Source organism: Chroicocephalus ridibundus, chromosome 6 (assembly GCF_963924245.1).
Source record: "Chroicocephalus ridibundus chromosome 6, bChrRid1.1, whole genome shotgun sequence".
NCBI classification, from domain to species: Eukaryota; Metazoa; Chordata; class Aves; order Charadriiformes; family Laridae; genus Chroicocephalus; species Chroicocephalus ridibundus.
The window spans coordinates 28,365,416-28,653,773 of NC_086289.1; the positions used below are offsets into that span (position 1 = coordinate 28,365,416).

The 288,358-nt window shown below is 38.0% G+C and overlaps 1 protein-coding gene across 5 annotated transcripts; it reads right to left on the bottom strand.

Annotated features, from left to right (window-relative positions):
• Positions 1–5,717: 5,717 nt before the first annotated feature.
• RASGEF1A (RasGEF domain family member 1A) lies at positions 5,718–177,230 on the bottom strand. Of its 5 annotated transcripts, XM_063338871.1 has the most exons (15): positions 176,764–177,226; positions 129,722–129,910; positions 61,948–62,062; positions 30,729–30,908; positions 23,968–24,096; positions 18,722–18,859; positions 15,108–15,329; positions 14,743–14,817; positions 14,415–14,507; positions 12,549–12,651; positions 12,173–12,252; positions 11,339–11,530; positions 9,712–9,835; positions 9,409–9,481; positions 5,718–8,349 (listed from the first exon to the last, which is right to left on the bottom strand). In XM_063338871.1, the coding sequence occupies exons 3-15, from the start codon at positions 61,987–61,989 to the stop codon at positions 8,325–8,327; spliced, it is 1,476 nt and encodes a 491-aa protein (XP_063194941.1). In that variant the 5' UTR covers positions 61,990–62,062; positions 129,722–129,910; positions 176,764–177,226; the 3' UTR covers positions 5,718–8,324. The 5 variants fall into 5 exon arrangements, with proteins under 5 accessions (XP_063194941.1, XP_063194940.1, XP_063194944.1 ...); XM_063338870.1 differs by lacking the exon at positions 129,722–129,910; XM_063338874.1 differs by lacking the exons at positions 23,968–24,096; positions 129,722–129,910 and having other exon boundaries at positions 176,764–177,230.
• Between the last annotated feature and the right edge of the window lie 111,128 nt (positions 177,231–288,358).

Consider the following 288,358-nt stretch of genomic DNA (forward strand, 5'->3'; position numbering starts at 1 on the left):
TCAGGCACATATTTAAATTGCAGGTTTTAGCGCATGCTGGAATATAAACTTTAGAATAAAATTAAACAACTTTTTGCTTCTTCAGATGGGTGAATGAAAGGGAAGGAACTTCAAATAGCCTTTAAAGTGACAATTCAGCATAAATGCAGTAACTAGTTGACTGCTGCATGGGTGTAATGGTAAAGCTTTCTGTGTGGCCGGGGTGGTTTTGGCCTTTGTTTGGCTGAGGTGCCCTTGCTGTGTGTATGACCCCCCAGCTGCATCTTAAAGAGATCAGTCATTCGAGTTTCAGTCAGCTGTGAAGTAGGACGGGGAACGTGGGGATAGGGCTGAAGTTAGGCAGTGTTTGGTTCATGCCCCCGTGGTGCTCATCTCCTCCTTCTCAGGCCTGGCTGCAGCCGAACTAAAGGGCCCCACCTCTTTCTTCACTGAAACAGCTTTACGGCGGAGGAGACTTTTTACATGTCTGTGGTTGCACTGGCTCTGCTGACCCCTGCTTTTACTGATATCAGTTCTTCTTAACGCATCAGGGCGAGAAGCCCGTTTGGGCTGCCTGGCTGTAGGCATCAGGGCAGCTGTGCGGGACACAGCTGGGAGCGGGGGTGCAAACACAAACACAACCCCCCTATTCTGCGGGCTCCACGCCTCCAGCTGGTCTAGATTTTAGCATCAGGATTGCCGTCAGCCTCGTGTGAATTTGTGCCAGCTGGGAGACGGGCCCGCAGGTCCCTTGGGAAGGCGCGGAGCCAGTGCTGTCCCTTGTCGCCGGGCGGTGGGGGAGCAGAGCTGGTCTGGGGCTCATCCGCACCCCACCGTGAGGGGCTGCCTCTGCCACAGCTGTTGCATTTGCAGTAATGATGGCAGCTGTGCGCTTAATTAGGGCCTTGTGAAATAATGGGCTACTCTCATTCTGTACCTGATGCTAGCAGAAAAAGGTTCTTCTGCTTTCCTCCCTAGCAACGTGGTTTCTGTCCTTCTGGGTTAGAACAAGGTAAATGTTTTACTGATTTTTCTGAGATTTGCTACTCTGAGATGACACCAAAAAGGGAATGGCTTCCATCTTTTTTTAACAGGAGAGCTTGTGTGCTTCTGCTAAGGATGTGTTGTGCTGGGTTTGAAGGACAGCTGGGGTCCATATGGCAGTACCGTGTGGCAAAAGTACTTCTGAGCTCAATGTTGAATGTTAAATAAATCCCTTTTAAGTCTAAATGTTTGCATGTATTAAAGCATGGTTGTATTAAAGCACAGGTCTGATTTGGTTAGCTTAGTGCTGTTCTGGGATAAGTGAAATAAGTCCCTCTAAACTTGAAATAAAGTGCCCAGGTAGGAGTTTGTGGTGAGATTTAACTGGTTTGTTTGAAGTGCTGTAAGTTTGTGTGTAATGTGGTGAGTTTTTCAAAAATAGCGTTTTTAACCCCAACAGTTTCAAGGTTGCTTTGTAGCTACAGGACTCTGTCCCACATGACTTAAGTCTCTTGACCCATATCCTTTCGTTTTTCACTGCAACTGCTGTAAAACCCCTTTGCTGATGCAAGTTAACTTAGTTAAAGTCTTTATCGTTTTCTTCCATAGGTAGAATTCTTTGCAGTCTGTGCTTGAATTGCATGTAAAAGAGGATTTTAACCCATTCCAGCTATTTTCAATGCCTAGTGGCTCCCCAAACTCTTTTCAGCTTGGTGTTGTGTTTATGATTGTGGTGGCGTCTGATCATAAAAATATCAGCAAGTAATTTTTTTTTTTTGTGATTGCTTTGGCACTTGTCTGTCCATGGGGGGCGCACATGCTCTTTGCTAGCACCTAAGCGTTCTCGGCCTCCTGCTGAAAATGCTGTTTTGGAAAAGAATGTATCTGTCTGGAGTAAAATAGAATTTAACATAGAGGCTATAAAACAGCCTTCACAGCTGTGGGGTACGACCTGGCTGGCTCCCGCTGAAGCGTGGCCCGGGCAGCAGAGTCGTGGTTGTGAAACGAAGGGGGGGTTTCGGTGGGGGAGCGCAGGGGTGCGCGTCGGCAGGGCGCGGTGGGTGAGCGGGAGCCGGGGGGTGAAGCCGTGCGGGGCTGTGGGAGCGGGAGCCGACGGGCGCCGTGGTGGCTTCGGCTCCGGGAGAGCCGGAGCTCTTGCACGGGTTTCCAGCAGCCTTACGCAAGCTGGAGTGGCTTCTCTCCCACTTGGTTACAAGCCAGGGGGAAAATGACATTATTAATAAAGGGATAGTTTGAAGGGGGAAAAAAAAAAAACAACAAAGGAAAACGTTTGAGGTTGCGTGGTGCTGAGGTATGCTCTGGAGAGGAGCTTAGAGACAGATCAAAGCTCGGGATGCTCTCGGCGTGCGAGTTGCGCGCTCTCCTGGCCTGTGGAGTTACTGGGGAGCAGCTGGGACAGGGTTCTGGCCTGCAAACGTAGTCTGTGCAGAGCAGTTGTTGGGTGGTTTTGTGTGTATTTGCTTTTAAACTCTTGTCAAAGTGACTTTTTGCCTGCTGGGTTCTTGTCTAGTTCTTCTTGGGATACTTGGGTACTCTGGAGTTTCTGAGAAGTGAAGTGAAATAAGAGGTATGTAAGAAAAAAAAAAAGCCTGAATTTATGGATTTATTCATTACTTGTTTGGATTTTACATTTTTGAAGCATTTTATGAGTGATTTTTTTTTTCCAATTGAGACAAATTCTTCAGCACTGACTAGTTCAATGTTTCATTAAATTCTGCAGGTGCCATAAGTGTTAAAGACGTTAATCAAACCCATCACTTAGAGCCGCGCTTGCTGAGTCCCTGAGCGCTCTGTTGCTGCCATGGATGATGTGCTGCACTTCACTTCTCTATTTTAATAGATATTTTGGGAGGTGGAGTGTTGTAATATCTTCTCTGAATTGAATGTAAACAACTGGATGTTGATTAAATATTTAAAAGGAAACTTTCAATGTCAACGTTGATGGATAGCAAGATTCTTTGAATTGAATACCCCCCAGAATCAGAAGAGGCCTTAGGATGCTCACACGACAGCAATTAAAAAGATGTTAAGTACTTTTCTGTCCGTGTAATGAGTTTCCATTGGACCTCGTTGGACTTCTGCCTCCAAACAGAAATATATTAATTTTAGGATTAAGATATCTGCCAAATCTGAAGAAGCTAGATAGAATTAGAACTAATGGAAGCAAATTTCCACTAAATTTGAAGCTGCTTCTTTCCTGACCCAGATGAGGCGTGGATGTTTGTATCTGGTGCCTTGGTTTGTGTTTGCTTTCAGCTTTCTTTCAATCTTGTGAAATGGTCTCCATGCCTTGCCTCGAGGTGGGGCTGTTAACAAGAACCCTCTGCGTGGCAATGGCTCTGGACTTTGGCTTTTTTGTATGTTTGTGGTTTTGTGGGGTTTTTTGTCGGTTGGGTTTTTTTGTTTTGGTTTCTTTTCCTTCTGGTAGGTGCTACTAATAGTCTTTTCCTTCTGGTAGGTGCTACTAATAGTCTCAAGTAACTGTATAGTGGTTTTGCAAAACACTGTTTCTTATGGAACTTCTTATATAGAATTGCTTTTTATTACTATTAGTTGCTAGAAGCCTAAGTATTCTCAGTATCATAAGGTATGCATCCTGGTAGATGAGAAATGGTATATTTACTGGCTTAGTATTTTTAAATTAATGGTGCATTTCCTGGTCGTTTGAATTTCTTCCTCATCACATCTCTTGAGGAGAAGGCAGGGTATCTATCTGAGACTGCATCAGCTCTCCCTGTGTGACTTAGAACTTGATTGCTTTTTAGTATTTCATTATGAAAATAAAGTAATATCCCAAAGTTACTTTGCAGCAATCAGCCTCATCCATTTTCTGCGCGAAAGCAGAATGTGGTATTAAGAAGCCACAAAAATGCTGATGTTAGAAATTACTTACAAGGTTGGAAATCTTAGAAACATTTAAATTCTTTGCTGCTATGAATAATGTTGCAGAAATGGTTATGCTTCAGATTGTACCTCCAAATTACTGCAGAAATGCACCCCCAAATGTTTCTCTCTTCCAATGGCCACCCTGGGGAGCGGTGGAGGAAGGGAAACCTCTGCAGAGTCAGGGAACCTCTGCCGGAGGGGTGATGTCCTCTGTGCCGAAACCTCAAAGCACTCCCAGTTATCTCCGCCTCTCCAGGGGCAAGCGTGGAAGGAAGAATTTGAAAGCAGCTATTGCTAATGCTCACTGGTCTGGAAACTTCCTCGATAGCATGCACTAGGGGTTTAGGATAAAGTCTTTCTGCAACTTGATTTTTTTTTTTTAAGTATCTCACTGTCCATGCAGCCCTATTTAATGGCTGCAGAGAGCCATAAGACAAACTGTGCTTCCATGTGCTGTTTGCAGGCTTTTCTGATTAGTTGGGAATCTGGGGTTGCCCTGATAAAATTATATACATTGCAGACTGAAGAGGGAAGATCTGTCTGCACATCCTCAGAATTGCTGATTTCCCTCCAAAAGATGTGCTAATATCGGTTGTCAACTGGCGAGTCAGATGAATTTTGCTACGTGAGTTATTTGCTGAAAGCAAGCTGTTTCTTGGGAACCATTAACTTGATAAATCAAGTTGCTGCTAACGTAACTAAAGATATCTTATTGGTGTTGAGTTGCTGCTTGTCCTACTGCGTCCTGCTCTAATGGCAGTAAAGTGCCTGGAAAGCAATTTTATTGTTTACTCTTATGCCTGTGTAAATAGCTAATTTATCCTAATGACTGGATGGGACATAATTGGAAGTGAGTTTTCAAGGATGTAATATGCATATTAATTATGAGTGTGAACTGGCCATCAGGAAGGCTCTTGTCTGCTTGATCCTCTTAATGCTGGTAAACATCATTATCTTTTCTAATGAGCCATGATGACTGACGGTAGGACTGTTCTACTCTGGGAGCCTGTTGTGGATGTCTGGTTACCAAAACCATTTCCCCAGAGTTTTCAACAGATTTCCTGGTCTAGCGGGAGGTGTCCCTGCCGAGGGCGGGGGGGTTGGAACTAGATGATCTTTAAGGTCCCTTTTCACCATTCTGTGAAAAATGCTTGCAGGACCTCCAGAACTCCTGCGCTTGCAAGACCTAACGTTTTTTAAGGCTTATCCCTGGGGAAGGAGGTAGCACTGGGGCAGTGCGTTGGGAAAGCTGGATTCTCCTCGCAGATCTGTGCTTGTTCTAGTCCCTGTGTGACCTTGCAGAAGTGGCTTTGCTGGTTTTGCTTCCGTAAAGCAGGGCATGAAAAAAGGTAGTGGTTGCAACCAAAGGTCCCAAGTGTTGAAATGTCAACAGAACCTTGCTACAGGAAACCCTGCGGTGTGCTGCAGCCAGAAAATGTTTCTGCACTTTCCTGTTAAAAGGATAAATATGTGGGAGGAAAAAAATGCAACTCAACTCTTAGGACATACAAAATGTATCTACACAGTGAAACTGTTAATCGCTTCTGTTGAGAGAATGAAGATGTTCCGTAGCAAAGACAATATATCAAATCCATAAAATACTATTATAGAGAGAGAAGACATTAGAAGTATTAGCATATTGTTGCCTTAGTGTTGCTCTTGCCTTTGTTGGAAGATGTTTAAATGTTTCATAATGTATCTTTATAAGCCTGAACTTTAATTTAAGTAGCCAGTTGGTTCATTGCAACTATATTGCCTTCCACAGTTGGTTTACCTCCTTCAGACGCTGGTTTGTGGCTTGATCAGTTTGCAAGTGAAAAATAACCAGAGGAAAAATTAAGCCTGGTTGAAGCAATTTTTTTTTTTATTAATGCAAGCACATCCAGTCAAACACGGAATATCCTGCTTTATGGTACAGCTTTATATTTAGCATTTCAGCTCAGAATAGCAAAACACAGTATTTAAGGAATGTATCAAACTGAGGGAGAAAAAATAAAAAGGAACCAATGTGGATACTGCATTTATTTCAAGTATATACTAGGACTGATTGACCAGTGAAGTGCACATTCATGTGAAAGCTTTTTTTTATACATTTACAGAAAGTGTTCTAAAATTGCATTTCAAATATATATATTTTTCTTAAATTTTAAGCATCCCTTTTAAACTTCAATTACATAAACAAAGCTGATAGACAATCCCTCTTATAGTGTCTGACAACATTACTAACTAGAACATCTCTGAAAGTGCAAAACACTGTAATAATACAGTATAAATATTCTTACTCTAATCCAGGGCTGAAGGTCAGTACTTCAGCACAGGAAAAATAGCAGCAGATCATAAGAATTATCCCTTCCCCTTTTTTGGGCTGTTCTTGTTAGTATTCTACTTCCTTCTTCAAAAGCATAACTTGCTTTTGTTTCTCTTTGATGTCAATGCTATGGAATCAGCAAAACGTTGATTTATCTCCCTTTCTTACCCCAATGTACTCTTCTAATTTCAAGTATTTGTCAAGGGGGCAGCTGGAACAGGGAGAGAGGGAAAGCTCCTTAATTTATCACCACACTACAGGGCCAACACAGCAAAAAATTTCTACTAAGTGATTGCAGATGCCCCATGAAACAGTGGCACTGCTTTTGGTTGTAGGCACTCAGCAAGAAGAGTCTATGGGACTGGAATAAACTAAACCCTCGGTCCAGCAAGTATCGCCCCTTCTTCGACAGAAGGCAGAATAAGATAAACCCCATCTACTTAGACTCAGTCATTTTTTAAAGAAGCTTGTGCAGAGGTCCTCTGCGAGGCTCTGAGGGAGGCTACAACCACTGTGAATTCTACAGGGCTTTTTTTTTTTTTTTAAATAAAAATAAATCTAATAGTCTGGCTCAAGTCATTATCTTTACAAATATCCAGTCCTCAAGCCTTAACAGAACAATTACTGGAAAGGACAATAGATAGTTTTTAATCTAAGCCTATTTTTTTTAGTTTTTAATTCAAAGATCAGGTGAGAAAGTAAGTCCTGAACTGTATATTTTCTCCTGGAAATAAATACCATGAATCTTAACATAAGTTCCTCAGGTGCTCATTTAGACAGCCAAATCAGGTGTAAACTCAAGGCTAAAAGGAGAAATTAGAAATGGTAAGCATCAGCGAGTAATTTTGGTACTGACCTGGCTTCAAAGGTTTGAGCAATTTCTTATGGTGTTTTCCCTTAGATTTCAATGGGGTCTGGCCCAGACAGTCAATCATAGCTTTTAAAATACTAGGAAAAGCTTATATCGTAAGTTGGTCTTTCCTTTAATTGTCTGTAAGTGCAGACTAGCATTTTCAAAGGAAATAAGGGAATTAAATGCCCTGTTCAGTGGTGATGAACTCTTCTTAAGCTTCTTTGGAAATTTTAGCCTTAACTTCAAATTGGACATCTGAGTTTTCTTCCCTCTCCCTAGCTCATGTGTGATTTTTATTTTCCAAAAACTGTTTTCAAAAAAACATATTTAGCCTGTTTTGCAGAGATAATCTAGGTTAGACATCCTTCTCTTAAACAAAACAACAAAAAAAATTTCCCTGATTTCTATAAAGGAAAACACAAATGATTCTGACAGCCAGAATTTAAAGGATAATTTCCAGAAGTAATCAACTTAGACATGTGTGCATCTTCACACATGCACGCACACATACTCACACACAAACGCACATCCCCCAGCAGCTACCCCATCTTACCTCTTTAAATCATGTAACAAAAATATGTTTGCTGCACCATCAATGTTACAGGCAGGTATACTCTACTTCGTGTGCCATATTCTCCATTTTATTTAAAAAGTACATTGTAGCTGGTTTCAAGACATCCATATTTTTATTTTCTTTACTTCCAGTCCAGCGTAATAGAAGGTACACTAAACGATATCAGTACCTTGTAAGGCACTATTTTCTGATGTAGGAGAGGAACACGCTTGCTGCAGATGTCTAAGGCCTTGATTCTACAAACACTAACACATGCGAACGGTATCGCTGATTTGAAGGAGACCCTTCACTTCAAAGATAGACAGACATATTGAGTGTTCTGCAGGATACCACTGGTCCAATGGAGTATTTAACCTGAACACTGGCTTTAGTTGGGATGTGTGTTTTAGTTTTTACTTATTTTGGTGGAAGTAATAAAAAATAAAAACTTGGATGCTGATAGAATAAGGTCTCCCCAGGGATACCAACTCCCATGATACATTTCATCTCTGAGAACAGGGCCCTGCCCTTATATTTAAAATAAAAAACCAAAACCCTTCACTTAAGTGCCTTAAGGTTGACATGTGAAATATTTACCACATTTTATTTCATAAAAGTTACTGTATATACAAAAGAAACCTCAGCCAGTGAGGTCTGTCTCAGCTCAGTCCAAGTCCTTCAGGTTGTAAAAACACGTTCATTCAATGTGCTTCAAAGTCTGCAAATCAGATCCAAAAATCTCAGGCTCTATTAAGCAGAGTTGTCCTAGAAGACGGTAAAAAATAAATAAATAAATAAAAATAATTATCTTTTCTATCACAACAAAAAAGTTTTATGGGTTTGGTAAAGGTTGGCAATAGATCTATCTTGCATCATTAGCTGGACACCTTTCTTCAAGGGAAAGATTTTTTCAACTGTTATAAACTGGAATCCATCTACGAACTCCAATAAAGATGCTGACTTTAAATTAAATGAAAATTTAACCTTCGTAACATTACTTCAGGCCCTTAAGATGTGCTCAGGCAAATAACATATGTTCCTCTGTCATCCTAAACTATTGCTTGCTGAACAGCATCAGATTTAATACAAGGCAGATCGCATGGGTGTCATAAGTGAAAAGCTTATGTGGCCTTCCTGAGAAACACTGGGGTCACTGGGAAACAGTGTCTTGTCTAGGACAATGCAGTTATAACGTAGCTCAACTGCAGCTCAGGGCATACAGACTTCTACATTCTTTATCTGATACAGATATGTCAAATCTAAAGGCTTAACATCATTTACAAAGGTCTAAATCTCTCTTCCTGCCTTGGCCTCAGTATTAGAAGAAATCTAAAGTAACGTCATGTAGATGGAAGAGGTTGATCCCCCTCTCAAAGAGGGAGGGGGAATTGCTGCGATTTCCTCCCTTAAGAGTAGGCTGAAAATTAGAATATTCATTTAAAACTTCATCCTTTTATAAGATTTGTAAGTGTGTAGATGATAGCGCCTTCTAAGTATCTTTATATATTTGTTCCCCTGAGAAAAGCATGTTTGAAAACTGCTACAAATGTAAATTCTTTTACTGTATTCGATAGCCTAAACAAAGCACATTCTCCTTCATAATCTCAGCAGTGATCCTGCACCCTGAACTGATCTGTCTGGAAAAGCGGTATCAAAATCCAAGCCCTATTGAATTTTTTCAGATCTTAATTTTGAAGAAACAAAATAAATTCATACTTGGGCCAAAATGGTCTTAAGCTGGGTATGCTTGGTAAGGGAGCAAGCTGATGATCATGTGCCTGTGTACGCATGCAAAAAGACTCATGTTCTGAGGAAGCTTCATACCTGAGTGTTTTCCAGCTGTCTTTTTCCATGTGGTTTTCTGGACCTTCACTTTCAAAGGATGCAATGAAGAGAGCTAGTAAATAAAATAAGAACAATCAGACACATGGGTTCTTTAACTTAAAAAAAATTAAGAGTTGCAATAGAGCAGGTTTAACTTAGCAGGCCTCCTAATAAAGTTTATTCTCATCAGAAGCCAATATAGAAGTGGTAATACATACTTATAAAATATTTTTTTTGCATGTTAATTTCTTTTTTGTCTGCATTTCAAGTAGGAAGACTCACTATAAAGTTCAAGGATTTTACCTTCTTCACTATAAATGGGTGCTGTGAGTAGATAGCTCTGGATCTTCTTGTCTTTTTCAAAAGGGCACTCGACCTGCTTCCATGTCAGGAAATCATTAATCTGTCTTGAAATTTCCCAGAATTTCTGTGTGATGTAATTAAAAGAATATTACTAAAATCATGTTTGTTTCTTTCAAATTTAATTCTTTTGTTTCAATTTCACAGCCTCTCAGTCTTGTTCTTATTTGTGCTTCTTCTGTTATTATCCTTTATTCAGTCCTCCTTGTTATCCCTTCTTCTTACTGCTCCCTCCATCTCCCTCTCTTCTAGTTCCCCATCTGTTAGCCTCTCAAATTTAGAATAGCATATCCCTGCTAACTGCCTGGTCTCTTGCATTCAATTCTTTTCATCATCAACCTTTAATTCATATATAATCAAGTACTATTGGCCTGTTTTCTCTGTCTTATCTCTAAATTAGCGTGTGAGTGGAACTGGTCAGTAAATGGCTTTTATTAACTTAATTTACTTTTCACATTTCCAACCTTCAACTTAAATGAAATATGACATATTTAAGAAATAACCAAAATAACATATAGAAACTATAGATATGCATAACTATGCATAATTACTTAGGGATTGTCTTCTATACTCTGTGTGCTCCCCTACCCAGCCTTAATAATGGCAAAAAAAACCTTTGAAAGTATTTTTGCCAGGCTGTGGTCTTCTGGATGTGTATGTTTATTAGTCAGGGAGAGAGAATCCAGAACACGTAGAAACTCTCTTGAAGACCTGCTAAATATCAGTTGCTGGTTGCATGTGGCGTTTATAGCTAGCTAAATTGATGAGGCTAAATCAGCTAATGCTGATGATTCAGTGTGAAGTTACCTATTACAATTTGATCAGATAGGACAGCTTGCTGCTACAGAAAAGCTTACTTTCTATTCTTTACTGCCTTCCGCTTCCCCCAATCCATTTTGAACATCAGGCAGGTGCAGGGCTGAGGAGTGGCAAATTTTTGTCTGCAATCATACGTGGTACACTAAAATTCTTACACTTCTTGATTTCAAGTTCTTTCCTTCATTTTAAATGTTGCACGAGTACAACATTCCTCCAAGAGACTTCCCCTTCCAACTAGCTAACATTAGACTATTTCTGTACTACTTAAGTGATTTGTAATGCTGGGGGGGGTGTGTTGGCTTCTGAAATTCTTATTTTCTTCTCAATCTTTTCATGCATCAGTTTTGGTAACAAATTAATGTTACTCCAATTATTCCATGAATTTTATGTTTTGTGGTGCATCTGTTCCACTTCACGTAAAACTAACAAAAAAAAAATCTCTAATTAATTATATTTTAAAATTAATCTTTTAACTGAAGGTAATTATATTCCAACAGTTTTATGGATTCTTTTCTGTATATGCAATTGTGGGCCTGCTGGATATGGAATATAAATATGGCAACTGCAAGCACTAGCTTTCACAGAAATTTGATGAAATCATTTCCCCTAGATAATGATATCACTTTATGACTAGATCACAACAATGCTGAAGGAATTGCTAATATAATGAGACAGAAGTTCAAAACTGGCAAATGTTTTTAATGTACAATGTTTAACTAGCATTACAGGTTCTCTAATAGCAAACTCCTACCTTGAAGTTTATCTGCCCATTGGGCAAGCGGTTTGTGTGTATTTTGTGCAGAAAGTAGATATCTTTAATAAACAGGTTGAAAACTGGGATTACTATTTTCTCTCGATTGCTGTTGGCAGTCTGAGATCGTTGTGCTGCTCCTTGCAGGGCTGTGCGGTAATTGCAAAAGTTGCTGGATGGATCCATGTGGTGCTGTTTTTATGGAGGAGGGAAAAGGGCAGTTAAGTAATACATAAATATAAAAATCTTTGATCTAACCATCAGGGAGTTCATTCTTTATGAATTCGTTGGGCCCTTTTTAAACTTTTGGGATAAAGTAGCTTACACTGATCAGGCCTGGATTCAAGTTTTTGTAACTTCTATCTTGCTTGAAAGGAGGGTTCTGTACTGGCTTTAAATTTATGCTTTGCTTCAATGGTTAATAGAAGACTGAAAGGAAATGATAAACGACTATTGGAAAAAACAAAATTCTAACTTCCTGTCACCAATCCGTCTGATGACGATTTCAATTAAGTTTTGTTTTCATTCAGATCTCCACTAGATGGCGTATTCTAATTAGTTCTACGGGTAGCAAAATGCACTGGAGTGAAAACTACCTTGATGTTAAATTGGAAAACATATGCAAGGAAGAAATAACCTAAAGAAATCTTGCATCCACTTCTTTTTGCAGGCAAGTAGGGAGTTTGAAATTCAGGAAATGCTCTTCCTAGTGTTTATATGCTGGTGACCACTGACAGAGGTGCCTCTGTGATCTTTGACTTAGTTTCATCCAAAACTCTGCTGTGGAATTACTATCTGGTGGATTTCTGTACAAAGTCTAAACTTTATACATACCTCTAAAACATCAAATTTGGCTGTTTTGACCTTGGACCAAGTTTTCTTTAGCCGTGCCACAGGACTCAAGTTCATCCCAGCTGAATAGAGAGAGAAGAGACAAAGAAAGAAACAACTGAGTTGAAAAAATACAGGGCTAACATAACTCTGTGTTTATGTATTAGCACCACACGTTTTGGAAGGCAGTTCAGCTTGACAAACAAAAGCTGTAGCTAACGCTTGCCCACCCGCACATTAATATGTCACTGGTACATCCTGCCCCTGTAGAAGTGTGCATGCTGATATGGGCAGCCAATTTAGGGCAAGTACGAGCATAGTCTTGTCAGTCAGGTTGTAAAATGGAGTGCCTTTTGTCATCTGTGTTAAGGGTACTCACAGATAATAGCCATCATTGAGTTGAAGTTTCCAATATTGAAGCATTCTCTTGCCACATCAATGAAAAATTCCACCATTCTTGTACGCTGTTTTTTCTTTACAACCTGGAAAAAACAAGATCTCTTAAGAGGGAAGGGATGGCGTGAATTTTGGATGGGATGTTCAGTCAAAGGTGCTGTAACACGTTGATTGAATAGATGTTTCAAGCTAAACCTTATGATATAGGCTTGAGGGTATTTTGTTAAGATTAATTTTTAATAAAATAGCAGAAGTATTTGGGGCTACTGTCAATTATTTGTCCAGTTATGGGGGAGTGTAAGTTTTTGTTTATACAAAAAGGTCAATGTTTTAGGGAATCTTGCATGAACAAGCTGGACACTTTCAGCAATTTCCTGTTACTGGAAAAGGGAGATAACATGAAGCTGCTTCAGAAATAATATAAAAAAAATCTAAACCTCAGAACAAGGGGGGAAAGCAGTGGAAAAACTTAAGATCAGGGACCTGTAACCTGAATGTGAAAACAGGACATGGCAATTGTTCTGTTTTTCTCATTTTACTGTGTATGCTCTTAAATGACCTCTTGAGAGCAGGTAGTGATGATGATCAAATATACAAATACCCACTAATGCAAACATCTAAAGGATCTAGCAAGTGATGCTAAACATCTGCATTGCAGATTCTTTTATAAGTGACAGAGCAAAATTAATATATAGCACTGTTTCCAAACTTTGTTTCCAAAAGCCATCAATCTTTGTCTCCTTTTTCCTCTTTTTCTTTAAAAAAAGCTAGTATTATTGCCTAGATTACATTCATTGATCAAAATCCTTCCTATATTTAGATCTAGAAGTTGGGTCTGGCTTATATAAATATGGCTCTGGAGTGGTGACTGCTGACTACTTCTCAAGGGAATTCCCTTTTTCTTTTTTTTAAAAAACCTCTTACCTAAATACTTCAGTTTCTGTGTTATATCAAAAGAAAATGGTTCAGTAGTCAATGGCTTGTCTTAGCCCTTGGTATGCTAAAACCTTCTGTTTGACTGGTTTCTAAAGGTATTGGCCATCCCAGCCAGCTCTGGAAGATGTCTTGGTGCGTTTTTGTAGTACATTTCTGTGAGAGCAGGAAATCTTAAGAGATTAGGATCCATATATCTGACTTCATGAAACTGTAGTAGACATCTGGATTTCCACAGAAGAGCTACTGACCATGCAGGCATAGGGACAAAATTTTCCATTTGCTAGAATTGGTGCCTATTAATAGGAATCTAAAAAGACAGAGAATACACATGCCGGGGGGGAGGGGCAGGGGGAAGTTTCTTAGGGCAGTATACCTTCCATTTCTTTGCTTATAATATGATAGAAGTTACTTTAACCTCTAAAAAGGCTGTTCTCCCTCTTTTTTTTTTTTTTTAACCTCAACCTCTCCAGTAGTCCACTTTCTTTCCAGACTTCTGAGGAAAGTTTATTCCTGATTTTTCTATAACAGATGAATATGACAGTGCTAATGATACCTAAGTGCAGTGGAAGGACAGCTATTTACTGGTAAATCTGCATTTAAAGACAAGTACCTTTGCAATTTATGGATTTAAAAAAAATAAAAATCTAAAAGAGCTCCTAAGTCAAACTCCACAAAAGTTCCATTTCACTGTATGACTAATGCTACTATGGAAGATACAGAAAACTAAAGAATATATGCAAAGCCAAATGTAGCCATGAACTCTTCATCATATAAGCAGGCAAATAATTTAATGCTTGAGTAATGCTATTATCTATTATTGCACTGCTAATGTTTAAATCTCTATTAGACCACTGCCTGCCTTTCATCCTTAAGGCCAAGACCATTTTGCTACTTGTTTTCTACAAATACCTACCCGACAAATCTCTGTAGCGACCAGCATGCTGAGACAATTGAACCAATTGTCATAGGCCTCCAAATTATAGGTTTTGGTCACATCCCCTCGGCACTGTAAGAGAACAGGCCACGTGTTAATCTTATCCTGTATCATGATAAAGTCAACATACCAAAAGATAAACCTCCTTTTCATGTCTTGATAAAATCTTGTGGATATTTCTTAAGGCATGAGCTTAAAGAAGATTAGAAAATGTCAACCTTTCTTGCACAGGGTATACTCAAATCGTGGAGGTTCTTAACCCTGCTTATTTTTTGGTTTTTTTTCCCCTCCATGCCCCATGTTGTACCTTGTGATTATCCAGGGAGTCCATGTGGCTGACAATCTGCATCAGATCCTCTGGGTAAATGTTGCTCACCCTTTCCTGTGTTTGGAAAGATGAGGGATTGTCACTGGGCAGACAAACAGGGAGTTCAGTGAAAAATGCATCAATAAAGCCAGAGTTAGGAGAATATTTTGGTAACTTTCATCTTCCTATAGTCTAGGTATGTGAGGTGTGTTTATTGGTACCTAATTGATCTTGTTCATTACTTGTTATTTTTTTGATTAAGACATTAGAGGCTTTCAGTGAAGCCATAGCAAAATTAATATTGATGAGTATATTAATACTTAGTAAATGGAAAACTAAGTAATTCACACAAACTAGCGCCTCACCAGTTCAATATAGGTCAGCTGCTGTGCCAAGATCAGAGGGTCACAGCACACACTCAGGATGTCCTTTTGAGTTGACTGTGTCTTGGTCTTGAGGATGGTGCCTTTGTCAGTAACAGGCTGCCGAAATTTCTCTCTGATTTCCTGGTACTGGCTCCGTGCGGAGAGGGCCATCAGGAGGTTCTGTGTCATCTGGCTAATGATCTTTTTCACTGTTCCATTTTCCTACGCAAAAGGAAGAAAAAATGACTGCTAAAAACCTTTAGCTCTTGCAGACACAGATCACCAAAGAATTTCTGACTGGGAAAAATAAATGTCTACTATCCATATTCTTTCATCTTATCTGAACTTATCATCCTGTGACAAATGAACTTGTCCTAGCTGCCCGCACAACTTCATTATGACATTGTTATATCTGCCCGCCTTCCCAACTCTGTTTCACTTGCTTGGCTGGCCTGCTCCTTGCAGCAGTTTTTGGCTATTACCCCATTTCAAAGGCATCAGGGTAAACAGCTTAAAAGTGAGTATAGTGAAAGGTGGTTGAGTTGCTTGCACAAGGCTTCCTGGATCCTGAGGGTACCAAGTGCCAAAAAGCTCCTTCTCATTCTGATAAGACCCGCTGATGATCAATTCTACCTAGCCCAGGCAGAATCCAGGGAATTTGCATTATGTCCAGGAATATACCCCTAAAATACCCTGGACTGGCTTTGAACAAATATAGCATCCAAAGATTTAGTAAGAGCACAACTGGACAACTAAAATGCCTTTCTGTTCATCAGATTTTAAACATAGGAACTGTAAGGATACATAGTGGTAAAGCCACAGAACTATAATCAATCCACTCAGTATTCTGACAACTAAGGGAAGCTGAATTCTTTTTCTGACATTGATTGTTTGTGTCCTATAGATGTTCTCTATGAGATCCACCCTGAAAAGCTAACTTGATCGCTTTTCCTACTCCTCCATCCCTCCTATTACTGCTTTAAATGAGCCAAGTTCTCTGACTGTTCTTCCTGCTGCTGGAAAAACTCCTTCTACCAAAGACAGTCCTTTTCCTCTTTCCTACACAATTGTTCTCTTGCTTTCATGCAAATTATTTCTCTTGAAGTTAGCCACAAGATTAACCATTAGTTTACAACCTGCTGTGTTGGTTTCTGCCAGTCAACTGGATGCACCAGAAAGAACTGCAAAGAATCTGGGATCGTTCAAAGAAACCACTAATGTGCAGTGATGACTGAAATTATGTAGCAGATGTGAGAGACGATGACTACCAAATACTTGTATATTGCATGCTATAATTAAGCAATAGTAGTGTCAGAATGTTGCTTTACAAGGCAATAATCTGACTCCCAAGTGAAATCAAATGAAAAGCTGAAGGCAGCGTAGCTCATCTTGATGAGGCAACTAGATTACCACTGAACAGCAGCTGGCTGGAGCCATTTCGGATATTGTGCTACAAGTGTTCAGAAATGCCGAGGGAGCATGGCAGGGACTAAAATAAAGCGCTAATTCTGCGCTCTGGTATGCTGAGCTTTCTATTGTAAATCATTTGACTTCAGCTGCTATGCCTGACTTACCCATGTGTCCGGGAGGAGAGACTTCCTAGATATGGATCATTGAGAATCAAACTTGAAGGCAGGTGAGAGTATTGCAGATATTATGTGAAAGTGAACAAAGAAACTGCAGTGACATTAATAACTACGGCTTACTTTAGCTATTGTGAACTTATTAGCATCTTAATAATTAGACAAATGCCCTTAAGAGTTTTAGCAGTTTCCTTTCATTACTGGTCTTACCCTAAATTTCTTTACAACTTTGGAAAATAAGGCAATGAGTGTACAATAATTTGTCCTTGCTCGAGTTCAAACAAGAATTTGTACTTCATTTGGGGCGTAACTCTATAGCAGTAGCTATTTGGTATGCTGTCTGATAGCACTATGACAAGCACCTGACTGCTTTGTGCGAGTTCTCAGGTTACTTTCTATCCTATGGATGGAGAATAGTGTCCTGAGGGGATTTGGAAAAGCTTTAAAATACAAAATAAAACCCCAAACCATTACCTTAATCACTTGATGAAGCACAGTATGGGTAATTTCTCTTGGTAACAAGTACTGAGAGCCAGACATGCTTTTTGTCAGTGTCAAATTATGTTTCCTAGGGGTCAGATGTGGCATAGCTCTTCACTGATCAAACTTGACTTGTAGCCTTGTTGAGGGGATAAATACTGTGATGCTGTAATTAATGAATGTCATCAGATGCCTCAGACACCAGAGCACCGAGTCACTCTGTAAAGACGTGTTTTTCTCAAACGACAATTTATTCATACATAACAGAGTGGGAGGGAAGGGAAAGAGAAAGAAAGCACATACTAAGATACACACACTAAATAAAACCTCTGCCAAGTCCCCTTTCACGGTAGTATCTCTGCCAACATACACCTCTTCACCCTTGTCTACAAAGGGAATAGAAGGCACATTGTAATCCTATTTCCTTTTTCCCTCCTACTAAGGCACCAACATTTTCATAGTAGGGCCCAGGTAAACAGCTTTGCTGATGCAACAAAACTGACATACTTCCTTTTGACAACTTGGTAACACCTAATTGTACTGTGTCCTATCACTGATTCATGCAGTACTGTCAAACCTGTTGATCTTCATTTTCTCTGTACTTGAATCAACAAAAACACATAATACAATTGTATTCCCATTTCCTGCTAATTGTTCTCAAATGTAAATAGACGTCGTGGGTTTAAAACCAAGGAGAAGCTTCTACTTCTATACAAGCAAGCCTTCATGTTCATACACACACTTGACAATTAATTCCCTTGCAGTTCTTGATTATATCCTTCTTTCTGTCTGTTGGTAGTTAGAGTGACTTTCTCAATATGAAAAAAGTGTAGGCTTTCAGTGTTGGGGAAAAAAAACCAACAACAAAACAAAAAACTAGAAAACCAACAGCTCTTGTTTTATTTGAATTTGTACTATCTATTTGCTTTAGAAAAGTCTTTTGTAAGGTCTAGTCTTCTTCATAAGCTAGAAACTCAGAGCTGTTAAGACTGATGATTGACTAGCTAGCAGAGCTCAAATATAACTTCCTTGGAAATACTGTACGTGTCACTCAAAACATAGCAACAAAACAGCTGATTATATTGCTAGGAGCTAGGAATAAACTATTAAATAATAAGCATCTTCACCTTAAGCAAGAGTACATTTGCTACAACAAGTCGGTATGTCTTGAGGGACTAGATGTATAGAGCAGTAACAAAGTACAAAGGATGGTACATCATTCATTATGAAAGTTAATTATTTTGTGCCATTATAGACACTGTTCTTCCCTTTCTTCTTCTGTGCCACATCCATTTTTCATATCGTCGTGACTATTTTGTCTCTTCCTCTTACACTTGATGATTATACATAGACAGTTTCTGCTAATGGACCATGAAGTTCATCACTCAGCCCATGTCCTGCAGTTACACTGACAGCTTAGCAGCTGCCGCTGAAGTCCATTTAGAAAATACTACATGTAGGAGCAAGGGATTGTACAGAATATGATAAACTGTATATGAAGGTTGACAAAAATTGCTTTACCTCTTAAGGTTTTTCTCCCCCCACCCTTACCTCATCACATTGCGTGATTCTGTGAGCAATCTCCTTCAACTCTTTCATGGATTTTTCGTCTTGGAAATCATAGGGGAACGTTTCAGTCCATTCCTTCAGGAGCTGAATGATTTTGGCAGCAAAGGATTTTAGCTTTGCCTAGAAAGAAACAAAGAGTTGATTACTGACCATAGACCTTTCTGACTGCAGAGTAAATTACCTGATGAAGGCTCATGTAAAACTAGAGACACTCTCGAAAATACTTTGCATTAGTAGTAGGTGAAGGGGATAATGAAGAATGTACTTAACTGTGAGCTAGATTCCTAAATAGTATAATTTAGCCTCCTTTCCTGATAGCTTGGTAATGTCTCTTACCAAACACTTTGAAGATATCTTCAAGGTTAGCTGTATAAAGCCAGGAAGATGACAGAATAGTTTAACTGACTTATTTGATTGAAGTCAATGGGACTTAAGCTGATTTATGCCATCTAAGGCAGCAGTACCTTCGTGTTTGAATTCAAATCCATACAAACCGCAGCACTCTACCAAGCATCTTTCACGAGAAACATTCACAAAGACATTTTTGTTCTATAGAATTTATCAGACCCTCCAGATTGAGCTGTATATTGAAATGAATGAATGACAGGAAAGATATGCGTGTTCTCTCCATGACATCTAAATCAAAATGGACTTTGAAAATAAAAAGTATTGGCTCTTACTCAAAAAGCTATCAACCACAGAAAGGGGAGGGAGAGCTATTTTCTAAGTTTTTCTGTTACCCATGAATTGTCTAAGGCTTTTCATCAGTTAGACCTGAAATGGATGCCAATTACTCCACTATCATAGCAACAGGGAGCAGCATCAGTAAATCCAAGGGAGCACTCTTATAAAACGGGGAATGTAGGTGCTAAAAACACTTTTAATGAACAAGAAGACTCAAAACTTAATTCAGTTTATGTTTGTCCTCCCACTCAAGTTATGAGGCACTGAGGAAAAAGAGGAAGCTTTCATTTGCGTTTACCTCCCCACTTGTAAGCTACAGAAGTCCCAGTACACAGTGGTTCTCCCCACACACAATGCACTTTCCTCATTGCACTCTGCATCAGCCTCTTGGGGCAACAGAAGGTGACTTAGCATGTGAGTGTCACTACAGGAAATCAGTGTATTTTCTCTTAAGACAAATAGAGAATGTCTTCCAAGAATTGGTAGGAACTCCTGCCAAAACATCATCTGATCATAGTATGTCCTAGTTTATTTAATCAAAACCAAAAGTCAACTGAACTACGCTATTTTGTGGGTTTTTTTACATCTTGCTGGTATATAGTTAGTTGGAATATTAATACTGATTAATAAGAACTTTGAAGTTACACAAAACATCCTTGAATCCTTGATCTGAAAATGAGCCAGTGGTGCTTGTAATTCTGAAGGGAATTTTCTTGCCTTTTTTTTTTTTTTTCAGGGCTGCAAACTGCACTCTGCTAGCATGCTCTTCCTAGCTGTTTTTTATTAATAGCATTTATTTGATCCCGCTAGTAAGAGAAGCGCAGAATAGTTGGATAGTGAGGGCAAAAAGAGAACATCACCGTTCTCTTTGCCAGCAGCAGGCATTCCTATAAAGCAATCTCTGCCAATGCCACTCCTGTGGAGCCCAGCTTCAAGGTATTTCTAAACAGTGTGGGACAGTTCCAGATTATAGTTGTCTGTCCTCCAAACTCCCTTTGTTGTCTGCCTTGGGGAAAAGACAATTTATACTTCTTTGCTAGGAAATGCATGGAGTCTGACAACATTAATCTGTGGGTGGTGACAGAGAATTAATTAGGCAGCCAGTGCGCTTCCATTCAATTAAAGTTAACAGGTATGTGCGTACTTCACTTTTGTTAACCAAAAGCTGCTACAGAACTGTGTTTTGGTATTAATAATCCTGACTATCTTCTCTTTTTAACTTCTGAAACTGAAAAAGGAGGAATGGAAGGTTCCAAAATCCTTCCTTAGGCCACGGCAAGCATCTCCATGTGAACACTGACTTCCCATCTCATGTATCTACTTGTTAGTTGCTAGGGTTTACTTCCTTCATGATGGAAAGATAGGCAGCTGTTGCAAGACAAACTGCAAACCATATTACTCCTTATGTAATTACTCTTGAGGTGTAAAAAAGCTTAATGTTTTATCAGATGCTTTTAATGCTCGTGAAAATAAGGTATGCTTTCTGAGAGCAACACTAAAAAACGTCAATATAGCAAAACATGAGATTCTTGTTTCAGGTGCACTCTGATGAAACCCAAAGCAGCGTGACAGGCTTGATGCACATCATTTGTGCATCAAACAACCTAGATAGAAATCATGCAGATATGTGGGTAGCAGCACACATTTTTTCCTGTTTGTCATGGTTGCAGTTAACTGACCAACCTACTTTTTCTGTAGCCTTTCTCCACATGTGAGCCTCCCCTTGTGAGGCCTGACAGAATTTTCTGGAGTCTATGGGAATACCTCTCCCATAAATATTTCTTTAAGAAGAAAAATACTTCTATTAATTTAAGTACTGTGGATCAGCCCTGATCTGCATGAGATAAGACAGACAGGACTGAGAAACAACTACCAATTAGGAAAGAGGGCAATAGCAGTACTGTGCTTGTAGGAAAGGGAGGTTTAATGATAATGACCTGGTTATGACTATTGTTTTGATTTTTGGCTTTAAAAAGAACTTACTGGTGACAAAACCTGAGGGAAATCATATTTTTTTCAAGGAACTTACGTATTTTGAGACAGGCAAGACAAGCTTAATAGAAACTAACTTCTACTTTCTCTTTTTATTTCCTACTGCTTTAACTTTTGATTTAAAAAATACCCTCACGCCACAGGAAAAATGCACCACAGTTTTAACAACAGGTTTTCACACTGAGTAATATTATACAGGCGTGTTTTTCTGTGACAATCTTGTTTGGGTCTTTCCAATCTTTAATACGCTTATGGAGAATTAAATGTTATCCTTTATGGTCAAGCATAACATCTGACTTGTATATTATAATTGACGTCTTAAAGTGTCAAACCCTTCCTTTTTATGAGTGGCCAAAAGGACTCTTAGGTGGGCTCCAAGATCCCAGAGTGTTTTAATTTTTAATCTACTTTTCTCTGAGTTGTTTTCTATAGGACTCCTTGGCTAGCCACTAATGTCAAAAACAAAGGAATGATAAGTATTGTGGTGCATAACCTCAAAACCTGTCTCCTTGCCACTTCTTCAGCTCACATGCTATTCAGGCAACATGTCAGCCAGCTTCTAATATTGAGCTATTTGCATAAACAAACTCTACCAGAAATGATCAGAGCTGCTTTAACTACTTTTTCCAGCTAATTCCTGCTACAGAGATGCTTAATTAGAAGGTGCTGGTAGCTGATGATACCTTAATGGGTTATGATTGTGAATACGTAGAGTGCCTTGAGTTGAGAATTTCTATGCTGCATATGAATTGAGCTTTTATTTGTTGCCAGATAGAAAAAACAAGTGTTTGCAAATGCTGCCGGCCAAACTATTCTGTAAAACATACAGGTGCTTGTAGTAGAGGACAGTAAAGTAGTCATTGGAGAGGGATGTCCAAAGTTTATGTAATGCTCTCCAAGAATTTTGTGTTTAGTGGGCAGGAAAAAATTACAGTTTATGTTAAGGGGGTAGGAAGGGATCAAGGGCATAGTAGGTAAAGCAACCAGCAAAGCAAGTAAATTAAAGCAATGTCCCAAACGCTCATGTTTTATTGTCATCCTGCTGTTTGTTGGTTTTCCTGTAGGCCCACTTACAAATTGTCAGCAGAAGGTGTAAAAGTGTGGGTGTTTGGAATATGAGCTGCTCTACTAAACATCCTGTTGTTAGGATGTAATGCTATTTCATTTCAATTGAAGCCATGATTTTTGAACACATCTGCTGAAAAGCTAGAATAATACAACTTTATCTTATCTTTAAATGGCCACCATATTTAGTCTCCAAATACTGTTTTCATTTTAAAATCTCCTAAGTGTATTGTTATTCACAAAAGTTTCATCTTATATCCCATTATTTTTAAATGCAAGTATTTCATATATGTATTTCGACACTAGCTACTGACAGCAGTCTTCCTCTTCATATGTCTACAGATCAGCTTTACTCATTCCATGAGTTTCAGATGGTCCCAGACTCTCTTCCAAGTTCCTACCTCTGTTGTTTAGCTACTTGTTGCTGAGGAACGATTTACAGAGCATCAGTTTGAGGTTGCTCAGTCACAAACCTGGATGAAAGTAATTTTGCCCAGAGTGGTTAGTTTTTCCTGTGGAGTACTTTTATGACATAATATGAGACCAGGACCCCAGGAACAGTAAGGGAGAAAGAAGCCCTAAGGTCAGTATTGCTGTCAAAAATTCTGTATTGCCAAACCACAAGGTTACCTTTTGTGTTCCCTACTCAGACTCCTGATACACCAAGAGAAAACAAAATGAGACTATCAATGTTCTGAAGATTAGGAATGTTAGTGTGTAATTTCTCACCATAGAGGAATGGATCCAAAACATGCCCAGGATTTGAACAATTTAGGTCTTTAAATACTTGCTGTTTTCATCCTTGTTTCTGTCGCTCTTATTTGCATCCCAGCTTGGACTATTCTTGGACATTCTGGTACAATTCCAGTCAAAAGGCCTTCCATACATGCTTTCCATAGTGGTGAGACTTAGATGGACTTAAGTGCATATCATAAACTGACCCAGTTTGGTTTAATTTGTTGATAGTAAAACTGCATAGTCACATGTGTCAGCACAGGCTACCATTTTAAGTAGTGCATCCCTTAATTTTTGTGAGAGGTAACTTTCTGATTTACTGTTGCACCAACGTAAAGTACTCCATCAATAACCTCAACTCTAATAGGATGGTGAGGGTGACTGGAGAAAGGGGAATCAGATTCAAGAGAGACCTAACATGGTGAAAGCCCAAAAGGGAAAACCCCCTTGCTGGGCAGGTTTCATGGCAGATTCACATTGCTCCAGTGTGCTGACTTGAACCTCATGAGGAAAGTTTTATTTCCGGCCACTGCATCTGACTCAGAAAGTAGTACATAATCTATGTTTGTGCCTAGCAAAGAACCAACAGTGCTTCAAGGAAAAAGACACAAATAAAAGTGCATCCACTAATACACAGCAATAACAATTTAAATTTATTCTTTATCAATTTAATTAGCTTTACAATGAGAAGGAGAGAGTGGGAAATAAATGACAGTAGCACAGCTAACTGAAGGACATAATAGTTCATTTACCTTTTCTGCCTCAGCCCCCGTTTCTAGCTGCTGCTTCTGTTTAATGCAGATCTGCCCCACTTTAGCCAGGAGCTCGTGTGGGTGAATGAAGACTCGTGAGCTCAATAGGAAAGTGAAGATGTAAGTCCTCTGTGGAAGCAGGTAGAAAAAAAATAAATACCACAAGTTGAATAACTTTAGCAAAAATAATCTGTCTTCCTTGGAAAAACTATTCCATAAACAACAAATATAACTTTCTTTCATTTAAACTTTTTATAATTTTTCATTTCTCCAGAGATGTGGCAGTCTTTTCTAGCTCTGTTAAAACAAAACGCTGTAGGCTTCAAGCCTGTTAACTGTCATGTTTTTGGATTCCCAAATTATTTTCCTTTAAAATGTCAAACTTAATATGCCTAACTAGTCATCGCTTAACAAAAAGGCAAATGAAGTATGTCCAATGAAGGGTGTTATGCCTCTTGAACACCACTATTACTGCTGCTTTGTTTCTTTAAGAGTGATTGTTTTTCACTGAGCTGCAGAAAACTGCTTCATGTGTATTCCAAACCACAGCTGTAATTTCTTCATGTGTGGGTTTTCTCGTTCCTTTTTCCCACAATCACTGACACAAGCCCTAGCTTAGATTGTGGCCATATGACAATAATTTAGTTTTAAGCTTGACTTTACTTATTTGAGGCCTGTTTCAGAGACTTTTGAGTAAGAACTCTGCTAATAAATGCCAACAATTATGATTTCTCATTAGAAATAGCCTCTCCATTTGTATTTTAGAAACTGTAATGCATTGTAATCAGTCATACTCTGGATATTTTAGTTGAAGTGAGAATGCCTTCGTGCCCTAGTCTTCCTTCAGTGTTTGAAACTTGGCTTTTATATTTAAATGTAATTGCCTCAGTAAAGACAGTAGTGTCTCATAAGCACTTCTGTTTTTCCTTTGGGCTTTTTGACAAAATTAGGAGTTAAGAAATTGTAGGGGATCTCACTGACAACAGATTTCAATTAATCTTTGTTACTTTTGCAGTGTGTAGTGTTACTTTGTACCGTGTTTTTAGAAATGTGATTTGGCAGGCCACAGCCAGGTGTGCATATAAATAGTCAATGTGCACCCATGCACTTGCTCTTGGACTGGGCAAGTAAATTGAGACATCCAAAACTTTAAGACCAATTTTCTAAAATATGGTATCTCTACTATTATCTACCAAATCCTGCTGCTTGCAGTCTCTGAAACACACTTGTAGTGTGTTTTAGGGTATCTTTAGAACTCCAAAAAAGTTATGGGGTTTATCTCCCTAATCACAATAAAATGTGCTATTAATGAAAAATGTTTCCATTCCTTTAGTACATGGTGTGCCCTGTGATACAAATTTAGCACCAAAACCCTCTAAATAGCAGAAGGGGGGGAAAAGGACTGTTTTTTTTTTTTTAACAGAATAAATAAAATTAACTAGAATCACACTGTTCTGCGAGTGAATGAACAGTTTAATAGACTAAGCATGTATCTATTAAACATCTAACTCTGTCCTGAGCTTGCGGAATAAGCTAATGAAAGAACAGAGTGGAAATGTGGTACAGCAAAGGGATTTAAAAGCTCATTCTGATCTGAAGTTCTTATTAGCACTGGGGTTCATGTATTAAATTAGGAATAACATTAATTGTGTACAATCAAAACTGGAGTTAATCCGTAGTCTTTGCCTTGTCTATTGTTTATGGATAGAGGAAGACAGGATGAGAAGGGTTAACTGGATGGACAGTTTGGGTCAGGTGCTTGGTTAGTGTTTCCACTGATACCTACAGAAGATGGACAGCTGCGGCCACCTAACAATAGGGCTCTTGGTGACTTCAAGCAGGTGGCCAGGGCAGTGACAGGACACTGACAGCATGGCCTCCCTTCTTGATGGCGTGGTTGCAAACATCCCACACAAATGTAGTTGGGAAAATTAAAGGCTTCTGTTTGGTATTTTGTTTATGTGTCTCCAGAATTTCAGAGTTCATTTTTACGTTTACAATGACAAAAAAATTGAAGTTATTAATTTTGAAAAGAAATTCAATGTAGCTCCTATGCCTACATCTGGAAACAGTTGATGACGTTGTGTCAGCTTTGGAGAAGCTTTATAAAAATCTATGGTACTGTATGTGGTGTGTTATAGGCACTAAAATTTGGATGAAGAGCTAACTTGATTCACAAAAGAGGACTTGGTTGTGTTATGGGACAGTATATCAGATCTTTTATTCTTATGCATGTGAGAACAAGCCCTAAACTGATAGACTTCCCATTCAGAATGAAAGCATAAGAAAGAGTAGTATTGGGTCGTGAGATATTTTAGGGGGGGTGGGGAGGGGCTGGGACTGTGGTTATTTTTATGTTTTAAACCATGCCTGGCTATCCTCTGTTGTGTTTGGTCTCTTTTTTTTTTTTTTTTTTTTTTTTTTTTTTTTGTAGACAGCTTCTGTGTTCATCAGTGTCATCCCTGAACTTAAAACTGTGAGTCTGGATTATCTGGGAAAGGAATTTAGCTGTTGGGTGTGTCAGCTGTGACTGGGTTGTGTGAAAATTTTTGTTCTGGATATGTGAAGTAGCCCTCACTTCTGCCCTATTTTGCATTTGAGAGAGATGGGGAATAAAAAAAAATTACGGACTTTGATACTTTCATCCCTTCCCCACATTCTTGTTTTGGGAGTTTAGAAGCCTGTCTGAAAGTTGCCTGTACTTGTAAGTAGCAGGGAACCACAACTTAAACCACACTGTTCTGCCAGTGACCTTCACTCCGATAAGCTGTAACACATTCTTTTAAGGAAAGATATAATTTTGCTTCTCGTACTAATTCTAGCGTTGGTCTCCTTGGTGGAAGTTTGTATGATATGGGACAGTGTTTATCCAGAGTGACTCTGAGAAAGGCCCACTCGGACTATCATTTCCCTATTGTTATACTGCAAGAAAAGTGTAACCCAGATGACCTGTGCTTTTGTCTGTTTTTTTTGATATCTTTTTATATTATGATGTTCAAAAAAAGTGCCAAACTGGCAAGATGCAGGAAGATACATGGCCATAAAAGTGCATACTTTCTATTTTAGGCTTGCTGATGTCCCTCTGTAATCAGTAATATCTGTACTGGACGCATGCAATGCTTTTCCAAACAACATTGGACTACTAGGTTTTAGAAACAAATTATTATTACTTCTGGAACCCATCTGCAGGTATTTTTATAACATTTTTTTAAAGTCACTTAACTTGGAACTAGGTTCAGTACTTCGGAAAACAAAATTGTTCCATTATGATCAATCAAGATATGCTGGTTTACAATGTATTGGTATCTAATTATGGGGGATTTTGGTACTTCTATTGCTTATGCTGGCATATACAAGGAGTAACTGCAATTAAGAACCAAATTAAAAATTATAGCATAGCGTCTGACAGCAGCATTGACACCCATCTCCTTGCCCCTCTGCTAATAGCCACTCTTTATCCAATAAAGAAAATTCAGGCTGAATGAAGCCATACGTTTCAGCTTAGTGGTAGGTCTTGGGGGTTAGGAACACAGTTGTTTTGGATAGGAAGTATTTCATACTAATGTCATGCCTTATCTAGATCAAGGATTTCTGTGATTTGTTGCACCTGTACTACTACTGCTCTGGCAGGGGTGTCGGACTAGATGATCTCCAGAGGTCCCTTCCAACCCTATGATTCTGTGACACTATACGCATATAGGCTAAATGTTATAACAGTGTAAAAACCCACACTCTCTCATAAGCAGTCCCCTAATCACGAAGATGATGGTTTGGAGAAAGAAATTTACCTATGAAGCTAGCTGGTTTGCAAAGAACAATTCAAAAATGCTTCCATAAACCATGAGATTGAAAGTTAAACTCCATTTATGCTACAAAAGGGTCAGGTATTTGGGAGGAGAGGGGAAAAAATAAAATCCTTTCTGTGCTTGAAACAACGTAAGCTAACACAAAAGGGGCTTGTGCTTTACAATAGAATAAGAAGCCAGATTCCTTTAGTGCCTAAAGTTGTTGCTAAGAGATGAGCTGAATTATATTTAAAAAAAAAAAAAAAAAAAGACAAGCACGAGCACACAAGACTAAAGAAGGAATTGTTACTCTCTGACCCAAGAATGCACTGATGTCTTTGGCGGGGTGGGGGGGAGCAGAAAAATATTTTCTTTGTGCACTCACTGCTCATTCTGGAACTTCTTGTTTGTGAAATATTTTCTTGAAACGTTTTCTTGCTTGGGCACAAGGGTTGCAGACTGGTACATTCCATTCCTAACCTCCCTAACTCCTCTGTCTCATGAGTATACATTTTTCTATGTGCTGAACAAGTCCCTGTACACAAACAAGCCTCAAAAGAGCAATACGCAAATGTAGGCCCTTATCTTTCCCATCCTCCCTTGCCTGCTTCATGTTCTGCCAACATGGCAAATACATTTTTGTTTGGCCTCTGTAACCAGCACAGAAAGATACTCTATGTTTGCTTTTTCCCCCACCCCCTTTTTTTTTTTCTGTCTGGGTTACTGTGATCTTTAGCTTAATGTCCACGCAGGCAAGAATGCCTTCCAAGCATTGTGCTTGGATGTACTAATCCAAACATTTGGATGTGCACTGCAATTTACAGCTATGTCACTCTGAAACTAAGGTAATCTCTGCTAATGTTACCAATAGCTTCTCTTAGTGGGAATTAATTGGTGATGCCTTTCTGCCTTTCTTAGTGTGTGTAGCTGGAGACATGAGACTGAGAGGTGTCTGTAACTTTCTCTTGAACATACAGTGTTGGCTACTCTTCTGACAGGATATCAGTGTAAATGGCTATCACTCTAACCCTCTGTGGCAACTTCCCTAAAAATAAAAATGAGTGTGAAATTAAGTATAAATACATAACTGAACGGAAACAGAAAACTTGGATTCGAAGATCACTCAAATACAGCTCCTCCTTTATGTTGTTCAAAGCTTATTTATCTACTCATTTTATAATTAATCCTTTCAGCTAAATTGGGTGATCTGATTTAACTAAAAGAACGTGTCCTACTGTAGAGATGAATTTGGTTTAATGCTGTTTTCCATCTCTCTTTCCCTGGAGTTCCCTTGATTGCTTCTGTTGTATCTCTCTCAGCTGTCAGCTTGCTGTCTATTTAAACTGCAGCCTCCCACGGTGGGGTCCGTGACTGCTTGGTTTGCAATGCTCCCTTACAAGGGGGTATGGGATAGCACCATGGAAACTAGCAGCATTCCAAAATAAGTTGTACACCCCTTAAGTAATGCTTGCTTTATAGAACCATTTTCAGGGTAGCTGAGTTGTAACTAGATCTTATAACCAGAACTATAACAGATCTTAAAAGTAATGATAAGGGATGTGTGTTAGCAGCTACTTAAAAAAACTTAGCTATAATCCAGAAATCCAAGCGGCAAGTAACTGTATACTAGTATCACACAAAAAACAAGGAACTGACTCCTTGGAAGGCTTAACTACATCAGCCTAAAGCTATTCCACTGGTATACCATACCACCTTTACCTGCTGCTTTCTTCTGCATCTGTTCTACAATATGTATTTGGGAGCAGGGAACAGAGATTTAATGTCTAACAGTGGCCCATCCCTCTGTGCCTTATAAAGGACTTGGTACTAAATCATTATCTGTCAAAGGTAGTGCAATTATACGTTAGCTATATTAAAATGTAAGATCTAGGATTACTTTTGAACTAGAATATTAAAAAAATCCTGGTTTTGCTTTTTTAAAATCTTCTGGCAATTTTCCTGCTTATACCCACTGAACTCTCATATGGGGCGTCCCTTTTTTGTGCATGGCGATTGTGAAGATGGGTGCTTGGAAGTGATGTGAAACCACAGTTAAAAGTTCTACATGAATTAGACTGAGAAACACACAAGAAGATATAGCATGGCCCATTACCACATGCATTAAGTTCAACATACAAGTTAATAGTGACTGCAATTTCCCACCCCCTTGTTAGTCTTTACAAAGAGCTGGGATGCTTCTGCCATAGCTGCCACTTTTTCAGAGCTCAAATGGAATATATGCTATATAGCCTCTCTGATCTTTGGCAATTTGTTTAAATAACATCTTTCATTACTGGGTACAAGGGGTTATTTTAAGTGATAAAATGATCTCTTAATAATATCCTAGGTTCAGAATCTTATTGCATGCCCTGGAGTTATAAATCGTATTTACTTCAGGGGACTGCACTGAGGATGTTTAATCACTTGCAAATCGTTTTCAGGCTCAGGAACATACATTATTACAGTGCTGGCCCATTACGATGTCTTGAGAAAGAGAGCATTTTAATTAAAATCTATTTTTGTGTTTTTTTTTTTTTTTTTTCCAATGGCCTAACTAGGAGATGCATGGAAAATTAAGGGGGGAAAAAACCCAACAACCTAGAGTTGGTTTTAGGTCTCTTGCCCTAGGTAGGAGCCAGTTAGTAGTTAATCTTGGCTGCATTAGAGCTAAAGCAGCTTAGAGGGATTGAAAAATCTGTGGCTAATGCCGCTTTTAATTGGTTCTTAAGGCACCCACTTGGGTTCAACATGGCTTTATCTTTCTAAAAAGTGCTCTCATTTAAAAACAGAAAGGACGGTATCCCCATTGAGCAATATCTTTAGTGAATGAGTATGCCAAGTAAAATAAATGCATCTTTAGCCTACATCTTAATCTTGAATCAGACAGAGGTAGAATTTCTTGAGGGAACGCCAATCCAGATACTAATGCAGTAAAACCATGGGGGGCAGGGGGGGAAACCATCAGTGCCTACTTACATCTGGATAATAGTCCATGGTGGGTACCAGGCGCTCTATCAAGGCCTCCAGTGATCCAGAAACAAGGTTCCCATCCTGATAAACAGGGTCCACGCATCTTTCTCCCATATCTGGCTGCACTTGTCCACTACAACTGGAACCAAGCATGCTGGAAAATATTGGCGTCTGGGGCATAGTTTCCTGCAGAAGCAGTAAAAAAAAAAAAAAGGTTAAGCTTTCTTCCAGGATGTCTTATGTGTGGTTTTAAAGAGGCATACACTAAATGCAATTACGTATTTTCTTGAAAGCAGCCTGGGCATTAGAGCTCAAGTTCTGAACAAGCACTTGCACATCTGTAAGCTGGCTTTGGGGTTTAAAGTGCATTTTAAACTATGTCACTAAGGCTGCAGATGTAGAAGCTGTAAGAATTTTCTTCGCTGTACTTGATTTTTCCTTTCTCCCCGGTTTTCCCCTGGCTCTTTATGCATGAAACTACACAGGGATGAAAATGTAAAATGCTTTCTGAATTTCAAAGATACTGAAGCAGCGCCTTACTGAGCAAACAAACAAAAAATACTGTGCCTTAATGTCACTCTTTTTACTCTTTTTGGAGTCAGATCTTTGGCCAAAATACTTGACTTGTGATGATAAATCCTTCACCATCTCTCTAGCTAGATGTAACCCAGGTCTTGACAGAAATGCATCTTCTCCTGCACGTGAATTTCACTGGAAACAGTGGGGGACGTACTGTCTGAACAAAATTGCCTTTTTTTTTTTTTTTTTTGGTACATGAAACCATGAACTGGGTGGAACTGAAATGCTGTGACATGAACTGTTATATACAACTCTAATAACAGTCTCTTTGGAGACTTTTGCTTAAGAAACAAACCTGCTGTCGCAACACAAAAACCACACGAAGGTTTGGGGTTTCCACCTCCCTCCCCTTGGCCACAAGCTATATCAATATAGTGTAGTTACCAACTGTGAGTAAACTGTGGGGGTTTTTGTTTGTTTGTTTTAAACTGGGCTACTGCTTAAATATATGCAGAAAGCTAAACAAAACATCCTGCTACTGTATGTAAAGGTTGAAAATACTGTTCAGCATCGGTATCAAAACAGGTCCCCCTGGCTGCTGAAATAGTTAAGACTGTTCAGAGGTAAAGTGAAAAGAAGGCAGTGTTAACTCTTTAGCTGCTGTTTCACCCTCTATGAAACAAACACGATAATGTCATGCTCTGAAAAGCACTTGGTTAGATAAAAGGGATTAGGCCATTACTAGTACCTTCAAACTGACAGCTGTTTCTAACCGCACTCATGTCATAAGGACGTAAGTCCTCTCTGTAGCAATTTTTCAAAAACTAGTTTAAGAACTGAAAACCTTAAATGCTATAAGGGGGATTTAAGTTTTTTTTTTTTTAGGTAGCACTTGAAAAAAAATTGCACAGCATAACTGTACTTTGTGCCTTGCAATAGAAGAATACCTTCTTCCTCTCAAACTCTGATTCAAAGTGATTATTTACGTTTACAACCTGGGATACAAAACACTTTTTCTGTTTTTAAGCTCCGATGAATGCTGGGTGCGTTCATAAGGAAAAAAATACCAGTATTAATTATACTTGTTCATCAAGGTGACAAATTTACTTATATATCAGGCTGATAACTAGAACATTTTTGTGGCTTTAACCAGAAGACGTTTATGAATTCATATGTGATACAGATATTAGGGAAGTGTAATTCCCGGTAAGTTAAAATATAGCAGCTGTTTTAATAGTGACTAGGGAGACAACTTTGAGCGGAGCTCAGTTTCAGAACTTCAGGATACAGAGTCAAATAAAACAGAAAATGCAGGACTTAATGGTGTATCAAAAGAAATGAAAAATGACGATTCTGCACAAACAGGCATTAAGGTTACTCGGTATTTCACAGATTTATCTGTTAGGCCTCAGTTTTGCAGTGCAGGACAATCTGACACATCACTGGAGCATACGATGAAGCAGCCAGCTTTGCTATGCAGGCTATCTAACTCGCCACTCATTTGGGTTTTTTTTCCCTTTTAAGGACCATAGCAATAGCGCTGAAAGCTACTTCTCAGGCTGTACAGGCTCTGATGGGCGCTGCTGGCTAACAACACGAAGTTGTACAGGGTAAGGGAAGCTAACCACCACTGAAAAGGTGCTTTAGGAGGAAACATCCCGTTTCTGCCGCCAAGTGTTTTTAACTCCTTTTAAGCATAGTTGCATCAGTTCTGTTTTTAAAGACCCTGTAATGACCCCCGCCGGATTGCCAAGGCGCCCAGCCTTTCCTTGGGGGGGAAAAGCCCTTCCCAGCGCTGCCGGCTCCAGCCTCCCCGGAACGGCCGAGGGCCCCGATCCCGCGCCGAGGGGCAGGCAGACCCCCCGGGAGGGCCGTTAGTACCTCTCCCAACCGCCACGGCGCGCTCGGCCCCTCTCATCCACGCGTTCCTGGGAAACTCGCGGTGCTCTCCGCACGCACCACAAGACCCCCGGCTCTGCGGGGGTGGGCGGCGGCGGGCAGCACCTCAGCCAGCACCTGCACCCCTCCCGCCGGCGGCGGTCAGCCGGCCCCGGGCATCCCCCGGCCGCGGAGGAATTTCTGAGGCAAACCCAGCCCTCCCTTTGACCGTGGTGGGGTTCCCCCACCGCCCCCCCCACGCCGGTACTATCAAGCCGCCACACCGGGGCTATTCCCCGCTGCGAACCGTGTCTTCCCCACCCGCCCGGTGTCCGCACGCGGCAGGTGGGGGTCCCGACGGCAGCGCCCGGCCGCCCGCACTTACCCTCATTTTCCTGGGCGACGTGTACATACGCGTGGGCAGCGCCGGCGGCCCCGCGGCTGTGACAGCTCTGCCCGCCGGCAGCAGAGCCGCCGCGGCGCGGCCCGCCCCGGCCCCGCTCCCGCTCCCGCCGCCCGTGACGTCAGGGCCCCGCGCGGCGCGCCCGTTGGCTGAGCGTGAGCGTGGCCGGTTCAAACGTAGCCGAGCCAACGGCGCGGGGGCGTGGGGGGTGCGTGCCTGTGGGGAGGGGGCGCGCGCCTGTGGGGGCGGTCGGGCCGGTGGCCCGCGGGGGGGAACGTGTCGCCTCTTCCCTCTCCGGGGGGATCGGGCTCACCTTGGTCTGACCGCCGGTGCTTGTCCCGAAGGTACTTTTTTTTTTTTAAACATTTGATCTTTATAGATTATTTGGTTTTGGTTGTTTTTTGGAAAAAAACCCCACCCCGTTCTTAAGGGAGCAGGCCGCTCGTTTTGCACACCCCAGGCGCTGTGCGGGTCGCTGAAGGCTCCTTACCCGCGGCCGTGGGGAAGCCGCCCCGAGGCGGCCCGGGGTGCCCCGTATCCCCCCCGCTCCCCGCTCCGCGGGGGAGGCGGCTTGAGGGCCCGGGGCTGCCGTTCTCCCCCCGTAAGGCTGTTTACGCCGGCACGGGTGGCAGCGCCCGCCGTAATGAGCACACCGCCGAGGGATGCCGCCCAGCCCTCCCTGCTAATAGCTGTTTTTATTCTCTCTTCTGCTGGAGCTGTTTCTCTTTCTACGTTGCCAGGACCAGTCATCTGATAGTCCTGGGCTGGTCACGGACTGCAGGGCTGGCGCTGGACCAAGCCCTGCTGTTTCACAAGCAGGCTGGGTGTGTATCTAGAATCTCATCTCCCATAGAAACGCTCGGTCGTGGGTACATCCAGCCACCCTACAAACTCAGGAACGACTGAGGGTTGTCATTTTCGCAGTCTTCCCCCATAGAAACGTATGTGGTAGTCTAGTGGAAGGTGTCCCTGCACATGGCAGGGGGGTTGGAGGTAGATGATCTTGAAGATCCCTTCAAATGGAAACTGTTCTATGATTCTATATTTTTTCCCCATTCTGTTTTTCATCATACTTGAATTGGTATGTTTCAGTATTTGCCCCGTTGTCTCTAGGCATTCATTAATTTTTTTTTTTTATTATTAAGCTTCTGATTTACTGGCTGTGTTTCAATATGTAGCAGAAGGCTTCAGTGGTTTCCATGGTGATTAATGTGGGAAAAGCCTTTTTGGAAGTAAGCATGCCAGTCTAGGTAGGTGGGCAGGGTAAACGAATTTGGGAACATGCACATACTTGGGAGTATAAGGAATATATATTCACGTTTTCTCACCATTTGAGGACAAGCACTGTCATCCATCCTAAACACGCAATAATTATAAAGAGATTTGTAGTTACTCATCATCTTTACAGCTTGCCTACTAAATTCCTTTTTGGTTTCCAAATCTTAACAGGTCTACTATAGAGCTTATTTCCCGTAATAAAATGAGCTTTTTCTCTTAAATGACAACTTGAAAAGTCAGTCCTCTTTCTCCCTGCCAAGTCTGCTTTGCTGTTTGTCTCACTCCCATATCTTGGCTGTACTCCACAACCTTTAGAGCATGCAGGTGTTGTAGCAGATCTGGTACCTGTTTACTCAGAGGTTTTCCTCAGTTACAGCAAACTGCCTGCCTGGGACACCAAGGAAGTCCCAGGCGGCATGAGCTTTGAATCCAGCGGTCCGACCCGCTGCACTAACGTTAGGATGTTAGTGTGTAATACTAGAGGGGGGTGAGGAACAAGTTTTGTCAAGTCTTGTTTAAACATCTTTAAGGTATTTGTAAAAGGTTATCGAAAGCATAGGAGGTAGGAACACATAGGCTAACACTGTATAATAAATATGATAATATTTCTTTCTGAAGGCAATGAACACCTTTTAATAACTCATCTAATATTTACAGCTAAGAACAACACCAGCAAATCTGCAAATAAGTACACATGAAAAACAAGTATTGGATCTCAGTCTGTTTCTGTGCTAATCTGTTTTCCCACCTTACTCAAATATTTGCTGAGGCTTGTAGAAGTATACGTCCATTAATCTTAGCAAAGCATACATAGTTAATTGAGCTCTAGTCACAGATTCAATCTGTTGTAAAAACAATCCCTCATCTTTTTGTTTGTTTGTGTTTTGGGGCTTTTTCTGACATCAGAAATTAGATCTAGCCTGTTATTGGAACTAAGAAATGTAGGAATTTAGGAATGTTCTAATAGAATTAAGGTAAACTATACTAGCTAGGCATGCTCTCTCTTCTCTGAGAGTCATGTATCTGTATTCTGTTCTATAGGCAAAGGCCTGTTATACAACCTCACAATAGGCACTGTGAAGAGCACCTAAGGTTTCTACCAAGGTTTGGAATAGCTGATGGACTGTACTTCTTCCCCAGAGTACAGATTGTATAGGAGCTGATTCTTGCTATAGTTTGATAAAATCCAAAGTAATATATGTAGAGACAAATGGCTGAGACTTATCCTGTTCTCTACAGTTCCTTATATTGTGCTTGTTGGCACCGTATCAAAGTGTTTTTCCGTATTCCTCTGTTCTGCATTCAAGCAGATTCCCTTTAAATTTTTTTTTATGTATACATAAAGGGGTATGTGTACATACGTGTATATTTCTTGTTTATCTACATACCTCTGTATATGTATATAAACGTTGGAGTGTGTATTAGAGAATGCAAGTTCAGGGAAATATATTTTTTTTTCCTTTTCTAGCATACACTGTATTGCGTAGTTTTACAATGTTGTTGGAAACGTTTTTATAAATCAGAGAAGTTGAAGACCTAAATTCAGCTTGTATAGCATGTAACAGATGAATCATATTATCCTTTTATTTCTATTTCTCTATCTGTAAAGTGTGGATCATGACCTTTAGCTATCTATATGCCGAATGTTGAAATCTGTCGATACAGAAACTCTCTAAGGTCTAATTGTTTTTGCAGTTATGTAAGTTCTCTTCCTTCTCAAATTGCTTGCATTTTGAAGACGTTTTCATTAGGCATTGCCTCATGTTACTGGTGGGTGGACCCTAGAGCAGGTTTAATCATCAGAGCCTGTACTTGTTCTGCAGATTACTTTTGAGGCAACGCTGCTGTGGTTCAATCCAGCTGGTCAGAGGAGTATCTCACTGCAGAGTGAGTCAGCAGCAGTCACTCCATGACTGCCTCAACCTTGAAGGTTGCTTCAGCCCCTCTTACACTGGCTAACATCAGTATAACACGTTCTATTCTTTTACGATCAATAAACTGGACTGGCATTTGCAGTATTTGGATTCTATTCTTGCTTGTGCCTACAGACTTGCTGGACAAATTGTTTAATCTCGTTGTGCTTCAGTATTCATCTCTGAGATGAAGGATGTTTTCACACCGTTGTGCTTACTTTTTTTGTGTTTATATTTGGACAGTAAGTTTTTGCTTTACGGCGTTTGGATACAATTTCCTAGTAGAGTTACATCTCCTCTTAAGTGGAAAGTTGCTGGTCAAAAACTTGGTGAAACTGAGGAATATTAGCAAAGAAAAAATGGGTGAAAGTGAAGGAGAAATCAACTTCAGAGTGAAGATTATAAAGTTAGATGTGAGAGTCAAGGAAGAAGGAATGAGGTTTTTCTGCTGGTCTCAGAAAACAGCGTTTTGGAAACAATTTACTCAAATGTGTCTGTGTGTATGTTTAAAACATAACTGTACTTAAGAAAAGCGAGTAATTATAAATGTCATTAATGCTGATCTGAGGCTGTAGCCTTACATGTAAAGGGACTGTCTTAGAAATGATGTCTTTGGAGCTTTCATTGTCAAGCTACTCAAGTCACTTCTTGGTCACCTTCCACGCAGATCTGGTGATTATTAACATTTGGTTTCATTTAACATAGTATGTCAACATGATTTAAAGCCCCAGCATCTGCAGTGAAGGAAGCAAAGAGGGACAAAACCAGAGGAACCGGCATGGAAAGTGGACATAATTGTGTATGGTATGCTTCATAGTGTTGATTAAATAACAAAATGGGATCAAGTCTTCATCTATCCATTCCCACCTTTTTATGTACACAGTAGGATGACTACAGCACATCACTTTGGTCTTTGAAGCACAACTGGGTTTAGTGCACAGCCTTGTTTCTTACTCTGAGGTTGAGTCTGAGCTGTTACTCAGAGACCTACAGGCCTTGAAAGTGTCCATGGTATAGAAGGTCACTGTATTTGCATATTATATGATATTCTGTTCCAGTAGTTTATTATATCTACAGAGCAGTATGATTACAGAAACTATTTTGTATGCCCGTCACCTTTACTAGTATAGCAGTATATTCTGGTTCTTGCATTTTGTAAGGCTCTGAGGCATATAGCCTAATATTTGGAACATGAAAAAGATTGGTGAATTTAAAATGTGCATTATGTTCATGGTTTTTATTGATTGATGGCCTTGGTTATAGACTGAACCATTTTGTCTGGACCTGAAATAAGGAATTTGTCCAGGAAAAGCCATTAAACTCCGCAAGCAGTAACAGCAGTGGCCTCACATGGGTCTCTTGCATGGATGCAAGGTAGCATGGACCATTTGTAAGAATTTATAATTTAAGGAGTAGAATGTAGGTAGAGCTTCAAAGCCCCAGGCAAGTGTCTTTAGGGAATGTTAGGGTTTTGGTTTTATTTGTAGGGCTGCACAGATATTCAAGATTTCTTTGTTGCATACAAATCTTAAGATACGAAAGCTGTTCTCAAACCACTTTTAGATGAATTTGAAGATTTCTGAATTTCAGAGATTCATGCTGCAGAATAACTTGATGGCATATTAATAACTTGGCAGCAGATGGGAGTGGGAGAAAAGAGTTTTAAATCGTGATTCTGAACTGAGTAAAGCTTTTTAAGCTTGAGACTTGAATTTAGGTTAAACGCTCTCACCATTAGTCTGTGGTTATTACTGACCATGCCTTTGTCTCTCTCTCTGACCTGGGACACAATGAATCCTTCCACATAATAGTTTTGTCAGAGCCAATAAATGTTGTGGTTTGAAAATGGCATTTTCCATTTTTAAAATGTTTTGCTGAAGAGGTCTTGACCAGCCCTACCCCTGAGATATCCAGCAATTTTCAGATCAAACCAAGCTGAAAATATAAGAACAACTTAAAATGTGGTTCATCGCTATGTCTATTTTCAGTTCTACCTGAAAGGGAAAACTAATTGTGAAAATTCAGTTACATATCTGTGGAGCAAACTATGTTTTCACTGGCATAAGGTCAGCCCTGTGACACCATTGAGAGTAAACTGCTGAGCAGTGTGGAACTGTTTTTTCACTGATGCTCAGTACTGTAGCTCCCCCTTGGATTGAAAGGAAAGCTCTTCCCCAGGATTTAGAGAAGACATGGTGCTAATCCCCAGTTTTTTGTGCCTCTGCCAAAATAGGAGATGTAACATAATCTGATACAAATTGCCTATGATACTGGTGTGTGGCTGTTAATTAGTGACTGAGATTTTAATGGTTATTTTGGCACAGCTGCCTGAAGAAGTTCACTAGTAGTCAGTTTGGTTCTTGATTTTCATAGATGCTCCAGTCATAGAATTCCGTAGTTTTTAGGAATTATCTTGCCTGCTAATTGAGATTTACGGTACATCCAGTTGTGAAACAACACTGTAATAGATCACGGATGTCCTTATTATATTCTTGATTGCTGTGGATGAATCAGCTTTCATGTAAAAAAAAAAACAAACAAAAACTCAAAGGCACATAAAAAGGAGTGATACTTCTCCATTGAATTAATGATGTAGCAAGAGAAACATCTTGCAGGGGTCTGAGGACCTCAGGTCATTTAAATGCATAGGAGAGCTAGTCAGGGAGTGAATGAAAGGAAAAGATCTCAGAAAAAGATAGTTGGCTTAGCCTGCTCTGCTTAAAGGCACTGCCTCAACTTGTCATGTGTTAATGATAATTTAGGCAATCAGGGTGTAGTTAAACAGCTGCTTCTACTATAGTTGTAGATTTGTTCCATTCTTATTCACGTTTTCTGGAGGTGATGGAGTCTGCTCACTGTTTCTCATGTCTTATTTTCCAAGACAGACCAGAAAAAGCATAAAAAAGCTGGTTTTAATGTTTGCGATTTGGTCTGATTTTGACTATAACGTGAAAGAACAGAGGTATGTTAATGTAATATGCACTCTTTTTATTAATTTTATTTGAGGTCTTTTTAAACTGAATATTTAAAGGCAACTGATATTCTATTTTAAATTGGGTTAAAGCTTGGGTTCAAGATGAAGGAGTTCTGGTCTTATCCTAGCTAGCGTGTCCTTCACTTGCATATTCATGCTCTCTTTGACACAAGCTATTCCAAGAATGTGCCACCCTGCAGAAAGTGAAAATCAATTATGCCAAGAAGGGAGCATGTATATACTTCAGCAATTTGGTGCCCAGGGGAAGAAAAATCTGCATGTCTGCTGATGTCAATCTTCTTGATATGATATTTTTGTAAATGCACGTGGGTTGCTATTTCTTTTAACTGTCTCAACAAAAAAGTTTATTTTTAGTGTTATAAGCTTCAGGGCATCACAATTAGCAGATCAAAGTTGCCAGTCTGACTAGTCAACCTTCTGTTTGCTTTAGCAGAAACTATGACAGCAGGACAGCAACATTGTTAGCATTCCCACAGGTGCTTTGGAAGATTCAGTGATCAGTGATGGGATCGATTTCGCTTTTTTTTTTTCTTTTCTGTTTTCAATCTCTTTAGTTTTACAAATTTTATTTTACAGCTGGTGGTGAGAAATGCTGGGCTGTTGCACTCATTTGCAGTAACTCACTTGCAGCTGTACTAGTATACAAACAAATTTCTATTAAACGTGATGTATCTGTCTTACCTGAATTACTGCAAGTAATTCAGTTCCTGTACACATCTATTGCTTGGATTCTTTTTGCTGACACAGCCAAGACGTTCAGCAGCAATTATTAGGGAATTTTTAGAGTGGGCTAAAATCTGCTCAGTTTACAGGGCAGTTAACAGCTGTTGGTTTAATTCTAATTACTTTATTTGGAATAGAATTAAGGGTGATAGTTTTAACAATATCTTGAACAAAAGATATGGAGAAATATTGAGAAAATAAAGTTAAATATGGTTTAATTTTAACAAGAAGTTGTCACCAAACTAAGTATTCAAAAGTTAATTTATTTTTACGAAAGCATTTTGATGAACAACAAGAACTAGCGAACAGATGGATGAGCCCCCAAGCCTACTTACAAATGTGCGTGTAGATGAGACTATCAGCTACAGTGTGTTTCAGCATAGTTTGAGCTACTTGGGAAGGTCTTGTACTATCATATTACAAACATGGTGAATAAAAAAAATGTATATTGATTTGATGCTGAGTAGCACAGAATACCAGACAATGTCTCATATATATGTATATTTATCCTATCTTATATATCATAGGTCACAGCCTCAGACTGTCCAAGCATAAACTATTGAACATGAAACACTAAAATATGATGGCCCTATATGGTCAGATTTGCACTGGATTAAGGTGAGGACTAATCTGCAGGTGAACAAACCCCCTGTTATATATGTGCATAAATATTGAAAATAATAAAAAAAAAATTCAGAGAGCTACCTGTATGCTAGTGTAATTAACTGAACAATTATTTAGTCTTCTGTTTTGCTAAAGCATCTTGACATAGTCAAGTTTTGCTAAAGCAGTTCTGTTTTGCTAAAGCATCTTGACAATCAGTCAGAGAATTAACATGACTGAGCTATACTTCAGCTCAACCCTTTATGACAATATCTGTATAAGGAAATAAATGAAAGTCAACTACAAATAAATAAGATTTAATGTCTTCCTGGAGCTTTTATTTTCCCAGTGCTCCGTATTGATCAAGTCACAATTCAAACAACTGATGACGAAAAAACAGTGTGTGCCTTGAACCTTTTTGGCTTTCCCATTTAGGAGTGGCACTCTCTGAAGGCTAGCTATATCATAGCATGCTGAGTTTCTTTAATTTCCACTTGAATATATCTTTTTCTTTCTTTTTTTTTTTTTTTGAAACACTTACTTATTTTGATGTCAGTAAGATAATTCTTTGACTTCGTCAGCCTTTTCTCTGCCTTTTTCAAGTTCATTGTACCAATATTAAAGATCTTTTAGGGAGGCTGTTTTATTATTTTACTTAAATGTTACACTCTATAGTTCCCCGCCCCTTCTCACCAGAAGAGGGAGAATCAAAAAGTATAAAACAAATATAGTGAATTCAAGAGCGCTGTATGCTCTGATGTGTCTGGGTTTCAACCTCACTGCTGCTGTTTGTCTCGCTCCAGTGGCGTGAAACAGATGTCACATCATCTAGCAACTTCAAAGGGGATTCCCCAGGCATGAACATGTGGCAAACTTAAAGCTGATATTGTTTCCCCATGGGCGGCATGTTCCTTCTGGTGCTTGCTTGTGTTCCTCATTAGACTAGGTTCTTGGGCCTGCAAAAGCTGTGCATAAAATGGGCAGAGACGGTTTTACTCTTAGCTCAGGTTTGGAGACTGCTTTTAAACTTATCTGTGTTTACTTTTTTTTTTTTTTTTAAATTATCATTTTCATTTGTGTGGGCATGCTAAAGCTCCCTAAAATAAACAATCACTTTGGTGAAAGATTTTGGAACTAGAGCTCAGAAATCTGTAGTCTTTGTAGAATTCACAGAGTGCTCCTGTGGTTGATGCTACTTTCCTTGTATTTCCTATTTTCTCAACTACCTTTTTTCTCCAGAGCTAGAAAAGAGAGAAACGTGTCCAGATCATAGGTATATCTGAGGAGAGAAGCTATAGAGAGATATAGGCTGGGCATGCAAAACAGATAGCCATCTGTAAATAATGGCTGCAATAAAAATAAATTCAATAAAGAATTAAGTGTTTTTCAGACCAGTGGCCTCCACTTGTTCAGGAAAATATGGTCAAGTCTCATATTTAGTTTTCTCTCCACAAATTTTCAAAACAAACTGGCATCACTATACGTGCAAAATGTAAAATACTATGTAAAGCTCATGCTCATATATATATATATATATGTGCATATATTACATAGCAATTAAAAAAGTAACAAAAAAATATTAAATAACTTTGGATAGCAAGATTGAAAGGGATTTATTTTTTTTCCCTTTCCCCATCCCTCCGTGGTACCAGTCTGTGTTCTGAATTAATACATAGTTACCTACTGTCTGAGAGAGATTTAAGCTGGTGGTTTAAAAGTAAAAGCCTTCCATGTCATGTCAGATTTCCTAAGCAGTCTATTCATAAAGGCCTTAACTTTCCTAATTATAAGGGAGTTTTGATGAGGTAGTACTTTTACATTTCTGTAGGATCTATATGCAGGAAAATAACTCCCAAGGGCTTTGCCTTCAAATGCAGCCATTTAATAGTAACGACTTAACTGTGTTGCAGTACTGATTGATAATTTGAGAACTTTCACTGAAAATGGGATTATTTTTTATTTGTGTAGGAGAATAATTCCTTATGAGCAAGTTATGATTTTCTCTTTTCTCATTAGCGGCTCCCACAGGACATGTGCATGGCAAAGATGAGCTAGAAATCCTAAATTTACAAGACATCCCACTGGGATGTAGTTGTGCTATAGATTTAACTAAAGGGAAATCAGGCAGCCTAATCCTGAAGTAAAAAATGCAGCTTGGTTCACATGAAGTTTTGCAAATGCATTAAGTGACTTAGATAACTATCTTTTCAAATTTGTTAATGAAGTCTAACCTAACTTAAGTCAGTGAGATTTAAAAGTGTTTAGTTGTGCATGTTCAACATGTTTTATAGACATATGTTAATCAGGAGAGTTCTCTGCCTAACTGAAAACACTGTATTGTATCGTTTTATGTTGTTCCAAAAATGATTATGAGCATAATAATAAATATTATTGACAAAATTATCCCATGATTACACACCAGTCTGCATCGCATTACTGAAATAGGTAGGCTGAGGAATTTGTCGTACTCTACTTTGATGCAAGACCAGCCCAGAAAAGGAGAACAATTACATTGTTCCTACTTCCAGGTTCCTTATTGGATCTGCTGTTTTACTGGCATAAAAATTGGGTGACGCAGGAGAAATTTGAGACTATAGAGGCACTCAAGTGTTGGTATTTTAAAGGTCTCTGTTGTAAATTGAGCACAATCCTGCCGTATGCCCTTGGTAGATGAAGTCAAACGTCCACCCCCTCTCACACCTACATCTGTTGAACTAAAGAAGGCTTTGTTCAAGTGGAGCAGCTGGTTCTAGGAAATGGAATTGTAATTTTAAAACAAAAGATGAAAAGCACTGTATATACTAACGCTTTTTATTGGTAGTTATTTTCTAAAGTAAATGAAAGCCTAGAATTGCCCTAGCATTGCATGGTATAGAAGATAATAATTCATAACAGCTAGTACATTAATTAACTTTTATAACAGATGTTTTATGGATTTGTTGAAATGTGTGCTTTGTTGTTTTGTAGTTCCCAGCGAGTCTATTGAGTGATATAATATTTTGTTTTTGCTAAAGCTTGTTTGCTGCTACCAAAGATCAGGAGAATATGGGATTGCTTTATACAGTCACTTTGTTTTTATGCTGTGCAAAATACTAGCAAACTTAAACTGAAGTCAGTGAAGGGAGGCAACGCAGGATTTCAACAAGGGCATCTAAATAATGGTAGAGATAACTTCATGCACAAACCACGAAAAATCATCTCTGGCCCGTTGACAGTTATCCTTGTCAAAACTGCCACTAACAAGGCACTGTGCTCAAGTGCCAGCCGCTGCCTTACTGGAAAGGTTTGCTTCAGATTGCCACAGAACTATGACGGTATACAAGGTAGATAATGGAAAACAGATCTCTGATAAGAGTGCAAAAACCAAAGAAGTAGCCATATATATCTTCTCATTCTTACAATCTGGACTATCATGATAATCTTCTGACATCAAATCTTTTCCCCAAAATCTACAAAGTAAAATAGAATTGTAGGAATATAAGACAATGTTGTAACGCCACTGGGCATCTTTATCTGGAACATGGTATGGACATCTAAGCAAGAATAGCTTGTCCAACTAGAAGCATTACTACTTGGAAGTTGTTTATTACTTAAGATGCTAGATTATTTAAATTGGTAAGCTTTCTGAAATGAATTAAAATATACTGCTCAGCACCCTTTGAGGATCAGGGTCAGTGTGTTGACCCATCTGTTGGCTAATGAACCTTCCAAGATGCATCCTTTGACTTGGAACAAACTTCTCGGCTACTGTGGTAAATGACAAGTGTTTTGATGTGGTTATTTCTTCTAAAAAAACCTCATAAAGAAGTTAGAGGAAGTTTCACAGAAAAGTTAGGCTTCTAATATTATCCTGAAAACATCAGAAGTGCATTTGAAAGCAATTTATAATCTGTCACAAACTCCGTTTTGACATATGTTTTGTTAATTGAACTTGTGAGGATGTGCAATTCCAATGTGTCTGTTTAAGGAAGCAGTGCTGCTTACCTGTTTCCACATATTCACAGCTAAGTTAAACTTTCATCTTTATTCTGCTCAGTATTGCTGTTTCTACTAAAACCTAATACATTATTCATACCTGCTTCTAATTTTGGCCTAACTTTGAACTGGAGATAATTGGAATGTCTCCAATTGTCTTATAAGTTCACACATCAAAGAGCATCAAGTCAGCAATCAGCATTGTTCTTGTGCTATATGTATCTGTGTGTTTTGAAGAGTGAGGAAATACTGTTTTGCTAGTGATATTGGGACATTCCCCATTCTCCTTTCAAAAATAAATGAGGATAAATTCATAATGGTCTTACAGAAGGGGAGACATAGGTTATCATGTCCAATGCTGCAGGTCTGGGTCTTAGCACAAAACTCATAGGAGGCAACAGAACTCATCTAAGTAACTTCAGTAGGTTTTAGATAAAGCCCCAAGTTGATTTTCAGTGTTATCGAATCATTCCTTTCTCTTTGGTGCTGCAAGACTGTCATGGAGAAATTGTGAATGCTTCCATGTATCCTAGGTATCCTTTATTTGCTTTTCTTCTACTCATACCTGTTTCTTCCCCCCCCCCCCCACCTCCAAACTCAACCCAAATTCAGGTGAAACTGGTAAGGAGTGCAGTGAGAACTGGAAAATGCTTGCTGTTCAAGTAGTGGGATTTGCTGGGTACCAGTGCTGGGTAATTTTATTGAGTACTGCCTGGCAGGATGCAGTGTGCAAGGTCCTGCTTTGCTGAATTAGCCTTTGATGTACAGCAAGTTTATGGCTTGAAATGACACCTGTTTCCTAAGAAACTGAGAATGTAGTAAAATACATGGGTTGTCCTGCAGGAATAGGAGATATGCTGAGTATCTGAGACTTTGATTAGGATGGGGAGAGCAGGGTTTATGTGTGGGCTAAAGAGTACTGCTTGAATTGCTTTGCATTGCAACTGGTTTGAATCCGATCACATCAAATGAAGGAAACTTGCAGAGGCTCAAGTATGTCATGTGCCTAATTCCTGTTTGAAATTTTGCAAATATCTCATAATAGCTACAGTTGTTTAATCTTTCATGTGACCTCACAAATATTACGGTGTCGTTTTCTCCCTGCAAGCTAGATGCAGTTACAAACAGCCTCTCGCTAGCACACACTTATAGATATTTGCAGTGTATGAAATGATGAAAACTGCTTTTTTGGGATCAATATGCTAGGCACTTTACTGCATAATTTGCAATAAACCATATTACTTCTTTTCTATAATCACAAGTCACTGTTTTCATTACTGAGCTAAATGGCCTCATTTTTTTACTACTCTTTTTTCCTTATAATCCCTTCCTCTACACTGTGAGATACACTTGACTTTCAAAGTCAGGTTCTGTGTGTGTTTCGTGTTTTAAACACAGATACAAATTGTCTCATTAACATGCCTAGCAAGAGCAAAAATTAAAGATTTTGCTAATGTTTTAAGTCTGGATATACTATCTCTGTCGAAGTGATTATTAATATTTTACACATCTAGGAGCTCCACCAAATCGAGATCATAGCACTCCAAACATTACAGCGCTGAAGTCACACCCCAAGTCAATACACATAGGTAGTACTTGGATTTATCTTGAAGTTACCCATTCAATTTCCTACTAGGATCTCTGCTCAGTTTAGAAGATAACTCAAGTTATTACAGACTGCAAGTGGCTGATATGTCTACCTTGGCAACAGAGAAAAACTAGCAAAATACAGTTTGAACTAGATTCAGGCATCCATAGATACCAGCAAGATCAGTACCAGTAAGTGAAAATCTAGTCCCTTGTTTTATAAATGGATCACAATTCTTCTCTGCACCTTTGAGTTTTTCTTTTTATATTGTTGATGAATAAATAGTAAAAATGTTAATTAAAAAAATATTAATAAACTTCCCTGTCTTGAAGAATGGTTTTTACTATGTCTGTTGGGCAATCAGGTAGTTTACTTAGAAGTCACTTAGTTGTTTTTAGAAAGTAGTTAATAACTAGGGACATTTATTTATTCATTTTAAGCGCTTTGGTTTCACATTTTGCCCAAAAGGAGATCTTTTGCAGTTGATTATTGAAATACTGAAGTAGTTAAAAATGAAAAGGAAGGATGTTTAGCGAGTCTCCTATGCTCAAATAGTTTTGAAGGTGATAGCTCTAAGTTTTCTGTGATATTTTTTGCTTTTGTATAAATTATGTGTTGTCTTGCATTTACCAGACTTTAAATTTTACCAGACTTTGGACTAGATCCTGAATGCACATGCATCTGTATGGCCAGAGAGCTCCAGTTGTTAATAGTTTGGATTCTATTTGCAAGTCCTGTCTGAGGAGACTCTATAAGTTAAGTCCAGTGTTGTGTGCTAACTAGGAAGCTTACAGGTAAATTAATGGCCTGACTTTATGAATACAAATAAAACCATATCCTTAGTTCAGTGTGTGAGCTCTGATCTGAGCAGTGATCTGGAATAAGACAGTAGGATAAAATAATGTGGAGTTTGCCTTTAAGCAACAAAATACCCATTCCCAGAAGTTACAGCTGTGGATTGGTCCAAACACAGCAGAAAACTTCTTGCTTCAACAAGTGAACGAGTTGCTTTTGAAAGATGTGAATACTAATTCAACTACTAATAATATTCTATCTTTTAAAAGCATCAATCATGTCTTTAAAATTTGATATTTTACAATTCACATTACAAAGGAAGTGCACTTATGCTGCTGCTATAATAATTATGATGTTTCATATTATTTTTTCTTTAAGCTTTTTTTATGCTTAAATATCTTAAAACTCACTAAAGGCACTTATGCCCAAATTATTTGAATAGGAGTTTAGATTCTGTCCCTTTAAAGTACATGTCAAGGCTTAGACATGCTGTTGCTCTGTGTTGCCTTTTACCTACAAGCAAGTACCTGTCATGGGCATTTGCCACATGTGTGGATTTCTTTCAGCTTTATTTTTCATCTTCCCCCCCCCCCCCATACAGAAATAGCTAGCTGGCAATACAGTCCTCAAAACTGAACTAGCTAAGTAATCTGCTCACGGTTATGATTGCTTTGAGGAGTGATTCTGTATGGTTATGGCAAATGTCCCAACATTATTTTTCATATCCTTTTAGTGATAATCTGTGTTGAGCTTTCAGCTGTAAAGGACTAAAAGAACATTTCAAGCCCACACAAAGTCTGATGAGAGCTCGCGCCTGTGTACAATTTAGAACAGCAAGCTGCATGTTGCCTGTTGCAGCAGTAAAGATGGTCAGGATTTTATTTATTTAGTACTTTTTTAGCGTTACTCAAAAATACAGCTGATACCCACCAGAAAAACAAAAAATTGAAAATCAGCAATTTTTTTAGTTCTACGCTAGCAGAATAAATAATTTGGTTAGACTATGAGAAAGTAGGAGGGTAAAGCTGGTTTGAAGATGCAGGGAAGTTTTCTTCATAACATGTTAGTGGAAAAACAAGGAAAGAAAAATCAGTCCAGGAAAGGCATCACTTACCTTGTAAGCTCCTATCCTTTCTCCAAAGGCCTGTCCTGCAAATCCCTTGAAGTCCCATGTTCAGCTACCAGCATTTTTTGCTACCCATCTTTTCCTTTCCCTCCTCCAGCCATCTTCTTCCCCCTTCCCCCAACTTCCTATTAAAAGGAAAGCTACCAAGAGCTCATAAGTAACAGGCTCATGCTTTCAATCAAAGGAGGGAGCTGAATAGCCTTCCACCCGGAGTTCAGCAGATCTAGGGTCAGGGCCCCTTCATTAATGAGAAAGGAATCTGTCCACCTTCCGAAATCTTTCGGCACTCCCCGAAGCTGCCTGAACCACACAACTTGCATTTCTCATAAACTTCCCCTCTGTGACCACAGTTCCATTTCGCTCTTTCTCTCCATCTCTTCAAAACCAAATGTGCAAAGGTAATTTCCCTGCTCTTGCATGAGTAGATCCTGAGGTTTCTGATCTTTATTTGCTCATTAGGAGATGCCATTTCAAATTAATTCCCTCTTTTCCATGGCCCCAAACCCTTAGTTTCAGTGCAAAAATTAGTTGGTTTTAGAATTATATGCAAGGAAAACTAGCATTTCTGTCAGGCTTGCCAGGCATGTGCGCAGTACAGGTCCAAACATTGGTTTTGATTCTTGGGCTCAGCGGTTTCCACTCACAGTTTTTTTTACTCAAACCTCTTGTTTCAGTTCACACCAACTGAGTTTTGTTTTGAGTTTATAAGGGTTAGAACAAACCCTGGAAATTCAAATGCAAAGCTCCACTGAAACAACTGCTGCTGTCTCTTTTGATGCAAACTACATTACCACCTAAAGTGCTAAAATCATCCTTAGCTCCTGAAACTTAGCTCAGGTTTGGTGAAAACCTCATTTGCCTTGCGTGACACCTGCTTGGTTTGGGAGATTTTGTTAGCTGATTTATTTTAATTTTTTTGCACTAATTCTATATTGTAAATATTAATATGACCTCAGTATCCCACCACATTAGGAATTGTATATCTTCATTTCACATGTTGTCATAAATCGAAAGGCATTATTTGTCATTATTTCAAAAATTATTTTATTTCTATGTCTCTATTGATGCTATGTCTATAATGTTAAAAAAATAATTATTGTGAATAAGAAAATAAACCAGAGGAAAGACATCATGTGTGACTTCTATCAGATGGGTCCCAACTTTGCACAGGACAACTATCTGGTTGTTACTCTATGGATGGTCTCATATATAATACTTTGATCTGGGGACTGATGTTTTGGTAGCACTCCTGCTATCATCACTTATGTAAACATAAATGACTTTGCTTGTGACAAGTATGGGGGAAGATGCTCTGTGTGTGGGAATGTGAGTTGAAATGGAATTAGAATTAATAAGAAATGCGTGCTTTATATATTCAATGTAGCTGAGCATTGGTTTAGTTTCGATAGTGCCATTGACATCAGTTTTGATTCTCATAATGTGCAAATGGTTATGGCCAAAATTCAGACTGAATTGGCCAAATTCAGACTTCTGTTTGTCTTTAGATCCATTCTACTTCACTTCACGAGTTATCTTTTCCTATTAATGCATAACTGATAGTGAAAAATCTGTCCATTTCCCTAGTGGACTCAGGAGAAAAAGTCATAATATATAAGAAAGAGGAAAAAAATTTTTGATTGTTGAGCTCTGTTTGTTATTTTATGTTGATAGTTCATATGCCTTGAGGATATGGTGACTAACTGAAACTGAAAATTGAGTGAAAAGTACCTAGAATTCTTGAATAAAATACAGATAACTTGTCAAAACAAGTCCTCTGCAATAAAGATTTCCATGGGAGAAAAGAACGACTACAGAATGCACAACAGGAGTACAGTGTACGTAATGTTAATTGCTGTGGGTGCTGATTGCTTGCTGATTTAAATAGATATTGTGAGTGCTTAAAACTATGTTATGAAGTGCTGGCAGTAGCTTTCTCTGCCTGACAATTAGGTAAAAGAATAATTTGTGGTTGGAATTACAGATACAGCTGTAAGACACAACCAACTATGTTTCCCCTCTTCTCCCCTTCCCAGTTATTTTTTTTAATGCCTAAAGTAAGTTAATTGAGGATGGAAAATAATTGGATCAGAACACAGGGATGAAGGTATCCCAAGTGGAGGTCAGTAGTACTGTAGCAGTAAGTTAAGATGCTGGTGTATTGCAAAGCACATCACTGCAGTAAGTGACTGTAAAATCTGCCAAACGGAGTGCCAGTTTGCTGTGACTCAGTCACTGGCATACAAACAGCCCATCATTTTTTCCTGGTGTCAGTGGTGAATATCCTTAAGGCTACATATTTGTGCTCTGCCCGTGCCTACTCTTCCAGCTGTTCAGCAGCAGTGCCTGCTGGCATGCTCCGCAGCAGCCTACACAGCAGAGGCGAAGCATTCACTTCTGCTCTCCAGGCTTGTTCATTACCAGCAAGCATAGCCATTTCTTTCCTTGCCATCATTTGAAATCAGGGAAGGCAGCTACTGCTTGCCAGGACTGCGACCTCCAACTGTTCCTGTAACCAGGCTCACAGGGTGGCTGCTGTTCTCCTCTCCCCTGCCTGGGGAGCTCGGCCTCCCGCAGGGCCTCATGCCCCAGCGTTTCCCAGCCGGCTGCTCAGCCTTGCAGTCCGACTTGCTACTCTGCCCTTTGAAAAATCAAGAAATCAAAGCTTTTAAACTATAAAAGTCCTCCTTTCTCATTGCTTGGCACTAGCATTGCTTTGAAATGTAGCTAGCATTCCCTTGTACTTCAAACAAACCACTGAAACTCCGGGTTAATTCTCACAACACACCTGTCACTGACTGACTGTGTGTGTGCATGTGCTCTGCAGGAGTACCTTGAGGCCCTGTTGTACAGCTGTGCCAAAACCAGGCGGCACGGAGCCGTCCCGGCAGCAGTCCCCAGCCCCTCTGTATTGCATGTGGGGCAACTGAGGAAGGCAGAAGTGGAAGTAGCTGGCCTGGGTTACATGCTAGGTGAATCATGGAGCTGGAAGGAGAGCTTGGGTGGCCCAGACCTTTCACCACTCACCTCCTTCCCAAGCCCCGTGTTTCATCTGAACATTTGACTTCCATTTTGCAACCTTGATTGGCTTCCCCCCTCAGGAAGCATGGGGATTGTTTGAGGCCCTATGGTGCAATAGCCTGCTTTTTTCCAGTTAGGCTCACCATGAAGAACAAAACTCCTAGACATAGCTGAAGTTCCTTGCAGTGATTAAAACTGTGCTGTGCTTAGAGCAAGTGGCATGAGAACATTTCAAGGACTGCTCAATTGTGAACTGCTCCCTGCAGCTGTGCCCAGAAGTTTATTTAAAACTTGTGTTCCTATTTCAGTTTTCTAAGAGACGGGTGTTCAGGCTTTTTTAAATTCTGCCCAATAGAAACTAAATTAAATCTTACTGTCATCTGTCCTTCTATATTATTTTAGAATCGATTAAAAACTTGTTTACTGTTACATGAGCTGCTCTGGATTTTCAGGTAGGCAAAGAATGTGATTCTTTGAATTATTTAAGGTTGCATTGTTTCAGTTACCTATTTACTTTTTTATTGCTACTAAATTTCAGAAAAGGCTAAGGGGGGTAAAAAAAATCCTGTGTTTATTCATGCAAACAACTCTACAAGTCCCACCTTTACCACACAGGAAGGTCCATACTTAAACCAATTGAAAATTTTGGGCTGTGAGCCTTTGCCTTCTGTTTTGTTACTGCTGAGGTTAATGAGTCAAGGGTCAGGGCATTAATCAGTGACTACGGTGCAGAAAAGAGTTGCTAAACTTTTGGTGAAATAGGAGCTTGCTGTCATGGGAACAGAGTGGGAAAGGCAGCCTTTGGGAAGAGCCAGCCTTACCACGCCACCAGCAAGGGGGAGAGCCTGGTAAGGGCACTTTTGCCTCGAACAGTGGTTTAGAGCTGATTTACATCGGGGTGTGTGTACTCAGCATTTAGTCTTAATTTTTATGGTAGTTCCTGTATCCTTTAACAATTCACTAGGCTGCTACAGTCTGTTCCCTAAAAATTAAGTTCAGTCATCAAATGTCTGATTATTGTTGCTTGGTCTGAATGCTGATAAAGTACCAAGTAGTTAGGGGTGAACTCCACAACACCAAAAGTTTCTGAGATGTTATCTTTGCCCAGCAGTAACCGAAGCTCTAAAACCTTCTTTACTCAGTTCACTGGCAATTCTCCATTTCCTTTAGCACAAACAACCCTTTAAGAAAGGAGCTTTTAGCAGGGTATACAGCACTGGAAGGTGCTGAGCAGATGTAATGCCCATCAATTTGTTATTATTAATTACAAGAGAGGATGACTTCATGCAGATTCTCCCTTTCTTTCATGTGCTCAAAGACTGCCTGACTTTATTTACTTTTTTCCTGTTTAATTTGTGATCAAAATGTGAAGATGCAGCTTTTGTAAAGAGTTCTATCTAAATTAAGACATTATTAATTATTTCTTTAGAATATGCAAATCAAATTTCATGTTCTCATTCAAAGCAGAGACTCTTTTTCTCTGGGGTACCACCAGTCTACAGGGAAAGCTGTTGCACTTTAATATAATTCCTGAACCATTAATCACGCTGACTATAGTTTTGCAAGAGACAAAGCTGTAGTTGCTTACAATCCGTTCTTTAAACTTAAGCTATTTATTTACTGTGCATTCTCACTCCTCCCTTAAGACCTTCAGAAATGAAAAATGTAAAGGGATACCAGTTCCTTCTCTCATTTAAGTATGCAAACGCTGTGTTCAGAGGGTTTTTTTCTGTAGCAAAAACAAGGTCAAAAGATGTGGCAGAAGATAAAATAATGTGTCCAAGCTATATTCTGGTTATAATTTGGAAGCATTCAGTACTGTCATCAGTTTTACAGTCCTGAGACACATATGGATGCTCCATAGCAGAAGTCAGAGAAACATGATAATTGCTCTAATTTTTCCGTAGTCTCTACTGCTCATGGAGACCCAGGCACACCACCAGAGATATCTGGGGTCTTGTTGTACACCTCAGCTTACTGTGTTTGGCTGCTGCTTTGCTTTCCTAACTTGCCCATGTCTCTTTTGTACAAGCAGTGCAGACTTACTATTCTCATTTCAAATGATTATCAAAGCTAGCAATATCTTATTCAGTGCTACCTCCGCAGACGTCATCAATAATGCTAGTCTTGATGTCTTATGGCTGTTCTAGTTTATTCTCAAAAATCCAGATTGGCTAAAATTGTTGCCTGTATTACTGAGAGACTCACAGTACCAGTTTTAGGTTTCAAGTTACTCTGTGTTGTAAGACAGTCTGTTACTTGCATTAAAAAAAAAGTAATGCTAATTTCCATTATTGCTTGGTGGCAAAAACTGTAATGGATGCCTATTGCTGATGATAAACATGTAGTCCCTGAAAGCAAATTAAATTTGGCCAGACTATTCCTAGCCTGTATTTTCCTAACTTCTTGCCCTTTGGTGGCTAAATTGTATTGGTATTGCTTTTGCGGATTATTTTTATTTAATTTTAAGACCTGTTTCTCATTTTAAAAAAAGAATTAAAACCTATATCAGAAAATCAGCCTTATTTTCAATCTGATATTTTTCACTGTCAGTTTCCTAACCTATATCCTTCCTCAAGGGACTTAAATATATGAACTTCTAAATACAGATAGGCAGTTCTTATCCTTCTTCTATTTCTTTTCTTTTTGAGGGAGGTTTGTTGTTTTGTTTTGGTTTGGTTTTTCAGTGTCTGTGAGGCTGGAGCCCTAGAGATTTCAGGCTTCTTTCATCCTCCAAAATGTCAGCAATTTCAAAGAAGTGGGTTCCTGTGCACTTCTTTTTACATGCTCTATGGTACTCTTCAAACTTGACTTACAAGCTCTTTCTCTGCAGGTGAGAAGGGAGTGTGGGCAGGGGACACGTTTATACCTGAGACTCTCTGGCTGAAACAGTCACCCAGGGAGAGGAAAGCACCCTAGCACAAGCAAGCTGCGCATAGTCCAAAAGAGCGACATTGCGTTTTGCATCTCCACCCTCTTTTTGTGGCCTCCTTCTGAAGTTTGCAAAGTAGCAAACTCACGGAGCTGAGAGCAAGATGAATTAGGATATCCTAGCTTTCTGTCCTTGTAGTGTAAAGAGACATTAGAAACCATCAAACAATCCCAACTATGTCAAGTCCATTTCTGTTGTTGTCTGTGATCTACACGCTGCAAGAACTCTCAGTCTTCAGCTAATGTTTCTTCTTTCTGGGTTACAAACTACCATTTGTCAGAGCTGGAGATTTGTAAAGGCCTGCGTGTGTGGGTCTAGCATATCTCTTCATTTAGACCAGAAGATGATGGGGGGTGAAGGGAAACAGGCAATGGGAATAAATGCTATTCTTGGTAACTGGTAACCAAACCCAGCAGTGTAATGAAGAGGCCAGCAATTGATAGCAGAGGAATGTAATTAAGAATGCTACAAAAAACAGCTGGGCTGCATGACCAGATTAGTATGGAGAAGGGAACAAGGCAGAGAGCAGGTATGTGCTAGGGGGGAACAGCAGGAGATGTGGATGAGCTGGGAAAGTATTCTGTATAAGGAGGGAATGCAGAAAAGCAGATGAAGAGATAGGAATGAGGAAGTGGGACAAGGCCTAGTAGAGTGTGCAATCATCTTTGACCTTAAAGCATTAAAGCCATTTAAAACTTGTCAAAAGTTATTTTCTCCATGGGTGCATACTGCATATTACCTTCTTAGAAGATGGAAATTGCTTCCCATGTTAAGTCCTTTTATATTTGTGTGATCTATTCTGGGCAAAAATGAATGGCCGTGTTTAAAACAAAAATATCTCTGTGCAATAAAAGTACCTTTTTTCCTTTTTGTTTGTTTGTTTGTTTTGGTTTTTTTTTAGTTGTTTATTATGATATTGATGAATGGTTTCTTTTTCCTTTTGGTCTGTTCTCAGGATTTCCTTATTTTGTAATGTGTGAGGGGGGCAGCTATTGTACCACTTTTATTCTAATGGTATGAGCAAGGGCATAAGTGTAACATAGAGAAGTGTAATTAGAGAATATTGTTTGACAGTTCAGGAGAGGATCTTCTAAACATTTTTCTGTAGGATATGACTGCTACCCTTCCAAGGAAAAAAAATCTTCTGTCTGAAATGTCCCACAAAATTTTCACCCCTTAAAGCATAAAAAAATCAATCCACTATTCCCAGGCAGTCCTCAGAAGATTGGTTCTTTCACATTCTTAAGGTGCAAACCATAGTTTTTGGATGTAAAAGCTGTTATTGAATCTTAATTGAAGTCTGCACAGTAGTAACCTACAGGCAAGGTTCTGCAAAGCATGAAGATACATTGTTTGAGTTTCTTGGAGCTTGGAGTAATCTTTATGGCTGTAGATACAGATGAAACTCTTTAAGTATCCCAGAGTGTATTCAAGGCAAGTCTAATTAAACATTGTCAATTATTGTTCCTACTCTGCGCCCCCTTCATTTTTAAAGTCTTTTTCAATTCAACATTAATTACTCTGTCAAATCTTTCGGTAATATACAAAAAGTTTCTATGACAGAAAGCTAGGATTATATTAAGAGAAACTCTACTCCTTTTTTTCTGAGTGAAAAAAAAGCATGACCCGTTTAAGAAAAGAGTAAAATAATTTCTTGGACTAAATTTTGAAGAAAATTTAGCGTTTGTGAAAAGGATCAAAGTAACAACCTGGAATGTGTATTTTCATAGGTATATTTAAGTAATAACATTTTATGTAGAAGAAAATCCCAGATTTAATTATTTTTTTTCTCTTGATATGTTTTTTTTCTACTCCCATGGAAATAAAATAAATAAAGGATCTAAATGCAATGCTCTGTTCTGCTAAACTGGAATGAAATACACAATTTGTGTCCTGCTTCATGTTGCTTTATCCTTCGAAGCATACAAGAAGCAAATTTGGAAGTTGATGTTTCATGGGAGTTTGTGGTTCCCAGGCTATCACACTGTGTGTCATCTTGTCTCCGGTGGTGTTACTGAGTATGACAGATATACTACAATTTCCCTACCACAAATAAGAATGTTTATTTTACTTATAGGATGCTAATTACTTAGCTATCATATCTTGCAAAGCTGTGTGAAGATAAGGAGGAGGAGGGAACACTTGAAAGAAAGGAAAAATGAAACCATAGTTTCGGTGCTGTCAGAAGAGTGGGTGTTATATGTAGGAGGTAGAGGCGTAGGGAAAAGGAGTGACATTTACTGAACTTACTGCTCAGGCTCCTTGTAGTTCAGATATGCCTACTCATGGTATTTGTAGGGGTAGCTCATGTGTGAAAGAGGAAAAAATGACCTTATACTTAAAAAGGAAAAATAAAATCTCTAGCCTCCGTTCTGTCTAAATCAAAAAACACTTTTAGCAATTCAGATTAGTCCTTTGTGCCTTCAGAACTGTCAAATCTGTCACATACAAAGACTACATCAGTGAAGGGCATGTATTATATTAGAAGTGTTTAATGCCAATAAGTAAAGCCTGTTGAAAATGTAAGAGTAGGTACAGGGATCTTTTAGCTATTGACTGCTAAGATTAGCTGAATGCCATATGGCTCAGTTGCATGGTTCTCTGACTTGAAACATCACCAGTAATCCTGCAGGCAGTGTAATATCTAAAACTAGACATACTGCAGAAGACAACCGATATAAGGCTCTACAGAGAGCAAACCTATCTGCTCTTTATTTACTCTTTAAATTTTTGGTGGGTGAAATGAACTGGGCAGCACTTTGACCACGTTGTTATTTACTCCAGTGAAAGAAGTAAAAATATTTGATATGTTATTTTCATGCTATTAAGCTTCTGAAAGCTAACTACTAGGAAGAAGATAATGTAATATTTAGTCATCAAGTTTGGGATTAATGGATTAGGATGCATGTTACTAAAAATCAGCACTTGTCACATCTATGCAAGTCCCATGAGCTATAACCATCTTGAACATTTCTATTGTTCCAGTCGTTTTCAATTTTGTTTCCCACTCTGCAGAATTTCCCAGGAGATGTGATGGGTCAGTAGCAGGCCAAAGAAGGGCTTCAGACCTAATCTAATCAATATTGTGACAAACGTAATGAAAGAAGCTATGTCACCTTGGAATCCCAGTACATTTTATCAGGTCTGCTCCTAATGGGATGTGACAGAGAGGTTGATCTGTGTCTCCTTAGGACAGGAGAGAAGTTGTGCAAGGGCTTGTGCAAGGATGGCTGTGTGACAAAGGGTAATCTAACTCCGTTACAATCACAGTTAAAGGCTGAAACTAGAGGTCCTTACTTACACCTATTTACTTACTTACTTACTTATTTCAATAACCCTCACTTTCAAGTGAACTGTTTATGCATTTATTACGTTTTTAGCTCCTCTAAAATGTCATCTGTATTAAGAGAGATGGTAACTTTCTGTCTTTCAGTGGGAAGGTTCTGAAATTGGTTTGCACAAATTAAAAAGCAGTAGTCACTGGCTTTATGTGTATTACAAGCAAAGCACTTCAGTCCTCTGTAATGTTTTTATATTTTATTTTTAATTACCCCTTTTTGCAATCATATACAACTTGATCACTTGTTCCACCAGTATGTGATGCTTCTATGAGACTAAAGTCAATGACTTTTACTTCTTTTGTCCTGTAATTTGCTCCCTTAGTACTACTTTATCCTAAATTTAGCTGCTATTTCGGTAGTCTTCACTGATGCATTCTGGTGTGAGATCTCAAATTTTTGCGCCATTCTAGTTTTGAGGTGGCAGCTTTGCTAAAGATTTTTTTTTATGATAACCTCATTTTCTGTGCTGAGGATTGCACAGACTTGTACAAGATTGTACCAGACTTGACAGTTTCTGTCCTTAATTCTAATCATTCTATTTTCTCTGCCAAGCTAGGTTCATCAAGACCCTCCATCTTTTGACCCATCTTGTCTGTTGTCTTTACAGTTTCTCTGTTCTTAGGTGTTGTCCACATACATGAAGTTACCTCTACCAGGTTATTCTCAAGGCATTTGCTTGCTCTGTCCCTTTACCCTTAGCTTTCCACCTCAGGATTAATGGCAATTACTGTCAAAGTGTTCCCATGTATAGAAATCCTGTGAACATGTAAGACTATCATTTGGCTATCTGGAAACTTGCAGAGATGTTACTATCATAACTATCAAAGTTGGTCAAGAAGCTCTCATATCTAATTTCTTTTCCTCAGGGAGAAAACCTTTAAAATATCTTGTGAAAATTTACCAGTTTCTTTTAAACACATAATATTTCAACATGAAAAATTTTATTACTTGTCCTTCAATTTTAAAAGCAAGGTGTTTCTGAATCTCATTTTCCATTACTGAAGTTTTCCATATAAGGATTTCCATAAATTGCCTTGATATGTAAATAGTGGAGCAAAGCTGCCTTGTACTTTTTACTAATCCTGCAATTACATTCCGTAGAGCCTTTTTACTTTCCTTAATATGAAACTAAACCCTCCTCTCACCTACTCCTTTACATAACCAATGTACTAAGAATTATGGACATGACAGCTAAATCCAGCTTTTAAATCCCAGGCATAGTAGCTATGTGCTATTGCTGCTCACTGTTTCTTTCTAATAAGCTGTAAGCAGTGCAATATCTTATTACTTAATTTGAAAATCATTTCTCAAGGGATTGCACGGCTTATGTGCATCAGGTCCCTACCAATCCACTTAAAGCTTAAATTCACCAGACTGAGAAACTCAGTGCGGGATTGGATCTTATTTGCTGCAGCAGAAACATTCATTTCCCTTTAAGGTACCGGGACAGAGTTTCTGACCTAGTAGAAGTTATACTGAAAACACTCCTGAACCACCTTTTCTGGAAGTGGTAAATCCCACGTGTGTGCAATAAGAGCTCTCACTTTCTAATTGTTTTTCTTTGTAATATACCAAAATCTGCTTTTTTTTGATTTTACAGAAAATATTCTTTATTTTGTTGTGTAAGCTAACAGAAGGCATATTTTGTTGCAATTCAAATGCCTTGTTACTGTTGAAATTTCAGTGGTTTTTTCTTTGTTTACTTAATTACTTAACCAGGAAAAAAAGTGACTGAGAATGAAATCTTTGAGCCAAAATACCTAACTTTGACTTGGATATCTGAAACTTGATTATTAATGTTCTGGGGAGCACCACCTGGGTTTGGGATGGGCTGACCCCAAAAGGCAAAATCAAACATGCCTGGAAAGCTGAACTTTAGATTCTGTGATTAGGGTCTCTCAGTGCACTGCATCACTTTAAACCTGCCTGCACAATACTGAAACAATCACATTTGGTGAATATTGGTTCAAACTGATGTTTCTGTCTTTTCTGGAATTTCACTCAAAAGGGGGAAAAAAAAATTAATGTGCCACAACAACATGAAATATCAGCCTCTGTTTCCATTTCTCCACAACAGCATTGTATAAAGTTACCACCACATAATCTTCCTTCTGGATGTTATCAATGCGTTACATCTGATCTAACTACGACATAAGACACAGAACAAGCAGTGAATTTATAAGCCGCATCATAATTTTAAATGCGCTTTCTCTGTAGCATAGTATTAAATTACTCTAAATCACGCATGGCTAGCTGTCTTTCAATGGCTGAACTCTGGCGTCACTGCAGTAGCAATACCTCTTGCTGTAGTTTGCTCAGAAGCGTATATGCCTCCTAAAACACCAGTAGCACATGGGAACAGATAGTAGAGAGCACAGCACTGCGCAGAACTTACCGGGGTCTCAAGGACCATGTCTTCTTGTAGCTCAGGCACCCTGTGCACCGGAGTCTGTCCCAGCTTTATGCTGTCACGGAAGCAAAGAGCTGCTTCACTGCTCTTTCACGTCTATGTTCAGGAAAAGTGTGCTGGGGACTGCGGTGAGCCCTGTGTTTTCCATTACAATTATACCCCAGAAAAAATGAAAGTGCTACAGAGGGTAGTGCACGAGAGGAAATTCTGAGTCTCAGCTTCCACTACGTAGGTGTCGTGTGCTGGGCTGACGGGTACTGACTGGGAACTTCCATTCCTGCTATGGTCCTCCTTGAGCTATAGCGAAACCAAAGTTGTTTTGCTGTTTTCTCTATGTATTAGGGTTATAGGAATTGACATGCCAGTTAGACCAGCGTGCAGATGCTGGGAAGGAAAGGAAGTATGTTTTGGGCAGGTATTTCTAACTGGCTGCTTTCTTATATCATTGCTGCTAAAATTTCTCCAAAATTGTGGTTTCAGTTTAGTATGATTTTAGAGCAGCATCTCTCAAATGTCTTAATTTGTTTATCTTTTTCAGGAAAATATAAAATTCCTGCAAAGGTAGTTGCAGATTATTTACAATGTTTTCTATGGAAATCTGACAGCTAAGCACCAACACTCTGGAATTAAACTTGTTGATTATTTATTTATTTATTTATTTAAAAATCAGTTTTCATTGGATCATTCTTTGTACTTTATTTTTACACAGTAACACCCACAGTATACCAAACATTCTTCAGAAGCTCAGTTAAATCATACAGAAAAAATACCAGATATATTCCGTTTGGAAACCTGAATCAGTTTCCTTAGTGGTATTATATCCTTGATAAGTAAAATAATAAGAAGGAATTCTCTCTATCCACATACGTCTACAGTCTGCAATCTTCCAAGCAGAGGCAAATCAGGAAACAGCAAAAAGAATTTTCTATGTAGGTGATGTTAGTTTGTAGTTAATGAAGACAGCATGTCAGCAGTGGATTCGTTTGGTTGTGTATTGGATTTTGTATAACGGTATAGAAATTTAAATACGGAGGTGGAAATAAGGAGACTAAGGAAACTGAGCAATTGGCAAAGGAAATGAGGAAGAAAGCATAAAGGTGACCACAAAAGATGGCAAACCTTTATGGAAATGGAGCTGGCATTTCCATAGAGGAAAAGTGGAGGAATGGTTTAGAAAGGGAAGGTAACAAGATAGGGACATAATTATATGCTAGTAGCATACATTTGGAAGAGGTTGGTGGAATATATTTAATTTAATTTTGTATGGGGCGTAGTATCTGAGATGAATGATGATAATAATGGATAAGAAAGATTTGACTTTTACAAGTGATGTGTATGTTTAGATGAGATCGGAGGAGTGGGTGACTGAGCAGCACGTAATGAGTCCCTTAATCAGACGTTTGTCTAGAGTGGTGGAAGGAAAGGATGGATAGGTGAAGGAGGATAAGAGGGTTTTGAAAGCAAATATCAACAATATTGAATTTTACAATGAACCATTGACACTGTTCATTGTCATTTGCCTGCATTTCCCAGTGCACAATTAGGCTTCAAAAAGATTCTTTCTGCACCTGCTTCTAATGTCTGAACTAATTCTTATTCAAGTCTAAGATTGCCCAGTGTGATTTCTGAACAATATAAATCTCTAACTATAAATTATCCTACACCAGTGCTTTCAAATAAAAAAAGAAACTTTTACGTAAGAATCATAAAAAGTAAAATAATACTTACTTTGCATTTCTTTACAGCAGTATTGCACAGTGGTTCTGCCATCCAGCCTTTCCCAGTGGGTGGACTTCCAGCTATTTCACTCTATGATTTTTGTCATGTGTCTTGCCTCCTTCCCCTTAAAACAAGGGGTGCAATGGATTACTATTCAGAACACAATGTTATTTTCCACTGAAAATGTGTTGATGTGTCAGAAGAAAATTTGACATGCATAGTTTTAGAGAGGGGAGAGTCATAAGAAGGAGGAAATAGCACAAATTATGGTATTACAAAAAAGGGAAAAAGGCAGAATTTTAAATACTAGGTGCTGAGAGAAAGGCAATAGGAAAGGGGTTGGGAGGGTTAATTCCCCCCCAGCGCCAATGACAGCAGTTTTGTAATAGTCATTAAGAAGCAATATTTAGTAGAATATCAATAATATTTACATTGCTAAATTGGTGGGTTATTAAACTGCGTTCTGAAAACTGTTTAACAAAAGCCTTAGAATTTAGAATTTTATTCCTTAATGCAGTTATGGTGATAGAAGAATAATAGATCTTCTTTTCTTCTTGGGAAGTACTATGGCAGTATAAAGGAAAGTGACAGCACAATCATATCTCATCAGAATGATGGATAAATCATTAACTATATAGGTGCTTAATATCTACTAAACTGTCTTAAATGCGACATAAAGATAAAGAATATAGAGAAACTGGCAACAATTCTATTGGCACCCTAGATAAAAAGGACTGAAGACATCCAAATTTAAGCTGTTTCAAGACACACTGTAGTTATGATAAACACAGAGATAATTCACCACTGACCGACTTCAAAACAGACTCTTGTAGGTTTTTAGTAGGACTTGAGATTTTTTTTTTAATTTTTTTTGCTGCAGAAAATTCACTGATGCTGCATTACTAAGCTGATCTTTATGTTGTGATTAGTACCACTGAGTTGGGTGGAGGTGTTTGTAGTTTCAAGGTTTTTCTTTTTTCTTTTTCTCCCCCCCTAAATAAAAAATTAAAATGGAGCTGTGCGTGTGCAGGCTGGTACCGGCCACACGGGTCTGTTACAGCTGAAGCTCTTTTCCTTCAGTGGTGGCACTAACCTGAGTTGTTCTTCTCTGAGCAGGTATTTCTTTAGCACCAAGACCTCTACATTTTTCACATCTGAATTACTCACTGGAATTAACTATTGAGGGAGCTTGATAGACAAATGGAATAAGCACACAAAACTTATTTCCCTTGAAAATCAGGCTAAAAATCCCCACTTATTTGCATAAAAAAAAGTGTGGGACTAAATGTACAAATATTTTGTAATATTTTACACCAAGCAGGTTAACAGTCAGTTATCAGAGCTATAATGACTTCATGGCCATAAGGAATTAAGGACTAAATCTTCATTTACTTGTAACTTCAAGTCTGAATTTTCCAAAGTGATCCAATGTCATCAATGAATTTTGTTTTCAGTTAGTGCTTGATCAATCTCTTAGTTTAAACCGACTTTTAAAAAACTCGTAGGGCTCATGTGGTCTCAATTAATCTATGGGTTATTTTAAATCAAAGTAACTCTGTTTTCAAAGCAAAATCTGATTCCTTTTATTTTTTTTTTCATTGCACAAACAAAAGGAAATATCGGAAGTAAGCAAGAAACATGAAAAATGCAATTTTGAGTTGGATGTACATAGTTCTGTTACTTTCATGTGGTACAAGGTTTTTCCGTGTTAATAATATCAATGAAGAAATGCTGTTTCACTTCCATGCTAACAGCTGCAGATTTTGCCTGTAACTGAAGCGAAAATATTTTGTTTCCGTTTTTTTGTTTGTTTTTTAAAAATCAGTAAATGTGTTACTCATTGATGAGAGCTTCTCCAATGACTTTAAGGATGAAGGTGACTTCTGTATAAATAATTCGAAGACCTTCTGGCAGGCCTTCCAAGCTCTGCTGTAGATGCCATCAGAACCTAATGCAGTAGGAGCACACAACTGTATTTAGATTGTCTTATTAGTAAACACGGTTACCAGGAAGCTGGCTATGTTTATGCAGCTTCCTTGTAAAGATTTCTTTTTCCAGTAAAGCCTAAAGTGCTCTAATAAAAAAGTATTAACTTCCTGTTGTAGGGTATCTCCTTTTGCTTTTCCTGTCAACTCGTGAGGATGACAAATGAGTCTAGAGCAGGACACAGAATCATAGAATGGTTTGGGTTAGAAGGGACCTTAAAGATCATCCAGTTCTAACACCCCTGCCATGGGCAGAAACACCTTCCACTAGACCAGGTTCTCCAAGCCCCATCCAGCCTGGCCTTGAACACTTCCAGGGATGGGGCATCCACAGCTTCTCTGGGCAACCTGTGCCAGTGTCTCACCACCCTCACAGTAAAGAATTTCTTCCTAATATCTAATGTAAATCTCCCCTCTTTCAGTTTAAAACCATTATCCCTCATCCTATTGCTCCACTCCCTGATAAAGAGTCCCTCCCCAGCTTTCCTGTAGGCCCCCTTTAAGTACTGGAAGGCCGCTACAAGGTCTCCCTGGAGCCTTCCCTTCTCCAGGCTGAACAACCCCAACTCTCTCAGCCTGTCCTCGTAGCAGAGGTGCTCCAGCCCTCTGAACATACTACATCATGCCTGAGAATCAGAGAAAGCCTCTTAATGCCATAGTGTGAATGTGATCCATGTGCAGTTACCAGGCAAAGTTTGTCTTGACCTTCAGCATTAGCAAGATGTGACCTTTTGTAGTTGCTGCATTATGAATTAGGCATACGCCTGGGTGCAATCAACACTTACTCTGTCATTTCTTATTCTGCTTCTTGCAACCACATATAACACTTGAAAAGACTGAATGGGCTTGGCTTTGGCAGAAGGTGGATATGCCCATATAGGGTTAAATTAGGCTGTGACTTCAGAAGACTGCAGGCAGCCAGCTTCCCTTTTTGTAAAGAGAGCAGCTTCCTGCAAGCACTGATGCTGCAATATACCACTGTGTATATAAACTGGAAACCCCCATCGCCCTCAAAATTTTATGTAGTGGAACCTACAGCAAGTGTAAAAACATAATGGTATGTTTATTTTTGGAGAAGTGGGAAATTACTGTGGGAGTAAAAAGTTCTCATGGGTTTTTTTCACCATCCACCCAGTTACTTTATATAGTAATTTGGAGGAAAAGACAAAAAAAGCTAATAAAATCCCAAAGAAATCACTGAATTTGGGGGTATATTTTTGCAGAACTTTGTATTAGAGAATATGTACTTGGTATTAGAGAATACAACAGTGACTATTCCTGTATATGAATACATCCTCCTTGTGGAGATATTATGATAATATTAAATTAATGCCCCAAATATAGTTTTTAAATGTGTAAGTACTGTTTATTGTTGAATGCAAACAGTTGTGACTTTTCCTGGTATAAAAGACCCATATATGCTGCAGGCTTAAAATTAGAAGCACTATACTTCCAAAGAAAGCTCTAAGAGTGCTGGTGAACAAAAGATGTCTTATGTGGGTAGATTTTGATTAATATTTCTAATTGTGAACACAGACATAGCCTTTTTTTGATCACTGGAAGTCACTGACTTTGAAAGGAGACACTTTTTCCCCTCCATTTTTTGATATGTGAAGATTGGCTCCAAGTGTTTGGCAACAGAGTCCATTTCTGAATATTACTACTGCAGTTTAGTTTTGATGGAATATTATCCCTAAGCAATGTCAAGGCTGCTGCAACATATGAATATGGATATAACTTTATTTTTTTTGTACCTGCATAGTGCCTATATTTTGACTTGCACTTCATTATGATGCTAAAAGTTATCTTGGTGTCTCCTCTTGCTTGGTACTGGTTTGTTGTCATTATTCATTAGTGCCATTGATTCTGCTGTTAGTGAAATGGAATTTTAGGAGGACGGGAAATGCAGAGAGTTGAACAGTTTTTTATTTCTAATTATTTGAGGATCATGAGCAGTTGGATAGCAAAAGATATATATCTTGTTTGCCAGGTAGGAAGTTGTCATAGTGTGTATTCTTGGAAGTTCATCACATTTACTGGCATCTGAGAGATGGAGCAGCGATGGGAAATAGTGCTGAGGCCTTTTCGGTTGGCTGCCTTTTGGGGCTACTTGCTGTGTTTTAGTCCAGGTCCACAGACGAGTAACCTCAGTGGTGTCAGCACTGTGGTACTGATGGAGAAGTTCGACTTATCTGGCACCCTGCTGCATCTGCGGTCTTTCTAAGACACCAGAGACTCTGCTGCAGTGGCTGTTAAAGTCACTACACATGGTTCTGCCAGCAGGTCCTGCTTTGAAGAAATGCTGACCTAAAACAGGCAGCCATTACTAGATTTTCATTGCTTTTTTTGCCAAAAGGGAGAAGATGCTCATCATGAGAGCAGGAATGCCAAGTAGTATGTTCTCATATAGGATGGGTAGCAACTTGACCTGGAAAAAGTGGTTATTAATCCATTATTCTACTACTTGACTATTACTCTAGGAAGGCGTTTGCAGGGATTGCAGGAACTAAGCTTTTTTTGATGTTGAACCTTTTATTTTGAATGTAAACTTGGAATAGTTAAAAGTGAAAGAGATTAGCCATGATTTTTTAATATGCAGGAATTTTTACATTTTTTTAAATTTTAAATCATTTATTGAGTAGTGAAGGCTTTGAGGAAATACTTCTCTGAATTATTTATCTTATATTGTGAATAAAAATGTGTTTCCTTTCATTTTTTTTTAAAGTAGGAAAGAGGAAACACTCTAAAAAAAAAAAAGACCAGAATATCTTTGCATGATGTCTGATTTGTGGCTTTCTGAAGGTTGTCTTTGATTGCCCAATATGACGTCTTGTTTAAGAGTGTTGGTGAGAAAGAGAAACTGTGCTTGAAACCAGCTTCTGTATTTGAAAGAAAGCCTTTTCTAATTTCTGATAATCATGACAGCAGGATGCAAACTAGGTTTGATTATGTTTGTCAGTTAAACTGTGAAAATATAATAAACCTGGAAATATATCAAGAAAACATATAGATTATGACTATCTTAAGCTTTTACTTTAAAATTGAGAAAAATTTCCCTTTATCTGTCCCTTGGTACATGGCTCACAGGTTAATGGCTAGCAAAGGAAGTGAAAATTTGTAATTCCTTACAAACATCTAAGAGCACATCTTCACTGTACAATGCAGGATCATGCAGATACCCCAGGCTGTGCTGGTTCGAGGCGCTGCCTGCATGCAGTGCAGATCAATGCTGTTAGAAGCACTTGCTTACATATGGAAGCAGCACCACAGCATTAGCCCAATATTGTGCCAAGGCTTTACACCAAATTAGGTATGTAGAGCTAATTACTGCATTTAGACCCTTAAAAATGGACAAAAGATGCTGGTAAGATTACTCACTTTGACAGTTATTTTATATGCATGTAAGAAGATGGATTTATGCTGCTTCTTTTTATGGTGCTTTGGAAAGTGACCCTGGGATGTTAGATTTTAGCCTCAGGCTTTATCTATGGCTGTTGTTTCATGCTAAAAGCTGCTGTTAGGCTCCCAACCCTTGTTCCTCCCTCTGACACCTGTTCAATTACATCCTTAATGTTTAAAGGGCATGGAGAGAGACAGACTGAAAGAAAATGTTTTCTTCCACACTGGTTTCACTGTGAGCCCTTTTCTTTTGTTGTTAAGCAAAGACACTGTGGAGTAAGTAATTCCCATAGCTGCTTCTGCAATTTGCTGAAGGCATTCTTGTCATACTGATGAAGATGGCATTAAATGGTTTTATTACTTTTCAGAATGACATAATGGAAAATAAAGATGTGGACCTTAGGCCACAACCTCCATGGTCCCATCTTTGCCAGGGCCCATCAGGTATGAGCCAAGCACTGACTGTCATGCTACAAACACTAACTAGACAGACATTATTTGTGGAGAGTTTTCAGGAAGACAATAAACGTTTTGGACAACTGAGTAGGAAACAGCTGTGGGGTGTTTATGGCAGAGTTTTGCTCATGTTGGCAGTACTGCAAAGACTGCAATCCCCCTTTCTCCAGGTGTTGTAATAGATCATAGCAGAATATTGATCCTTTACAAAGAAATGCAATGATTTGCTACCCATAATGATTATAGAACACCTAGTAAGGCATATGTGCTCACAGAGAGTTTAGCTATGTACTGGTACTATAAATCTGATTAAAACAATGTGATCTTGGGAGTGTCTGAAGACATCAGTTGGGACCAAGTCCATTTTCTGGTTCTGCTATACATTTCTTTGTTTGTGAGCTGTTTGTGAGCTCCCTTGTCCTTGGTTTGATATTCATGTGGCTGTATCAGCATTGACTCTTCTTATTTTTCTGAAGCATTCTTGGAGAAGTGGAGGATGGAATATATACTTTTCCCTTTCTTAATTCAAGTTTCATCTTCATCCATGTCCCAAGGAACATTTTAATTTCAGTACTTAAAGCTGCAAGTGGGCAACTAATTGGCAAGGCTGTACTATGCCTTACTGTTTCATTGTGTAGAACCCTTCATGATGCCGAATACAGGGCTCAAATTACTTGTACTGAGTCCGCTGCTTTTTTTGTTTAAAACTATTTCTATTTGCAAGTCAGAAGGGGAACCTTCTGGCTGTAGAATTGCTGTACACTTTTTAGGAAATAGGCTATTTACTGGGGATTTCCTTGGTGAAGCGGATTGCTTGGCACAGGCTCAACGTTTTAAAGTTTTGAGCCAAATTTTCAGTGGCCTATCTCCATTCCTGGACCCTATCTCCATTTTTGATCATCTTAGCACAAATATTTATACTCAGATCACACAGGAACATTAATTTCCTCCAAAAACAAATGTCATCACTGGTGAATCACTTTATATTAGCATTAGTGCTGAACCATCCTTTGTCTCCTACTAAACACTCTCTGGTTGAAAAGTCGTGTTAAAATGTGGAGGTTTGGCTTGTGGTTTTGGTTTTTTTTGGGGGGTGTCTTATTTTGAGGGCCGTGTTTTGCTTTATTCATTGTGTTCAGGTGGTTCTCTATAGTTTGTTCAATGAGAGCAATCAGTGTATGAAGTGTATGAAAGCTGATGCTTTCAGCTATTATCTGTTGCCACAGTCTTGTGTTTTCTGATGTCCCCCAGTGCTTGTCCCAGAATAGAATGAGGATCCTCCTCATGAAGCCTCAGGCGGTCACCCCATGTGACCAAAGGAGAAGCTGTGGAAAAAGCAACTATCCTTAATTCTGAAAGGAAAAACCCAGCAGCACAAGTGAGGAGAAAAAAAGAAAAAAAAAGTCCAGCTTGGAAAGCACCAAACAATTTCTCACATAAATCTGCAGCATTTTTTCTTGTTTACAGGCAGCTCCAAACTCTTTGATCTCAAAATGGTTTGTACAGTCACAATATGAGAATTGTTATAAAAGGTGTTTGAAAGTGATAATGTGGAAGAAGGTGAACAGGTTTGAGAAGCCGGCTTTATTCCAAGAAAAAAGGCAATATGAAAGAGGGTAAGAGGGTGCCAGAATACTTCTGGAAAGAAGGGGGGCTGTTGTTGCAGCCAGGTTGTGTTTCATTGGATTGAAGTGAAAAGGAAGTGTAGAAATACTTGGACTTTGCACACCTTATGTAGCCATGAAAAGCCAGACGTAAAGAGTTTGAAATTCTCTGCTAATAAAATATTGCTATTATGGTAGTGCAGGCTTACAAAATAAGCGTGGACACTTCAGGATCTGGGCTGAGGGCCAGCAGACAGTGAACTCTGCTTCTACCATGACTCACAATGCTGCTGTTTTTCTCAGTGACACGTTGTTTTCATGGTAGATGCAAAAGTCCACTCTATGGGAGATTGACTTGAATGAATAAATAAAGGTTGCTGTGACAAATGCAACCAAAAAAAAGAAGAAAAAAAGGCCACAGCTTGATCACTGTTCCACACCACTCTAGAAAATGTGCCAAGAAAACCTCAGCTGGTGGATTCTTATCTTATGGCTGTGTGATATGTACAGGAGAAAGAGCATGATTCACGTATATCAGCATAAAGCGGCAAAAGAAAATATAAGGCACTTGGCTTCACAATAGTAAAGGATTAACGTTGTTGGTCATATCCTTCCTTTTTTGAACATTTATTTGACCATATTTTGTGTGCATCTTCTGGCATTCCTTTGTCACATAATTCTGGTAGAAGCATCCCTTGCTTTTTACAGTTTCTGTTTCTGGATGGACTTCTTCACTAAAGCTCAGGCTGAATCTCTTTCTTTGGGTTGTTTTAGTATGCCACACTGTCATGTGGTAATTTATTCTATCTGTGTATTTATTTCAAACAGTGAGTGTTAGGCTGTGCTTTAACACTTTGGGAGTGAAACATCATGCAGATTGAAAAAACAGAGAGAATTAGAAACTCTGTGTGCCACCATATTACACCCCTCATTCGGCTGGATAGAAATATGGGCAAAGCATTGGAAACCAATGCTGTGCTGAGCACAGTCATGAGAACTACATCACACAGTGCAGCATCGTTGATAATGTGTAGCTGATTCAGGGTATTGGGAAGTTACTGAGTCCTACTCATTGGACAATGTCTTCTGTTGGAATCTACACCATGCTTTTAAATTAGTTTAATGAAAGTTTTTTTTCTATATCTAGTTTGAAAGTATGATGGAAACTGTCACAGGCTACTATAAACAGCTTAGGGATTTTATTGAGAAATTCTCAGAAATCTTTTAGAAAAATTATCTTCAAAAAAACCCATGCAAAAAACATCAGTTGCCTTTCCTTCAAGCAACTCTGCATCTCTTTACCCTTCTCTTCTCATAACTGGTGGGTGACAGGGTAGCGTATGATTTGATGCTGATGGCTGTTGAGAATTCCTCACAAAAGAAATGTCTCTAGTTTGCAGTTTGAAAAACTGTTCTCTGTTTCTTGGAAAAACTTCTCATTAGCAATACACGCTTGCTGTGGTGAGGAAAACTTGACCAAGAAAGACACTCTTGATAATTACAGAAATGAGACAGTCATCACAGCAAAGAGACACGGGGGGAGGGAATAAATCCCTAGTGAGTGCTGAAAATTTTTATTAAGACCTGTACTTCCAAGTCCCTCCTCTGCTGTAGCAATTACTTTGTGCATCAGTTACCAGCACTGTTCAGCAGTTCTTTGCACTTAGGTTTTCCCACTGTGCAAGGTAATAAATTCTTGGGTTTGGTTTTGGTTTGTTTTTTGTTTTGCTTTGCTGCTTTTTTTCTTTTTGGACATATTTTCCCTGCCGCTGATGATGTGGGAGGCACAAGTCAGGTGTGGTGAGCACTTGGGTACCCAGGAGTGGTTTTCCCAACAACAGCAACACAAGGAAAAGGCTCCCCTGGGTCTCCCTGGGGCCGGGCCAGGTGCTGGTGTGCCCGCTGCAGCACTGCACCTCCATACAGATACACCCCCCTCCTGCCCTGGCATCCTTCAGTTTTCTACTTTGCTCAAGAGAATCAGTCCAAATCTGGCAGTAACAAGGTGAAGTTCGGAGGTGAACAGGCACCCTGGTACCTGTCAGTCAGCTTGCTTAGCAGAACATAACGTCTACTCTTTGTCATACATTTGTCGATGCCTCAGGAGAAAGACAGGTGTAAGTGTGACATGAGCAAATACAAGCTGAGCTGACCAGGAATAAAGGCGAGAATTGCAATTTCTGTCCTGCCTGATTACTTTAAGCATTTATTTTCATAAATCCATGTGTTGGTTTATGCTCGGTATTTTAGCATGAGGTTTGTGACAGTGGTATATGTGTTCTGATCACACTGCTTTGAAAGCCAGTGTTGGTATTTAGCGGAAATTTAACCTCATCAGCTAAGTCTAGCAGCTACAATGAGCTGGCCGCCAACAATGCATCACCCAACTGACTTAGTAATGCATAAGCTGACGTACCAGCTATATAATGTAGCACTGGACACTGCTGTCATCCCTGGAAGGCGTCTGGAGCTAAAGTATATCTTAATGCAAACTTTAATAGGAGTGAACTTAAAAGCCACCATTAGAAGTGAAATTTTATTTTAATTTTCAGGTCCAAGAAGGTGACAGTGTGTGAGATTCTCAGCCGAATTACATTAAAATCATTACATCAGCTGAAAATGAGGCTCAGTGCCATACAAGGAGATATATGTGAATAGATGATGCCAAAACCACGTCCTGTGCTCTTGCCTGCCACAAACCTGCAGGCTGATTCTCACTCAGGCACTGGGAATATGTCTTCATGGAAGGGCACAGAGAAATTTACTGTCTGTCAGCAGTCTGGCTTGGTAATTCACAGGAAGTCTAGCCTGAGAGCCGTAGAAGCATTCTGATCTAGTGCTGTGCCCACAGTGGTGAATCCCACCCGGTGACAGATAAGCATCATGTTGTTCTAACACTTCTGCTCTGCAGATTCCAGGTGACAACTGCCTTATACCCAACCAGCTAAGACACGCTTGTGCCCGTTCTGCCCTTCTTATACAGACATATGCTACTTTTATCCCACCCCGCTGTCATATTATCAGGAACTTGACCGATGATCCTTCTATTTGTGTACATTCACATTTTTTCTTATGTGCCAAAACAAAGGCTTTGTGTAAAGCCTTTTGTTCCTGAAATCAGCGTTAACCATTTGTGAGACATCTTTTGTCTGAGGACTCTTAAGGTGTGCTACAAACAACAACCAATTAATCTTTCCTGTGGGGAACTGGATTTTATTAGATATTTTTGAGCAGCTAGGTTTGTTGGCTACACGATGTTGAATGAGTTACCTAAAATAGGGTGCAAAGACTCAGGAGTGCTCTTGTAGTTATTGTATTCTTTGCCTCTCAGGGTAACATTAATTTAGTACTCTTCCTTCATAGACTGAGAAGGATTCCAAGAACATAAGCGGTAGCACTAAATTTAATTTTCAAATAAGGCAATAGGTTCTCTGCTTAGTGATTTTTGTCGTTCTGAATTAATGGGAGAGTAAGGTAAACAATCCAGATCCCATGACATCCAGTCCTGTGATCTGTTCACTTAATGGTACAAAACCGACAAAGAAACCCGTAGCAATACTGTCTCTCTTTGACCTTTCATCCCTCCTTTGTAGGTATGTGTGGGAGGACCCTTTTTCATGCAGATTTCCAGTAGAGATAATGTATAGTTTGTACAAGTGAAGTAATTTCAAATGCCTCTTAGCTTTCACTGAACTGAAAAGAGAATTCATTTTAAAAAAAGAAAAAAGTTTTGTAAAGCTTATTCATAACTAATCATAGCCCTGTGAAAGTGAGTTGTGATTTCTTATAGATAGTTAACATAGGCATATGAAATCACCTGTGGAAAGCCTGATTAGTCTGCATTTATCAAGCCTAATATAATTCCATCCACTGAGGTCAGTGTCAGAGTGCCAAAATATTTTAAAAAATATTTTCTGAATCTTAAGTCCTTCCTTGTCATCATTATGTGATACTAAATACATCTTAGCTGATTTGGAAGACAAGCATTGTTGTTATTTTTTTTTCTACAGCTGAAAATGGAGTTCTCCCCCAATTACTGGATGCTAAATCTGAAATGAGTAGAATTCTTTCTTCATTTTTTTCATTTCTCTGATTACTGTATCATGTAAGGACACTAGGCTTGATTGCTCTCTTAATATCAAGGGTACGTTTGATAATTTTACTGTATCATCTTTTCATGGTGTATGCTTCTCTTGAGAAGAATGTTATACAGTTTAATTTTAGATTAGGTACAGATTAAGTAGGTTTTTCATTTTTTACTTCTGAATTATATGGTTTACCTAATTAAGTTGTTATCATTTGCAAGTCTGTTGTGTAAACTTTTCTGCTTTTACATCTAATTTTATACACTGAAGACTTTCAGTGGTGGGGTTTTGTTTTGTCTTGTTGAAAATACTTCAGGAAGAGCATCATAGAAATGGGGCCTGGAATAGACCTGAGTTATCACTTAAAATCCACCCAAGATAAGGTACACAGTATTCTTGGCACATGGCTTTGAAATGCATGTGTTGTAAACAAAACAATTGTACTCTTTTCTTGTAGGATATTTTCCAGTATTTTTCATCTCTCGCTTTTCTCTGGATGCTTCCTGGGTTTTTATAGTTTGGAGCTCAAATGCGGGTACTGTATTCCAGCTGGAGAGACACCAGCATTGAAGAGAGTGGAAGAGTTACCACAACTGCTTGCATATAACATTCCTCTCATCTCTTAAAATTATTTTTTAGCGCTCACACTGAGTTACGTTATTGGCTCATATCGTGATCTGCTACACCTCCTGCTTACTGAGTTCCTCTGTTTGTGTGAGTGCATTTGCTAGCAGTTCTTCAGGCTCATCACGTACATGTCTAATTTGAACTTTGTCCTATTTTTTTAAAATTCTAGTTTGCCGGAACAGTTTGAATTTAAATGCTGCCATCGCAAGTACATCTCCTCCCACTTTGGTAACATTCCCAAATTTCTCATGTATAATTTATATAATTGCTGATGGTGTTAATGAAATACTAAACAGTCTGGGCAGAATAAAGTGTAGACCCCATACAATCCCACTGGAGATGGCTTGCTAACACAGTAGCCAAGGCACTGATAACCGTGGGTCCATTATGATTTTCCATTTGATTGTGGAACCTGCTTATGCTGATCTGCTGTGGAGGAAACTTTCTTAGGCTCCATTTGAGACAGCTTGACCAAATAGCTTGAGCATGGTTAAGGTATGTCACTCTTACTGCTGTATCCTTGTTGATAGGCCAGTTACCCTGTCAAAGAAGGAAGTTATACTGGTTTGACATGATCTGTTCTTGACAAGTTCATGTTGTCTATTTCTCATCACTTTATTGTGCTCTAGGAGCTTATAAATTGATTGTTTTTCTTCCTGAGTCTTCCTGAGCATTACAGTTAGTGTCCTTGTATGTAATACAGCAAGTCCCTCCTGCTTCACCTTTTAAAATGCTGTAGTTATCTTTCTCTAGTAATCAAGCATCTCCTCTTCTATGCTCTTTGCTGGTTACAAAACAGAACATTATGGAAGTGGCACAAATGGAATATTGGAAAACTAATTACATATCTATTCTCATGAGCTTCTCATCTGAATATTGCAGCTATTAGAGGATTAGTTAGCTTTAACAAACATCAAATGTTTACAGCTAACTGACTTTTCAGCTTTACATCATGCACAATACTATTATGCTAAATTTGGTGTGATTTTTTTCTCACAAACTTCAACAACAACAAATCCTTGTTATAAACAGTTAGTTTCCAGGACAACTTTTGCTGGTTTTGCACCAACGTACTAACTGCTGTGCTAAGCTGCCTTGTTCCGGCCCTGTTCCAAATATACACTTCAGTCTCTTCAAGAGCTCCTGAAAGCAGCATGTCTGCAATCCACCTTAACAGCCGTTGCTCAAATATGTCCAAGTATCTTTGACAAAAAATGGTTAACAACAAAAACTGGTGCTGATCTCTCTGCGTTTCTCAGACCTAAAGATGCACAAAAGATATAGCAAAACAGGGGTGTAATTGAAATGTCAGAATCCAGGGGTTTATTCCTTTTCCATATTTGCGTTATCTGTGCAAAGCCTACGTTGCTGTATTCCACATCCTTTCTCAGGTCCTTATTTATAAAGGAGGCATGTAACCATTTAAAATTTGTTGTTGTTTCATTTAAGTCAGAGAGTTTATTCCCAAGCTTAGCATTAAGCATACTTGCAAGCAGTCTCAGGAATGCGCTTCCAGGAAATCTGCTGCATTTCTCATGAGCGTTATCACAAATTCAGTTGACAGAATTTGAAAGAGCAAAATACTTTGAGTCCTTTTGCACCCGTTCATGGTGTCCTGTTTCATGAACTGGGAGGTCCTCTTGTTGCCTCATGTAACTTTCAACCTGCACTCTTTAGTCCTCAAAAATACCAATATATGTTTATTTTAGGACTGCCGATTATGATAAATGATCCTCTGACTGCATTGATTCTAATAAAAACATTAAGATAAGATATTCTCTGCGTGCAAACTGCTTGAGTTACATTTGTAGAAAGAATTCATCTGTGTCATTTAATGACAACTCTATTTTAGAATTGAATTTGTAGACAGTTGCTGTCAGCCTTCTTCCTAGCACCTTACAAGCCGGCTGTGAAAAAGCCTGTCCTGAATAAAGACAAGTATAATTTATCATTTAGAACTTGTAGTTTTAAGGAGTCTCTGTCAGACAGGAGACAAGGTATCTTGTTTACAGAGCTGAATAACAAAACACAACAGTGAAGCATCTCATTCAGAAATATTAGTGAGTTATTCTGAGCTTTTGCCTCTTGGGTTTGGATTTGGCTTTCCTGGATTTGATTTCCTTTTGAAGTTGGTAGGTGGATTTCTGTTGATATCTAGGGAAACTTACTCAGATCTCTCATGAACAGATCCTGTTAAAAGTCACAAATTTAGTAGGATTGTTTTGGGCTAAAGATCACCTAAATGCCATCAGTCTACTATAGGTGGGGCTGCTAGTGTGTTTTAATCGCAGACAATCTCTGTTCTGTTGGTGAGCATTTTTCTATGCAAGGATAATGACCAGAACCGTTAATAACACGTGTGATGACTTCTGTGCAGAAATTTTTATAGCGTAATTCCAATTTCTAGAGAGCAAAGCATCACAATTAAGGAAGCTTGCTAGGGTACTAATTTATTTTTCAGTCTTAACAGAAAAATATAGATTATTAATCAGACTGCTTTAAAAATAATGATGAGCATGCTAGGAAATAAAAATACCACTGTGTGTTATTCCCCAACACACTTAGGGGTAGGTCTTCCATGAAATGTTCAAGGTAGGGTAGCCTGTAGAAGCTTGCAGAACTTGCAGAGCTACTATTCAATACATGGTGTGTAAAGAGAGGAATTCTGCACTTGGTGTTAAAAATAAGCTTTTGTCTTTTAGAGTGTAAATTCATATTCCCTGGCCTTTTGGAGCATTGCTTTAATTCACACTTAATTCTGAATGTACATTTCCCTATGTTCAGACCTAGATTTATTTCTTTGTATGATGAAGTTTCTTGTAATTATATAGTTAAAATTTTCTTCTATTTTTTGTCAGTTTAGAAAAGAAGTAAAATGTGCAATATTTCAGTTCTTTGCACTTCCTTAATATATATTGTTGTGGTAGGATAATAATTGAAAATAATACTGCTACAAACTATAAAGTAGTGTCTCCATCCACATACCATCAGCTTGTATTGTCTTGATCCCAGCTTTATTATATAACCAGAGGTTGACCAGGCCATTGAATAGGGATGATGCAGTATTGTGTGTGATGAGTTGGTGTTAGAGTCTCGCTGGTTTTGTTAAAAATGTATGAATATTGATTTGTGTGTGTTAAAAAACTGCATAGTGCTTGCCATAATCTCATTTGGATTGACTAATTGTACTTTAGTGGTTTTAGATGTGAAGTGCTGATGGTGATGACAATATAGGTGGAGAAAATGGTGAGATGCAGTAGCTATGGAAAAGTAGTTCATATTCACATAGTCACACAGAAGTATAACTTGAGATGAACACAATAACAATTGTACAAATATCTATCAATAAATTAATCCAATAGGACTATACACAGTTTGAGCACTTGAAATAAACATCAGCTTTTTGTTGACTTGCTTTTTCCCCATAGACCTTTGATTGTTGTAAAGGAGGACAGGCTACAGACTTAGCTTTCACAGCTGGTCTGTGGAAAGAAGTGCAGCACAGTTGCAGGCTAGGGAGTATAAAAACGGAAATATAAAAAGTCACAGAGCAGGGAAAGATAAGAAGTGCCTTTGAAGCTGATCTTATTTGCCTTCTGAGGATCACGGTGCTGTTAGCGGTCTCTGATTGTAAGATTTCTGTCATGTAGTTGAATATGTGAAATCTTTTTCTCTGCTACTCATAACAGCAAAAAGGATCAATGAATTCTCTAAATGGTACAGATCAAAAAAAAAAAAATAAAAATCTGCATTCAGAATTTGAGCTGGGGTAGTTGAGAACACAGCTACTCATATTTGTGTTAAAGGAATGTTCACATTTTTTTATTATTCCTATCTGACTTGGTAAACTCTTCTTCCTGAACTGTGGGATTTGTTTCTAGAATGGTTGCTGTTTGTCCTCAAGTGTTGTTCTTTCTCTAGTCTCCCAAAGCAAAACTCATACTCTGTGCACTTAGCATATAGATTACAAACTCAATCAGTTTGCTTTGTTAGTCTGTGTATTTCAATAGTAAAGCTAAAAAACACATGTTTTTTGTCCTGCAACTTATCAAGGAAAAGTGCCTTTTCTTTTAGGTGTGAGAGTATTTTAGTACTTTAAAATGTATTGTTACAATAAGTATGTCGACATTTTGTAATGAATAACAAATGGTAGATATTGCTAAACATGCCTTCAGTTGCTCTTGGTTGCTGACTTGGGAAATAAAATTGGTAAAAGCAGACTGTGTTGGTTTTGTTTGTTTGTTTTACAGTTCATATTCTGGGTAACACCAAAGGAGAAACCTTTGCTCCCACGTTCCCTTCACACCTGATAAGCCTCCAGTTAGAGCTGCTTCCAAAAGTAAGTACAATTTCTGCCTTTTTCCTCGGGTCCCTGTTGCTATGGGGTGTGCAGGGGAGAGGAAATCCCCAGAAGCAATTCCAGTCCTTATTGCCATCTATTCAGCATTCACTGTTGCCACTAAATGTTGTGAGAAAATGATTTGCTTTTGTTACTTTGATGAGCTTCCTACTGACTTTGCATGTTGAAATGACTTGTTGAAAAATGCAGTCAGTGGTGGGAACTGATGCGAAAGGAAGGGCCAAAATTCATGGCCTGGAGCAAGTGGATGCAAAGGCTGGAATGGAGGAGTCAGCAATCAGGCAGGCTTGGGCTGCTGTGGAACTGTGGCCTCAGTGGCTGCCTTTGGTGTTTGCCTCTCTGAAATCTGGTTTCCAAAATGAACAGCACCTTTACTCCTTGTCACTAAAATTCTGAGACCTCCACGTGTTTTGGCCCAGGAGGCTTGATTAAAGTTGTGCTGGAAAGCTGTAAAAGAATTGCGAACCGAAGTCTGTCTCTAAACTGCAAGTGATATGCTGTGGCTTTCTTCCTGTTTTGCTCCCATTTACAAATTTCCAGAGGACTAGAAACAATCTCAGTTTTATTTTGTTTCTATGGAAGTTCTTTTTTCTTCAGCTAGCAAAGAAATATTCTACAAGTTTTATTAGTGAATATGCTAGCAACAGAGCATCTCACATTAAAAAATGCATTTTGACAAAGCTGATACTGCAAGGCTTGTAAAAAAATTTGGTATTCCTTAAAATTTGCCAGTTCAATATGTGTCTGCTAACCAACCATCTTCAGGGGTCTTTACTCAGAGTTTCTTTTTTTGGCCATCATCCGTCACTGCTTGTGATAAAATGGTAGTGGGATTTAATGACGTATCCCAAATCCCTAACTTGCCTAAGCGTTCAGTACTGCCCTTGTATGTGTTCATCTAGATGTAACTTTTGGTGCAGTAAGACTGTGGTATGGAAATGTAGATAATGAATATTGATATTACCAGTCCTTTCCTAATGTTTCATTCAGTTTCTAATCCTTAACAATTTTTTCTAGCTGTTTCCACTTACACCCATGAAATTCACAGATGTGTGTAATAATCCTAACAGATTATTGATTTGCTTTTGCAGCTCCCTTTCATACTTGTTAACTGTCACTGCAAGGATATTTTACTTGGAAACATAAGAAAGTAAAATATCTGGCTTTGCTGTTATTGATACCTGATTTTTGGATGCCTAGTAGGACTGGCTGTAGTATGAAGTGTATTTTTTCTTCGTGTTAGCCTAATGAATTAGAAGTTATTATTAGCATATTAAAAGAAGAAACTAAGAAATCTAGATTGATTCAAATTCATATGGCTAGTTGCAAATACAAAAATTGTCTGGCTGCCATTTTGCACACAAGCAAAAGAAAATATTATATTGTTTCTCAGTGAGGTGGCTTTACAATCCTGTGTTGGAAAGCCTATCTGACATGCATTTCTATTAGCCTCTTCTATCTGAGCAGACTGGGTTGAGGAGTAATGGATCCAGTCATCCGTGGTTGGAAAGGTATCCCTGTTGTAAAGAACAGAAGGAGAAGACCTTTGCTCATTGTGTCAGCAGAGAGGCCAAGGAGTAATTCTGCATAGACTAGGATACACTTTCAAATTTTCAGATCAGCAGGAGGGCAGCATGTATAAAGGAAAGTTGTCCTCAGCATGCCTGTGCCATGTTTATGATTTAGATAAACAGGGTGCTTTATTCAGCCATCAATTTGTCATTTCCCATACATATTAAAATTCACCTTGAAATATAACAAAGAGTTATTCTTATCAGCTCTGGAAAAGACCACAGGTGCAAAAGAAAGAACAGTGCAAGAGCATCTTATATGTTATGCTTTTATTAAGAGATGTCACAGAACCATTTCTGATAATTTTATGTACTGCATTTAATGAAAATTTCTAGCTAATGCAAAGTAAACTCTGACAAAAATCCTTATGATAATTTTTGGCGTTTGTTGCTCCACAGAGGCATTCCACATGCTCATCTAAAAGGATTTTGTACAGAGCTGATAAGAACCTAGTCTGTAAATGGTCTCTTACTGAAAACAACATTATACTTAGCTTTTATTCATTATGAATTTCCCATAAACAACAGTATCTGTGGTTTTAATATTCAGCTCTGTGAAGGGAGCCATAAAACTAGTTGCACAATGATGGTGTGTAGATAGTTTAACCCCTTTGTCTTCCCAGAGCTTCTAGTGCCAGCACAATTGGAAGATACTGCCAATTATTATAAATTAAGTTTGCAATTTGAAGGAGATGTGTTTTGCCAAGTTTGTGAGTATGTACCGAAAACATAATGTGCTGGTTCAACCAAGCGCTGCTCAATGTATAATTTTAGCTTGGTCAATCATTATATTATGCTAAAAGCTTGCTACAACCTTATTGCTGTAACGCATTAACACAGTGTCTGTAGGCCTGCATCTCCATTAAGTCAATTCCATTATAAATGCATCTCTAATGACATGTATTTTGCTGTGGACTAGTAAATGATTTTTCCTCACCAAGCATTTCACTTCTACGTGTAGGTCACTCTATGGTAAATAAAGGTTATGTGAATTAGTGCAATGTGGGAGATACTTAAAAATCTATAACTGAATCTTCCCTGTTACTTCCAACACCAATGCCTTGATTGGAAACCTTACAGATTAATTCATTGAACTCAGAAACATACAGCAGTGATAAAGCATAGCATATACCCTGCAATTTGCAAACACAGCAGTAATTGGAAATGAGAGATAATGTGGAAGTTATAAATCTCAAAAACATAAACATCAGTTGAACTACATAAAATTACTGGTTGTGTTTGTATTTCAGGGTTCTGTTGTTTTCTCTCATATAATTTGTTCTTTTGAAAAGAAAAATGGAAATGGAAAGGTGTAAAATATGTTAAACCTGTTACTATTTGTTCACGTAAATAAGTAAAAGCTGCATGAAAACAGATGCTCACAGAAACTTTCTGTAGAGCCATCTATTTAAAAATAGGTGCTGCAGAGTAAAATAAGTGCAATAACACAGTGCTTGATATTTCACATGATAAAAGATGGAGGTGACAGAACTGCCAGTGGTACGATCTGTAACCTTAATGCTTCTTGCTGCAAATAGAGATGTCTTCTTTGTGGTCTCCTTTTTCCTCCCCTTCCCAGCTCCCAATGTACACTAGGCCATTGAGAACAATTAATGCTGTCCACTTTACGGCAATTCTTTACTTATCGGAAAATGAAGTTTGGTGCTCTTTAAATGAAACAATCCAGCTGCATTTCCCAAGATGTGTTTCATTTCTACTTCTCTCTCCTGAGCGCTGTGTGTTGTCTGTATCCGTTCCACTGTGAAGAACTCCAGGTTGAGCCCAGTATCCCATTTTGAACGTATTGACAAGAAAGGTTTGATTACCTCTCCTATCTTGCATATAGCATATAATATTCCTGTCGTTACCTAGCAGGACTACTTTTATTTTTTCTGCAGTGTTACACAGTTGACTTGACTATGATTCATATTACACTCTGGCAGTTTTCAGCAGTGCTGAAGTGTAGGCTGACAAGTTCTCCTCCTTCACATTTAAAGAAATTATGTTCTGCCCTTTAATCCAGTGGATTTACTTTGTGCGCTCCACATCCCAAGTTATACTTTGGAAAACTTGGGCATTCAAGATGCATCTAGTGGTACATGCTAGTCTTCCAAGAAAAAATACTTGCAAATACTAATGATGAAGTAGTTAGTTTTAAGCTGCATTGTAAAATAAATGTGACTGTCTTTGTTGCTGTTTAACGTGAATATGAGGTCAGCTAAGTTGCTCTGAAGAGCCAGTTGTGGATGAAGAATGACATTTTTCATGTGCAAAGTGCCTGCTTGTAGGCCAAGTATAGGACTGACTAAGTCTTGCTACGGTATAGTATGCTAATGGCTGCGTCAACTCAATTTGAAAGGAGTTCCATAGATTATCAAAACTGTCATCTTTACCATAAGATTAGGCAGAGAAGGCAAAGATTATGTTGACCTTGAAACTGAGTTCTGTTTTCGTTTCAAAGATGATCCATTTAAGCTCAGTCACATTTTTTTAACAAAGTACCTCATATGTATCTCAGTTTCTGTTCAAGTATGTTTGGCCTTTTGCTTTCTTTAGGAAATTGTCTTATTAGTAGCAAAAGTACCAAGCAGGTGTCCTTTTTTCTTTCCTTTTGTTTCTTATTTTCTAATGCACACAACTTCTGCTTCACTGGAATTGCAGAAAAAAAGGTCTAATAGGTTTTAAAAATTCTTGCTAGGAGGTTTATAAGCTATTGCTAATGTGAGTATATTCCATTAGCAACCACTTGACTAATTTTGCTGCTTAACTTGCTATGAAAATTGGTCCTAATGTGTTTAATCTTGTTGGTTTCTTTCTCTTGAAGTACACAGCTGCTGAAGTGTTATATGGCATAGTGTATCAGGAAGTGACTTTGTGTTACACTGTTTGTTTGAGAAATATCCTCTTTAGTATCTGTCTACATTAGTAAAACATAATTTATCTTGATTAGAGTACTAGTATTTCTTGCCCAAGGGGTAAAACTTCTTAGATCATTGTATACCAGAGAAATCCCTTTCCTTTCACAATTTCAGCTATGTAAACATATCTTCTCTGAGTTCCCAATATCTAAATATTTTTAAAGAAGTTCTGTGATTGCAATAAACAAAGAAAAAAATATATAAATTGTGCTGCCTTAAAGACTGGCATTGGACTGAGACCTCCGAAGAATTGTACTAGTCTGAGGGACTCAGATTTTGTTTTAAATGCTTTTTTTGGCTTACATTACAGGTACGTTTACTGCTCTGGTTGTTCTGTTTTTATGCCCTCTATAGTCAGTGCATGCTGGAGAAATTCACATCTTAATGTGTCAAATCATCCCTAAGAGAAAAGCCTGTTTTTGTGAAGTCCTCCAAGATCAGAGAAAACCTGGTTTAGGAAAACAGCCTACTTATGGTGCTGTCCTAGGTTCAGGAACATTGACACATACATCAAAACTAAATTATTTATAATGTGTGCAAAGCAAAGAAAGCCAATGCTTACTTAATTTAAGCAGCCACGTCAGCTGAATGGCCTGGCTACAATCCAGTACCAAAACATAATTTTTTGAACTAGTCACTTGGTTAAAAAGGTGGAGTCCCTACCTCACTAAAAAGCATCAGACTAAGCTTGTAGAGGTGTTCTGCCCAGACGTTTTCTCACTGAGAAATCCAGATTTGGATATATAAAATATTTCAGAAACTCACTTTTTTTTTTTCTGTGTTATTCACTCAAACAATACGACTTTCTTTCCTTCAACAATGAATGAATACATAAGCAAGCTATTTTGCAGTTCTTCTGAGCTGTTAGAAAAGTTAAGGCAAGTTGCATGTTGTCGCTGAAAAGCAGGGGTAGATGTCAAAAGAGGGAGTCTTGTGTTTCTCAAAGGGAGTTTACCTTTTTTTTCTGTTTAGAAAGTTTTTTCTTGTCCTTTTTATTTTTTTACAAAATCATTCAACAGTTTCTGTAGCAAAACACTGCAAAAGAAAACGTGCTGAGTAAGAATCGCTGTACACTTCTGAGTTAGCTCTTGCATTCCTCTTGGTCTCTCAACAATACTTTAGATGTTTGGGGCCACATGGTGTACTTCTGTAAAAAGGCTGGGGTATTTTTCTTTAAAGAAGTCTTGTGCAGTTCTCTCTCAGTTTCTTTAATCTGGGAGTGACTTGTCAGTTATGATTTTTTGCCTCAGAAAGCAGTTATTTCTGTTAAAAAAAAAAAATTGCCAAACCCATTTGATTGAAATATTTGGCACATGAAGGAATTTAAACTAGTGCCTTCATAAACTTATATAATGGGCTGATGTTGTCTTTCTTCCCTTGATTCTTGCTGCATTAAAAGCAATGTGGAAAATATGCAAACATGACAAAACCTTTCAGAATGGAAGAGAAGAGAAGGGAAGAGAATAAAAGCTGCTCAAAACCTATGGGGAAATTCAGAGATATTCTGTCGATTTGTCCTCCAAGACAATCCGACCTTTTTAATCCCAAACCAGTGAGAAGAAGAGCAGCTTTGAAGAAAATGGCTGAGACAGGAGGATTTTAAGAGAGAATCCTAGGATGTATTTGGTCATGCAAGTTCAGATTGATTTCAGTATCTCTGATTCTACAAAGGCTCTGTAAAAACTTAGGGATGAAGCAGCTTGTTTTTAGAACACGACAGCATCAAATAGAAACATGCTTTTTTATTTGGAAGGTATTTTAGTTGGGTGCTACTAGTATAACAGAAAGAGGTTTAAGAGATTTTCTACGCTGGATGTCAAAGTTGCAATCCAAAGTTTGATGCCGAGTAAGAAACTTCATAGCTGCAAAGAAGGAGATAATAGTGCTTCCTCCCGTGGCAGGGTGCGGTAAAGACTCTTGGTGAAGCATTTGGATACTAAAGTGATGGCCACTGAGGGAAAGCTCTGTCAGAAAGAATCCTGTCTTAAAGCAGTTTTCGGTTAGTATGTAAATTGTCATTATGTCTTATGTCAGTACATGGTAGTTTACACTGAACAGAGAGACTAAACCAAATTGTTAATTGATGTCTGGTTCACTGCCTATTGTTTACTAGTTGTAATAATTGTGTAATAGTGAGCAAAATACAATTATGTCACTTGAAGACTGGATCGTAACACTCCAGAGGGGGAAGTCAAGATTATACAGACCTCTTTAATCACAGCCTTCCCTAACTTTGAAATGCTTTGCTTGTACGGCAATGATTACTATAATCATTTTGCAGCCTTAATAACTTTCTCCTTAGCACACTCTTGATTTTAATTTTATATCCCATCTCTTCTTCACATGTAACATAGGAAGATATATGTTCCATTTTTGTTCAGTAGCAATTTGTTCCAGATTTCCCAGTCTAATTAAATGAGAAAGAATAAGTGATCTGGGAACCACAGTACACAAAAATTATTGTAGAACACTCAAAGTATGTGTGCATATTTTATGTTTTTGTGATTCATGTGTGTGTTTGCATGTGTAAGTGATCAAGAAAGTACCTCTTTAATGTGTATTATTTCAGTCTGTAATTAGTCATCTGTCTTTTCCCTTCCCTCTTCTTCCCCTTCGCCCAACAATTTTTGATCACTATGGAATGAAAAATGTCACTGAACCATATGTAAACTCTTGAAGATATCAATGCAAATTCCTAACGATTTTCAGGGGAGGAGTTTTTGGCATGCAGCATCAGCTTATGCAGTCTCTTCATCTTTCAAAATGCTGAAGTTTGTTTAATCGTTTATGTTGTTTGGCATTGCCCGCCAAAAAAGCAAACGCATGATAGCAGTCCTTACTGATGCAGTGTTACTCTTCCAGGAATTTAACACAGAGACTTTTAACAGTAAGGCAATGACTATACAAAATCTGCTATGGGAACAGCTCATCTGAACAGCTTGAAGACTGGGATGCTGTAGCTGTCATGCTAAAGCACTGTAAATTGAATGTAAGATTGTGAGCTTAGCTTTACTATTTCCTTAAGTTTCTGATATCTGTATTGGAGTATATCGACTGCTAACAGGAAATTATTTCACCTGCAGTTATGTGTAGATAGGAATAAGGGGACTCAGTCACCTGTATGGTGTTCTGAGAAGACAATTCCTTTGGGGGATAAGTAATAGTTGATTCTTTCTTTGGAGCTGCAATAAAGTTATATTTGTGGTGTTCTTAGCTTCGTGTTTTCTGAAGTTGCTCTCATCATTTGGGACGGACTGACCACTGAAATGAATGACAGTTGCTGTCCCCTACACCTCTCTCCAAGGAGAGGATCTAGATGCAGAAGAGGTTGGAGGCTTTCTTCACTGGCTACTGCTGTTGGTCTGTTGGGGACCACCACTGGAAAGATGTTTCTTTTAAGAAAGAAGAGGAAAATAGTAGTGAATTATGCCCCTTAAAAATCCTGAGTGAAGCAATGGATGAGAGAAGCTTTCTAGCTCTTACTGTGTAGTGTTGCAGTCCGACCATTTTCCAGATCAGAAGACTTATTAAGTTCTGTGAATATATTAAAAGACATAGTTGCCACTGATGTCAAAGCAGCATGGAGGTTTTGCGATATGGACGTATATTTATGCAAGGAAGTTGAGAAATCTAAATGTCTCCATTAGTACCAACCAGTATGTGCACAGTTTGGCATCACATAAAGTTGGTTGTTGCTCCCTAACTTAGATTGGCTCTATATCCTCCACTCCTCCTCTTCCTCACTTACTGAGCAGCTATCAGATTTTCTCAGCAAGTCTTCAGTTAGAGCCATGACTGTTCCTGAATGATGTTGCAAAGCTTGAAATGGTAATTCAGCAGCGAGGCTGAGACAGTTTTCAGTGCAGTGCTACTTAGAACAGCCCCGGCGCGCAGCATTAGGCAGCAGGGTCATTTCAACGTCTGTGTCAATATTTAATGCAGTACTGCAATGCCAAATCATTGAACTTTTCCTTTGGACCAGACATTTCTTTTGTAGGGGCTGTTATTTAGAGTGGATCAGAATTTTATTTTCACTTTATGCAGTTTAGATTTTACTCTGGTTGATGCCAACCCTTTCTTGAGGCACTCTGTCCATTAATTACTCATTTTTCAGGGAATGGTAAGATTACAAAATCAATCTTTTCCTCGGATTTAACTGTTGCTTGCACATAAGTAATCATCCAGCCTTCTTTCTACTAAACAAACGGTATTGTCATTAAATGTGTAGCAGGCCTGAAGTCAGTCATCTTGAAGTTAATGTCTATTGCTGACAATGCAGCTGAGTGCCTGTTATCTTGCTGAAGTGAAACACGAAGAGGAAAGCAGCAGATCAGTGCTGCTTTCTGGTCTTACTAAAGAAAATAATTTTAGCCTGGAAAAGAAAGTTAAATTCCTTTGATTGGTGCCATATGCTTGAGTTTATAACAGGCTTTTGTGTTCCCTCTTAGCTGGATCAGATTGAAAGTGGGATAATTATCAGTGTGGATTAGAAATAAAATACTCAGTTTGCTATGTCAAAATATCTTCATATTTATGTCGGTTGTGCTGTATTTCTGGTATAGTGAAAACCAACTCCAGGTTTAACAGCAACAGCACAATAATCAAATGTCAACCCTTTACTTGCAATTGGTCATTTCTAACTATGGTTGGTATGCTGGTATTAAGGCTGAAAGTTTTGTATTGGTAAAAATTATAAGCACCACCCCCCCTGCACACATACACACAAATCAGAGAATAATCAGGGTGAAAATAATCATTTCTTATTTATCTCCATTTTCCCCCAATAAGATTCAAATATGAATCACCTATACTATACAGAGTTTGATCAGAATTGTTATTTCAATGTTTACTTTGAATGCTCAGATGCAATAGCTTTAATTGACTTGGACAGCTGAATGTTTTAGAGAGAGATCAGTGAGTTTGCCTGGTATGTCAGACTAAAGATGAGTTTATTGACATTATCTATAGTGATGTATCGACATTTATAAAGGTAAGAAAAAGTACAAGGAAATAGTGCTACTGCATGTCCTACTATGTGCCTGTGCTTCACACCCACTGTAAATTAAAAAAAAAACAACAAACAAACACACCAACCACAAACCACCAGTATTTTTACTGGTTTTGCAACAGTAAAAATTTTGCATTAGAATATTTGCAAAAGAAGCAAGAGCAAACATTTGGTCTTGTAGCTATGGTCATCCACCCCTTGTGACTTTAAGAGTCTGTCTGGTTGAGTTTGTCTCTGGAAATGTATGCCAACACTGTGTCTAATTAAAGAGCTACTAATCGTTTAAGAAATGTTATGACCTAAAGGATCTTACAAAACCAAGAATCTTACAAAACCAAGGATCTTTAAGATACAGAAGGGAAGCACTAAAGTTCCTATTGAGATTTTTTGTTCTTTGTACTGTATTTTATTATATAATTTTAAGGAAAGCTCCAGCAGTTGTAGGTGTTGGGAAAAGATAAGAGATTGTTGCTATAGATGACTTGTATTGCCATGGAAATAGTTATTCAGAAGTAATAAAGGTCCTTCCTATTATGCATTATGGACTGCTAATAAAGCATATTGAAAAAGAAAAAAGAAAATGGAAAAAAAGTAAATGAACTTACTTGAGAAATAGGCAATAATAAATGGGGTTTTTAGGATAATGAAACAAGATATTGGGGTTGGATAGCAAAATTGCATTTGTTTTACAATGGGCAGTAACAGAATTATCAGATGATTAGGCTTTGAACATTTTCCAAAATTCAGTTGGTACAGAAGGATAGAGTTTGTTTTTGGTTTTGGCACATGGTGATTCATTTCATAAAATCAATGTGCGAGAAATCTGTTTTCTGTACTGTCTGGCTGGGTTTTTTCCCCCTGGATTTCAATTGTGCATATATTATACGATACGATAATATAATAACTGTTGGTAACTAAAGAATCTGTCATGATTTGTATAGAAATAGGCTATTTGTTCTTCACTCTAGTTTTAATTTGCATAAGAGTAGATAACTGTTGTTCTTCAGCAAATGGATAATAGAATCAATACAAGTGTGAAAGTGTTTGGGAAGTGTTCATTAGTGGAAGCATTCATCAATTTTCATTCCTGTAAATTTCATTTATCTGAGAATAAAATTCTTTCCCTGATTTTCTGTAACAGTGCTCGGAAAGCCTAAAAGCTATTTCCAGACAGCTCTTACGAGTTTTATTTATTTACATTTCACTATTTTATATAGTTTTTTAAATCTTAAAATACTGGAAGAAGGGTAAGAGCCAAGATGTGCTCTATCTTATTCTTTAGTGTGCTGAAGCCACTAAGAGTCTGTTGGCTGACTATAGTTGGTTTTGGACTTCCCAACATGGGAAAGAGATTTCAGTCTTCCGCTTTTCTGTGCTGTACAGTATGGGAATAAAAGGATATGAAAGCAAGTATACATAAACAATTTAGAGTAGAAGAGTGTTACTATAGCTAACTGGTTGAAAGCACTGTCATAAGACATCACCTAGGGCAAGTAATTTATCTTCGTTCAAATACATATTTGGGACATGATTCTGTTGCCTCAACAAGGATAAGAAGAGAAAACATTCCTGCTAATGGAGTGTCGTCTTTTTATGGAAATCAGTCTGATTTTGACAACTCTTTTTAAAGAACTGTTGTTAAATCAGAGAAGTTCATCATTACCATTGCATGTCTACTGATTGTGTTACGATCCTAACAGGCATGTAAAATTCTTAATGGCGCAGTAATAATTTCAGCTATTTTAGGAATGAGAAATTCTCCTGCTTCATTGTGATTGGGATAAATGCTACAGACTTGATCCTGACCTGGGTTAAAGGAGTCCTTCAGCTATCAGTTCCCTGCCTCCACAAATACACAGTATTTTAGGTATGTCAATTTTCCCCTATATTTCTTTGTTGTCTTGTACAACTGAGGAAAAATGTCAGCTATGGGCATGCAGATAAGATATGCAGAGACAGGATCCTGAACTTTGAGCATTGTCAAAAAAAGAGAAACGTAAATTAACACATTTCCACAAATCCTCAAAGAACTGTCTTTAAAATGACAAAGCATTTTTTTTCTGGTATTTTTGCCAGTTCTTTTAGGTGTGCCTTGTAACTGTAAGAAAACAAACTAGGTCCTGTTTTGCAGTCTTTGCCCTTTATTAGAATTCTGGACATCTAATTCTATTAAGTGTAGACTATATCCACATCCTTTTGTTAAAGCAGGCAGAAAAAACTGTGCTGTGTAGGTTTTGTTTTTTCAACTAATTTTTCTAAAAGAGCTTTAAAAATGCTTAACTAGTTATAAAAAAAGAAACAAGTCAGATTTGCTGCAAACATTTTATATACTGTGAGGCGCTGTCTTCCCCTGAAGTACTTCGATACCCCGGTTGCCATGGCAAGAGAGAAAAAGAATAAAAAATTCCTGCAGCGAATACCTTTATAACTCCAAAATCATCACTCAGCAGGGCTGTGTGCTTAATAACTCATAAAAAATGCTGTGGATTTTTCAGAAGGCTGTGAGGGAATTTCTCCACTGATTTGTCTTGTTCTGTTCAGATGATTGCACATGCTGCTAAAGAGCAGACGTGACGAGGGGTAGCTACATGATGGTGTGATTTTTAGCTTTGACGTGGGCGTGAGCGTGTTCAAGCCTTCAGGCAAAGAGAGCCTGGTTCCCTGGCACAGCATGGAGGAGGGAGGGATGGAGCAGTACTGCTCCAAGCAGCTTAAGCGGCATGGGAGGACAGGGAGACTGCTAGCGTCCCTTGTGCCTTCTCCTTGCAGAGGAGGAGGAGGAGGAGAGACGGGGCAACACGTTTTTCAGCCTGAGGATGATTTTTTTTAGCTGATGCAGTTGAAAGCTTCAGCTTTTGCAGCCTCACGTTCAGCAAAGGGTCCCTAACCCACATGCCTTGTAGCTCCAAAAGTGACAAGATGCCGCTGGTCAGTTGTCACCTTTCACAGTGGTGAGCCATCCCCTCTGTGCCCAGCTCACACCCCTTCTGGCATGCTAAATGGCTTGAGTATGTCTATGTTATGCCATGTACAAATACCTAAGACTTCCAAAAGCTCTGGGCTTTATGCTAGAAGTAGGGGAACATTTTTGCTCAGTGAATACAGGGTACAGATCTCCAATGTCCTGGCTATTTTAAAAACATCCCAAGTCCTCTTAAGCCATAGGAATGTAATTTTTGAAGCTTTTCCAAAGAAGTCTGACACAGACGCACTTGGTTCCCAATAAATCATGTTAGTACTTGGAGCATTTCGCAGAGTTTGGGTTGAGGCCTGCAGTAGGGTGATGGCATTTTGAGACTTTCAGTGATAGATGAGAGTGCCCGCAGTCATAACAACTTGATGCAGCATCCTACTGCTAGCACCATCTGCTGCAATTTTTAAATATAGAAGGGGATTTTTCTTAGTCAGCATGTTTCTGTCAGAACTAGCTCTTCATAGACCTAATCTGAATGCTTCCGCAGAGCTTCAAACTTCATCATCTTTCTAGTGGAATAACACAACACAGTCTAATCTCTTCAAAGTGTTTGCCTTTTCTTAGCAAATGGAATCAATTTTTACTCTTCAGTGATTTCTGTGGCTGTGTCTGCACTTATGTCTAAAATATTTCCTGTCTTTGCACTGTAATTTGTATTTCTATCAAGAATGATTTTAGGGTTTGAGAAGCCATCAGCTGCTGAAATATATGGAGAGCTGCCTTTTTGCTCAAATATTGCTATGATAAAGCAAAATGTGTGATAACCTCACCAAACAGCTACCTACCTTGCTTAGCTTTGGCTCAATCTCTGTATTTTTTTAGTGTTTGCCTCAAAAATGTGTACAAAAGCAATGCTAAATAGCCATGGCAACTTTCTGCAAAATGCCAGATAATTTTTATAAGATTGTTTAAACATCTGTCAATTAGGAATCATGATGGTTAAATATCTTTACAAACCATTCTGATGATGAAAATAGCTGTTTTTATGGTATCACTTGTTGGAAGAGTGCTGTGTGGGTACTGATCCCAGTGCTGCAGCTCTCTGCTTACTGTGCCAGCAAAGCTTCTTGGCATCTAAACTTTGCATCACTCACGCTGTCCAGTACCTCCCTGTACTGTCCATCTGTATGGAAAATGGCTGCTTCTGAACATGGGGACAAACACACTCAGAGGCAACAGCAGTACATACTGCAGGAAAATATTTTTCCTGAACTGACAGAGGGCTTAGGCCAATACAAGCCATCAAACCAAGCCAGTTCTATTCACTGGCAGTATTTCCTGCTGCTGTTCTGTCCCCTGCTCAAACATTTTACACATTGCTGCAGGCTCCGGATGGCCTCAGGCAACGGCCAGAGTGGGCTGCCGTGCTGGCTGATCCTTCGCCCAAGTCTATAAGACTTAAGTGGTTGTTCCAGGAGGGCACAACTTTTCCTCATTTTCAGAGGCCTTTTTTTACCGCCTCGTGTCCCTTGGACCCCAAGGAAGGTGTGACACAATAAGGATGTCCCACAGGGTTGACACCCACTGGCTACTTCTTCCTCTGATTGTTCCCCCACAGCTGTTCTCCACACGCTTCCTTCCCTCACTGCCCCTGAATAGCAGCTTGAGAAACTAAACGTGCAAGGAATTTCTTCCTGTGTAAATAAAATACATTTTTACATATGTATCTTCTGCTTGCACATCTTAGGATTTTAGCCTGGTCTACTTAAGAAAGATTTCTTTACTTAAGAAAGACCATTGATAAAGATATGAAAAAGAACAGGCCCCAATACTGAACACAACTTGTGACCAGCTGCGAACTGGATTCAATTCCATTCACCACAGCTCTTTGGGCCTGGCCACCCAGCCAGTTTTTTGCCCAGTGAAGTGTAAGCCCGTTCAAGCTATGGGCAGCCAGTCTCTCCAGGAGAATGCTGTGGGAAATGGTATCAAAGGCTTTACTAAAGTCCAGGAAAACAACATGCACAGCCTTTCCCTCATCCAGTAAGCAGGTCACCTTATTATAGAAGGAGATCAGGTTTGTCGAGCAGGGTCTGCCTTTCATAAACCCACGCTGACTGTGCCCGATCACCTGGTTGTCCTGTATGTGCCATGTAATGGCATTCACGATGATCTGTTCCATAATGCCCCCTTCTGAGCTGTTAGTCTGTTCATCATGCAAATATATACGTCATTTATTCGCTGAACTGAGATTTTATATGTGTATTAGTTAAAGATCCTCTTGAAAAATAGCTACAGTAATCATTCTTCATAGCTACATATCATGTCTGACATATAAAATGAAAGAACAAAGTCACTAGCGGAAGTCTTGGGCAGCAGATGAAATGTCTGACTAATAAAGCCTGTTAACCAAGATTGGTGACAGACATTATGATCATCCTGGCCAATGTGAATTTAAGAACCCTGAGATTATTTTGCTTGAAGTGTCTTAATGAGAAAGAGTGAGAATCACTTGCTAGCAGAGCAATGTGAGGTAGGTGCTCTTTGGAGGGGTGGTGTTAGCGCTTAAGGAGATTGTTGCTTCAATGTCGCCTCTTTCCTGAATAGCACATTTGCAAAAACAGAAATAACAACTCCTCTTTTTCTACATCTGCTGTTCATCTAATCCTTTCATTTATACTTTTTGTTTCTCTTTTTTTCTTTTCTTTTTTTTTTCGTCTTTTTACACCTGTGAATTACCACAGCGAGCTTCAGCCTTGCCTGGCCTAAGTTAGTGCTGCAGTAGTACGCAAGTAAAGCACTCCAAAAGAGGGGACTATGCGGTGAAGTGTATCGACAGCAAGTGTCAATGTTGAGGCTAATCCCTGGGATTTTCTTCTTATTTTGAAATTTTGATTCAATATTAGTCAGTGAATGATCTGGTAAATGACTGAGAAGCAAGGCTCCATATCTATTTATTTTCAGAAAAAGAAAGTCTGCAGTTAGGTTTCCTATAATGGCATTATATTTATGCACAGAATGAGTACAAAGGTCTACAGGGCAGAAGACTAGGAATGATGGGTTCATGGGATTACAGGATAGTCATGATAAAACAGACCTTAGGCAGTCATGTAGTTCAGCCCCCTGCTCACTTTTTTTAGTTGGGTTTTTTTTTTTCTTTGCCAGAAGTGTTGTCTGGTTTTGTGTACATGGTTCAAATTTTCTGTGCTCCCCTTTATATTTCAACAGAGGGATAATATAAGTATCAAATGCATTATCTGAGTGGTAGGCAACTACATGAAATGTTGTGAGAGCTAAAGTAAGCAATATTTCTTTAAATCTGCATACTGTTTTTGATCCATAATCATATATGGCACCAAGCAATTAGCTGAGTAATCAGAAACAATTTCTGTAAGCCTACATGGCGATAGCTACAGTTACTGACAAAAGCAGAATATCTGACTCAAGGTGTCCATTGCACTTCTGGTAGTGATTCCAGTTTAAGAATTGCAGTAGTTAAGTGCTCAAATGACTTCATAAATACAAAGTACACTTTGTCTATCTCTGAAGCAAATTGCATTTCTGATCTAGCCTTCCTATTCATATTGTTAAATTAGGTAAGATGATACATTTACCTGATTTGAGAAATGCTGAGCTCTGGTGAGGTTGCAATGAATGTTGAACTTGCAAGGAATCCACAGGTGATCTGAGAACACCTGTGGTTTTCACTGACTTCTGTATTAGGTTTCTCGCTTCCAGAGCTGTTATTACGTATCTCGTAATGATGTATTGTGGGTTCTCCATCAACCCTGGCCTACCTCAGGCAGCTGCAGCACAGACAGGAACTGCATTGCAGGAGTGAGTACTGGAGTCAGACGTTGGCTGACACAGATGATCAAATGATCAAATTGCAGGTGGTGTATAGTACAAAATTCACAGCTGTGTCTGCTGTGAAATGTTTTGAGGAAGCTGAAATTCTCTAAATGACCTCAGGAAGGAAATATTTCTAGAACTACAGAACTGATGGAATCATGATAATATATTGGTTCCATGCAGCTCTTATCAGTAAATTATAGCTATAAGAAAGTTGCTAGGAAGATAATTCTGGATGCTGAAGGCTTCCTATTTTCGAAGCAATTTTCAGAAAACTGACAGCTAATGTACCATCTATCTTGATAGATTCTTTTTTGTTAGGTGATACAAAGATAAATCCAGAAGGGGGAAAAGCCCTCTCATGCTTATGTATTGTTAGGCATCAGCAAATGGTCTTTGAATAGTGTGTGACCTTAATTTCTGGAGAATGATATATTCTATAATGCATAGCTTGTGATTTTCAGTTACTTCTGAATTTAATTTTTTAAAAATTTTATATCTGTATGTTGTATTTCACATCTACTCTCCATGATATGTGCGTAAATGAGTTCGGTACTCTTATTTCAGACTCTGATGAATGCATATCATCTTCCTTTGTAGTTTTTTTAGATTGAAGTTGAGGCTAATGGAATTGTTACAAATCAAATTTAAGGGAAAAGGGGAAAGTTGATTCCTAAAAACTCTCACCTCCTTAGCACATTTTAAACTCTGAAATACCAATGATTAATATCCATTTACTAAGAAGGCAAGTGCTAGTGAAGAATTTTAGGTGTTCAAATTTGATACTAACCGTGCACGTTTATTTGGGGAAGGGCTACAAAATGCAGATACTTCCCTAAACTTTACACAAAGCTTTCACCTGAATTCTTGACTAGAAGCCTCTCCATGTTCCTGCCTTGAGCAGAGAGCTTCTGGTTTTCCTATTTGACAACAGACCAAAATCACTTTTATTTCTTTCCCAAGGTTTGGCTTGTGCTCTGTGGTGAAAACTTAAATTAGTTCATAGTAGAGCATATTTTTTTCTTCTTAGGTGATGTGCCATTTTATTGTTTGGGTGACAACTATTAGCAGGAGAAGTAATTTTTACATTGTAGATCTGTATACTTTTTTTACTAATATATGCAAACCTATGGGGCATTAAAATTGTCATCTTGGTTTTATCCCATGAACTCCAATAGAGTCAGATTAAGATAATTTATTTTTTTTAATCGGTTATTTGGAAGACTGGTCTCCCAAAGCTACTGGTGTGATTGACAGATCATGCTCCCTTGGAACTCATCTGCACTTCAAGAATCTGTCCATGAATGCTTATCTGTCCCCAACAGATATAATGAATCTTTCCCCTGCTATTCAGGATCCTATTATTCATATCCACTTTCTTATGACTAGTAATATTAAAAGCAACCTTTCCAGTGTAAAATTTCTATACCCAGATAATCACAATATAATAAGGAAGCATCAAGCCTGTAAAAAGTGGATGATGGAAAATTTGTATTTTTTACCTTTTAATTTGCTGTTGAAAATGGACACAGAATGGAATCATAATTGGGTTCATGACAATTTTGTTAATATAATTCTACTTATGATGACATCAAATGCTCAAAGCTTGGCAAGGGGAGTTTTTAAAATTGGTTCTCTGTGTACTTACTGATGGGCAGTTTCTCAGCTTGTGGTAGTTGTTACGGATATCATTCATATGCAAGATGGTTAAGAGTATTGAATTACTAAAATTTACAGACACTTCCCGTTACATGTTGGGTGGGGTTTTTTGTGGATTTATTGTGTTGCTATTTTGGTAGGTGGTTTTGTTTTAATTTCAGCTATTTTTGATAATAAATTCAAGTGGACATTTCGTAGAATAATATTAGTGTACTTTGTGGCAGGCCTTTATAATCAGTAAGAAGAGGGTTGTCATTATATTTCTCGTGGATTTGCCAGACAGAAGTTATATGTGTCTGGGCTTCATAGCCTGTGCGCAGTGAAGTTGTTAAATCCAGGAAGCACTGAGCTTCCTAGGCAGGTGCTGCATGGGTGGCCTGAGTGACGGGGTGACTTTTTTGTGCTGCAGAGTGGCTTTTTGGAAGTGTGGTGGCATGTCCGGGTGGCTGCAGCTGGCCTGTGGGATGCACACAATGTGCAAAATCTGCCCTGTCTGCCTGAGCAAAATATTCAAATGGGGAAAACAAATGTGTGTTGGGCATGTGCTAATCCACACGATCCCTACACAATTCCAACCCATTTGGGACCACATTTTAGTCCAGCTAACTACATTTTTATCTCCTAGAAAGAATGACATCTGCCTTTTCCTTTTTTTCCTTTTTTTCCTTTTTTTCCTTTTTTTCCTTTTTTTTCCTTTTTTCCTTTTTTCCTTTTTTCCTTTTTTCCTTTTTTCCTTTTTTCCTTTTTTCTTTTTTTCTTTTTTCCTTTTTTCCTTTTTTTCCTTTTTTCCTTTTTTCCTTTTTTTCCTTTTTTCCTTTTTTCCTTTTTTTTCCTTTTTTTCCTTTTCTTTTCCTTTTTTTCCTTTTTTCCTTTTTTCCTTTTTTCCTTTTTTCCCTTTTTTCCCTTTTTTCCCTTTTTTCCCTTTTTTCCCTCTTTTTTCCCTTTTTTCCCTTTTTCCCTTTTTTCCCTTTTTTCCCTTTTTTCCCTTTTTTCCCTTTTTTTCCCTTTTTTCCCCTTTTTTCCCTTTTTTCCCTTTTTTCCCTTTTTTCCCTTTTTTCCCTTTTTTCCCTTTTTTTCCCTTTTTTCCCTTTTTTCCCTTTTTTCCCTTTTTTCCCTTTTTTTCCCTTTTTTCCCTTTTTTTCCCTTTTTTCCCTTTTTTCCCTTTTTTTTCCTTTTTTCCCTTTTTTCCCTTTTTTCCTTTTTTCCCTTTTTTTTCCCTTTTTTCCTTTTTTCCCTTTTTTCCCTTTTTTCCCTTTTTTCCCTTTTTTCCTTTTTTCCCTTTTTTCCCTTTTTTCCCTTTTTTCCCTTTTTTCCCTTTTTTCCCTTTTTTCCCTTTTTTCCTTTCTTTCCTTTTTTTTCCCTTTCCCTCCTTTCCCTCCTTTCCCTCCTTTCCCTCCTTTCCCTCCTTTCCCTCCTTTCCCTCCTTTCCCTCCTTTCCCTCCTTTCCCTCCTTTCCCTCCTTTCCCTCCTTTCCCTCCTTTCCCTCCTTTCCCTCCTTTCCCTCCTTTCCCTCCTTTCCCTCTTTTCTTTCTTATTTTTTTTATTGAGTGAGAGGGGTTTGGAATTGATTTGTTTCTATGGAGTTTTACAATGCGAGTAAGTTATCAAAATTTTCAACAAACTCTAGTTGACTGTGCTGCTGACTCACACTGGTTTCAGTATATTGCGAGATGCTAAAAATTCTGAGTTTTTTTCCATTTGTTCTTATGCATGAAGGCTGTATTGTACACATTATTAGACTTGCAGTGTCAAGTGTTAATAAATTGACACTTTCCACTGTTACTTTTATAGCTTAGTATCCTTTACAACTTCTGCTTCTTTTATGTGGATATTATTTTTTACTCTTTAATTATGGTAATGGCTTTTTTCCATGTGTTCTTTGAATCATTTAAATGTAGGATAGCTCTCTCTTGTGAGCATAACTGTTTTGTGAAACCTCTGTATCATGTTGTACAAATAGAGTGTGTTACCCATTTGGAGAAAAAAATGCATGAAGAAATGCAATATTTTAAGCTATCTTGGAAAAATGAGTTTTCTCACAGTCTTTATCACATGTAGATATTATCATGATATACATGTACAAAAGGACTAGATTAAAGTTCTGTAGGAATTTTTTTGTTATTTGGTTTGTATTATGTTCCACCTTCTAACTGTTTGACTTGGCAGCTTTAGTAAAGTTTTCCTAACTTGCTTTTTCCTGTTGTTCCCTTTAACGTATTACTGAATGACTACACTTATAAAAATTTTTATTTCCTTCTTTTTTTCTTCCCACTCAAATCTCATCTACTATTTGTCTCAGATCGAGGAAATTCTTTACATTTTGCAATAAAGTCAGAAGATGAAAGTATGTGCTCTGTCAATATTCTTTTATTAACTTCAGTAGCTTACATAATACTGTATGCCTTATTTTTTGTGTTGCCTATTGCTTGCAAAAGTTTCAGGAATGTTGATTTCTTCTATGTGCTTTGTTCAAGCAGCTATGCAAATAATTCCCCTGCCTGAAATGAAAGCTGCTTTTTTATTATTATTATTTTTAAAAACATCTGTCTGAAAGGGCTTGTTATAAAATTTACTGGAGCCCATGTAGAGTGGAAGTCAATTCCTACTGGTCAGTCAGGTCTTTGGGATGGTGGTGATCCATGACAAGGATGGTAGAGTCCTGTCTGGTACAAAACGTTCCAAACCCATCAACTGATTCTATAAAAGTCCATGATTTTTAGTCTGTTTATGGTCTTAAAGCTTAGGGGAAATTAATTCAGGGATGTTGAGATACATGTTGGATTCTTTCAGAATTAGAATTTAAATTAGAATTAGACATTACAAATATACAGGTGTGGTTTGAGATGCAAATACCCCAAATAACAATGATGAATGTTTCAAATATATATCTGTCAGTAAACAAGTCCTCATCTCTCTTCTGCTACAGCGTTTCTTAGCAACTGCTGCATTTCTCTTTGAGCTAGTGTTTCCTTGACAATACTCGTGGCATATTGTACATGTATATAATGCATTTCATTCAAAGGGCTTTACAGTCCAAGAATGTATTTGTAAAGCATCATTGAAATGCAGCTATTGTTTGGCAAAAAGCAGAATTAAGCAGGCACAGCCCTGTTGCATGATTTGCTAGAAGGAATGGGAGAATGGGAAACAGGAGTTTGGGCTAATCATGACAGGGATCCCTTTAGATGTAACAAAGAGAAAGTCTGTGGCTAAAATTCACCCATTCTATCTTCAAGTTAGCAAGGTGTCTTTTAGACTGGTGAAGGAAAGCAGGGGAATAGTCTATCTTGTTAGGGCATCTTTTGAGCAGAACAGTGAAGTTCAGCTAAGTTATCGTCTGCTTTGTTCCTGAGGAATTTTACAAACCTCTAGTCCTTCGGTAGTCTAAGCCTCTTCACATGCTATTATTGAAATTATTGATCCCCTTTTCTACATCCTGGCTTCATCCTGTGTGTCCAAGACGCTAGGTTTCTGCACTGTTAAATAGCTGGACCTCTCGGTGGCAAGCTGTCTAACTAGCTATGTCTAACTGTGTATCTCTGACTGGCCTTGTCAGCTCCTGCATCACAAGTAAGCAACTACTGTATTCCAGCTGCCTGGAATACAGACAAGGTGCTACCTTTCTTGAGATCTAAATATATCCACAAAAATCTTGTATTTAGGGGATCTCACCAGGCAAGTCGCTTTAACATTCTGTATTTCTGTATTCTAATATTAAAAAATTAATATTCTTGCTGTTACTTGAGGATGTGGTTAAAGCTTTGCAATTACTTCCCAGGGAAAGCAGAATTTTTGTTTAGGTAACTATCGGGTCCAGATAGAGAAATGTTATTGTTTTTCAGCTCCCTTATTATGATTCTTCATTAATATTATCTATCTAGTTTTCCAGACAGTCTGTTTTTAGGAGACAGTAAAGGACATGAACTCTCAGATGCTTTTAACTGTATGTTTCTTTCCATTTTTCATGTTTGCAGCTTTTGTTGCTTTCCATTTCCATTTGTCTCATTTAATTTTGTGAGCAGAAAGTATTTGGAAGCTTAAGGCTATTGGTCTGGAACTGCTCATCAGCTAGAAAAATTTGTTATGGATTGTGATTTAACATTTTCCTTCATATATTTTCTTCAGAGGATGATTGCAGTTTAATGTTATTTTGAATTACAAGTGGTTGTAGATTCCTTGTCTGTTATCAGACCCGTAAGACTTCTTTCTGAGCTCTTGAAAAGTCCTTCAGTAGCTCTCAAAACGCCTGTCATTTGGGATGCTAAAAAGCAGGTTGAAATTTCAATGGTAATTTGTTACAGAGCAATCCATGAAATTTCAATAAATCAGCAAATTCCTTTTTGCATCACCAACCCATTTTAATAATATGAGCATTTTTAAAAGTTTAGTTTATGAATCTGTTACTGATTGCAAGTTAGTTTGGCACACTACCCTAGAAATACTAACTTGAAATCAGTTCAAGGGCTGAAAATAGGTGTGCAATAAAGATTTTAATGGAAAATGAAGTGACTACAATTGGCTGTTATCTGATTAAGCTACGTGAAATGGATTATCAGTTTGGGCCTGTCATATATTTGCATTATAAAAACGTCTTTCCACCTTGGGAAAACAAAACAAAATAACCAAAACCAATCCTAGTTGGCATACTTTGGAATATCACCTGAGAAGAAAAAGCAAGGAAAGCAATTGCTTGGGGAATCACTGCTGGCTCAGATGCATTTCCAGGACAGTTAGAAAAGAACTACCACAGTGGCTCCTGTAGTCTGCTCTGCTGGCTGTTGCGCTGAACTGTTTCCACTCTGTGATTAACACTGAAGTTTATCTTATGGAGCTTTCATTTTGGCATCTTTCACTAGTACAGCAATCACTTTAAGGAAAAAAAAAAGGGGGGGGGGAGGACGGACACGGGGGACGGGGACTTAAATTGGCGCCTTTATTTTTGTAATCAAGAACAGGATGCACTAGCTTTTAAGTCAAACTGGCCCTTTTTGTACACTTGAGAAATAAGTCACAGCCAGAACCTCTTAGAATAGGTTCTTGTTTGTGGGAAGATAGACAGACTCAAATTCCCAGATATGAATGTGCTTCAATGTTTTCATATGGTAGTGAGATCCAAAGCAGCAAGGGAAGTAGTTTGAAGTTCTTGGTTTAGAGTTCATAGATATGCTAAAGTGATGATAACCTTATCTGAGATGTGTTTGTGGTGACATGGTGACACCATTAGATGTGTCAGTTAATGTAGCATTTTGGGTGCTAAACTACTGAGTAAAAGTAAGGATGTTGATTTTGAAGTCTCTAGTGTACTCCGTGTACGTTTTCAGTCCATTCTTTTCAGAGTGTGATGTTTTCACTCCATTCTTTTCCTCAGAACCTCTTTCATAAAGGTATTAGTGAATAACTGCTTCTGGTTTTGGAGCATGTTGAGTTTAATTGCATTACATTATCTTACCTTTTGTGTATGTTTTCATTTAAGTCACAGACTGATGCTCATGCAAGGGTTTCTCTCTCTTTTTCTGTCTTTCTGATTTCTCACTAATTTTGTATGCACGCTGCATTTGAAATGCGCTACTCTCTAGAGTGAGAAGCTAAGTATGGGCAGCCACAGGTTGGATAATGCAGATCTTCCTGCTCCTATTTATGACTGGCTGCTGTTTTGTATTCTTCTCTGCCAATTGGAATGCTATTTCTATGGCTGCATTTCTGACTTGCTATCTAAAATTTCCACTTCTAAATAGAGGTTACGCTCTCTACTGAACAAAAACTGAACCTTTAGTTCAGTTAAAAGACTGTCAAGAGTGAGGTATAGGCCTTATTTGCCCATGTGAATGAATCTGACTGTGTAAAATTGAGGAGACGTAAAATGCAGTTCCCTAATTAGAATATGCCTTCTCTGTTTGTCCAGAATCGGTTTTGATTCTGTTATTGAAGCCCAGAAATATCTACCAAAAGAAACTACTTACAGGAGCAAATGTTCTCGCAGTTAGATTTCTGCTTTCATTGCTTTTGGTTGTCCAAAAGGAGAACGCTTCTTTGGTACAAATTTAACAGAAGAATTGCAAAGCATTTATTTCTGATTTAGAGCAATCTGTTCTATTAGCTATGCAAAGTGTAGGGGTTTCTGCCTCCTGTTGTACACAAGAGTGATGCTATCATTTGCCACTCACTGCAATGATCTACAACCTGAGTATGAAAAGAAATGCACTCCAATGCATTAAAAAAAAAATAAAATCATACTATTAACATTTCAGCTGCTTTTTGCGTTGAACCTTGTTATATTATTTTAGTTAAGTCAGTCAGTAGGATGATAAAGATTGTTTTGCTTATAGCATTTATTTTGAACTCCCCGAGCGGATTCCAATTAGTTTCCAGCTAGGTGCTTATCCAAAAGTATGGTCTTTTGGAAAGGATGATCTCTGGGACAAAATTACAGATCAAAACACAGTGTACGTGAAGTCATACAATAGATAAGGGTTGGAACTAATTGTTTGCTAAAAACATTCTGCCCAAGATTAAAAGTTTATTCAAAGAAAGCCATGACAAAAATCAATTGCTCTCTTTAGGCAATATGAATGGTGCTAGAGATGCTGGAATAGGAAAAGGCACTAAAATGTCAATAGGTGATGAGGAAGAAGATACAACGCCCCTTTTTAACTCATATGCGTGCATTCAGCAACTTGATCTGTATCAAGAATAGTAATAGCAAAGATATTATCTTCCCCACGGATAGCTTTAACTGGAATAGAATCAGTCTTAGAGTGGATTTTTATATAAGAGACGGACATACAGTTAGTAGCCTGGAGGCAGACTGACAAGAAACTAGCCTATAATCTTAAATGTACATAAAAGGAAAAAAAAACCTGAATTTAAGGAGGTTAGCTACAGGCTTAACATTTCGTCAGCTGGTTTCACTAACAGATGTAGAAAATCATGTTCTAAATAAAAGCAGGAAAATTCAAATTAAATTCACCATCCAGATAAGAACTGAAGGTGTGCTAATAACTAGAAAAGAGAGAATGCTGAAGCATTCTTGAAGAGCTGAATACTAAACCGAATATTAGGAAGGAAATTGCCTACATAAAAGGCATACTGAATTTAGATGGCATCTTAGGTGGCAACAGTGAGTACGAGATTCAGAAGAAGGAATCAAAAAGCAAAATAGAAAACAGCAGAAAAACCACAAACCCTCTCATGATGATATCTTTCATGAACCAAAAGTAGAATCTGACTGCTCTAGTAAGAACAGTTGGAATATAAACATCTGGATGAACTGCAGCAGTCCAATAGGATTTATGAAAATGATGGTGCTTGAACCCTAATTTTGATTCCAACATTTATAGCTAAATATTAGAGTTATTGTTCTGTATATGTTTTAACATTTTTTTGCATTAATTATTGCTTAGACAAGTTTTAGGCTGCTAGAGATATAGCAGTTAAAAATCTTACTGACATGTAGGTAAGGCTCCTCTTCTGCTTCCATTGTCATGTAACCAGATCTTCAGTGTGACTGAAGGGCAGACAGGGAAATATATCTATATTTGCTAGATAGTTTGCAGTAAATAACTCTGCCAACACTGCTATCAATATTGTACTACTATGTTACCTTTGGTTAAAATTAATGCGGAACAGTGTGCATGGTTTCCTTGTGCTCTCTCTTTGAAGAAATAAGCCTTTTGATAAACGTTAAATACAAATATGTCTGTTTCTACAGTAGGAAATTTTCAAAGCCTTGCCTTGGAGTTGATTTGTGAAAGGATGTTATAACACTGTAAAATAAAACTGAACCTTTTGGGAAAAAATGTAGGCTACTATAATAATGAATTTTTGGCATTACACATTTTAAGGACAAAAGACAGACGAAAATAATAGGATAAAAGTTACTTTTAAATTTGACCTACAGATTTTAATTTTCGTTCATAGGGTTAAAGGCTGATATGTAAAAAAAAAAGAGGCCTAAGTCTGAAGAGTTGTTAAAACTCTCATGGATCCTTGGTTCAGCTCTGCCTTTGCGAAAGCTCAGCTCATACTCATCATGGTCTTGGACTGAGGTTGAAGCATCCAATGGCGTTTTCCTTCTACTAATTGTGATCAGGTACTTCATGTAATCAATGGGTCTACATCAAGGGAAGACAGCACATTGAAATAGTGCATTAAAAATAGCAATGAATAAAATAACCACCAGTGTTATGAAATACAAGGGGTTTGAGTTAGTTAATTCCAGATTATGTGAAGAACTAAGTTCAACAGTATTGCTGAAATGTTAGTGACCATTTTTGTGATGGAGGGGAGGTGGGATACCAACCAAGCAGAGTACAAACGCAGTACTTGGATATTTGAACAGGAGGAAAAGATGTAAATAAATCAGAAGCCTGTTAGTCTGTTGCATGAGTTATAACTGTGATGCTTGAAAAAAACACCACCAAACCCATGAGAGTGAATGTTTCAGCAATCAGTTGGTAATGTCAGAGCCCTGGGGACACTCACAGGCCTCACTGGCCCTGACCCCTCTCCCCTGGGGTCTTCCCCCCACCCTGCCCATGGCCCAAGACCCTGTTTCAGCCCAGCCCAGGGCCACCATCTCCCCACAGCCCTGCGCAGCCATGGCCCTGCTGAGCCGGGCCTACCCATGTCCCCTGGCTGGGCTGGTGGGTTGAGCCCTGACCCCAGGCCCTGCCCTGCCTGACCATGGGGAGCCCTGGCCACCACAGTGCGCCCCGACAAGTAGCCCCGCTGGAGATGAATGCAACAGTAAATCACAGACACTCTGGGCTTGTCAAGAGCAAATTAAGTCAGGATTGTCTATTTGCTTTCACTGAGGGGATGGCTGGCCTAGGAAGGGAAAGTGAAGTAGTTGGGTTTCTGCCATGTTTCTGCCTGTTTCACACAACGCTGTCACTGCTGAGGAAATGGCCTCCGACCAGCAGGTTGTGCACTCATTTCAGCTCCTCTGGAAGCAAGAGTTACTTCATGAGCTCCACCTTATATACTTACTCAAAACAGATAAATGGGATTACTTGTGACCGGGCAGAAAATGGCTTATAATACTATTAGTGATCTGTAGTTTGAAGAGCAATGCTATCAGCAAACTTTCCATGAAACGAGTTAACAAATGGCTGTAAATCACTAAAATACATCAAAGAGGAGATCGCTTTATCTGATTTCCTGGAAGGGATTAATATGTTTCCACGTCTATTCGTACTCCTCAGTATCTTAGGTAATGTAACTGGATTAGGTAAACCCTGCAGGTGACACCAAACTGAGGGGAGCTGGCAGGGTGGAGAGCAGAGCTTGGTAAACGGACAGACAGCCTCAGACCAACAAGATGACACTCAGGATGACAATGGGAAAGTATTGCACTGAGATGTAAAGCCACAAATGCAAAAAAAGGGAACAACTGGCTAGACAGCAATACAACAGAAAAGAGTATGGAATTTTATACTGGACAACAAACTAAATGGGAGCCAGCAGTGTGATGGTACGGAAAAACGTCAGTGTCTGTTCTGGGAGGAATTAGCAATGGCAGTGTGTGTAAACCATGGGAAGCAATCATCTCCCTCTAGTCCCTGCCAGGGCCTGCAGGTAGTGAGGCTGGCCCCATTATGGGCACTGCATATAAGGGAAGTGCAGAGTGAGAGGAAAGAGTCTAAGGAACTGCAAAAACATCACATTTTTAGAAAACGTGATTTATGAGGAAGGGTTTGAGGAACTGTTTGGCTGTTTAGAGACAAGAGCAGACTTTTAAAAATTTGAAAAATATTGTCGTAAGGAGAGGAATATTCTTACCAAGGGCAGAACAAGTGCTAAGTTGCTTAATTGCAGCAAAGAAGATTTAGGTAGTGAATTAAGAATGCAAGGTTTGTAGATTAAGAAATAAACTGTAGACCTGTCTCCTTAGGAAACTGCAAAATAGCTTTTCTTGGAAGTGTTAAAAATTGATTAGATGGATATCTGCAAGGATACTAACTCAAAGCAACGGTTCGCTTAGATCATCCCTTCACCTTTCCCTTCCAGCTGTGCGTTGCTACATTTCCATGATCTTTAGAAGAAATTCACTGCATTGTTTATTCTGATAAGAGTGGTTCTCTTCCATATATCCAAACGAAGCTACCTGAAATTGCAGTTTGGATTGCTAGTCTACCTCAGACCAAGCATTTGTTTTAATTGTTTGATAACTGAAGTATAGCAGAAAATCCATGGGAAATCAGTCCTGTGAATGACTAAGTTAATAGCCAATGTTTTGTGGCAGTGAATGCTGGAGGACCTCAAAGTATTAGTCTAAATTAATTACTCCTCAATTTTTGTACTGAACAAGTATTTACATCAGAAATATCAGCTGTAAAAACATGTAATGCCAGATAACACAAAATAAAGAAAGGATAATTTCCTGGGTTTGGGAATGGTCAGTATTTGCCATAAAATGCTGTATATGAAGTTCTGATTTGAATGAAGATTTCTTTGTGTTTAGAGCACACTATAACATTTAAAATGCAGGAGAAGGATACAAGTAAATGATTTTAAGAATTTCTAACCATACGGTCATCTTCTCAAGTTCTTAGACTGAACAAAACCATGACCATGATTTCTGGTCATACTTGAGCCAATTAGAGAAATTGAGAATCCACACTGTAAGTAATGTCTGAACATTCCTTGTTGTGTCCAAATTTTGAAATTGTTTAAATAGTGCAATTCACAACTAAAACAACCTCATAACATTTATATCTCAGCTGAATAATTTTGAAAACAAGCTGAAGTGACCAACGTGAATTCAAATCAAGTGAGCTTTAGCTGTGTGACCCATTAAGGCTGACTGGAGCCGTAGTTGGTATATAATTTGTCATTTCAATCTGATAAGTTACTGACTATGGATTTTCAGTTTATTTATTTTCTTAATGAAATTGGTAGTTTCAAAATATAGTTGGTGAATGTATGCAATTTGTTTCCAGTGTTTCACCTTAAGCACAAAACCTTTGGGAAATGCATTGTATGTTGTTCATTGTTGCTTTAGGGTCTACCCTCAGCTAATACTTCTGGAGTTTTAATAGTCTAGTCTGAATTGTTTAAAATTTTTTGAAGTATGGGAAAAAATATCATAGCAGCCAATGTGAAACACTTGTGCTGCTGTTCCTCTGCCTATATCCAGCTATTGTGGATTAGTTATCATCCATCAGATTCTATAAAAATTAAATCTCCTTCCTTCCCTGGCTATTGCTTAGGCCTACCTTCCCCATTTCTCCTTTTCTGTAATACATCATGGTATAGCTCTTGTACTCTTGTGAATTGTTTATAGTTATTTCCCTTAATGTACTTAGTTCTTTGCAAAGCTTCCAACTTTCACTGTATGTTAGTATGCCCTTCCCTCTTTCTCACATCTCCCATATCTCAGTAATCTCTCCATTTTAAATAACATCAACCCTTTTCTCTGCTACCTAGATAGATAGAGTAAAGGAGATCTTTAATTTATTCTGTTGATTCCTACAGGGAAGCAACCACTGTTAATACTAATAAGACTGAGGGGAGGGCACTACACTGCAGGTAGATTACAATAATATTACAGATTGTTACAAAGATTAAATCATGTAATCTTTTAGCTCAAAGTATAAATGCACATTTCAGTTCCAAAATCATGGCTATGCTTTACAAATTTGAAGGAGAATTATTTTGTGTCGGAATTAAAGAATGTCTTCCTTATCCAAGAGAATGGAATCTGTAACATTATCTTCAGTTTCCTCAGAAAGCATTTTGTCTTTGTCGTTTTGTGTCTTTATTTAGTGTCAGTTCTTGAATTGGAACCAGGACAGAGGAGAGAAATGTACAAATATGCGACTCTGCCATTTTGAAAATAAAGTAGTGGAAGTTTGTGGTGTCCACTTGTGGAAGCTTGTAGACAACAGGTAGTTTATGACAATCTACAGTAACAATTTAGGAAAAATAAGTTATTACTGCAAGTTTTTAATTATGTTACCCTCTTAAGAGCAACCCCATTTTTCTGTCCTGTTGTTACTACATGCTCTTGCAGGTGGACTTTACTGTGGTTGTTAACTAAATACATACACAACTTGTTTTATGTTTTCTATCAAATGTACAGTTTAGTGCAGAGGTTTGGATTTGTTTAAGATTTAACCTTTGCAGCATGGTCATATTGCAGAGCAAGGGAGAGGGCTTTTACTGAAGTAGAAAAGTGATGCAAATTTATGAAGGAAAATTAAAAAAAAAAGTTTATAATAACACTCGTGAGAGAAGGCATCACGACCCCTTTCTTTTTATGTATTCTATCACATGTCAGAAAAAGCCTCAATCGTTATCAGAAAAATCCTATCAATGCCTGTTAATTTGGAATCTTACAGAAATGTCCTGCTGGTTAGCTCATGCTGATGGCTGAAGGTAATGCAGCACTGATACTGATTTAAAAACACTGATGCATGACAGTCAAATGTTAAAGAAGATGCATTGGTGGTGCCTCTAAAACTAAAATCAACAGGGCTGTATGGGAAAATGGTTTAAATGTGTGTGGTTTGCACGTGATTGTAAAGGGTTATTTTAAGACCTGAAAGTACAGCAATATCAATGTCCATGAATGTTTTCTTTCAAAATTACTAATAACTCATAAACCAGGCAGGAGCTTAGTCCTAGAAGTTTTTGCTGTGTTGCTGTGCTTGGGAAAGCTTTCGGTCTGCCTTGCTGCACAGTGATTCAAGAAAACATCAAATGTAATAGGTTAAAAATGGCTTTGTTATTATTTCCTTGTGCTACTATCTACCTTCTGTCAAATTGGTCGTTTAGCATAATCAAGTCAAACTAAAAGTATAATTGATTACAGCTGGTACTTACAGTGACTGCTTCAGTTTCAGACTGAGGGAGACCTTGTGGAGATAAAACTTGTCTATTTTTCCCAGCAATATCAATTGGTCTAATTTAAAATAAATAACTAACTTTTGCACAAATTATATGGTGGCAAAAATATATACATATTAAATGCGATAAGCTTACAGCAATAGGGAATTCTCTTTATTACACCTAGCTGAATTCTTTCAGCTGTAATGACACTAATGACTTCTAATACAGTAGCAGACTGTTTACTTTAATCTCACTGAGATGAAGGAAATTCCCATTACAGACAGGTTTTTCAAATGCCTAATCATTTCCTTTTGTGGATAACCACACTGAAATCACTAATTCTCAGGGGTCAGAGGACTTAGCACATTCTCATAGGGAGGCCTCTCTGAGCCAACATCTCAGGCTGGGCTTGGGAAAAAAAGACTCCACATTTGCTGTACGCTTTCTTCCATAGCTATGTCTTGAAGTTTTTTCCAAAAATTAATATTCACTGTAACCCATGAGGAATGCAAGACTCACACATTTTATAATATAGTAAGTATTATGGTAGTGTCCTAGAGATCCCCAGCTTTAGATCATTCAACGAAGAGAATGCCTTTGTCACAAAGTGCTGTTGAAGCTTTCTTGCTGAAAACAAATGTACAGTCAGAAGTATGTAGGAGTTAGCCAAGTATTAGTTTTGTCACTTTTCCACACAGATTTAATGACATAATTGTGAGACTGCTATTATCCTGATTAGGTTTCCATAATAATGAATGTTGCTGTTATGTTTGGTCTTTAAACACGGCGGTGCCATTCACGGACTTAAAAAAAATATATCCTTAAAATACTAGGCATCTGAACTGTGAGGTGCTACACTGTTGAGAAGCCACCTGACTTGCTATAAAGTACAAGGCGTTCTTGTATAAATGCAAAAGACAACCCTGCAAAAGGACTTCAATGATGCTGGTAAAATTAGAAATATATTCTTCCTTTGTGGTATTATAGTAATGTGAGTAAAAAAGCATAGCTTATTTCATTGATTGGGGTATGATGGTATAATACTATTTTGTCAAGCAAAACAGGGTTTGTGTCAGGGCTTTGAAGTAGTTTGTTGAGAAATTTTAGAGGCGGGGAAAATTGCAAAAAATGTTGAAATGTTACATAACAGTCAGCCGAAAGATTTGAAATTATTTTATGTGTTGAGAACATCAGCTTGGAGTGCCTGGTAGCCATTGACTAAGGCACTTTTGAGCATGCTTGGGAAGACACTTCCATTGTAGCCTACCTCAGTTCATTAAGAACTCTCTGGGCAGTGGGCTGCAGTGGCATTTTCACCCATTTTTCTTTTGTGGGTGAAACGTGTGGTCGCAAACTTTTTTTTTCTGAAGAACAAGGAGAAAAGTATAAAGGATCTGTGCAATGAAACCATTTGGTTCAATGCACCTGCACAATGCACAGAGACGGCATTTCTACAATTGTAATTAATGTTCTTCATTTGTGCACACTGGTCATTTGAAATGCTTGTCTAAATTCGTTCTTTATTTGTAATTTGATACTAATGATTTGACTAATTTCTTCCTTTTTTCATGTCTACGAACTGTCACTAATGGATGATTTTTTTCCCGAATGTATTTCACAGAAAATTTATCAAACAATTTCATCAGCTAATTAACAAGCAATTGTGAATATTGGTTATAGGAAAACTGGCTGAATGTTCTGTCCCAGCTGCATGGTCCTAGATCCTATGCCGACACAGGAGGTGTTTCATTAACTTCTATCACGTTTTATTCCTCTGCATTTATTATTTTTGTTATTTCACTGGAAGAGCTCCTTACTGAATTGAGTTTGGTGTGAATGCTTGCAAGAAATGAATTCTGTTTACATGAATTGTGCTGCCAGTAACTTTATTCATTTAGAAATGCTGCCAGTAAATAGACTATTCCGAGAAAATAAACACAGATGCTTGTGCATACAATGGCAGATTAATTTAAAATTTCAACTAGTATTCATAGAAAATTGTTTTCAGTATTTTTGCAGACCTATTTGCAGTAGTAAAATAAAAATTATTGTCCTTGTTCGTGATATTACGATGGGGTGCAATGTATGTTGTATGTATGCTCTTGGTCACTGTTAGAGTGCAATTAACACATATCAGGGATTTATTTTCAGTATAGCTTGCTGGTTTTTTGAGTAAAAGCTGTAATACCAACTATTTTAGAGGATAGTTTTAAAATGGTACAAAGAGCTTCAAACAGTTTGAGGCCCAAAAAGCACCAAAAAAAGGCATTTTTGTATTAATTTCAAATTTTTCTGTGGCTGGGTATTTATCTCAATCAGATATTTTCTTTGAACTTATAAAAAGTAAGTTTCCTCTTCCATGGGTAAAGCGATGATTATGAAGTGGCTGCTATTATCTGATGTGAGCTTTGTGCTGTAACTAAGGAAGCATAGGAAATATGGTAGAAAAGATATTAAGTGAAAATCATTCCAACATTGCTCTTTGTCTTTTGTACTGTGCTACATAAAGTTTGTACGTATATAAAGTAACCTTAGTCATCTAAATTTAAGACAAAGGAATAGTGCCTAAAACTGCAGATCACTTGAGGCTTCTTTGGTGCTAATTAACTTACTTAGCTCAGTTGGTTGGCAGTTTTTAATCACTATAAAAGCTCCTGTGGATATTTTAATTTGTTTTCATTTTAAAAGCAGAAACATATGGTTCTTTAAAAGATGTGTGGCTTTTTCTGTAGTCATTTGAGAAATCATAATTAATGTTTTCATGTGCAGGCATACATTTAGTTTCATAATCGCGCATTTTCAAACTTAACCCCTTGGAAACATTGACAGAGTCATTGTGCTGAAAACAGTCAGCCTATAACGTCATTTCCTGAAGACCTTGCCTTTTTAATCTTAATCAGAAAAAAAATAAATGGGTGTTTCTTAAGTATTTCTACCAAAATGACCTAGATAATAGTACAATCTCTTAAGCTTTCAAAATGTATTGATAAATTGTTTAAAGTATAGGGCCTATCTCATTTAGACTTTCAATGTTTGTCTTTAATAATTTGAATAACAAAAGCTACAGAATAGTTGGTCTGCCTTCAGACACGCTGCTTCAAGTCTTGGCCTCCATGCTATTCGCATTTTGCTACCCAATCCAACTCTAAGCAACTCCTCTGAAACAGGTATAATTTTTTAGTTGAACTAGTTGATGTAGACCAACCCCAGTCTTACAAGATTGCAAGTCCCAGGTATCATATATTCTCTTGTGAGTAGGTAAAAAAAGGCCACTATGAGGCAAGTAAGTGAAATCCTCCTGTGTGTGATTTGGCTCTCCGTTAGTCAAACTATTAATGAACCATTAATGAGTAATTTAAAAAGCAACCTTAATATGTATGCTTTCATGAAACAGACATATGTAAAAGCATTTATATTGCATATTCTGTATTCGTGTCAAAGACTTAACAAAATGGAATGCTTATTTCCCAGTTATTCCACTGTTTCTCTGATTTCATTTCTAGTTTTGTCCTACAAGGCAAGAGTGGGAGTCTCAAAGTTACGGATATTTCTCCCTATGAATTCTATGCATTCAGGTTAATGATAAATGTTCCATCATCACCGATGATTCCAGAGTCAACATCTTAGAGTTTACAGGTGCTGACAGATAAATAAGGTTCAAAATACAGTGTCCACGTCTCATTTACCAAGTGGTATTAATTTATCCAGTGGTAGTTCCAAGTGCAAAGGCCGGATTTAACAGTGTTTTTATACACTTGGGCTAGATGTTGAAATTATATGGTAAGACCATTTAAGGTGCAGTTTTATCATTTTGAGTGTGTCGTTTTGACTCACTTGAGTCTCACCATTACTGTTCACTATCACTGTTACCATTCAATGTAGTTTTAATTTGATATAAATTCTGGAATGAAACAAGTCAAAGCTCACGAAAAATTTTTATGTGGAGTGCACTTAATCTCATTTCACATATTGCTTGAAAATGAGTGTGTTTGACAAAATACTTCATGTTAATTAAAAGACATCCCCTCAGTCCCAAGCCCCAAATCAGTGCTGTAAGATAACCTGCAATATTCTGCTCTAAAATAATTCCTTTGCGTGGTAGAAACAGTAGGAGGGGAACCCAGAACCGAGCATGTCCATACTACCTTTCCCCTGAATCAATGCTGTTTGCTGTAAAATATGCAAAGAGGCATCCACAGAGGCATTTTTCTCAGAGCCCCTGTGGTAGCAATGGAGCGTTACCAAGAAGAGCCCTCTGGAAGTTTGGCTGCAGCTGGGCTGAGGTTCTTTACCGCAGCAGCAGTACAGTACCAGATTGTGATATATTTTCCCCCTCTGCTAGAGCAAGTGAGTTTTCTGCATGCTCTGCCAATAACCTGGCTTGCTGATAAATTAGTCATTGTCATTAGGAGGAAGGAACACGTGGGGCAGGAAATGGTGCCTTGGTTGTGGTTGTTCTCTGGAGCAACCACATCTGTGCCGAGATACTGGGGAGAAAGGGAAGCAAGGATTTCCACTCATTGTGTTTAGGAAATGTCTTCACTGATTATGAAGGCTCTTAAGTAGAAGCCCTTTCCTGCACTTTCAGTTAAAATCTAGTTTTATTGCATTTCCATTGGGAATTACCTGACTTCAAGTCAGTATCAGCCCAGCATGTGTTTCTGTTATGCTGAAAAGAGTAGAACTCTGCTCTCCACAAGCATTGCATCAGAAAATACGGTTATAGCTATGACCAAATGAGGATGTTGTGCCCCTTTCTGTGACAAAATGAGTTTGAATATGACTGAAGAGAGTGAATATATGTGAATGCACTCTTCATTCATTTGCATTTTACAAAATTGTTTCTTTTTGTATTAGTGCTGTGCATAATACTGTCAATGCATACACATTAGCTGCATTTGCATTGGATTTCCTTTTTGTAGCAGTCATCAAAAATGTTTCTGAGTGTTCACATTTAATCAGTATTACACACCTGGGAATGACTACTAATACAGTAGGATTTAAAATGACCTTTCTGTCTGATAATTAAAATATAAGAACTTCACGCATCAGTAAAAATCCATATTGCCTGGGAAGTTATGGAGTAAATATATCTAAAAGAAAAAAGGATAAATGTAGCATACAGGATATGTTTGTACAATGTTGCCATATGAGGATGTCAGAAGACAAAGACAGGTTGTCATGCAGAGGATAGCTGCATTGAGGCAGCCTTCTGCAGAGCTTAATAAACCCTTAATTTCATCTTGGAGTGCCTCACTAGAGAGGCGCTGTTGCTTCAGAAAACCCAGGTCGAATACCTCCGGGAACATGCTATGGTGACTACCAAATGGACATCCACATTTTTCGCCTGTCCACCTCCACTTTTCTGGGCTGTACCGCAGGCTGCAGCGGCCTCTGTTGGAAAATCGCCATCTCCTCTGACTGCCTTAAACTAGAGCTGTCCAAACTCTCCCAGCACCTTCCTACTGCATCTCTTTCTCCTCTTCCTGGGGCTTGCAAGGGGAGATTGTCCTTGTCCTTCAAGCACTTCCAGGCCAGAGCAATTCCCCTGTCTGGCTGGGGGCTTTCATTGCTTTACGGATTAACTATGCAGTTGGTTCTTCAGGAGTAAGGAAGCCTTTCCCTGTTTTTCATGCTGCAGTAGTGCTGACAACACTAATGCCATGTGGGAAACCAGGTATTAAAGGCAGTGCATTTTTGCTTTTTTGGATGTAAATTGTTCCTCTCTGCAGAGATGTTTCAAATGTATGGCACAGCTGGGAAAGCTCAGTATTCACCATTATCTCCCTGAAGCAGTAGAAGTAAGGGCAGATTCTGGACTTGGTTTGGGTTAGAATATCTTGGCTTGCCCTGCTTTTTGTGATACTCAGGTGATGTAATTGATATGGCAGCAATAGCAACAAAATGAATGCTCTATTAATAACTTCCCTTTAACAGCCACTTAACCCAGAACCTTAGCTTGGTATTGAAACTTTCACTGATAATGCTTTGCAGCAATTGTACTGACAGCGTGTCTTGAAAGTTAATGGGATGCCTAGGAACAGACATTTGGCAAGATTGTCAGCTTTTCGAGGTTTATTTCAGGTATGGTTTGTCTTGGTATAAGAGACTTGAAAAATCTGTCCCCAGTGTGTATTCTAGTTCTTTCTCATCCCTTCAGTTCTGTGCATGGAGTGATTTCCCTACCAAATTTGCAAAGGTATTATTTGTTCCTTGTTCTATATCTCTTGTAATAACTCTCTTTGGTTGTAACACTAGTAGAAATCCAGTTAATTATATGCCTACATTATATATATACACAAATACAATACATTTACATTATATAAATTTATATTAGCTATGTATGGAAAAAATGCATATTGTAATTTGCATTTTCCAGTCTGTAATTTCCTTTCTTTCTCTGTATTGAATAGCAGTGTGTATATTATCTGTGCTACAGATGTAGTCTGTACCAAGGTATTCCAAATAGTGGTAATACGGATATTAAAATGTTAAACAACAGCAATGAAACCTTTTTGACAGTCCCCAAATAAAATGAGGGCAAAATTAAGTTTTTGACCTTTGGTAATTTTAGTAATTTTCAACGTGTTAGAATAAAGCCTTTGTTACTTATGTTTCTTAATCTGTTGGTCAGGCCTTAATTATGCCTGGACATATGTTTTCCTGCATTTACACAATTGAGGGGTGAGAGAAGAAGCATGAGACCAAATATTTAATTACCAAAAGGCATTCAGAGTGTTATACATAAAGCATCCTGAACAATGAAAAGCTGCTTTAGGCTTTAAATTAATTTTATGGGATTCATACTAGCTAAAACAGGAAGATATTAAAGAATTTTAAAATTTGACACAATATCTGTAGTCAGGCTGTCTTAGGAATAGGGACAGTTAAGTCAGGTTTAGATTTAAAGAGAAGTGACCTACACCTACAGCCAGATTTAGAATTAAATAGCATCTGAGTTTAGACGTGGTGAATGTCATTGTAAAAGGTGGGTGTACCTGCACAGGCACCCTGCTGACCTTGTAATGCATTTTTGCAAAAGCTTCATTTTACATACAGCACAGAGAAACATGTAGAAAAATTTGAAGTCTAAGGGAGTGGAACACCCACACCTAGGAAACGTGTTGAATTGTCTCCTCGTTTGCACTGAACCAAGTGTGTCTCATTTTAATTAATGTTATAGAATTTACATGAATATGTAAACATACATAAAATTACTGGTCATTATTTATTATTATTGTTTTTGCAACACACATACATGTGTATGTATATGTATTTTTTTAGCAGTTGTATTCCTCTGTGACATAGCTGACAGTCTGTTCTGCCATTTGATTCACAGTGCTTTGTAGTCTAAAAAATCTTAATGTAAATATAGTTACTCTCCTATATGGAGTCCTGTTTCAGTCAAAGACATAGCTGATGAGATTGCAGCTGGAATGAATCTTGTTACATTTTGAGCAACAGACCTGTAACTTTCTGGTAAATCTTATATTTTCTTTTGAAATATTTTCTGCTATAAGTTACATACAGCATTTAAAAGACCATCTACGATATGAAGAAAATTTTGTTTATTCAGTTTTCATTTTGCTTATAGATATGACATGTTACAGACATATTTATCTAAGTCTTTTAATTTATTTAATATACTGGGTCAGAGTGTGATGAAACACTCACCTTCACAAGCAGTTTGCTCCCAAGGATAATCCAACTGATCACTTATGTGGTGTTTAAACTTACATGTTTAAAGCTTATCTACCTATTGAAAAGTAGGAAAAGATACAGCTAAAATCTGCAGGAAAGAAATCAATGTACTGAACAAATGTTACATAGGCAAAGAGCTCAAAAGATATGGCTCAAAATGTGAATAACACTTTAACTGTGTGTGATGGAATCTATATTCTGGAAAAGAATGATAGCAGTCTAAAATGGGTGTACTTCATATATATGAGATAAAGGCAAATGCCCATTTATGTCTAGTTTGGAAGGGATTGTAATGTAGGGGGATTCAGGATTTTCCTGATTTTCCTTCTATTCAGGACATCTCTGCTGTGCTACTTGTGTTACAGTATGACCTTAGAAAGGTTGCACAGTTGCTATGTTTTTCTTTCTCTAGAATGGGAAAAATATATGACCTTTCCTGTAAATGCTCCCACATCCTTTCATGATATACCACACAATTTTAGAATGACATGACTGAAAATTTTCAACATTTTTCCATCCAAAGGGTATATTTTTGACAAAATATTTAACTTTTTTTTATTAACTTTTGCAATTCTTTTAATATAATGTTACAGTTAGACAAATTGAATCAGCCATGTATATACATGGTTAGTATTTGAATGTGTCTTGTTCTTGTTCTGCATCCCATGGGAGGAAAGAGAAATTAAAAATGCTGAACATCATTAACTTTTAGCAGCTAAACTAGAGAAATAACGGATCAGCTGAGACCAGTAGTAAGTGCTGTATACTGGTGCTTAAAGGTGCACACAGTATTTTGTGTGTAATAGAAATCAGTAAAAAAAGTGCTACTACAATGATGTAATTTCAAGTTGCTTTGCTGCAGAAGACCTTGAACGCTCTATCTGGGCTTTCTCATACTGCATGCAAAATCGCGTTCTTTGATTTTTTCTTTTTAAGGATCTGGGTTGCCTTTAGTGCAAGAAAAGGTTAATAGAACCTTTCCTTGATGCAGCGGACCAATGCTGAAGAGTTAAATGCAGATCTTCATCTGAAGTATGTAGCAGCTCACTGGAAACAGTGCAGGCAGCTGATGGTCTGGCTCTGACACCTCCAATTCTGCAAGTACTTATGTGTGTCTAAACTGCTTTAAAATCAGTGCGATTTAAGCAGACACTTAATGTTAATTACATGCTTAAGTGCTTTGCAGAACCGATGCTTTAAGTAATTCAGTAGATCATATATATTGGAAGCAGCTCTTACCAATACTGCAAATATTGTACTACAGTTTTATAGTCCTCAGGTATTTGCAATGCTATTGCGGCATTGAATTATAACCTAGGTCACAGCCTGCAGTTTTATTCTTATTCTGGGATTTTTCCACCTTTCGTTTGATTTTTCGGTTACATAACTAGTATTTTAGTTCTTAAGTTTCCCAGGCTTTTTTTCTCACCCTTTTACAGTTACACTCAGAAATAAAGTAGATGCCTGTAGGGAGAGGAAAAAGGAAGGGGGAGTGCAAGAAGTAAAATGAATCATGCCTGTGCATGAACAGGGATGTGGTAGCTATTTATACTATAAATACGAGATTAGTAGGATTTAAAATGTTATTGCTCTGTAGGTCTTAAAAGGCATTATAAACTCTTAGGTTAGTTCTGCTTCACTACTTTCAAGGTAGACTTATTCAAGCAGACATTTGCTTTCATTTTTAAGAGGATTTGTAGCACATAGTGGTTTTCCTGGACTCATAAACTATTTCCCCACCCACTGCTTGCTGTTTGAAAGAGGGGCTGTCTTATGCTTGCCAAGGAGAAGTGCCCACTGATAACCTTGCTCCTAATCTCACTAGCTCTCAAATGATTCATTGCACATTGGTGGACTGTGCTCTTGAGAATCCCCAAACACATTTGGCAACCTGTCTGTACTACACGGTCAGTACTGGGTATGGATTGCCATTCCTCAACGAAGAGGATACTCTGCTTGTCCTATTATCCCCAAACTGCTTTATTATGTGGGGGGAAATAGTTATTTCTTGTTAAGTAAAAGAATAACTTTTTAATTACAAATTTGGCAGCAAATTCCTCGAAGAACAGAAACAAAAGGTATTGTCAAGATGTACTGAAGCGTGCCTCTATACTTCTGAGTGAAGATCTTTTCTGTCAGAGCAAACAACACAATCCTGAAACGCACGGTGCCATTCTGAAAGTTATTTCTTATGCTTAATCCCTTTCCTTGTTCCATGTTACCAACTGGCACACCTCATTTATTAGGTAACTACTAAGTGCAAATTAATCTACAAAGCAGCCTCTGGAGCAGAGCTGTCGCTTCTGATTATTCCTTTCAGAGTTCTAGCCCTCTGTGGTAGTAAAAAAAATGTAAACAAGGCTTTTTCTAGGCTTGTTTAGGAGACACAGCCAATTCTGGTATATTGAGGGCATTATGTTATATACGTTTATTTCCATAGTATGTCCTAGCCTAGGAAGTTTATAATTCAGTTGATACTAGGTGTCTCTTGCAGATGTCTTAGGGAGAAAAACATCTCTGTCTCTCTCAACATTTTGGCATACAGTTCATCCTTCACCTGATGTGCTTTATTTTATCTGGTCTACTATTTTATCTGGCCGTGATGATTTTCTCGCCTGTGAGGCAAGAGATGAATGTCAGTCAGTGTGCATGAGAAATTGCTTTTCTCTTGTGTAGATTACCTTTAAAACACTAAAGGTGGTGTTGGCAGTAGAGTAGACTGATAACAGGATTGAGGAGGGTATTCTTGTTTCAGCAGTAGCCGAGGAGGGTGAGAACTGACTGCAGGCTTGCTCCAGAGGGGAGGATCAAAAACCAGCCTAGGCTATTTGTGGTGCATGCTGAAAGTTGTTACAATTGTGGGAGGAAGCGTTTCTTAGTGAAAATTATTTGAGAAATGAGTAGGAAAGGAACAAGTATTTACAACTCATGTACATACAATACACTCAGGCCATCATATTTCAGTCATCTAGTAAAGTCTGGAACCAGAAGCTGCTGCCTGTGTTGGAAGCTGGCTGGACGGAAGCCTGGTGGGCTTGAGGGAGCAATGTCCTCAGATTCGTCTGAGGACAAAGGTGGTGTTGATCTCAGAGCCATTGTTAGACCATCCCCTTGAAATGGATTTGGGGCTGGTGGTAATGCCAAACGTGTTTCATAGTCCCAATGGAAAGTCTATGAAAATAGAGGAATCAGCAAGCAATGATGTTAAGAAACCTACTGTCCCTGGGGAAAAAAGACGTCTTCCATGTAGCTGCTGTAAGTGTCAGGTAAAGACATTAATATGTAAAGTGTATGTTGGATCTGAGCTTCTGGTATGACAAATCACTGGAATACAGAGTAGCAAGGCTGGGGGCAACTGAATCTTTTGTCAGGCTAATTAGTGATTAAACAAAGCGATTGTGTAGGGATTAGTTTTTCTGGTAGAACTGATGTGCATCTAATAGGTGTTAAGTGCTTGCCACACAATGTTTTAAAGAATTCGTGCAAATGTTTTTGTCTGTGGGAACTAATTATCTTTGCACATAATCTTCTGCAGTCATGGTATGATTCTAGCCACCTGAGAAAAACTGCAATTTATTTTGCTATAGTGCCATGTTTTCTTTTAGGGGAAAAACAAAAACCAAAAAACACTACAGATAGGATGGGACCTATATGTATTTAATACATAGGAGGTTTAAATATTGTAATGATTAAAAAAAACAACAGTAGCTTTTTTTCTTTTTTTATAGTGGATGAGAGTATAGTATGGATGATTGGTCAGATCTTGGTAGAGTTCAGTTTTGTTTGGAGGTATCTGTAGAGATCTGCTAGTCTAGGGTTTGAACGATAGGAACATAATTCCTCACAGGCTGCGTGAGCTCCCTGTGCTGTTTATGGATGATTTAGAATGCGACTGTCATAATTCTGTAGCTCTCAGGGAATGCATACATGAAAATGGCATGCTGATACCCCACTGAATGGAGTCACACACAGACAAAATGAATGTGATTGAAGATCAATGCAAAGAATTCCATATAGTACTTTATTTCTTTTTTTCTGTGTCTGTCTTGCTCAGGAGCCAAAAAAGTGCTCTCCTTGAAGCGCTGTGCATGGAGTGCTAAGTATATTATTCCTCTACCTTTTTCAGCTAAGTGTTAAGAACAGTGGATGAACGTTTTCAAATCAAAATTGCTGCTCTGCAGAGTTATTTTACTATGTGAGGTGCATGTTCAAGTGTGCATAATTTCACAGATTAAACCCACAGGCTTTTGCTTTCCTGTGCTTAAAAAACATGTTCTGTGAAAGACTGATTTTGCTTGGCCTGTTTCAAGATGCAAATCCATTTTCACATTACTTACTAAAATGTGCGTTTGACATCTATATCATCAAAATTCATCTTCATACTCAGTATATTTGTAGGGAAAGGTGAAGAAGAGATGAAAATCAATCAAACTGTATTCAGTCCAACTGGAAATGAAGGCAGTTTCACTGATATTCTTAATAATATTTCAATCATAACAAATACTGCCAGTTTCTAGCAGTATTGCCGTAGTCAACGGAGAGAATTTTTTTTAGACAGCCTTTTTAATTCACAGGCTGTAAATGAATATGTAATGACAGCATTATATCAATTTGAGGAACATCAATGTCTAGGGAGACGAGGACTAAGACACCAGGGCTTTCAACTTTAAACCTCTGGTTCAACTCCAGTGTGGGGCCATGCTGTCCCCTTCCTGGAAGGTTCTAACAGAGAGATGTGTTTCCTCCCTGGATGGGTGGTTCAGCACTGGAAGAGGCTACCTGCCCACTTTAGCTACTTCTAAAACATCTGCAGGAGAACTTGTTGGGGACTCACGCCTATAGGCTATTGCACACCAGTACAGGTGTCGCCTGCCCCAGAACCACCAGGCAGCAAGCTTAGCTCAGGGCATGCAAGTCCTAGGAACCATTTGGGAGAGGGCAGTATACAGTATTTGCAAACATTTCTTTGGTGTGTTTGTTCCTAATTCACATGCGCAATGATATTTTTTTGGTTGCCTGGCAACCAGCTGGGGCGTATGGGATGGAAAATGGGATGTAAGTATATTAATTTAGTTTTCTTTTCAGGCAGTGTCGGAATAGGTGATACTATGTTCAGATTGATTAATATTTAGTTTGCATGTATTATTGCAACACTGTTTTTATTATTGATAAGGAACTATATTAACTGCCTTGGCTGCTTGGACAGGAAAGCAGCACACTTGCTAGAACCCGTGGAAAGCAGTCTCTGTGAAAGCCACCCCAAGGGGCTCTGCCACTGCAACTTTGTCTTGTCCTGAGCACTCTTGTCCTGACCCGGAGCTCACACTAGAGATAACCCAAAGCTGGATGGTCTCTGGAGTGGAAATAAAAACACCACACCCATTGAAAATGAACAGACAAAAAAGAACGTTTCCAAAATGCTGTGTTTCTCTTAAGATGGGGTTTTGGTTTCTTTCCTGCCTGTGAAAACGAAATAGTAATAGCACTAGCTTTTTAACCAGGGGCTAGTCAGGACCAATATTTTTGTCAGTATAGATTTCACTTTTTCAGTGTCAAATTCTTTCATTCAGGTACAAAATAAAACACTTGAGTCATGAAAATACAATCTGTACCTAGCCATTATCATTAATTTTTATAGAAAATGAAAGAAAGATGAAATATATACAATGTCACACCATGGTAACTGGTGTCCTTTCTAACATGTCATATGAGGCACTGCTACCATGCAGTGTAATAAAGTTGCAATAATGTTTGAAAATTATTATTTTTTTTTTGAAACAAAGCAGAGGGGAAATGGATTTTGACTGTGTGATAAGCAAAGGTGTCCAAGAATCCTGATGGGCTTCCATTTGACCTGAAAAGTTGTTCTGAATTGCCAGAATTGCCATGAAAAAAATAAATTCAGAGTTCTAATTGGCTCCAAATCTTAATTGTTTTGATTCTTTCAAATGCCTTGAGCAATCAGTGTGATACCAACTGCCACCAAGGTCAGTGAGGTTGCTTATGGTGTTATGTATTGCCCAGGGGTAGATAGGCTGCTAACTTTGCAGTTGTGCACTGTGAGTGTGATTCCATTTTCTGGAGTAGTGGCCAGCTGTCAAAATGAATGTTTTTGTTACGTGCAGAAATGGGTATCTGAATAAGATTATTAAGGGGTTTTGCTGTTGATTTTTTTTTTTTTCCGTCTCCTGGAGAAATAAGCCAGTATTAGATGCAGGAAAAGGCATCTTCCCTGCCATTTCACTTATCTCTCAATATGTTCTTTTGCACATCTAATTTGTGAAAACACTTTTGGACTCTGAGAAGTATAAAAATATGTCCACATAAATATGAGAAATAGGATGATAATCGGCAAAAGACACAGGGGTATGAAGCAGTGATTAGGGTAGTGCATGAAGTTGTGTCAGAATAGTTCACTACTTCCAAAATTCAATGTGATAATTACAGAGATAGATCTTCAAGGATCCTCTGGGCTAGTACTGAAAGAGATATGAAGATTAGATGGCTAACAGTGAGTTAACATGTATTTAAGCTATAGCCTGCATTTATAACTCTCCCTCTCTCCTTGTTTGTGTTTTTAGTTTTGGTCAGGGGGTTTTTGGTTTGTTTGTGTTTGGGTTTGTTTCTTTTTTTTTATTTTGGGGCATATATTTCATTCCTGCATGTCCGCATTTTAGTAATAAGTGAAAATTTTAATTTGAAAACATAAGGGGATAATTTTTAATTGATTTCTGTTCTTTTGGTTGCTGTTGGTTATTTCCATGCAGGTAAATAGGAACTATGTAGACTGCTACATAGCTTACAAAGTAATTTTATACCATATGCTCTGTGCTTGCAGATAAAGTTGCTGTTATCAGTGATAGCAAGCGCGTTACTTTGTGTAACGTCAATGTGAGTTATAATTGATGTCTAGCAGTTTGGAAACAGCTCTTATCAGGAACATACAAAGATTATAGCACAATCATTGGTGGTTTAAATAGTGCTCACAGAGATTGTCTGGTGCTTCCTGTTGGGTATCTTTGACAGCTCTTAATATATGTAGGTTGGCACTTCTGTTACAAAGCAATCTTCAGTTACTCATTTTTTAAAAATGTATTCAAAACCATTAAGTGTTTGCCTTCAGCACAATCGGGACCATGTCATTCATTCAGGGCTTGTTAAAGGAATGCAAGCATTCAAAATATATAATTCATTCAAGGCTGTTGCAGTTGTATATGCTACACCATCCCTTGCACGCTTGGGTAGAAAAGGCATTTAATATTATTATTTTATGTGTATGTTCCTGTTACCGTATCTTCCCTTTTTGCCACCTGTGGCTGCTCATGTCTGTATTTATTTAGTGCATTATCAAAATGACATAGTGCATAACCTGTTTGGTGTTTGTCTCTACTCCTGTCTGTTTTCTTTGTGTCTGGGGTGTTGGGATTGAACCTCATACTGACTCCTAAGAAACTTGTCCTGGAAACCCTAACTGCATTCTAGATTGGTGGGGTTGGCCAAATGTTTGTATATGCATGTTAAAATCTTTAAGGGATGACGTATTACATGGATGAATGGAACATGATAAAAAAAATTAGAAAATAGGAAAAAAGTATTATGTGCTATTTGCGGAGGGGAAACTGAGACCCATCTCAGAGAGTATTTGACTGAGGTAGGAATTACACCTGTGTACCAAAGTTAGTAGTCTGGTTACCACAGTTCTATCATCTGTTTTATTAATAATAATAACGGATCATTAACCAAGCCCTGGATATGTTTGACATCCTAATTTGGGAAGGACTTGTGGCTTATGAGCCATGGCTTTGAGTGTGGCTCTTGTGCTTGTCAAATGCTTCGTAAGGACATGTGCTAATGCTATGTCAGGGATTAGGCAGTGGCTGATAAAGGTGTCGAAGGTAATCTCGCTTTAGGAACAAGGCACATGCCCTTAATATTTCTGCTCTGCACTGGAATGAAGGAGCTCCAGGAGTTGTACCTCCTCCTGCCTTGGCAACACCTGTCATCATCTGCTAGAAATCAAAGCCTCCCAAGACTCTTCTGTTCTACTTTAAGCTCTTTTCTCTTTCCTTTCCTCTTAGAATACCTTCCTTTTTTTGTTTTGTTTCCATGTTTCCACTTCTTATTTATTTCAACTTTCTATGTCTTTGCCTCTTTTAGTGGCTCGGTTTATATGTATGATTGGTAACGTAAGATCATGTATTTTCCTTTTTCTGATTACTTATGGAATATTTTCAGACTTCAACTATAGTAACTTATTTTAACTAAAATGTTATTCCAAATTCTAATTGATTAACTTAATAAAAGTCTGACCGTTCATGGATATTTTAGTAAATAGCTGGCATTTACTATGATAATTGTGTATAACAGTAAATAATATAATTCCACAGAAAAAAAAGTGTCGTTTTGTAGCAATACTATTGTTTTTTGTGTAGCTAGATAGGTGATTAACTTTTGGAACTGGAATGGCTAATTGTCAACTGAATGTGACATGACTTCTTTTTTCTTCGTTAATAAGAAGTGCTTTTAGAACATGTATTTCTGTCACTTATTTTATAAAGGACATAAAGCTGTTAATAATTTTTTTCCAGTAGAGTATAGCTATTCAGAAATATGTTAAGGGCAAATGCTTGTTCAGTATTTATTCAGACTTTAGTGAGGCAGTATTGTCATTAATATCAGTCTAAGATTTGTTTGTTTTTTCTTTTTTCCCGTTAACAATTTAGCTAAGGACTCAGTCTAAATTACAGATATTTGCTACTAGTTACCAAGTTTTGGCTCTATCCTCTTGCTGAAGAGCCTATGCTTTACAGAAGACCAAGCATTCTCATTCGTTGACTCTTCAGAGACAATTCATCACCATATAGTGCTGCTTCTCTACAGTACTTCTAGATGCGAAGGGAAAGAACATTTAATTTCCCTGACACGTACCTCTGTCATTCAGACAGACGCAATCAGCTGAACAGCTGATGTGCTGCAGTCCTACATTTGTACTTTTAATTTTTTAATCTAGGAGTCTAGGCTTTGAAAAAGTGACTTGGTTCCCTTTAAAATGTACTGGCTAATTAATCATGTTTGCAGAGTGCTGTTGCAGGCAGCTTCTTATAACATTTGATTAATAGTAAGTGCTGATATGGGGAATGTGTTACAGTGAGCAGGATCACATCTGGCAAGTCATCATGGCTACTCACTGTTCTGCACTGTAAGCAGTTTTTCCCCCCAAAACGTGTTGACCTGATTCTATGCTGTTAAAGTCTCTAGTTACTACCTTGTAGTGTACATCATATGTCCAATTCACAGTTTGGGACTATGGGAAGCTGACATAACCTGAGACTGCTCTGCAGGCATTTAGATCTCTCAGCCCACCACCTATTTTTTTTTGTTTTTTTTAAGCAAAATATTTTAAGTATCAGATGGGCAAACTTGTCAGTGACTGCAAATTTTGCCCACATCTGATCAGCAGTGTGATTATTTTTAAACAAATGCTTCTGAATTTAAAAGAAGATTCTGGATTCTGAATTTTATGTGTTTAAATATTTATGGAAAAAGTTAAGCTAAAATAGTTCAATAAGCTAGAGTGCCAGAACACTGCTCTCAGGGAAAATGTGGTCTCATTTTTTTCTCAGCTGGGAGAGGCTAAGTATTTTCACAAGCAAATGATCCCTTTGTGGATTATTCTTCTTTTTGTTAGTGGGACTTTCAATCAAGCCGCTCTTGTGTGAATCTCCCACGCTTTTAATGTGTGAACCATTTCTCTCTCTATGTTACATAGCAAAACAAATTTGTACAGAACATATATATTCCTTTCAAAAAAACACCCAACCACACCAAAACAAAAAAAAAGAAAATCCACTTTTTGTTTGTTTGTTTAAGTTCTTTCTACATCCACACAAAGGCAAAACTAGGAATGGCAAGTGACTAACATTAAAGAAAAATTTTTTAATTAATACCTGAAAGGCAGTTGTGTAACACTTTTTTTTGTATTATAATTTTCTATGATATAACTAAGTGAAGAATCTCATGAAACCCCTAAGCAAGGACTAAATACATCATAACTTCAAGCATAAACTCCATGAGACTATCTTTCAGGTGTTTAAAGATAGCAATTAGGCCGTAGGTCTTTTAGATTGCTTGATGAACATACCTTTGAAACATTAAAGGTTTTAATTTGTATTATAGGTTGAAATGCTTGCATACAATTGAATATGTTACAGATTATTATACGGGGGTTTTGGTGTTTTGAGACAGGAGAATAATTGTGGTTGATAACTCTTTAAGTTAGGGCTGAGACTTAGCCTGCCAGACTATGTTAGTTCATTTTCAGTGGCTAAGTTTTAGCCTAATGAAAATTGCAAGGAAAGGGTCTTGGGTACCACAACAGCAGAATATTTTTTCACATAATGTGCTGTGATAAGCTTTGAAATCTTTCACTATTTATGTATATGAATACTAATTGTTAACAATATCAACATTTATGATGGTAAACTTGTTACTCACTTTTACCATCTGCATTTCTTACTGTTTTCTTCTTCTATTTTTTCCCCCCTAACATTGCTGCAATAAGGAAAACTTGACTTGGAATTAACAGAAAAGAACTTATGCCACCTTTCTCTCTGAGCCATGGAGGGAAGGATAGGCATGATGTCAATATGAGTGCTAGTAATCACTTGTGAGTCTTTGCATCATACGAAATGAGAGTTTTCCTTGTCTTCAATTCGGAGCTGTTTTCGGTACTAACTCGGAATGGGCTAACACCAAGATTTGTAATCAGCTTGTATCCTTTCTTATTGTTTCTATCAGGGTATATTTTCTTAACCATAAAAGCAATAAATTAGTCATTTGTAAAAGCAAAGCTATTCTGGTAATCATGCTGAATTGTTCCGTAACCCCTGTCAAGAGAAGGAAAAAACATGACTGAATAGTACTGCAGCATTGTAAAAATTAGGTCTTCATCAAGATTAATAGGATGCTTATAGCAAATTGGTGCCTTCCAGATGGGCCAGACCAAACAGCATTAAGATGTTTTATACCTGTTCTATCTTGACAACACAATCCTGATAGCACTGTGGTTTTAAAATTTAATGAATGAGAATGTTACTATCTGTTCAAGTGTATAGTCTGAAATAGTGAAAGCTTTCTTACCACCTGCACTTCATAAACCAATACTTTAATGAATCAGATACGTATGTCTGTTTATATGACATAACAGGACTCAGACCATATTTTGATATGATAAAAGATATCTTAGGTGGAGACTATATAAAGTCTAAATATGTAAGATGGGGACTGAAGTATAGGAAGAAGGGATAAATTGTTCTTTGTCACAATAGAAGAGTGTTGGAAAAGATACTGTAGTCTTTGTCTTTGGAGTGCCCTGTCGGTTCTTCTTGAAACATAAAAGGTAGCTTTTAATTTCCTTAATTAGGCTAATAAGAACAGAGCAAGAATACAAAAATAGTAAATTACATTAGCAGAACTCATGAAACTAGTACAATAAGCGTATGTGCAAACTATATACATCTCTGCTGCCTTATTCAGTATCTGCTTTTGTCTGCAAATTTTTCAAAGCTAAGATGCTCACAGGCAGAAACTGCTGGTCCTTAAAGGTGCAGGATGTAAAATCCCTGTTAGGGCTGAAGAGCATTCCTGGGATCAGGAACAGTAATCCGATCATGTAATAGGATTGATATAAATATAATCCTATTACTAAACCATGTGCTTGCATGTCAGAATGAGCAGTGAATAAAAGCTAGAAGATGTTTGGGTTATGTTGCTTTTTCAAAACAGATAATGTGCACCATTGTAACATACACTGATTTAAAAGGCGGGTTTTGGTGGAGGCAGCAACTTCATGCCATAAATTAATTTCGCTATAAATTCTGAGCTGTCAGTTTTTGGGGGGTTTTTCCCCTCTCTTTTCTCCTCCAGCAATATTAAAAAGGAAGGCTGAAATGATTTATTTTTTAATAAACCTCATTGCTTATGATAACAATAAATGATACCATATGAAGTAAACCCCCATAGAGCATCAGAATCATCTATCTATGAAGAATATCCCATTGTACGTAGCTGATAAGAATAAAGCTAAATGGCTTATGTCATGTAATTGGCACAGTTATAGTAAATTAATCCCTTAAGAACCAGCAAGCATTTGTTGAAAGCCAAGTATATATGGTGATTGAACTGGATTGCTGAGTCTCTTGAATTGTAGTCATGAAGAGGTTAGCAAATTAATCACCTTTGTCGTTTTCTGACACATTAATCTTGCAAAGAAGACACTGTGAACGTTTTATGCAAGTATCATGTCAAAGAATTGCTGGCAGTATCTTTTTTTGGCCCACTTCTTGTCATCGGTCTTGAGGTAGGAGACACCCAAAAAGGAACTGCACTCCACACTTTTTCTAGTTTTGAACTAAGATAAAAGTATTGCAGTAGGCCAGTAAATTTCCTTTAGAAGCTTAATTTCTTAAAACATGCCGGGTATCACATTCTTCCGTGTGCCTGATTTTGTTTCAGAGGCAGTGCTAAATGTCTTTTTCGGATACAATATAACATAGGAAGTTTTCTTTTGTCTGTCTATGTGGTATAACTATCGATTATGTTAATCTGATTTTGGTGAACAACCTTCTAAACTATGCTCTCGTAGGTAAGCATGCGTGCAAACATATTTATATGTGCAAATGCAAATATATATATTGATATATATTTATATATATCTATATATATATCAATATATATATTTTTATATATATATATATAAAAAAGTACATGTATTTCAATATATAGTTAATTAAGTAGGAAGTGAGACTGAATTACCTACTCAGCCCTTGACATGGTGTTTCCAGTTCAGGGTCTACAAAGCCTTGTGGGGAATCTTTGTGCTATTGCCACCCATCAGATACCTCATTGCTGTCTTCAGGTGGCAATGTGTATTCCAAGTGGGAAAACATTTGAATTACCATCCTATCAGCATATCGGTATCTGGTAAAGGAGGAGCAAAAAGAACTGTAAAAAAAAAAAAAATCGAGGTGTGTGCCACTTGAACGTTTAGAGGTGTATCAGTCTGTACTCTGTTGACTAGAAAAGTTTTTTCCAGCTTTGGTCTAAGAAGTGAGATACTCTGCAAATACCTGAAGACTGGTAGAAGTTGAGGATGTGCATTCGTTATGTTGCTATCTAGAGTTATCTTGATTTCAATATTTTTCTTCTCTACTCAGAAGATTTAATACAGTAGAAAGGGACAATGCCTTATTAAAAAATTCAACAGTCTAAGCAGAGAAAGGGTTTATATTCTCTCTAAAGGTAGCATTGGGAAAAGAGGCAGAGAAAAGCTTGGAATTTAGTCCATGTCTTTTGAATTCCAAACAAATCCTTATGATCAAAAGACTCTTGAATCTCTAGAATATTTCATTTAGTACATACACAGTTTATACTTTCATCCTGAAGCAGCCTATTTTTCATCATTACAATCTGCACATAGAGAAATTAATTTTGTGGATGGACTATTGGAGGAAATTGTTGTCTGGTATTAGTGTAATTTATGTTAAAAGCTAATATTATGTGAATGTGCAGTATTTAACAAATCTCACACCTTTTCTAAACCTAGTTGAGGAACTTGCTGTGGTTTGTCCTCATCATTCTTGAGTTATCTCCTGATGTAAATATATGATTTATCAGTGGTGACAGATGCTGCCTTGGCTTTGCAGTCCCTATTATGTTAATGGATCATAGTTTGCTGGAAAACAGCTTTTCTCAAATGGCCTGTCCTTGTTCAACAGCACTGTTCAACAGCACAGAATTATTGTTTCACTAGCTTTAGTTTCTTCTTATAATTAACTTCTGAATGTGCTGTAGGAACATAAGGAGCAAGCAAACTCATTTTACAGTTAACCCGTAAATGAAACCATTTCGAAACCAAAACTGACAGTTAATACCAAGCAGTAGCGCAATTTGCTGCCACTAAAGAGAGTCATGAAATGAATTACCCATGGACATGAAACATTGATGAATAACTAACACTACCTCACTTCATCCTTTTTGTATATACTGTGCACAAAGAAGGGAATGGAACAGGTTTCAAAGTTTACTGACAAAGTTTACCTTCTTATCCCCTATAACTATTTTCTTGTGTTTTCTGATTAGTCACATAGGTTACTTATCAGTTCCTGATTACTAGTTTTATGTAGTTTACCAATTTTTGCATGATGTGATCTACTTTAAGAACTGTTCTAATTCATCTTTCATAAATGACGGTGTTGAACATCTCCATGCTCCTAATCCAAGTCTTTGTAGACATGCTAGTGGTTGTTTGTGTTATATGGTCTATCACAAAGAAACTAATCAAAACGTTCATTTTTTTTAAGTAGGAATCAGTGGTACTGGAAGAAAATGTTCCTGTTAAGTTCCTTTTATAATCAAAAAGCATAGATAACTATAACGTAGTACTGAACCATATCCTTTCATTATATTTACTTGTGTTGCAAAATGTTCAGCCTTTAATGCTTTAAGAAAAAGTATTTATGCAGATCTACAAAAATTCTCATTTTTTTTAACTCATGTTTCTTTAGAGCATCTGTCCTTGTGATTGTGGCTACATAATAATTGTTTCCTAGCAAGAAAGAAAAAATGTTATTTTAACTCTTATTGAAAAAAAATTCTTTAGGGTAAGGCTATTTTGTAACCATAGAGTAATATTTTTTAGTCAAATGTTGATGATGTACCTCATGTATCTGAAATCAAAACCATATGTTTTGCAGCATACCATCATTTTTAATAGATAAATGTTGGTCACAGAAATACAGGAAATTATCGTAATTTTAATAACTGAGAAATAGTATTTAGCTTATGCACAGAGCTCTTGGAATCCATGCAGTTATACATGTTCCTTTCTATTAAAAGGCACAAAGAAGGATGGCTTGTTCCAGGTGACCCATCAATGCAGTGGCAGAACTAAGAGTTGAGCCCTATGCTCTGGAGCCCCAGTGCGTTAGTGCTTCCCTGATGTGGGAAGCAGAAATTTGTCAGAAAAACAAATTTGGAAGATATTACATTTTTACAATTTTTATCACTTTATTTTCTAGAACTATGAGCTTTATGATGCTCCCATGAAGGTCATTGTGTGGGGGCAACTGGGGAAACCTTGGGATCAGGGAGAACGATGGATGACAGGGCTTCTCACAGTAAACAGTTGCAAATTCTTTTTAGAGTGGTTTTTGGAGAAATGCAAAAGAGAAACCATGCAAAGACAAATCTTGCCTTAAAGAAAAAAAATAAACCAACAAACCAAACAAAACAACAACAAAACCCACACAACAAAAAAACCCCAAACAAACAAACCAACCCACAAGGCAGCAGGACTTGGGTTTTGCAAAGAAATCTTTGCTCTATCAACAAGACAAGAAAAACACTCTAAACCTTAGGAAGGACTTTAATAACAATAAAAGTGTTTCTGACTTAGGATGACTCTTCTAAAAGGAAAAATGATCCCACAAGCATATGGTATTGTTTGCAATCACACACACAATTTCTGGATAATACCAGTTTTCTTTTTCTAGATGCTATGCTACGCACAAATTGGCAGCTATTTTTAATGAGGTTCAAGCAAGCATGGGGTTAAGACTAGAAATAAAAGTAGTGAGAAGGTTCTTGGTTTCATAGATTAGGAGGAAACAGATCTCGGTTTGATCAATTATAGTGTTAATTTCTCTGCATTAACAAGACTCAGCTTCTTACTACTGGAGAGGAACATGGTGTAAAACTGATAACCAATGAAGGCAGTGCTGGATTACGGTTACCATTATAGATTGGTGGCTTTATGTGAGGGCTGGGTTTGAGGTTTTCTTTCTTTTGGTTTAGTATTTCAAAGCAGGGAATTATTGGATTAGTGTTTCCTATTTTATTGATGTCAGGATGTTCTTTCTGTTCCAACAAGCTTTTACCTTTTAAGAAACCAGAGGTCTGAAAGCTCTATTCCTTGGACAAATTATGCTGAGGTTTTCCTCTTCTGCCGCTGATAGCAGTTGTTTAAAAAATAAATAGAGATAAATAAAAAGCCCTTTGACCAAATCAATACTTAGATAAGAGATATTTATGAACCTCTTAATGTAGTTTACACAGGACCAGTTTTGTCTTCCCTGAGAAACTAATCCTATGGTTAGAGGAAGAAGGCCTGCAAGCATATGGTGCTATGCCAAATGTGTTAGAGATGCAGGATGTAACTTCATGCTTCCAAAACATGTTGGTATAATTACAGCTCAGCTCTACAGAGAGTTATATTGTAATTAAAATTTAAAAAAATGAGGCTTACCAAAGTCCTAAGATTGATGATCTTGTTTGAAAAAAGATAAAACAGCAATGCTAGTGCAGTCTGTGCTCTAATCTAAGTCCTACCAACAACAGTAGAAGGAATAGGAAAAGGCTTTGCAGAAAAAGGGAAATGTTACCTCACTATTTAGAAACAGATGATTGGGTTGATTTGTTGCAATTTTATTAGACTGTCATATTGATGATTTTTTTACCTATAACGATCTGGAGGAAAAGTTAAGCCATACTAATGGGAGCAGAAATATCATCTGATAGCTAGCACAGTCGCATTCACTGGGAATTGTTTCTCGAACCATCTAATCAGGAGCTAATTTCCACAAAACAAGTAGCGATATCCTAGGAATGTGAACAGAGAGGAGCAAGGTCCTTCTTATCACTTCCTGCAGACTGTACTGAAGATAGACGTATCTAAGGATCTTGGGCATAGGGTCAGATTTGACTGTAGCCTTCAGTTCTTAAAAAAATAAGAATAAAACAAATAAGTGCAGATTACTGATGAAAACTTATAGATGAACACAATGTGTTGATTAATCTTAGTTATGTCCTTTTCTTTCTGTCTGTAGTGTTTGTACCGATTGCAGTGCTGTTTCTCTGTTAATGTGATGTACAGGGAAAAGCTGGTCTCAGCAAAGCTGAGGCTTGACCCTTTGAGTTGCTGAATGTTCAAAACTCCCATTGACTGTACCGAAAACGTTTCTGTTTAATCAACCTCAATCACGTGGGGGTCTCAATAGCTGCTTTCAGTGACTGACATTTTATGTAATCTGTGTTCATGATTGGTTTCAACCAGCAGATTGCCTAATTTACTCAGCGTCTCTTTTCACTGACAACTATGTAGGAAACCCCCAAATCACTTCTCATAAAATGCTCTTTGAATGTGAATTATAAATCATGGGATTGTGAAACACAGAGAAACAGCTGGTCAAAGACAAACGATTTAGGAACATTATTGAAATGTCTCACTGATTTTATTTATATATTTATTTAATCTTCTCAGTATTCATCTGTGCACACTGGAAGTTTAGAATTTGTTTTAGACTTATTTTTTAAATTAATTTGCTCTTAACTTTTTTTTCTTCTATCTTTTTATAAATGTACACTGGCTGGCTTCAGTCTTAGAACGGACTCCCCCTGCATCAAATTGCTGAAGCAGTTTCTCCACTAAATGAATAGAAACTGGTAAACCTAGACTTCCTCACAGTATCTTCACAATATCACAAAATAGCTGCCTTCACAGTATCTCCAGATTTTGTTCTGTTTGTGTTATCATTATAATAGTGGACTCATCTGGATGAGAAGCTTGGTGGGTTTTTGCTTGTTATTTCAGCTACGTTCTGCACTCTGTGCTGGCAGATGGAAACAAGTTGTTAGTACTGAAGTTGCATGTATGCAATCAAAAAACTACCAATTCTCCTCTATCTGCTGGATTATTTTTTTTTTCCCCATTTAAGAGGTTAACACCCAGAGATTAATTTCTTAATACTATCTGGCACGTCAATGTGACTAGGTTGTAGGGGTGGAGTCATTTAGAAAAGTACTTGGTGAAAGTCATTTTTCAAACCTGAGATTGATCTCTACAGGGTGAGATGTTTTCCAACTTAGATTGTAACATAATTAATTTGGTAACAATCTGGGGTTTTTTTGTTACCACCTCAGCTAAAATAAAAAATAAATAAAATAAAAAAAAGAAAAGATAAATCTACACAATTAATGCATAGATAACCTACACAATACTAGAAATCAAATCAATTGTAACTGTCTCCCCCCACTCCGCCCCCAGCTCCAAATCCCGCTTATCTATTATTCAGCCTAAAAACCTTCCTACCAAATCTCAGGATCGTACCCCCAGTTCAGACGTGGTGTGATGGTTCTTTGCAGCTTTCCACTCGCTTTCTCTCTTTTTGTCGTTCTGTCACAGATTCATGAGCATTTAAAAAATAATAGCTAGTGAAATTCCCCAAAAACTTTTAATAGAAGTCATAGATACTTGACAACTAAAAAAAGAAGGTTTTTCCTTGTGCTGCTAGTTAAATCAGTATTTGCTGAATACACACGAAATATAAGTAGTATGTTTGCTACTTTTTTTTTATGGTCTCAACAAAACATGCTTTAAATTCTCTGTTTTATTTCACTCTTTCTCTACTGAGTATTTCCAATGGGATTGCATGCCCACTTACAGAATTATGTTATACATGTAAATCACAGCCTGATTTATTTGTAGGAAAGGTACGAGAAAAATCTGATATAACAGGTGACATTGTTGTACCAAGGAAAAGATGATTTCCTGTCTTCATGGAGGAGCTTGCACCTGATAAGAGTGTTATGTGCTGGTAGCTCGAGCGTTACAACATATGTGATACTGATGATGAGAAAAAAATACACCTGTGTGGAAGACAGCTTAATTTGATGACATAGTTAGGCATTCTCCATTTTTTTGAGAAAATAGATGAAGAAAATGTTTTTTAATATATAAATTTATTTTAAAGTATTCTTCTATCTTTCAGTGATGCTTTTTGCATACCTAAAGGGTTACAGATTAAATTAAATAGAGGTTAAATTAAATAAAAAAATTACAGATTTAATCTGGTACCTTTTATTTGGGAAATCTAATTATGATTTATAAAACCATTAAGATATTAACTAAATATCAGCACACACCTCTGAAGAGGTACGACTGAACCCTCCAACAGCTGGCATGATGAGGTTTTGATATACCCAAATCATAATCAATTGTAGTTCTGGAATAAAATCTGTAGTAAATCTGGATTTTCTACAGATTTTGATATGCAAAACTCCATTTCAACTAATGGCTGGTAGTCCTTTGGAGGAAAGTACATATCGCTGTGTTTACCTTCTGTCAAAACACACTTCTTACTGGCTAGATAGCTGTAACAGCACAATAATACTTTATGAGACTGAAGCGTGTAGCATATTCTGTCTTTAATTCATTGCAGTTCATGCATATCACTGATACTCAATGCCATGTTTCTATAGGAATGTGAAATCATGTATTAAGTGATGAAGTATTGGCCAATACTTGAGCAGACTTTAGTCTGAGTTTGTGTTTAGAATTTAGGGCCACGTAATTAGGAGTCAAAACCTGTGCCTTCCAATAAAGTCCGTGTCTTGAGGTGGTTTCTGGTGAGGTCTGTTCAGACACCTTTTAACAATAAGCAGAAAATTTTCTTTCCAGTTGACATGTTTTAATATATAGTGTGCTGTTAACATAGGATGCTGTTACCCAGCCATCATTATTCTTGAGCCCACTATGTGCCAAGTGGCCTTTGATTGGAGGATTCAGAAAAATAGGAATGATTTGGGGAAGTTTTCCAGTGATCAGACTGGCATGAGATAACAAGAGTGGCAGACTGCAGAAGAATGAATCTATAACTTTAGTTTTTCCATCTAAACTGTTTTCCTCTATTCAATGACTCAAAATATACGAGTTGGAACTGAACAGACAAAAGATGCCATCAGGTTACTTAGTCTTTTGTCTGAAAATGGGAATAATTCTCAGAATTGTGATGGGATCTTTTGCCAAAATAGTACAAAATTTTCAGAAAATGACAATGCCTTGGCTTAAAACTTTACCATTTTCATTAAAGTTTGTGTTTAATTTATGTCCACGATCCTATTTCTTGTCAGAATTATAAACGTTTACACCACTGCCCCCACCCTGCTTCTCTAATTGCTGATAGGGAGGAGTAGTAACACCCAATTTGGATGTCAAAGATGCAGATTCAAGTCCCCATTCTGTCCAATTTGAAGCAAAGACTAAAGTTGGGAGGCCTGTCTCTGATAAAGACAATATAGTTAACCTTAATATTATTATATTAATCTCTCATCTTTCTGATTTAAATTTTCATGATTTTTTTCCCATTGGTGCCCTGGTTTCAGTAAAGCTTGTTAAGATTTTTCAACGCAACTTTTTTCCCTTACAGAAAATGCTGATTTGATTTTTCAATGACAAAAGCAGCTTAAAGCAAATTTTCAAATTACTGTTCCCAATATTTTTAACCTGCTGAAACACTTAACATCAAACTTGTTTTTCAGTTTAAAACACATGAATTTTTTTTCTGAATAGAATAATATGAAGTATTTAGCATCTCTTATAGTAAATTCCTTCTGTGGGATAGTCTTAGATGGCTCTTCGTAACCACTGTGATTCTGCACTGCAACTGATTGGACCTTTATGTAATATTATCTGGTATATGCATTTTTTTAACTTTAGTACAATAATTCTACTGATACTAAAAAGAGAGCTTTTAAGAGATACATAGGAAAATTAATGTTTTGGGACAGGAATAGTCACTAGCTTCTACCTAGGCTACAGAAGTTTTTACTTTTTGTAGAACAATTGTAACCTAATCACTGGATTAGACAACTCATACCAACGTGCTGAATAGCCACTCTTCTGTCATTAGAGGAGTTGCCTGCACTGTGCTGGGATGGCTTTACACTGCTCACCCAACTTTGTTTTGCTCATCTGGATCTCACCACAGCCATCACTCTCAAGGCAGTTTAAGACACATATTTGGAAGATTGCTAAGGTGCCGATAAGTCTTACAGTTAGTGCTGCTAAAATTCCCCCACTATTAAAAAAAAAGTTATTTCCTTTTTTCATATTTTGTTTGTAACATTTAAAAAGGCAAACCCAGTTATGAAGTGTGAGATGTTGTTCCTCACCCAGTCTTGTGAAGAAGTGGCATTACATTAGCTTTACCATAAACTCAGTGTCTGCAGGTTCCTGTAGGAACTATCTGTGCTGTACTACTGCGTAAGGAGATACTTTTAGTGTTCAGAATCTGATGGGAAATACGAAACAGTGGCAATACTAACATTTTCTCACAAGATTTTCTGCCAAGTTCTGCAGACTTGTAAAACTTGGAGAAACATCAGATTTTTTTAATTTTATTTTTTTTTTAATACTTATTCCAAACAACCCTCAGCTCATGATCTGTTTAAGGTACTCCCGTCACCAGTCTGAACACTTGGTGGTTAGGACACACACAGAGTCATCTAGTTTTTCTAACCAGAAATCCCACCAAGTAGATAGCAAACTTTCTCATCTAAGCTGAAAGTTCACCTTTTATGTGATCTATATCAATCCTGTAGCGTAAACAAAAAAATTTAGTGCACAAAATCTATTTCTACCAGTTGTTGTCGGAGGGCAGATAGGTCAGTGGGGAGTGGCTTGTGTAGAACAGCCTGCAGGATTGATCTGTGAAGAATAGCTGACAGTGTAAATTAGGTATATTTGGTTATTTATGCAAGTACCATTCTTGTAATGCTACCGTGTGAGAGTGCAGAGAAACAGGAATGATGTCTGGGGTAGCAGTGTTTTAACCTGTTACAGTAGGATGTGCTACAGCTTGCGTGTTATAGCCCTGGCTTTTTGGAAGCATGTTCTGAAGATGATGAAGCTGGTGCCTAGGTGCGCTATACAGTTCCTTTGGGTGTCATCCCTGAACTATGAGGAGCTGGGCAAGAACTGTCTGGCTGTGCAATGTTTTTGAGCCATTTTATGATTGATTATTTGGATCTCTTATGTTGTTGCACTGATTTCAAGTTATGCTCCTACCCGTGTGCTTGGACCCCTGGCAAGAGCATCTTCCTGTAAGCTTTTTCTCCCTGTCCTGCAGCATTTAATGCACTGAATCTGTCACATGACGAATAAGCTGTTTAAGAATGAAAAGAAAACAAACTCTCCAAGTGCATAACCTTAAAGAAATTTTAATTAATGTCAGCAGGGAAATCTCTGTGGGGAAAAAAATAGAACTGTAAAGGGTTTGTTCTGGTTTCACAAAGTCTCTCTCCCTCTCCCCTCCCCAGCTGGTTTCCTCCACAGATAAAAACCACAGGCTCCAAATGTAGAGAGATAAATATTGGCAGATCTCAGGTTTGCTTTTCATCCTATGCCTGATGGGAAAATGCCAGTCAGTTTTCAAGCTTTTCCAAGTGAGCCTTTAGGGGCTTATTCACCAGACTTTGAATTTCTGGTAAACTGTTCCCCTGCAGCTTTGGTCATGAGACATAAAATTCATTTGTATCCCATTTTCAGTTTTTGATTTTCTGCCTAAATTTATTATGAATAGATTCTTGGAGGGTTTTTTTGGTTCGGGGTTGTTTTTGTTTATTCTTTTTTAACTCTCCTGAGCTTTACTCGCATTGTTGTAGGCGGTCTTTTTAAGGCATACCCTCTAACATAGTTCTAGTTACTGTCAAATCTTGTCTTTTTGCTTCCATAATGTTTCCATAAAAGTATCCATGAAGATTTCTAAGATATTTGCTAATGAGAGGTGATTTTTGCTGTATTTTATGGACCATGAAAAATTATTCCAATAAATAATGAAGGATTCATCGGGAGGACTGTATAGGTTAGAAAAAAGCTGGCCCTGTCTGGCCTGTGCTTTCTGCTGGGAACAGTTCTGCAGTGGATTATCCTTCAAGGGAACTGGTATCATTGTTTGTAAAGTAGTGAGAATTTTTGTAAGCAGACAGGTGTTACAGGAAATATATTTCTGAGCTTAGTGACTAAGTGGTAAGTTTGTTACTCCTCACAGAAGGTGTTTTATGCATTATTACAACAAGGCTGTGCTGCTATCTAGAATGAACTATTTTGCAGGAACTTGAGTATCTTCACTTCTGAAAGTCTCAACATTATATGCTGTAGGGATAAGGCGCGTTACAGATAACCTTGCAACACTGTACAAGAAGAGAGTGGAGACAGTGGCCTCATAGCAGTGAATTCCGTACATCATGGTTTCACAGTTTTGCAGTAGGGTTAATACCAGCAGGTGTTGATGTGGTGCTAATGAGGTCAGAAATTATATGAATAGGTGCTATATAATCTCCTAAAACAGATAATACATTATCACATTTTTTAAGACATTATGTTTTCCCTTATACCTGTGCTTTTTCCCTTTGATAAGAGGGAGATTCAAATTGCTTGAGACTATTGTAATCTTATTGCCCCACTAATTTGGTTTGAAAACATGTTTCACTTTTGTATCTTCTACACATCTCCTAAAGATACCATCATAAAATGGATGTCTATACCTTAGTGGGGCTGAAAGATTACTTTTTTCATTGGATGGTAACGCCATCTCAGAAGAAAAGATGTACTCTCTTTAATAATCGAATGGGAACAATCATGGATTAACTGAATTTAATCTGATAAAGACAACTCAATACCTAATTAGTCTCCTGTCTTTGTTGCATGTTTTGAAGCTTGAGGTTCATCATTAATGAAAGTAATTAAGTGAACAAGTATTTTATCACCAACAGCATTCTAAGAGAAGGGGACAGGTTGGCAGTGAAGGGATAGAACAAAGGCATGGGTAGATCAATAACATGCAGGTCTGCCTTTCCTAATGACAACTATTGTGCTTTAAATTATAATTGCTTTGATGGCACCCAGGGAATCTAAGTTGAAGTGTGCAGAGGTGAATTGAGATGCAGGATTTACGCAATAGTCTTGTAAAGGTGACCGCTGTACTTTGAATTGCCACCTTTTTTTTGTTGCTTAGAGAACTTATTAATCAGTGATGTAACTTCCTAGAGCTTGTCCAAAGGACAAATGGAATAGGCTCTGCTTAGCAACTCATAATATAGTTCTGATTTTCTCTTGACAGCCAAGGTTAAGTTGCAGATTTGTACTGCAACTCATTACTGTCTGGAAAGGATTAGCCTTTATATTGTTGTTCTCCCTTCATTATATTAAAGGTCATTTGCCAGTTGTCACTCTTACAAAATTAAGATAATCTACATATTACTTAAAAAAACAATTGCTCAAGAAAATGTGCTGATAAAGACAAAATATTTGCCAGAGGGTAATAGTGAGATATTGTACTGACCTCTGTTGCATTTGCTAGTCAAAATACTTAGTAGGTAGGATTAAAGTAAGCAAAGGTATTTTGATATATATTACATTTTGAACATGGAACAGCTATTAGAAATTCTAGATTTCATAGACTTAAAAACAAAAGATTCTTTTGGGCAGACCCATATGACAAGGCTAAAATCTAATATTTAGCGCCCACTGAGCATGGATCAGAAAGACCAGGAAACTGACAGTATACTAGATGAGGAAATACAGAACCTGTGCTTTAGTTTTGCAGAAACTTACTGCATAGAAACACAAATAACTCCCAAATACCACCTAGTAACTTATGTCCTAACAAAAGGATTAATTTGTATTGGAGGGATGATGGAAATAAATGGAGCTGCACACTGTTGCCTTACTGTTAATGTATGTGTTGAAAGCCAATGATAGTTTTTCATGAAGGTCCGATTGTAAATGTCCATATAGGAGCTGAAGAGCAGGGAACATTTCTGAAAAATTCTGATCATTGTTTAGATACCTGTTAGAGGTACTTGGGGAAAGGGGTTGTTTTGAGTCTAACAATGTAGTTTTGAAGCTGTGAACAGATCATCAGATCTGTTTAGAGAAAAGAATAGAAAAATCAAAAAGAATAAAGACAAGAGTTTCATGGGGCAGGAGCTGTGGAGCTCAACTCAAAAGAGAAAATAGTGAGAAAAGGCAATACTTTCAGAATCCAGACATAATTGGGATATAATTTGCAATTGGGAGATAAACACTTGAGTCATTCCTAGCAAGCTGGAAACTCCCTGTGGTAGTGTGACTCAGAAATGAAGGCATTTGTAAGTATTTCCATGGCAATATGCTCTTCCACAAGTTTTATTCGTATCTTGCAGCAGTGCATGGCATTCCTCAGAAAGGCAGAGGCTGTGATAAATAACAGGTAGCTTTGTCAGTCCCGTTACTAATGGCTGCAATAACAGAAGTGTTTGATATCAAAGACCTTTTTTTTCCCTTTTTTGGGGTACAGGCTCTTGATTAAGTTGGTAGAAAGGCCTGGGCTTGGAAGCAGGGTGACTTTTCAAATAGTAGCTATAATGGCAATTTTTAAAAAGCCATGGGAAGATTTAGGAAGGAGATGTAAATAATTGACAAGTAGAGAAGAGTTAATGATTATTAAGTTCATCTATTATAGCTGACATAGAGACTCCTGCCTGTTTTGGACCATGAATGAGTGGCGTATCAGAGGAAGGCCTAGGATGGAAGGAAAAGAAATAAAAAAAGAAAAGGAAAGGATCAGTTTACCGCTGACTTAAAAAGTAAAGATGTTGCAGCAATGTGAGTTATAGCTTATTGATCCTTAAACTATTTTTGACGCTCCAGTGGCACAGTGGGAAAGAAGATGTATAGATCTACAGAATGGTTGGTAAATTGTTGAATAAAATAATTATCTGGGATTCATGGGCTTTTGAGGACTTCTAGCTATGTTGCAAAATGAGATTCTTTTACCAGAAAATTCTTGTTTAAAAGTTCTAGTTGCTATTGCCAAAATCTCTGCTCTGTCACAGCACTTAGACACCTGTATAATGGCACTGGTAGGGATCATTGAACTGAACTGTAGTTATCCTAGATTTCAAAACACCTGACGTGCCTGTGCTATCTGGGAGAAAACAGGACTAAAGCAAAGACACGCAAAGAGGTTTTGAAAGGATTTGAAACCATTCCAGTTGGTATACTTTTGAATGTCCTGTCTCAGAAGAAGAGAATATTCTGAGTCATTCTTTGTTACAGTAATGATGTAATTTAGAAAGCAATGTTCCTTTCTTTACCTCCCCTTTTTCTACTCCTTTAGCAGGCAATTAATCACTAGGTGAAAAACACGTATGTTTTTCTCTTGTTCTGAAAAGTTTTGGTGTCTCTGATAGCGGAGGAGAGCAGGGGGATCTCTAAAGTCTCATGAGTAGAAGTGAGGAGCAGAAAAGCTTTCAGCACATAGACCTCTCTATAGTGGGGGGTTTGCAAAGGAAGGGGAAAAAGGTACCAGCTTACCTCTGCAGAATCAACTGCAGGGATGAACGAGAGGCGCTAACCTCAAGGTTGGCCTGTTTAGATTCTGTGAATTTATTCTGACAAACCTAGCCTGGGTTGTCTCAAGTGGTCTCTTCAGAAAACACTACACAGCTAACACGTGGGACTTTTAAAAAAGTCCCAGCTGTACTTTACAGATGGGAGTGTGGTTGGGTATATAAACTCGATAAAGAATGATGATTTACTGCTTTGGGTGACACTCTGCACTGTAGGCTGTCGGTTGCCTTCAGATAGGCTTCTGCAATTCCTTACTGCGCTCTCTCTGTAATCTGTTCAGTGCTTCAGGTAAAAGATAAATAGGGAATTTATAGTAATTATAGTGACAAGAAACCCATTCATGCTAACTGTAGATATGAATACTAGCAGTTATGGCCAGTGCTTGATCTGGAGAAAGTTAGCCTGCATTTAGCTACTGCCACGTGGTGCAGTGGCAGTAAATTGGGTATTATACAGGAAAAATATTAAACACATATTTCTTAGTACACCAGCTGCCAAGTGCAGACTAGATAGATGTAAAATATATATACACACAAATTATATACATATAAAATTTATTGGGGTTTTTATAACTTTTTATTTATAGTTGTCCATATATGCAGTTTTTCTTTATGGCTGTTAGTAAATCGTATTTTGAACCTGCACATAGAAAAGATCATATAGTTGGTGTATCTCTAGATTTCAGAATCTAAAAATCAGAACTTTGTTATAAAGTCTATTATACCCTAAAATAAGGCTGGTGGTATTAAGGTTTTTATGTGGAGACTTTCAGCAGTAACAACTGGAAAGAGTAATTTCAGCAATGAGCAGAAGGGAATTCAGTCTGACAATTAAGTGTCTGATGGTTTTGTCTTTAATGCAAGAAAAGGAAGATGATTCTATTATTGACATAATAATAGCATGTGAACTTTTTGTTTTAAAATGTTTGTAAATTTGATAACAGCTTGAGCGACTTCATAAAACATTAGTGCAGGCAAGCTAGCTTTTTTCCACATACTTGCTAAAATTTAACTTAGTTAAATGGCTGACAACATTATAACTTTAACAGTATCATAATAAAAGAATGTGCATGCAGACTTAATCAACACCATAAGATGGTTAAACTGATATAGGTTATAAATGTTGCACAATTTGGATACATTAGGGAAGAACATGTTGAAATGAGAGGGAGGGAGGGGACAGTGATTCTCTAAGATGTTTCATGCATGTTAGAAAATTTTATTTGTTTTCTGTTATGTTATCTTTGGGAATTCCTAATATATTTAACTTCTATAATTTAAGGTTTTCTTCTCTCCTTTCTGACATTTCACTGGATTTTTGTAGTCTTGCACATGTTTAAATGTGTGGTTCTAAACCTGCATGTAGTCTGTGTAAAAGTAGAAAGTCACACATTTAAACCCAGTTTAAGTTGCAAGTAGCAACCAAATATGCTTTGTGAAAAAATTTAGAATTATCTCTAAGTATGTTATAATTATTTTCTGTAATGGTTATGAAAGAAGATATGGATTTGACCTTTTGTAAACGCTTTCCCACTACTCCAAACTAATGAGTATTTGATACGCAAATTCTCATTACAGAAGGAACTGTGGATGATTTTCTTATAAAACTTTGCTGCATGCTGAGAAAGTCTTAGGATTTTTCCATTCCCAGAATAGGTTCTATCAGTGAAATAACTTGTTATATTTTGTCCGCCAGTTGGGCTTTTTTAATTTAATTGCAATTCAGCAGAATAGCATCAGGGAAAACAATAAAAATAAAATGAGCAACAAGTTTCTTGGATAAATAAGAACAAACCCACTCCATTTCTGGTTTAGCATCCAGTCAATTTCTATAATTGTTTATAACTGACTAGCTTCTCTCTAAATCCACCATTAGGGCAGAAAGTGCAAAGATGCAGTAATCTAATGCAAGCTTGTAATGCTCCATGCCTATAACTTTTTGTTTAAAAGTTTATTTGATTTTTAAATTAAAGGAGGAAAAAAGTATGACCGTGCAGTTACAATGGCAACATTATGATTCCCCCAGAAGATGCCCTGTGTCTCAGTTAACCTCACTTTTGCCTCTGTTTGCCGTCTTATAAAATGGAGATAATATTTCTTCCATAAAACCTACTGTGAGAATACAGACATTTTTGAGAATTTTAAGAAGTTCTTAAAAACATATGCCAAAAAATACTTAAGCAGTTTAGACATAGTTTAGCCCACGATAAAGTATGGATTCTCACAGAAAAAAATTGTAAGTGCGCTAGTGAGATAATATGATAATAATTAGCTATTGATAGAGAAATTTAATGACTGTAAGGGGAAATGGTTTTATATAAGAAAATGAGGTTTGGTATTTTGTTCTCTACGTCTGCACTGTCACAATGACTGAATAAAATATAGAACTCATAGTAAGAAGAACTGAGTCCCAAATTTATAATGTCTTTTTAGTGCACATACCTGTGGTAAATTTTATGTGGTGGATTTTGTAGCTCCTCTGCTGAAATGAATTTCTGGTGATGACTCAGCAGTTTATTAAACAAAAGATAATAGCAACAGTATTTTTTTAAAATCAGTAGAATTGTTTTCCTGGTCACCCCAGGTGGTACCTATGTTTTCAAAAGGGAAGAATTAGTTTGCATTTGATAATGACTGGTCACCAGAATAGACAGAAACATGTTTTTACTTGAATGTAGTTTTTTGTATCCAGAACTGCAGGTTAGAAAATACAGCTCATCTAAAGGATGCTGAAGAGGAAAAAGCTCCCTTAAGCCCTTTGGCTCCAGTAAACTGTGGATTAAACCTGTGGGTAAGTGCAAAGCAAAGGTGTATGCTGAGATAGTCCATGATGAATTAGGTAGCTGAAGACCATCAGATATCTGGATGACTGACGTGTTGTGGTGCTTAGCAAAAGAAGACACCTCTTTGAAATGAACTTATGTGACCTGAGAAATTTATTTATGGGAAGAACAAATGAATGTGAAGAATGAGGTCATTCTGATGCTGTCAGGGAAGCTAGAGCAGCCATGAACCTGAAAGTAATGATGAACATAACTCAGAAGGTTTTGTACAGATAAGCATTCAACTGACTAGAAAGCAATAAGAGCAGAGGTGCGCTGAAATTTAATGGAACCTATTTCAAAGTTCAGAAATGCATTCAGGTTGTGCTGCAGTTGCTAGAGTTCAAGACTGGTGAATATGAAAGAGCTGTTTCATCCTTCCCTATAAAGAAGGCATCCAATTTTGAATGTAATGCCACTCTAAAAACTTTGAGGATTTAACTATGTGTTTAGATCTAACAGAAATAAAGGGGAATAGCATGTATGCTTGAGTGCTCTATTGAATGTGCTCAATGGTAGGTCAATATACTTGTAAGTGCCCATTCTCATACAGATATTTCTACCCTGTGCAGTTTGCCACAAGGAATTTAAGGTTTGCTTCCGTTGAGTGTTATGGTACAACTTACGGATTCTTTGCTACCCAATTTGAATCCCTAATCATGCACCAGCTGACTAAAACTGTGCATGATAAATGCAAGAGTTAATGTTAATTAGCTGAGCAAGCTTTAGTCTTCATGAGATCTTGTGCTAATATAGATGACTGGGCTTTATCTGGAGGAAAGAATAGGCTGGTCACCATGTTCTGTATACTCTAATAAAAGGAATTTGCAGTAAGCATTTGTGCTGTTGTCTTGGTAACTGTCATGCTTTTGCCACAAACCATAGAGCTAGCGTGATCTCATCTGCACATGTGGATTCGGATCTGAAAAGCTCTGAAAGACCCTTCTTTATTCTTATTACTGCAATTTTAGATTGTACTGTGAACTTTGCATAGCCAAATTTCAGTGTTAACATTGGAAAGTTGATGCTCTGTCATTTTATTCTCTCTAGGCAGACATGCCCTTTAGTAAATCATTAAATCCGTCTTTTAGTTCAAAGGGAAATTAATTATTTTTCTATTTAGTTAGTATTCTCATTAATAGATCTTCCTATCTATTAGGGAAGATATTATTTTCTGTCCAGGTAAATGCCTCTGTCTAAGACAATTAGCTGGTTTCTGTTATCACGGTATCTGAGTAGCCCATATCATAACTGCAGTTATCTTCTGCATGCTTACGTTGTTTGCCTTTTCCCTGAGTTGTAGAAAAAAGTATAACCTATGGCAGCAGCAGGGTGTGGACTCCAGAGCGGCAGAATGCCAGTGTGTGACTCTAATGAGATGTTTCCTTCTTTAGAAAACTGACAATACAATACTGTCATCCTTGCCCATATCCTCTTCTGTAAGGAGCTTGTTGGCATAGTAGGGGATGTCATGTTTATTTCTAATTAATATTACTGGTGCACACCTGAATATTTTTTTAAATTATTTTTTTTCATACTCTCTGCAACAGAAGTAAAAGCATTAATTCAGTCCTGAGGAGAGACCTGCATGAAGGTGGCAATGATAGTAACATAATTGAAGGTGCGGAATGAACAGCAAACTCTTCTGTAACGTACTTTTGTCCTCTATACCTTTATTGATGAACTAATCAGATTGGGCAGGCTCCAAATTCCCAGAATAGACAAAGAAACTTTGAAAAGAATGAAACACAGCCTGTGAGCTCAGAGGAATGCACACTGATTAAATCAGGTTAAGACAAAGGCTTCTGCACAGACATTTCATCTGTTCCCAATTATGGGAGCTACTTGGAACAAGTGGACCTCCCAAAACTTGCAAGGAAAACTTGCATATGGGTTCTATGTGCTTCTTTTTTACCCTTTTCCTCTTACATTTTCTTGAACAAATAGCATTTTGTTTTGAAGAGTCACTTCCTATTTCAATAGAAATCAATAAGAGAGATCAAAGCCCAATTACTTACTGAAATAACATTAGTTATAATTGGATGGTTGTGACCTAGGGACTTCATTTATATATGGGGCCATGCGTAGGCATATGATGGTTCCATTACCATTTTCACGTGTGGAAGTGTTCAGAGTACCCTGAGAGAAACAATTTGTACTTGAGAGCTGGAAGTACTGAACCATTCCTAGATCTCCAAGCCAATTTTATGGACTCAGAGTTCTCAACTGTGCTCTAACTGGTCAAGCCAACTCATGCTTTACTAAATCAGTCCTTTTTCATAATAGAACGTAATTATGCTCATCGATCTACTAATTAAGACGAACTTACTTTTTCTAGCAGTAGGGTGTTTTCTCCCAGAGACATACTAATTGCTCACTCAAAAAAGCCTTCTACAGTCTAAAGGTTTGTTGATCATCCTTTCATCTGAAGATTCATCTTGCTTTTGGTTTGCTCTGTTACAATCCTTATGCAATAAATAGAGGTGAAATAAGCAGTAAAATCAAAACGGTTATCATGGTCATTTGTCCTTTGCTGTGGCTATGTCCAAACATATAACCTAGAATGGCATTAAATGCCTAGCTTTAATGTTGATGTATAGTGAAGGATATGCATAGTTAGCTAATTACGTTAAATGGAATTACTCTCTATAGTTTGCCTGTAAATTCCATGTCTTTAGAGAGAAAGAAAATGTTGTCTCTCTGTAAGTGCGTCCTTTTTGATGATATCTGTTGAGGGTGTTGAAGATAAAAATGTTCTGTAATGAAGAAACATTTAGTAATTTTAATCTTCGAGGAGATCTACTGATAATAAATACGGATAATATTTTCTCTAAAGCATGCAGAGAAGATATGCTTTGACTTTTGCAAGAGTAATTAAAAATAAAAGATTTGGCTAGTATATTGCACTTTTGTCAGGTCTGTGTGCTGCTGAATGGAATCTTCCACTTTCAAATATTTTTGTTTAATTTGATAGTCATAAAAATGCTTGACTGAAGGTTGTGGATAGTGTATCTTCCGTGTTCCCAGAGCTAAGGGAGAAATATTAGAAAGTATTTCCTTTGAACAACATGCATTTAAGTTTTTCAATGAGGTTGCTTTGGTAAAGGACATACCCCTTTGAGGGTTTTTTAGCACAAATATTTGTGCAGTGAAGCATAAATGTTCATACTTGTAGTTATAATTTTTTAAGCATTCTTTCTTATGGGCCATATTACAGAAAAAACCATTGGAATTTGATGAGTAAAAGATGAGTGAAAATAAACACATTTTCATGAATATTCCTGTGCACTATAGTTAATTAGAGAATATGTAAATATTATTTAGAACAACAATGTGTGTATATGGGGATGACCCATAGTTACTTCTCTCTATAAATGCACATCCTAGTTTATATTTATGTCTGTTGCTGTAACTTCTATTAAATCTATTTTCCTAAAATTATTTATGAATAAAATTAGAGTATCTCTACATATAGGAGAATTTTGGGAGTGTGTTATACACTAGCCTCTGGATGGTATCCAGCATTTAATTGCCATGACATCTAGGCTTATTGTGAGGTGGGTTAGACAACATGGTACTTAAGAACATCTGCAGCCATATGGCGCTCTTCATAGGTCAGCATTCCCAATATTGCTGTTTATGGTGGAGTACTGGATGAGGTAAGTACTGGTGGGATATTACAGGGCTTGACGTAGGTTAGGACACAACTGGCAGAGAAGAGTGATTAAGGACAGCTTAAAAACCACATGAGGCTTTACTTGGGGAAGTATCCAATTTAGACAAAAATGTGTAGGAGGAAAGACAGAGGTAACTAAACCACAGTCTAACCAGGACACTGTCTGATCTAAGGCTCATGACCTACACTTGTGAAATTGTTCAGTGACTTTGATAACCAGAAGACACTATTATTGATTCATTATCTTCTCAAATTACAATTTCCTTGAATATGGGAATTAGTTTTCTGCTTCTTAATGCCAAGGCAGTTCTACTCTAGCTATGTGGAAAGTGTGATAGGATGAAAAGTGCAGTATGGTATAGTTGCAGGCAGAGGCAGGTAAATTAGGGAACTGAATAAAAGTAGAAATCCTTTGTAGGTTAGCTTTTTGGGATAGCACACATTGCTGGAAACATGGTGCATGATTCACTTTGCTGAATTTGATAATGACTGAATTCAAGTGCTACTGAAAGTTTGAGAGTTCTGAATTCATGCAGCCTTTTCTGACATGATAAATAACATCTGTTGTTACTTTTTGCAACAGCAAATATGCAGGTGTGAAGCCCTGGGCATACAAAATCTGTTGTAGGCCCTTTGGTTTTGGATTTAAAAATATAAATTTACTACTTATCTGTAAATCTATCTTCTCTACATATTTTTTCCATGTACAATTAACAGTATGTAGATGCATTTTTAATGAAGTGTTATACGAATGAATCCCCTGGAAAATTCCTTGTCAACTGTATCTTGTTGGAACACACTGCCTACACTGAAACGCAGAGCTCAACATGTACGAACAAGACTTTAACTTATTTTCATAACACATTTGACAGCTATAAAATAGGATATCATGCTTTCATGGAAAGACATTTAATAGCAGTAATGAAAAGCTGGCAGTGGCCTGGCGTCAAATTACTCTTTACTAGTCAATAGTGGAACATTTGGAGAAAAGCTGGGTGTAACACCTCTCTATCAAAGGACTATTTGTGCATCTTCATCTGTACATTCTGTTCTTTCCAATGGCAGTTTAATATCTGCACAAAGATGTTGCCTTTATTATTAGGCATTGCCTAAGATAAAAACCCTACCTGCTAACATGCCTGAAATATTCTAGACTTTACAAATCTGTTCTATCACTTATAAAAATAATTTAAAAAACAAAGTTCAGCAGAGGGATCGGTATTTTTCTTATTTCAAGTGGAAACATAAAAAGACATTATCGGTGGTGTGTGTTCTCTCCAAGGTCTTCTCTCAGGCTGGCCGTGTACATGTTCTTTGTCCTTTGTCATTGCTTGATCTGTCTGTTATGTACAGCTGCTCACAGGGCCTTGACAAGCAGGAGGCTGGCCACAAGGTAGTGTTATTGTATTTCATTTGTACACAAAGTTACAAATAAAAAGCTTCTGTATGGTGCAGTCATGTCTGCTGTTAGTTGAGTGTAAATTTTTTTCCTCTAGTGCTTTTTGGGTGGATGTGTTTAATGATTCTATACCTCTTTCTGGCTGTCCATAAGGACAGCAGCAGGTGGTAGTATGCGAAGCAAACTGAATCAGGTCTTAAGCTGCTTTTCCTAATTTTGAGTGACTTCATTTTGGGTGGAAAACAACAGCTAACTATTTTAATGATTTGCAAATAGAATTGGCTGGATAACATCAAAGATCACCACAATAAATTACCCAGCAGCCAATAGAAAAAATAAATCAATAATTTTAAAACCAATACCTAAGTTTAGTTGTCAAATCCTATTCGCAGACTTAAGTAAGTAATGAAACTATATGAAAAATGGAGTATTTTGAGGAGAAATCAAATTTCTATTGTTGATGAATTCAATAGCCTTTGCTTACAGACTAGAAAAATATGCAAATTAGCGTTTCACCTGGTTTTAGTTCATGAAAGAGTCTTCCTCTTCTGCAGGCAGTGCTCTGAGAAACCATGTGCCTTGATGGGTTTGGTTTCAAAGTCTAAGTAACACATTTGATAGAAAACTATCCTGTATTATAATGACAGCAGTCACCTCCTTATTATAGATGAGAGCACAGATTGGAGTCGTTAGAGAAATGTATGGGGTTCTGCCAGGCTTTCAGGAAAAGGGTATCAATTGAGAAGTTGTTTGTAGAGGCATAGTTTATACTTTTTAATATGAGTTTTTGTATGTTTCCATTTGCGCCTCTTCATTATACTTTCTTCCAATTATTAATTCAAGATGGTGTCTAGTTCTAGAACGTACACTGCATGATTTAAAAACAAAGGGCAAGTAAATGCCATGTACTTTTTTAAAATGAAAAATGCAGAGTACTGGGAGAGAAATTCTGCACAGCAAAAGAAAAACAGTTCTTGGAACACAGATCGTATTTATAAAATTTCCAAGCAATAGCAGGAAATAACCAAGGCATTGCCACCCACGATTGGCATTTTAAAAAAGAAAAGTAGTGGTTTATACCAAATTGCTGTGATAAGATGTTAATGTTTGAAACCTGGAACGGATTTCTAATTCCAACTTTGACTTTGCAACCTTTTGCAGTGAAGTCACTCATGCTATGCATGTACGTTTGTTTCCTTGCCACAGAGCTTATATATTTATGTGTGTGTGAAGGATCTGATTGCTTTGCACAACTGTGCGATACAGGGATGTTGGATATCAGAAACATGTGTCCTTAGAAAATGTTTTCCAGCATCCCTATTGGACAGCAGGGTTATGTGTTCAGAAAACCAGTATTGTTTCTGCCACAAGGCTAATACGTCTTCAATGAATTAGCATTTCTTAGAAAATTTTGTGTTTTAAAATCTTGTATGCATTGGTATTAATGCTTCTGGATTGAATGAGAACACAAAAGGAAATGATAGGCTGTTATCCGTGTTCCTCGATCTTATGTGGCACGCAGCTGAACAATAAAAAAATGTGGAAGGGACCTCAAAAAGAAATTATTTCTGTAACAGTAACAGGGGTTTTGCATCTCTTTTTACAAATAATTTTTTCTACTTGTTCACTAAGTCCAGGATGGAGGGAGGTGACAGGTGTTCAAAGTGTGGTCCTCCAATTCAAAATCGCTTTCCCTACTCACTGCCACATCCTGTGTCAGTGAATTTCACGGTCTACGTATGTTAAATGAAATGCCTCTTTTTGTTTGTTTTTAACCCACTACCTTAGGTAGTGGTAGATGAAATGATTATAATTTCATCTGATGCACTCTATTTGTGTTTTCACATAGAGAATAGCACTAACAACTTTATTCTTCCTGTTGCTCATGGTTTTATAGGTTCCTGTAAAAACATCTCTTGATCATACCGTATATTTCTAGGACAGATGGTGCAATCTTAGTCTACTTAGTTTTCCTTATATAAAAGTTATTCTATACCTTCTACTGATTCCCAAAAATGTTTTGAGAAATATTTTTTTCTTTTCCTTACTAATTTAATACTTGTAAAACTGCTGTCAGAGCAGAGGTGCTTGTTTGTACATAAAATAGGTGATCCAAGGTTACGTCAATGCCAACATTCTTGCATTCTGCCCTGCCCTTTCGGCCTGCTTTCCTCTTGCAAAGTGCCAGTTCATATAGGTGTGGACGTTAGAGTTATGTATTTTTTCCATGCTACCTACCAAATCAGTCAATCTCACACATACGCATGTACACAAATTCGGCAGTTTCTTGTGATATGGTAGCTTCAATGCACAAATTATAATTCAGTTTCAAACCAAAAAATATTTCTGGCAACCATTTTATTTCATTAAATATGTTGTTCAATGCTGAAGAGACTAGCTGCTTGTCTGTTAAAATTTTGTTTCATTCATCATCAGTTCTTTGTCTGCTTGATTACTATCTGGGTTCCTACTATAACTTTTATCTGTGTGGTGTTGCATGCAATTACATTTCCAGAACAGGGAATATTTTTCTGTTATTTATGATGATGGAGTTTCATTGGATATTATAAATAAACCTTTTGACCTAAATTATTTTTCGCTCTGCACATTGACCTTCTGTGATTTGTTTTGCTGAGTAGATTTAGTGTGAAAGCATGGGAAAAATCCATGTTTTTCGACTACTCTTTCAATTCTTTTGTTGTTGACATCAAAAGATTTATTAATAGGGATCGTACTATAAGAAATTATCACCACATGTTTAAAAAGGGCTCTCTGCAGAATCATACTTATCATTTAAGTAGAGCTATTTCATTAGAAGTTAGTGAATCTTTTAATAAGGCCAAGTATACAATTTTTTTTTACGTTGTTCAAATAATTCTTATATTTTTATTCTTTCTTCTGTTTGTTGTTATGCCATCTTATATTAGTGCGTTGGTTTTTGCTACTGTATACTCCCCAGTCTCCTTCATATTATCTTTTTGCTCTGCTCTTTCATTATCAACAATATCCACACTCTGAATTTCCCATGTAAATTTCTCTATAGGCCACAGCTTTGTATCAATTTTAACATAACCCTGCTAATGAAACTATCCTTTCTCATTGTGTATAATGCTAGATGTTTTACTGTAGTAGGTGTGCATTAGTGTTTATACACATCTTCTACATGTTCATATTGTCCTGTGTTGAGTATAATTATCACTGTCTAGAATGAAACGCTCTACTGTGACGTATCTATTTTATTTATTTTGAGTGAACTGGGCATAAATTGATTAAAACGCATGGTGTGGGTGTGGAGGGTGCAGTGAGCTAGGTTGTTGAAAAGTTGCATAATTGAAGAATGGGTGAATGAGTAGCACATAGGTAATATCTCACAGCACATACTTCTAGAATTTGGGATTTATTTTAGGAAAATATTTATGAAGTCATAATAGATTTTGCCTTTACCCTTGGTGCTAGAGAGAGGCTGATATGTATTAGCTGTGGAATTACAAGGGGAAATTTTGAACTGTTCATTTCATAGACAGTTGTCCAAGAAATAAATACCTTAGTAAGAGTGAGAATTTCCTTTACAAATTCATTATATATTCCTATTACTTTTTTGCAGTTTTCACAGCTCTCATTGAGTTTGCTTCCTGGTGAGAACTAATGCTTACTGTACAAGGAATTTAGTAGTGGTGTTATCTGTGAAACCTTAGGGGCTCAGAAGGACGTGCTCCAGGAACAACATGCAAATCCTAATGCTGCAACTTGAGCTAAAGAAACTTTTCTAATAGAATTCGCACACAGCACAATCACAGAGGAGGAAAGAATGAAATATTCTAATGTGCATCTTGACCTCTGGGAACCAAGAGCAGCTAATGTACAAGGATCTTTAAGTCCACCAGTGATAAGTAGTTACGAATGGGGTGTAAAACACAGCATCTGTTTAACATAGCAGAACACTGCCAAACTGTTGAGGACAAATAACTTCCCTTGCTCTAGTCTCAAATATATTGAACAGCTTGAGCCAAAGTACAATCAGCTTATTGGCAGAGGGTGGAAAAATGTACTTGGCTTTCCCCTCATATAAATAAATAGCTGAGAGGAATACAGCAACATGGATAAAGAAAAAAAAAAAAAAAACAAAGAAAAACCCCCTGTATTAAAATATGCATTGATTTATATCCATTGGGATAGAGAGTAGCTTAATCTCTCTAATATCTAATACTATCTAAAAATGAGACAGATTCTGAATATATTAAAAAAAAAAAAAAAAAAAAAAACAAACCCCAAAAAACCAAACAACCTAAAACCAAACAAACCTCTTGAAATAGATTAGTTTAGTTGCAGTTGTTACCTGCACTTGGATGCAATGAAGAAACGGGAAATGATGTACACGTAGCCACCCAGTGAAGATGCTAGAAAATTGCCAACTCTGACATCGAGTGAGAGAAAGACGGTGATTAACACCACATGTCATACTAAAATGGTAGTTATGCATTAAGGATGAATCACAGGACAACAATGTGCAATTTGCCTTTTACCCACTGAGTGAAAGAGATAAAAGAAGTAAGAGAAAGTGAAGACAAGAGCCAGTGAATATTGCAAGGACAGAGAATAGCTACTAAACTTTTGAGGAGTGAAAAGGACAGAGTTTTCCTAGTTCTTACTTCTTGCTGACATAGGGTGAAGACTTCTAGTGTTCATTGAGTTTAGTCTTGAAACTTGTAAATTTTCCCTGAAATAAATAATATAGATAAATAAATGTTGCTCTCTTGAGAAAGAAGTAAAAATGGTCTTCGTAATATATTCATCATAAATGCTATACTTTGTAAGGAACTTATTGTACTTGGACAATTTTTATGAGAGAGTATTGTAATTTTATTTTTTTTTCTTCACAAATATGATGCCATTTCTTCTAGAAATAGAAGCCTCTATACATTGCAAATCAAAGTTAATAGGTCTCCATATGCATCTGAGAGGGTTACATGTAAAACCCTCCTCTCCCTTTGATACACTCCTTCCCTTTGACTGAATTATTCATTGATCTTTCTATGCATGGAATGTTTTTCCATAAATATCTCTGGGTTATTTTTGGCAAATCCTAGGATCATAGCATAAATCACATTGGAAGGGACCTCAGAAGGTCTATAGGTCAACCTGCTCAACACAGAGTCAGCTATGGGATCAAACCAGGTTGCTCAGCGCCTTGTCTGGTCTTGAAAACATACAAGGATGGTGACAGCAAAACCTCTCTGGGCAGCCTGTTCCATTGCTTGGCTGGGTTCATGACAAAAAACTTTCTTTATACCCAGTCTGAACCTCTCTTTTTTTTCAACTTATACCCATTATCTTGCGTCAGGTACCACTGTAAAGAGCCTGGATCCATCCTCTTGATAACCTTCTCTCCTGTGTTGAGCAATTGACTTTTCTACTGTTTGTCACTTTTAGTAAGCATGAGTTTTAAAGACAGTCAGCTTTACAGCCTTACACTTCCTTCTTTTAATCTTTTTTGAAGTATCTGGCACTTTGTAGGCACTACAAAAAACCCAAAACATTGCAGCCTGGACAAAGGTGTTGCAGTAATTTCTATATTGCTCTTCTACCTGCATTGTCTTCCTTTCTGACCAGTGACTTATGTTGGTTACATTGATGCTTGTGCAGTGGTGCCTGATTTTAGCTTAAAGCTTGAAGAAGAGCATTTGAGTGCCTGTCAGGCCTAGGCTCGGGCATGTTTTCAATTGGACAGTTACTGTTATTTACTTTTGTGCCACCTGATGAACCTGCCCTAGCTTGTGATGAACCTTGTGTAATAGTAGGGCAAACAAGCTCTAGACAAATAGAGCATTAACTGATAGTGAGGACATTAACGTTCTGCTATGTTTCCACACAAATGAGGGAAATAGTCACAAAAATGTCTTATCCAAGGTCGTGCAGGTGGGAATTGAACCTAGCTCTTCAGTGATGCAAATATTGTAGCCATTCCATGTTGTCCCTGTACCCTTCCCCACTCCCACATTCTGATGAGTGTCAGAATGTTTTTCAGGGTGTAACTCTCAGCAGTATTGTATGTGTGCCTGTGAAAGAGCCTGAGACTGGTGGGATGCTGTAGCTGCCTCTTCTTTTGACTTCCACTTCTGAATCTTCCCAAGTTACTGTGATACTTTATGGCTTCCAGTAAAGGTCTTAAAATCACTGTGTAAAACCTTAGAAAGGAGCAATGAGAGGAATACCTTTGGTATAAAAAAAAATGAGCTAGTATGACAAAGAATCTAGTTTTTCTTTTTGCTCTCTCATAGTATTGTTGTCCTCTTCAAAAGGTCTTGTATTCTGTGAATGTCGAGATAGCAGCAAGTCAAGCATTATTGATGGTGATTTCCTTTTTCTTAGCATAGAAATTAAGAATAGTATAAATTGGACAGTAGCAATATTCAAATAGGGTAACATCTTTTAAATATTCCCAGCAGCAAACTATAGCAGTAAAGGTTAGGGCTATGCATGATTCAATAACGTGCCGCTTTCCCTGTATGTATCATGGCTGAAATCAAGAAAGCATGAAGCTGGAGGCCAGGATATCTCTTAGGGGTGTCTGTTAAAATAATGAAACAAAAGGTTGGTTCACAAGATCAGTAATGGCATAAAGAATCTTTTTTTTCCTCTGGTTATTGTGACAAAAACATTGTTACTATCTGTCAGCTGTTTGGCTCTTCATGTTCAATAAACTGATGGGTCTGGCTGATGGCCTGGGGGCAGCTGTCCACACCACGCAGCTGGCACTCCCTGACAATCGTCCAGTAAGGCCAAGTTTTGTATGGGTGTAGATGTGCAGTGCTACCCTTGTGCTTAAATCTCTCCCCTCATGGCCGTGATTAATGTAATTTGGCTGTCAGAGCAGTGGAGGCAGCTTGCACTGCTACTACCCGTGCTGTACTTGTCTCTGCTTTAATGGAGTGGTTCAATTTCCATGACTGTATCAGTCTGGCATCTTCCTCAAGCACAATAAAAATTCCTTGAAGATGCCACATGTGCACTTTTACTTAATTACCAAAACATTATTTCTCAATTAAAAAAAAGAAAAAAGATTATTGTATTAACTGACTTCTTACATAGAGTGTGATTTGGCACAGTGGGCAGGCAGTTAGTCACAAAAGTCAAAGGGCCTTTTTTTTTTTTTTTTTTTTTAAATGGCTTGAAATCTGCCAAAACTGCCTAGTGCTCCAAATCTTTGGGACATAATTCAGTGTCACACAGAGATGCCTATACTTTGCTATTTTGGCAAGGTGCTTCTCAAAAGGATTAATGAACCTGGACAAGAGAGTACATTAAGGCAGGTCTGTTACTTTACTGGCTGGCACACTTTGGTTAGTTTGGGTATCTCTGCGTAGCATTACATTATGTGGTACTGACAGAGCAAGATGCATCTAAGTTACTCAATGTATGATAACCTGCTTGAACTTTGGAAATCTGAATGCTTAGGTCTTGCTTGCAACTCTGGCACTGGATCTTCCTCACATGACCAGCCAAGTATGGAAGAAAGATCAGCTGGTGAAAGCTCATTTTCTTGCCTATGTTGAACGTGGCTGGCCTCCCTGCACTTGTAAGCTTTTATTTCAACTATTTGCCTTACAATTCCAATATGCCTGAAGTAAACAGAGGGAAAAACCTTCAGTCATAGAACCCTAAAATTATCTCAGCCCTTCTCCAAACCAGCCTGTGCAGCATCTAGAAGAACTCCTAGGAGACCCAGAGAAAGTGTTGCGTATAGTGCACACGACTGTTAAACCTGAACCATGCAACAGGTAAGCACCGGCAATAAACATCTCTCACTTGTTGTATTATAAAGAGAACTTTCCTGAAAACAGGAAATGTTGTTTCAAAAAATAGTTCTTAGAGTTTTGAAATAGGGATTTGCCTATCCCACATAGGTACCCTGGGTTACTAAATATTGTGGAGCCGCTTCTGTTTTAAATCACAATGTTCATCCTTGACTGGAAAAATCTCAGCCTTTTACAATTAAATGTCTTACGAAAACTGACAATTTCTTTAAACAAAGAACATTTTAAAAAAATCTTATAGTAATGCTGATGAAGAATGCTAGTCTGTGAAACTAATGTTAATAAGACACAAAATCAATACTGCATAAGCTGATGGACATTTAAGATCCATTTGATAGCTTTTACACCCTTGGTAGTTTTTAAACCCAGAGTCTGAATATTTCCCCATACTATGCAGTTATAGCATAGTATACATCTACCTGAAATCTCCCCGAAGTGTTAAGTGGACATATTTTTTCCTTCACAGCAATACTAAACATGTAGATTGTGGTAGTATTGAGAGCTGTCAAACTGCTGCGCGGCCTGCCTGGGGTAGGTGAAGTGAATCCACTCTATGGTATATTAGGTTTGTGAGCTATTTTTAAAATAGAAGCTGTTCTATAAATGTTTTAGGCATAATTAGAATATATTGGGAGAGAACTCCCTATGGAAATAAGCACAGAGCCTGACTGGCTGGTGCAGACTTTCCAAGGTGCTACCTGCCACAGAAATATAAAATGTATAAAAAGCTCAGTCAGCTTTAAAGGTAGGTAAATAAGCAGCTGCTTATACTACTAAGGTAATATGGCTTGCAAAGAAAGAAAGAAAGGAAATTTGCCCTGATGGCAATGAATATTTGCTGCTAAAATTGTCAAAATGTTAAAGCTAATCTTTCTAACCCTTTACAGAGACATGGGAAACTAATAGGGGAGGGAAGGAGGAAACACCTAGAAATGCTTCTTCCTAGCAGCACCTGTTTCAACTCAGTTTTGCAGAATTTGAGGAAAAAGAGTGGACTTAAATAGCTGAATGCAAGTTTATCTATGGTTTGTCAGCTTTATCAAACCTACCAGATATGGATGAAAGACACCCAACGGAAACAGGCTTTTTTGTAGTGGTAGAAAGAAATCGTAGGTAGAAAGAGTAGTGCCTTACCCTCTTTTCAGATAATAGTAGCCTGTTTTAGCTAAAGGGAAAGCACATTTGTTTGAATTAAAATAAGGAAAAACAGGACTTAATTTAATTTGCCTGCTGTAGGAATCTTCTGTACAGTTTTATCTCAGGACTCTAGCATCTTCCTCAGGTAGGAATGGATAGTGGAGTGAAAATATGTAATTGTAGCAATCTAAAATGTTGTCTGTCAGGTGTCATGAGAGTGCACTTCCGTTGATCAGTTTTTGACATGGTGCTAGTTAAGAGTTTGGAAGAAAGCCATTTTTGGAGCCTTTGTGAAGTGGTCCTTTGGCTAAGGAGATGAGATATGAATTCAAAATAATCCTTCAGCTGGCTATGTTGTTTTGTTGTTTTTTTTAAGCAAGTGTCTGTACTCATACACTGTGGTTGTATTTAAATAGATCCATAAATTCTCTGCTTATTACATGATACTGTTTGGGAAACTTCATCTGTCTTATTTGGCTGATTAAAAAGCTGAGCAAATGCTTAGGTGTGGAGAACAGTTAATCACCTCTCTGTGTTTACCGTGATCTGCGGTTGATCGTGCCCCTGACTTTTCCGGTCTCTTTGAGATGGGTTCTTAGTTTCTTTATCCTTAAAATGTGGCCGTTATTTCAAATTAATAGTTTTGACTGATATTTGAAGCGCTTTGAAGGAAATATGAAGATGGAAGGGACTAGAGAAGTGCAAGCTATTATTACTATTATACTTCAGCTAAAATTAAATTTTGCTCTCTCTAGAAAGAAAATCTGCCTAAACTAATATTTAATCCGGTGGACTATCAGTAATTTATTCAAAAAATGCATATGAACCACAAAAAAACATGCAGTCTAAATGTTCGGTTGTTGAAGTCTGTGTAATTTAGCCTTTTTTTGTTTGGTTGTTTTTTTTTTTTCAATTTTAAAGGAACCAACAGATTCATCATTAATTTTTGGATTATGTACAGAACATTGTCTTCTCCTTTCCATCTGTCTCAGAAGATTATCTTTTGCCTTGCCTTTTTTTTTTCCCCCTTCAGAACAAAAATGCTAAGTAATCGTGCAGACAGGAACTGTATTTATAGTCCCCCAGTTAGCTCACTGAGAGAAGCATTAACGCAAATCAGTTTATGCCTTTTAAAGAATGCTGTAATCGCGTGATGCCTTTCTCAGACATGAAAGACAAGGTATATCAAATTTAGAGACTCGTGGTATAGGTATATCCTCTTAAAAACCTTGCTGTTACAAAATGGGAAGTATGCAATAAGGAAAAACAGAAGTGATGGATTTATGTCAGCTGGTAAGTGTGTATTTTGGGGGGCGGAAGCTAACAAAAACCTGTTAGACTATCCCCAGCTCCTGACGATCACATCATTTGTGTAAAGTCTATGCTGCTATTTGTTAATATGGTTGCTATGACAACTGAAAACCTACATCTCTTCAAGGTAAGATGAGAAGTGCAGTGAGAGTGGAAATGCAAGAACCGACTTTACACATACACAAATGCATGCTTTGTGTCTTCTGCCTCTTTTCACAATACATAATGATAAAGCTTTTCTCTTCATTTTCTTTTCCATTCTGGCACGGGGAAGGATAATTGTGAGTACTAAGTGGTAAAATGCGAAACCCACTGGGGAACTGAGAGACTACTACCTGCTGGACTGCCAGCCATTTCTTTGACAGATGGTATCAGGTCTCAAAAGAGTCTAATTGGCTTATCATAGCCAATGCACGTGTTACAAGTGCTTAGATAAAGCCAGAAAATACCCATTAGCTTGATGACTTGATTTTGTAGCTGTGCTTTTAAAGAAAAATATAAGCAAGACAGTACAACCCCATTTGAAAGTGCTGGATTCAAGCCTCTCAGAGCCTGCAATCTTTTGCTGGAGTCCTGGTACAAATTAATAAAAACATCTGTGGTTGATCTCCCAGGCTGGCACAACCTGTGTGTTTGCATAGGAAACTCTCTGCTGTCCCTACTATAGGCGTTAGCCTGCTGCACCACTGGTAAACTGCCAAAGTATAGGTGACTTCATAAGAGCTGTCTCAAAAGCTCCCTCTGAGGTAAATGTGTCTTTTATGAGTTTTTCTAAAGAGCATCCACTTCAAGATCTTGGCATATGTAACATTTAAGTACAGCTCCTCTCATCCTCTGACTGGCTTGTGCACAAGGAAAGACTAGGCTGCTGAGCTGGCTAAGGAAGTGACAGGTGAAAAGCAGCTTCTAGCAAGGTCTGGACTGGGGAATCGATAGGATCAGCTTGCTCTAGTTCAGTAGGGAATTTAGCTCAGTGGGTCGGAATAAAAAAAAATCTGGTTGAACATACAGGATTTGTTTTGCTCCTATCCAGTTATTTCCCATTTCAAAAGATGTTCTGAAGTTAAGCGTCTTTGAGGACTCTCAGGGATTGTTCTGAGGGTCAAAGGACCTCAGAAATCCAAAGGAAAGAGTGTAGCTGATCTGAAAGTGGTTTTGGCCAGGGCATAACGCAGCTGTACCAAGGATGTAGCAGACGAAGCAATCCTAGAGTTCCAGTCTGCTGTACCAACTGGCAGAGCCAAATGATTCATTGCATATAAGGGGTTTTGGTATTATGTTTTTTATTGGCTTTAAAAAATATGTTGGCCACTGTGCCATCATGAAGCTCCCTGTAGGTCCACAACGTTGCCTCAAAAGTAACAATAGAGCTATCAGATCCTCAGGCTGATATGTGGTAGATGCCTTCTTTGTAATTGGTCTGAGTGAAGAAGCTAAGGAGATGCTGGTAGATGGTCCATCTGTGTGAACACAAAATAGGACCTATGTTGGCATATAGTGTTGCCTCATCATCCTTCCTCACTAACTGCCATATATATATACGAAATATATATTCATATATAAATATATGAAATAGGCTAATGAATGTTCAATCACTTGGACTTTTTTTAAAAGCTAAGTTCAAACACAGACGCATGTGTCTCATGGGAATTATCGGGGAAGATCAGCTACTGTTTCTAAAGCATTGTCATGATCTGTAAAACATTAATGATTCATATACTGTATTTTAAGGAAAGTTACGGAATTTGGGAAATTGTAATTTTGTGGGAAGCGGGATAGTCTTGTTAATGAGCTATATCTGTCAGTTTTAATGAGCACAAGGAATTTTCCCAGTTCAGTTCTACAGGACTTATCAACAAAGTAAGTCCATTCCTGTTGGTAGGGTTTTCTGAGTTTTTCAGTTTTGTTGCAAGGCTTCTATTGAGCATCCAGTGTTAAGAAAAATAACTAAAACTGTCTGCAGTTAAAATGTGTTTTTTCATTTTCCTTTTTTTTTCTTTTGTCCATTTTCTCATGGTTCCCTAGATAGCAGAGGTGGTTCTCTAGATCCTAGATGAAGCCATTTAGTGTCTGTTTGTGAAACAGCACTGACTTTGCAGCTTATCAGTGCTTGTCAGTACTCCTTCTGGACCTTCCGCCCACTATGATTTGCCAGAAGGTGATTCTGGCAAATTTTTCATGCAGATGCTTAGTTAAGCTGGTTAGGAAAGCCTGCCTTAGCCATAAAAATAAGCCATTCGTTTATGTTCTGCATTTTCAAAAATCTTTTTTGTCCTGCATTGAAACTGCTTTTTTCTACTTCAAGAGCTGCAGAATGTGTGTCCTCAGTGGGCAGCCTAACTTAAAAACAATATCAAAACCAAACAAAAACACTCAGAGAAGATAATTGGCTCTGTGTGTCTTTAACATATAATATGCCATTCAGGAAAAAGTAGCAAACATTAAAATACAAACAAAAAAAGCCCCAATCTCTGGTCAGTTTTTTGCAAACTTGCAAATGCAAGAGGATAAAACCCTGAGTTTGAAAGAATCTGTGGGCTTGTCATGTGCAGACCATAGAGGGAGAATAATTCTGAATCTAAAAACAGAATTAAAGGAACTTTTTCCCTGGGCAGTTATTGCAAGATTTGAAGGCCAGACACCTTCAAATGAGTCTGGGCACAGAGATGCTGCATCAGATGGCAGAAGGAAATTATCCTGTGGAGAATGACTTTCAGAGATTCATTGGATTCATGTAGTTACTGTTAGCATACTGCGAACAGGGGCACAGAAGCTGCTTTTATTGATTTACGCAGTGAGATTATAGAAGAGTGGAGATTATAGAAAGGGAGTAGACCCAGGAGCCCACAGAGTATTATTTGTTGAGCATGATACTGAAACAGAACTGCCTACAAACCCTGATTCAGTTCCACAGTTCCTTGTAGGATTCGGCACAGGTTCACACACCTTTTGCAACATTTGCTGACTGCTTGTGGGATAGATTTGTTTGTGACTCCCCAGGACCTGGTTAGCAGTCTATATGACAAGTAATATTCTGATTTTTGTCATGCTTGGATTTTGTGTTACGTTTCAGTTTACAAGGTGTTTTCAATTTGAACTTTGCTTTTCCAGTTGCTATTGTGTTAGAAAGTTACAAAAATATGAGTATATGTCAATTAGCTGCACTGTTCTTAAATTATTTCTTGTATGGAACCATGAAGTTTGTGGGTAAAAACTTACGTAGGTCCCCTCCTCTGGATAGAAACAGGCATGTCAAAAGGTTTCTCTGAACTATTTATATATAGGGAAAGCAAGCAGTCTACAGAAACCAATAAAGTGGCACCCTGCGTCTCTAAATTAGCAAGCAACTAGAGTTTGATTAAAATTGATAGTGGATTCAGCAAATCAGAGAGTTCTTACCTAGAACAATCTATAAAATTAATCAGCCACAAAATACCACATGCAGATTGGCAAGTTCTTCATCCAAGAAGTTTTAGAAAATAAGCACAACTGGCACTTCAGATCCCCAGCACATACGAGAACAATATGCTTCACAGCAGCTTGTCACAAAACAGCATGCATATGAGCAATTCATTACTCATTAAGACGGCCACATGTGCAATAAATGCACATACATATGATGCAGTTCCTGGGAGTGCTGCTTCATTGTATGGATTGGTTATGGTGTCCGTTGTCACTCAGAGTCCCCTCTATAAGTAAATGCTTGCTTCTGGTTTCACAGATGCTGTTTGGAGCGCAGCAGGGTACAAGCCTGCACAAGAAGTTTGTTGTGATGATAGCTTAAAGGCATCACCATCAGCATTGCAAGTGCCCATTGTACCACCCCTGGAGAACCCTAAGGAAAGTAATGTGTTTCTTCATTTAGATTTTAAGTTCAGTGGTAAAACCTCAAAAGCTGTGGCAGGATGGGCTTAGATGAGTTCATGCATAACACTGCACCCCAGTAGAGAGACCTAGCTTGGAACAGAGTTCCTAGTCAGTGGTCATATGAAAAGAAGTTACGTGTGTCTTTAGTTGCAAAAAGGCAGATGTCTTCAAAGCACTGTTGTTTGGTATCTCATTAGTGCTTCCCACACTGCTGTTCATAAACCTTCTTCTGATGTGCTGTACAAGCTCTGCGGAATGAGGGAGTAGTACTCCTTGCAATTTTCAGCTCTAGGTAAACAGTCTTCACCGTAGTATTAAAAATCCTCCATCCCAGGTTGCTCCAGGCCAGTAGCCCAGGAGCTTATTTCCCAAAATCTCGTTTATTAACCATGAACCTGTATCAATGTTGGATGGCCTGGGGAAGATAGTTTGTAGACTCATACTGAATAGGGCTTTCTGTTACTATAATGTGATGGTGAAGGAATGGGACAATTTTTTTGTCCAGGTCTGTGATAGGCTTAGGCTGGATTGTTTCATGCTGAGCTTCTGGAGTAACTATGATTGCAAACCAACCAAGTTGCATTTAATTGGCGTATTCCCCAGGTACACAGCGAAATTCTGTCACAGAGTCGTCAAAATCTCTTTTATAACCTTCTTGTCAGTTTCCAACATCCTTACACATTGCTGCAATCCCCAAAAGGGCTTTCCTGGACTGCTAGTGCAGTAGATGCTTCTCTGGATATCCTTCTGAATTGCTGCATATGCTGGCTGGAGTCAGCAGGATCTCCATTAGTCAGTCCATACATCCAGCCCTCTGGAGAGGGATCCACAGGGGATGTGACCTTAGTGCGTCACCTCAGTGTGAACAGTGGGGTGGATAGAGGTATATAGTTATAGTTTACCACAATTCAGAATATTTACTGTTGTTCAAGCAAGCTTATAAAAAAATATTTTGAAATAGTACTGCAATACTGAGAAGGTAGTAAGGTAGTGTTGTTTTTTATGGAGCCACCTTTCTTATTGCTCCAGTCTAGTCCTTTTGCTCAGATGATACTTTATGTCAAGGTCAGTTCGTTCATTACTAGAAAGCAACGGTTGATTCTCCCCAGAGTTTAGTTTCCGAGTCTCAGAGATACTGCATTGTAAGACAGTAGATGGTTGGAACTGATTTTAGAAAATTATTGTTCAAGATCATTGTTTATTATGTTCCAACGTTGCTACATCATGCTTTTTCATAATTACAATCTCCACTTCACCAACATGTTTCGAATGCTTGGGTGATTAGAATTGAAGGAGGTTTTAGCTTTGCGTGTTGTTCTTTTTTCCTTTTTTCTTCCGCCCCCCCTCCCCCCGCCCCAATTGAAAATTAAGTAGATAACTAAGTCTTATATGAATGCTCTTTAAGTATGGAGTGTAATCATTTGTCTAAATTGTACTGCATGTTTTGACTTTAAACAATTTGGCCCACGTAGTTAATTTATAAGTTCTCATTTGTGCTCAGGCATCAAATGAGTGTTAGCAGATGTTGGCAAGAGGAAGGAGCTAACCACTGTGCAAGTTTGTGGCCCATACTTGATGACTTCCAGCAAGATATATCATTACTCTCAAGAATTCTTGATTAAAAATCACTCCTCCTCTTTTTGGTTTGGTCAGCAGAACATTGAATCTAATTTTATACCAGAGCTGACCTAATTTTAGGAAACTGAGTTCCTGTGGGGCCTGTATTACTCCCTAGCCTATTTTCTCCAAGCCCATCTTACAAAGGAGTATCTGAGGCTTGCCTTGGAGTCCAAAAACCTTAACGAAAGGCAACACGTACAGGTATTTTCACGTAGGCTCTTCTTGCTTGCATGAGATGTACCCTGCTGTAACCTTTCCTTTAAGGTTTCGTTTAGGCAGCGATTATCGTGGTTTATTGTCACTTGTGGTCACAGTGAGGGTATGGGGAACAATGGGAAATCAAATTATCCAAATTTCTTTCAATCAAATACATTTCCCAGTCATGCTTATTTTGAATGCCTAGTATTCAAACCTGCTGGAGTATCTCTCATTATGATGTGACAGTTTAGGCCTGTAAATAATAAATTAAATACATCATACCAAACTAAACAAATGGTTTCTAGGAAAGGCAAGTGATTTTATTCACTCACATCATGATTTATTGCACAAACATTTATACAAATTGGAGGGGGGGTTATCTTCAACCATTTTCCTTGGATCACAGACAATCCCCTCTTTTCTTAAAACAGCGATGATTCTCAGAGCAACAGCTGGAGAACAGAGTGAGCTGAAAGAAAGTAAGTGCTCCTTTCAGGGAGGCTAAGCACGCCACCATGCCTGCTTCCCTTTGACACAGCAAAGAAATGCCATTGTTCGGCTATTGCTTACATGCTTTTCCTGTTTTAATGTACCTGAGTTGTCGCTGTTGAATAGTATCCATTGTCTGTGATAAGCTGTGAATAGGGGATGATGAAGTGGTGTGGTCTGCTCCGCTCCTGGAAAGGAGCAGAATTAATCTTCAGAATTCCCCATCCCTTATAAAAGGCGTTCTGACAATTTGAAAACTGACAAGTGTGAGCTTTGTTAAAATTCATGTGGCTTGGAAAAAAGCTCTGTTGGATTGCCCATTTAAGCACATTTTTAGGCTGGAAGCTTTTACTAGCTAGTTACAAATATATTGATTTTTAAAAAGAAATTATTGACCTTTAAAACCCTGGAGTCAGCTGCTGCCTGGTTTATTGGAGACATTTGATTACATATATTCACAGACGTGTATGTAAGAGCCAGCAGTTTTGAGTCAGACCCTGAGCAATGATCAGAAACAAGGGGTGGGTGATGAAAGCACTGTATTTACATGAAATATAATTACACAAGACTGACTGCAGAAGGCTGAGATACCACTTACAGCACATTGGTCTGCATTTCAGAGGGGGGACCTTAAACTTTGTTTCCTCACTTCTTCCTCCACCCCCACCCTGGGACAATTATCATACCATCTGCAGTTTGAAAAGGTTGGTTTATTCTTCTGTGCATGTCCCACATGTGCTGTGGTAACAGTTAGTAGTAACTTTTTTTAGTAACAATAGCAGTTTAGCGCTCTCAGAAATGTGTGTGATTATCAGTTTCTGAATGAGGGCTGAATGTATGTACCACTAATTGTTGTATTTACCAGAGAAGGACTGGGCTATTTCTGTTGTGTCTTGTTGTATTTACATTTTCACCTCAGAAAATAAATTGTTTCCTAAATTCAGGCAGAAGAACAATTTTCTGGCTGTCAAAACATATCAAAAAGTAGTATATGAATGGGATATTTGTTACTGTTAGTTAACACTACAGATCTGAGGATAAAAAACAATGCTGTTATTTAGCAACTATAGATTGATGATAGATTAAATACTATATATTGGGTTGGTTTTATATTGGTTTTTCTTCTGGTTTTCCTTTCTTAAAATGCTTAGTTAATATCACAGACTTTCCCATTCCCAGCAGGTTAACTGGTGTAGAAAGCTTGGCTCTGGCATATCCAAGACGTTCAGTGAAGAAAGGTTGTGATGATTTAGCATGGCTCTGAGTCACAACAGGTGAAAATCAAATCCCTACGTAGTTCTACAGCTTTCACTTTTTATACTAATGTTATACTGGCACTCACTTTTCTTCCCTTCATTATTTCTTGCTTCAGCAGACTACAGATCTCTACTATTTCAGTATTTTTAAGGAGATGTTCGCACTGTGTTCTTTTTATTTCGGTGGTTGTACCTAGGTCTTTTTTTTTCTTTTCTGCACCACAAAATCCACCGCCCCATACCACCTCCATCTACACGACTATGCTCTTTCTGGATGCCCACCCTTATATATTGGCAATAGAAGAATAAAAGACAGTATGGATTCTGCTGTCTTGACAATCTATGGATACTGAACTGACCAACAGAAGGATCAGAATTCATGTTCCCTATCCTGCTGCCACAGAGGAAATTCATTTGTCCTGCAGCGCTTCAGAATGATGATGGACAAGATGTTGAATTGATTTTGTAATGTACTATAAACTAATGTCATGGTGACAACCATCTTTTGCTATGGTATCTGTCCTCCAACACCACCAGCCCCCATGCCCACCCCACCCCCAGCAGGCATTATCCCTGCTTCCATTGCACAAGGATTGTGAGCTGAAGGTGCAGATGCCCTTGTCAGAAGGTCTGGATCTAAAAACTTATATTTTGGTTCCCACCCACAATATTGACCATAGGACAATCCTGGGTTTTGGGGAGATGACTTCTGTAACATCACCTATGTATTCTATTTGCCACTTTATTTTGTTCCATTTGTATATGGATTTGGTTTGGTATTCTTTTGTATTCATTTGTATCTTAATCCTTATTTCTTTACTGATTCTTCCCTAAATCCATTATAAATGTGGGAAATGTTGAGAGTAAAGGTGGGGAGCAAATACTTTTTCTCTCCCTCTCTCTCTTCCTCCCCCCCCGCCCCAGCCCCATTTCTTTCCTTGATTTTCCAATGGGCTCTCTCTCTCCCTTTCTCCCTGAGCTGTCTTCGTTTTACTCATTAGCAGAAGCAATGCTGCAAACAGATTTTTTCAGGAGGCAGTAGGGGGCGCACAGAATGGCTGAGGGAACTGAGGAGTTTTCTCTGTCACTTAATCCTACCATAATGCTTCACAGGGATATTAGTCTCTCCTGGTCCTGATCTCTCCCACTGCATAAAAGTGTCCTTTCATTTTTTTGAATCCTTTATGGTATGTATGCATTTAGCTCTAGAGATCTTTATACACTCCCTTTGCAAGGCAGTGCACAGAGAGTAAACATTTACATTTACTTTTTGAGGTACAGCGCTGATAAACTTTTGATTAATATTAAACCTAGCAGTTTCTCCTCTTTCCCCGTTATGGTATCTAGGAACAATACGCTAAAGGAAAAGCACATTATTCAGGCATGGAAAAAAAAAAAAGTAATAAAGTAATGTTGTTGCAACTCTCCTGAGACTTCTCGAATTATTAATAATGTGGGGTTTTTTAATAGCAAGTGGTAGAAGTGCCTGTCATCTGTGTTGAATTCTAGCTCATGTTCTCTAATCACTTTTTCTTTTTTAAGTTTCTCTCAGCTTTCTGTGAGAAATGCATTTTGAGATTAAATTGCCATGCTTAGACAGGGTGAATGTGTTGCAAGGCTTTAGGTTAGCTGCTTTGAGTTATGTGCAGGGAGCAGAAGGGAATGATCCCATTCTGTCATGATCAGCAGTTGTAAGGTCCTGCACTTGCAGCCTGTATTATCATTTTCAAGATCTGAAATTATTTTTATAACAATGAACTTATCTATACAAGATATTAGGCTTAACGCAGGTAAAATTGGATGAAATTACAGGGTTGCTGTGGTATGCTGGCAGTAAGACTCAATTATTCAGTGGTCCCATTTGGCTGAAATATTTATGGATCTTTCTGTTAGGTTTTTTTTTTTCTTTTTTCATCAAATATCAAACTTCATTGCAAGCACAAATATCCAACTTAATTATTTTCAACTCCTGAGGTTTCAAACCCATTAAACAGCAGAAAGGCTCAGTAATTGTTTTATTACTGATACTGAAAGTGTAATAATACTAGTGGCAACAGAGGACAGTGAGGAAAACAATGAGAAAAATGTAAAGGCATAAATAGCATCATTAAAGCTGTTTCACAAAAGATAAACACAACTGTCAGGTTAATATTTCAGACCACAGATAACAGTTTTAATTAACTCTTTCTTCCATTTCCCTAGTGAAGAGACTAGCTGTAAAATTATTTTACTTTCTTAGTAGTGCAAAGCTTTCTGTATTGTTTCGCTTCCTTTCAAATCAGCTACCAGCTATAATGAAGTTAACAACTATAACGTAGGAGATGCTTTCTGCAGTTCCTGGGTAACATAGAGGTCATCGTTTTTTTGGTTTTTTGTTTGGTTTGGTTTTTTTTTTAGCCTAGTATTTTTGTCAGTTCCCAGTTCTGTTCTGCCCTGGCCTCCAAGGCCAGTAAATGGGGTATGCACGGTTCTTAGTGCCTCCCGGGAGGATATGGCATTGCTCTTCTACACACCACTCTAGTGGTGTCCCCAAGATGGAAGCCTGAACTGTGTCCTGGCGTGGCAGGGTCTTATGTGTTTTATAGCCTGAACTGTGTCCTGGAGTTTTATGGGATAATTTCTAGTTTACTATACATTCAGTATAGTAGAAATGATATAGTGGTGATGGTAAAGTTGTGAGGATGTGGTTGTAAGCAAGGCAGAGTTTGTAGGTGCTTTCAGAACTGAAGAAAGGCTAGTCTGCTCAAAGCTTCCATGTTCTTTCCTACTTACATGAGGATGCCTACTTAAATTTATTATTTCTGCCTACAACCTTGCCTCAAAGATAATCAGATGTGATTTGTGAAGTTGCAGCTGTTATTTCTGTTTTGGGGGTGGTTTTTTGCTTCTTTGGCATCTGGAGCTGTTATGGTGTCATACATGCACATTTATCTACACACAGCACGCGGGTTTTTGAGTGGGTTATCTTTTTAAATTTCATGAGAGGACTTATAATGTTTAGGATCTAGAAAAAAAAAAAAAAAGAGTTTTTTCATTGTAAAAGATGGAAAGAAGTCTGTAATAGAGTTATGTATTTCATTTGCTGTCCCCAGCACACACTTTGTTTGTGCCCTTGTACGTCTTGATGCATTGGTCTTGTCCTGTAAAATTCCAGTATCTCTGCAGCATGCAAATTCTTCCTTTGCTATATGGTTTTGAGTAGTGTGTGTCTACAGGCTCCGAGCTTCCTTAGAAATCAACAATCTCAGTAATTTTGTTAGTAAAACCTACTCTTGGATGGCTTTTATTCTGGTTGCTTCACCCAGATCATGGTATTGTACTCTATGTAACCTAAAAATCACTTGGATGATAGATGCTTCACTAAACGTTACCCAACATTGCTGGTGCCCTCAGGAATAAGAACATTTTTCTCAAACACACACTGTTAACATGACAAGGTTGGCAAAGACACAAGGAGAAATAGGAAGGAAAAGCTTCATAGAGCTTGTTGAGTATAGCCAAGATCAATTTCAGATATGTCATCCACTGGAATGCTCTAGAGAATGTACCCTTTGCTCTCAGAAGGGTTTCCCTTTGAACTGTTGTTAGTTTATTCACACAGATTGTCTTTAAGGCAACATTCCCAAACTAACCAATAACTCAATAATGAAATTGCCTCAGAAACTTAAGAGGCTGCATGCCTAACATACTTAGTTTCCTCATCCTTTTGGAAATTTGAATTACAATCAAAGGAAAACAAACAAGCAAGCTGATAATGAATGAAAAGACTTTTCACATGTTAATGAAATGAAGGAGAAGAAAAAAAGTATTTTTCTTTTCTTTCGTTTATTGAAAGACATTAGTTTTCACAAGTCCAAATTATATGACAAAGCCTAAAAGTATGGAAAAAGCTACTTTGTTGTGAACACAATATTGTTTTTATTTTGCTTGAGCAAGACAGAACTAAAATGGTGCCTTGGAAACAGCACCATCTGTGTTTTATCTGGGAGAAAATACAAATCACTGCTTGGAATAAATAAAGAAATAATACAGATTTTAATGGAAAAGGAATTAGTCCTAACAAAATAATTAAATAGAAATTGAAAACTGCTGACATTATTTTAAAGAAGAGTCTGTTAAAACTTGTTTGTGATTGAAGTGGATATAATACCTTGTATTTGTAGTAGGTTCTGACACTACCTTCATACAGGTATTCTGAGATACGCTACATGTTTCTTACATACTTCCTTATGTTTCAGTTGGTTGTACACTTCACTGATGTTGGTTATCAACAGTTCAAATTCTATTGGACTGAAAATGCTACAAAAGTCTGGTCAAATTTGTTAAGGAATACCAAAGTTGAAGGCAAAGAAAGCAACAGTATCTCTCCAACAGATTCGTTCATGCCTAATTTACAGGATGTTTGAAACCAAGACTTCTTTACTCTGAGGAAAGAAAAATTATTTCATCAAAAGGTAATGTCTAATCATAAGGGTTGGATGCTTGTTTTGCATAGCACACATGCCTTACTTTCATCCCCATGAACATCCTCAATAGGCTAAGATTAGATTCGATCATAATTGGTGGGAATGTATTACAAGAAGTTCCTGGAAAGCAATATAGCAAGTGTGGGAAATGTCTCCTGTTCTAAAACTAGCGCCTGTGTACAGTTCAACTTAAAATAACATTTTATTGATGATTAATAAAACTGTTCAAAATGTTACCTGTAGATACTATGCGATGAGGAGGAGGTAATCTTGACTTTGTTCAGTGTGCAATGAATAGAGCTACAGCTGCCTTAGTTAGTGACATTAATAATGAACCATGACAATGGTTAAGTGGGCTTGTTGCAATGGAGAATGAAGTTTTACCCATCTTTGCATGTCTGTGTGCAGGAGAGTGCAGTTTATCAAGAAGCTGGGATGAATTTAATACCTTTCTAGAGGTTGTTATCAAGATCTGGTATGTTCCTGAGGTATAAAACCTTGTTGACTTATTTAGAGCTCTTCATCTTTCAAATGAAATCTACAGAAATAAGTGAGAACTGATGTGAAGCACCTTCTATTTAAGTTGATTTTTTGAGCTGAAGAACTTGGCTGAACCTTCATCTTTTCTGAATGAAATCAGTTATAAGACTAAATCCACTTAACTAACCACAGCAAAACTTCTGCCTCTCCTGACTTCAGTTTGTAGAGGTGAACTGCCAAGAGGGATGTGAAACTCAGAGTTGAGGGCATACCCGACCACCTGCCAAAGCAACTGCCTGACTCCACTTAGCTCTTGTGCCTGGCTTAATCTTTTTTAGGCTCAATCAGAGCTCCAGATTTGAGCATCTCTGTGTCTTAGGGATGTTTGCTACTGATTCCAGTGTAGCAGCCATGTATCTTACGCCCCTTGAACATGTAGTTACATTGATAGTGGATTCTCTCTTTGGAATAATATAGGTAGGGCAGTAGCTGGTACTGTACTAGTGCTGTCCTCCCAGCTCACCGGTAAATGAGTGACCCAAGAGCTAAAGAGCATTGAAAGTGCTTATTTGTTTATTTTAGTGAAAGTATTACACCAGAAATAAAGCTTCACAGAAAGGCCAGCAATAATCCCATTCAACCCATATAAGTCTTATCACTTGGACTGTAGCCAGACCACTTTTTTGACAGGGATATTAAGTGCCATACTTTTCCTTAGTGATTCATGTTGCAACAAAGAAGCCTTAAATTAAAGCATGTGTTTCTGCTTTACAAACTGCTCCTTGGACGTGTGCTGACTTTGCAGCTGCTTCCTGCCTTCTTTGACTTCTGTAATTAGGACAACCGGCGAGCCCAGCTAATGATATTAAACTGACTGGTCCACAAGTTTAGAATGTCATTTATCTCAAGGGTTTAATTTGCTGAGTACGGGGCAGCACAATACGAGGTTTGCATGCGTGATGGATGTAACTTGATTTTTTTTTAACTCTGGTTGCCAAGTTACAATAAACTGTTATCACAGTAGATTGTCTGCATTTAAATGGACCAAGATTCCACCTGAAAAGAGCCTACTGATGAAAACTGTAATATACTGTTATCTCTGAAGAGAGGAAAATAAAACAGAAAAACCCAAATTGTGAACAGGATAATTTTGTATTCTAGACATTAGCCAGACAGGCTTAAAAATAGCTGTTCAGACCCTACATGTGCTACAGTAGCAAGTGACTAAGAGCTTGCATACAATAAATAGCTACTAATTTAAAAATAAGTAACATGAATATTATCAAGTGCTTAAAGACAGAATCACAATGATCTGTTGTCTGAATTGCACTTCAGAGTTACTTTCCTGAAAATAATCTGATACTATCGCAGTCAGGTATCGTATCTAAATGTCAAGAAAAAAAGGTAATTTTTTTTTTAAATGTACTGAAGTCTCTGCAATTGTCCAAATGATTAGAAATAATCTTAAAGCATAATGCTGGTAAATGCTTTCCACTTTTATCAAGTGGAAAAATGTACTGTCTTGTGGTGGAAAATGAGGTAGAATCCATGCTGACACGTCAAGCTGTTGTCCTACCTCTTCCTGAAGACCCGTACCAAAGTCCTTTACATTCTCTGAAACAAGAATCTGTTTTCCCCTAATCTACCTAAAAGATTGCACGGAGGGGCAGTAACTAAGGGGAGTGTTTATTATTGCCATCTTTTGAGTTCGTTCCAAAAATATTGACGCTGGGTCAACAGACTGTGGGTCTTGGTGGCTACCTGGAAGCTGAATAGTGTTCAGTGTTAACTGCTGATACCTGTTTGGTCATCTCCATAGATATGATCAATGTGGGACCTCTCATCGTCTTTCAGTAGAGATTCCTTTTCATAGGAATAATGTCAGGGCAGTACTTCGTGGGTTTAAAAGTCACCTCTTAATAAACCAATTGCCAGTACACAGGAGGTCTGAACAAATAGAATGTGTAAGATATTGCAGAAAAATACTGTATAATGTATACGAAACATCCAGTTAAAATTGCAACACTTTCCACTGTACAGAGAACATGTAAACCAAACCAAATATCCTCACTGCAGTTAGACCAATAATGTTCCAAAGGTAAGATTGTGCAATTCTGCAATGTGCAGTAGCTAGTCTGATACTCTGTTTATAGATTCAGAAAAGCATGATGGTGGGTTAATTTTAAAGGTGTCACCTTCTGAAGTAAGCCATTTGGTAAAAAGCATTGGATTGACAGAAATGTAGCTGTAGACATTCAGTGAAATCTTGTCATTAAAATCACAACTAAAAGCTGTTAATCGGCCCCAGCAGAAACCTGCTTAGATAACTCTGCTTGAAATACTGTACCTCCTCAGAAAACAGAAGAAGGGAATTTTGCCAGGATTTCAGAATTGGGAGAAGAAGCTTCTCTGTTCACTTTAAATTGCTGTGCCAGAACCATGTACTGTCCTTGCAAAAACCCTCCTGCAACGCTGATTTTTTGATTCACAGCAGAAAAACCACAGAGAGGAATGCAAGCAGAATATGTAGTGCAGCACTGTCTGTGCTTCAGCAGACTTGTACTGGTGGTTTCAGTGAGCACTACTTTTGAAAAGCCTGAAAATGGATCGTATCTATATGATCCTACAAGAATCGCTCAGAGGGAGGGGAAATGACAGGGAAGCGTTTCTGTGGACTGTGGAATTTCAACTCATTAAAGTGATGAAACAACTGCTGTGGGAATGAATCCACGCAGGGTCCATGACGGATGCCTGATACGCTATATTCCCAGTGGCAGAACACAAAAGCATGCCTGATCATTTAGCAATATTGAGAAGCTTCTTGCATTCACAGGAGCAGGTGGTAGTGCTGCTGTAAAAGTTGCATTAAGGGAAGAAAATGCAGTCACTAGGCTGTATTTTGACCTGCCGCTCTCCCCCTGGGCGTAGCTGGGTGGCACGCACAGGGTTAACACCAGAAAGGCACACTGGTGGCATGTAATGCCAGGTGTTCAGACACCCCCCGAATTAGTTCCAGTGCCAGCTTTTGTACACAGCTTGGCACCCTCAAAGCGCCAGGCGGCTTTAGCGTAAAAAAGACTTTTAAATCTCTTACCTTGGTCTAGTCCAGTGTAGCTTTTTGGTTGTTCTCCGTCCACTACCAGAAAAAGAGAAATTAATGCCAGATTCCAGTGAGTCATCCTAAATGACAGAGTAGGCTCACTCTTTGCACCGGCTGCTGGCTGCCTCCGCTGTGTGACAGCTGCCGGCTGGCTGGGGAACAAGCGTGTCCCATTCTGCAGCCTGCGGCAGGGGGAGAGGGGAAGGCAGTGCTGGGGAGAGGAGGTGGGAGAGAAAGCCAGAGAGAAGGACCAAAAGAGAGAGGAGAGAGGCAGAGGCAGGAATATACCATGTGGCTGCGTGCTCCCCTTCCCTGCCTGGTGCTCAGCCTCGCAATGCGCTGCCGAAAAGTTACTTTTTAATATGTGATGCACTCTCTGATTTTAGAGCCTTCCCACTCCTGCCCTCTTTTCAGTCTATGCTCAGAGGAACTTCTCAGCATTTCGGCGATTGCATTATCATCTCTCTCTCTTGGAGGCTGGCATGGATGCTGTATACAGAATACGTTCAGTAAAGGGTGTCTGTCTTGTGGCTGTGTGAAAAGCAGCCACTTGGTTTCCTGCAGCAATTTTATAGGCTGTTTATCTGAGAGTGGGAAACCAGGGGCAAGGGTGGTAATTCTGGCATCAAAGGAAAAAAAATAGAAAAAGATATTGGGAAGCTCAAAATTGTGGACAAGATTGTCGGGGAGGGAGACATTTCTTAGTTACTCTTAACAGAAAGGAAAGTTGGGATAATTTCTGAGCCTCTGGTTTATCATACTCTGATGTGTCTCTGCAGATCAAAAATCAGTGCCAGAGATAGGACCCTTCCTGGGGATTCCCAAAATAAATCTCAAGAGGAAAGCGCAAGCTGTTGGAGTGGGTAGCATTGCACTAAATGGAAGAAATTTCTCTGGGGAAACACTGCTAGTTTCTAGTCACCCTGAGTCTCCAAAGTACAGTTTAGTCATTTCCCCACACACTCCCCTTGTATGTATATGTCTGTTTATACAAATATTTTTTTAGGAAACTAGTACAGGGCAGCTTCACAGAAGTTGGTGATTACTGCTAAATACTTTAGTGTCACTGGGGAAGAGGAAGAAGTCCTTAGGTTCCCACTGTTTGCTAACTAGTTCTTAGCCTCTATCAAAGTGTAAGTCTGGCAGGCTTTTGCGGACTTTCGAAGGCTCTTTATTAAAACATTTTTAGCAGGATCTCAAGGAAATCAAAAGTGCTGCTACCTGTGCATCAAGCTATGTTCAGATGCTCTGAATATTTGTCAAATTTATCTGCATCTAAAAAGGGTGGTGTTTCATATTTTATATTCCTGCAGTGTGAATGTGAGTGGATGGTCTCAATCCTGTTTAATTGGCACATAATTCCCAAAGAAAACTAGGGAAAGAAATAACAGCATAAAGGTGGAAGAGCTAAAATGTGCGTGCATTCTTGATTAGAAAACTGAATGTATGATAGTTTCACAGGTACCGTGAATGCTTGCACCAGTTAAATATCCATTAGGTGTTCTGCCTGTGTTTTCCTTCTGCAGACTACAGAATGATGTTTTCTTTTATTCTGGTGTTATTGGATAGAGACGGTCCTGTGAGAACGAGATATGAGGTCTTCAGATCTTTTAATGTTTGATTTAATTATATATATAATTCTGACTTTGTTAAAGGTATTTAGGGATTTACCAGCATCATAATTCATAACGAAGCAGAACAGCACCCATATTCAAGAGCCTGGTAAATGTTTCCTTAGGCTGATTGCAGGCAAAATCATACTGTATGAGGAGCTTTCTCCTTCAGCCTGTGAATGAACAGCATAAAGAATATCCACAAAAGTGTTTAATCAGAACTCCCTGTTGACATAAATTCATCAGGAGAAATAGGTCTTTGGTACCATTGAGTATTGAACATGAAGTGCATCATCAGGGATAATCAACTATGTGTAAGTCGTCTACCCAGGGTTCATCCAGGTCTCTTAGACGTCAAACAGAATTGCATTCAAATTCAAGATTAGCTGTGTAATAGACCTCAACTGAAAAATGGTTGGGTTGAAGAAGAAAAGGACTTTGTGCAATGGAGTACATCTGCTGTAACAAGGACTAGGCTTCAGACTCCATATGTGGTGTTGTCCCTTAAGATCCTGTGGTGCTGGGAAGACTCCATGGGGAGAGGCAATGTAGGGACAGGTATGAATGACAGAGGGCACCACAAAATAATTAAACATGTTTTTCTGAAGTGACAGATAGCGGTGGCTGAAGCTGGGTATCCTCTATGGTAGGGTGGGAGTGCATAGAGATGTCCAGATGTGTCTGGAGTGAGGTCTGAAGGTATCTGGGAGTCTGGGCTGCTGACGTCTAACCACAAACAGGCTGAGGAACAACAGGGTAATAGAAGGATGATCGTCCTTGGTTACAAAAGTAAACTTGGATTAATAATCCGCTGATGTAGACTAATATTTTGTAATAGCATTCTCCTGAACTTTAATAATTCCTTTATTAAAATTGGTCCAACTTCTTCCATGCTAGTTGTTTTCCTTCTGTGTACTTGGAATTTCATAGAGGATGCTCATTAACCATGTGAACCCTGTCTGCAGATGTGAACCTGAGCTGCATGTTTTGCAGAGATCTTTAGTTAATTGAACTCATTTGTTATTGTTGCCAGTATCACCTGGCAAAACAATAACACATACATGTATGCTTCTGCCCACATAACCGATGTTTGTGTAATCCGGAGTTGGCTGCTTACCCAGACGTTTACTGATGGGGAAGAAATGAAGCAGGTGGGTATAATCAATTGTTGTCTTTTTTGGAGCAATTAAAGTGACTGTAATTGACATTCATGCATGCCGAGAGAACCACAGACTTAGTAGATTATTCTGTAGTACAGTTCATTCTACCTTTCACATTGATAGGAATGTCTCTGTATTACCAACTCATATTCCTATCAACAAGACATGAATATTAATATCAAAATGAACTTGAAAAATGTTTTAAAAGTGGGAAGATTTGCTTGAAATCTTTCTTTCTATAGCCTTGTCCTTTAAATTCCTGGGAGAGGATACCGTATTAGTTCTTTGCAAATTCTATTCTCCAATGAAATTTGACCCAATGTGAGAAGTTAAGGAAGAATAGACCCAGTTTGGCTGCGAGGATTGCTGCTGTTGTTTTGGCAACGAACGTTTGTATCAGAGTAGCAACATGGACTAAATTCTAGTTCCGATTACACTTGTACAGCTTGATATTACAAGAGTTGTATGAGTAAGACCCTCTCAGGTGTCTGTTTATTTTTTTTAGTGGTACCCATGATTTTTTGTAAAAGCACTAGCTGATGACAGGAATGATATTTTCTGGAGAGGTTAGTTGACATCCTTCTTGGGAGCTGATAGTGAGGATCTGAGTATGTCAGAATAGTCTTTAGGATACCAATTGGCAAAATAATTGGAAGTCTTTGTTCCAGAGATAGTGACCAGGTCAAGAATTAAATTAAATTGTAAGTCAGAAGTTGGCAGGGTAGTGTACAAAAACTTGTAGTTCAAGCGCATCTGTCTGTAGCTGCCGTAAAGCCCAGGGTGCCTGGGTAAGCTGTGACATCTGTATCATTGCAGTATTCAAAACCAGTTCAGGCAAGCACAAGACTACAAAAGGGCATCCAGAAAAAAGAACATACTTTTACTCTGAATATGGCTGCCGTGATTTTATTTCTTTTCCATGTGCAAAGCAGTCGCTGAATATACAAATGGAATGAGGTCAGAGCTGGTCCTTTACATCAACTTGTTGTTGAATGCAACAAAATCACTTGATTGTAGAATCACATTTTGGACTGTTAAGTTTTATTTTTTGCGTAGCTGGGCACATTCCAAGAACCAGTGGTTTTCCTGAGTTCTTCTGAAGCAATGTAAGCCAGGTACTTATTTCTTACTCTTCCTCATCCAAGTTGTTATTGATTCTCAATTTCATCCCTTCACACCTCTCTGTCTTTAGCTGCAAACAAGGAGAGAATAAAGCTTTTTTTTTATTTTGCCTTTTTCTTCCAAAGGCATACACTTTTGTGTTTAGTTGCAGTTAAGGCTCCTGCTGATGTTACACTTAAGTCAAAATTTTGCATTTCAATCTAGGTGCTGAAAAAATTATTTTAAACTCCAGTAACAAGTTCCAGGTGTTGGTCCTGCTATATCTCCCCTCACAAGCATTATTTTGAGGTTGAAGTAATGGAGTTTGAGTTCTGGAAAGTAATATAAACTTGAGAGAAACTTTGACCTTGACTGCTCAGGGCAAACCTACTCCAGTGATGATCTGCTAGATACAGAAATCATTGATTTACAAAGTACAATTCCAGAGTGCAAAACCATTACGGAAGTTGTATTTTTTTGGTCAATACTCAGTTTGCAGCTGTTAGAAATGTATTTAAGTTCAAGAGTCTGAACTTACCGTAGCACCAGTATTTTTTAATGGCAGCTGTTATGTCCATAGAGTTATTCATATGAAAACCTATGATTTTTGAACCAATGAAAGAAATGGTATGAATGAGTGCTTCAGCGGAAAAGATGGCTGTACACAGCTGTCATTGGCTATGCGTAGATATCTGTGTTTCTGCTTACTTTACGATGCCATGAGGAATGGCATTGAGGGAGAACAGAAGTGGGCCATGTAAAAAAGAGAAAGGACTTCTTGTTTGTAGATAAATAAGCTGTAATATTAACTGGTGAGAACATTTCATGATTGCTGAAGCTGACTGAAAAGCTGAAAGAATTTATTTCTTATGAAACTGGTAAGTTAAAAAGAAAATCTCCATTTTGTGAAAAGATGGAAATTTTTAAAATCACAATTTAGCAAAAAGGCACTGCATTGGGTCTATTTCATTCCTATACCACAATGCAGCTAAACCTATGTCATTTTTGGTTTTCCCTGCACTGTCCCTGAATACTACAATGGTATGGATTTCTCTGTTGCCCCTGGCAACCTATTCCTGAAGTTCATTATTTTTGTTGTTAGGAAGTTAGGTTTTTTTTTTTCCTGATGACTAATGCAATGTTTCATCAACATGCATTGACCATCACTTTTTGGCCTAATCATGAAGACAGGGAGCTGTCTGATACTTTCCTTTTTCTTCAGCAGCTTTTTAAGCAATTGTGTCTGCCCAAGTATCATCTTCACGGGGTGGGCAACCCACCTCCGAAAACATTTGCCTCTCACTATATTGTCACATGAGAGGATACTTTAGAAAGCAGATGGAGCGGTCTTCCTGCAGAGTATTCAAGTGAACTTAATTCTGTAACGCTGTATCAGTAAATCAATATCCCTGAGCATCAAGGAGATGATCTCAGTTTTCTAAAACAATAGCCTTGATAAATAACATGCACTACATGATTTTACATGGATGCTGAGCCCTTGAAAACAGATTTTGAAACATGTTTGTAATACTGTAGGTTAGTTCAGTTGCACCTCCATTATGAAACAATATTTTGTTTCACAAATTCCTGACAAAAATCTCCTTGATTCAGTTGTTGTTTAAGGACGTGAGCCCTAGGGCTTTTTTTCTTTCTGTATTAAATTGTGACAAAAAAATATTTTGGTCATTGTTGCTTGTAGAAGACTCTTGCAATCTAATTCATATATATTGCAGAACCAAAACTCTCAACATTTATCTGCAACTGAGAAAGATGCAAAACTCAAAGGCTGAATATTCTTTAACAAAATATTTTTTTTACATTAGAAAATTAATAGCCCATTGAAATGCTAGGTTAGCAGCACTTTTTTCTGCTTCTTTCCTCCTCCTTTCCCACTGGAGATTTGTCAGTTTTGGTATAACTTCTGGAATAGTTCATCCAGATGAATGAAAATTCACTTCAAATGAATGATAGATTCAGATCCACCTAATATTTGTGGTTAAGACTCTTCTTGGAAACCAACTTCAAATTTATGCCTTAAATTGAATCACAAAGGGACTGCCCCTGACTCAGGGGAGTTGGGAAGTGTGCCATATCAAGTGTTACCCCAGATTGCTAAAATGTCTTAATTTTAGATTGCCATAGAACCCAAATAAATTTGAAGTTTAATAAAAGCCCCAAACCCCAAGAAGTTTGTAGCTGTGAAGGGAACAGATAGTTGAATAAGGGGTATATATGTGGGTTCAGAAAAAAATTGGATGCCTTTTCTCAACAGAACGCTTCAGCTTTATTCTTATTGGAGGCTGCTGGTATGTACGATTGTCTACTGTTTATTCAAAAGCATTGTAAGTGCCTCATGGCAAGTGCACTCATGCACTTATGCTGAGGTATACTCAGACTGATATTTGGGTAGTGCTAACTGTTCCAGAAACAGTAGCTCGAGTTGGGTGCTCAAAATTGGAAAACATACATCTCATTTCCTTTTTATGTAACAGCAATACAATTCTACACACAAAGACCTTCCTCTTAGTGCTCTCCCTAAAACATTGTGGAAGCATCTCTCTCAACCCCAGACTAGCCTTTTTCACTTTGAATCTTTTCAATTGATGCAGTGTGGGAAAAAAATCAAATTAAAATTGCATTTTTTTGTTTTGTTAATTAAATCAGTTTGTTTCAATGGGAGGAATATAGTTATATTTTAGAATAAATTGCTCAGAACCCTGAAATTCTGAGTAATTGCTATCTGCTGTTAGCAAAATATTTACATACCTGTACCCCAGAAATCTAGTTAATAATCTGTCATTTGCTTATCTCCCCGATGGTAAAGCTTAGAAAATGCAACTTGCTTCACTGAGCTGGCTTTTGTTGCTGGCAGAATTGGTGCTGTGCCAGTTCGCTTTTGTAGGGGAAGGTAGTAGCACAGTCTTGCCTGGCACAGTAGCTATTTTGGGCTTAAGAGGTAATGAGAGGTTAAAAAGTGTGAAGAAGGGTTCCAGCTACCTGGTTTTGATAGTCCATGCATCCTGGAAATTTAATTACATATTAATGGCTCTTTTCTGTGTTATTAATGTTGTGAAATGGCCTGCAAGGGAGATGGTCTCAATTAGCCCTTGCATTAACTCTTTGTCATTAATGTGTGTCAGTATTGATGCTTTTAATTGCATGAGACTTGTGGAGAGCTCCGAGTAATCGCACAGGGAAGCGTGATTTGACTGAAGTCTACCCTCTGAGGTCACAGCAATACAGAACAATTGCTTTTGGTTTTTAAAAAAATTCAGAAATAGGGCAACCAGTGGAAGGAGATATTCTATTTTTACAACACTAGGTGTGTTTTGGAGACAGCTATTATTTCTAAGTAAACCTTTCCTCTTTAATGACAGAGAAACTGTCAGAGAATCTGTGACTTGTTTTAAAATCTTAGGAAACTTCAACTTCTTTTTCTTGTCTGACCTTCATTTCTTTTCCGTTGACTCTCTCTCTTCCAGTGGCTTGGCCTTTTAAAGATTTCCTACCTTCCTGTTGGATACCCAATCCGTTAGAAAGCATAGTGACAGAATGGCCTAGTCACTATGACATCATCCTCAAGGGTCAATATTTTTAATACAGGGAAAATTTAAGGGAAAATACTTAGTGCCAAATGATTCTATTTTTGTCTGAGTAAAATCTCCTGATTTTGGAACAGGAAGCGCAGGACTGTGAAAAGGATCTGGTTGGTATATGGGATATCATAGAATTAATTTCATGTATTCATTGCAGATATGATTTTTTTCAACCTTACTGAATAGATTTATTGAAGTCACAGCAATATAAGGTTTTTGGTTTTAGGGGAAAGTATTAGTTTGGAATGTTTCACCCTCTTAAATTATATCTAACTTACCCCTAAATCTATCTGTTTTCCCTTGAAGATTACATCTTGCTAAAGCCAGACCATGTAGTTTGCAGTTTCTTAATATGTTCATTAATTAAATACAGTTTACTGCGTTTTCTCTTCTCTAGCCATGCAATACCAGACCAGGTCAATCAACATTATTAGAAAACCTGGCTTATGTATTTACAATGTCACATATTAGTTCCTTTGCAATCTGATCTGGAGGTGATCCAGTCCTCAGTTACCCTGATGCTTCTTTTCTGAATTTTGATTCTGCATTAGTGTGGACACTTCCATTTCAGTACACAGATGCTTCAGTTTCTGTTTCATCAGTCTTGTATGGAAAAAAGGCAAAGGATTTCTTTAACTTTTCACGGTCATCTTCCAAATGTGTGACCACTGCGATTTGTTTCAATATAATTTCCAAATTTTAACTAGCTTGACTTTCAACAATTCTTACCTCTACTACAGCAATTTTAAAAAATAAAATAAAATAAAAATATTTAATATTCATCTCTACTTTTTTTTTGACATCCAAAGTGTACTGTTCTTCCTATTTGTCTGAAGCAACTTGCTATTGCTCCACCCAAGAATATTTTCCAGCCTAAGACTGCTCTTCACCAAAGCCAGACTAACAGAAAACAAAGGAATATGTTGGCTACAACATTGAAAAATATCTGGATTATCACTGTTAACTACTTTTTCTTTTTTTTTTTCCCCTCTCACCTGGAAAATTAGTCTTTCAGAATAACCCAAACCCTGGTTCTTTCTGCGTGTCTAGTTAACAACACAAAGATTTCTATGTGCTTATATTCAGTCCTGATGATATGTAATACTGTCTCCATTTGCCTTCAGAACCACATCTTCATAATCATTCCCTAAAGGGATATTATATAAATTGACTCTGTTTTATCCATACTGTGGTTTTACCAGCCTCATTCTTAATGTACAGATCTGTTATACACACTTAATCTTTTCTTGCATGCAGCACACATTTGTTAACTCTGTATCTGTTTGGCCCTTCAGAACTCATTCTCAAGCCTCTGCTTTTGTTGCCTTGTTCCCTGTTCTCACACATGGTATTTCACTGCTCCTTAGTCCCTTTCAGTAGCAAGCACTGTGCTCTTACCAGTGTTACTTCAGCCTTTATTGCCATGCATACATGGCTAGGCATAAGTATCAGCGTACCTAAAGGGCCTACAGTTGCATATTAACCCTTAATCTCTTCAGTGCCACATTTTAAATCATAGATCTATGAGATCTTGCTGCCCCTGTATACATACGTCATTCAGTAGTAATTGTAGAAAGCAGGTATGCAGCATCACAATTTAATTGCTGAAATACATTTTGGTTTTGTCTGGATGATGTGAAATAATGTTGCATAAAATTTCAGAAGTATTAATTAAAGGTAACCCTCAAAGACTAGATGCCTGTTTTAACAAATAAAGAATCCATTTAATAAATGTTAGGAATATCAATAGCAGTTTAGACAAGCTGCTTATCAAGGACAGCCACTCTTCCTTGATGTAGGAAGGATATGGGTGAAATTCTTGTAGGTAGTGTGTGTATGTATGTAGTGTAACTTCAGTTTTAAGTCCTCAGTAGCTTTGAAATTAGTGGTGGCAAATGAAGTGCTTTAATTTATCAGCCCCTAATGAAGTCAGGCTTTTGCAGTGTGTATCATATTTTTGTAAATGTCAGCGGCCTAAGGTCCCACCGCATTCTGCCACATCCTCAGTTCTATGTAATAGGTTACCATTTGGGTTTGACTGTGGAAATCCTCATTGGCTTTCCCTTCATTTCTTAGCTTATTTACTGCTGTTGTGATTAGGATTTATTAGTACCATGCAGAAACCTATAAAAAACACAGAAAGTGGACTGGTGAACATCAAAGGTAAAAAGCACTGGAAACGCAGGAATACCATTCTCTGCTTTGCCAGACTAGTGCTGACAGTCTTCAGGGAATTCCGCTTGCAAAACTGAACTGAGCTGTGTTAACTGAAAAACTGTAAAGTTTATAGAGGGTTAATTTTTATGGATTTATTAATGCAAGCAGCATATTCCCTACCAAACTAAAAATATAAGTCAATAATGTAAATTGTGAGTCTGCTAGAGCATGTTTGTGTCAGAATTATTACCTTTTGTAAGGGAAAAATATTTTTTCCCTTCTCTTTCGCATGGGAACATGCGTGAACACACACAAATCTAATTCTGTATCAGTAAAGTGCTCAGCATAGAAAATTACAGCTGACCTGGTTAGAATTTGACAAAATGGAAAAAGAGTCTTATAATGGGGATATTTGAAAGAAAGCTTTTTTTTTTCTACCTTTCTAGTATTTTCTCCTCTTAAATATGCTATAATAATCAATGACTCTATTATAAATATGAATAACAGCCCAAATGAATAATACATTATGCTATTAACTGTCTAAACCAAATGCAATGCAGCTATTTTTACTATGATTTTAGGGAATCTTGTGGAAAGTTGTCATGCTAGACTGTTACATACACTAGTCAGAAACAGTTTGTAGTATCAGGGATATAATCATATATAATGACAGAAATGGAGAGAGGTGTAAAGAGAGTGACAGTTTGATTAATAATGACAGTTGTGAGTGTGCTGTTTCTCAGCCTTGCCCAATTATGAAATCTGGATGTCATTTTTAATTTTCACAAATTTGAGCTAGTAGAAATGGTAGTGTTAGTCTTTCCAAATTCATGAAGACCAGACTTCTACATCTGTTAGACAAACCATGGCTCTTTCTTTCAGTTACTTTCCTAATTAAATGGTGGGTGATGTTTAAGTGCAACTGTATTCCTGCCATGCGTATTCAGGTGCTCGATAGAAACATTTTCTCCTGACTGCTGAGTAGGTATGCATCTATTTTTTCACTGCAGAAGCTGCAATCCATACTTAAGAAGTATGGTAAGATTTTAAAGTTTAAAAAGAAATAATCTGGGTAATTTCACGAAAAGGAGAAACTTGGAAAGTTTTCTCTGATCGTGTGTTAACTTTGGTATCAGCGTAACTTGAAATCTGAACATCTATGTCTAGGATGTTCTTAATATAATTTTAAAAATGCATCTTTTTATTAATATTGATATAGCTGGTGCAGATAAAACACAACAAACAAAAAAAATTTAACTTTTCTTAGGTGTGGCATCTGCCAGTTCTAATTCTGTTCTGTCCTTCTCCTTCATACATTGAGGTGATCATGCAAATAAAGACCAGAAAAACAATCTGAGCATTGTGTGTAAGGGCAAAAGTAAATGCTGATAATTTATATAAGCCTAGGTATCGTAGAAGTTTAACCCAAACATCTGAGTCATCTGCTATTTCTGCAACAGCTTTGCATTTTCTTTCCAGAATAGTTTACTTCAGTCACAGTTCAAGTAGTGGAAAAAGAACCGTAACGTTCTTGTTAGGAGGAGCTGTTCTTACATCCAAGGCTTGCAGCAGAGGCGTGTGATTCCCATTTTCTCTTACTCTTCCGGCCAGGAGGAAACAATACTTAAAACTGAGTATTTTCGGACCTTCTATCCAGCACTGGGGGCTGCTTGAGGAATCCTTCTGGCTGGCCAGCCTGGAGCTCTTTCCGGATGCCTGACTTTACTCTGGATTGAATTCTGTTCTTGCCTTGCAAGAAAGCAATTCTTGCAAAATTTACCACCTCTTCCCTACATCTGTCTCACAACCTGAGTTTGTCCCTCCCTTAACTACAGCTGTGTCTGAAATACCAGGTACCAGCTTGTTCTTAGTGGTGGTAATTAATGTTAGATTTTTAGTATGTTAAATTTCATACATAATTCAGAAATAATAGTTACTAATTTGACCTATCTACAGCTGAAGATGAATTGCTTTATCAAGAGGGTAAGATCAGTTCCCAACAGGTCTTTTAGTTGCAGGGAATGGACAGCACATACACAGTAGAATTGCTGTGTACAAAGAGCTACACCCAGGAAACCATTTGAACCAAACTGACTTTTATTAGCCATAGACAAAGTGTATGACTACTAAGAAGCCTTTAATTAGCACCATTTTTAATATTGCTAAATAATATACCTATACTGAAAATGTCCCAATTTGTAAGACTGGCTTGTAGGAGTCTTAATGAATTTCGGCTGTGCTGCTGTCTGGGGCTATAGCACCAGTCACCGCAGCAGCAGATGTACCAACCTGCTTCTCTGTTTTGTGCTAGCTCCGTGCCACAGGACTCAATGTGCCTGTGGGAATAAGACACAGAGTAGCTGTGACCAGTTTACTTCATTAAGTAAATTTACTTAATAAAAGAAGTTAATTAAACATCTTGCATGGGTAATCTCTTTCAGTGTAGGCTTTTGGAAAATATATTGCTTTTTCTTTTCGTTGCTTTTCTTTAACTGATACTTTTGTTTCATTGAATTCCAGAATCAGTCCATCTGCATTAAAATTTATTTCACAGTTTCTGATCAGAAAGTGTATAACAGGAGAGGTTCTGAAGTTAGAGACTGTAAATCAGGAGAGGTTCTCAAGTTTCTTATGGTTAAGGATTCGTTACTTTGTCTCAAGGAAATTAATCAAAAATAACCTTTCCAAAGGATGTTTGACATTTGTTTTGTTTTGGTTTGGTTTTTTCTCAAAAACTCCAAACAAACTGGGTTTGGGATGGTGGTAGTTTTTTTTAATTTCCCAACAAGCTGATTTTTCTTCAGGGTTACAACATAAATTTTATTTTGTTTATTTAAATGAAATTTTGTTTAGTAAATGAAACATGGTACTAATGCTACAATATCAGTATTTGAGACTGAGATACAGTCTTTCTAAAGTGCAACAAATAATGCTCTCTATTTTTGAAAATAGGACCTGTACAAATTTAAAATGCATGAAACTTTAAAATTCATTGTTAAAAAGTTTACTAAGTTTGGTCTTCATTTATCCCACCTTGATATGTTAATTTGTTGAGCCAACTCCTCCATGTTTCAAAGCATCCAAGAAACGTATTGCGCCTCAAATCTGTGTTCTATTCCCTGACTTTGCAATTATCTGTGCAGTTATCTCAAATTTATCTTGTTCACCTGATTTTGTGCCATTTCTCAGTTAAATATGATTTCATTTCTTCTGCAAATGATGTTTGATTAGAAGGATTTCTTTATTTCCTATGTAAGTATTTCTCAATTAACTGATTAGCAAATTTGTCTGGGAGGTTTTTGTCTTTTCTTTCTGCTTCAGTATTTTTTACCCCCATTTGAACCAGAGGTTTCAAGAATCCCGATCACTTTATTGTTGTTTGCTTCTTGTCAAATACCTTCCTGCTAAATTCATTTTTAATAATGTCAGTAAATAAAGATAGTTTTGGCTTGCTTATTTATCAATTTGGTTTTGTTCCAAAATCTGTCTTACGTCTGGAAGAGCCTTTATGCCTTTACTGAAAGGGGCATAAAGAGTCAACTACTTTTTTTGTGCGTATGTTTCGCAACCATGTATATCTTCCAATTCATCAGCAAAATGGCATAAGACATCTGAATATGGTTGGCAATTATTTGTTTTAAAAAACTGACCAAAATTTGTAAGGAAAACTTGACATTTTCCCACATGTTAAAAAAATATATAGAACGTTCTTGACCTCCTTCTTGAAAGCCTTACTCTCTTTTATATATCGCTAGGGATTGCTATTTGCAATAAATATTGCTGCTATTCTTTTTGTTGCAAATTTCCAACTACACAAAGATATTTACCAAAAGAGTTCCTAAGATGTGGCATGCATCTTAGGGGTGACTGCATTAATTTGTCCCTTTATTTGGGTATTTGTTTTTCTAAAGATTTTGCTGCAGCTGCAGCCACTTTGTGAATTATGAAAAATATTGAGGCCAGTAATTAACATCTAAATCCTTTCTTCAAACTGAAAGGCCAATTTATATTTAAAGAAAATTATATTTGGTGTTTAGGAGATTAAGCCTTCTACAGGCTGGAATATTAGTTCTCCCAGTCGTGCAGTTCAATAACTGACCCTTATTAGCTATCACTATTAGATTAGTTTAAACATGAAAGGTGAAAACCTACTTTTATTAAAGTTGTTGGCAAAATTCCCAGTGACCTCAGCAGAGGGAGGGTTTAGGTGTAGAAAGGGCCTCTCAGAATTATGTTCTGCTTTGAAGAAAGAAAAACTCTACTCCCGTTTCCACAAGGAAAGAAAAACTGGAAATTCAATAGGTGAATGATTTTATCACAAACTTTTGCTTAATTCTTTTTTTCCTATGCATGTCTCAGCTGGATGAAATTTTTGAATCTTGTAGTGTTAGTACTGAGTAAGTAGGTCTTTGCAAAATGAAACCTGAAACCTAACTAGGTGATCTTGTGAAAAAACTTCCACTGCTCTGTAATATAGGCTGTAACAAAAAAAAAAAAGATGGATTTTTGGATTCTAATTTGAAAACACTTTTTCATTGATTCTGTAGAAGAAGAGAGGAATGCAGAACTTTAAATCTGCACTAACTCTCACTATAAACTCTGGCAGAGTTCCTTTACTGTCTGAGATGCATGTTTGAGTGTGTATAATTTCATAGATTAAGCCCACAGGCTATCAGCTTCCCTGCGTCTAATAAACATGATCTATGCAGAAATTATTTTGCTTGGCCAGTTTCAAGATGAAAATGTATTTTTATCTATTTTTCTAAAGTGTTTGTTGAGGTCATTTCACATACTGCAGCAGGAAAGGTGAACGTTCAGTATTTTCATGAGATAGATGAGAGGCAAGATGAAAAAATCTTGCTCGAATGAGTTGGCCTGCACCAAATTAATCCAATCTCAATGTGAAAATGAGACTAGGAAAAAAAATGTGCAAGAAAGGCAAGGTACAAGCACAAAGCCTAATGTTTTTCATAAGCCCCATGTAGTACTTTGTCTTTCATCTTCCCTTTTGGACAGTATTCTGGAATGTGTGCCACACTCCCATGAAACGTTAGGGTAGGGGCAACTCGGATCTTTTTATCTGTGTTTATTTTTTCCATCTATTTTTTTTATACTGCTCAGTACCTCTGTATTGGTCCTGGCCCTTCAGCTGCACAGAGATCAAATGCAGGTGAAAAAGCCCAACAGACTGATTCTGTACAAGTTATCTGAACGATGACTATTTGACTGGTCATCTAGGACATGTCTCTTATCAGAACCTCTGGTGAAACTGGTCTTATCAGTTGTTTGGGTTTGTTCCTCTTTATCAGATTACCAGCAAGAAAGACACTACAGTAATGGGGGTTTTGAACACTATTTCCCTGTTATTACTTAAAGATGTAAAGGCTGTAAAAACGTCTAACATTGATCCAGAGCATGGATTTACACAAATTTCCGGCGTATTTTTTGCAATACTTTCTGCCTCCCACTTATTCAAGGGTGTCTAACATTTTCTATCCCCATAATAGGTGTCTGAAATATAGAATTTGTCAAACTTGGTGAGACTTTTGCAGCATCCACGCTGATCCATTTTCCAGTCAGTCTCTGACTGAAAGAGTAGAAAGAATCCAAAGAGCAAACAGAAAGTTTCTCCGTTGTGGACTGACTTTTCTAAGAGCTGGTAGAAAGAAGTCCTGTCTCTGATAGTTTATGTAGCTTTTCTTGCTTTTTATGTCAAAAATTTGGATGCATACATTCAATAGCAAAAAAGTATGCTAATAGCATGTTGTTAGTTACATGTTAGTTCCAAATCACATTTTTAATGAGAGAGAGAAATCTTCTCCAGTGAGAAAGATTGGAAACTTTATAAATACATTCTGCCTTTTCACTTCATCATGGGCTTGAGTGAGTGACGCTGTTACTTGATTTTGAACCCATTGCTTAACCTATTTTTTTAAAGGTGTGCTTGGACTACATTAGCATTTGAGCTAACAAAATAATTATTTTCACTGTGCGTCCATGTGGGAGAGAGGGAGCATTAGTATGTTTTTCTGTAGTTATTGATATATGTAAATCAGGAAGGGGGGAGGGAAACAAATTGTTTAAAGTGACCTAGGGCACCTTTTTCAGGTATGTCTGTGCTGATAGAGGCTGAAGTGAAAAGGCTAGTTCTAGGCAATTTTCAGCAATGTATAAAGAACTGAAGATTTTTACAGCTTTGTGTAAATATGTAATTGGTTTTCCTTTATATTCTTTTCTGTAGAAAAATGAGGAAACACATCAAGATAATTTTTAATGATGAAAATTTTCCATTCGTTCAGACACACTAATTAAGCTTTAAATATTGAGGATGTAAATACAAGCTCTCATTGTGTCATACTACGGATCAAAATATCTGCTCTTACATCTTTTGTAATAATATAGCATGTATAACATTTTCTTCCTGAGATGACCGTGTCTTTACTTGATGTATTTACCACGTTTTAAATGACCATTCAATATATAGTACCAGTAGCACTTTTGCCCAAGCAGGAATGAGTTAAGATAATTATTATAATGGAATTTTCAGATTTCTCAGCTCTTGAGTATTTGGTTTCTCAATTAACAGTGTTTTTATTAGGGGAGCTAGGGATAGATATGATGACCTAGGAAAGCATCAGGATTTCTGTTTATCTTTGAATTCATCATCCTTCCATATCTAATAACAGAAGCTGCTAGGAAAAAAACAGTTGTTCACTATCAGCTAGTTAATTGGAAATAATATAGGTAGATACAGAATAAACATGCTTAAAAGTCCCATACATATATTTTAGTAAAAATATATTTAAACTTACTTTTAAGCCCAATACTTTTTAATGGATATTGCATCAATTTAATACCATAATAAAATTGTTAAGCACGGAAACCTTATGTATAACTTTCTTATCAGTAAGCACCAAATACGGAGTGTGACTTAAGCTGACCATGAGTCTTAATTTTTTCATTTAAAAAACTGGAATCACCACCGCACCATAAATATGACTGAAGAGGTTCCTAAAACATGGCAGTAAGTATTCCTCTTTGCTCTTACAGCTTGAGTCATGAGCAAGGTTAAAAAGAGAAGTGGTTGTCTAGCAACACTAACATCTTTATTTCTTGTTTTGATACTACTAACCTGTGGTAGCATCTGCATCTGCAGCTAATGGGAACACGTAGTTTGGAGTTTTTTCTCACAGCTCCATATATGAAGCAAAATGAATTTTTAATGGTAGTGCAAGAAGCTAAATATGACCTTCATTTTAAAAAGACTGTGTTGTCATTTTAATATCACTTAGTTATGGACATATATGGTAATTTTTAAAAAGTAATTTAAAAAATTGTATTCCTCAAAAATAATTCCTGACTGTAGATTGAATAATTAAAATTCATAAATTACAGTAGGTATCCTTTGGATTCATTTGTGTATCACCAAAAAAGATAAGGTATTTTTCAGCTCTTTTTTTTCCCTTGTCAGGTATTTTTTAATCCAGTGACAACTAGATTTATATGGTGATCTTTTCTGTTGAATTAATATTCTTTGGACTTTTTGCCTCGGTAGATTGAGGTGTCTACTGACCAAATTTCTTTAAACCAGAGGAACAGTAGGCTGAAAGCATAAGGGGAGGAGATGACTGAACTTGGGAAATGGATGATTTCAAGATATTCAGCCAAATTCTTAAACATGAAAAGGGTTCAGAGGGCGGACAGGAAAGGAAAAAGATGGTGCATCAAAGTAGAACTAGGTAGATATGGTCAAATCTAAGAGGAAGCAACAAGAGGTAGCGAAGGTCTGGAAATAATAATGTAGTTCTGAATTGGATTTAGATGTGAATTCTGGTGTGGAAGACATAGTTAATGTGGTCCTGTGTGACTAAGTTAATAGCTCGTTGCTGTTACGCTTGCAAAGGGAGGACATCAGTGAAATACTATTAGTAAAGCTGCTCAAAAATAGACTGGCTAGAGTGATTCTGTTTGTTAATTGGTAGGTTTGTATTTGTAGAGTAAAAAATTTTAACTCTGAGGATAGAGGTGATGTTTTTTCAGAGGTAGAGCAGTGATAATGAAGTTTTTCTTTAAACCAAGTATTTCCAAATCAATATATTTCACTTTGAAGTATAGAATTTTGAAAAAAAGAAAAACAAACAAACAAAAAAAACCAACCCAGAAACCAAAACCCCAAAACCAGAAGAACTGAGATACTGGTTTTGATTAAAAGTTCTCATGGCTCCGTATCCTTCTTGAGATAGCAACCTGTGAAGGTAAGAAATGTTACATATATAGAAAAACCTGCCTTTGGTATATCTTTCTCACTTCTGGGAAATAATTTTGGGACATCTCAAATCAGAGGCTGCATGTGAATCATTGTTTTTATGGGTACTGTTGGACGTGTTTCACATTAATTTCTCTCTTTCCATTTTGGATCAATTTATACGTAGGGTCTTGGTGCTATCTGAATAGGGAGCTTAAAAATATTCTTGTTTTGTACTTTCTTCTCCTTGTTTCAGCCAGCTGCCTCATAACAACACGGATTTGCCTACGTATCTTGTATGATGGGAAATAGTAAATATTCATTTCCCACTCACTTTCTCTATATTATTAAGGATTTTAAAGCTCTCTGTGATAGTTCTTCTCAGTCATTAATTCCTTGAAAAATGCCGCTCTTGGGAGGCAAGCACAGTGCTATGAAGCCAAGGATAGCTGTCTGTCTCACCCCAGCAGGTAGGGCATGGTGCAGACATCCATTTACATTGGGTCCAGAGAACAGATGGCCAAGGAATATGTCTGTGGGGAGCCTTTAAAAAATGGAAATTACAACCTGGGACATTATTTATCCCGTATATGATGAGCAAGATAATCAGAAGTGCTTTATACCTCATTAAGAGGGCTTGTTACTTGCAATTGCTAACATTATGAGAATTCTTGGAGTAGTGTAAGGTTTTTAATAACTCTTATCAGAAAAAGAAATCTCTCCTCTTTCTGAAGATAACGTCAGCACTCATTGATTTTTCTCAGATTCTGCATTTAAGTCTCACAGAAATTTTTGTAAATCTTAGGCAAATGTTATCTGCCTTGGATAGATTTTTCAATAAACCAAATGCTTTTAGAATATTCTCTCCAAGATACATGTGTAAATGCAGTGGATTCTCATCTGAAGCTTAGAAAGTCAATGTGATATGTTTTATACTTTGACAATGTATATCTGATTATCACGGAAATCTACTAAACGTGAGCATGACTGAAAATCTGAAATATTGGAGTGTAATATCAGAAACGTTTAAATTGAGCAGCTTTGGTACATTTAATTACATGTCTGATGAAGGTTTCATGGAATAGTTACCTTTCCTAGCTTTGCTGTCAGTTGATTAAAGACTTAACACAGGAGTTAAAAATATGTAGTTGTACTATATTTACACTGTTTGCTGGGGTCAATAGCTATATGGACAACACTGAATAATCTGTTGTAAGTAATATCCTTGTCACAGGGGTTTCAGATGACACTGTGTACACAGCTGCTTTCTCTCATCTACAGGTGGGCTAATCAGACACTCTGATCTGAGGTTTCATCTTTTGGAAACAGGAAAATGTTGAGGTCCTATTTGCATATGGTTATGCAGAAACTTATCATGTTTGGACATGATTAAAGTCCCCTTACGGAAGTTTGCTCTGCAGTTTCAACAGAATTAAATTTGAGCAGGAAGGGGCTAACCCTCTACCCCACCCCAGACCATAGAGATGGTGTCGAGTTTTGGGAATTTGGAAGCAAAGGAGATGAGGGAGAGTAAAATAACTCAGAGGAGGACTGAAGATGTAAGACAATGTTTGAGGAATGAGATGGGAACCAAAATGGCATGAGTTTGAGGAAGGAGGGCTTCCTTTGCTTCCCTTCCGGAATCTTTGCTCACTGGCCATGTCCCTTGGGTTGGGTCATTGTCCTGAAAGTAACAGAACCTGGCTCACTCCCCTGCCAGAGCAGTCCATGTAATCTTTGGGTCTGTCTGTGGCTTTGTTTTACTACTCGTAAATAGTGAATAACAGCAGTACTTCCCCACCTACACCCTGTATGAATAGGATACGAATAGGTACATTTGAAGCTGCGAAACATGCAAAAAAATACTGTGATTAGACTGATACAAACCTCTAAATGGAAAGGGACAAGAATTTCAGTGAGATTTCACAAGTGGTTGAATTAAGGCCCCAACACCTGATCTTGTTAACAGCAAAAATTTTTTATTTACATAGCTGAAGTAGGTATAGCGTCATATTTTTTATGTAAGTAATTGATGAAATATGATACCAGGAAATACAGTCAGCCTCAGCAAAGCAAGTGTAGGTGCTCACTGGAGGGTGAAACAAAAGAAATTAAAAGACTGTAATCCTGAAATATTTTCTCTAGACATCATATGGATTTTTTCCTTCCCTTCTTTCACCTTGCCATCTCGCAGTCTTCTTTCCCTCGCTCATAGTTGTTTAAGTTTGTGCTGGTTAGAACCAGGACTCTGCCACTACAGAAGTCATGTGGCTCATTGGGTTACTCTGTTGTATAGAGCAAATTGCAAGGGGTTTTCTTCACATTTCAGAATAATGTCAGCTTATAGCTTAAGTTAAAGTTTGTAGAACTGTAGGTTAGAGCAAGTAATAGTTTAACTGGTGTAATTTCAGCAATGTTTATTATACTCCTCTCTGAGCAGGCAAATTGATTTATTGTTCTGAGCACTTCCCTGACTCTGGAATCATCACTGCACATTAAGGCTACTGTCACCAGTTATACTTAAGCGAATGCCTGTCCCATATGATCTGTGGAACCATTTTGTAATGTAGCAATGGGCATATCACAGCATATCCACAGTGCACTACCAATTAGCAAAGCTCTACTAATTATGTCGGTGCCACTGTAGGATGCCTTGTTGCCAGAATTTTCTCCAGATTAGTTTTAAACTTCCCATACACCAAGAATCATGTTGTACTTCCTTGTAAGACCATTCATTTCAAAGCGTTGCTCTTATTGCCCCACTGAGTAACGGTCTAGGGCTCAGTATTTAAAACTTGTACTAGAATTCAATCCTACACACCAGCATATTGCAGACATAGGCACGTGTAATTCATCTTATATTTTCATTGTTAATACCCTTTCAGGTATTTTCAGGCTGTTATATCTTCTCATCCTGTCTCCGTTTTCAGCTAGCCAGGTTAATAAATAAGTAATTATATAAATTTTCCATCATAAATCAGTTCTTTCATGCTCTAATCTGTTCTGCTGGTCTTTTCTTAACTCACTGCAATTTGTCAGTCTTACAGCTAACATTATGTCCCGCACTGAATTCATTCTTTATAGTGTGCTCACACTAAAAACTGTCCAAAGGTCAAGTAATTACCATTTCTGCACTCCATGATGCGTTGTCTTCATGGATTTTAGTCTGCAACTGGGCTAAGCCCGTGTTGTTTACCGGTATTGCTGCAACGTGGAAGTATCTATTGTCCACACTTCTCTTTTGTTAGTATTTCCTAGATTTCTTCCACTTAGTGAATAGCCAGCCACATGTTGACTTCTATCTCTCTAGGTGTTTTTTATGTGCTGTTTTCTAAATTGAAGCTCATGCTGTCTTTTTCTGCCCACTAATGCCTGTGGCTCTGTCGCTAACATTTCTCAGCTCTGACTGATGTTCACAACTCTTACTGATATAGTACTGTCTGCAAATTGCACCAGAGCGTTACAGAGATGTTAAAAGGAAGTCAGAGCTCATTAAAGCATTCTAGAAGACTTATTCCCCAAAACTGAATATGTGTTCATCAACCATCCCATCTCTTGTCTCTGGAGAATATCATACTTTGCCATATCAGAAACTAAAGCTCATGCTTAAAAAGAATAATAACCTTCACTTCCTGGTTGGTATCTTTTTTTCTTTTTTTAAGTATTCTTCCCTGGTCTTCAAAGTACAATGTTGAATAAATATGTGGTGTATATTAGAAACCCTGGCAAGAGATTTGTCTCATTGCAAAATTAAGGCTAGAAGTTAGCTTAATTGAAGGGGGAAATGGGAGAATTCTTCAACAGGAAGAGAAAAGATGAAGCCTCCTAAGTTTTTTCACACTCAGAAAACTATAACATGTTGTCCTTAGACATGTTTTGGAGAATTGCAGTACTCCTCAGTGCTATTCCTATACAGTTCTAGTAATTTGGCTAGATTTCCCTGGTTGTCCTCCCAGGTGTTGTGGGAAAATAAAATAGAAAATGAGAGATTGTGAGACTTCTCAGCTTGGTGATTTGAGTGAGAGTATGGCACATGGTGGGTGAAAGTCAGCTGATTTGATCAGGAGTTGTGTTCACAAATCTAGCAGGATGGACGTGTCTGCTGTGGTGATCTGTAATTTACTGCAAAGATACTATTTGGATGTATTAGGTGCCCCTGCTGACGAGACCCTCTAGCTGTGACAAGTAGAAGCTGGTTACTGGCTCTTTGGATGGGGCACTGAATGCTGCTATCTGGTGAGGATTACGGTAATAATGCCGAGGAATAATAGCAAGGAACAAAAGGAGCAGCGGGCAGCCTTGCCACCCCACTTGAAATTTCTCTGCTTGTTCCAAGTCTGCTCATTTCAGTTCCCCAAGGGCAGTTGCACACACATTTGTTAGGAAAGTGAGGTACATCAAAGAGTACCTGGCAGCGTAAGATTCTCACAATGCTAAATCTCTCACCTACATGCCAATTTGCTACATGGCTGAAATGATAACTGGAAAAGGTGAGAGAGAAGCCACAGGCCTGCAGAGCAACTGCTCTAACATGGACACATGGTAACACAGTGAGGAAGTTGGCGTAATCAAATGAATTACCACAGCCCCCTGCAAGGAATCCAAGATGATGGAAGGGATCCAGACTCAGGGACAGAGGCAGCTGTGAACAAATGCTTCCAATTTTCAGTGCGTCATTAAAGACACAAACTGAGTCCAACAGTAAAAGGATCAGTCCTAGAGGAAATTTCTGTATAACAACAAAAGGCAGCTGAAGTCCTCTAGGTTCCTGCTTACAGCCATGCTTTACTGCTACCATAAGTGAGAGGTATGTGGATCCACAAAAAAACCCAGTGTCTTTTAATATGCAGTACATGTCACATGAAACTCCATATTTATTATCCACTGATACAAGAAATCAGAAATTAAGAAACTGATATTTTGATGTCGAACTTTGTACCCTATAGTAAACAAATAAGATAGAGTGGGAAACGGAAAAAACAGACACACCCTTTCATGAACCTTCAGGATTCCCTCTCCTAGAACGTGATCTTGCTCTTTAATTGTTTTCCTATTATTTTTTTTTGTTGTTTCTTTGAGTTCTCCTGCTTCCTTTACCTTTGCAAGGTCATTTCTAACAAAGAGCAAGCACGGAGCCAATGGAACAGCTTGCGCGGTTATTGCTACTGCAGCACTTTAATTCTTGGACTTTCCCCCTTTCCTGGGGCGGACATTTAAGAGACAGGTCTCCCACCAGGTGCACAAAATGCTCTTCCAAAGAAGCAGGAGCTAATTGCCGTCATTTTGCTTCTGAATCTCAGGGCCTGGGAACCAGCAATGGTCTGTAAGACCAATAACTTGAAAAACCACAGTACTGTAGGCAGTTTACTTTGATATGTGCAGGAATTAGGAACAAGCTTAATAAAAGTAGGAATATTTATGAAGTTTAATTTCTTTAGTTTTAGCTATTGTTTAAGCTTATGCCACAGAGGTAGCCAAATAAGGAAGCAGATGTATGACAATAGAAAATACAGTTTGAAATCAGTCCACTGTCATTTAAGAATAGTAGATCTGCTTTCATAAATTTACTCCTGGGTCTTAATTAAATGTTTGCTGTAAGTGGAAGAGAAGTGATGTTCTCATTGGTCTCATTTTCTAAGTATAGTCTCAGTTTGTTAACTTTATGGAGTTCCCTCACTGCCACAGATTTCTGTTGCCGCTTTAGGTCAAAATAGGATGATGCCTTTGTTAGACCACTGCCATACTGCTTTGAGAAAGAATGGCTGTGGCCTTAAACAGTCTTAGCACCAAGAGGTCTTATTGTATTTGGAATCTCGGAAGTGGTGTGGGTTTTTGTGGGATTGTTATTTGTTAGTTATTGTTAAACAGCCTGAGAGTATATCCATTAAGGATGATGCTGCAATGGCCAGTCTGAAAGAAATAACAGATATATAACATGAAATTCTCTGTTCATACTTTGGAATTAGAAGATAGAGTGAAAATTTTAACTAAACCTCAGAATTTAAGCTAACAAGATTAGCTCAGACTCCTTCAGAAATTTGCCATGTTTTTGGTGTTACGGTAGGCTGGATGTAATGTACAGGTAAACATGACATATTTCAGTATGGCTTTAAAACTTAACCCCCCAAAGTTTTTGGTACTCTAAGCCTCTGGAGCATTATCTAGGAGAAGGGATCGGATCTTTGTTTAGAACTAAACAAATCAGCTTGTACCATAAAGCACAATGTTGGCTTTCAACTTGGATGTCCAATGAAATGCAATGCAGCTATTCAGAAAGAAGAGATGATGTACTATGAGATATTTATTGATTGACATGAACCATTTCTGCTTCCCTCCCATTCTGCTTGGAGGAGTTCTTTCTGTTGATGTGTGCAGGAAAGAAAGACTACACAGTGTAAGATTATACACTAAATAAGTTTCCAGTTCTATGGAGTTGGCAGAAATATCAGACTAGCAAATCACCTTTTTTTCCAAGTCCTTTTCTAACATCATTTTCCGTGTTGCCTTCGTTTGTTCACATATCAAATAAAGAGCTAAAAACTAAGCAGCCCTTGTCTCCTCCTCAGTGGTCTTGGGATTTTTTTTGCCATTTCAAAAGTTTTCATAGCACAGTCCTGATAGTCTCCTGAGCTCTGCAGAGAGATTTACAGAAGAGGTAAAAAGGTATAACTGGGGAAAAAAGTTCTCCTTCCTTTCCTTCTCCCTCCCCCCATTTTCTTTTGTTCTGTTAGCAGTTTTCCCCAAATCTCACCCTTTTAAAGAAGCTAATTACTGCTCTTCCCTGGCATGCATTAACATTATGCTGTTGTCAGTCTGTCAGGTGCACTTAGTCAGGGTTTAATAGGCTTGCAGTGAGCTACAATTAAACTCTGGAATTAACATTTAAAGAGTGTTTACATGACTTCCTCTTCCCTTCCTCCCCCGCAGCAGTTTGCTTAAAGACGCAAGCAGTTTTCTGGTTTATTTTAATTGTTATATGAGGAAAATACTGAAGAAATCTACAAAGTTGACTTTCATTTAAAATTTGAGTTATATTTTTTGCAGCTCTTGGTAAACATTACAGTGCTGTTTTTTCGAAAGAAAAATCTTAGCAATTTAAAACCAAATGCAACCCTTGTTGGAACCATACTAACAAATGTCACCAATTGAAAAGAGGAGTTGTTGCTCACTCTGAAGCAGTTTGTTTTCCACTAAATCCTGAGCGGAGTGCGAGATTTGCTGGACTGTTCTGCCAGTCTGGGGGCAGAGGAGACTTGCATGTGTGGGAACTACTGCTTTCTCTATAGCCCCCATGATCTTCACTTTGCTGTCTGCAGACCTCAGCGCTTTCCTTGGACACTCAGAAACTGGGAAAGAAAAAGACAGACACGTGGACTCTCAAAAAGTTAAGACAGACATTGATTGTTTGTATGGGTTTAGAAACTCTTTGTGCAGATGAGGACGTGCTTCCTTCCCAGTCAGGGAGGGATCCTTTGTCAGGCAGAGTCCTCTTGGCGTTCGCTTATACCAGTTCTGTTTCCTCAGCTGACTGACAGTGCTTTCAAAAGAGCTCTAGACTCAGGAAAGCCCTGCACACTCCTGCCTCCCTTGCAGAAGTCACTGAAAACTTTGGGAATTAAATGGTAGATGCATATTTGGTGCCGTGAATGCTGCATAGAGCACTGGTAGGAAGCCTCTTAATGATGGATACAGAGGGATGAGTTTTGAGTATTCAAAGGCCTCATTGGGGAAAAATAAAAAATATGTTAGATTTGTTTCAGTGCCACCTAGAGATATTGTTTTACTGCAGCTGTGGGTATGCCCTAGAGTGTGTGGGGGTTGTTCTCAGCTTGGGCATTGGATGTAAAAGAAGAATCTGTTGCTTTTCTTGTATGTGATGACTTTGCAATTCAGCTCTGAAGTATTTCTCAGATATCCCTCCTTTTCAAACAAAACACACAAGTTTGAGCTTCCACATTTGGCAAGCTTATTGCTACATTGTACACTGGCATTTATTTGTTAATGATTATTATCTATATCATCTTTATGTAAGCCAGTTGTGACTTCCTAATTTTACTTGTGGAAAGTGAGGGCAGCAGTACCTCAGATGAGAATTTTCAGAGAAGTTTTGTAACACAAAAGCCATGTGGATTTACAGTGCTCAGGTGATTTAGGTTCAAACAGTCTCCCTTATTTCCACGTGCAGAGATTTTATCTACTCCATCCTAAATTCTCTTTTAATTAAGCTGCCATTCATCTCTTTATTTCATTACTTGTGAAGCTATAGGTTGGAAGTTGAGGGAAATGTGAAGGGTTTAAATTAAACAGCTGATATTGTTTGTCCTTCAATATAAAATTAAACTTTCCTTTAGGTAGGCATGCAGAAACTTTATGGAAAGAAACCTTGAACTCTCCACATAACTCACAGATCAACACTAATGCAGCCACGTTACTACGAATTGCTGTATATAAACTTCAACGACAAGTGACAAGACTGAAGTTCACCTTCAGTTCCCCTTTCTCCACTTCTCCCTAAGTTCAAAACTTGTCCCGTTTCTCTCTCAGCACGACTGTTATCAGAAGAGTTTATAATGGTTTCTGATGATGAATTCTATTAAACTAGTGGGAAACTATCAGCTTTGAAAACCTTTTTAAAGATGCTGTAGAACCAGTGTTTGGACAGATAGAGTGAAGTATAAATTGAAATAGAGGATTTAAAAAAAAAAAAAGTTACTGGGGTGTTGTGGGTTTTTTTTCTTACCATGGTATGTGGGCAAAACACAAACATTGTATGTGACAATGTCCTTCATGATCCACCATTAGCATTAATAACAGTAACTGATTCATTAAAGTTTTTGCTATCTAGCTGGTGACTGGTCTCCCTTAGATAATTTTTGCCTTGGCTGTATAAATTATGCCATTTATATCAGTATTTGACATTACACAGATCTTTCCATTCGACTTTTAATGGCTTAATCTCTCAAATCAGTTCAATTTCCTGCGCTATAGTGGAGTCTGAAAGAAACAACTTGTTTTGCAGTATTAAAAGCTGACACTTGGAGCAGGAAATGCTCAGAATCAAATAATCTGCATGAGAGAGGTAAGGGTTATTTAGTCAGTATCTCTCCACCGTGAAGACAGTGATCCTATAGCACAGGAACATTTTCATTTCTAATCTACTGTGTTTAAAAAAAAAAAAAAGACATTTCTTTGTATAGAGGGCTCTTTGGGCTATTGACCAGTGTGTTACTAGTGTGTAACAGTAGAGAAGAGATCTCTTTCCTGTCCTTAGCACAGTCTCATCCAAGGTATTGTAGCTATGTAATTGTCTTAGCAGCAACAGTAACACACACACTGCGGAGTGGTTTGTGTGTGAGTCATGCTAAAGCCAGACATTGTACAATTTGTCCAGAAAAAGATGACTGAGAATGCTTTATTTTGTATTAAATACTCTTTCTGACTCCTTAACTTTAGGGCATATGCCAGGTTACAGGGCAAGTACGGTTTAGGATGGGTGATATTCCAAACAGAAATGGAGAACTTTGAAGACACTGTGCTGTAGGTCAGATGAATTTAAAAATAAATAAATAAATAAAAATCTCAGGAGAAAACAATCCTATCATAATACTATGCAATCTTTGAGTAATTCCACTTTGCTGAGACAGGAGAGGTGTGTCTTTTTTTATTTGTGTTCTACCTCATAAAAGATGTAAAGTTTATGCTATTGGAAATCTAATGATACCTCTTTATTCAAGAACAATAGGCAATAGCAATGACAGCAGGCTTCCTACACTGTCTTATTTATGTTGCTGAGATTTGAGATGGAAGCTAGCAATCTAGTAGGACTGAGCTTTGCACGTTTCCATATGGTACTCTGCATATCTTTGCGAAGTCCTATATATATTGCTATGTAAAATCCTGCCAATAGACAATTGCTTTCACTAGAAATTGGACCAAATTAGCTGCTAAAGTGTTGGCAGAGGGCATCCCTCTCTCTGTGAGCAGAGCTGTTAACCTATCTGTACCCAGGCTGGAGGATGAACAAGTGTAGATACGCACTTTTTGTTTTAGGAGTCTTTTTGGGGAATACCTTTATTAGGCTTGAACTCTGATAAGGCCAGTAGGGAAAACTTCAGTGGAGTTAATTGACAAAAATATTAGCTTCATCTCTATACTGAAGATTCATCAGGCCCTAAGCTGTTCCTTGCACTTTTAGTGCAAGGAGTTTAGTTGGGGTTGTGACTGAGGAAGTAATTTCATGGTACTGAGTCTTTATAGATCTAAGGGCAAAAATGTCAAAGATGTTTGGTGAACGTTTGCTTTCACCTCATGTGTCCAATAAGTGCTTTAAAGGAACAAATTTTTTCAGAAAATGCTGTGTGTTCTTTGCTCCTTGCGGAGACTGAAACTGGTTTCTCAAAATAGATTTGTCTGCTACTTTTTTACACAATGAGTCCTGCTGAAAAGGTGGGAATCTGTGCTGAATTTAGAGTGGTAGGCTGAGATTCTCTATCTCCAGCAGCTGATGTTTTACACTATAGCTATTAAAATCATAGTGAAGGGTCTTTTGATGTTAGGGATAATCTGTGTCCATTTAAAAAAAACTCTATGTGCAGTTAACATTTGAAAATGAAAGATGGCCAGTAGTGTTGCTAGTTTTGTTGTGGGTATTTTTCTTCAAATGCTAGACAGAAAAGGCATAAGCCTGTTGTGGAGTTTGTTCAACTAATATTCTATTATGTCATTTGTTAATCAAATGATCCAAAGCATCAGATCCATGAGATACTGGAATATTTTAATAAGAGGAACCTACAGCCCTTTTTGAGGATGCTTAGACACATTTGTCGCAGTTGGAAAGATATCTGGGGTGATTGCAAATGCTGGTTGCCTGCAGCCGATCTTACTGCACTACTGAGCTACCAGTGTGAAAATGGGCAAGACATTAAAAAGTTGCATAATTAACAGCAAGAAGGATTTGTGTTCGTATATTGGACTTAAATCATCTTACATCTTGGCATGCTTTTACGAAGTGAAATATCAGTGTTTGTCGCTAAAGAGTTACATTAATGTAAAGAATAGCCTGCATATTAAGGAGAAGTCATTAACCATCCAGATTTCTCTATGTTCATTGCATTATCTCTTCTGCAATGCAAATCTTAACCTACGCTAATGTGATAATGGAGAAATTGAGCCCAAGGATGTAGGCAAAAGCAAATAATTATGCAGTAAAACCCTTTCTCATCAGTAGACCAGGACTGATCACTTAAGAAACAGAAAAGAATTGGACTAATGAAGTCAGACATGGAATAATAGTGGTTTACCTTTCCTTTTTGATTTTGCAAGGAAGAAGTTGTGCATCGTCTTGTGGAAAGTCCCCTCCCTCCCATTTAAGAATACTGCAGATTTTTAAAGGAATTTTATGCAAAAAAATTTAGAGAGGAGTTTGTTGCTGACTGAAACATGTTGAAACAGAACTGCTGTGTATGTTGATAGGATATAAAAGAAGATTGTGTTTTTGCATCAGTATAATCTCTTTTCTCTACATGCAGTTCTCTGATAAATTTTTTAGCAGGGGAATGAGTTAATTATGTTTCAGAAATCAAAATCAGATTTATAATATTCACGCACTTTCACGTTTAATAAAACTTCTGCATTGATGCACCAGCAATAACTCTCAGAGCTATGAGAGATATAGGAGTTAATAAAGAGACTATCAATTTTAATTCAAAATGACAGAATAGATCCTGATTTATTATGATGTAAAAACGTGATCTCCTCTGTGATACAGTATTCCCACCCTGAAGAATGTCCTAATTTAATCATAATTCCCTTATATTTCTAGTAATTAAACAATATCTCTTTAGTTACAAATAGTACATTTCATGCACCAGATTTTCATTGCTTTCTGTCTCTTTCTGAGCAGTTAGAAATAGCTACAGTGCAATAGGTTGGGGCCTGGTAGTTTGCTAAAGCGGGAATATTGTAACAAGAAGCAAAGGTATTTTCAAGAACACAGTGTTTTAAAATAGTATACAACCTATTCCAAAAATCAAATGACTTGTATTAAGCAGCGAAAGATGCTTTTCTCTTATATTTGAAGACCCTCGGAGGTCTTAATTTGAAAAATTGGAATTCTATGCCAAAGATAATGCAATTCTTATTATTAGCATTGAAAAGGGGCTATGGTAACAGGCCTAAGAACTTTTGACACTGTTGGTACACAAAAGTTTTTAAGATTTTTGTAGGTTTTTATTGTTTTCTTTGAGCCTTGCACCATTCAACTCAGAGAAATATAGCACCTCTATCTACAGGAGGAACAACAAAAAAATATATTCCAGTGCCTTTAAAAAAAAATCTTTTAAATATTTGTGAATTTCTTTCTGCACAATATGTAGTACAAACTGAATACTTGTTGTCGATGCATTGTAAAGATTTTACTGGTGCTTCTCTGAGAGAACCTGAGTAAATTCACCTTGGCCTTCGTCACTCTTAAACAACGCGACCATGTTGAGTACATATCAATGAAGTCTCTATACTATATGTTTCTGTAGTCTGTGCATCAAAAATATTAAGTATAGGCTATTTAGTCCGTAGGACAAGTGCAAAGTTGTTTCTATACCATTTTAATCTGAGTATTGAAAGAAATATGTTTTCAATGATTATTTCCTCCATGAAATGCAGAAATGAATGTATTTACGTGTAAGGATCCAGTAAAATACTATGGAATTAAAGGGGGTGGCGGGGGTGGAACAAAACACCAAACCAAAACCTGTTAGGGATTTAGGCTGCTCTCTAAGGAGGACATCTTATGTTTTGAGACTTACCGTAGAGAAAAGGTCTGATGACTTCAATTTTTGATACAATTGAAAATTGTTGTGCATCCTATGGCATTTAAAAAAATATTAAAAAAAAGCAGCAGCAGCAACAAATTGGTATTTCAGCAGCTGTGTAACTGCAGAAGACTTACTCTTAAAAGGAAAATAGAATTTTTATGGTTTCCCAAATACTTCTCAGAGAAGGCTGTTCTCTGTGGCCTAATGAAAGATGGAAGATTTTTGTTATCATTAGGTGCAAGCATTGTGGTAGAAAAGATACACCTTGGAAAGGGGAGAATCCTTCTGAAAACCTGTGAAGTCAGCTAGTGTGGTTGTCTTCTCAATCTATCATTTTACACCTCATGGTCATTAAAAATAACTATATGACTGTCAGCTCTGCATAAATAGACCTTGAGTAAGGTGAACTATAGTGGCATTGGTGATCATGATTTACCAGTTCAGCTGTTAATAATGTTTCAATACAAAGTCTACTTGATAGGACTGTAATGGCTGCAAATTATATGCTTAGTAATGCTGTGGCAGCTTACTGACAGCAAAATAGAACACCATGGGAACCGCAAGATACACACTAAAAGCAGCTCTGTTGGAGAGCTAAAACTTAGGACAATAATTTGGTTTTCAGAAGCTTTACACATGCTGTTGATACTGAAGGAAATGAGAATCTAATTTGGCTTTCTGCTCCAGTATTGAGCTGGTATATGCAGAAAGAAAAATGTACATATATGTATGCATGAAGGTGTTGTGGTTTGGGCTGGGCTGGCCCCTAAACCAGGACAATGTGTTTCTGTCGTTTATACTGGGGAGATCAGAAATACAGAATAAATACAAAACTGTATGAAGCTAGGGTGGTTTTATTCTTTGGAGCTCTAACAGCATTTTAAACTATATTAAATTCCATTCACTAATTCATAGTTATCTGATTAAGCTAAAATATGCCGTCTTCTGTTCCTCTTTAGCTAATGCGATTGTGAAAGAAATACTCTTTCTGTGTTGGACCATTTCTTCAGGTCATACAGTCAGATCCCCCCATGATAAAAGCAGTTGTCCTTGGGACTTCCTGGGGCGAGAAGAATTGATGCATTGTCTATTTTGATTGTTAGATCTTGCAGTCTTTCTAAATAGTGCAATATTCCTAAAATTTAATCAGTAGCGGATACAGAAATCAAGATATTACTGTGGCTTCCAACTGGTATTTCACGGAATCATGGAATCACAGAATTTTTCAGAGTTGGAAGGGACCTCTAGAGATCATCTAGTCCAACTCCCCTGCTAGAGCAGGATTGCCTGGAGCATGTTACTCAGGACTGTATCCAGGCAGGTCTTGAAAATCTCCAGAGAAGGGGATTCCACAACCTCCCTGGGCAGCCTGTTCCAGTGCTCTGTCACCCTCACCGTAAAGAAGTTTTTTCTCATATTTGATCAGAACTTCCTATGTTCCAGCTTGTGCCCGTTACCCCTCGTCCTGTTGCTGGGAACAATATTTGAATATTTTAACTTTAAACAATCATCTGTGGATTTGTGTGATTTAGTGGAGCAGAGAACGTGTTCTATTCTTGTCTAATCCGTTTATCCTTACTTGCCAACTTTTTAAGCCTGTCCAAGTCTACGTTTTATCTTTCTTCCTTTCTTCACTGTACAGGGAAGTAATTTGGTGACTTTGCATTTGCTTGCATGACATTACTGCCAGGTCAGTACTATCACTGGGAAATGCTAAATGCTTCATCTATTCACTGTGCATTGCCACCTCTGACAAATACACGTAGAAGAGATGTGTCTTGCACAACACATTTTGAAGTAAACCCCTATGCAAGACACTGTTCCAGTACTGCCTGCATTCCTATGTATAGGTTAACTCACCCAGGGCTTGATTTTGCAAATGGGGACCTTTTACATTGTTCCATGATTGATTAGGTTCTATTTATATTTGCAGGCTTTTGCTGGAAGTGAATTCCACCACTAAATTTCCTTCTCTCAACTTAGTTCATTTATCTAGATACTCATAATGTCCTTCCACGTCTGTCTGGTGTGTATTATTTGTGTTAGTGGAGGATTTGCCAGTGTTGCAATGTCTCAGGTTTTGGTTTTATTTTCTTCCCCCTCTCCTCTCTCCAAGAGTTTAGTTTCTTTTACCTAGGTAAAGAGTGGATGATCCACCTAAAAATTATTTCTGATCAGAGAGTATGCTGAAAAAGGTCTCACATAAGTGTCAATAGACAGCCTGAAAATAATTTAAAATTATAAAATTTTAGTATTTCCTTGTAATTCCTTCTTAGCACCTTTTAGCTTTACTCTGGGCACTATCTAGTTTTTCTCTGGAACACACTTCTCTTTCCCCTCACCTCAACTTTTAAATGAAGCTGAGATTGCCTTCCAATTACTTTTTATCTGGAATGTGTGAGTTTAAGCAAAGCAAAACATACCAGAAAATATTAAAATGATGATAGTTAACAGTATTACTGAAGTTAGCTAGTGAAATGTCTGCGCACCACCAGTTAATATTTCAAGAGCAGGAACAGCAACCTGGTATTAGTTGCACTGAGTTGGTACTGTTAACTGAACTGGAGCAAAGAAGTAACGGTGATGTTTAATACAACGTATTAGAGGGTATGTATGGTGGAGAAGCCCGTACGGTGTGATCTGATTGTATAGATAACCACCATCATCCTGCACTGTTGTGAAAGTCTGTTACTGAGTATTCATAAACTCAAAAGACCACTCTTTTCAGCTTAGGTGATGTGCCACTAATAATTGTACTGTTTTTTGCCATACAGCAACATTATCTGTCTAAAGACAACATGCAGCGTGCATGTAAAAGACGAGGGACCTTATTACAGAATTCAAACCTGCCTTTATTTGACTCTTTTCTGTCCCATTACCAGGATATATTAGAACGAAGCAAATCTCCTCCAAGTATACATTCAATTACGAGGGTTGCAACGTACTGCAATGTGGTGATGCATTCTGTGCTTGCTGGATTTATAGGGTAATAAGCCAGTGCATACTGATGAACGTACTTGTAGACGGAGGTGTTTGTAGTGTGTTGTTTGTATTAAGACAGCCAATGCTTGGGATAGATATAGAGGGGAAACAGACTTGGTTTTATTGTGCTAAATATTGCAGCAAACATTATGCCCATTTTTTTTTTTCTGCCATCCTGCTGTGCATCTTTTTAAGCACTTCATAGTTCCAATCAATCACGTTGCAGCAAATTGGATTTTATTTAAAAATGTAATTGGATTGGTCTTATGTGAATAAGTATTAAGAAAAGTCCTTTATCTGGTGAGTGTTCAAAATTTTAGGAATGTTAAAATCTAATTTCTCTGCAAACAGCTTAACTGGTGAAAATGTAAATTTTGCCCATTGAAGATTATAACCTTTTTTTCAATTCTGTTTGAATAAATGGAATTTCTTCAACTGAGTGACTGTAATGCAGTCATTTCTGTACATTTTACTTTCTGCCTATTATTACATTAATAACATTTTTAGCTTTGCTGAATATACAGATGGATTAAGTTTTATTGCTCTGATTCCTCATTTGAGATCTGTGACTAGTTGATGGGGAATTTTATCGACCAGTGCAAGCCAATGATGCAACAGATTAAAATGCAATCAATTAATTGATTACAAAGTAGCTGTTTGTAAGTAAATAGCTACATATTATGACAAAAGAGTGGAGATTCTCTTGCATTAACATTGTAGGAATACAGCCCTTATGAATTTACAGTTCTTGCTAATGTAATTAAATAATATCTCAGTGACTCTCTTGAAGAAAATTACAAATGGAAACATGCTGTACATGAAAAGAACAATGCATATTTTAATAGTTATACTAATACTAAAGGGAACCCTCAGGGATTGTTCCCTTGGTGGCTAATTGACAATAATACAGATTTTAATTTATGCCTTGCCATTCCTTTTTCCTGTTTCAAAACTGAACTTGCTGTCTTTTTTTTTCAGGTTTCTTTATAGGCAATAGAGAAACTGATAATTTTCTGAATAAAAAGACACAACTGTGCATGCTTTTGCTCATGTTACCTTATCTGAATAAATTTGCATGTATAGCATGGTTCCCACACACTGCTTCTGCAGCCCCAGGTGGATCAGCCTCCTTTTTTCTCCCTGGTTTTGTGACAAGTAGCTGTGGCACTGACTGGCTACTTGCTGGCTTTGGCCATAACATGAGGTAACTGTGCAACAGTATTTGGTTTGGATGGTGGTGAATTCATGCAATGAACTGACAACTTCTACAGATTTTTAAATGTGTGTGGTTAGAGCTCTTTTCTAGGTCATTTTTCTTAATGTGGAGCATGAAAAGATACAATTCTGTAAAACACACCTAAGCCGTCTCAGGACTTGCCTCTAAGAGCTGAACGAGCCCAGAAGTAAACTTAATCCTCCTAGGAAAGCGTATGTTTGCTACTCTCAGGCAGGGCTAATATATATGATCTCTTGTACAGGTGCTTGTACACATGCACACTGTTGTGGGTCTGATGAGGAAAGCGTCTTCTCCTGAGGACACAGCTTTCGTCATCATAGGTTTCGTGGTTTTGCCAGCTACTGTGGAAATTCACATGTATGTGCCAGGTGAAACATTAATAGCAGATTCTAGTAAAAGGAGGTTGTCACAATTTTCCATTAAAGTATGAGATGCAGGAGCAGCTCAGGATGTCTTAAAAACTAAGTTATGTTCCACACAAGTTGGTGTGTTTTTTTTGTTTCTTGGTTGGTTTTGAGAGCCAGGGGAGAGTGTGCACGAGCTGTCTTCTCTGTCCCTTGGGCTGCTAACATTCTTGATTCCATTAGGAAGCAAACTCTGGGAAACTTGCACTGTATGTAGCACCAAAACAAACAAAGACACATATGTGGAATGGAAAGCAAAGGAAACCAGAGGGTCTGTATTCCAGCTGAAAAAAAAATTTAAATGGCTGTTTATCTCATAAGAGCCCTTCTCATGAGAATTTGTAATAAGTTAAGCCTGGACTCTGTGCCTTGAAACAGCTTTAAGTCCAACAGTACTTTTTATGCCAATACAAAAATACAGAACTTTCAACAAACAAAGCCAACCTTCCCCGGATCAGAAAGGATCTTCAGGATCTGGTTTTGCAGTTCCCTTTAGTACTGAGCGAGGTAAAGTGCATAATTTTGGGCACAGTCATTAAGCAAGCTCTTTGGTAGATACTAATTCTGGATTAGTATCTATAAATTTCTGGATGGGAATATTTTATAATTTTTTCAGTCAGGACTCTTCACATTTGTAGCTGTTTTGGTGGTGTTCTTGATTTCTTGGTGTCGTGAAACATGAAATACACTTTTAGAATTCTTCCTTCAGATTTGTTTTGCAACTCCTCCATAACACTTCTATTAAGCATGCCAGAGCTTATGTGTTTTGTTCAGTTCAATATAATTTCACATAAGGGATTTGAAGGGCAATCAGGACTTTGGTATTTCTGATTTAAACTCTGATTAGCCTTACTGATCTAATAGGTTCCACGATAGAAATAAAACTATTCAAACGGTATGAGAGTTCACATAAAGAAAATGTTTTCTCAAAATATTCTGAGGTATCATAAGTGGAAAACAATTCAGAGTCAAAAGAAGATTTTGAATTTCCAGGTGCCTTCAGAGTATCAAACAAATCTGCTGCTTTCCCAGAATAAATCCTGCAAGTTTCTTAGTGAAGCCTAGGAGTTTCATCTAGAGAAATATTTGGAACATTAAAGGAGATCAGCAAACCGCAGGGCAAGCTCCTAGGAGCTGGGGCCTGAGAAGTTTCTCCCATGAACATTCTTTTGTTCGAATCCATGATTTCTTCTAAAAAAGTTTGAGATTTCAATGAATTGACGGTTTCTGATTTAAAAAAAAAAAAGTTCATGTGAGAAACTCACAGTTAGCTCTTATGTTGGTGTATTTTTCATGTTTCTGGGATATGCGGATGTCACTCTCTGTCTCCTTATGTATTTTTCAATTGCTGAAGGAATTGGAAGGCAATGAAGTTACTTGATTTGATATGAACTCCAAGCTTTCCTTTTAATTTTGTAGGACTTTTTAACAGATTTATTTCACTGGAAATAGTTACGCTTCTAGGACATACCTTAGGCCAAGGAAGCTGCTGGAGAGAGCAAAGCTATGTGAGCTGACAGAGAGCCCTGATGTATTCCACATGCTCTGCACAGTGGGGTTTCTAAGGGCTCGTCCAGAATGTGGTGACTGAAGCACAGCGAATCCAGTTCAAAACTAGTTTTGGTTGGGGAGAGGCAATAGTTCAGGCATGTTGTTGGCGATAAAACCCACTTGAGAAACTGAACAAACTTTCCGAAAATTACTATGAGCTTCAGGCTCCTGTGGGTACACAAGATAAATAAGATTACATGGGTATGTCGATGTAAGAGCAGTGCTGCAGCAAAGCATTACTTTAAAATGCTTAAGTGAAGAAAATGTCCTCCTTGTTCATGCTTGGCTGGCATTGGCACAGCCCTCACCCCTTCACCAGCCTAGATGTTCTTCAGCAAGCAGACTTCTCAGCTGCTCCAGGACAGCCTTGCTCTGTCTTCACCTGCATTCATCTGTCGCTTCAGATGTCTGCCGAAAGAAAATATTTTCCCTCCTGTATCTTGTTTTCCCTTAATTTCTCTGTCCTGAAATTCTGATACATGACTAGAACTCTTGGAAGCAACATCTTGGAAAGCTACCAAAAACCACAGTAATGTTGAAAGAGAAAGTCTAATAGCTTTAAATGAGTCTGTGGAACTCTTCAGCAACTCAAATCATATATCGAAAAAAATCAAAGGCAGAAAAAAAGCAGGAGGGCAAGGGGAGGGTATGTAGAGGGCGGTAAGAAAGGAAGAGGAGCTAGTGGTGTGTCTGACTTGGATTCCAGAATGCCGTGCCTGGAATCTAAATTTCACCATGTACTTTTTTGACTTCTGATCACATCTGCAGTGCAGCTCTGGTGATTTGTAACATACGATATTTCCTTGACAACGTATTTTGTACACCTATGTTGCTTAGCTATTCTAAAAAGGATTTTGCTTGTTCTCTACATGATTGTATATTTATGCAAAGCATTATCACTTCAGCGAAATCCAGATGTTTTCTTTATGACTGTATCTGATGCGAAGTGGTCTGAGAGGCTCAGAAGCTGCCACAATGAAACATCCCTGGGGTGGTACAGCATCAACAGAAAAACAGCCTTTAAAGAAGTCTCTCCATAAAACCGATCACGGTTTCTTAGGCAACCTTTTCCAAATGTGACAAGCCTTGGCTCTGCCTCAAGCTGCTGAACTTCCTGCTTTTCCAGATCATTCCATAAAAACCTTCCAAATTTAGTAAAAACCCTCAGTCTCTTATTTTTCTCTCTTTTGTTTTGTCTTTTGTAGGAAAATCTCTGCTGGTTCTCGTGTAACTGCTGTCTATAGCTTTTCCACCCTTAGTAAGATTAAGATGTCTCAGTATAGCTTTTCTATTCTTAATAAAGATCATGGATTTGATTAGGACTGGAGTTGTGTGTAATAATAGGCAGTGGAATACAGTGGCAATCCCATGGGATTTCTCTTACAGGTAAGGTTGTTTCTTTAGCCTCAAGTTTTTGTTTGATAAAGAAACCGGTCCCAAGATGAGAGGAATTCCTTATTTCTAGAGACACCTGACTCAGCCCTGCTACTGCATGCTGAAATTAAGGAAACAACGAGGGCTCTATACTTGTTGCATGACGGATGCTTCTTTTTTCCCATTTCCCAAAAAGTGCAAGCATAATGCTTTTCTTTTCCAGAGGTCTTTTTCAGAGTGGGGAGGAAAATGAAAATATTTGCACTTACGTAAATTTTTTTCTTTTTCTACATTTTTGCAATAAATCTAATGGGAAAATTGCAACATTTCTCTGTTGTGAGACAGCTGTATATAAAATTTTGCCTTATGAAAAATGGAGTCTGAAAAAATGAGACTGGAAAATGGAACAGCATTTCTGTGGCAAAAGGTGTGGGAGGTTATTTTCTCTTTTTTGTGTGTGCTATGTATCCAGCTCTGGTGTCAAAGCTTAATGCTCTGTGAAGAACTCATTACTATCCATCTCACAAGATCACAATGTGTGTCACTGCCTAAAATTCAAAAGAAATAGAAATGCATATGTAGAGGAACTTGAATTATTACGAAATGTGCATTTGAAGACCGTGAAGAAATGAAGTGTATTAGTAGAGTACATACATATCCTGACCTTTGAAAAATATCTTTCATTACTTGTTTTGATTTTACATTCTAAAGAACCTTGATAAGTCAACAGAAGTAGTTTCAAAAACTAAAACTAAAATCTTATGAGGTAAGGCTATAAAGCTAGCTGTTAGAAAACTATCTAAACTTAATTTCCTTTTCACATTTTGGGTTTTGAAACATGAAGGTTTTACACTTCCAAGATTTTGTCCATAGCATTAAAATTTTTGATGAAGCTAAGATTCTCAGATGAACAAATTATTCTTGTTATTTTAAAGAAAAACCACCAATACAATTTCAATATTTGATAACAAATAAAATGAAATACGATTTGTGATTCTCAGCACTAAGTTGAGTGTTTCATTTTCTGTTGCCATTGGTAAAGAAGGTATTGAAAGAAAATTTATTTTGGCATTTTTTTCAAATATTCCTTGGAGGGTAATTATGCAGACTCTTGTTTGTCATCTGTCTTTGTATTTAAAAAGAATATATAAATGCTGGGCCAATGTGTTATTGTTAAAATTGGTTGGTTGTATTCAGTAAAGGTAGTAAGTGTATTGTCTGTGAGGCAGAATAGCTCTGATACTTTAAATGCTGTAGAAAAATGTAATTAATTAATGCTGATTTTTTTTTTTTATTTTCATGGAGTGCCTCTGGGCTGAGTATCCTTGCATAAACTGTTCATATGAAAGCAACACTACAAGTTGCCTAAGACAATTCTGTGTTGCTGGTAAGAAAGATTATAAGAGATAAAGAACAAAATTTTGGCTTTCAATATTGCTCAAGGAGGTTAGGAAAAGAAACTGCAGCGCATCTCATCAGGTGATACTTTAGGAATTCCTGTCCCAGATTCCTGGGACAGATAGCAAAGAAAAAGGAGAAATAAATTTGCATCTGTGTATACCAACAGTAAGGAATTTCCGATAATACTTGATGCAGTCAAGGTGTACGGGGTCTCGGAGGGACTTGCCAGGACTCCCAAAAGACAGAAGTGGCCGGGGTATGGACGAAAAATGTAGTGCCGTTCACTTTTATTTTTATGTGGCTTGTCAGGGACTTATGCTGGCTGGCATCTTTTCAAGACAGAATGCCTTTCTGTTGTAAGAGCTGAGTAGTAGTGCAGGACAGTAGTGCCTTCTGATCTATCTTTAGCTGTATTAAATCTCAAGCAATAATCCAAAATGATGAATTTATGGAAATGGTTTTGCTTCCAAAATTTCTTACTCTTCCCTCCTGCTGCCCATCCTTTTCCATCCCCTACCCTCTCACCCCTCTCCACGCACCCCACCCCCCACCCCCCCACCAAAAAAAAAAAATATGCTTGTTATCAGCATTTTTAGAGCCCAGTTCGTTAGTGTTTGGTGAATGTAGCCAGAGTTCAAGTTGCACAATTTTATATGAAGAATTTCCTTGAGATACTTTTCTGTCTGCTATTGCCAATATATGAAATGGTCCCAAACATCACATTCCTTTTGCTCTCCTGTCCAAATTATTCCACATAACATATGGGGAAACAAAGTTTCTTTCATTGTTTTCTGGGTGGATAGTCAGCACTTTTAAGTTTAGTTATCACATCAAAAGCAGGTAAGGCACTAGAGCATGTGAAAATCATTTCAAGGAAGGATGCCATTCTGTTCAGTGGTTTGTCTAAATTATAAATGAAATTTTCCTTTCAAGAGACAGAGGTACATCTCCAAAATTTTGGGCTATATTTTTTCCTCTTTTCCCTCCAACAGTTATGATTTTATATTTATAATTTTCTGCCTGAGGTAAACAAACTGCTGAAATATATGAAAAGTGTGTTTTGGTCTTGGCAAGCCCTGTAATTTTAGCAGGATAAAAAGTCGTATGCATTAATCCCCCAGTATGCAAGGACAGGGAGTACTTGTTCAGCGAAGGGCACTGTGTACATATTCAAACTGTACACTCCGTGTTACCACGTCCCCTGCAATAAAAGCAAGAGTCCCAAATTAGGAAAAAGATCTAAAACCAAAAGGGAAGCAAACAGTGACAGTCAAATAGACATTGTTACACAGATGCTATGCTTTCCCTAAGTAACACCAGTGATAATATAATAGGAAGTAGTATATGTTAAGCAACATCAAGTGCTTTTGGAATTTTACTGCATCTTTTTGAAAGGATGTTCATGTTGTGTTGCCACATTGAAAGCAAAGCAACTAGGTTAACTGTCCCTTTTGACTTAGGTTTCAGCGTGTTAATGTGCTTTCTCAATCTCCGCCCAAAGCAGGTTGAGATGTGCGACTGATTGAATAATCATTTTTGATCAGTAAAGAGGGGTTCTTAGATGCAACAATTAAAACAAGCACCTCTGAGTGGGATAAGTAAAGAAGATGTGAATATGGCTGTTGTGTCCTTTCCCTTCACGTTAGGTATCCATTAGAAAAAACAGAGCAGAGGCACTGAAAAAGATCCCCAAAACAGAAGTTTTTATCACAGAAAAAACATATGCTTCATTTTGAATAATGTTTGCATTTCCAGCAGAAGTTTATATGACAGAAAAACTGTGCTACATTTTAATTAATGATTGCATTCACAGCAGAGCAGCAACTCCCCATCAGTATGTGAATGCATAGGAGGACTAATTTTTATAACAGAAGTAAATTAGCTATTCTGTCCGTACTTCTAACATTCCACAGCATCATGTTTCATCATGCAAACTGAGGATGTGGATGCATAAGCATCGACTGTGCACTGCCTGTGGTTGTAGAAACTATTCAGCAGCTTGTTCCCTTGTCCTCTCATGTGTCATAAATGAATAGTTAATACAAACAGTAACAGAGTGCTGGGCATTGGAGAGGGATGCAGCATATCCATGCTGCTTCCACAGTACAGGTGTGACTAGGACACAAGAACCTGTGAAAATTGAGTAGGTTTTCTGTGTCCCCTGTATGTCCCATGGTAAATCTGTCCTAGTACAAGCCATCTAAAGGCGGCTGTAAGCAGTACCCCATGCCTGTAGTTCACAAAATGTAGTGTCTACTCCTACCATCCAACTAGTCAATATATAATTTAGCCTTAATTTATCAGAGGCTCTCACAACAGTGAGATAGCAGAGATTGCTTGATAGAAAACAGACAGCATCTCATGAGGTAGAAACCTTAATTTACAATTTTTTTCTCTCTTTAAAGCCTCAATGTATGCCTATGATCAAGTAATACCCACCCAAATGGGAAAATGCAGAAGGAGGGAAGGGAAACAGGCAGAGTATGTACATGGCATCTCTATGATGACAATGGTGTGAGACCATAACAAATAAACCCCACGCCTGTGAATACATCATTCCTTCTCCAGGCCCGTGGTGGGCTGAGAGGCAGAATGACAGGCAACGTGTCCTGAATCACCCTCACGGCGTTGCAAACTACTACTTAGGAATGAAGATTTCTTAGCAGCTCTGTTTTAGTAAACACCACAAGCAAAGATGAGTTGAGTTGCTTTAGAAGGAAATTGCATGAAATTCTAGTCTAACCAGCAGAGAAATTGTTTGTGAAAGTATACTAAATGCTGAGGACTGTAAATCTGTGTCAAAAACAAAACTGCTTGCATTACGGAGAGAGAAGCATGACACAATTGTTAATAGTGTGGAGAGGCAAGAAAATTGGAAAACTGGGACACTCTGCTCAAGGTGTGAAAATGACATAAGTATAAATACCATCCACTGCTTGCGAAGTGAATGTAACTGCTTTCTTGTCACTTTGCTAATTACTTTAGAGGAGCCTTGATGTTGCAGCTGTGGCAGAAAGTAAATATATGCTTGTTAGTACCTTAGAATGAAGCTTAATTCTTTTAACAAGAAAGAAAATTAATCTGGCTGTGTTTGCTGTTCGTTTTATATGGTGAATTATGTCTTGTATCAACAAGTTAGTCTTCTCGGGCTATATATTTGTCAAAATGTTTGTGGTTCGTTAAGTCCATGAAGGTACAGTCAGAAGCTAAAATAGCCTTGTATTTTACCTGCTTTGTGCATTTTCATATTTTTGCCCCATAGCGGATGAAACGGATTAATAGCTGGTTGCACTGGCTTAGAAAGTGCAATCTTACCTTTTTTAGATAGATTTTTTTTTTTTTTTGAGGCATATTTTTCTTTCTGGGGACCGAAAGTGTTATATTCACTGCAGGGAGAGAAAATAGACTGTATTTTTAATGTTGGTCCCCTGTACTAGTTTACATCTAAAACTTTATAGTCTTATTGAGAGAGCGTAACTTTTGCTAATGTCAGTGGGCGTTTACATAAATATATTGCAGCAATTTTGTGGGTACATTTATGCAACAATTACATTGCATAAATATATAGATGTCACTTAGCACTAAGAATTTTAATTGTCTTCATTATTTGGTTAGTTTCTTCCATCTTGGTGGTATCATATAGCGGCATCCACTGCAACTTCCCTTTCCTATTCCATCTTTCTTAATCTATTTCTTTTTAATTTCCCTGTCTAAAAATATTTTGTGTTCTTTCTATATGTCCCACTATCTCACAGCCTTACCCATCTTTCCCTAACCAGTTCGAAATTAATTAACTAATGATTATATTAAGCGTTAGTGATTTTTTTAATTACTATTTACTTTTTTTGCTTATTTTATTGCTACTTACTAATATTTATTAGGACAACTGAGCCTGTCAGGGAGCAGAGCTTGCTTTTACGTACCAGCAATATTATTTTGCTCTGGATTTTACTAATTTCACATTTAAAAGCCTCATGGCAAGAGAGTTAGGAACTAATTTCAGATGAAGCAAAATAACTTACTCTCACACTTACAAATCTGTGATGCCTTTTTGGTATCTGCTTGGCAATTAACAGCTGTGAAAATCAGCTTGTGGTCGGCAGGAGCTGATGCACTAGATTAGCCTATTTAAAAGGTCTGGGCAGGCAGGGCCAGGAGCCGTGTAACCCAGCTGCCTTTTTGGCAAGAGGAGTTGCTTCCTCCTGGGCCACAGGTAAGAACTGCAGGTCCTCTGTCCCAAGAGAGGTTTAGTTGAGTACAAGTGACACTTAACATTTGTGTTGTGACGAGCTTTAAAAAGGATTGTCCAGGTATGAAAAGAAAAGCTAAACAGAATTAACAATCGAGGAAGAAACGTCTTGCAAATGCACTCTTGGGATAGTTGTATGGCCCCGTATCTGTCTGTAAATAAGACCTTGTTTTCCACTTCACCTGGCACATTCTGTCAGGTGTTAAATTTTATTGCAGCAAATGATTTTGTGGCTGGCTTTTTTTCCCTCTCCCAGTCATGCTGATTAAACTCTGCACCCTAACTATTACAATGCTGTTAGACCTTCTGTAAAAAGCCTTTTAAGAGATTACTATACAATAATTGTTGTAGTGAGTTTAAACTAAAATTGAATTTTGTTTTTTTAACAGCCAGTTTAACAAAGGAATAATTACTGAAATTATTTTATGGAAAAAAAAAAGAAGAAAAAAGAAAAAGCAGAAGAAAGGTAGATTTCCAATTTCCCTTGCGAGGCACTGGCAGTCCGTTTTTGTAGGTCACTCAAGCCCTGATACCAGAGAGTACTTTTGCTTTGGGTACGGAGCGTGTAAACCTCCATGAGTTTACCTTATGCCCCTTTCTCTCCCCTGTATCCCCAGGGAACATGAGTATTTGCTGTAAGGGTAAGAGCATACCGAGTGCTTTCCCGGGGCCTCAATATTTTGAAATTGAATGGGATTGGCCATATTGTCTTTCTGCTTATCTCTTAGTCCCATGCGCCTTCTGTCAACTTGCCTATTCATACTGAATTATATCTGCTTTCACATGAAGATTGAGTTAAGCTGATGAGAATCAGTTCATCTACAAGTGATGGCTAAATTTGATTATGCTGTTTCTGACAAAATTGTTTCTTTAAAGATGTCAAATTTGTACTGTAAACTTCAAGTGAATTATGGCTGCCTTTGTTTAATTGCAGTTGTTAGCTTATTTGCTATTCCAGCTGCTGTTTAAGAAACACTTCTGTTATGAGACTGGAGTCTTGCAGGCAAAAGTGCATTGTTTGTCTAAGAATTTAGAGGATATCTGAGAGACCATTGCATGTCCAGCATTATAAGGAATAGCACGTTGAGAACTTAAAGTGCCATATGTGACCCGTAGATGTTATGGTAAAGTGGCAGCTACCAAAATTCATCTGGCAGATCTAGTAAGCAGATATCCCCACTAGTGAAATAGGATCATTTTTCATGCCACATTTCTTTCCCCTTTGGGGCCTACTCAGACCTCACGCTGTCTCTAAATTATTAAATTAGGTCTTCCTTGATCATCCAAAGGTCGTGGTGCCTAATGTGTGTTAATGTGATGGAAGTGTCAGACACAATTAGTTTCAGTAGTAAAACATGGGTTTATAGCCCTAAATGCAATAAATTAAAGTGTGCTGTAGACTGCTGTAGTCAGGGAAATTTCTGCACCATTAAGGTTTGATGAGGAAGTTCATGTCCTCTTTAGGTAGGAAAGGGGAGCACTGGGTAGAAGGTGGTGTGATATGCTTCACGTCCATGATTGCTATTACTCCTCATTTGAGAGATTATATATCAAATGAACACAAGCTCAAAATTCCCCTTCTGGGGGAAAGGCAGGCAGTAGAGTTTTACACTGCTTGCATATTCTCTTTGCTGGTATCTTTATGCTGAGAAAATTCCAAGGTGCATTTTAAGCATCAAAACATCTTTAATCTTGATGCTGAGGAGGGTGCATGCTGTCAGAAGCAGATCTGTTTCTGTACAGCTTGCTATTGAAATTTCAAACTTCTGCCATGAAAAATTCAGCTATAAATAGCTGTGGATGGTAGAAGTGGGTAACCGAGGAGGGAGTAATAAAACTGACTAAATTGGTGTGTTCTGTAACCTGTCTAATGGAGCAAGACTTTACAATTAACCGTGACTGTATCCGTTTCCTGTCTGTAAGCGGGAGAAAAAAAGCCCACAACCAGATAGTAGCAGATAAGCAGGAGAGAGAAGGATCAATTTTCATTAAAACTTCTGTTAGTTTTGCTGTTGAAAGACAAAAAGCGATGCCTCGCTGTGTTAAATATCATTGGTAAACCAAAGACTCACCTGTACAAGCCCATTGACATTTATAGTGTAACCTGAATTGTTGCAAACTTAGACAACATATACAGAAAAAAGTACTTTCAGTAGCAAGGTAGTAAGTAATTTTCCCCCATGAAAATTGATCCTTCTGGGGAAAATGATGCCCTCTTAAGTGGCAATTCAGTGTTTTTAATAGTCCTGTATTATTCATGGCCAATCATCTCTTGTGGCTTGAGGTTTCAGAATGGAAAAAAGAGGCTTCCTCTTCTCTCAGTAGAAGGAAGAGACTGTGTGAATCGGTTGGCATGTAAGAGAAGCTGGCCAAATTTGGATGTCTGGCTTCCTCTGACAGAGGAAATCTTCTTTGACTGCTTGAGTGGAAAAATGAAAACCTCGAATCAAAGCCTTCAAATCTGGCAGAGTTAGTGAGGAGAAGTGAGCAAAGTTCTCACCACTGTTCAACGGTTCTCATCTCAGTGTCATGCAGTTTTCAAGGGAAATCTGCTGAAATGTACTGACGACACAAATGATGGGAGGTATATTTTATTCTGAGGCAGACAAAGACATCTAGAAAAAGTAGAGAGCAGTAGACAAATCAGAAGAGTAAGATTGAAACAGTAAATGCCATAGTGGTCCCTTTGGGAGCAGGTAATCAAATGTATAAATATCAGCTCAGAGAGTGCTGATTAGGAGATGGAAGTGAAGAAGTGATGGAAGGGAAGTTACAATTTGAGAGTGAGCATCAAATTGAACTTGACTGCATAATTCAATACTGCCGTGAACTGTAGTGCTCTGGTATAAAACCAGAAGAACCTGTTGTAGGAGCGGGGTTCCACAGTGGTTAAAGTACACCTGGAAAACATCTGCTTTGGTCTCTGCACTTTTAAAAATAAAGCACATGACTGCTGCAGCAAGATGGAAAAATCAAACCTGAAAGGTGTAATCAAAGTAATAAAAGCCCTTTTCCTCTCACTTGTGTAAAGAGTGCCTGGCACACTACTGCCACTATATAAAGTTAGAAAACAAGGCATGTAAAGTCAACTAGTAGTCTTAGTTTATGCTGTTCATGCTGTTTAAAAAATGCATTATTTTCTTTTTCATACAAAAAGGAATAATGCTCCAGACATGATGGGGAAAGCCAGTGCTTTCCTTGGAAGCTTTCAGAACATTCAGTTCTAACTTTCAGCTTTTAGTTACGGTTAAAAAGCAATCTGAATATAGAACATAGGAAAAGGTCCTGCAGCAGTGGCAAAGATGTTAACCAAGCCTTTCAAAAGCAATCAGTAACAGCAGGTGTCGGTGGCAAATCTTCCATAATTTCAAAAATGATCCATTTTTTTAACAAAACCAGAATTTGTAAAAACTAAGTTTCTTTTCAAGGCATCTCAAACTATTTGTTTATAGATGGAAGATTTACTACAGAAAATCTTGACTCCTTATTTTAACTGAGAAATACAGAACGCTAGTCCTGGTAGGACGTTTATCTCTAAACTGTGTGGTAGACCTCACTAGGTTTCTCCTTTTTTTTCATGTGAAGGGGATGTTAAGCAAAAATACTACATACGGAGTGATTTATTTTTTTCAAATTTTAATACTAAATGTATGTTTAAAAAACAAAAATGAAGAAGTCTATGCAAATCACAATAAAGCCTTTAATCTACCAAAGTGCTTCAGCAAGTAAAGACCTCATTGGCTTTAATATGATAATTTGGGGATTTAAAGTTAAATATATGCACAAGTGATTTGCAAAATGAAGGCCATTTTAGAGATGTTATCTGAACTGATTTGTTGTTAGAGTGATTTCATTTCTGTGCTCTTGGTTGTTTGCTTTGGGGTTTTTTTGCCATAATGTGTTTTAAGACTTTTCATTTAAGACTCTGAAATATCTAGTAAAGAATTACTAGCTATGGAATAAAAAAATATATTAAGATTGCGATCACCCTTTGCTTATGACAGGAGGAGTTATGGGCAGTCCTTCCTGCACTCTTCAGTGGATTTGAGTTTGCTTTCCTACCCAGTCAGCACATATTCTCATCATCCCTGTTTTTTGAAGCAGAGAAATCAAGGCACAGAGTGTGTAAACAACTTATCCACACTGTGCAATGACACTAGTGAGCCTGGGAATGCAGTCCACTGTCTGAATCTGACCTGTACACAACCAGTCCTGCAGCATCTCCTAATTTTCAGTTGAAATATCCTCACTAAATTTGGATTATTCAGTGCCAAATCAATTATAATGCTGTTATCTGCAGTTCCAGGAATGACTGTTACTCTGCTGGGACTCAAAGATAGAGATCGTTACCTAGGAGGGACAAGCTTTGATGATTTGAGAGATTGCCCTGGCTCCAAACAGCTGGATCTATAGTCTGTGAGAGACCTCGCATTCAGAAATGGCCTATGTCATAAATCTACATTTTTAAGCTCACTATTATATTAATCTTTCCTCCCAAATAGTTTCCCACATAAAAATGGTATTGATTAAAAAACCATGAACATCTGACAGCCTTTTAACATGAATGTGGAAAAAGTCCCCTGAGAAAAAGTTATATCCTATATGTTAATGATATTGTGCATAGGAATCGTTAATGCCATCCTGTTTAGGGGATTGGTATTCACTTATAAAATTCTTTAGTGGTTAGTGTCTTGCATAATTTTGTATGTACAAGTTGACACCTCTGCCGTGAGTCACATTGTAAAGTACCCCAACTGAGTCCCTTTTTCAATTCTAAGACCAAATTCCTGGTAGTTTGTGCCTCCTCTTTGCATTTTTGCTTTGAGCTGCTTTGTTTACTTCTGAGGACATAAGAGTTTGTTAGATTTGCTTGTGGCATTTTTCATCTTAACTTGCAGCTTCCTTTCAGATCCACAGACTATTTCTAAAAGAGGCCAATAAAGGAAAAAGTAAAGCTTAGTGTCTGTAGGCTGAAAGGTTATCATGCAGGAGTCCAACATAACTGGAATGTGTTAAGGAATCTGTAAATCAAAAGAAGTTGACATCTGTTTGCCTAAAACCCTAACCTTGTTCTTGCAGCTTATTATGAAATGGATTCCTTCAGCTCTGCAATTTAATGTGAACTGTACAGAAAAAAATTTGCAGTCTGATTTTACTTACTCAGAGGAACCTTTCCCAGTAAAAGTTTAAATCATTCTAAAAGGACTGTGTGTTTCCAATCTGGGGCTGCAGGCTGGCACCAGGATGCTCAAAACTTGGCTAAGGTCTCTTCCCAACTTCAAAAAAGGGCTTTTTAGCAAACCTGCCCAGGTTTCCTGAAAGATGCTCCTGTGTCCATATTACTATCTTGACTTTCACCTTTTTGTGATGAAAGTTGAATTCAGACAACCTTGCTGATCTGGAGTTCATTAGGTAAGGTTTGTTGGTTTGCTCTCTCTGTGACCAAATGGGATATTATTTTTGGTACTAGGTCTCTTCAAACCTCACCAGCTGTTCATATGGCACAGCAAAATGAGTTCTCTGTTTGTAGCCTTCCCATTCTCCTCACCCCAGTGTGTGCTGCACAACAATACTATTCTTTTTACTTCTTGTAGGAAATCAGGATTTCAAAGGGGAATTTAAAACTGCAAGGGAAAAGCAAACTGGAGTTTTGCACGAGGCACAGCAAGGATTTTTAAGTCTGCTCCTCTTAGGGCTGCGTTTTGGCACTCTGACTCTTGGCCAGCATATGTCCCTGTTCACCAGAAGGAATCATTCAAGCAATCTGTGTTAAGACTTCTCAAAGTCTAAATTAAAATGCATCTATCTGATCCTGTTTTTATCCTAGGCTTTTACAGCGTGTTTCCTGCTAGTAAACTTGGGGCGGAGGGGGAGGGGAAGAAGTCATTTATTTTGGTGATAACCCGAGACTATTGATTACATCTTTTACATCTTTTCATCTATTTAATGAATGTTTTATATCATTTGTGTCTCAAGAGAAAAAGAAGCTGGTGATAAGATTTTTGACAAACTTTAGCAGGGCCTTTTGTGATAGGACAAGGGGTAAGGATTTTAAACTAAAAGAGAGAAGATTTATATTAGATAGAAGAAATTTTTTGTGCTGAGGGTGGTGAAACCCTGGAACAGGTTGCCCAGAAAGGTGGTAGATGCCCCATCCCTGGAAACATTCCAAGGTCAGGTTGGACGGGGCTCTGAGTAACATGGTCTAGTGGAAGATGTCCCTGCCCATTGCGGGGGGGGGTTGGACTAGACAGCCTTTAAAGGTCCCTTCCAACAGAAACTATTCTTTGATTCTAAGAGGACTTCCACAAAAGGAGAGTCCCTCTAGCATAATTGTCTTTTGAGACAATGTAAGTGTACTTCTCTCTTTAATTAGTTGCATTTATGATCGTGATTTGGTGTGCATCTCTTAATCCACAGAATCTCCACAGAATGGTATCAGACTTGTTGTCCCATGATGCCTAGCTGCATTGCATTTTATTACAATCACCTTCATTCTAAGAAAATCTCTTAATTATGCTCAAAATCCTTTGAAGTTGAGAAGAGTGCTGCAGTGAGTTGAGATGTATATATGGTATTTTCCCAAATGGCACAGAGAAGAAAATGTACAAGGCACTGCAGGAACATATAGTGCTATGTAACTTGAAGAATTTAGTTATTTTAGGGAGCAGAGCTGTTGACTAGAATTCAGATCTCGTAAATTAAAGTCCCTGTGCTGCAGCTGACTAGCCGAGTGACCTTAGGGAATACACTTATTCTTTTTGTACATTTTCCCCTCTGATAAAATAAGAATAATATGACCACAGAGAGGCACAATGAGACTTAAATCATGTTTTCACAAAGTGCTTGGGGATCCTCTAAGGAAGGGCATGTATAAATGTGATTATTTATTATTTCATCATTTTAATCTTTTGAAGTGTGTGAGTGTTGCTACATTCTGTCAGCTTGGATGCATATAGGTGTAGTAAAATTACAGATACATTTTCCTAAATAGCAGCAATATTGGTGTTGTGAATCTGCAATGCCAAGGGAGTTGGGCAAGGTTTAGGGTTGCAGGTGTAGTGGCAGCTATCACAGAGGCGTGAGTATCAGAGATTGTCCCCAAGGAGAGCTTCACGGGGTCTTCAAAGAGCTTTAGGAATGGATATAGCAAGCTGGTCTGCTTTGTTCACCTGGTTTCTTATGTTTTATTCTTTGATTTTTTTAATATACAAGGATTGGTATTTTACTCTTAAATGCACTTTGCATTATATTTTAGTTTTTAGCTTGAAAAGTATTTATTTGAAAGAAAGCTTGTGGTTTTGTTGGTTGCCGGGGGGAGGGCATTTCTTAGCACTCGGGGGAAACCGAGTGCTGAGAAATGTTTTCCAGAAATACTTGTGAGACATGACAAAGCTGACCATTACAAAAATCCTCATATAAGCTTAGCAAGAAGTGCTCCCTGTTTTTCAGAGGATTGCAACTTTTTAAAAGCACTCTGGCCTCAGAAAGCAACCATAATAGCCAATACTGACAGATGGTATTAAAGACACAGGCAGGGAACCAACATGGTTTTGATACTTTACTCCTATTACAAGCTCTCTCAGTGCATGCCTCATGGGTTAATTACTTGAGCTCTCACAGAAGGAATCCTGGCTTCTGGTGCAGCAGCTTGTCGCAAGACGTGGTAAGAAATCGCACACGATTTTGAGCTTGTAGCCTGTGAATATGTGTCACCCTGGTAACCATTTGCACCTGCAAGCATGAGTCATAAGAGCTGAGGAATTGTAGAAATTTTTTTTTTTTTTTTGTAGTCTTCTGAGCATTGGAAATTCTTCATAGACAAAGCCATGTAAAACAGGAAAGAGCTTTAGTTTGACATTCCAGTTGCTTGGTGGGCATGACCAGGGCACCTGCTACGGTCGTCTTTGTCCCACTGCAGTGCACATGTATACTGACTAAGGGTCTATCTCCTTTATTTAACATAAGCTGGTTTAGATGGTGGATCATTATATCTATACTTGATATATAGGAAAACAAGACAGAATTTGTCATATCTACAGCATTTCCTTTTTAATGCTGTCAGACACTTGTTAATAAAACATAAAGAAAGACCTTTTTTGAGTTTAAGAAAGGCACTTGTCAGAAGTGAAGCATATCTTAAAATTCAGTCAGTACGGAGACCATATTGATAAGCTGGTGTTTTATTCTGTGATATTTTTCTAAGAATGGTATTTGTCCTTTTACAAAACCCATTTGATTTGAGGAGCAGGCGCTTATAAATTGGATAGCTTCAGTGACTTTAGAGGGGAAGTGACAATTAACACCAGCTGAGGATCTGTTCTTGAAAGTTTTACCAATGAGATACTGCTGTTTTGTAGCACCTTTCATCCCTGTGTCTCTCAGTGATTTGCAAACATTAATTAAGTCTCATAGCACCCCTCTGATGTATGTAAGTGTTGTTAGTCTTAGAGATGTGTGAAATATTCATGGCAAAATTGGAGGCATTCAAAGTTTACCCCCCTCACAAGCTTAAGGATATTAAGGAAATGCAAAGTTATTTGAGATTATCTGCATCAGAGAATTTGTCAGTCTATTCCTCTTTTTGCATATATCTGTTCACAGTCAAAATGTCTATGGTGTTTGTGCATAGCCATCTTGTTATTGTTCCAATTTTCTACAGGAGTTCTTTCACATAGTTGTTGTATATTAATTCTTTTTACTTCCTAATTAGGCAACCGAAATAGCCTATGCACTATAAAAAAGGACATCAGGCAAGTGACTCCCTGTCTCCTCAAGAAAACTGCAACTTTAGGTAGAATTTATCTGGGCAAAGATTTATTATGAAACTGTAATGGGAGAAGGAAGCTGTAAATCAGGAGCACTTGTTATTGTTTGACTCTATCATAACTATAAAGGAATATTTTCCTCTTCATATCACTATGGGCATGTGTACGTTAGTAGTTCAGATGAATATTGGGCTTTTAAAGTGACCCTTCACTCCCCGTACTTTAATTCATATCACAGAGAGGTCTTGTAGCTCATGAACTGTGTTTCTTTGGGATGAAACTGATGTACCCCAGCCCCAAGTGGGCCATCAGTTCATGGGACCAGATTAGACTTCATTGAGACCCAGCAGTGACTGTTTTGTTTCTCATATCCACCCCTCTTGCTCTGCTGCTCTGCACTAATAGTGACATATCCATGGCTCCCAAATACACCCTTCTTTAACAAACTTTGTAAGTCTCGGCTCCCTGATATCTATGAGGATGACCAGAGTTTAAAGAACAAATACAGCTCTTGTTTTGTGTCTCCTTTACCCCATGTGACTTGAGTGACACTATTTATTTTCTACTATTTCTTCTTTACACTTCTTATACACAACAGCTTATGTAGGAGTCTGTTTTGTTTACTGTGCCGTTTAAGCTTTGATTAGTTTGGGTTTTTTTTAGTAAGTAAATTAAGTTAGGTTTCCATAAAACTGGTTTGCATGTTGCTGTGTGGCTCTGAAATAGTTTGCGTTTGGCCAGTCTAACCTTGCTGTGGTTAAGCTGCACGTATTTTCCAGACTGTTAACGGTCTCTGATTTGATATAGTTTTTCAGTATAATTGAGCAAGCAGTAGGAAGGAGAAGCTACGGCTATTGAAAAAAAAGCTTTTATTGGAATATTAGAACTGTCCACATGATGCACTGGTCTGGGATCTCACAAGTATGTAGCAAAGAGGACTGCAGTGAAACTAATATACAAGATACTGAATGATTCATTGCTTTCTATGTCTACTATAATCTATATAATTTATCACAACTTGCTTTGCGAACTTTGTTCTCTATGTTAGAGTCACAAAACCCTGAACTGTCGGTGTCAGAAAGCACGTGAAGTGGTCTGTTGAAGTACTTTGGGGACTTTTCTTTAAGAACGGTTGTCTTTCCTAATGAAAATTGTTTAAGAAAAAAGAAGCCATGACCATTCCTATTTTTCAGGTCATTTTGCACTATGTAAGACTTTTAAACTAGGGAACATCCCTTTAATATGGTATCTTGTTCAACTGGTTTGATAAAACTCTAAAGGTGGGAGGCTGAATTAGTGTGCAGAACACTAAAACAAAACTCCGAAAGACAGCTCAGTGTCAAAAGGAAGCCCCCTGCCCACACACAAAGTAAATAGTTTGATTGTTACTTCGATTTGTTTTTGGTTAATGGTTTGTGATAATGAAATTTCCTATCATCAGGCAGATTTCCCAAAGTTATGGATGGCTCCGTAGCCACATGGACATATTTCAGTGTGTTACTTTTTAGCCCTTGGTTTCTTTAGGTGTCCACTGGATGGAATTTGAAGGGTTAGCAGAATTTGGGAGACATTTATTCTCTTTGGTAACTTACCAGTAACATTTTCCTGTAACACTAATACTCTGTATTTGCCTTGAAAATTCAGCGCTTTGCATAATCATTCAGTGGTCCATAGTGGTAAAAATAAATAAATAAAAAAAATATCACTTTTATCCTTTTCTTCTTGTTAATAGTGTGATAGTGGTACCAATCTACTACTCCTGAAAGACTACTAACAGTCTGCTGGAAATCAATTGCAGATTCCCTCAGTCAGAAAATTATACACTAGCAGAATGCTTATTAGAACTATGAATGGTCGTAAGCTGCAGTGTCTAGTTCTAGAGAAGATCTCAGTGTTATCCACCAGGTATTTTGGGATTCTGGCTTGGCCCCATCTATCTCTGTGAGGGACTGTATAATGATGATCGAGTGCCATTTTCCCATCTTGGAACCGTCAGGTGATTCTGCTGAGAAGGATATATTGAAAATGACATCAGAGTTTATATTATAGACCTAGGGACATGCTGCAGAAATGTTCTGCTGAGTCACCCTGGTAACCAGTAAAGTGCAAATCATAGTTCTGCAAAGGAAAATAAAAGGCAGGACAGAAGGGCAGGTGGTTCTCTGACAAGAAGCAAAAACAAACTATCAAGCCCAGCAGGCTACAGTGGCACCTCAAATGGAGCTTTCTGTGGGAGAGATATGGGGTGTTTTGCCACTGAATTTTTTGGAAGTGAAAGGCTTGAAACAAGCTTAAAGCACTGCAACCTTTCAGGTCCCTAGTATATTGAAGAGGCTGTCACCTAAGCAAATATTAGGCAGAGCAGAGCAAATGAAATATATTTTGTAGCTGTTGACTTTAAACGGCAAAAAGTTGGAAAATTTGATTTTCTAGTCAGGTACGCATGATAGGCATGATGTTGTGTTGTGCCATAATCATTAATTTGAAAAAGAAGTGTTGTGTTTGGATCTAATCTAGTTAGGATCAGCTCCCTTTTTAGTTACTACTGTATTTTAAGAAGGCAATTTTTCAACTCTCTGCTAATGTAATTTATCACCTACATTCAAGGCTCTGACAAGATACTGGCTCTTGTGTTATGCATAGTAATTGCTGCTGCCCTCTTTGGATTTACTCTCTGTGTTCTTTCTATAGCTGGGGTACTTCTGCTCGTAGATCTGCTTTTCTGGCAAGGATATCATAACGAAACAAAAGTGTCATAATTTCTCATCACATGAAATATATACAGTCTGTGATTTTCCTTTTTATAAAATGAGGCATATAGAGACTTGGTATAAAGTGTGTTACATCCTTAAAATGAAAAAGCTAAATTTGATGTATTAATTGGCTAGGGGAATGACATGTAACAGCGTAATTCATCAGGGATCAGGTACAAAAAAGTTGGCAATGAGGTCACTGATTAATCTACCTACCAATGACTGGTCAATGCATAATTAAGGCAGATTCTTTGCAGACTTCAGTTTATGCAGAATGATTACAAATACTCAGTATTTGAGCCGTTTGTTCACATGATGCTTCGTTACAGGCTTCTTCAGCTCTTTCATGATCTAAAGGATATAGAAGGCATAGCACTAACATAAGTTAGCCACAGTTAGAGTTCTAAGATCAATTTCTCAACCTGAGAATCTCAGTCTAATAAATTATCCAAATTTCAATATCTACCAATTATAATTTCTAGTTACACTTAACTTTGAGAGGTCTGAAAATTTAGAACACAGGTTGGTTTTGATACATCAGTAGCCTAAAAGCAATCAGCTAGAGTAAATGTAGGATATCAGCTATCTTTCTGGCTCTAGGATTTACCATTACAATACTTTCAGAGCAGCTTTGTCTCATTGCCACCCAGGCAAGTTCCATGTTGCAGAAATTTCATTGGAAAGCAGTACTCATGCAAAATGTTGCATACAAGAGTTGTATATGTGAAAGTTCTTCATCTGACTATTTCTATTAATTAAAAAAAAAAAAACAAACAAGATATACTGTGTGGATTTTTACAATACACCTTTTAGAAGTGAATGCAGAATTCTTCTGGATCCTATGGGTGATGGATAATTAAAATTCTTTTGGAGTCTTACTATCTCAAATGCTCACACATAGAGAATTTACAACCTCTCTGCTTATTGCTGAAAGAGAAGTTCTCATGTTAGTACAACAGAGATCCAGAAATAATTGCAGTCTTATCATGAATATGAACATCCAGCTGGGATTTAAATCCCAGCGACAGAGTGCAAAGGGTAATGCATTAAATCTGAATTCTCACTTGTGAATTGAACCTCCATATTTTGTGGTAGGTACAAAAAGTCTATGCTACTTGGAAATTAAAGGAGCAAGAGAAGAAGGAAATATGCAAAGCTCCTGAGAACGTGGCCTGGAAAATTATAAATGTGTTTGTTCAGGAATTTTAATTAAGTGCCTAATACCCTGGTCATACCAAATAATTTTCCTGCAGCTTGGACAATCAAAGTTAGAACTACTCTAATCTCATCTCCTCCTCTTGAATTTGATGGCATACATACGTATGTTGGCCTAAAGACAGTTCTGTTCCACAGCACCTTTTAGTCTTCTGACATTTGTCAGCTCTGTGCTGCAACAGAAACAGGTTTTGCATAATAAAATTTTGTCTAAAAAAGCATTCAGTTTGAGTTTCTTCTACCAGATGAGTCCATAGAGCTGTGGCCATAAATATCTTCCTAATTAAAATGTTGTAAAAATGGATATATTTCCATGAAGTAAGTGTATGTGTATATGCCAACCCACGCTGTATATTGTTAATGAGGAGGATTTTGAAGACCACCTTCTTTATCAGTGCATTCACTTTATCTGTCTATGTTGTCAGCTAGGACCGCTGACTTCTGTGAACTTGGTTTGAAGTAATTGCTCTCTTGATAACTACAGCCGTTCCTCATCGTCTGATAAGCCAGTCAAAACTGACAGCTTGACCATCTAAAGGAAGAAGCAGCAAAAAAAAAAAATAAAAAAAAAATGGCAGGCTCTGGGAATTCTGTCCTATGTGCAGATCAGCTCCAGGAAACAGTTAGTTCCACAGGTAGCAAAAAAGTATTTGGTCCTCAGAGCATATTGAATACATTTAACATTCCACAGGTAGAAAGAACATTCAGTCCAAATAAGTAGATTTAGGAAAACTTTACATTTGATACAATTCTACTCCAGTAAGATTCGTTTTCTGTTGTTGTTTTTTTTTTTAAGCAGCAAAAACCCCTTGCTAATAACAGGATATTGAAAAAACTGCTACTACTTCATCTCTCAGTACCTATGAATTTCATGGAGAATGTATGTTTTAACCAGCCCTTCCTCTTGCCACGCTTGTTGCATTCAATTTTGTGATTTACTTCTGTTAACTTCTGCAACCTCGATTTCTGCAGCGTCAGACTCATCTGGAGTTGACATGAAGACATTTGACTCCAAAGATCTTCTATTCAGCACTTTCTTGACCCTAGGTTAAGTATCATTTTAAATTTATGATATTTAAAATACTTAAGCCACAAGTTGAGGGAAGAAATGACTGTGTGGAGGTTCTTATGTTAATTTTGCTGTGTTACCTTCAACAGTAACCATGAATGCAAATGATCTCATAGCATATAGAGAGAATATGGATTTAATTTTTGTCAGTCAGTAGCTACTGATCCAAATGATGATGGCTTACTATCTTGGTATCTCTGCTGGGAAAAAGAAGGAAACCAAACAGCTTGGATTTGCTGCTTGAAATAGCAAATCTAGAAATACAGGTAAGAGTCGATACCTATCCATTGATCACAATGTACTCTCTAGTACTGGTCTGTTTTGCCGGGTGGCTAATAGTGGCTTTTAGGAACAAGGGGGAAAAAATACCACCTCATATTGTCTGTCTCTCTTACAACGTTAATTAGTGTAATTCATCTACTACTTGCAGCTCTTCAAAGTGGGAAGCCTTTCCTCAAAATCTCTTCTGATGCAGAGGACAATGTTGTTCCTATACGCGGCGCAAGCGAAGTACTAATAAAGTTCAACCCTTTTAATCTTTGAAGACGTCTGTTGTGATACTCTGTAATAAGCTAGAAAGATTCTGTTACCAGGTTGCCTTTCGACACATGGAGACAGTGGAGTTTTTAAGGATTTATCCTAGTGTAAAACAAAACTTTGTATCTGTGTTAATTTCCTTATGGTTAGGACTGTTAAGTAGCATTTGGGTTCCCATCTTTCCAGAATGGACAACTCCATCTTACGGGCAGGAAGGTAGTAATGCAGATGGCTGTACTTTTTTATTCAATGATTAATCAATTAGTGATCCATAAACCAGGTTATGAACACTTGTCTTTCCTATGTGGTGTCAAACCAAGAAAATGATGGGTAACTGAGGATTATAGCAGACTTCGCGAAAGTAGTCTTGGATTGATAATAGCAGCACCGTTATTTTCACCATTAGCATTGAAGTTATAATTGATGCTGTATAGTGTTATTGAAAACTGTTGATAATTGCTTTTTAAAATACTATGTGCCTAATATACTGCATCTCATTCTGGTGTATCAGAAATTCTTTTAGGAAGAAGAAGAAGGTATCATCTTCATTTAAAATGGAACTTTGAATGGATACCAGTTTGATTATATAGCTAAGAATAGTACTGGGCTTTATAACTATATCTAGTGTTGGCTTTGGTAAAGCACATCACAGGGGAAAGAAGTTGATATATTTTGATGGGGTGCTTGTACCTCTGAACAAGATTTTAATTGTGGGTAAAGTGGCACAAAATTAGTTAAATGGAGTTGCTCTGGGTTTCATCAGAGTGAATGACAAATGTCATGACAAATGCCTGACAAATGTCCCAGAACTGCTCGTTTCCTATCAGATGTGATACTGTTTTCACTATGTTTCTTATGAATGTGTTCTATGGTAACTTTCTCCTTCAGAGACCTATTTTTTGAGCTCTCCTTTATGAAGTGCAAAGGCATTCTCCCTGCCTGGTTATCTAGGTCCCATTCACAGCGCATAAAATTATGACATTTTATTCTTTATGTAAATGTATTATAGGGAAGTAAAGCAAATAAAAGTAATGAGAAGATGAGCTTCGATGGTACTGTAGAAGGAATGCAGTATTTCAGTGAAACAAGTGACAGCCAATAACGCTGCCCTGTTTTATCTTTTTGAACACATTTTACATTTCATTCTAGTGCTTTGCATTAATTCACATAATACGCCTGTTGATAACAGGTTTATTTAAAATTCATTAAAAGTTACAGAAAACCGAGATTTGCATAGCAGAAAATGTCTTTGGAACTTTCTGCACTTCCCCCTTCCTCCTTTTTTCAACCCTCAATACACCAGCAAAAGGCTAATATGGCAGACGCCAATCAAACTTCTCTTGGCATTATTTGTCAGTATTTCTCAAAAACCTTCACATAAAGGAAGTAGGCATAGGATCCAGGCCTGCCAAACTCCCAAAGGCTGTGAGCCTAAGGCACTCCTAGCTGCCATCATTAGGAATTGGGAACCACTTAAAAGCACTCCAACATGGTAGACAGGCCTCCTGGTCCAGTGACTCTTATTTCTGAGCATGTGAGACCTTGGAGGTGCCAGGCTGAGAGCCCTGGAGGGAGTGACTGTCAGCTGGTCAGAGCAGCACCTGCTCTGGTCCTCCACCACAGCTCGCCGAGCATCCACATGCCCTTGTGCATTGTGGATCCCTTCCAGCAGTAGAAATAGCTTCTTTTCCCTCCTGCTCATTTAGTTCTTGGCTGTATTCCTAATTCTGCCCACGAGGAGGCATGTGAGTAGCAGTTGTTAAAAAATTTGGCAATGTGGATACCTTTGAAACTGGGGGCATAAAGCACATATAAACCATAAAGTATGTTAGTGATGCCTAAGTATCTAATAGCCTTTTCCTTGGAGATGCCCTGCAGTAAATCTTTCATTATTCATTGTGTTATTTACACTCTAATATATGTACTTATGCTATAGTATGAAACTTCTGTAGGTGACATCTAAGCAGAGGTCACTCTAACCTCTAAATGCACTGTAGCTTCTTTAACGCGTTTGCCTTATCCTATATATCATATTTATTTATGTTTTTTCTGTGACACAATATGAAGTAATGGTTGCCACAAGAACTGCTGCTTGTGAATAAGCAGCCATGTGGCTGTCACCATACCATGCAAGGGCAGAGGGACAGCACAAACAGCTCTGTGAGGAATGAAGAGTCATGCTGTCCCTGACGTTGAGACATCAGCTTTCTAGCTACACTGTGGTTTTGGGGTAACGTTTGCAGCATGCTTTCTGGAGGTCAAAGCATTAGATGCTGTCAGCTGGCTGCAAGGAGTAAATATGTTTTGCTCTTGAAATGACTAGCTAGAAAGTTGTTACGGCTGTACTGGCAGCAGAGGTGTTTTGAGTACGTTGTCTGCAGACTAATTGGCACAGCACTCTGGGACCTTTCAGTAGGTCAGCTCTAAAAAGTCAGGCTTATTAAGGAGCACGGAGAAGTACATTTCTCACACTTGGAATCCAGCTATTGACATCAGTGTTTCACTGAATCACAAAGCAAGCTAGTCCCGGGCTGTTGGCATTTAACTAGGTAAACATCTTCTATGAGCTGCAGGCTGAGAGGTCAGTGTGAAGCAGCCATGTGTTGTGTACGTTCCCTCCTCTTCCGGGGAAACCGTTTTCTGTATTACCTGTGGAATTGTCTTCTCTTTCTCTCCACTTCCATAATTTGGGGTGATCACAGCCCCCTCAGTGCTACCGTTTGTTGTTACCTGCTGAAGGAGCCGGGAGAGTGGGGGCTTTGCTGTGATAATATAGGCTGGAAGTACAGACGGGGACTGCACTTCATAAATCCATCTGTCACTTGCTGCCAGAAAGAAATGATTCCTTGCCATTTTGAAGAGGGGGCCCCCATTTTCACTTCATTTTTCTCAGTAGCATGCTGATCTCAATGAAGAAATAGAGCATTCCTCAGCTCTTTGGTCCCCTCTAGCAGTCCATAGTGGCCAAAATGAAGGAGGAAATTATTTTAGGAGAGAGCACAGCTGGGGAAGGATAAGAAGGGGAGGGGGACCCAGAAATCTTTTTCTCTTGTTAGTGAGTCAACTCATGCAAGGGTTTCCAGGCAACTCTTTAGCACACGCCTGCTCTACTTGATATGTTGCAGTTTTTATCAGGATTTTGCCACTTGTGTATTTTTTAAAAAATTAGGTACAACCAATTATAACAGCTACTTCTTTTCATTGTTTGGCTTGCAATGGAGAAACTGTTAAATTAAAATTCTTGGTGGTTGATTTTTTTTTAATTACTTTTTAGGAAAAAAGTGTGCTTTCAGAAGTATAATAAAAAAGGAAAACTAGCAGTGGAAAAAATAAAAGAAAATAAAGGTATTACACAGGTAGGACTGAAAAAAACACTGCAGTACAAACTGAATCTATTGGCCCTTGAAGGTAGGGGTAGTGAGCCAAAGTTAATGAAAGGTCAAGAGCAGTGGTATTTTATAGAATTCCTTCAATGTGATAGAGCTTAGGAACAAGCATTAAACTGCTAAAGAAAGGACTAGGACAGCTTAATAAATTAAAGTATATTCTTGCATAAAGTTAGCTGAAGAACTGGGTAGATGTCAGTCAGCCAGTTGTTCCTAGGCCATTGCTTTGGTATATTTCCATACTTCTGGCTTTATAACGCGTTAGGGTGTAAAAATGGTGATTTATCTTTTGTTGTGCAAGCTGACTGCCAATTTTATTGTATGAAGCTGTTTTCATTATCTGCCTAGAAGAATAAAAGACGAATTAAAAATCATAAGAGAGTAGCAGATACTTTTGAAATTAGATTGCTTTCACTTCGACAATCTCTGACCTACTGTCTGTCTCGTGAGGTGAAGCAATTGGATAGATGCTATTGTAAAAGTGAGGGAATGGAAAAGAGTGATATCATACATATCTATTAAATTATTGAAGATTCTGAATTACTTTCTCAATGGAATTTTCTCATGTTAATAGCATGTTTCAACTCTTGAGCTCAACACTGTGTAGTAAGTCTTATACAATCACCAGCATGTTAAAATTAATATATTAAACTTAGAGGTTGTGTATGATCTTTTTAATACAACATAAGATACCTCTTCTTTTTGATACTGTTCACTACTAAATTTCTTTCTTAAGTTATGCATTTATCTTTCAGCTCTGAAGAACCCCATTATAAGTGAATTAATACATAGTACATCTGCCGTTCGTATCTTTTAGTGTTCTTCACATTTTTCCTTTCTGATAATTCAGGTTGTATGGCTTGTGGAAAATTACTCTACAGGTGCATATACAGAGACTGACTAGGCAAAGAGCCCAAGAACCCTTTGAACTAAGAGGAAGGAATAGAGACAATATGTCAAGGAGTGACTGTACGAGGTGTCTGAGAAAAGAAACTACAGGAAGAGGGGGCCTGCTGAGCTTTGATAAGAAGCCCGGGAGCCAGCCTTGGGAACCAGTGATAATATAGGAGATGAGCTGAGTGAGTGAAAGTGATGATAATGTGGAGACTGGGAGAAATGCTTCAAAGAACTTTTGTCCTCAGACATAGATGAAATTGGTTTCCTTTTTTCCAAAGAAATATGGAAGGCTGAGTTGGTTGGGTCTGGGACAGAGATCCCAGAAGAATCATAATCTTGATGTCTGCTTTTCAGAAGGAAAAGATGGCAAAGCATCAGAAAGTAATGCCATCACACAAAATTTACAGGAAGACACAGGCTCATTCTGTGAATGACAAGTACACCTATAAAATATCCGCTAAATAACCCAAACCTGTCAGTCCTAAAATCAGTGTTTCTTGCAGTTCTTCAGAGAAATTAAGTAGCTTGTACACATCTCTCAGGCAGACCCACAAAGCCATAAGTGCAGGGTAGAGGTGGTGTATTTTTTATGAGAATTAAAATATTCATAGATAGCAGCTGAGCTAGCCAGAGACAGAAAACTGCTTTCAACTAGAAAACCTGCTAGATAGGCAGGTTAAAAGCCCAGACCACCATATTGTGTCAGTACGCGTGCCATTCACAAATGCTAGCGTCATCTGCGCCCATGCAGGTGGCTGCAGCCAAGCTTCTAATTTGATGAGGGACCATTCTGTCTGATGTCAGAGTCCTTCAGCTGTTTTTGGTGTTGACTTGATTGATAACTTCTTGACGTCAAGCCTAGAAGTATGTGTGCTTTATGGGCTTTCAGTGGATGTGCCAGCAAACTTGCGAACCACGTTTGTGTCAAATTTCTTGTTCTTAGTTTAGTGCTGTCATGTGGAGGAAGTGAATTCTGGATGGTGGGATATGGCAAGAAATCTTCTGTTTCACTTTGATTTTAAGCAAGGTAAATATTTCGGTTTTTAAACCAGCTATTCAGGATTTTTTGCCTTTTGTACATGTCATGCACCATAAAAGCTGTCATTGCTTTGAAAGTAATTCAGTTTTTGAGCTTGAAATTCTGAAAGGTTGTTATATTGTTTTTTATTAATTGGATAGCATTAGAAGGAATCTGGGACAGAAATGGATTGCAATGATGCAGGTATTTTAGAAAGAAATCGCAGATGTAAACCTAGTTCCCTGCTGTGGCATAGATTCAAATAGCTGGTTTTGTCTGTTCTTTGGCAGTACAAATAAGGAGGAATCCAGGAAGCAGCACCTGTGCATTTAGGGGAATAATTACTTTTGGTATGATGCTACATAAATAAATCAATGTCTGCTACTGATTAACGTTTTTATTCTTCTCTTGCTGTGCTATGGCGAAGACGTAGCTCCCTAGCTGCTGGTGGCAGTTTTCTGGGGGGTTACCTTAGGTGTGTTTTTTTAAGTCAATTTTTAAAAAAGTAATCATTTGGAACTCTGTCAAAAAATCTAGTTTTATAGATTTGTGGATAAGAGATGAAGAATTTTGTTACTTCTTTCTTTAAAAGATCATAAATGGGATTTGCTAAGACCAAGTCACTTAGTGTCATGCAGGATCAAGGAACTGAAATGTTCTCTCTGGTTCAATTCCATGGGTTGAAACACCTTTCCATCATGGGACACCAGCCAGTCCTACATCCTTGTTTGCCTAAAGACCTTTCTGTATACCTGTGTACGTATATTCAGGGACATTCCTGAACTACTTCTAAGTAGACTAACGGTATTTACATAAGCAAAGAGCTGTACTGATAATATTGCCTTGTATTATGGGGATAAAGTGCTTTTAAATGAAACAATGCAAGAATAATTTAAAATTCTATGCTATGATTTTAATTAATCGTGTTGCTCTCAATGTTGTGATGTTGTTTCCAAAATAAATGGTATTAAGCCAATGTAAATAAAACAAGATAATTTACCAAGAGGGGTTTGTAAATGAATACATGAATTGAATTCATGTATGTTTAAACCCCAACTTTCTGCCACATTTATTTGCTAGACATTAGTTTTAAATTGATTTTTTACAAATTTAGTTTTGCTTTAATTAGTATGTCCTAATTTATTATTGGTTTATAATGACAAACATTTAGGGATGTATTTGAAAAACTTAAAAAATAGCGTATGAGTAAATTTAGTCTTTGTGTTTCTGAATTCCAAATGAAATGAATATTTAAATAAGTAGGAGGAGAAGGAAGACGCTTCAGGAAGTTGCAACACAGAAACATGCAAGTCTGACCAAGCAGCAGCTGGTTTGAATGGTTTTAGAGTTTAGAATAACCAATGTCTTCTGAAATAAAAGTATCAATTTTGCATCAATAGTAATGATGAAAATACACCATTTAACTTTTTTTTTTTTTTAAAGCCTAAAATTGTAGCTTGGCTTTGTCATATCACAACAGAAAGATGGACTTAAGGTGAATGACTGAAAAGCTGTTGGTGGGTAGCCCTGTGTCAAATGAATTGTCCCGTGCTTTAAGACCAGGTATTTTTCAAGGGAGTGATTTCGAGTTACTCTGTTGAATACAAATTGGAAAAAAGCTACAAGCTGCAGATACTTATCTCATCTTTCAAAGCATATATTCAGTGTTCAGGAGAGCCACTGGAATAGCAACTCTGTAGGCTTTGTTGCAAAACCTGATTTAAAACAGGACTCAACCTTTCAAGTTTTTTCTCTTTGTTCTGCCTTTGTTCTTTGTAAATAAAGTTGAAAGAAAGGCTCAAAGACGAGAATAGTTATTTCTCATTTCTATCCATTTATTGGTCTTTCTGCCAACTTCAAACATGTTTATCAGTTGCAGGTAAGAATATGTGCTGTATGCAGATATGTATGCCTCTATGTAACTGACCCAACAAACAACTTCATTAAAGCCCTTGTCACCAAATTTCCATTAGTCACTGTCATCTAGATTTGTACCGATGGTTCAGCTGGAAAACTTTCCAATCACTCCACTTCGTGGAAGAAAATCTTATTTAAAACCAGCAAGTACTTCCTGCTCAAATGAATTATATATATATATATATGTGTCTTTTAGTCTTTTTCTGATGTATTTCTGGTATCTGCAAAGCTGCTGTGGCAATTACATGTCTTAGGAAAGCATAATTTAAGAACAGTACTCTATTGGTGACAGCATTGTAACTGTGCCGATTTGGTCTGATTCATTCACTAAGGGCAATTCACTGACTTGGCCCTATCTTTTATGTTTAGCTGTCAATGAATGGGTCAAAAGCCACTGCTGTACAGTAAGAGGCATCTTGTATTTATAATGTTAGTTTATCTAGAAGAGTAGGAGGCTTTCTTGGAGATTACCTTTGTTTTCCATAATTTCTGACATGCTCTGTGGTAACGTTCCTGTGGTTGAGTTGTTTATCGAGAGAAAAGGCACACGCATCACACGTGCCTGTTTATGGGGCAGCTGCAATGTTCTCTCTCTGTTTCTCTTTGAATTTCCATAGTGTTTAGTCTGTGTAAACTGAGAACAAGCGCTATTTCTAGAAGAAATCTTAGTTGAATTATGTAATACTTTGAAGTATAGTGCTCTTTAAAAGAATGTGTGAATTTTAGCTTCAAAACAAGGAAGAAATGCAAATATTTAACCCTTCCACCCATGTGCACACACAAATAGATGTATGCTGTATTTCTTATGAAGGTGGAGAAGCTATTCAAAATAAAAGAATTTTTAAAATATCAAGGAGAGGAATAGATATCTTCATCAATTTCACTTCCCAGTTTATTACTTTGATTCACTTCTCTTTGGTGGTGGTGTTCATGCCACTGCATTTTTACTGCTGTTGCTGTTCTGATCAGTCCTATTGTGTGTTAATTTTTCTTAAAGGTTTCTTTCTGGGTATATAAATGGACACCTTTCAAAGTCCCAAATAGTTAGTCAGCGTTTAGTCAATGGATTAAATGAGAGTGCTTCAGACAGTGAACGGCAGATGATCACAGAATCGTGATCCAGAAGAGTTAGAGAGTCTCTTGCAGCAACATCTGTATTTGTATTTATTTGTATCTTTGCATGCTTGTAACCATTTTAAGTGTGTGTTTATATATACTTAAGAGAAGGGTAACTAGCATATATCAATGTATCAACACATATCAATAGAAATACCTAAGTTTATGCTAGAGTGCTCATTAGTATCAAAATATGTACTAATCAGTTTATTAGCCACGGAACTCGTATCTCCAGTAGTTTAAGCAGGTATGGAGTCAAAGATTTTACCGTGGGATTCACGATCTTTCTCTCTTAGCAATTTGCTTATAAATACTGGCATTTTGATGTAATCAGTCCATTAAAAAAACCCAAACTAAGGTCTTCAGATATGCTTTTACATCCCTAAGACTTACAAGTGCTTTGTACTGAAAAGATTCTGGAATGTCCAAAGGAAATTTATTCTACCTAAGACAAGGAGACCATCCATTCTTCCCTCAGTCTGATGGATAAATTTTCCTAAGGGGCCTCTGGGAGCTCCTGTCCCCCTCTGGCATATCAATTACATTAAGTAATTGATCTTACTTAATGTAGTGGTATCAGTGCTTTTTCATGTGATCTGTCACGATGAAGTTCACAGCTGCTAAGGATATATCTTGCAAGATCAGGCCCTCTACTACTGTTAGATGAGTCATGGAACCCAGAAAAAATTAATTTGCTACTTAGGCTGGTGCTACCTGCAATGGAGTAGAGGCTGTCTCTAATTTTTATAACACAAGGAAGCACAGTTGTGCCTAATACTTGTCTCAGAAGTCCCATTTATGAGTAATTCCTTTTTTTCTGATCAGGCAGTCTGGTGTGTGCAAGCACTTTGTGTCTATCCACCCACACTTTGTCCTTTCTGTCTTCATCTGTAATACTCCACTCTGGGACTCAGTAATACAAAATTGATGAACAAATAATATGCTACAAGTGGTAAAATATACTGCTGAGTAAATGAGTTCATGTCTGCTGCTTTTCAAATGCCTGAGCTTTAGCTGGAACAACTCATAAAACCAGAGATTTTTCAGTATTGTTTTAACATTTCCCGGCTCTTTATGTTAAACTATATGTACTGTCATTCAAGATGAAGTATTGGTGTGATAAAATAGTTTTATTCCATTGAAGGAGAAAAATGGGAAAGCTATTACCAGTATATTATTAAAAATAAATATTATGTAAATAAAAATTTCTGTAGTTGTTCAGTTTTCACCGTGTACACAGTACTCCTAATCAAAAAACATGTTTGTACCTTTTTGAAGGTTTAAAATATAGTTTTTATTTTCCTGGCAATTACAAAAGATTGGAAGATCCCATGGCATTAGATAGGTTCTAAATATGAAATGAGATTTATCTCTGCCTAAGGCACGTGCCACTTGCCTTTAGACAGGATGCAATGACCTAGAGGATCAAGCAGGAAAAATGTGGCTGTTGTTGTTAATAGTGGTTATTACAGCATGGTTCTACTGCCTAGTTTGAGTGTACAAAGTTATCTTTTGCTATCATCAGTGACATTAGAAACACATATGCTACCCTATGATCTTTATTCACTCAGTTTCCTGGTGCTGTACGTACAGAAGGTTGTGTTTTTACTGCGGAAGAAGGAGGTCCTTGTCGTTCAGTTCAGGATAGGCTTTGCTATGTGTTAGGTTCGCATGGTGGAAACTGTGGCCTCTTTTGAGCTCAGCAGTTTAACTGGAGTCTCTAGAGCGGTTAGAAATGGAAATGGGAGGTAGAAGGGGAGGTCAAGGCTCTGAGTTGACTAAGGGAAGTATGTTTTGGTGCAATGAAAAAAGTGAAAATAAAACAGTTCCAAGACTAAGAAAGAGACAAGTGTTAAGGAATTCAGCGAGGAACATGTTACTTCAATCAAAATGGAAAATCAGCCTGGATGAGAGGAGATGTCAGAGAGAGGTATGAGATAATTTATAATCTGGGTGATACAGAGCATTCTGCATATTGCGTTATTGAAAACCTCTTCCCAAATGACTCTGGAGAGTTCCTGACCTCCCATCTTCTTCCTCTCTTCAAGTAATGCTGCTTGCTTAGCTGTTTTCTTAGACCTCTTTCTTTCAGAAGATTCCAGCATTCTTAACTTTGTCAGTGCCTTTTTAAAGAAGAAAGCTCCTATGCAAATATCCCACAGCACCTGGACCAGTTGTCCTAAGGCACTGTGAAGATCCAGTCAAAAAAGCTTGATATCTTGTTTGTAGAATACTTCTTCCTGGAGTATAGGGGTATAGGAGGTCACAAGAAATTCTCCACGGGAGGTTAAAACTCTGCTTGCAGTTTACCTGTATGTATGGTCCCGGTGATTACAGCTTTTTTCACATGGAGCTCTGAAAGGAAAATTTGTCCCGGTAATTTTGAGGCTGAGAAAAGAGTAGAATTAAGACTTTGCCTAATTAGTGCTACCTTTTAAAGGTCTATTTTAAGCTGTCTTCCTTCAGCCTGAAGCATTTGATGGTTTCCAAAAATGTAATTTAATCATATCTGATTACTTGCTGAAATCCGCAATTAACTTAGGTGCAAGGGAATTAACAGTATTTGCCAGGTGCTGCATAATTTACCAGGAGCTGCTTGTGCCACATATATGTAAAGTTGTGTTGCCTGTTTAAATTTATTGGCCAGAATATTTTAATCTTATGATTGACTAATTTTTATTGCTTCCTTTCACTTGTGTCCCCAGGATGACTCAGATATGAACTACCATGTAATTATATTCTCTATACTACCAAACTATCCCTTGCAATTATGCCATGTTGTAGTTGTTATTTAAAAAGATTCAAAACTACCTGTCTAGAAAGTTATTTTGGGGATGCAATTGGTTGCTAGGGTGAAGCTAAATTTTCAAGTAATTCTAGACATGATATTGAATAAAAAGCTTAAATGAACTCATTGAAAAAGTAGTTCTTATCTCAGAAGACCTCCAAAATCCCTTTCCGTCAAAAAAGGTAGAAGTAGTTTTAGAAAATACCTTATTCTGTCAGGACTAACATTTCTGTCCTATTTGGGAGTCAGGTCTTAATCAGTTGCATAATTAAAAATAGCAATGGAAACATTGGCCAGGTCCCTGCAGCAATAGTTTTGGACTGAGTTTGAAGTACCTTTCTGAGATCCAGATTTGTACCCTAATCCTACTCTCGAGCCTTCTTGCATTATAAATTTCTGAATACCAGACAATCTTAGGACACTTCCGTGTAATCTTTGTACTTCATTTTTTCTACAGTTTCATGAAGCTAAAACTTTTAGGTGAAAGTAAACCTCAGCTTAGGTCTTGGTGCAGGAATGACAATTGTTACAAGTTTTCATGCCTCACAATCTGGCAGAAAGGTTTGTACAATTTGGCATCTCTCAGCTCTGTCAAACTTGGAAATTTGCATGGTCATTAGTATCTCAATTTCCCTGGAAAATTACTGTGACAATAAATTGGGACACCAAATATTTCAACTGGAATACATGCCTAGTCTAAACATCAGCAGCAACTCTGAAATTTAAAAAGGTCATATGTGCTGTGGTAACCAGGAGGTTATCAGAAACTATGGCTTTTTAGAATGCCATTTAGTTGGAAGAAACTGCAATAAACCCAGGCACAAATGATAAAATGACTCTTGCCTCATGATTTTGTCAGTCAGACACACAAGATTATGCAACTTTAATTTCCCCAAGTACAAAGCAGCAAGTGTATGCCGACAGCATAACAACCTGGGGATCTGCAGTCAGTTCTGCGTGTCTCACATTACGTGTTATTTACATTGAAACCAGGAAGCAAATTGCTCGGTTTCATGCTTCTGAATCCATTTACAGCCTTTTCTTTACTGTTCATAAAACTGGTGAATACTGTCTTTCATTGAAAAGACTGTGCAGATCTTAAATTTCCCAAGGAATAATGCATTCCCATAAAGCTGTCGCAGACTCCAAAAAGTGAAAGATAAGGGGAAAACAGCACAAACCCAACAGACTTGACAGTTTATCATTGTGTGAACCAATGGCAATTGATGTGACCGTATCAGAGGCTTGCAGGTGTTTAGATTTTAAGATGACATTTGAGACTGTAAAAGTTATATTTGCAGCAACAGCCTTGATAAATATAATCCTGTCTGAAGCTCTGTGTGCTCCCCGTACAACCGGTACTTTAGAAGAGGAGAAAAGGTTCATTTATAATCACATGCAGAGAAGTTGACAAAAGTTACTAAAAGCTTTTTTGAGACTGTGAACTGCCAAAACCTGCCAAATCTTCTAGCCAAAATGGACTGCCAAGTAATTTGCACAAAGTGTATGTAGAGATCCAGAAGGGCCAATCTAGAGATTTAAGTATCTGAGTTTTTTTCTGGTAAAATCAACAAGCTTCAGGGAGCAATTGTCCATGGAAACTACAATGTCCCGTTCAGTTTGCAGCCTGTCTGGAAGAGCCTGAGCCCGACTTTTGAAGTGACCCCCAAAGACTATAGAACAAGGTATTGTACAGCAAATTGACGTTTCTCTGTGCATATATCTACATATGGATGTTTGACATAGTCCTTCTCTGCTTATGGAGACACAGGAGGAGTGAGTAGGTAGTAATTCCTATGTTTGTCCCTGAGCTTTCTTCCCTTTCTGCTACCTTCTACTTGGTTTTGCCTTCCCACTTTTTCTTTCCCAGCATTTTCTGTTCTCTCCTATTTTCCTTCCTTCAAGTCTTTATATCATTGCTTGTTGTTTTCTTTCTTCTTTTTCATTTCATCACTTTGTATATTTCTCATTATTATTCCTAAGTCAATAAAATGGACGGCTTTCCTGGCTTGCAGAGTCAGCCTGTTTGGAGACATCACTTGCGAGGAGTGATTTTCAGAAACACTAACTCAGTGGAGTCATGGAACAATAATGAAGGTTAACTGTCCAAAGGTAATTAGAAACCTCTCTACTATTTTATTGCCATGGAAGCCTTGTTCCTGCCAAGGATGGTCTTGTTAAGAAGATGCCAAGTCTCAAGGAGACAATTCAGTAGTACAAGAAGTCATGCATTAGTAGACTCCTAAGCAGAATGTAACGGATCACAAAACCAGACAACACTCAATGCCCTTCTTGAAACAGAATTGGAAGGCAGTGATCCTTCATTGCACATAAAATATTAGAGAAAGGACCTTACAATGATCAATAAATCTTAAATCTCACTTTAGGTTTGAAGATCCCAAATTGATGTTTATACATATATAGGGAAAAACTTACTCGAGGCAACAGATGCAGTAAAGTTTGCAGAAGCTTCTGTGAGCCAGTAAAAAAAAAAAAAAGTGGTATTTGCTTCTCTTGGCAAATCAACTGTCTCAGTATATCACCAAAAAAAATTATGTACTATGCACAGTGAAAACCTGGAAAGTGAGGTTTTTTAAAAATTATTTTATTAAAAATTTGAATTCAGCTGGGTTTGCAGACGTGTTGATGCAGAACTCTGCCTGACATTTTCCTTAGCCAGTGCAACAAAGGATGAGAGCCGGCATTGTTAGAATGCTGCAGGTGGTTAAATATACTGAGACAGATACATTTCACTGGGAACTTTGCATTCAAGTTTTCCTGTGAATTGTCACAAATATGATTCAAGTACCTTTATGTGCTGATGAAGGTTTATCAGTGTGTTTCAGAAAATTCATTGCCATTTATTGCTTCAGCTAAGTATGAGGAGACATCACCATTCTTTAACCTCTTCGCAGGTTTTCAAAAAAGCTCTTAATATATTGCTTCATGTTAAAAGTTGTCAGCACCATTGGCAAGCACTAAAGATGAACATGAAGGAGCTGTACTTTTCTGGATGTGATTAATTTTGGCACAGCGCTTGTTCCCATGGCTAAGCCCTGTGTGCACTGCTGTTCTTGTCAGGTTTGTTATGCGTGTTTTCTCTTTCCAAGGTATTATGTCTTCACTGTGAAACGTTCATCCAGACTCAGATTTGGCAAACAGAGTCTGAATCTAGCAGCATGCTGGTTTCCAGGAAAAAATAATTTGTTCCCTTGGAGGGAGGGAAGGGATTTGGATTTCAGAATTCTTCATTGTATTTTTTAACACAAAACTCGCTTTACGTTTCTGCGTGTAACATTTCACAAGCAGTTGCTTAGAAGTGACCTTGGTGATCACTGAGTACATTTTAACAGTTTATGTGAAATTTCAAGTTCTGTTTTTAAATGTTAAATTCTTAGAAAGTAATAATAGCTTCAGAAGTTCAATGCTCTTAACGTGACTGTTGACAATATGTTTTGCTTTCCAGCTAAGAGCAGCATATAATAAGTGAAATTTTTAAACATGTTTTCCCCTCTAGGAAATTAGCCTTGAAATCATAACATGACTAAGGAAACTGACTAAAGACACAGGTATTGTAGGTAATCTCGCCAAGTAGTCTGTGAGGGATTTAAGAGGTAACAGTAGTGGTTTAAAGCTTTTCTAAACTAGGTTGTGTTTATACAGACAGAAAATCCTATACGGGATTAAACTTGAAAGTTCATCTAGTTCACTCTCCTGTTTCTAGCAGAGGCCACACAGAAAAATCAAAGGATCTCATATTAAACAGGGGTAGAATTTAATCGCCTTCATATTTATTTTATTTCTCATCTCAATTTGCTAATAAAGCATAGAGCTCATCACGAATATGATGAGGTATTAGTATTTAATACTGTGCTGACAGTCAGTCTCCAGTCAGGTCTTCTCATGGCACATGGAGTGAACAACAGAAATACCTTCTAAATAGCAATAGATTTTTATTGCTGGGGCAAAAAGTATATAATCCTAAACAAAATTAAGTGATTAGTGCTAACTCTTGAGGAAAGTGTTTATTATTGCATTTCAATATAAGCAATTAATTTATTGCCGGTTGTCCTTCACCTTCTGTAATACATTAACATAAATGGATGTTTGCCTGCAAAAGCAAAATCCACCATAGCAGATTTGTGGTAAAATGGGACTAGTTCAGCAGTGAACTTGGAGGCTATAGGGATGTGTTTTCCAGGAGCGGCTACCCACAGCTTCAGTATACCAATCCACACTTTTTATCTTGGGCATCATTTCTTTTGCTTTACATAACGCTGACATTCTGGGAAACTGCACCTTCGTGACGGGCCTTTTAATGATAATAATGAATAGTTGAGTGTGGGTTTGTGGCAGTTTAAGAAATAAAAAAAATCCTCATCGAAAGAACATATTTAAAGGAGGACTTCATATTTTCTTGACTCCAGCAAACTTTTGATTTAACATAGAGGAAGGATACCAAGTACACAGTCCAGGAGTCTGAACCCAGATTGGTTCGGGGAGAGATTGCAGCAGTGGTGCCCTCCCAGTTTCATTCTTGTCCTAAGTATTAGGACTTGGGAACAGTTGTCTATTTTTATCCACAATATTTGCTGCTCTGAAGCTCCCAGCTTAGATGCCTGTTGTAGGGTGAATGATTATCGCTATCTGTTGGGCCTGAGGTGAAATCAATTTCATAGAAAATAGAAAGCTGAGTATATTTTTATAGGAGAATAATTTTGAAATGAAAGTAATTCTTCTGTTTCTTGAACTATTATTTCATCTGCTGATGAATAAGGAATTGCATATTGCAGTAGTTCTTATTTCAGTCAAGTCTGCGTAAGTTATGCTGCAGACTTCAAGCCAACAGGATTTGTGTTTTACCAAGTCAGACATTATTATTAGATGATTATAGTAATCAGTGTAATGAGTTTCTGAACTTTGTTATTCCAATTAAATACGACCTTCTAAGAGTTAAAGGTTGAGTATGTGTTGCTCAGTTGTTTAAAGACATTGGAACGCAGCTTTCAGCCAATGTATTTCTAATACAGTTATTGGTTTAAAAAAAAAAAAAGGCAATTGAACATTTTAATCTTCTATACTGCCAATATTGAAGGAAGCCTCCCTGATCTTTTTTGCTTAGTGAGATAACTTGGCTGATAACCTTTATATAGTTCAGGGACTTACTTCATTGCTTTCTAATAGAGTTTCTGGAGAGTTTAGATTTAGATTTCAATGTCGAATGGCCACAGTGCCTCAGGGAAATATGTTCTCATTAATGGACTTGTTAATGATTATCATTGAAGAGACTCTAACAGTATCAGATGTAAACGTTGTCACAGCCCTCTATCTTTATCATGCGGATATGGAGATGCACCATTAATTCACACAGACTGAATCTCAGAGCTGTGCAAATTGATGCAGTATGATAATGTCTGAAGGAAATTAAAAGCTGTGTGTTATCAATTTAGTATTTCATATTTCTATTACCAATTAATGCAGTCTAAGAGATAAGAGGAATTGAACCATGGCAGTAGTATGGGTCATTCAAAAGAGATCAAATTCAGATGTGCCTCTATCAGTTCCAGCTTCGCTATGCTCCTTTGCGCCGTCTTTGAGAGGGATGTGGCAAATACAAATTTACATCAGTAAAGTCTCTCAGCTGCAAAGTTAAAAATGTGTATGCTATACAAGCACAAAAACCCTATGGCTATATGAAACAGTTTACAGAATCTAGAATAACTTTTAAACAATTTCTTTATCAGGAGTTACTTGCCTTTATTCAAGTATAGTAGTATCTCATTTCTTTATCTTGACTTTGATAGGTTTATTCGTAATGCATTGAGTGCAATAAATCAGAATCTGTCTCAAATTTATAGCTTTACATGTCACACATTAATAGCATATTTGTTAATTATTTGCTCAAATGTTGTAAGAATTTGATTATGAATATTTCATTTGGGCTTGGGGGAGAATCTTGGTAGGAAACATTCTGAATTATTACTTTGTTGTAACCATCTGTAATATCAGTATTTTCAGAACAAATAAGAAATGTGATGTTTTTGTATGCAAACAAAAGTAAGCTTTTAGAAGTAATAGTGCACTTACAAGTAGGTTGTCACTTGTGTAGGAAATGATATAGTAAATAGGTGGGAGCTAAGATAGAATCAAAAAGTAGCTTTTCAATGACATATTTTGATATCAGACTGTCCTATTGGATGAGCCTCCCTAAATGGGGAGGGGGTGAGCGGAAGAGCAGAATTTACAAATGGTGGTGGTGTCAAGTTGTCCTAAAAGGAGGACAAAACATGAGCAACGAATAGTGACACTAGTGCTGAACTGTAGCCTGTTGTGAAGTCGTGAACAAGAGAATTCAGCTCCAAACTCACCAATGGCAAATGTATGGGGCAAAAAAGGCAAAAAGAATTTGCCTTTGAAAAGGCAAATGGGATATCCCTAGTGAAAGATACAGTTAACAAATTATGGAGATATTATTTTAGATCAGTGAAGAATCAACAAAACCACGAACTACGCATGTATGACAAACTAGGGAGTAATTGATCTCGTACAGGAAAAAAAATTACAGGGGTATGTAGAATAATGAAAAGATTAAAAGCACACGACTAGAATGCTATGTGTAATTGGGAGATACATAGATTCTCTTGAGTCAACTCAATTATGTTCCTGTTTGGGGGAAAATGCTGTAAGAACATTTTTGTGCCTGTCTCTGAAGCATAAAGCAGCTACAGCATTAATCTGTTGCAAGCTATGAAACTTTGAAAGAGTATTAGTGAAAAGTGTTTGAGGAATTGATGAAAGAAGTCAATTATAGTCCAAGTCAGGAGGAATGCTGTCTCAATCCATATGCCCTGTACTTTTATGGGTACAGATGAAAGAGTACAGACAGTAAGGTCTTGCAGAACTGGAAAAGATGTAAAAATGAGTATTGACAAAGGAAATTTACATCAGAGACTCTTCTTTTGTGCAGGACAACAGTAAGGGAAGTCATCTGTGAAACGGGATCTCAACACAGCTATGGTAGAAAATTCATGCTTGGTGCTATGCTACCAGCAGTCAATGTCAAGACACCACTAGCTGTGACTGTCCTGGCTGGGATCGGTCAGGGTATGTGTGAGGTGCCACAGTTACGCTTCTTCCTGCTGATGTAGGGGGTGAGCAGAAGATGAAAACCAAAAAAGTTCTTAAGTAAAGCTTCAATACTTTTAGCCTCACAAGAGGAAGAACTCCAGAAGAAAAGCTTTATTCCTAGTATTTCCTGCCCCCACTGATGTACACTTGATTCTCACGTTGCTTTTAAGTTATTGATAAATCTATGAAATTAAGAATTCTAATTACTGATCTCCAATGAAAATATCTGAGATTGGTCCAGTGCTGCTATAAAATGTCACTTTATTAAATTTATTCTATGAGGCAAGAGAAGAATCGGCGCTCTCTTTTTAAAACCTTGCATGTTCCTCTGGCATTATTCTTGCTGCAATATGCTGTGCTCTTTTCTGAATTCCCAAGACTGAAGAATAAAGCTCGCTTGCTTCCTCTAAGTTGTTTGGACATTGTCTTTTGCAGGGGTCTGCCAAGCCTTGCAGATTTTTGACAATGTGGAGAGTGTATTGTAAGGTCTATAATGATTACCTGGCTTGCTGTGAAAATTTGGAGAAGTGAAACATTAACATTTTTTGTGCCACGTTAACTCTACTTTTCACAAAGGTAGTTCTCAAAAACCACATCAAATCAGTACAGATGAGAGAGAAAGAGATTTCTCTCTCATCTGTACTGATTTGATGTGGTTTTTGTGTTGCAGTCTGTGCAAAGTGTAAAATCTACCACCTATTCATCCCAGTCTCTCTGTCACACTTCTCACCTGCTTTTAATTTCCCCTTAGGAAGTCACTTCCCATCCCTATTGCAAGGTTCTAATTTTAATAATCCCAGCCCATCCAGAGTTGTTTCCCCAAAGAAATATTTCACTGCACACATCACTTAGTGTGCTGATATTTCTTGTTAGTATGCAGCGTCAGGTTAGCACCTCTAGATAACCTTGATAAATTAAAAATTGGCTTATCAATATTCAATCAACCTAGCTCGTTTACCCAAATGTCTAACTTCCTTTCTGTTAGAGCTGAGCTAAAAAGACACTGCAAAAGTAAATGGAATTAAAATTGTATATTTTCCTTTTAAACAGAAATTAAATCAGTCTGCTGCTAATGTCACCTTAAACACCAGGGTTTAGCAACAATGAAATAATATATAGTGGCAGATATGATATCACAAAATGTTAGTTTTCATTAGTTATTCTTTGAATACAGTGAACATCTAATCAACACTATTAGCAAAATTTGGCAAAGATGGCTTTGGTCTGCCCAGTTCTTTGTATTACTGTTGAGTCTTGATGATTCTTCTATGTCATTTTTTAAATTTATAGAGGGAAGATATAAATTTATATCTTCCAAAGGGCAGGGGGCAGTTGGGGTGCGTACCTCCTGACCTCATCTTCTTTTAGCATGCCGACAGCTGCATAATTTTCCAAATCAGATCTCCCTTTATCTTGTGCTTCATTTCCTTTGTAGTTTAGAAATCCTCGAACATCCCTTTGTGTTTGCACAATTGTTATACAGTAGTTTTCTGTAACTGTCCCACTCAGTTAATTGACTGCTTTTGCTTCCTTGGACCACTCTTTGTGTTGTTGCCCATCATCTTTACAGTATTTTTAGACATTTTTATACATTTTATACATTTATAAATTCCAGTATAAGTTATTCAAGGGATATCACAGTGCTGTTTTAACATTATAACAAAAATCTAACAGCACATCATGTGAAAGGACAGGCTTAGACAAATCCACCAGGCTAAGGTTTTCAAAAATCTTGGTGATTTTGGGGGCCTGTACTGTGATGCCATAAATAGATCTGATTGTCAGTAGGCAGATGGGCAACAGCATTGTCACTGAAAAGGCTTCTCATCTTTCGCTGCTTGAGAACAGCTTGCTTTGATGTCCCGGGTATTAGGCAGGGACCCTGAAGCTCCAGGATGTTCTGTGATATGTTCCTAAAAACATTCACATGCTCATGTCTCAGTGGCTTTCTGTTGATGAAAACTGTCCGTATTGTCAGTCAACAGAAGGCAAAAAGAGGCCGATCTTTTGTCACAATACGTAGACCTCATTAATTTGTATATAGCACGAACCCTGAAGGTGCCAACTCATAAAATCAGAGTTTCCTGGGAGTTTATAACCTAGGTTCATTCTGTGTTGTAACAGCTGTCCTGCAAACAGAGGGCTTCAGCAATTCCCTGATTTACTTCTGTTTTCAGTGAATCTCGGATTTTGTGGTGAAAATGAATTCCTTAGGAAGCTCCAAAATTGTTGGGGTTTCTGTTTTTTTATTATCCCTGTTGTCAACTCAGAAATGCACTTTGCTGAGCACTGTTTATTCTACTAACGTTAGTCTATATAGGATTTTGCATTAAGATGGTTAAAATTATTTCAGCCCTGCCAAATATAAAAAAACTAAGGTCAAGCAATTTCACCTTGAATTAATTTAAGCAAAATATTTAAACAAAATTTGGTGGGTTTAAAACCTTAAATTTAGAAGTAAAAACATTGCTTTAAGAGGGGAAAAAATATTTTAAATTACATAAAATATTCTTATATGTTTGTTTGACGAGGAATTTTATTCTCTAAATTTTGCATCCCTGTGAAAAAATTGAATTATTTGCACAGTTCTAATGGCTTAATTAACTGATAAACCAATTCAAACATTCAAGTACATTTTGTATCTCCAAACTGCTTCCATGGCACTCTCCTTATGTGACTTGACATAACCTTATAACAGAAGCCCAATAAAACATGGAAGGACAGAGTAAATGAAAAGCCATTTTCAGAAAAGACTTTCACAGGTTTTGGAATTCTTCCTGGGAAACATTCAAAAGGATCAACATTTTATTCTTGAAAACAGCCTACTGATTTTAAAAGGTGTATCTAGTAAATTAGTTTCTGAATTTTGCAGTTGCTCAAGGATATGAATATTAGAAAACTTTAAGGCTATTTTCTTTCATTCTTACATTAGAACTTGCAAATTTGTGTTTAGTAACTCCTCAGAGAGTCTTTATACTCCCCCCCAGTTTGAGTTTGATTAATGCCCTAGATCACTCATCGATTCTTCGGCTGTTCTTGCCTTCCCCCCCTCCCCACCGGCAGTAATTTTAAAAGTAAATAAGTATAAGATGGGTTTAATTAAATCCTGTCAGGATTCAAAGGTTTGTTTCACTTTAAACGCTTGGTACAATTGTTGCTAATTTTAAAGGAACCAAAGAAAATGCTTCAGACAGTGTACATGCACCATGGAGAAAAATTATAAGGGGAGATGCAGGCGAGGGGCTGCTGTTCGAACTTTTTGATCTCAGCAAGTTGTTGCACTCTTATATTAGGTAAATATTTGTGTGTGTTTCCTAGTGGCAGTGCTTTTAAAAATGAGTAATTGCAAAGCATATACAATATCAAAGATGCCATTTGATATCATCAAAATCTTGCTCAATAGTTTCACTATAATCTAGGTAGAAATGTAACATAGGAGTGACCTTATTATATGGTTTTGCATCAAGAACTTCTTTGTAGTTTGGTCCAACCACACATTAAAGCTGCCCATTTGAATTCTATAAAACAACGGCCTGTTTCATTATCCAAACAGTGCAGAGAAGCAGCGCTGTCCTGCTCCTGATGTTACTGCTCAACAAACGCCTTTCTAGAACCAGGAAGAAAAAATGTGCCCATTTCAGAGTTGATTATCCATGTTTAGGTCGTCTGGTGTTTCTTTAAATCACTAGCCCTACAAAATAGATTTTGTACGGTTAATCTGTACCTGTTCAGTATATCAGACTGCTTGGTTATGTAGTTCCTGCAGGATTGTCAGGCGCACTTGGAGATGTATGGCTGGAAGATGCTCCCTGTCCTCTGCTTGGTAACTTATTTCCTTCCACTGCAAGAACCAGTTTTTCTGTAGGGTTTGGGATTATGGAGTAGGATGGAGTGAACGAAAGCACCTGAAAGGAATAGCAGGTGAGGAGAGGGTGCATCCTGAGACGCTGGCCAGGGATGGAAGTCAAAGAGTGTTCTAAAGGTAAAAAATAGTTCTGTGTTTGAATAACAGCAAAGAGGAAAGAACACAATTACCAGTAACAGGAGCTAGAAATATCCATACTGGAACATGATTCAGTGGGTAGGAAACTTTGGTAACCGCAGTAACAGTAGGCTGCTTCAGCTTTCGAGTTATTCATCCTTGCAGTGTGAATTTTGCTAGAGCAGTGGTGGAATTTGTGCTTAGCCCTTGGAAAAGATAATACAGACCCTAAGGACGATAATGTGAAGAGAAAGCTCTTTAGGATTTCTATTAAAATTCAAACTCAGAAAGTTTCCACACTGCTTACTGTCTCCTATGTAACTAGTTGAAAGCCTGTCCAAGGAAGAACTAAGAGAAGAATCTCTTTGCTTTCGTTTTGCAGTTTCATGTTAACTTAGTTCTGTGAAATGCAGATTTTCATGATACTGTACTGTGCTTACATGATACTGTAGCTGTGCTATCTGTACACTATGTATTTCTTTAGATTTCATCGTCATTCACATTTTGAAGTTAACCTTAAAATCTGCAGTTACTAACTGCTCTTGCTACTTAAATGATGTTAACAACAGATCTGAGTAAATCTGTGTCTGTGTTGCTTTGATTTTTGCAATGCAGGCATTATGGTTTTAAATTAGAACCAAATTTTGTGGTTGGTTGAGAGCTAGGCATCAGAAGCTAAGAGGAGTCTAACGAAAGTCGTGGTAATTACATTCAGGGCTATCTAATGTCCTTATAACACACTATTTTCTGGCCTAACAGATTATCACCTTCTTCCTAGGAGTCGTTGAAGGCCTGGCCAAAACCCATGTGCCCTCGCTTTACCTGTCTCTTTCTTCTTTGAACATCCTTTAGCAGAAGGTGCTAAGCACTTCGCAAATACTGAATGTTGTATAAGGAATGGTGTTCTGAGGCAGAGGGTAGTGACGTAGCCTGTCAAATCAAAGAGGCTGCCCATGCAAAATCCACAATGTCTTGTCTCCTCTTTCTCCTGCCCTTTGCACAGAAAACACTAAGAATTCCTCCGGCCAACTTCAGGGTGGGGGAGGGAGAGAAAAAGTATGAAAAATAAAACTAATTTTTAGTTTTATTAGTTTAGTTTTTATTAAAACTGGTTAAACCAATATATTATGTTTTTCTCAGACACAAAATGAAGATGAGTTACCTGAAAATATTGAAAAGTTAAATCTGAATTCAAAACATTCAAAACAAATTTTACAAAAGAGCTGGTCAGTTTATTTTCCATAAAATATAAAATTGCAGAGTATTGGTTTTGTCTCTAATAACGGAAAGAGGGAATCAGATCTTTTGATGGAATGTGGAGGTGGAAAACTGTAAGGTTAACAGGACGATTAAAATACAGGGCATCTGTAGCCATATAGGAGGGGGTGAACATGGTGGCTGGACGGACTTTTTACCAAAACTAAACTTCACATGAAGACTATAGTGGTGCATAAGTGTGTGGGAGATGCATGTCAGCCTAATCTCGGTCAAGGACAAACAAGACAGGGTTTAACAGGAATATGAATCATATTATTTTGTGATTTCTTTAAATGTCCCACTAAACCTGACCCAGAGCAATTTGGCCCATGTGTTAGCCCTAAATCATTTACTTTCAAATGCCCTTTCCATTAGATAATGCTGATCAAAGAAATGAACTCACTTAACGGACGCAAATTAAGCTTTTTCTTAATCTCTGATTGTTAATGACTTTGTTCTATATTGACTACCATATGCATTTGCAGGACTCCACAGAGGAATATTTACTGCGGTTGGAAGTTTCAATTTCTCCAATAGCTGGCTTTCTTGATAAGGCTGTGTTAAGGTATATATATTCCTTAGTGGACTTTCACAGGATTTTCAGGATCTCTTTTAAGCCTTCAAAGATGCTGCGCAAATTGTAAATTGGGAGCATTCTAGCTTTATTGTGAGACCCAAATATGTTCGTGCTAGAGAAATAACTGGACTGTTTGGATATTATTAGTAATAGAGACTTAGAAAAAAATATTTAAGAATTTACAGTCTCCTTCTGCTGTAATTGGTGCATATTTGTTTCAAATATTTCTTAATATATTCTCTTATACCGTTTATAAATTCTCTTCCATGAACTAGAACTCCTTCAATATAAGTGATATTAATGGTGCCCTATTTTTCATCTTAACTAGTTACAGGTCTAATATGTGAATCATCACATATCCTTTGTATAATTGCCATTTCTGTCCTATATATTTACTTCATGTTCATGTGAAGTAAAAGTGCTCTTATTTTTTCTTTTTGTGATCTCACCTCATTGGAGAAGCAGAGAAAGAGTAAAATAATTTACTTTATTTTAGCAGCTACTAAAGATTCTAGGCTTTATTTCAGCCAGGTTAAAACTTATGAAAAGATTTCATTGTAGTTTCTGAAGAAAAGAAAACAGCTTGAACTGAAGAGGTATTAATTTCTACTGTACTTTCAATTTCCTCTGGAATTTATGGAAGCTGGTAATTCTTAGAATTAATGCCCAAAAAGGGAATTACTAACAAAAGGATAAAACATATCTTGTATCCCTTCTCATGGACACCGTCAGGTAGGTACGTATGTGTCCTTTACCTTGACAGGCACATTATGTATGTAAATTATATCCTGATTTACTTCTATTTATAAGTTGCCAAATATTTGGTCATCTTTCTGTTTTGTGATGGCTCTTTGACTTTTTGACTTATGAGAAGTACAATACTTGGCAGCCAACCATTTTGGTGGGTGGCCACATCTGCAAATGACACTAATTAATGAGATTTCCTTGCCTTCTGCAAGGAAAACCTATTTTACAGTTGCATTAATTTTCTGACCCTCACTGAAGAAAGGACTATCTAGTGGGATAATTGGCAGGGATTTCTATCTCTAGGGAATACTGAAAAAAAAAAAACAAAACAAGGTGAAGTTTTTCATTTTTTTCTGGTGTAACTAAATTCATACCTAAATGGACACGTTTCTGCTGAAAGGGATGCAAGTAGGAACACTCTATCCACTGGGCTTCACTCCTGAAACTTAATTAGACTACAGTATTAGCTTGAATGTCAAGCTTGACCATGAGGATGCCTAGTAATGAATATGAAGTCAAGCACAACTTTGGAATAAACTAAAAGGTAAGTTTTGTTTTAACACCTTTGTTCTCCCAAGTTTTCTTTTTGCGATCACAAAGATTTTCATGCATGGAAAAAATAATTTCTGGCTAATGGTCCAAATGCCGTCCCAGGCACATATGGGAAAATGCTAAGACTGCTGGGGAATGACTCGGTCACCTCCAGAGTGAGATGGCAGTGGGCCTCTTGGCCGCCTCTTTCATCTCAGATCTCATGCTGTGTTTCTTTGCAAAGCACCGCTCTCCCTCAGCAGAGGCCTGCCCAGCAGGAGTATATTTCTTTGGGTGGTTCAGGGGATCTCTGCAGACCTGCCAGCTGGACTGGGTGCTGATGTGCTGAGGTTGGAGAGCCCCAGAGTGTATCTTGGGTCCCCTGAGCTCCCTGGGGCATCCTTCAGTCTGTCTCTGTGTGTAGAGGGCAAGTTAAACCCTCAACAATTTAAACTTGTTAAATACTCATAGGTAAGTAATGAAGATCCTCTTTAGACAATTAAAATGCTTAGCTATTAGCTAAGCAGCTGGTGGTGGCCAGCCAGTGCTGGCAAAGTTTACTGGTGACTTTTATTTTAAAATGAGAAATCTAATAACTGAGACTTCTTGCTAGGATGAGAAAAACATTTCTTTGCCTTAATGTTCTATTGTACGTATCTTTCCACTTTAACAATAAGTGTAGCCAAAAAGCATGAAAAAAAAAATCTGTAATTAGCTCCAGCTATATAAGTATAAATCCACATGCTAGTTAGCCTTTAGAAAAAGAGCCATTTGTGTTAAATTCATTAAGACTTTCCCATTAAAAACTGAGGACCCATGAATTAGTTTGACAGAGAAAAACTGCTGGAGCGTTTGCTTGGATTCGGCTTGGTGTGCTCCCAGCCTTCGTCTTCACTGCAAGTGTTGCTGCCAGTTATTTCGCCCAGCCTGGTCACAGCCTTGGAGCCCAGAGTGATTTGATTAACAGATGATGAATTATGGTAACTTGAACTGTGGCTTGTGGTTGAAGTCCCACTGCATTATTACTTTGATTCTCAGCAGGGTTTGAATATTGTGCCATAGGCTCTATTAGGCTGGCTAGTTCAGATTTGGAGCATTTCTTAAAATGAAGTTAGAGAGATCGGTGATTGGATGGGAGTTCATTTATGGAAAATATATACACCTATAGCTTTTGCTAATACTGCAATGAAAGAAGGCTGAATAAAGATATAAGTCACTCACTCAAATGTAACCAGCTCATCAGAAGTGTTCACAAAGTTGACGACAAACTCGGCTTGTGAGGCCGAAGCGTTTTCATTGTGAGGTGACTGAATAATCTTGAAACAAGCTGCTGCTTTTTTTTTTTCCCTATTTACAGTAGAAAAATCTCCCCAAAAATCCTCTCAAAGCACAGACACTGAACGGAGAGGTGTGGGTGATTAAGGGGAATGATAAAATATGAATAGAAGTTATAATTATAGCAGCCCCTGTTCTGTTGAAGCAGAGTTCTCTGTAATATAATGAATTTCTAAGCTCTTTTCAGAAGCTGCAATACTGAACCTAAATTATTGTTAGCTTTGTTTCGAAGTGGTATAGACCATGACTTAAATTCTTTGATTAACCAAGTTACCTGAATGTTGAGTCCTCCGCAGTTCAGGTAGGGAACTGCCTACTATATTTATCCATTTGTCTTCAGGAGATACTCAGTTCTTCTGCCTTTTTTTTTTTAAGGTAAGTGTGCAAAGAGTTTAAAAAAAAAAAAAAAGATATAACATTGAAGAAATAATTACAAACTTTAGCAGTAGTTTCTGTCAACTTCTTGACTAATACTCTGTGCATCTTTCACACGGTTAATTTTTCTTTGTGTTGGCTAGTACATGTGTATTCTGTATTCTCTCCTTTAAAATTTAAATACATTGACTGAGTGCTTATGATTACTCCCCTGTTCATTATCACCCAGGCTCAGATTGATTGAGTCACAAGAGATGGGGAGGGTAGGCTAGAAAAGAAGAAATACACACAAAAAATAGGATGATGGTATTGCCATAAATACCTTAAATATGCTTGTTGGAACACATAGAAATGAAGTATGTTACAAAGAATATTGTGCTTCCCAACCCATGGATACTGCAAGTAAGCTCCTACTTTGTTTCCAAATCTATTTATAGTTCCTAGATTATGTGAAGTCCCTATGAAATTGTTTAGTACCCATGGTTACCAAACACATTTCATAAACTAACACAGTTCTAGTGCTGTGATGTATCGGCAATTTTTTGTCTTTTTCTAGCAGTAGTTTTCTGGTACAAATTCTCACAGGTGTAGATAATAAAATCCAAAAATATTTTCTGTGTTAGCAGTAAACTGTATTTGACATTACTGTTTCTGAGTGGCTTTACTGTCAGCGTGGTATTGAGGCACTTTGGAAACATAAATAGTCTCTGCCTGTATTGTATTCCAACGAAAATTGTCAGTCTTTAGGATGTACCATTTCTAAATAGATGAAAAAGAACTGAAAAGCCTCGATGCCTAAATCTAAAATGGAAACTGCACCTAAGACATGTAAAACTCCTTTTTATTGTCCTTTTCTATTGAAAATGTAAGCAGACAGAGGCAACTGTTGCAGCTGTAACAATTGTAGCATTAGAGGTCCTGTGGTATTTTTCTCATCATGGTAGGATTCACACTTTTTTAATGTGTTGTTCTTTTCACCTGATGATTCAAGAAACGTGTGAAATTGAGGCAGGGATGCTGTGTCTTATGGATTCTCTGTGATATAAACATAGGAGTAGTCACCGAAGACTTTTACAGGTATGAATGATTCCCAGTGAAGGGAAGAAAACTGACATAATTGGCATAATACAGTGAAATTAAAGCTATTATTTCTTAATCCTGTTATTTCTTTTTTCTCTTTTTTAATGCATTAAACCATTCTTTTTCCTTTTGTCCCTCTCCTCATCTGACGCTTCTGAAATGTCTATCTCACACACACACATACAAAAATGGTGTGATGCTCATGTGAGCTATAGCAGGGAAAAAATATGTTTATGAACTCTGTTAGTTTTATCTACTTCTTTCCTGTTTTCCTCTAACGATCCCTTCCTATGCAGTACATATATATGTAATTAAATCAAGTAGCAAAAGCCAACATGATACCCATATGTACGAGTAATTAGCAGGTACAGTCTGATTGCCATCAGAAGTGGGTAATGTTTCGGCACTAATGGGCCATTACAATGAGTGGGCATTATAGTCTCAGCACTTCTTTTGTGTAATAATGTTGTCCTGTGCATTTTCTGCTTTTCTTGCTGACAACAGCTTGAAGTAAAATCTCAGCTAAACCAGGTAATCTACCTGGTCCAAATCTGCTCACTAAGGAAAAACAGTTGGGAAAAGAAAGCATTTGAAGTAATGTTAATATTTCAGAAGTATGTTTAAATCATCTAAGGCTTGTATTGTTTTCCTACTCAAATCATGCTACTTGTTTTTAAACAAAAGCTTACAGGAATCCATTCAATTCACAGGAGAGCTACAAAACTGTAATGTGTATATTCGTTCCTGTGAACTGTTTATTATGCTATTGCAATTCATCTCCCCCTTCAGATATGCGTGTTATATGGTAACCACAACAATTGGAAACATACCTGAAATGCCTATTGCTCAAAATAGATTTCTGGAAGGGGGAAAAAAAGGTAAACAGTTCATATGGAGCTTTATTTGTAGAACATGGATTTTGGTTTCATTTTCTCATCCTCTCCTGAGCAGTACACAGGGACTGGTGGGTGCAGTGTTATTACTTGTCAATGGATAAAAAATAACTTTCTGCTCACTTCTGTCAGCGTTTATGCTGTCATTAGGGACTGGGAGACTGAGGTAAGCGGAGAGAGCTTTGTGGCCTGGCAGGAGGCAGTAGCTTCATCTGCCCCAGCTTGGCTGTCTTCACAGCCGGCCGCATGCTGAGCCTCACCGGCAGCAGCTTCTCCTCCGCCTCGCAGCATGGGGCTGGACCCATGAGAGTTATTTTCCAAGGGCTGTGCAGAGTGGCTTCCCATCAGAACGACTAAACATCCACCCACTATGCGCGTATAGGGTTGTTTAGGAAGGGAGAGACTATTTGATCATGTGCTGCAAACCACATTATTCGTGGGAAAAAAAGAGAATTTTCCCTTCTCTTTCTAGCCTGGCTATGAAGCTTAGTGAATTTGGCATAGCTAAAGCATGGAAAGTAGGAGGAACATATCAGATGTCTTGAGATATAAGATGCCAACAGCCATGAGCCTCACTTCTCGTTTTATACCTGCCTTGGGAACGGCACGTGAAAGCCGACCAAAGCTGTTAATGTAAGAGAGTGTGAAATGCCTAAGCAGAGAGCGGGCAGCTGTCCAGAAAGTGCAATGCAGTGCAAATGGGTATGTCCAAATGACTATGTGATTGCACTGCATTCCTCACCCAGCCATGGAGGGCCTCTAATGTGGGAAACGTGCAGCTGTGTTTGACAAATTAGCACCCACTAAGCCTGTCAAAGAGGCTGCGGTGAGGGGTGCCATGCGCTGGCCGAAGGACTGGCTTTCTCCTCCGCTTCGTTCTGCGTGACACCTTCAGCCCATGTCAGTGCAGCTGGGTGCCCAAACCACTGCGCGATGCCCCTGAGCGGGCCCAGCGTGCTAACACAGAGAGTACCAGCTGACACACAGTTTAGGAAACTGCTCTTTGCTACCTCCTAGGTACGGCTTCTTTCTTTGTGAACTCCAAGTTATCCCAAACTGAAACATGTTTGTGCAAGTGCTTAGGGTATGTAAATCCAGGACCATACTAAGGTGACAGTATTTGTGATCCGAGCCTCGGTGTACTCTTGACAATCTGATCTCTGCATCTGTTGTGTGAGATAATTGGTGCGTTTTGGCTGCGTGTCTAGTGTTAGGCTGATCAGAAAGACGAACACACTGTGCAGATTAAGGTTAAGCCAAGAATAACATTTCCATGAATGTCTCTGGAAGTAAGTTCATCTGCAACACGATCTTGCAAATGTGATGTGTCTCTCCATGAATCGTTTGCTCTCGTTCTTCCAGATACTCATAAGTTCTGTGTGGTTTTGTTTCTTTGTGATTTATGTGGAAAAGTATCTGTCATGACACTGTTCATAGTGTCTGGACACTGTTCTTACTGAACATGGCTGTCATCTGGGCCACATGAGATCACTCCCGTTGTGGACTTGGATGACTGACTTCTTTTAACATACATGATTTGATCTTTTTTCTCACTCTTCAGTCACTCTATTTATTTTATTTTTTAATAATTTTTTCAAAGCCTGAATGCTCTTTGCTTCACTTTCCCCCCATTTGATTTTCTCCTGAGTGGGATTTGATCCCAGTAGAGCTTGGGGTTCAAGCTGATCTTTCGGAATCAGAATTTGACAGGGCTATGTATTAACTACGGTAAATACATTAATCTCTTATTAAATATTCCCATATTTAATGTGAAAATCTTAATTTCACTTTAGAAGATGCTACTAAGATTCCTTTAACTTCTTTGCTTAATAAGAGAAAGACCTAGAAACCTTCTTTTTTAATTCTATAGATCTAAGCAGTTTCATACTGTAAATCACGCTGCGTAATACTGTAATTTCACACTATAAATCTGTAAATCATAAATTATAAACGTAGCCTGTAGCTACATGACTCTGTGGGGTGATCACATTTTTCTAAGTTTCTCCTTTAATAATTTAAGTCGTCTTTTAGAGTTTCTCATATTGGTACTACAGATTCTGTTGGAGACGACTTGGTAAAAGGCACTCTTCTTTCTGGTTTGAAACAACGTAGTGCCACAGTTCAGTGATCAAAAGCAGAGCTGTACAAGTGGGCTGTGGCTGTCTATGGTCTGTGGATGATGATAAAGATTTGATCCACTGTCCTTGCAGGATTCACGTAGTTATTTTATTTTTGCCTTTTACAGGATTTTCGGTTAAAGGAATAGGTATGCCGTTCCACTGGAAGTGGTAAGTGTTAAGTCAATGAAGTGTTGCAACCTGTGTTTGTGGCAGAGTATGATGTTGGATATCATTGGCAAAGACCGTGAGTTCCTCCCAAAAGAAAAGTACTTTCATTTCCAGCTATGAAAATGCAAGGTTGGTAGTAGAAGAGGGGAAGTACAAAAAAATCAAGAACACAGGTGCGTTGCAATAAAACCTGAGCAAACAGATGGGATTTCATTTCAATTCTGATGTGCTGTTCATTTCTCTTCATCTGGCAGAATATACTCGGGACGCATTTTTTTTTTTTTTTTTTTTTTAGTTCTGTTACTAATTTTTAACCACTTTTAATTAAAATTAGATTGGATCATCACCGATGTAAATAAACCTTCAAGCTCAGTGTCCCAGTGAATACAGTGAAGATACCAAAACTTCTGCAGGCTAGAATTAATACTGGGGGGAGTTGTGCAAGTTAATAGTAATGGATTAAGACTAAAAATAATAAAACAGTAAGGAATTTTCCTGTTTCACTATGTGTGTGTATGTGTTATGAATTCACTAGGTGAAATTAAGCTTGCTTTGAAATCAGTAGGAAGTTTGCTTTTGACTTTAGTGGCAGTGGATTTCACCCATTACATTCTACAGCCTTTTAAATCAAAAGGGAAAACAAAGAACACAAACTTGTTCTTATTTTTTATTACATCAGTCCCTCCGAAATTGCTGACCAGCATTGTATTCCTGTGCGTGTCTCTTGGAAAGATGGTGGATGTATCTGCAGATGCAGGTGCACTGCAGGTTTGTGCGTCGGTTTTCAGTGCTCTTTGTGAATAGTGGTTTCATTTTCCTTTTCTCTGGGGTTTCAACATGCTATTTATTGTGCAAGTGTGATCCTTATCTCCTCTTGGCAGAAGACATCACATTTCTATTGCTCATGTAAGACTCTAACTGTAACAACCTCTAGTATGCTCCTGAGGCCATGTCCTCTATTTACAGTTTTTAAACGAGCTGACTTGAATGCTTTTTTAATTTATTGTTGTGTTGTCAGCAGGTTAATTATTCCCTTCTCATTGTTGTCCATGCCACTGCAGTCATTTATTTTAAACAGTTGAGGTCATTCTGCTATTTACACAAAGCTTCTGAAGAAATCATGTTGCAGTATAAGCAGGCTTTCAGAAGCATTTAATCCTTCCTTTTGCAGTAGTTTCATCTATCTTTTTAATTTTATATTCATGTCATCGCTTTTTCAAGAGGTTAGTTGCTATTCTAACAGAGTATTTTATTGTACTGTCTTGTCATCGTAAGTCTTCATGCTGTCAGATGCTAATCTTCCTGTCCTGAAAGCTTCCCACCATCTGAGATATTAACTGCATATTTTACATCCCGGTTATCTTTGCATTAACTATAGTATATGTATTGTTAAAGATCTGGACAGATGTTTGTCTGGCATCTCTTGAGCCTGCAGAAAAAAATATGTCAAAGGGGAAAATATTTCAGTGAGAATGGGTATATATTTCTTACTAAATCAAATTGTTATTAATTTTTCATTAGCTGTCTCAGCAAATGCAAAACTTTTTCCGAACAGGAAATCTCCCTAAAGAAGGCTTCCTCACTTTGTTACAGCCTCAATTCCTGTTCAGCACTGGCTGTGTCTTCTATATTACACTGCCAAAATGTTTGATAGCAAAAAGGATTTTATTTCAAAGTTTTATCTATTTTTGGCATAAAGCATTCTTTAAGCAATATCATCTAGCCATTACAGGAACCAGGTGTTTCCTCTGTTTACTATCCATGCGAGGTAATATAATATTAAGTGCGTTCAGAACTACCTAGGATAGAAACGCAGGCTGATGTTAGGGGAGAGTTTGCTTATCACAGGACGTGTACCTGGTTGGTGGTGGTTTCACAGCTTCAGTCTCAGAAGGCTGAGCAGTCTTCTGAACTGAGACAGATCGTTACAGCACCTTTTATAACACCAGTCTTTTGGGATCCTGGACTTCAATTGTTAATTTCTGTCCCTCTCATTTCCTGGTTAGTGATGATGACGGTGCAAACGTTACAATTTGTCTCTTAGTCAAGAGATGCCCTCCTACATAAATACAATTATACTGGGAAATTTCAGTATATACTCAATATCAATTGAATTTTAAGCTACTGTATTTTTTTAATTTGGCATGCCACATGGTCTTAGCAGTGCTAGGGCTGTTTCTTAAGCAAAGACTGAAAGGAATTTAATCTCATTTTAAGTTGCGGCTCCACAACTTAAAAGTCTTTAGCAGTTTCTCACATTCCTCTCCCCAACCAGGGTTTAGTCAGTATTTCATTCTAAAATGAAATTGGAAATATTTCTGCAATATGATTTGGGATACAGTTTATAGGTTTGTATGTATGCGTGTGTGTATGTGTATATGTATGTGTACATATGTTTCATATATTTGTATAAAACAATTCTTGGTAGAATGGTCATCTTTTGTTTGTTTGGAAATAATTTTTTTCCTCTTGCACAAAATTATTTTTCACTGTATTGATCTTTTGGTTCTTGGAATTTTACCACCATAAACCTCAACGCTTTACACAGTTGTTATTCCAAGGACTTTCACTGTTACATTTGACATCTAGTGTCACACAGGATTGGATCCTTTTTCCTCTTGATTTTTTTCTACAGAACAATTCTAAACCACTGATTTTGTAAAATGGTGATCGATTCCAGAGGAAGAGAATAATGTTGCAAACACAGAATTGCAACTTCACCCCTGGCTTAGCAGTAGAAGAAACTGGATTCAAGGGCTCTGTTTTCATAAATGTACAAATATTGATCACTGAACAAAGGAAAAGCGAAGGAGAAGACTGTCCAAGTTCATTTCTTTTTCTGTAAATGTCCTCTTTTCTTTTTAAAGCTCCACTTTAATTAGAGTGAGCTATAATATAGTTTCTAATCAATCTGAAAGGCATAAAGCATCCCAGACACACAGGCTGCCTGCAGGAAGCCAAGCAAGTGTCAAACTGAGGTTCCTCTTTAAGAGTTAAGGAGATTATATGCTGCTGTAGCAGCCCACTGTGCAATTACTTCACTTTCATAGTCACAGATTGCTACTGAAATCCTTATATCTGATAGTATTTGATGAAGCATTTAACATTTTGAATCACAGTGGACTAATACGGTTCAGAACGAATCTTGAATATTTTAACTGGGTGAAACGTGTCTGAGTCTCAATAAGCTATGCTTTTTTATTTTAAGAAAATTTCAGGCACTTTAATAATATAGTATTGAAAATTCCACATGCTGCCAGAGATGCTATAGAATAATTAAAAAAAAAAAAAAAAAACAACTTTATTTGGTGGCTTTGGCCGTTCCTTTCTCATCATGAAGGATGTATTAGCTCTTTGAGGTAGTTGAGCAGTCCCATTGTCCTGGGCGCTGAAAAGCATAAAATCACTGGCAATCACTTTGCCATTGTATTTGGAGATTAAAGGACAGGACCTAACAAATGGGGTAGACCTTGAGTCAGGAGATGAGGTAGCATCAGATAATGCAGCGAAACAGTATATCTAGCACAGATTAGCTGTGAATAAATTCTCGGCCAGTCATCCCTTTGTCAACTTGTTTGCCAAGGTAAGGTCTTGATTTATCTTTCTGGTAGTATTGATTTTTATTTTTAATCTTGAATTATTTTTAATCTTGAATCAGTTTTGATTAAGATTTGTTATGGTCTTATATGCTTCCAGGAATGCATAAAGAGCATACTGTGCGCTAGAAAACTCTACCTGGACACCTACTTCTGTGATAGTTCTCTTTACTCCTGTCCTGCCACCTGAATGACCCGATCCTGGCAGCACATACTTTTATCAATTTATCAATTTTCTAATGTAAAAAGCAGCGTATAAAGATTTGTGTGAAGGTCTTGAGATGACTCAACTATTGGCTTGCATCTCCGCAGCAGAAGGCTGTGGTTTCCATTTCCACCTCATGTACTAGGCTCATACCCAGTGCTTGGCACTGTATTTCAGTGACAGGGGGTGTTTCATTGTGGAAGATGTCATCCTGAAGATGACATGATGAACTCAGCTCTATTGTTTCTCCATCTGGAGATGAAAACCCCAAGGAATACTTTAGAAAGAGCAGGAGTTTAGCTTAGGGCCACGCCAAACCTTCCTAAGATCATTGCTGTGGCGATGTGTGTGAGATGTTCAGTACATGACAACCGTGTTTCTGCCTGAAGAGTTTTTGCATCATCGCTGTCTAGATCGTTTTCATCAGTGCGCTGCATCTGTTGTGCCATTTGTAAAACATTCGGATTTCTATTAGCAGAGCAGAAATTTTTCTTCTGTGCAAGCGACAGTGATTGTAACAAGTCAGCTTTGCTGCTGCTGCCTCTTCCTACCTCTGGAGAGGCATATTCTTCCTGTTCCTGCAGCTGCGCGGTGAAAGGCAGTTGTAGAAGTCAGTGCGTGGCACCACTGGAGCATTTAAATGCATCTGCCAAGGGGAATGCTCTAGCTGATTGCATATTTTTCAGTGATATGGAGACAGAAATTCTTTAATTACAGTGCGTGATGGAGGCGGTCACAAGGGGCCAATATTGACAGTTTATAAATGTCTTTACTAAAGAAGCTTGATGTATCTATGGAAAATTGAAGATTTTTAGTTTGTTAGGCTATTCTGCTTTCAATTTGCACTTAAAAAAAAGTCTTTATCTTCCTGAAGTCTACATAGGGGATGTCATCTGTGCCTGTCCACCCAAGTCCTTGTTACTCCAGCTTTTCCGTACTTCTCTGTAATCTTATTACAGCTTTCTGCTCTTGTATCCTTCCTCCCCTCTTCAGAGGAAGAAAGAAAGAAAGACAGACAAAATCCTTTAAGTCATTCCTTGCTATTCACTGCTTTTTCCTTTGGTTTGAGAAACGTGGAAAATGCTTGACCCTACCTAAGAAAATTGTGATAGCCAAGAGCCAGATTTCAGCCCTGTGTTTTCATGCCCTTTAACAGGGAACACGCTGATAAATGTGCACAGATCAAGTCGTAGCCCATTAATGAGCTCTTTCTCACCCACTGAACTGGTAGTAGATTTCAGACAGATTTGGGGTTAGGTATACACAAAGAAAACGCTCTGTTTGTCTGTTCTCTTTAGGCTGTACCATTGATATTATGCTGTACAATATTTAGTGCGGTAAGATTTCATGCACTGTGGTCAGAACTTACTTCCCTTAATCCTGAAATTGTTATGTGATCATTCCAAGATAATCTTTTGCCAATGGCTTTCTATCTATCTACTTTCTGATAGTCTAAATGCTATTAAGAGACCTTTTTGCAAACTTTTTCCATACATGACTGTAGAACCTAAAAAACCATCAAGATTGCCATTTCTCGTGAGTTAGGAAAGAAAAAAAAAATTATGTTTTGATTGGTTTGGTTTTTCTCGTTGTTTTTTAGTTTCCTTTAGAAATCAGCTTAGGAATTATAGAAAATAAAAGCTGTAATTATATATGAAGTCTTGCGTCATGCCATACTTCTTCATTTACTCTCTAGGTTTCATAAAAACTCAATTAAAAAGTTTTTTCTTGGTAAATTAGATATTAGGCAAAGTTACAGTCAGTACCGACACCTCATTATACTACAAATATTCTGCGAATGGGTTGGTTGGGCTTTTTGGGACATGGTACCTGTGCATAGTATAGTAAGTGATGCTAGTGACCGGGACTACGGGCAGCACACTGTGAAGTACCAGCCTTGCTAATATCAGTGGAAAACTTGCCTACTCCTCCCTTCACCACAAATCCAATTTTAAAGATGTGTTGTGATGGCCTGTTATCCCTAGGCAGGGGATACCAGGATCATACCAAGGACACCATCATGTTCCAAACCCCTGGTATTCGCAATCTCCTGGTAGTCACTTTGGAGAGTGGAATCTTTCTCTGTCTCCGAGCTCAGAAATAACTCTTGGAAAACCAGTTCTGAAAAGTATTGACAAGTGAGGAAAAAATACGTTGTTTACTATCACAAAGAATATCTTGTATCTTTACAGGTAGTATAAATGTTCAAGTAATGCCATTTTTGTCCCTGCAATTCTCATGACACACAATTCACTTGAAAACCCTAAATTAAATTTGTCTTACAGTCCACAGAAATAACAGAGCAGGCATGTTCAAAAGAGTCTCATGTGTGAGTAAAGTTGCATATAAAATAGTCTGCTGTTAGGGAATTTAAATAGTTTTCTTCTTCAAGAAAAATACAGCAGTTAGATGCTCTGCTAAATCTTTAGTGGGTTAAAACACAAGGATCTCTACAGAGATCTGGAAAGAAGCCACTTTGGAACATGATTTTTATCAACAGGGATTAGAAGGAATGATCAGAACAAATTTAAAGTTTTAATAAACAAACAAGTTTCCATCTTCATTGCTTACATTATTGTTTCCCTCTGTTATGTTATGCAGGCATTACGAGACTGCAGGTAGCAGATGGGATTCTTGTTCTTCATTAGACTTTAATATCACTTCATATATATTTAAAATTTATAACAGGTCTCATGAATTCAAATGAGATGTTACAGTCCACAGATACAACTGTAATAACACTTATACAGCTTTTAGAAAATAGCCAACCCCAGGTGTTGACTCATGAATATTTACACACCTCAGTCATCATGGAAGCAAAAAACAATTTGAACCTGATCCTATTCCAAACAAAATGGATAAAAACCACTGAATATGAGAAACAATCCTTTAAAAGACATCTGAGAAAAAATAATAATGATTCTTCCCCATCCCCATGTGTTTCCCCAGAAAATGGGATTGGGGAGAAGGATCAGAAAATGAAAACATGACACGGTATTTTTTTTTTTTATTATTGAGAGGGTACATATTTTTCCTAAATTTGGAATATTTTCTTATCTAAAAACATGTAAACAAACTCTTTTTCACACACAAAATTTTTAAATTGTGTCACAATGTTTGAACTTAAGTAAGTGAATGTTCTTTGCATGATCAATTTCATGAATTAAAGTAATTTTCATGATGCCTGTGGAAGTAAAAACATACATAAAAACATTTCTTTAAGTCAGTAAAGATTTAATTTTAGTTTGATATAACTGGAATGCAACCAAATGGATTTTTCTTACTTAAAAAAACACTCATTCAAACCTGGAAACTTTCTATTCCAAAACACAATTTTTGGAATGTTCTAGGGAAAAAAAAAAAAAAAGAGTCTGTAATTGAAATGAGACAAAAAGAAATACCTGGTAAAGTAAGAGCTGTAGGCCAGATTCCGATTTTGTTTACACCCTCATAGATACTAGGATATTGCCATAAAGTAACATTTTTAGAGATTTATCTCACAGCACTGATATCTGTATCATGCGCAGGAATGTCTGATAGAGCAGAGGTGAGATGTGGGAATTTTTTATCCATTGAGAAGACTGGGCAGTTTGGCAGATCAGGAAAATAGGACCAAAACCAGACTTTATAGGGAACTTAGATTTTCACTCTTTCCTCATTCCTACATTTTCCTCCTGAAAACAAAACTCCATGAACCAGGATGACAGTAAAAAGGGTAGGAGAAAATGCTTGTGGCAATAAAAGTGCACAAAACTACATAAAAATAAACGAGGTACATTTTATCTCAATTTGGAATGTAAATAAAAGCTTGTGAAACATGATTAATTGTTTAGAAAGACACAAATCTCTTCTTTTTTCTAGTGACCATGGATGATGGGGGAGGTCATGCAGAACTGGTGACTGTGTTCTTCTCCTTTTCCCCATAGTCCGTCATTTTTCCTGCATTGGCAGGTAAGATATTAAAGTATTAAAGACCTAATGATCAGCTTGGTCTGGGAAGCCTTCTCTGTCTGTCTTCAGAGTTAAAGAACGGTATTGAGTTACAGAAGACAGTACATAAGTGCGGTAGCCGGCAGAATTAGAAAGGAGTAACTTATCTGTTTGTTTCAATACAGCAGTTCTCTAGCAACGGAGAAGAAAAAACATTTCTTTCTTGAGGTGTTATTGCTATTATTTAGCAGACCAGAGCTATGCACTAAGACCTTTGTATGTCTTCAGTTGTCTTTCAACTTTCTGACTTGTGTCAACTTCCCAAACGACCTATAGTTTCAAGAGTGGTGTTACTTGAGTAAAACACACAATGTAGGAAAATTTTTGCAAATATGGCAAAAGTGATACTTCACTGTGACTTCTATGGAGCATTTATTATATGAGAGTTTTTGAATAACCTTTATGTATTTGTGATAAAGACTTTGAATCCCAGAAGATTTACAGAAAACACTTAAGGATGCTATTCATTATTCTTCTATTTAAAACATTTTACGGTTAACTAGGTAACTGAAACAACATCTGACTTTAGTGTTTAAATTTTAAGCTGGGTATAGTCAGAGTAAAAAACTAATACTTTGGTGGAAAAAGAATTAGCTTGGGAATTATTTGTAATGTGCCAAGAAGTAATTGTTGAAGTTCTGCTTTAAAGGAAATACAAGAGGACATAAAATTCTTTTCTATGCTTGATCAGAGAAGAACATTAAGTAGACTGCCCGTGTGGCTATCATATAGGCAATTTTGCACTTTCTCTCAGTTATTTTTGTTAAATATATTTTTAATAAAATATGCAGGTCTTTTTGAGGAGCATAGTGCTGCATGGGTAGAGGGCAATGCCAGGTGACACATGGCATTGTCATTACTTTATACAGTGCAACTGTGTAAGGAAGGGCAACCAGATTTCCTCAGTCTCCTGGCTGATAATCAGGTAGGGCAAGTTGGGATTGATTCCACATCTAAGAAGGGATTCATATCAGTGGGAATGAGTGTCATAGAGGAGTTAGATAGTTGTTTGCAATCTGAGGTCATGACGAAGCCTCATCTGTCTTTGGCTATCAAGGTAAAAGCAGGCAGTGGCAAACTCCATGGGGTGCCTTTGCATCACCAGGGAATGTATTTTGTATTTGCTTAGTAACTGTAACCGCTAACAGAAGTCTGCAGTATCTAGAGAAACAGCTTAGCGCATATTAATTTCTTGGAATTGCCCAAAACAAAGAAGAAAGTACAAGCAGTTTTCTATGGACTCAGACAATAAAGGCAAATTTAAATAAGTTAAAAATATCTATCTGTACTTATGCAGAAAAGGGACTAGGACTTAGATGTAACAACATAACTTTGTTCGGCTGTATGCGAGGAAGTTTGGAGCTCTGTGCTGCATAATGGGATTCTACTATACAGCAGTATTGCTTAGAGAGGAAGGACATTTTAACTGACATCGTCTCATTAATTATCAACCAAATATGACATAAAGACACCATAAGAGAAGGAAAGGGTATGAGGCATCAGTTGCTCTAGCACTTTGTTGCCATAAGGAGCATCTTTAGTTACAGTTTCATGACTCTGCATTGCTGGGGTTGATAAACTACAGTGCACAGGAGCAATAGGCTTGTGTGGAATCTAGTGAAATTTGGATCTTAAAAAGAAATGGGATAACTGAATGTGTGCCATGTTCAGATCAGCGATTCAAATGTAAGATAATCCTCCAGAGAGACCATAATGTTCTGTGAGAAAATCTAATTGAAACGTACCACCAGTACATTTCGTGAAAACAATGATGCTGGAGAGTGATGGGTGCCACAGAGCAGAGAGATACAGGTGAAGAAAAGCTTTGCCCCGGCCCCAGCAATGTGCTTTCACTCTGACACAGAAAGGCCACAAGTGGATCTGGAATACTTGTTGGGGGTTTTTTTTGGTTGGTTTTTTTGTTTTTTTTTTGTTTTTTTTTGTTTTTTTTTTTTTTTTTTGCAGCATAACTGCATTTGAGGAAACATCAGTGTAGGCATGACAGCAGTGTGGGTGTTTCATGACTTTAGTCTATATCGGTGAGGTTGGAAAGTACTGCACGATCTGGAGACGAGAAATCAAAGTAATAGCAAGCTGAAGGAGGAATCCCAATTCCTTCTGACTGCAGTACTGAACCTGGCAGCATCTTAGATGCCAACAGGGATGATATTCTATATAATGTGACTATACCATACATCACAGGGAAGCAGATTGCACATAGACAATAAAGTCGTTGTCAGACCAGTTGCTACTGGCCTAGACCAGCGTTCAACGCTGGCTTCTCCCAGTGCTTACACTGCAGCCAGCCAGCTTTTCCAGACTCGGGGTTAAATCGGCGTCGCTGCCCGGTAAATGTTTGCCCCGAAATAACGACATCCAGTTCAGCCTCCCTCCCCCCTCTCCCTCACATCCTGCAAAAACAAAGAAGGTGGCGGTTTTCTGCCCCACGAAATGATGGCGGGGGGTTGGGCGGGGCGGTTGCCATTTGGGCAGGGCGGTTGCCATTTGGGCAGGGCGGTTGCCATTTGGGCAGGGCGGTTGCCCGACTCCCGGGCCTGGCGCTCCCCCTCCTGGCTGAAACACGCACCCAGCGCTCCCTCAACCTGCTGCGGGGGAACTGCGGTCTGCGATCCTTTCCCCCGTGTTCCAGATGTACCAGAGAAATCTGAACGTTTGGTTTCGGTACAGCTTATTCTCCTCTAATGAACAGCACGTTTATTTTCATCTTCTCTCCCAGCCGGTTTTTCCCTGGTCCTGCCTGATGGCAGCAGCAGGGATGTATGAAGAAAATCAAAGCAGTGCTTTGCAAGGCTTAAATGCAGTAATTCACCCTTATCTTGTGTGCTGAATAAACACTCTGAAGAGCTTAATAATCGCCTGGTCACGTTCAGGGGGATGCTTCAGCTTCAGCCCAACAGATCAGCAGGGCTTTCCTTATCCTCATCATCTTCTGCTACTGAAGACTCCTACTTTAGGAGTGGATGTCTGCAAAGTATTTTGATGGCATTGATCTGTTTTAATCGCACCTATGTTAATCTGTTCTTCCAGCATTTTAGCAGGCGTTACAGCCTTTAGAAGCGATTTGAAACCGTCAGCCTTTAGAAGCTGTCTCAAACTGTTGCAGTGTTGGATCGTGGAAGCATATAAAAAGTGCAGCAGATCCAAGAGCACTGGGATAAGTGTGGCAGATGAGTTTGTTGTCACAACTTTCATCTGAAAAAGGAGTTGTTACTTTGTACGTTATTGAAATGTATATTTAGATTCAAAGGGCAATTAAATGCTTTTGGGAGAAAACCAAACACCTCATAAACTAGCATATCAGAAATTCATATTAATTTAGTGTGCATTCTTGTCTGTACTTTTGCTCCTCAAGTGGAAACTATGAGATAAATTGATTTAAAGGGGAAAAAGTGGCAGATACATAATTCTTGTGTTTAATACTAAGAGCCAGACTGAAGAAGAGGACGTAAAAGGCACACCAGGAAGCACAGCAGCCTGCAGAAGTACGTGGTAAGGGTGAAAAATCACAGAAAAATTTGGACCCCAAGAGAATATACCTGAAGAAACTGTGGAAAATAAAGGCAAGTCAAAGAAAAACACTCTGGAAAAAAAAAATTTTGGTGTTTTAACTTTCCTATCAGCAAGTGATGCTTCCATTACTTGATACGTAGAAATTGTAAATTTTCCTTATTTGTCTGACCGTTTTATCCAGTTTATATCCCAGCGCGTTTTGATATGAACTTTAGATATTACTGGTAAACAAACGAGTATCAATATAAAACTTAGATTTGCTTTACAGATTTATTTTTCTCCCTTTCTTTTCACAATGACATGGAGCTAGTATTTTAAATATCCTTGGCTCCAAAATATAAGACGATTTATTTTAATGTCAAGATAGTGAGGGATTTAGATATGAAGTAATACATTCTTGTGCTTTACAGTTAATACCAGTTTCCTGCTTTTTCTTGATATCGTGATATCTCTTTTGCTCATCATCACCTCTGGCATGCCAGTTAGAAAATACGGATGCACCATAAAGAGAAGTTTTAAAGAAGAAGGGTATATTAGATAGAGGAAACCACAAAACCACTGCCAGGCTCTGAATGTCTCCCTCCAGAGCTGTCCTATGGTTCTGACTAAACTGCTTGAGCTGGTTCTAGGTCGGCAGATGAGAGATGCCTTCTGAGTGATATCAGACCCTCTCTCATTTTTACAGCCACCCTATGTTTTTCTGTCCACATCACATGAATGTTGGTTTGTACGCACATTAATTGTGCTGAACACAAATGAAGAGAGAAATAGTTTCCATAGAATTTTCGATAACGGTGTACAGGAGCCAGAAAATGAAGTGGGTTTGGATGAATGCTGTAATGTACTATTATTCTATTGTTGTTATCGGAATATTTTTATTCCTTAGCTGTCTTTTGAAACTATACACAGTCCTCTTGGTGAAAAATCAAGGATGATTAAGAGAACAGATCAGAGCAAGCATATTTTCCCAGTATAAAGTCATCCACAGTCCTTTGATAGAGTTTGTTAGTACCTGTGTATATGTAATTTTGTATGCAAAGGCATTCAGGCATGCTTCCCTTCAGTTTTATGAATACATCAATTTTCTAGTTTTATTCATTGCTTTTATTAAATACAATGCACTAAGTAGTAGATGATGTCTTTGCTATCTAAGTGCCTAGAAAGATGTATAAAATTTGGCAGCAGTACTATTTCTTTCCCTACCTATCCCAAATTCAATTCAAATTCTATTTTTGTGACACAAGTGACAATTTGTGATAACTGCATTATAGTAATTTAAACTACAACCTCTTTAATGTCATGCAATTTAGATGCATCTAAGGAAGACAATTTGAGCTACAAATTTTGTTTTCTAATATTGGAAGTAATGTATGTAGATGGAAACTAAATTATAAAAGTTTGTTTCATGTTACTTTTGTGGCCATGTAATGCTCTCTGTTGGATTGGTATTACTTGAACTGTGCTCAGAATTTACAAAATTGCCCCTTAGTCTCAATTAGAACTGTTATTTGTTGGAGTCCTCATAATCTTAGGAACGTGTTTAGGTTTTTATATTGTCTAGCAATGAAAATATAAGAGAACAAATATTAGGGAAAGGACTGCATTTGTGATGATGGCTAGCTAATATTTTTATCAGTTTTATTTTCTGCTAGAAGACAGATCTAGAGACTTGGAATGACATCAGAACTTTGTAGCTTTTGAAATGCTCGGGAACCAAGGAGAATGATATACCTTCGTTTTGGAGACAACAGTTTCTGAACAGCTATCTCATTCCAAACCAAGCCTAGGAGGAGAATGTAGAAAACAAAGATCCAGTTAAAAACTGAACGTATTATTTTTGTGTTTAAATGGACACAGAATATTAGGAAATTATTAATGGAATTACTACAAGAAGGGTGGGTAATTCGACCTTTTTGGCTTCTGCTAGATTGCATGCCCTCAGGTAGGACTTGACATAGAACACCCAAGGTCCATGAGAGGTCTCCAAGGAGAGTTCAGGGTCCAACATGTTCCTCAGTACAGACACTGGCTACCTTTTAATGGACATAATAATTTTGTCAGCCAGGAATTTCTGGATAACAATAATGTCACAGCAGAGCAAATCTGTTGGATTTGGTTTTCAAGGAATGCATAAAAGTAATTATTTTCCTTAATTAGTTTCCCTACTCAGCGGGTTGATTGGTTTCTGAGTTTTTAACAAATGTCATTCTGATCTGTTTCTGTCTCCTTACACTTGAGCAACTGGAACACTGATGCGGGGGTACAGTGAGCACATTTTTGTTTATCTCAGTAGTGCAGAACAACTCCTGCAGTAGTTACTGCTGGGTAGCTACTGCTCTTCCTCAGGGCATTTGGAGTCTGCAGCAGAGCCAAGAAGAGAGTCAGGACTCCAGCCAGCAGCCTTCTGCTGCGCTCAGGGAGGACTGAGGATGTTGCTACCTCATTATTTCATTAGTGTTAAGATGAAGCAAGCAGGCAGCATTGCTTTAAACACAGGGTATTCTCTCCTGCCTATCCTGGCTGCCTCTCTGAATTCTTCCTGGTGCTTGATTCTCTTATTTGGATCCATTCGCCCTCCTACACTGAATTTTTTTCCAAGATTTCTTCTGTGGTGTGTGGTGCATGTAACTATGACTTCAGAGCACTGTGGAGGTTTACAAGTCTAAAATATAGAAAATGAACCAAAAGGGGGTTGGTTTTGTTTTGGTTTTTTAGAAAAATGTTTAAATTTTTAAACTAATACCATGAACTTCTGGGCACAAGTCTTCATTTTTTAATGCCTAAGAGGGGAAAATAATGAAATGATTTGTGTACATAAAGGAAATATTTCTGACTAGGAGCGTATCCTGCATGAGGTACCTAGCTAGACATATAGAGTCATAGAGTCATAGAATCATAGGGTTGGAAGGGACCTCTGGAGATCATCTAGTCCAACCCCCCTGCCAGAGCAGGGTCACCTAGAGCAGGTTACACAGGAACGTGTCCAGGTGGGTTTTGAATGTCTCCAGAGATGGAGACTCCACCACCTCTCTGGGCAGCCTGTTCCAGTGCTCTGCCACCCTCAGGGTAAAGAAGTTCCTCCTCATGTTTAGGTGGAACTTCCTATGTTCCAGTTTGTGCCCATTGCCTCTTGTCCTGTCCCCGGGCACCACTGAAAAGAGCCTCGCCCCATCGTCCTGACACCCACCCTTTAAGTATTTATAAGCGTTGATAAGGTCACCCCTCAGACGTCTTTTTTCCAGACTGAAGAGACCCAAATCCCTCAGCCTTTCCTCATAAGAGAGGTGTTCCAGTCCCCTAATCATCCTCGTAGCCCTCCGCTGCACCCTCTCCAGCAGTTCCCTGTCCCTCTTGAACCGGGGAGCCCAGAACTGGACACAGTACTCCAGGTGCGGCCTCACCAAGGCAGAGTAGAAATGTGGACAATGAGCCATTTATTTTAGATAAGTATTGCATATATTTATGCACATAATTATCTGCACAGATATTAATTCCATCAGAGACAAATTAACCAATATCCTCAAATAACTTATGCTTAGTGTTCCTTCGTGTTGTTAGGTTAGATTTCATGTCAAAAGATTGACTGCTCTGCTTTTTCATGAAGAAAAATATCGTTAAAAAAATCCTACTTAGTGTAGTCACAGGTTCTTAAGTCAAAATTACCTCTGTGCAGTATGACAGACACAGGGAGAGCCTTGCTAATAGAGGTAACTGTCTTGTTTCCTTTAGTGGTAGACCGTTTGTATCACGACACGAGATTCAGGGAGTCCAATAGTGACTTGTCTCTTTTCTTTGTCTGAAAATGGCAAATAGATATTGTGACAACTATTCCAGCATTTCACATTTTTGTACCAAAGCTCAAACCATTTTGATCTGGTTTTGAGGTCAGACTGGAATATGGCCTTTCTTCCACTGGAAGAGTCAGAGGATTCGAGGTGCCAACCATATCTCAGGAAGCGTGGGAACCAAAGTTATTGTACTACTGGCTATGCGAGCCCAGAAAGGTGGAAAATGTTCCCCCTACTTAGTCCTGGTTCTATTGGTAAATAAATGAGTCGGCTTGTATCAGTAAGTGATCATCTAATTGCTTATTGAACAGAATATGGCAACACACCTGAAATAGCTTTGGCTATTTAAATACTTGACTTTTTGGAGGATAAAATGCTGTTGTGATGGCATGAGCCCCAGTCTGGGCTGCATGTGTCTTCCCAACATCAGCACTGGATGGGGTATGACCAGTTAATCTCTTAAAGCTTCCCTGCCCTTTGTACCAGACTAACTAGGTTAAAACACAGTTGAGGTTATCTACAGCATGATTACTGTGTGCTTTGCCTAAAGGTCAGAGTGGTCCTAGTCTGGTCTGCTCTAACTCCTCGTGAGGGGTGCAACGTACTGCTCTCTCCTTGGGATTTGTTATAGAGACAGCTGAGTTTCCTGCATTGCTGTTATTTATGCTGAAAACGTAAACACAAGTCAATAGATTATAGAAATAATTTCTTCCTCATTTCCCTCTCAGATGTAAATGAAATAGTAAAGTATAAGTAATGTGATAAAGTCCACATTACATATTCTTTAGAGAATTCAGCAAGACACTGTTAGTTTTAAGAGATCTAATTCAATAAATCTCTTCAATAACTTCTAAATAGAAATAGGATCGCATCTCCTCAACTAAGAAAATATCTGAATAATCTTTGTACATTTTTTTTAACTCAAAATATATCTTTAAGTTGCAAGGATTGTGCATTTATATGCATTTCATCATAGTTTCTCAGGGGTCAAAATAGCATGCAGATACTATCCCTATCCTAAATATTTTGGGAACAAAACACTGATTAAGGGTGGCTAGCTCTATCAGGGTAGGTATAAAAAGTGGAAAATTAGGGAAGAAATGGAAGTTCAGACACTCTGGTTTGGTGTACCTCTTTCACTTGCTAGTAAAAATGCATTTTTAAGTACTTTCACACCTTTAATGTCTCCTTCTGTGATGTTCATTTAATAAGTGATTCTGGAGTACATCTGGCAGTTTCCAAAGGCCAAGAGGAGCAAGGACTTAATTGCATGGAACTTCTTTAAGCTTATACAAAGCTGAAGCAAGGACACACCTCTCCATAGTGGTCATCTGGGAGATCTCATTAAAAGAGTAAGTGAAAAGGAAAATATTTTAATTTAATAGTCTAATAATATTGTGGGGGATGCTACAGTAAATCAGAAGTTTCCACCTTCTGACTCCATTGAATAAAGAACTGTAATTGAGAAGGCTTGTAGTGTATTAAAGCTCCCCTACTGAGAATAACCACAACTGATACATAACACGCAGTTTTAGGAAAGAGCTAATTATAGAATATTAGAATAGCCTAGTATAAACAGCTGGCTCAAATATTTTGCAGGTGTAAAGGCACAGAAGAATCATGGTTCCTTCATTCATATGCTGTTTAATCTTGGTGTATAAATATAGCCTTAGCATACATGCATCTTTTCATTATCACCACTCACTTATACTATTGGTACCTATTATGCTCTGTGTGGTTTTTATCCTCTATAATCCTTTTATTCTCTCTGTGACTTTGCAAATGTACTCCATAATCCTTTGAAGATTAATCCTATAATTAAAGGACATAGTTAAATAATGAAATTCTGGCTTGCTTACGCTGAAGTGGCATGTACAATCTTCAACCATTAAAGTACATCTAAAAGCATATTTCGCTTGAAGTAGCAAAGCGTAAGCTAGTGTTTTCAAAAGGGGGACTTAGCTGCTGGTCCACGACATACCAGGTAAGCACGACTATTGTGTTGTATATTATGCTTTGGCTGGAATATGCTTCACTAAAGGCCTAACATTTAATTCATCTATTGTCATGTGACACTAGAAACATCTTTCCTGTTTATTAATCAGAAAAGGCTTAATTTTACCAGTACACCAGGGTAACAACCCACAAGTGATTGAAGAGGCAGTGATATGTGCTGAATCAAAATCTAAATATCCTACAGCACAAATTACTCCAATTCCCATTTGATGTCTTTTCTGCCTGTAGATAAGCAGGTCATAAGCTCATTCAAGTGGAGTCCTGTTTCTTCAGTTACCAATTTGTTCTGATAGCTGCCTTGATTTGAGAAAGCTGTCCCACATCTGCTGTAACAAAGTCATCCTGCTGGCTGAACGATAATAGACGAAGCAATCCTGCCTGCTGCCAGAATTCAGCAAGGCACAGATGGAAGCTACAGTCATCAGATGTTTGAGCAGCAGAATGCCCTGCTTCTAGTCATTTGTACTGAAGTGTTTCACCTGGGGGATTACTTTATCCACTTGATCTCTTCTGTTTTGGCTTGAAATGGAACACTGGTGATGACTTTTATACTTAATGGTCCATCAGATGTCACTAGGACTTCCCTTAACTTGCAGCCATGGGGAAAAAAAATGATGCGTTAAGATCAAAATATGAATTCTGTCCTTTTTTTAGATAAAAAGCTGCATCTGATAGAGTGTTACAGAAGTATTGAGCGAAATACTGTCTGTCCTGTAAGTAAAACCCTGAGGCTAGAACTGACTGAGTCATAACAAATGTTTCGCTAACTGCCAAAATACCTGTAGGAAGCATGACCTTGAATAACTGAGCACACGTAACTTTGAATAAAGTCAGCAATATCATGTGCAATGCTTGAAGAAGATTGAACTTGAAAAAAGGCCTGTGCAGGCTCTGTAGGGTAAGGGGGAATTTCGGGCAAACGTGAGGGGGGAAAAGAAACAATGGAAAGGGTTTGATCGAAAGGGTGTCATTGAGTCTGAGGCCTTGATTGGAGAGAAGGGGATCAAGAGAGAGTTTATAAGCTGTGGGAGATAAAGCCGGTGAATGACTCAAGAAGTATAGGCCCTGCCCAAAAGTTCTTGGCCTCATATGGCTTGGTGAGCCAACATCGGTGGATCAGTAGGATGAACTATGATCGACAGATATCTCTGTCTTTCTCTCTCATTCTCTGCCTGGAAGAACGAACAATCTTTTAGTTGCCCTATGTGATCTTTTGGCAATCTCTGCTGTAAGGGAAAATAAAGAATTGAAAAGCAGTGTTCTTTCCATGGAACAGGTAGCAACAATCCTGTAATCACTATTTGAAATCTATTGGTAACTGGAAATAGGAATTTGATCGTCTTTGTCTTAAAGCTTAAGAAAAGGTGCTGGGCTCCCTAGATTAACTCTTGATACTAACATTTATCCACCTGTGTTCCATCTGAAATGTATTTTCTGAAGTAATTCCTGTTACCCTAAGCTCAACTTTCTCAATTCCTAATTACTTCTCTTAGTAAGGTCAGGTTGTAGGTTGGTTTGTTATTTGGAAAAGTATAGAATTAAGGCTTCCTAATGGCTGTCAGAGACTGAAAAGTATAGCAGGGGCACATTTGACCAGAATGGTGCTAACGTCTGTTCTTATGGGTCAGCCCTTGTGATATCCCAGAGTGATGAGATTCTGTGAAAGCATAAACCTTCTAGCAACTTACTTTAGCATCTATATACATGTGTGTATATATTTATATATATATGCATAATTTTAATCTTTTCTTAATCTTTGTGCATCTTTAGAGTGGGGTGTGAAGGGAAGGTGGGGACAGGCAGGGGGTCACCTTCATCAATCCCAGAGTAGTCTATGTTTTACGGAGAAAGAGGGTGTTAACAAAAGAACTAGTTTAAATGGAGAATAGCAAAAACACATCTATTGAAATGCATTGTACTGAGGGCAATTTTTAGAAGATTCTGTGACCTTTGTAAAGAATTGGTCTTCATTACTGAAAAGCCAGGTGTAAAGGTGACATAAAGTGAATCATCAGGACAACCTGCAGCAGATGAAGCAGCAGTCAGTTCAGCATCCTTTTTCCTTCTTTACTGTGTCAGCACTAAACTTTCCGTAGTTTGTGATCTCTCTTGTGGTCATAGCTTCAGGTATGGTAGGTGCCATTCCTGCTTACTGTAAACTGGCACAGCTGAGAAACCAAAGCTCCTGTCACTTAATCCATAGTGTGTATATATATATGTATATACACATGTATATGTATAAAAAGCCAGATTCTAAGGGAAAGGTTTATGTTAAGGATGTTCTAAAACACAATTTCAAAATGACTTATGTCTTTAATGTCTCTCTTAATTATGTTCTTTGAAGATGAAGCAGTACATAATTTGCCAAAGTTTTGTTTCCTTGAAGCATTTGCATTTTATTTATTAAGCGTGGAGCTCTTTTTATGCAGCCGTTACAGTATGTGCTCGTATCTTATTTTGAACACTAGCACTTGATTTTAATTCTTCTCCTTTCCTGACAGCAGTACAAAGTGCAGCTATAAATTTATGCTGTTAATATAGAAAACTTGAGACATAAATGACTGTCAGGGCTGGTGCAAACTTATCAGTGTGATAAGCATGCAGTAGTGACTGCAGAGCGTAAATATTGCAAAAAAACGTGATTTTAAAGCATGTGCATGAGGCTCCAAATACAGCAATTAATTTTCTTAAAAATAACTGCCTACCTAAAGGTTGTGGTTGCACAAATAGCTCTGTAGTGCAGAAATGACAGGACATGAGTAGGAGCATTCAAATGTTAAAAGTGTGCGGCCATTTAACTACAAATTACAGATGCCTTAGAGGGCAAGTTCAACAAGGTGACTTTTTGTACAGACATGAAGTAAGGAATGCTCAAACATTTATGATTTAACAGGACCTGTCTGAAAGACCAAAGAAAAAAAAGTCTGAGTACTGAAACTTTTGTTTCTATGTGTTTATGCAAATAATTCCTATTGAAGATATTTAGCATGCCTTTAAGTTTTTTGTAGTACTGAAACACGTGTACCTTTCTTAGCATCAAGATACCCTGATTGCAAGTAAACAGTTGAATGATAACTGCTATCACTAGTTTCACATCCTCCTGTCCTGGTGCAATCCCTAAGTGATAACTGTCAGCTCTAGTCCGGCTCTGACTTTCCAAAAACAGGAACCAAATGTTTGTGTTCTAATTAAAAAATGAAAAAGTGGGACAGATGGCCTGAAAGGAGAAAAGATAGATCAGGATGTGCAATTATTTATTTTATGTTTATTCATGGCTCTAACTTCTCTTCAAGTTGATCCAAAGGATTACTATTTTATATCCTGTAGTGCTAGAAATCTGTTTTAAATTATTACTCAAGAACAAAAGATTTGGATATCCTTAAGCTGTGATACTCATTAAACTTTTAGAACAAAAACGGAAAAGCAACTTTCAAAATCTGGATAGAAACTAGGTACGTTACAGGCCAGGATACCTGCGGCATAGCACTAGAGGTGGCTTAGGGGAACGAGGGCTGCCGAGGTGGGACTCCAGCAGAGCCCTGCTCAGCCCAGGGAGCCTGGTGGGGAGCTGGGCTCACCCAAGGGGCTGCGGCTGACGATATGCTTGGAAAGGGTGAGGGCAGGCGTTGGGTTATAGAGGTAATATAGAATCATAGAATTGTTGAGGTTGGAAGGGACCTTTAAGATCATCGAGTCCAACCTTTAGCCTACCCTGACAAGAGCCACTTCTAAACCATGTCCCTCAGTGCCCCATCTACCCTTTTTTTAAACACCTCCGGGGATGGTGAATCCACCACCTCCCTGGGCAGCCTATTCCAATGTTTAATAACCCTTTCAGTGAAAAAATGTCTCCTAATATCTAATCTAAACCTCCCCTGACGTAACTTGAACCCGTTTCCCCTCGTCCTATCACTTGTCACCAGGGAGAAGAGGTCAGCCCCCATCTCTCTACAACCTCCTTTCAGGCAGTTGTAGAGGGTGATAAGGTCTCCCCTCAGCCTCCTCTTCTCCAGGCTAAACAACCCCAGCTCCCTCAGTCGTTCTTCATAAGGTTTGTCCTCCAGACCCCTCACCAGCTTTGTAGCCCTTCCCTGGACACGCTCCAACACCTCAATGTCCCTCTTGTAGCGAGGGGCCCAAAACTGAACGCAGTACTCGAGGTGGGGCCTCACCAGTGCCGAGTACAGGGGGATGATCACTTCCCTAGTCCGGCTCACCACACTATTCCTGATACAGGCTAGGATGCTGTTGGCATTCTTGGCCACCTGGGCACACTGCTGGCTCATATTCAGCCGGCTGTCAACCAACACTCCCAAGTCCTTTTCTGTCGAGCTGCTTTCAAGCCACTCTGCCCCAATCCTGTAGCGCTGCATGGGGTTGTTGTGTCCCAAGTGCAGGACCCGGCATTTGGCCTTGTTGAACCTCATACCAATATCTCCAAGCATGGGATGAATACATGGGAAAGAGGCCTGAGGCTGACCTTTGTGCCAGGCCAGGGAGTGAGAGTGTAACCAGTGTTCCTGGTCCTGCTATAGCTGTATGACATCCTCAAGGGAAGAGCTGGTTGCAGCTGCGACAGGATTTGATGAGATAATGCTTTAGAAGCACCTCGGTGCCGGCATTTAGGCAGGAAAGGCAGTGATAACTGGAAGGAAATCTTGCTGAGCAAATTATAAAAACAAAAAGAGATGCTGCTATTTGAAGTATTTAGATTAGGTGCAACAGTGCTGATCCTTTTTTTGTTTGTTTTCTTTTGATATGCAAAGAAGAATCCAGAAGAAGAGCGATTCTGTATTGTCAAAATCAGAGCAGTTAAACTTAGTTGCGCCATAAGCCCATGAAACACTAGTAAAAAAAGGATGATTTTGAATTGAACCATGAGAAGGGTTAGAAGGGCCACTTTCATGTAGATCTAGCAGGCATA

Bases quoted from the DNA above. Each gene is read 5' to 3' on its own strand.
- RASGEF1A (XM_063338870.1), bottom strand. From the start codon at position 61,989: ATGGCAGAACCACTGTGCAATACTGCTGTAAAGAAATGCAAA. The intron at 9,836-11,338 runs GTAGGAGTTTGC...TACATCACACAG, and splicing joins ATGGGCAGATAAACTTCAAG to AAATTCTGGGAAATTTCAAG. The intron at 8,350-9,408 runs GTATGAAGCTTC...ACCGTCTTCTAG, and splicing joins GACAGCTGGAAAACACTCAG to GACAACTCTGCTTAATAGAG.